Source organism: Acinonyx jubatus, chromosome A2 (genome assembly GCF_027475565.1).
Source record: "Acinonyx jubatus isolate Ajub_Pintada_27869175 chromosome A2, VMU_Ajub_asm_v1.0, whole genome shotgun sequence".
Classification (NCBI taxonomy): Eukaryota; Metazoa; Chordata; class Mammalia; order Carnivora; family Felidae; genus Acinonyx; species Acinonyx jubatus.
The window spans coordinates 153,247,094-153,521,782 of NC_069383.1; the positions used below are offsets into that span (position 1 = coordinate 153,247,094).

The window sequence follows — 274,689 nt, forward strand, 5'->3', positions numbered from 1 at the left end:
AGCCGACCTTCCACCCTCAGTTCTGGTCCCCACTGGTGCCCTGTGAGGTGAGTTCTGCTGTCAGAGGTTCTGGAACTCACCTGTTTAGAACTGATTTCCCTAAACGTTGTGGACCCTCAAGGGCTGGGCCAGTCTGGTTCCATCTTTAAATACCTGGTTCACTGGCCTAGTGGGTGGTGACCTTGGATGCTTGGTGAGAGAAGAAGGAGAAGACGTGCTCGCCTCACCCGAGGGCTGACTGCACCTGCCCACCTGACCCAGGGGGTCTTGTCCCTGCCTACCTCAACTGGCCCAGACATGCCATTGGCCCGGTGGCTGTCTTGGGCTCTGTCCCCTGCAGACCCAATGTCCTGCAGGGCTGGGTGAGTCCCCACAGGGAGCAGAGGATGCTTACAGCCAGTTGCCTCCTGGCCCAGGGTGTGTCCGGAACATTCCTGGCACTGAGCTGGCATCTTCCCCAGGACAGAAGTGGCCGGCGGAGTCGGGACGGGCCAGGGCGTTTACTGTGGCGCTTTTATTTCCAGCCTGTTTGCCCAGAAGGCAGAACCAGCCAGGGCGCCCATTTTGGGGTGAATTGTCTGGCCGTCAGTTTTCTCACCCGCCAGACCTCAGAGCTGGCCAGAGTACCGTCTGAGGCTGGTCCCTGCTCTCATCTCACTGGGGCCTCCAAGAATGAGTGGTTGGGCCATGGTGGCAGCCCAAGGGACATAAAAGCCTGGGGGTGTCTGACTCCCTGCCCTGCCCAGGGCTCTGGCAGTGTAAGAAGGGCTGTAGATGGTGCCTCTACCCTCCTCCCAGCACAGGCACATGCATCCCAGGATCACTCTTTCCATCAGTGCACGGCCCCCGGGGAGGTGGGCCAGGTGCAGCACAGGTTATAGGGATTCATTTGGAGTCACAGCCACTCAGCTGAGGGACCCCCCGGGCGGGGCTTCACAATGTCGACGCACCTGGACAGGACCTATGAGACCAGAAAGAGCTGTGTGGAAAAAAAAAATGGGGCGCCTGGGTGGCTCAGTTGGCTAAGCATCTGACTTCAACTCAGGTCATGATCTCACGGTTCGTGGGTTCGAGCCCCGCGTCAGGCTCTGTGCTGACAGCTCGGAGCCTGGAGCCTGCTTCGGATTCTGGGTCTCCCTCTCTCTCTGTTCCTTCCCCACTTGCGCGCGCTCTCTCTCTCTCTCTATATATATATATCTCACAAAAATAAAGATTAAAAAAAATTAAAAAATAAAAAGAAAGAAAGAGCTGTGTGGGTGCAGAGGCCACATCAGTGAGTGATCTCCTGAGGGTGGCCTGCGGGGGTTGGGGGGGATGTCTGGGGTCTGTCCCAGGGACAACGGGACAGCTGACGGGCAAGCTGGGGCCTGAAGATCATACCTTTTGCCCTGAGGTGAAAACCTAGAAGTTGGGGTCTCAGGGAAGTGGTTCTGGGGACATCCGACTGGAAGTTTCTGCTATCAAGTCTGGAGTAGTGAGGCTGGTGCGTGTTCCCAGAGTGTGGGCCGGGGTCAGCTGCAGGCCGCCAAGACCACCCTGACACTGCCCTGGGGGCCCACGGGTGACCTGAGAGCTGAAACGTTGGCTATGCCCGACCCCGGGGATTGTCTGCCCATCGTTGCCTCGCCAGGGCCTGCAGCCCACGGGTGGGGACCCAGGATGGCTTGAGATCTGGGTTCCTGCACCCCAAGAGGGCCCACCGCAGCTAGACTCACCCCTCCCTGGTTCCCCATGCTCCTTGCAGTGGGCACGAGCTCCTTCCTGTCGGCAGGATGCTCTGTGACATTGCTGTGGCCAGGGCAGCATCCGGGGACTGCTGGCTTCTCCCCAGCCCAGAGCAGGCAGAGTCCAACAGCGCACTTCAGGCCCGTGATCCTAAGCGAAAGGGTTCGGAGACGCCTCTCCCTCCTCCGAAAGTCCTCGCCCTGTGGCCCAGTCTTGTGCCGTAGCTCTTGAATCCAGAAAAAAATGTATGTTTCTGTTTTTATAAACAGATTTATTGAGGCACAGCCAGCACACAATAAACTGCACACATCTATGTAAAGTATCGGATTGGCTAAGTTTTGACATATGTACTTGCCCATGAAACCGTCACCGCGGTCGAGATCCTGAACACAACCAGTGCCTTCCCCCCCTCCCCCCAAAAGGTCCTTGGGACCTAAAAGCAAACTTCTGTTTCCTGTACTCTACTCACAGTACTTCTGACACCGAATGTGGGTTTTTCACACCGAGCAAATTATTATAATTATTATTTTTTAAAGCAGACTTCATGCCCAGTGCGAGGCCCAACACGGGGCTTGAACTCGCAACCCTGAGATCGAGACCTGAGCTGACATCAAGAGTTGGGCGCTTACCGCACTGAGCCACCCAGGCGCCCCCACCCTGGGCAATTCTGACACCACCCGGAGATCGCACAGACCCCACAGGTGAGAGCCTTCCTTGGTCCCACAAGACGGCCCCCACTTCTGACCCCAGCTACAAATCTGGGTCTCCAGGACTTCTGACAGACTGGCTACAAATCAGGGGGGTCCAATGACCCCCTTTTGGGATTCCATCATCTGCTAGATCTGCTCATAGAACTCAGAAAAGTGCTTTGCTTACTGTCACCAGTTTACTATGAAGGATGCCACTCGGGAACAGCCAGAGGAAGCGATGTGTAGGGCAGGGGATGTGGGAAGGGGTATGGGGTTTCCATGCCCTCCCTGGGTGCGCCCCCCACCAGTACCTCCATGTGTTCACCAAACCAGAAGCTCTTCGAGCCCCGTACTTTTGGGTTTTCACAGAGGCTTCAAGACATAGTCATGATTCACGCCATCATTGGCCATCGGTGATAATTTCCAGCCCCTCCTGCCTCTTTGGAATCTAATCACATAGTTCCCTGACAGCCAGCCCCCATCCTTAGCTGTGTTCCAAAAGTCATCCCGTTCACAGAAAGTTGGGTGTCGTTGAAAGGGTTTGTCGTGAATAACAAAAGACCCTCCTACTTCAGAAACGGGGGAGGGAAAGTAAATAGTACAAAAGATGCTTCTATCGCTCATCGCTTAGGACAAGGGTTTTAGGAGCTCTGTGCTGGGAACCGGAACAAAAACCAAATATGGTTTCTTGTTGCATCACGATAACAAGAACAATAGTTCTAATCTGTCCTGCCTGCCCCTCCCTCTCTTTCTCAAGCAGCCACTGGTCAGCTTTGGGCCACTCTAGATTAGTGTGCATTTTCTAGAATTTTCTATAAGCGGAACTGTGCAATGTGTGCTCTTTTTTGTTTGTCTTCTTTCACTTAGCATCACATTATCGAGATCCATCAACGTTGTTGCCCCATCAGTATTTCTTCCTTTTTCAAATTGCTTCATGGTATTGTTCCATTGGATGAACGCGATTCCTTTCTACCAAGCGCTTTCTGTAGGTCAGGTACTGTCCCAGTGAGTCAAATCTCCAACTTCAGGTTTTGTTTTTTTTTTAATTTTTAATCTTTACTTATTTTTGAGAGAGAGAGTGAGACAGTGCAATCTTTATTTTTGAGAGAGACAGAGAGTGAGAGCACAAGCAGGGGAGGGGCAAGAAAGAGAGGGAGACACAGAATCTGAAGGAGTTTCCAGACTCTAGAGCTGTCAGCACAGAGCCCAACACGGGACTTGAACTCACAAACTGTGAGATCATGACCTAAGCTGAAGTGGGACACTTAACGGACTGAGCCACCCAGGAACCCCTGAAATTAACCATTTTAAAGGGAAAAATTTAGCACTTGGGTGGCTCAGTCAGTTGAGCCTCCGATTTTGGCTCAGGTCATGATCTCGTGGCTTGTGGGTTTGAGCCCTGCGTCGGGCTCTGGGCTGACAGCTCAGGGCCTGGAGCCTGCTTCGGATTCTGTGTCTCCCTCTCTCTCTGCTCCTCTCCTGCTCATGTTCTCTCTCTCTCTCTCTCTCTCTCTCTCAAAAATAAATAAACATTAAAAAAATTCAAAGGGAACAATTCATTTATATATTCAAGATGTTGGGCAATTATTACTTCTGTCTAGTTATATAGAACATTTTTATCACCCCTGAAAGAAACCCGTACCCATTAGCAATCACTCCTTATTCCTCCTTGTGTCCTGAAAGTAGCCAGCAATCAGATTTCCAGTGTGACCCCCCCCCCCCCCGCCGCCCAGATCTGTCCCTGTTGCAAAAGCCAAGGGGAAGGAAATGCATCTGCCTGCCCCTCCCTGGCAGGGTACCCTGTGTGGAGGGTACCCTGTGCTGGCAGGCAGTGGAAGAATGTGCCCAGGCTCTCCGTGTCCTGCCCTGAGATTTCCACTTCTGAGTGGTGCCCTGTATCTGCCGGGCCACCGTGGCCTGGAGCCAGCTCTGCTGCTTGGCACAGACCAGCACCGTCCCCCACGGCCTGTCCAGGTTCGAGGGAACATCTCAGCGTATTGCCCCAGCGAGCCAAGCAGGGCCTGTCACTCCTGGAACAACACCATGGAGAAAAGCTTTGGCCTCGTGGGGGCGGTGGGGGCGGGGCGAGGCGCTGGGGGTGCGCGGGGTTGCTGTTCCAAGCCTAGGGATCTGGAGCAGTATGGACTTGCTAGATCCAAATTTCCAAAGCAAATTCAACAGGTTGAATGTCCAAGAGGTACATTGGGCCTGGGTGGGGCCACATTAGGCCCAACACTCCCTGCCAGCCACCGAAGAGCCAGGCTTCTGTTTCTCGAGCAACAGCTTTATTGAGATACGTCATACAATTCACCCTTCTATTTAATTTAATTTTTTATTTTAGAGAGAGAGAGGGAGAGAGAGAGAGATCTCAAGCAGGCTCCATGCCCGGCAAGGAGCCCAACACGGGGCTCGATCCCACAGCCCTGGGATCCTGACCTGAGCCCAAATCAAGAGTCGGATGCTCCTCTGACTGAGCCCCCCAGGCACCCTCCAATTCGCGCTTTTGAAGTGTTCAATACACTGGTTTCTAGTATGTTCACAGAGTCGTGCAACCGCTCCCACTTTAGAACCTTTTAGAACATTTCCATCACCCCCAAAGGAGACCTCGTCCCCACCCCCCTGCCCCAGCCCCTGGCCACCGCTCATCTTTCTGTCGCTGTGGATTGGCCTGTCCTTGATAGTTCATATAATGGAATCACACCCTATTTGTCTGTTTGTGCCTGGCTTCTTTCTCTCCGCGCGATGTTTTCGAGGTCCGTGCAACCTTGTAATGCGAGTCAGGGCTTCCCTCGGCTTATGGCTGAGTAATATTCCGTTGGTTGCATGCTGGTCGGACCACATTGTATCCATTCATGTGTTGATGGACATTTCCGCCGCTTCTGCCTTTTGGCGATTGCACCTAGTGCTGTTGTGAACATGTGTGTTCAATCCGTTTGAACACTTGCTTTCAAATCTTTGGGCACAAGCCTAGGGGTGGAGTTGCGGGGTCCTTTGCAAACTCTGTGTTTAACTTTTGAAAGAATCATTTCCTTCTTTGGCTGAGGTTATTAAAAAGATGATAATGAACACCTTACTCTCTGTTGCTCCCCGTTAGTGTTGTCAAATAAAGCACAGGACAGACACCCTGTCAAATGTGAATCTTACAGGGGTGCCTGGATGGCTCAGTGGTTGAGCATCTGACCCTTGATTTTGGTTCAGGTCATGATCCTAGGGTCTTGGGATCAAACCCCATGTCAGGCTCCATGCTGAGCGTAGAGCCTGCTTAAGGTTCTCTCTCTCTCTCTCTCTCTCTCTCTCTCTCTCTCTCTCTCTCTCGGCGCCTGGGTGGCTCAGTTGGTTGAGCGTCTGGCTTTAGCTCAGGTCATGATCTCACAGTTTGTGAGTTCGAGCCCTGCATTGGGCTCTGTGCTGACAGCTCAGAGACTGGAGCCTGTTTCGGATTCTGTGTCTCTCTCTCTCTCTCTCTGCTCCTCCCCCGCTTGTGCTCTGTCTCTCTCTCTCTCTCTCTCTCTCTCTCTCTCTGTCAAAAATAAATAAACATTAAAAAAATTAAAAAAAAAGATTCTCTCTCTCCCTTTGCCTCTCTCCCCTACTCGTACTCGCTCTCTCTCTCTCAAATAAAAAAATAAATTAAAAAAATGTAAATCCTATATAAGGGACAAATATGTTAATTTTTAGTGTAAGTACATCCCAAATATTGCATTGGATATACTTATACACACATCCAATTTTTTTTTTGTCATTTATCTGAGATTCAAATTTAAATATATTTTTATTTGCTAACTCTGGCAACCCTGCACCTAATTCATGCCTTTTCTCTGCTGAGAACATTGTTATTTAGACCCATGCTTACTTAAAATCTGTCTTTTGTGTATATACCCCAACACGGAGTTGCTGGGTCATATGGTAATTCTACGTTTAGCTTTCAAGGGACCACCAAACTGTTTTCCATAGTGGCTGCACCATTTCACATTCCCACCAGCCCTGCACCAACTTTTCCACCTCCTCCCCAAAACTCGTTGTGGTCTATTTAAAAAATTTGCAACAACGTTGTAAGAGGTGTGAAATGGCATCTCATTGTGGTTTTAATCTGCAGTTCCCCTGAGGCTTAGTAATGTTGAACCCCTTTTCATGAGCCTGTCGGCCATCTGTACGCCTTCTTCGGAGAAACATCTATTCAGATCCGTTGCTCATTTTTTGATTGGGTCGTTTGCCTTTTGTTGTCATTGAGCTGTTGGTGCTCTTTATATATCCTGGATGTAAATCCTTTGCCAGATATATGATTTGCAAATATTTTCTCCCATTCTGTGGGTTGTCTAAGATACTGTTGTTTACGTCACCCGTTTATGGCGATTTGTTACAGGAGCCACTCGTGCAGAAACTCATACAGTGTTCTTCCTCCCATGCCCCTGCCTGGCCCGGGACGCACGTGTGATGTGTGCATGTGCACACACGCACCCCGCCCCCCCACCTCGCCCAGACATTTTGGTTGTTGCCGGGGCGGGTGAATGCTCACTTCTCTCCATGGGCAGCAGGGAGAGAACCGGGTAGATCTCAGCCTGGATGTTTCCTGATCTGTAAAAGTGCTGCTCCAAGGAGGGCCCCAGCAGCCTTTGCACCTTGCTTCTGAGCAGCGTCTCCCACGCGCTCTTCTTGGGCGTCTTTTCTAAACACCTGGGAGTCCTTGAGAAGATGCTGAGGTTGGGGCACACAGCAGGCAGTGAGGACATGCACACCCTTGCTCCTTGTTCTCTACTCCATCTTTGCGGTCGTGGCTGCGGTGGCCGTGGTTCAGTCGCTGACATGCAGGTTTTTGTCCGCATCCAGGAGCTACACACCCTCGAGGTGGCCATCCGGGAGCCGGTTGCCCACATCAAGGCTCACGGAGCCTCACTGGAGGGCATCGCCCCAGAAGATCAAGTCGGATTCCTGGCAGGTACGCCCCCTAGAGGATGAGGCCACCCGGGGTCAGTGTGGAGCCGGGGCTCTGACCCCTGGAAGGAGGTTGGGAAAGTCCGTGGTTCCCTGGTCCGTGCTGGGAAAGTAAGAGGGCGGACTCCCAAGGTGGCCAAACAGGAGAAAACGAAGACGGGCCCAGTCAAGCAGGGGACACAGTACATACAACCTGCATTTTTTTCTATGTTGTGCCCACCTTTGGCAAGAAGAAGGGCCCCCCCACCCTGCCCATGCCAACTCTTAAGTCCATTGTAATGTTGGCTTTCTGCAATAAAGCCACTTACCTAGTTCAGTCACACACACACACACACACACACACACACACACACAAAGATATTGAGGTTGGCTCCCTGGACCCTCGGGGTTTGGGAAAAACCAAGAAGCCCTCCTGCCCATTTTCTTTGCTGAGATCAGGTGAGGCTGGCTGAGGAGTCTTCCTCACTGCCTACTCTGGACCTCAGACCCAGGCAGTGGGCTCACACTGGTGGTGGGGAGAGACCTCTGACCCCCTGTGGAGCCAGCACCCCTGTCCTCACATCTCCGGGCCAGGAATCCCTTCCCCACCTAGCCTGCTTCTATCTCCCGGGCAGCAGGAAGTGCAAGTGCTTGGGTCTTGTCCAAATTGCCTTCCTGCACCCTCTCCCTGGCTGCTGTTTTCCCCTGCGTCCTCCCTTCCTTGCTTTGGGCGGGGGAACGACTGTGGCACCTCCTTCCTCCATCGGGTTGTCCCTCTTCCTGTGGACGAGCATGAAGGCTGCTTCTGGTTATTCACTGCCCCCAACAAAGCTGCTGTGAAAGCTCCTGGCAGGATCACCTTGGCATCTGTCCAGCGGGGTCAGAGGTCACATGCAGTTTCAGCTTTTTTTAGTATGGCCAGCGGTTCCCCAAGGGATGTCACTGCTGTGCCCCACAGCTGTTCCTGCACACAGGCGTGCACGGTTCCCCGCTCTGGCTTTGGGGTCCTTGCCATGCTGTGCGGGAGCCCCATACCCTGAGGGGGATAAGTCTGCACGTCTGTCTTCCCATGCCAAGTTCAGACTGTTGACTGCTCGGAGGGTCTAGGAGCTGGCTGGCCCCATGGAAGAATAAAATGCTTCTCTCTCTCTCTCTTTTAATTAAAAAAAAATTTTTTTTAACATTTATTTATTTTTGAGACACAAAGCATGAGCAGGAGAGGGGCAGAGAGAGGGGGAGACACAGAATTCGAAGCAGGCTCCAGGCTCCGAGCTGTCAGCACAGAGCCCGACGCGGGACTCGAACTCATGAACCGTGAGATCGTGACCTGAGCTGAAGCTGGATGCTTAACTGACTGAGCTACCCAGGCACCAACTCTCTCTTTTTTAAGTTTATTTATTTATTTATTTGTTTATTTATTTACTTATTTATTTAGAGAGCAGAGGAAGGGCAGAGAGAGAAGGAGAGAGAGAATCCCAAGCAGGCGCCACACGGTCAGTGCAAAAACCGACGTGGGGCTCGGTCCCACGAACCGTGAGATTGTGACCTGAGCTGACACCAAGAGTTGGCCGCTTAACTGACTGGGCCACCCAGGTGCCCCCAAAATACTTCTCAACAAGAGGACCATCTACCTCGTCTGCCCAAACCCCACCCACTATGCCTCTCATCACTGACATGCTAAGAGATGTTTAACAGTCTCCAGGTAGGACAAACCTAGCCGGTTCCACCTTGACGTGACATTCCTAAAAATGACCACGCTCTGCAAATTCGCACCAACCACAGCGCTTATGGGGAAACGGGGACAGGTCACAGCTTTTCAACTGTGTCGGTGACACATTAAAAATAGATAGGTACCTACTAAAAACAGTAGGGCAATTGTACACATGTCGAACGGCTTAGAATGATAGGAACGTTACAGCAAATACAGCACTTGGTCTTTGGAAAGGACCTGAGGTTCACAGGTGGACATGGGTGTGGGAAGGTTGTAGCTCCTAACAGCTGAGGGAGAGTGTAGATGTTGAGGGGTGTGTGTGTGGGGGGGTGTTGTGTATTCCCATGCAACCTGGGTCAGCCGTTTTCTGCATTCATCCAGCATTGCCCCCGGGACAAGATCCCGCATAAGCATCACCACCTTGGATCACAGCATGCTCAAGTCCACCCCTCACGTATTCACCACGTGGGAACAAATCCGTGTTTTCAAAGCAAACTTCAGAGCGGAATTGACTGGACCCCCCCGCCCACCCCCGCCGGTGGGTGGTCACTCAATGTGCTGTGTGAGACGAGAGGTGTAGTTATTATAGAATCTTTTCACCGCGAGATACAAGAGCCAGAAATGTCCTCAAGAGCACAGAGCATAGGAAGATGCAGTGAAATGAAGACGTGAGAACCTTCGAGTACTCACCACTCTTAATTGTAATATCGTGAATTTAGTTGCAAGTCTGTACAACTGAATTTTTAGCAATGGCTCTGTGAAACAAGGGCTCACACCGTTTCCTGGAAACGTATCAGCTGGTTCTTCTCCAGCGTTCTACTGCAGCTCGGCGGGGCGGGGGGGGGCGGGAGGGGGCAGTGAGGATGTCAGCACGTTTATACTGAGCGCCCACTTTGAGCCAAGGGCCAGGTGCCCGGCAGCAAAAGGGGCTTCTACTACCCCAGGGGACACAGACGGGAAGAAAATGCTCCTGGGATAATAAGATCACAGCCCCCCACCCCACCCCGTGTTGGGCCCCAGGGAGAGAGTTAAACTGGGTGATGAGGGGCATGGTGGTGTCTGTTCATCTCCTATTCACCCCATTAGCGAAAGAGGGATCCTCTGCACTGAACGCTTAACACCCAATGCCGGTCAGGTGAGACAGACGGTAGTTTCTTAGTCACATCTACTCACAGCCCCGGGTTGTGGGAGGACCCAGCTCACAGGAGACCACGTGGGAGGGTGCCCTTGGGAGGGGAGTGAACCGCCAGAAGATGTTGGAGGCAGACTTCGTAGTAACAGGAGGGTGGGGTGCCCCCGGTTCCCACGGGAGGATGTGCCTGGCTTGTTAGAAAGACAAGGAGATGAGATCCCTTAGGTTGGGGACTGGTGGGGTGTAACCGGTCTGGCTAACAGGGGAATAGGTGGGGAGCAGCCTCTTTTGTTGGGCGGGGGGGCATATCTGGTGAGAGCAGGGAGCTCACAGTTAGGCCCTTGGGGACCTGTAAGGGCAGCACGTCCAAGCTGAGTCCTTACAACACAGAGAAGGGAGTGGACAGTAGACCTTGAAGGTGGAGGGGGGCCAGCCTGTGACTCCAGAAGACCATCCCAGGCAGAGGGGACAGCAGGTTTCTCAGTCACAGGTTGTGGTGGTGGGTGGTGGGTGGCCAGAGTCCAGTGGAGGAGGGAGCAAAGGGCTGGGCAGGAGGCTGGCTTCCTGACGGTAGAGGGGGACCTGGTTTATGGCCCAGCAAGAGGAGGTGTGGCAGGCTGGGCAAGCTGGGCAGGACAGATGGTACATTAGGAGGGTTATACTAGAAGGCCCTGCCTGGTTCCCGGGGTGGACTGAGATCAGAGGCCTGCACCTCTTCTTCCTGGTCTTGGCCCCCTCTGTGCCTGCTGATGTCCCCTTTCAGCCAGGCTCCTGCACGACCCCCCTCCAACGTCTGCTAATGCAAGCCCTGTCTGCCCTCGTGTCCCCACTGTCCGCCCAGGGCTTGGCCTAAAGCCAAGAGAGGGCTGATGGGGAGGCCACCCTAGAGGGCCCACTGTGCCTGGGAGCAGGAGGGGTGCAAAGGAAGTTTCCAGAAGGAGCAGGAGCTGGGCAGCCAAAGGAAAAGGTCAGAAGATGAGTTTGAGCACGTGGCACAAGGCATCTGAGGAACCAGGGTGAGGCTGAGCCATCAGGGCAGCCTGGAGTTTGGACTTGGTCTCAATGAACAGGGAGCCCCGAAGGGTTGCGGCAGGAGGGAAGTGGGGTCAGCATTAGACTTTTAGAGGGCCCTGGGAGCTGGAGTAATCCTCCCAGAGGGGTCAGTGGTGCTGGCTGAAGGTGCTGGAAGGAGGGAGCAGGACTTGGACACGACACAGAGAGGAGGTGCCCCCCCCACCTATGACAATGAGGCCATTGCTCAGGTGGGGACACTCTGAGGGGCAGGACGGGCACCTTGCCCCCAGCCAGTAAGGGGTGCCGGCCCAACTTCGCTGTAGGCCAGAGGGGAAAGGCAGGCCCAGAGAGGGAGGGCCTTGGCCGTAGGGATTTGTGGAGAGCGGCAGGGGTGGGGAGAGGGTAAAAATGAGGACGGGGGGGGGGGGGGGGGGGGGGGGTGGAGCTGCACATCTGGTAAGTTCGTCCTTTGCCAGCCTGTGTCCCCAAAGAGCTCCACTCCTGAGGCCGCGTGCACTGCACAAGGTCGCCGGCCCAAGCTCGGGTGGGCGCCCTGCGGGGCTGGGGAGTGAAGACGCCTCGTGGGCGCCCTGCGGGGCTGGGGAGTGAAGACGCCTCGGAGAAGCAGCAGCCGCCTCGGGGGTGGTAGGGGCGGGGCGAGTCCGCGGTGGGGGCCATGCGGGGGCGGCTGGGGATGAGGCCGAGGAGGCGGAGGAGGCCGGGTGGGGGGCAGTCCCGGGAGGAGGCGGGTTCCAGGAGGATAACGACCCGCGCAAAGGGAAGTTGGGGGCAAAGGACAGCTCGGGTCCGAGGAAGGGGGTGGGCTTGGGTTGGGCCTGGCCGGGGGTGAGTCCGGGGTGGGGTCAAGCCTGGGCAAGGGGCGGGGCGAGACCGGAGAGAGTCCTTGGAGAGGGTGAGTCCCCGGAAGGGAGCGGGGGCGGGTCAGGGTCCGGAAAGGGGGCGGGTCGGGAGGCCGGGCAGGGAGGGGGCGGGGTGTAGGGGGAATAGGGGGTCAGTCGGGTCCGAGGAGCGGGGAGGGCGTGGGCAGAGTATGGGGGGGATCCGCACAGGGGTCCGGGCAGAGGGCGGGGCTGGTCCAGGAGTGGGTGGGGGCGAGTGGGTGGAAGGGCCGAGTCCGGGGAAAGGCGCGGGGCGGTGCCGGGAGGGGGCGCGAGGGGCGGGGCGGACCCTGGCGGGGGCGGGGCGGGCCCGTGGACGAGGCGGGTCCCGGGAGGGGGCTGGTCCGGGGCTGCCCCAGCTTGGCCCGGCGCGGAGCGGGGCGCATGGCGCCGTGCGCACGGCGCGGGGGCTGCGAACAAAGGGCCCCCGGCGGCGCAGGGGGCACCGCGGCGCTCGGACCCCGGCCCTGGCCCAGCCCCGGCCCGGCCCCCTCCCTGGGCGCGGCGCCCCTGCGGAGCCGAAAAATGTGGGGCGCCCTGCTCGGCCCGCTGCTGTGGCTCCGGCTTCTGCTGCTGTCGCCGCGGGACGGAGTGTGCGCCGCGCCTCAGGCCCCGTGAGTTGCCCCGCGCGACTGAGGAGGCTGGCTGTCTTCTCGGGGAGGGGGGTCCCGGGGACTGGCTCAGAGAAGTGTAGCGCCCTGTCCAAGGCTACACAGCCTCCGCACTGGGCGGGACCTTGTCCCTTGACTTCCAGGGGTCGGGCTGGGAAGGGGTCCCCCTGAGCCTTCTTGAGGGGGCCACATCCAAGTACAGGGAGTCCCCAGAGCTAGGGCTGCGAGGCCAGCGCCTCCTCCCCAGCTCGCCCCCTTGGCGTGACGGGGGCTGTCGTCTTGGGTGGCGATTTCAAGTTGCCCGTGGCATGAAGGTAAGAGGTGCGTGTCTTGGCTGGGAAATAGGAGAGAGACCTACCGTTCCGTTTTCCTTGGGAGGGCGTGGTGGTGGGGAGGAAGTGTTTGTTTTGCTTCCACATTTTTCTTGAAGTTTGCCTACAGAGCTTCTGGTGAGTTGACACAGTGAGGAGGTGAATTAACTAGCTGCTAAGGAGAATCCCCCATGAGCTGGCGTCCTCGGGAGTATTTCCAGACCTGCAAGGCCGTGGGTTCCGGGGGGCTGCCTGGAGCTGCCCAAGTTCAGCCGTTTAGGCGGGCCTCGGTCTTCATGAGGTGGCTTGTTCAAGCAGTGCTCGTTTAGTCCAGAAAATAGGCCAATAGTGGGGCTGGGGGGTGGTGTCTCTTCCAGCCACAGCTCCTTTGGGATCACAGTTTGAGAAGTAAGACACCATACTGTGTCGGTGCCCCTGGACCCTGTGAAATTGGAATCCAGCAAATTTTTGTCCTGATCTTTCAAAGCGGGCATCCCTTAAACACAGAGGTTTTCAGCCAGGTTGGGTGGGGTGGGGTGGGGGGGGGGGGAGGGGGTTGTTTCCCTGGTGGTCGTTTGGCAATCCCAGGGGCATTTTTGCTTGGCGTCTAGGGGAGGCAATGCTTCTGGAATCTACTGAGTGCAGGCCAGGGATGCTGCTCAACATTTTGCCACACCCAGGTCCTCCACCACCACAAAGCTTGACCTGGCCCGAAATTAGAGACCCTGCCTTCTAAGGGCCAAGTTCAGAGTCTCCGAGTTGCAGAGTTTCAAGCAGTTGTCAGGAGTGTGGGCCTCTGACTAAAGTCATCCTGGGATATTACCTTCTGTCGAGGGAAATGTAGTCCCCGTGCTGGGGACACGGGCTAGGAAATGAACTTGCAGAATTACTGACCCAGGGTTCTAGATTCGTCGGCCTCTAGGCCAGAGCTGTGGGATCCTGTTTTGGGAACAGCCCTGGATACCCGCTTCTGAGATCTATGTGATTTTTGCATGAGGGATCCCTGACCCCAGAAAGCAACGTGGGTTTGCACCCTGTAGTAAGACCAGTGCTGTCTGCTGTTTACCATACACTGCCTTTCCCAGGCTGGGACCTTCTGAGACCAAAGGATGAGAAGCCAGTTGTCGGTCCACATGCCCAGGGCATGCATCAGGTCAGCAGTGCTTGGGTAGCAAGCATCCCAACAGCTGCAACTCCTGAACCTCAGGGAGAGTTCATGTGGTTTCTTCGGGCTCTCTGGGGTCTCCGGGTGAAAAATCTACCTCAGCTCTGGACAAAGGCTTTACGAGGTGACCGAGGAAAATGAACACGGGGGTTGTATATTCCCCAGATGCTCGTCCATACTCTGCATGGCTATGTGGGAGGCCCTAGAGGTCAGCTGGGAGCTGGGAGATGGAAAGAGTATTCCTTTTATTTTATTTTTTTAAGTTTATTTATTTATTTTGAGAGAGAGAGGGGGGGGGGGAGCGCAAGTGGGGGGAGGACAGAGAGAGAAGGAGAGAGAGAGAATCCCAAGCAGGCTCCGCACTATCAGCCAGGAGCCCGACGCAGGGGGCTTGAACTCACGAACTGCCAGATCGTGATCCGAGCCGAAGTTGGATGCTTGACCGGCTGAGCCACCCCAGGCGCCCCAAGAGTATTCCTAAAAGAGATGGGGTTCCCATGCTGCCGCACCACAGGACACATGGGAAGCCAGAGTCATTGCATGCCTGGGTCCGTGGTGGAATTAGATAATACACAGCGCGTACCTAGCGCGACGATGCACTCCAGGAAGCATAGTTATGTACCCAGGGTCACCGCCCACTATGTGAACTGCTGAGAGGAGACGCCGCACAGGGGAGCTCGGGGTCTTTACCGGTTCCAGTCATCGCTGGATCTGGGCTGTGTACCTACCAAACTGGGGTCTCTGCAGATTCCCATCAGTGCTGGAGTTACACGGTACGTGGTTTGTACGTGGTATGTCCCGAGGTCCTTGTGGGCCCCGAACAGTCCTGAAGTAGGATAGTGCATGTAGGAACCCAGGATTCGTGAACTCTGGCCACCGTTCAAGCTGGACGGAGCGCGGTGGGCTCCCAGGATCGGTGCTGTGGCCAGACGGTACTCAACAGGAGCCCACCGCGTCTTTTGAAATGCTCGATTTGTCATGAAGTTTTAACGAAGTCCGCTTCGTCCACAATTTTTTCCACGGATTGAGCTTTTAGTGTCGTAGTCACAAAACGTCTGCCTAACCCGAGCGCACCAAAGCCTTTCTCCTATGTTTCCTTCTGGTGCTTTTAGAGTTTTACCTTTAGATCTCTGACCCGGTTTGAGTTCACCTGAGTGTATGATGTTCGGTAAGGGTCTAAATTCGTGTCTTTGTCGTGTGAACGTGGGGTTGTCCCAGAGAGGATTTTGAGAAACGAAAATCTCTCCTAATCTCATTGCCTGGCCTTGTGTTTTGCCTTTTGCCTGTTTCCTTCTGGTGCCTGTAGTTCTGCACCGTTGGGTTTCTGCCTTTGCTGTCTAGGCTCTTGGTGTTTACTGTTGCATCGTGAGCAGTTTTCATGGTTAGGTGAGTAAGACTTCTTGATTATCCATGGAAGGTTCTAGAATAACAGAGGCAGGAACTCAGGTGAGGAGGATCTGTACCTCAGGTCGGGTGCCCTAAGGGCGTCCCAAGGCTCTCCGCTGTCTGAATGCGATCTGCTGCATGTTCCTTCTCCTTTTGGAGCGACTGCTTTCCCATCTGGAAAGTGAGATGATGCTACTTATTCTCCAGGAGTATCTTCACGGTTAGTTAAGCTGAGGATTTTCAGAAAGAGAGGGCCGTTTTGGTTCCACTGTTCACAGAGCATTTCCTGTTTCAGGCCATTTAGTTGATTTTCAGGGTTTTGTTCTTGAAATGCTGCAGGAAGCTCCTTGCTTCTTGCCACTGGGCGCTGGAGTCTGGCTGCCTCGGTTGGGCACATGACTTGGCTTTCTCCAGGGCTTAATTTCTGACTCTGTAAATGGATGGTTTGAGCACATCTCCCAGGGCGGCTGTGAGGATGAAGTGGGATCCTGTCAGTTCCTCGGGGAGTATTTCGCCGTGTTGGTGCGGCAGGAGCAAAGGTCCTGGGGCAGAATGAGCTGACTAAAAAGGCCCGAGGCCAGAATGCAGACACTGAAGGAGGGGCGTGGCGCTGGGTAGATACAGAGAGGCCAGATTCTTACCTAATCCGGGGGCTTCAGAGATGAATAAGCCAGCCCCTGGTCTCCAGGAGCTCACAGGTTGGTGGGGGACACCGATAACATAAAATGACAGTGTCATCGTGGTGTGGGCAGGCATAGGTAGAAGACCACCCAGGGAGCACCCTGACGCAGCCAGAGTGGCAAGGAGGCCGGAAGTGGGTCAGTTTCACTCAGGTTCTCCTCTCCTACAGGGGCTATTTGATTGCTGCACCCTCTGTCTTCCGCTCGGGAGTGGAGGAAGTCATCAGTGTGACCATCTTTAACTCCCCAAGGGATGTCATGGTCCAGGCTCAGCTGGTGGCCCAGGGCGAGGCGGTGGCATGGAGCCAGGGAGCCATCCTGGGTAGGTCCCTGGGGTGCTTCCTTTGTCTCTCTTTGCAAAGTGGCCTTTACTGCCTGGCCAGGGCTCAGGCCATGCGGGCACTGCTTTGCTTCTCTCCCACCCCACCTCCCAGCAGGGGAGGGAGAGCGGGTTGCCTTTTCCCCATTTTCCATCAGAGTCCGTTGTTCCTCGGCAGCCCAGGTTCTGTGGGTGCCGATCCGGATGGAGTCGGGAACCCTTCTGTGTCAGCTTTGGCTAGAGGTGGGGCCTGGACCCAGAGGGAATCGCAGGACCATTTCAGACCTTTTGTTGAGCTTCTAGCACCACTGTGGTGTTAGGCCCAGACCTGGGCTTACAGCCAGACTATAACTGAGTTGAGCTCAGGCCCCCAGCCAGCCTCTCCCCTGCTGCCCTTGGTGAACCTCAGATAACATCAATGCTGGCCTCCTGGACAGAGCTGGTGAGAGCAGGGACCTGTCCAGCAGGACAGACAATTCGTTCTTCACGCAGAGTGTGATTTGGCCACAGGAGATGCAGAGGCGATGTCCGGGCTCTCAGGCCCGCAAGGCAGTACCTGTCCCCCAGGGAGACGAGGGAGAGGCTGACCTGGAGTGGAAACCGGGAGAGGGCTCGGGCAGGTGGGAGCACAGCAGTCCTGTTGGCCAGTCCCCAAACCCAGATCAGGTTGGCTTCAACAACAGTGTTTATGGGCTGTCACAACTAGAAAAGGCCACTGGCATCACTGGCTGTCTCCCAGGCCCACTTCTGGATGGGCCTGTGTCTCCCCAAAGTTGAGAGAGTAAGCGGTTCTCAAGACCTCTGAGAAATGTCCCATCATTCCCCCTGATTGTTCTATCTTGGGTCATGTGCTCAATCCTGACCCAACCCCTTGGACTGGGGAGGCAATGCTGATTGGCCCATTTTGGGTCATGTGTTCAACTCTGAACCAATCACTGTGGCTGAGGGAAGACCTATGTAGATTTGCACCTAGCCCCGAGAGAGATGGGCAGAGCCCCACCAAGCCTCATGAATTGGGAGCTGGGGAGGTGGCGCCCCCAAGGAAATCAGGGTTCTGCTAGTGGAAAATGGGGAATGAGTTTTGGGAGGCAAAAACAGTAGATGCTAAATCAAGTCTTAGAGGCTAGAAAGCCCAGAGAGTCAGAATGGTAAATGATTCTGTTTGGGTAAAGAGAGAAGTGATGGGAAAATAGATCTACTGGAGTGAGGTCCACTGGGGACCTCAGTCTCCTCTTCTTTCTCTCCACCCTTCTCCTTGTTCCACTCCCCTGGAGTTTTCCCTTTGCTCTCTTCAAGCTTACCTTGGGTAGGGGCCAAGGGTGAAGTGAATTGAATACAGGCTGGCCAACTTTCCCCTGAATAACTCAGCCTTGTCCATCCCCTCTAGCCTTCAGCTTTCACCACCTAGGAGGAAACATCTCATTTTTCCCAATCCCAGCCCAGGCCAGACCAGCATGACCCAGTGTGTGTGTTTGTCTACAGAAAATCCCTCTGGGTAGAGAAGGCTCCTAGTTGTAAGGCTGCAGCTCAGGGAGGCAGGAAAACACAGCTCCCAATTTAACTGTTGTCATTTAATTTTTATTTTTGTAGATAAAGGAACAATCAAACTCAAGGTAAGCTATGAATTTTTAAAATCATAAATCCTACCTTGGAAATAGTTGATTTGAAATGGAGCGAGAGAAGTTGCATGTGTGGTGAGAAAAATGAAGAAAAAATTGAGAAAAGGAGAAAACTCACCTGTAATCCCATCCCCTTTTGTGTTTCCCATAAATCTTCATCCACATAAAGACATTTCTAGGGATGCCTGGGTGGCTCAGTTGGTTGAGTCTCTTTTTTTTTTTTTTAATGTTTATTCTTGAGAGAGAGAGTACACGTGAATGCGTGCATGCTAGGTGGGGAGGGGCAGAGAGAGGGGGACAGAGGATCTGAAGCGGGCTCTGCACTGACAGCAGTCAGCTCGATGTGGGGCTCAAACTCATGAACAGAAAGATCATGACCTGAGCTGAAGTCGGATGCTCAACCAACTGAGCCACCAGGCGCGCCAAGCGTCGGACTCTTCATTTTCTCTGTCTCCCTCTCTCTCTCTGCCCCTCCCCTGCTCACGCTCGCTCTCTTTCTCAAAGCAAATAAATAAACTTAAAACAAAAAGGTATTTCTTTCATCGTTGCAATTAAAGGGTAGATAGACACCCTGTCGTTTCCTGCTCTTTTCTCTTAACACACTGCATAAACATACGTCCATGTGTTCAAGTCTCTATAATTGTAATTTGCCCTTTATTGTAAACAGCATCCTACTGGATCTTTTTTTATGTACTAATATACTAACCCTCTCCACCTTGTACATGGTTAGATATTTTTAAAAGGTTGTTTTCAGGGTTTTGGTAATGTAATCTGAAAGTTGCGAGCATCTTTGTGCACAAAGATCTATTAGCATTCAAAATTTTTTTTAATGTTTATTTATTTTTGAGAGACAGAGAGAGAGGGACAGAGCACAAGCGGGTAGGGGCAGAGAGAGAGGGAGAGACAGAATCCGAAGCAGGCTTCAGGCTCCGAGCTGCCAGCACAGAGCCCGACGCGGGGCTCGAACCCACAAACCATGAGATCATGACCTGAGCCCAAGTCGGATGCTTAACCGACTGAGCCACCCAGGCGCCCCCCCCCCTTTTTTTTAAATTTTGTTTTTAATGTTTATTTATATTTGAGACAGAGAATGGAGACCTTTTTGCTTGTCACAATTGGGGAGGGCACCTAGTGGGACCTCCGAACCCCCCAAGTGCCCAGGACCGCCTTCACGACCAAGAAAGAGTCAGCCCCAGATGTCGATAGTTGGGAAACCCTTGATAAGTCCTCTTGAACTACAGGTCGGCTTTCTTGTGAATCAGAAAGCAGGGCTGCCCTGGACAGGGGTTAAGAGTACACACTGTCCCTGGCCACTGCACGTCAGAAGGCACTCTTCACAGGATTGGTGCTGTGGATTTGTAGAAGAGACCACGAAAGGCTGTATCATTCTAGGACAGGGGACCAGGGGATCTGCAGACTAGAGACGCCCAAAAAAGGTCTTGGGCTCCTCAGCTCTTAGACTGGCTCCTGCTGAGTGATTCTCAACTTGTGTGGGGGGAGATTCTGGCTCCACTGGCAGTGGCCGGAGACATTTCTGGCTGTCATGACTCGGGGGGTGAGGGTCCTGCTGGCATTCAGTGGGCGGAGGCCAGGGATGCTCCTCAACACCCTGCAGTGACAGGATGGCCCCCGCTGCAACGAACGATCCAGTCCTTCAGGGTCAGCAGCGCCGAGGTTGAGAAATGCCGTGTCGTTCGCCAAGTTCTGTGCTCTGCCTGCAGGTGCCCACGGGCCTCCAGGGCCAGGCCCTCCTGCAGGTGTGGGGCCGCGGCCGGAGGGCAGAGGAGGGCCCCCTCTTCCACAACCAGACCTCCGTGACTGTGGACGGCCGGGGCGTCTCTGTGTTCATCCAGACGGACAAGCCAGTGTACAAGCCCCAGCACCGAGGTGGGCGGCTCGTGCAGGCTTGGGGGGAGGGCCGGCCATGGCCTGAGCTGCCGCATGACTGTCTCCTTTTCTTCCAGTGCTTATAAGCATCTTCACTGTCACCCCAAACCTGAGGCCTGTCAGCAGGAAGGTGAGAGCAGCATCTAAAACCATGTGCCTGGATAAACTTAACAAAAAACCCCCCAAAACCAAAAAACACCAATAAAACCATGTGCCTGGAACACCCCCCTGCCCCCCCTCCAACCGGGACCACCTGGCCAGGGGCACCACCAGCAACGGGTCTTTCTTCCCAATTCCTTCCGGTTTCTACCTCCGTTCTCATTTTTCCCTGTGGCTCCGAGTCCCCTGGGGAGCCAGGGGGAGGTCCGTGGGACACGGGGAGGCCAGAGCACTGGTGGGCATGTGGCAGCGTGCTCAGAGGGTGGGGGCTTTATAGGGGGGTTTGCTCACTGCCTGTCTGTCTGTCTGTGTTGCAGCTGGAAGCCTACATTCTGGTGAGTGTAGCTCTGACTTGGGGCCGATTAACCTGCTCTCTGCAGACCTGGTCTGTCTTCCCCGACTGTCTGCTGTCGAGGTAGATCCTGCCTGTCCCAGCACCTCCCAAGCCGGGGGCCGGGTCTATCCCGGGCCCCGGATCTGCCCTGGGACAAGCCAAGTGTGTGTCTGTCTGTAGATTTGCACACAGCTCCTTAAACGAGGAGCAGATCTGGCCCCTTTGTCCCCGTGTTCGCACACAAGTCCCTTCAGTGCCTTGAGGGTTCATTTGCTCCCGTGTAAATGGCTAATCTGGGGGCCTGTCCTCCGTGCTTGTCCCACCCGAGAGAGAGAGAGGGCTCGGGGGTGCTCACGTGCATCGGACACAAGCCGGGCGCCCTGAGTTCACTGTGCACGCTTGTCCCCCTCAGGACCCCAGGGGCTCGAGGATGATGGAGTGGAGACACTTGGAGCCACTCTGCTGCGGTAAACCTCTTCCCGTCCCCTCCCCTTCTTCCTTCTGCGGCTTGGGGGCTGCACCTTTGGGCGGCAGGTGCAACAGATCTTCCAGGAAGATAGAATGTGCTCTGCCTGGGACCCCACCAGCCCTTCCCTGCAGCGTGGCACCCCCACCCATGCTTCTCTGGTCCCGGCATCCGGCTGGGGCTCCTGCACATAACTTGAGGCCTTTCGGGACTATCACGGTCTTGTTTGTGGGCGCCAACCCCCCCTCCACATCTTCCTCCCAGCGCAGGTGTTTTGTGTCATCATCCCCTCGGGGGCTCCTGGACCCCCGACTGCCTCTGCGAGCCGGATGTAAGAGTGCAGCATCTCTAGAAGGCTTGGGGAAGGCTGACGAGCAGGGACAGGGCTTCCTTGAGTTCGGAGTCTGGGGCTGCACGGGCTGCGGCGGAGCCAAGGGCAGGACGACTCTCTTTTCCTGTCAGTGGGGCACTGACGTTGCCGCTGACAAAGGGTGAACTTCCAGGCCAGCGGGGGAAGCAGACATCGACTAAGCGATAATAGGCGATGACATCCGCCATGATGAGTGCTAGGAAGGAGAAATACAAACCGAGAGAGAGCAGAATGGGGTTGTCGCCCAGCCTGGGGCAGCAGAGACAATCCTGGAAGGCTGCCGGGAGGAAGAGCCTTTCCAGCAATGAAGTGAAGAAGGAGCAGAAGTTAGCCAGGAAAAGTGGGGGGACAGGGAACATGTTCCAGACAGAGGCCAGTGGATGTCAGGGAGAGTGAGGCTGGGAACAGGAGGGAGGCCCCGGGAGTCAGGAGTGCTGACAGCAGAAAGCAACAGTGAGATCGGGGGCGTCTTGGATTGCGGGGAGGTGTGTGGAGTTGATCTGAAGAACACAGAGGAAGGGAACCACTAGCCTCCCGTTTAAAACACCCCTTGCAGGGCGCCTGGGTGGCTCAGTCGGACAAGCATCAGACTTCAGCTCAGCTTGTGATCTCACGGCTTGTGAGTTCGAGCCCTGCGTCGGGCTCTGTGCCGACGGCTCGGATCCTGGAGCCTGCTTCTGCTTCTGTGTCTCCCTCTCTCTCTGTGTCCCTCCCCCACCTAGGCTCCCTGTCTCTCTCTCTCTCTCAAGAATAAATAAACATTAAAAAGGATTTTTTAACCCCCTTGTGATATATGTAGACCAGAGGTGCTCAACCGGTGTGATTTTGCTCCTGGCTGAGGCCCCATAGAAAAAATGCGCGCTGGTGACATGTACCCTAAGTGTCCTCTGACCATCAAAGGCTCAGAATACGTGAGGAAAGGGACCTTTTGCCGTCGTGTTTTCCAGTTCCAGAGTGGCGGAGAGAAGCAGAGGGTGCTGTTGGAATCTGGGTTTTCGCGGGAGTCCCAGTGAGAACTGCCAGCACGGTGTCACTGTTGGGGACAGGCAGAGCGCGTCACACTCAGGAGGGAAAGATCCCCCAGCGGTTTGGAGTCTACGCACCCCTTCAGACTCCCCCGCGGCGGGGCGCGTGCAAAATGCCGCCCTGACTCTCCTCCCAGTATCCGCGCCAGCCGGGGTTCCAAGGAGCAGACCCAGGGCAAAGGCTGCCCCCGTCCCGGAGGCCGCTGGCATTTCCGGCTGCCTATTTGCAGGGAGAGCAGTGCCCGGTCTTGAAGCCTGTTGAGAATCTGTATTCAGTTGGGGTAGCAGACTGGTGGGCAGGGGGTGGGTTCTGCCCCCAGGGGATGTAGCATTCCGTGGGGGCTACTTGGGGGTCGCCGTGACGTGGGGGGAGGAGCTACTGGCATCGCGTGGGTGGAGGCCAGAGACGCCACTCAGTGTCCTGCGATGTCCCCAACCGTGGACTGTGACCCAGCCCCAAATGTCAGCAGTGCCGAGGCTGGGAGTTGGCTCAGGCGGGAAGCAGAGTGGCTGAGCGTGGTGGCCTGTCTCCATGGCCTGTCACCTCCCTGTCCGCATGGCGTCTTGGCCACAGGGCTCCCCCAGGAAGCGGAAGGGTGACCTGCGGGGGAGCTTGTTGGGCACAGACCCCCGCCAGCCCAGGCCTTGGCCTCGTCTCTGGTTTCCCCGAGGTTTGGCTCTGGGCAGGGTGGGGGGTGCAGGTCCCCGGGGTGCCTCTGTTCCGTCCTCGCTGCGCCCAGCTGGCACCCTGCACGTGCACTCGCCCCAGGATGACGGGTGGTCTCTCTTCACACAGGCGTCGCCAACATGACCTTCCCCCTGTCCGACCAGCCGGTGCTGGGAGAATGGTTCATTTTTGTCGAAATGCAAGGCCACGTGTACAACAAGTCCTTCGAAGTTCAGAAGTATGGTAAGCCAGAGAATGTTGGGATCTTGGGATTTCACATCTGGGAGAAACCACAGACTCAGTGGTGACATCGGTGATGGGGGTGAGTGGCAGGAGCCCTGTTCACTGGGGGATCAGTGCAGACAGCTGGGCACTTTGTCATTTCCTTCTTTAAAGGATTGTCATGAACCATACGTGACAAAATTGGCCGTCTTAACTACTCGTAAGTGTATACTTCTGTTGTGTTAAGGATATTCATGTTGTTGGACAGCCATCACCAGCATCCATTTCCAGATCTTTCTCATCCTTCCAGACTGAAACTTGGTCCCCATTAAACGCTGACCCCATGTCCCCTCCCCCAGCCCCTGGCACCCTCCATCCTACTGGTTGTTTCTCTGGGTCTGACTCGTCTAGGTACTTCATGTGAGCGGGATCATACGGTATTATCCTTTTGTGTCTGGCTTATTTCACTCAGCATAATGGCCTCCAGATTCATCCATACTGTAGCAGAATTCCCTTCCTTTTCTTAAATTTAAATTTAAAATTTTCATTTTGAGAGAGAGAGAGAGAGAACACGTATACAAGTGGGGGAGAAGGGCAGAGGCCGACAGAGAATCTTACGCAGGCTCCACCTCGGTGCAGCCCCTGACGCAAGGCTCGATCCCACAACCCTGGGATCATGACCTGAGCCGAAGTCAAGAGTCGGATGGATGCTCAACCAACTGAACCACCCAGGCGCCTCAAATTTCCTTCCCTTTTAAGTCCATTTCTTTTGGTTCTTTTATTGTTTTCCCGAGGAAAGGCATTTCTCGCCTTGTGTAACAAGCTCGAAGGACCAGGGTCTTTATGTTTCCTCTGTGCTGCTCCCTTGCTCCCCAAGCTGCATAGGGTGACCAGATGGCTGGATGCTCCCAAGGCTGAGTCGTGAAGCAGAGAACCCCTCCAGCTGCAAGCACTCTCCAGCCACCCCTAGTTGGTCTAGGACCTGGCCACTTGGGCGCTTCTGGGCTGGGCTGCATTCAGAGCATGTGGCCTAAAAGTGATGAGATGTGGACCTCCTGAGAACAAAGGGGTGTGGGTCTGTCCGAAAATAGGAAATAGAGGTGGGTCAGCAAAATCCCCAGAATGCTGCCCTTATTCAGCGAAGGGTGGTGTGGATTTCTGTGGAGTTGGCTGCTCCGTGGCTGGGGCTGCGGCTTCGCTGTTACGCCTCCCAACACCTCCAGTACTTTCTGAGGCCACCCCAGCGGTGGAAGCCGCCCTTCCCTCCTCTCTGCTCTCTCCTTCCAGTGTTGCCGAAATTTGAGCTCCTTATTGACCCGCCCCAGTATATCCGGGACCTGGACACATGCGAGAAGGGCACCGTGAGGGCCAGGTGAGGAAGAGGTGGTCAGCATGGGTAAGCCCCTCCCCCTGGGGGGCGGGGAAACACGCCCAGGACACGCCTCATGGCCATGGCCCCGGGACACGCCCCCACCACAGGCCCCTCCCTGGGACACGCCCCCATGACATGCCCCTCCCCGGGACATCCCCTACAGGCATGCCCCTCCTCCCTCAGGTATCCTCCCCCTCCTCCTGGGGGTCTCCCCCCAGGGACCCCTTCCAGGGACTCCCTCTTCCTTGCAGACAGCACCCACAGCGAGTGGGCTGACCCACAAGGGATTTCTTGAAGGGGTTGCCTGTCTAATGACCAGGTTGATGACCAGATCCAAAGTGGGCGTCAACCAGAGGGTGTCCAGGGACACTGTCCCTTTTGGGGGCTCTGAGGGAGAGCCCACCCAGCCTTGTGTTCCCGCTGAGCTCTGCCACCTGCCAGAGGTTGTGGCCAAGGCAGTCCTCCTGCCCTCCTCTCCTCCAGCTGTGTGTGTGTGTGTGTGTGTGTGTGTGTGTGTGCGCGCGCGTGTGTGTGTAAAGTAATCTCTACCCCAAACGTGGGGCTCGAACTCACCACCCTGAGATCAAGAGTCACACGCTTTACTGACGGAGCCCGCCAGGTTCCCCAGCTGGGTGTGTTTAAAACCCAAGGATGTTGTCAACTCTCCTTAAATACAATTTAAAAAAAAATACAGTCCAGGGATGTGTTGGAGACACACACATTTTTTTAATAGTCTAGAAAATACTATCAAAATGCCTGGCATTATTTTTGTTATTCGCTGTGATCGTCCCTCTTGCTCCTGTGCCCCTGTAAGCAGGTGTCCCCTCTGCATAGGGCATGACAAAGATATGTGTAAGTTTTACCAGCATCTCTGAGAGGATAGGTTTATTCCCGTTCTCTGGGTGAGGAAACCAAGACTCAGAGAAGTCAGAGCCCTGGTTCAGAACTGCACTCACCAGGGCTCTGAGACCCAGGCTTCCCTGGTGCCCATGGCTGTTTGCTCCTCTGTACTGTCCTGCCCCAACAAGTTGGCCAGGCCCTGTGGTCGTCTCACATACCCTCCTGCTCTGGGTTCAGAGTTCCTCTCTGACCCTTGGTCTCTTTTTCCATCAAACATAAGTCTTAGGGCAGAGGACTGTAGGCCCCTGACATTATCTCTCCTGGCTCTGGGTTGTGGAAAGGGCTGTAAGCAGAGAATGTAGGAGGGCGAAGGAGCCCTGTATCAGCTGCCATACCAGTGGCCACGACACGGAGGGCTTGGTCTTCCTGAGACCGACCCTCTCCTGCTGCTCTGTGTGAAATTAACTCCCTTTATCCTTTTGTTCCAGGTATACCTTTGGGAAACCTGTCTCGGGGACCTTGACGATCAATATGACTGTAAATGGCGTGGGGTACTACAGCCAGGAGGTGGGGCGCCCCGTCCTCAGAACCACGAAGGTAAGGAGCAGGGGCCCCAGGGCTGCTTAGCCAATGGATCCCTTCCTGCAGGGAAGGCTTCAGCTGTGTGATGGTTCATTTTATTTTACTTTCTTTTTTTTTTAAGTTTATTTATTTATTGAGAGAGAGAAGGCACCAGTGGGGAAGGGGCGGAGAGAGAGAGAGGACTAGAGAGTCCCAAGCAGGTTCTGCACCACCAGTACAGAGCCCGACGCGGGGCTCGAACCCACGAACTGAGATCATGACCTGAGCTGAAGTCGGACGCTTAACCGACTGAGCCACCCAGGCATCCCTTATTTTTTTTTTTTTAAGTTTACTTATTCATTTTTGAGAGAGAGAGAGAGAGAGTGGGAGGAGGGCAGAGAGAGAGAGGGAGAGAGAGAATCCCAAGCAGGCTCCGTGTTGTCAGCACGGAGCCTGATGTGGGGCTCGAAGCCACAAACCGTGAGATCATGACCTGAGCCGAAACCAAGAGTCAGACGTTTAACTGAGCCACCCAGGCGCCCCCCCCCCCCCGCAAAATAGTTTCATTGAGATACAATTCACATACCATACGATTCAAATATTCATGTAGAATGTAGGATTTGGGGGTTGGGGGCATATTCAGAGTGTGCAACAGTTGCCTCAGCCCAGTTTTAGGATAATCACCATCCTCCCCAAATTCCTCATGCCCTTTTGTGATTAATCTCTTTCCACCCCCAGCCCTGGGCAACCACAGATCTGCTTTCTGTCTGTATGGATTTGCTCATTTTGGACGTTCCGTACACATGGAATCACACACTATATGGTCTCGGCGTCTGGCTTCTTACCCCCCAGCACGATGTTTTCAAGGTGCATCTACAGTGTAGCGCGTATCAGGGCTTCATTCCTTTCTGTGGCTGAGTAATATTCCATCATGCAGAGGGACCACATTTTGTTTATCCGTTTGCCCGGCGATGGCCATCTGAATTGTTTTCCACTTTTTGGCTATTACTGCTGCTGCTGCTCTGAACGCTCGCGTCCAGGTTTTTGTGGGGCTGGCCGTGTTCATTTCTCTTGGATGTGGCGTCCCTAGGTCGTGTGGTACGGAATTAAATAAAGAAGCCACCTGAGTAAGAACGTGCAGAGTCTGTTGATTCGGAACTTGCTGTAGCAAGGGAGTCAGCCGCCATCACCTGCGTTTGGCAGACTTGAAGCTTGGTCGTGAGAAACAGGGAGGGTTTCGCGTGTGCCCCCGTTGGAGGCTGTGGGTGTTTGGGGGAAGCTGTCACCACCTAACTAGAAGGGGAGCATCCGGTGAGATTGGTTAGGGGTGCATGTGTGGCTTTCTCAATTCGTTCAAAGAAGTAGGGGCAGCCGGCTGGGTGGCTCAGCCGGTTAAGCGTCCCACTTTAGCTCAGGTCATGATCTCACGGTTCGTGGGTTCGAGCCCCGCGTGGGGCTCTGTGCTGACAGCTCAGAGCCTGGAGCTGCTTCCGATTCCGTGTCTCCCTCTCTCTCTGCCTCTCCCCTGCTCATGCTCTGTGTCTCTCAGAAAGAAATAAACATTTTTTAAAAAATTAAAAAAAAAACAGGAAGTAGGGGCAAAAAAAATCAGAAAAGCTGCCCGTGATTAATCAAGTCCTGGCCGTGTGGGGCTGGTTGTTATGGGGGTTTGGCTTCTTCCTAGGGGTCAGACTTTCTACAAGGCTGGTGTATAGGCAATGGATTGGCCATTTTTCTATGTGGTCTGGCCAACCTGTTACCCATTTGTAGGTTCAGTGGTAGCTATGTTTAGCCATTTGAAACTCCCAGACTGTTTTCCACGGCGGCTGCATGATTTCACACTCCCGTGCGTGTAAAGTTTTATAACCTGGCTCAGTTGTGAGCGTGCCGCCCCGTACGTGCACACACATCCTGGGGATCCTCTGTCTCTGCAGGGGCCTCCGGCACTGAACCCTGTCCTCCCTGCAGGCTGTGGTGCCCTAGCCTTAATTGTCTGGTTTGCTGAGTAATGTACTCCAAAGCTGTTCCTGGATGAAAGACTTATTCGCCCGGCTCCTGGCTGGGTCCTGGGGTAGGGGGTGAATGGGAGCGTTCTGTGCCCCAGGAGCGGGAGCGAGTGCTCCAAAGTGGGGGGGACTTGGTTCAAATCCCTGTCCTGCTGTCTGTGGGAGGGTGAGCAACTTACTACAGAAGCCTTCTCCTCTTCTGCCTGGTGGGACCGATGCCCCTCCTTCCTGGGTCATATGGCATATCCAACAAGGGATCCAGTGACCCCCCCCTGGCCCTCCAAGCAGCTGGAGAGTCTTGGACTTCACGTGTGTTTTTGAGAGTCATTCACTGAAACCACTCTGACCCCGAGTGAGCACGTTCCGGGCGTTTCCTGCCTCCAGATCCACGGCTCCCAGGACTTCGACATCTGCGTGAAGGACATGATCCCAGCTGATGTCCCCGAGCACTTCCGGGGCACTGTCAGCATCTGGGCCACGGTGGTCAGTGTGGACGGGAGCCAGCAGGTGGCCTTTGATGATTCCACTCCTGTCCAAAGGCAGCTGGTGGACGTCCGCTACTCCAGAGACACCAGGAAGCAGTTCAAGCCTGGCCTGTCCTACGTGGGAAAGGTAAGCGCTGGGGATGGGGCCCAGCAGGGGCCGTCTGAGGGCGCAGGCTCCGCACCACCTCCCGCCCCAGCCCCCTCGCCCCCCGAGGACCACCGAGAATCCACGGCAGTGGGTCCCATCAGTGTCCCAGCAGTGACTCTGAGTCACTCAGTGTCCCAGCAGTGACTCTGCGGAGGACGGTGTCCTTTAATTACATTGCATAACCTTTGCTGTCTGGGGACCAGGGCCTCCTCTGCTGACTGTGGCAAGAGCTGGTACTGGGCCCAGGGTGAGGGGACTGGGCATTTTGCTCCACCTAAAAGGATGGTCTGCTTTAGTTGACGTAGATAGACATTCGTGTATCTACAGCGTTAAACCAAGGCGTTGTAAAGCCATTCATTCGGTTTCTCTCAGGCAATGCCTTTCCTATTTGGGTCGGCTTATTTCTGGATGAACTAATATCCAAGGGAATGCCCCAAAAGGCAGATCTCCTGTCCCTGAGACAGACTGATTCGATCTCCTGGGGGAAAGTGGCGTTTTGTGTGTATGTGTGTGTTTTCTTTAATGTTTACTTATTTTTAAGGGGGGTGAGGGGCAGAGAGAGAGGGAGACACAGAATCCGAAGCGGGCTCCAGGCTCTGAGCTGTCAGCACAGAATCCGATGTGGGGCTCAAGCTTATGAACCGGAAGATCATGACCTGAGCTGAAGTCGGATGCATAACCAACTGAGCCACCCAGGTGCCCCAAATGTGGCATTTTGAATAGGCCCCCACCTCCTGCCCACCCATCATGCCATTCTTATACACAGTCAAGTTTTAGGTGACCAGAAACCCGAGATCCTTATCCTAGTTGCTGAACTGGGCATTTGTGTCCCGGGGGGCCAAGGCCAGTGGAGCCCAGTGTCACCCCAGAGGAAGCTGGCTGCACCCCTGACCACAGCTCTGCCCACCGCCCACATCGCTGGCCCCTCTAACCTTCTGTGGGTCACTCACAGGATCCTGGTGTCCTCATGCTGTGGCCTGCTACTCCTGCTCTGCTCTGAGACCTCCCTTCTGTCTGTGCCGGATCCCAGCCCCTCAGGCGCAATCACAGAGACACGGCCTGTGCGCCCCTGGCTTTGAGGGTCCCAGCTTGAGGAGAAGCTAAAGCCCAACGTGCAGGGTCAGAATGTGCATGGAGAAGAGGCTCGGGCTGTCAGATCAACGAAAGGGAGCATTTCAGGGACCACTGAGAAATTATCCACCATCTGCATTAAAGAGCAGAGCTGTAAATGGGGATCATGCCAGCCGAAGCCCCTGTCACTCTGTCACCAAATACCTGCACGGTCGAGGGGCTACTCTAGGGTCCTTCAGGGCCCACTGGCCATATTTCTTTCACACCATCCCTGTCTTCTGAACCCCTCTTTCCGACTGCCTCTTCTACGTCTGAATGAGGTCGGAGCATCACACGGAACTGTTGATAGCATTACCCGTTCTGTTCCTCCCCCAGCGTGGCACCAGGCCAGTGGCCAGCGGCCAGCATGTGGTGATTCGTACACGGTAATTTGTACCTGGAGACCAATGGGACAGAATTGAGAATGCCGGGGCACTTGGGTGGCTCAGTCGGCTAAGTGTCCGACTCTTGATTTCAGCTCAGGTCATGGTCCCAGGGTCGTGGGATCGAGCCCCTCTTTGGATTCTACGCTGAGCATGGAGATTGCTTAAGATCCTCTGTCTCTTTCCCTCTGCGCCTCTCCCCTACTTGTGCATCTGTGCACTCTCTGTCTCTAAAATGCAATGGAATGGAATAGAATAGAACAGAATAGAATAGAATAGATCAGATCCGCACATTGGAGAGATACGGAGTCCCTATACGTTCCCCTAACCGATTGTCTAGGATACCCCACTTCCGGTTAGCCCCCACAGCTTCCCCACAGCTATAGCCTCCAACGGAGGCACACCTGAAGCCCTCCCTGCTTCTCTACAACGCTTTCCCACTTCACCTGCACCTGAGTCTCTGCCAAACACAAGTGATGGTGGCTGTGACTCCCTGGCTGCAGCAAGCTGTGAATAAATAGCCTCTGCTCGTTCTTTTTCCACACCACGTGGCACCAGGCTAACGGCCAGCCCGTGGTAACTTGTACCTTGTGACTTCTTGGTCAAGTCCAAGGTCGTGAAGGTCCTCCTCTCCTGGCCTCCCCCGCCCAGCTCTCCATCTTCTAAGTGTTTCAAAGTTCCAGCTCTTAACTTCAGGTCTATGATCTTTTTTTTTTTTTTAGTCTAAGTTTATTTATGTTGAGGGGGACATTTAGTGTGAGTGGGGGAGGGGCAGAGAGCGAGAGAGAGGGAGAGAGAGAATCCCCAAGCCAACTCCATGCTGTCAGCGCAGAGCCTGACTCGGGGCTCAAATCCACAAAACCTCAAAATCATGACCTGAGCTGAAACCAAGAGTCGGATGCTTAACCGACTGAACCACCCATGTGCCCCTATGATCCATTTTTAACTTTTGCAGATGGTGTGAGGTAGGGGTTCGATTTCATTCTTTGGCATGTGGGTGTCCAGTCCTCCCAGCACTGTTTGTTGAGGAAACTGTTCTCTTCCAAGTGAATGGTCTCGGCACGCTTGTTGAAAACCAATTTGCCACGGATGTGTGGGTTTATTCCTGGACTCTCAATTCCGTACCATTGATCGCCATGTCTCTCCTAGGCCAGTCTTGATTACTGTAGCTTCACAGTTTTGAAACTAGGAGATATGAGTTCTTCTCGGTTCCTCTTTTTCCTGGTTGTTTTGGTTATTTGGTTATTTCCCTGTGAATTTTAGCAACAGCTTGTCGATTTCTGCAAAGAAGTTGGCTGGGATTCTGGTGGGGGATTGGGTCGAGTCTGTAGATCCGTCTGGAGAGTGGTACTGCCTTGACTGTGTTGAATCTTTGGTGATCCCCTTCCAGGTGGAGCTGTCCTACCCAGACGGCAGCCCGGCCGAGGGGGTGACGGTCCAGATCAGGGCAGAGCTGACCTCGAAGGACAACATCTACACCACTGAATCTGTGTCCCGGGGAGGGCTGGTGGGGTTTGAAATCCCCTTCATCCCCATGTCGGCTCAACACGTGTGGCTGGAGGTGGGTGAGTTGCCTGGACCTTTGTCATTCAGCCACAAGGCACAGCCTTGGTGCCTTCCCTGATTTATGCTTGGGCAAGAGCTCAGTGGAACTGTGGCCTGCTGCTTCCCTGAGGGAGTTTATGGTCTTTGACGGGGAGTTTGACCGGGGGAGAGCCCAAGGCAAGACAGGAGGTCAAGGAGAGGCGAAGCTTCCTTGCTATCATGCTGAAGGAGGCTTTCCCAAAGGGATCCCACCATGTGGACTCCTGACCTTGGGGAGGGTCATCCAGACTGCTTCTGGGAGGGTGGAACAGCATGTGCAGAGGCCCAGAGGCCCTCGATCATAGTGTAACTGGGTCCTGCAGGGCCCAGCCAGGCTGAGCCATTCAGGAAGATGTGGAGGAGGGAGCTGGTGGGGTGCCCCCCACCTCACAGGGGTTCTTGGGGTTTACCCAGAAGGCAGCATCAGGGGGACAGAGTGGCCTGATTTTTGAAACTCAGCAGTTGTTCCAGTGACATTACAGGGTACCTGGTCGGGGGGTGGGGTGCGGGCACAGGTGGGCAGACAGAAGGTGATGACAGAGAGGCCACCAAGCCTGGAGCTATGAAGGTAGGACACGGGGTCCCATTGTCAGGGAAGAGAGGAGCAGGAGTGACAGAAGAGGGCGTCCGGCTCTGTGACAGCCCCACGGACGCTGGATGGCGGGGAGGGGGTGGGGGCAGCTTAGAGTAAATGTGTAGGTGGGAGCCGAGGACGCTTGTGGTGACTGTCCTCTGTGGGGCAACGTGTCCTTAGAGATTTTTAACCATGGGAAGTTGCAAGCTTGGGGCTCTCCGGGCCATCCAGCGGGCTGCAAACTCCTGGTTACAATGACAGCTTTTTCTTAATGATTGCAAGATGTCCCTTTTATTTGCATTTAGTCCTCTAGCAGTTAAGTAGCAGCAAAGCCCTGAGATGACTACAAATACCAGAATTAGCTGAAAAATTTTCTCTGTCATAGATACATGTCTAAAAATGAGCTTTTCCTGGGGCACCTGGGTGGCTCAGTCGGTTGAGCGCCTGACTTGAGCTCAGGTCTTGATCTCCTGGTTCAGGAGTTCAAGTGTGGAGCCTGCTTGGGCTTCTCTCTCTCTCTGCCCCTATCCTGCTTGCTTTCTCTGTCTGTCTGTCTCTCTCAAAATAAGTAAACTTAAATTTTTTTTTAAAAATTAGCTTTTCCCCAAAATGTCACTTTAATAGATATTTTATTTCTGTTACCAAATACTGTTTAGGAAAAGGTCTTTAATTATTCTTTTAAAAACAAAACTTGGGGCGCCTGGGTGGCTCAGTCGGTTAAGGGACTGACTTCAGCTCAGGTCATGATCTCTCAGTGTGTGAGTTCGAGCCCCGTGTTGGGCTCTCTGCTGACAGCTCAGAGCCTGGAGCCTCCTTTGGATTCTGTGCCTCCCTCTCTCTCTGCCCTTTCTCTGCCTGTCTGTCCGTCTCTCTTTCTCAGAAATAAACATTAAAAAAATAATAAAAATTAAAAAAGGGAAGCTAATTGTAAGTATCAATTATTTTTAACTTTTAAAAATGTTTATTCATTTTTGAGAGAGAGAGTACCTTTGTGCGTGCGAGTCGGGGAGGGGCAGAGAGAGAGGAGACAGAATCCCAAGCCCGATGCAGGGCTCGAACTCACGAACTAAGAGATCGTGACCTGAGCCGAAACCAGAGTCAGGCACTTAACTAAGCCACCTAGGTGCCCCAAGTCAATTATTTTTTAAATGAGGGACAGTTGACTTGTAACTGTGTTAGTTTCAGGTGTATACCATAAGTCCATATTTGCACATGTGAAACAGACACCACCATACGTGTAATTAATAGCCAGCATCATCCATAGTTCTACGTTTTTTTTTATGACGAGAAATTTTGAGATCTACTCTTAGCAACTTTCAAGTATACACTGTGGTGTTGTTAACTACGGTCACACCGCCGGGTATTCCATCCCCAGGACTTAGTTTATAACTGGAAGTGCGTGTCTCTTGCAATCACAGTTTTTTTTATAGCAGCGTGGAAAATCAGCACCAGCCGAAAAGAGAGAGGCGTGGGGCCAGAGCTGGGAGGGTCCCACACTTGAAGCTTTCTGAGCTGTCCCTCTGGGGTCCCTGGGACACACCATCCTCCCGGCTCATGATGTGTGACCGTGCCCCCAGAGAACGGCCAGCCGGGGGCGCTCTCTCAAGCTTCGGTGTCCACGGTGTCCACCGGGGTTCGTAAAGTAGCTGTGAATCACGGGCCCTGTGACAGACTCCAGTTCCAGTCGCCTCCCTCCCTGGAGGTTAGGCTGGTATCACAAGTCTCAAAACCCCAACCCTTTGCCCCTGTCCTGATTCGGCTCGGTGGCATATACCCTCAGGATGCACCGTAAATAACAAAGACACTCTCATCACTTGGAAAATTCCAGGCTTTGGAGGCTACCTCCCAGAAACTGGGGACAAAAATGGGCTAACTTTTTTTTTTTTTTTTTTTTAACATTTACTCATTTTTGAGAGAGAGAGAGAGCTGGGGAGGAGCAGAAAAAGGGAGAGAGAGACACACACACACAGAATCCGAAGCAGGCTCCGGGCTCTGAGCTGTCAGCACAAAGCCTGATGTGCGGCTCAAACCCACAAACCGTGAGATCATGACCTGAGCCAAAGTCGACGCTTAACCAGTTGAGCCACCCAGGCGCACCCCCTCCTTTTTTTTTAAAGTTTATTTCTTTTGAGAGAGACAGAGACAGTGCAAGTGGGGGAGGGACAGAGAGAGAGTGAGACAGAGAATCCCAAGCGCACTCCACACGGTCAGCACGGAGCCCGACGCAGGGTTCAAACTCACCAAACTGCGATCATGACCTGAGCCGAAACCAAGAGTCGGACGTTTAACTGAGCCACCCAGGCGCCCCATGGCCAATTTCTTTATTCTTGATCTCACAGAGGTCTTAGACCTGCTCCTCTGGCCTCTCCCTTGTGTTGGGGTTAAGTGAAGGGAAAAAGCTCAAAGCCCAAAGGAGCAAAGCCGTATAACCACCCAGGGCTTGGTGCACGCAGGGCGGCAGGGCTCGAGCTTAGGGAGGAGCAGGCTCCAGAGCCATGGGGGTGCTGTTCCACACAGCCTCTCCATCTCCTGACCGTCCTCTCAGGCCTGTGATCCCCTCCAAGAAGCCACCAGGGTCACTAGCAAGCCAGAGAAAGAGGAAGAGAGAGAGAGAGAGACAGGGGCATGGGGAGGGTTTCCTAGTATGTCCATGATAGAGCTCTCTTGGCAGCCACATGAGTCACCTGCCCCTGTCTTGAGCCACCCCCTAACACCCTGTGACCAGCCTCGGACACTTGCTTCCTGGAGCTGAGGAACGGGGAGAGGGGGGCAAAAGCACATTGGACCCCATTCTCTTAAGAACCGGGGAGAGGATTCCCCAAAGGGGAATTGGGACATGAGAGGGTCTTGCCACAGGCCAGGGCAGGCAGAAGCATCCCCAAGGACCCCCTTCCTAGGCCAAGCACCCAGGCCTTGACCAAGTACCCTCTTTTCCTCAGACCAAGGTGACGGCACTCAATGGAAAGCCCGTGGGGGCCCAGTACCTGCCCAGCTACCTCTCTCTCAGCAGCTGGTACTCCCCCAGCCAGTGCCACCTGCAGCTGCAGCCCCCCGCCCGCCCCCTGCAGGTAAGGTGCTCAGGCGTGCCCTCCACACACCTCCAGGGGATGTATGCATGCCCCAGCAGGGCCGACACTGATGCCCTGGCCCCCGGCCCTCCAGCAAGGCCCTATTCCTCGGAATGAATGCCCATAGTTTAATTATGGTGAATATTCAGGCTGTGGCCCCGGGGTTTACCACGATAAACGTGGCCATCAGGGCTCCTGTCTGCAGGCTTGTACTTCTTGTGCATGGGCTCTGAGGTTTCCCCACGGACCTAGAGCTGGGTCTCGTGTTCCTTCTTCCCTGTTACTCAGCAATCCCGATTAAGTAAGATTCGCGGAGATGTGTGTGGAGACACGGATCTGTAAAAATTGGGCAGAAGGAGGAGAGTTCCTCCGTGCCCCCTCGCCCCTGCAGGCAGTGTCCCCAATTATTAGCAGCCTGCATTCAGGTAGCACATCTCGTACAGTTGATGAGCCAGGTTGGATGTGTTGTTATTAACTAAGGTCTGCAGTGTGTGTTAGGTCCTCTCTTCGTGTTGCAGATTCTGTGGGTTTGGACAAATGTATGGTGATGTGTGCCCAGGGTTGTAGTATCTTTTTTATTCTTATTTTATTTATTTTAATGTTTACTCGTTTTTGAGAGACAGTGAGGGACCGAGCGTGAGTGGGGGAGGGGCAGAAAGGGAGACCCAGGATGTAAGGCAGGTTCCAGACTCTGAGCTGAATGCTCAGAACCTGATGCAGGGCTCGAACCCATGAGCCGCGAGATCATGACCTGAGCCAAAGTCGGACACTTAACCGACTGAGCCACCTGGGCACCCCAATTTTTTTAAGTGTATTTATCTTTGGGGGGGCATGATCGGGGGAGAGGCAGAGAGAGATGGGGCAGAGGATCCCAAGCTGAGAGCAGAGAGCCCGATGCGGGGCTTGAACTCGAACCATGAGATCATGGCCTGAGCCAAAGTCAGATGCTTAACGGACTAAGCCACCCAGGCGCCTCTGATGTTATAGTATCATACAGAATGGTTTCGCTGCCCTAAAAATCCTCTGGGCTCCATCCACCTATTCGTTCATCCCTCCTTCCCTGCTACCCCCTGGCAACCACTGATCTTTTCACCGTCTTTGTACTTTTGCCTTTTCTAGAATGTCATGTTGTGTTGGGAGAAGTGAAAACCTCCGGGGTTGTTTTGATTGGAGGCACAGTTTCTATAAATTTTTTTTTTCAACGTTTTTTATTTTTGGGACAGAGAGAGACAGAGCATGAACGGGGGAGGGGCAGAGAGAGAGGGAGACCCAGACTCGGAAACAGGCTCCAGGCTCTGAGCCATCAGCCCAGAGCCCAACGCGGGGCTCGAACCCACGGACCGCGAGATCGTGACCTGGCTGAAGTCGGACGCTTAACCGACTGCGCCACCCAGGCGCCCCTGGAGGCACAGTTTCAACACACACACACACACACACACACACACACACACACACAAGAAGTCAAGCCGTGAGATTTATTTACAGATCCCAGAGTGGGGTGCGCGGGTGCAAAATGAAGGGTGGGGGGAAGGGCAGTCCTCCGTCCCAGGTCACAAGCGAGCAGGAGGCAGGCAGCCGGGCAGCAAGCACCCTTTACTTGTAAGGTGGTTGGAGACGAGGTCATAGCTTTGGGGCGGGGGGGGGGTCAGTGCTATATGGTTATTTCAAAAGGCCCCCTGGGGAAAAGTGAAGCAGAAACTTGCGGCCAGAATCCTAAGCTCGGGTCCTTATCTAAATGTCCAGACTCCGGGTGTGAGGGGCTTTGTCAGGCCGTCAGATGCCCCAGCAGCAGCTCAGAATAGCTGTTTTCCCATCACATGTATATGGTAGTCCCCCCTCCCTTATCCAGAGATACATCCCTACATCCCCAGTGGATGTCTAACACTCCGGATAGTACCAGACCCTACGTGTGTTGTTTTTTCCTATACTACATGCCTATGACAAAGATTGACTTCTAAATTAGGCGCAGTAAAATTAACAACAGTAATGATAAAATAGAACCACGGTAACAATATTCTGTAGCGAGAGTCACGGGGATGTGGTTCCTTCTCTCTCGAAATATACTGTACTGTACCCAGCCTGCTTTCTCGTGACCACGAGAGAGTAAAATGTCTACGTGAGGAGATGAAGTAAGGTTGATGTGGTTCGGAGCATTGGGGATCGGAGCCGACGGCCAAGAAAGAATTCTTTGAGACGTCTTTGGTGCAAAAAGGTGGTTTTCCTAAAGCACGGGGACAGGACCCGTGGGCAGAAAGAGCTGCACTGGAGTTGTGCGGAGTGATTGATGGTGTAAGATTTTCTCTTCTCTTGGCGGGGGGGTAGGGTGGTGTCAGGGTCCCAGGAAATGGAATCTCCGGGTTCCTGGAAGTTTGGCGATTGATAGAATTGCTTCTTCCCCTTGTAAATTATTGAGACAGTTGTAACCTGATGGAGACTCAGGGCCCGCATGACTGTGATCTCTATCAGTTAACCACGGGTTTTTCCCTTTCCTTTGTTCTTGGGCAGCCGGGAGTGCCTGAGGAATGTCACCTATGTGTGTGTGTGGGGGGGGGGGGGGAGGTTATTAGTTTGTGACTTGCCCTCAGTCTGCCTTTGTTTCCCACATCAAGGTGAGTGATGCAGGCGTTGTGACAAAGCATTAGGCTGCGCCTGACCTTCTGATGATACATCAGGAGGATCACCTGGGGCGCCTGGGTGGCTCAGTCGGTGAAGCGTCCGACTTCGGCTCAGGTCATGATCTCACGGTTCGTGAGTTCGAGCCCCGCGTGGGGCTCTGTGCTGACGGCTCAGAGCCTGAAGCCTGCTTCGGATTCTGTGTCTCCCTTTCTCTCTGCCCCTCTCCTGCTTACACTCTGTCTCTCTCTATCTCTCTCAAAAATAAACAATAAACATTAAAAAAAAAAAAAAAAGGAGGATCACCCATTTCCAGAACACTGTTGACGGCGGTCAACAGGGGAGTCTCACAGGGGAGACTGTGGTAGCTGGAATCGTACAACGTGTGGCCTTCTTTTTTTAGTGTTTATTTCTGTCTGAAGGAGAGAGAGAGACAGAGCGTGAGCAGGGGTGGGGGAGGGGGCAGAGAGAGAGAGGGAGACACAGCATCGGAAGCAGGCTCCAGGCTCTGAGCTGTCAGCACAGAGCCAGATGTAGGGCTCGAAGCCACGAGCCCGTGAAATCAGGACCTGAGCCAAAGTCGGATGCCCCATCCACCGAGCCATCCAGGCACCCCATACAGCGTGTAGTCTTTTTACATCGGCTTCTTTCACTTGACGGTGTCTTGCACGGAATGGATGAGCTGTAGTTTGTTTATCCCTCATCTATTAAATAAGATACACTTTTGTATACACAGTGTAAAGCACCCTGTTAACTCCGTTAACCAAGAGGCCCCAGGCAGAGCCTGGCTGCTGCAGAGTGAGCTGCTCCCCGGCATTGCTCCCAGGCCTTACTGGCCCGTAAACCAGCCGCTGCTCAGGCCCAAGGCCACCAGGGGAGGGCGGGGGGCGGGGGGGGGGGGGTTGGTGCCTGGGATGCAGCTTAGAGGAATCCTGGTGCCGGAGCGGCCCCTTTTGGGGGCTTCGTGGCCCACTGCGGGAGTTTTGAGAATAAGAGACTCAGATGAGATCGTCTGTTCCCATTAGGCAAGGACCTGGCTGGGCCACTCAGACTTTCCTCTTGGAGGGACATCTCCATCCTGCCAGAGTCGGGTCAGCTGGCTCCTGCCCCCCCCCCCCCCCCCCCCCCCCCCCGCGACTGTCATCGCTGGGGCCCTGGGCGCAACCTCAGGGCGTTGAGGCAAGAGTGGCCGTGCTTGGTCCAGTCTGGGCTCTTGTCAGGGCCCTTTCCCCTTCCTCCAGCTTGAAGGCCCAGGCAGGGCGGGGGAGGGGGGATTGCTGCTCTGTAAATGGGTTTGACAACCCTATCTTTTAGGGTTGCCGTGGGGTTAGTGCATGAGAAGAGGAAGGCTATGCGTTTTTCTGCCCCCTAACATCTGAAACAGAAGGGGACTTTTGTTTCAATGCCTTTTTATAAGGTGACTATTTACAAACTTAGAAATCGTAAAAAAAAAAAGTATAATCCTATGCCTTTCACCTGGATTTATGAATTCACATTTTGCTTCTGCCCATCTGTCCTCCTACTTACCTGCCCACTTGTCCACCTATGCAGCCCCTGCCCATCCATCCACCCATTCACCCATCCACGCACCTGTCCAAGGCACCTGTCCACCCATCTATCCATCTATTTTTTTTTAATTAAAACAATTTTTTTAATGTTTATTTTAGAAAGAGAGAGACAGAGCACACAGGGGAGGGGCAGAGAGAAAGGGAGACACAGAATATGAAGCGGGCTCCAGGTTCTGAGCTGTCCACACAGAGCCTGGCGTGAGGCCTGAACTCACAAACTGTGAGATCATGACCTGAGCCGAAGTCGGATGCTTAACTGACTGAGCCACCCAGGCACCCCATCAACTCATCTATTTCTTTAGCCCTTTTGTTTTGGCTACAACATTTGAAAATGAGTTACAGACATCCTGATGCTTCACTCTTAAAATACTTGAGCATAATACGTCCTAAAAATCAGGACATTCTTCAACATGACCTCAAAGCTATTGTCACGTCTAAGAAAATTACATTAACTCAACATATTTTTTTTGGTTCACGGGCAGTGTTCAGATTTTCAAAGATGTCCCCAGGATGTGACTTCTATCTTGCGCGTGAACGCCCACAGTCTTGTGCACACGTGTGCAAGTAATGTGCGGCTATGTGCATGCACGTGTATATGTGAGCGCGCGTGCACGCGTGGGCACGTGCGCATTTCATTCGGGATCCATGGCCACCCATGTTGCGTTTGGCTCTTCTGTGTCCGTATCTGCTCTTGATCTGGAACAGCCCCTACCTCTGCCTTTTCATCCCCGTGACTTTTGTGAAGAATTCGGGCCTGTGTGGTCTTGGAGATGCTCCCACATCCTGAATTAGAATCGGGCAGAATTACTGTGTGTGTGCTGTCCTCGTAGCAGCCTGTCAAGAGGTGCAGATTTAGGAGACCCCACTGTTGCTGGAGCTGACCTTATCCTTGGTTGGTGTGTGATTTCTACCAGCTCTCTCCCCGGTGGGTGAGGCTACTGAGTAATCTGTGGTGCCAACCTGAGGCCCCTCCCTGCCACAGCGTCCTGACCCCCACCAACCTTTCACCCGGTGCTTTTAGCCTCCCTGACAATTCTTGCTGTCGTCAATTATCACAGTAGGGGCTATGTGATGGCAGGTCTGAGTCCTGTCATTCCTTCTACGTTTATGAGTTGGTGTTCCTCTGTAAAAGGAAAGAACTTTCAAAAAAAAAAAAAAAGAAAAAGAAAAAGAAGAAAGAACTTTCTGTCTCTTTTCCCTACCATTATTTTTGTTGCTGTATTGTTTTGAGTATGTTATGGACTTGAGGACTTTAAAAGAATCTTTCAATATGTTGTAATCTGTTATCATACTACTTATTTTATTTTAAGTTTATTTCTTTACTTACTTTGAGAGAGAGAGAGAGAGCGTGAAGGAGCAGGGGAAGGGCAGAGAGAGAGGGTGACACAGAATCCAGAGGAGGCTCCAGGTTCTGGGCTGTCAGTACAGAGCCTGGTGCGGGGTTCCAACTCACAAACTTCGAGATCACGACCTGAGCTAAAGTTGGACCATTAACCGACTGAGCCACCCAAGTGCCCCTCATACTTTTTATTTTATTTTATTTTATTTTATTTTATTTTATTTTATTTTAAAGTTTCTTTATTTTGAGAGGGAGAGAGAGAGGGAGTGCACGTGGGAAGGGGCAGAGAGAGAGGGAGAGAGAGAGGATCCCAAGCAGGCTCCGTGCTGTCAGCGCAGGGCCCAACACAGGGCTTGAATGCACGAACCCTGAGATCATAACCCGCACTGAAGATGCGTCGAGTGCTTAACTGACTGAGCCACCCCGGTGCTCCTAATTTCAAATTTTGGAATAATTTTAGATTTACAGAAGAGTTGCTCAGACGGTGCAGAGAGATCCTGTATATCCTTCATCTGGCCTCCCCTGCTGTTTTTAAGTTTTAGAAAGTCGTCTGTACATTGCTGAGTTGTGAGAGTTCTTTATATGTCCCGGACACTAGACCCTTACCAGACGTATGACCAGGAATGCTGAGTGTCTGGGGTTTTTACCGGGGGTCAGTCACCCAGACCTGGCCGACCACCTGCATAGCTGACCTCAGTCCCAGCCCCTCCAGAGGTCAAAGTGACAGAGTGTGACCTGTACCCCTCCCCCGGCCCCCCATGAATCCTATTGTCAGTATCTGGTGTGGCCTGAGACCTCAGGTAAACAGAGACAGGCAGGCAGGACAGTTCAAAGGCTTGGAGATCGCCTCTCAGGAGCTGGGGGGCAAAGGCCACACCTCTCATGGGCCATGTTCCTGCACCGTCAGCTCGTCGAGAGTCTCCACGCCGTTAGCACAGTTGCTCCGCCGCCCAGGGCGCACGGCCGGCGCCAGGATGCCCGGCTCTCTGCTGGGAGGCCAGCACTCCTGCCGCAGCCATCCCAGCCTCCTTGTGGCCCCAGAGCAGCCATCTGCCTGGCGTGGGTGCCGGGCCGTGGGTGCCAGGCAGGGCCCCCCGTGCTGCGTGTCTCCCACAGGTCGGAGAGGAAGCGCTTTTCCCGGTGAAGTCCACGTGCCCATGCAGCTTCACCCTGTACTACGAGGTGGCCGCGCGGGGCAACATCGTGCTCTCAGGCCGGCAGCCCGCCCACCTCACCCAGCGGAGAAGCCGGCGGGCGGCCCCGGAGAAACCGATTCGCTTAATGCACCTTCTTGAGACGGGTGAGCCAGGCCATTAGGCTGGGGTTCCCTGTTGCCACTGACACTGGGGTGGGACAGACAGGAAGGGGGAGCAGGACGCAGCCTGGAGAGGTGCCTGCTTCAGGGCGGAGGGCGTGTGTCCCAGGCGCGATGGGCAGGGGTCAGCCACAGGGGGGTGGAGAAGTCCCCTCGAGGGTGTCCTCACCGCCTGTCTGCAGGGGACTGGGGGAGGCGAGCCACAGGCTAGACCCCTGCGGCAGCCCGCACTGGACTGTGTTGCCATCTGCCGGTGGCCGCTCCGACTCTGTCCAGGTCACCCCCCCCCCCTGCCCCCCACCGCACCTGGGAGCCCTCCTCCTCTCCTTGACTCTACGTGCTCACTAAAATATCCGTCACCTCCCCTGGGTCTTCCCCAGCCCCATCCCCTTCACAGCCCTTCTGCCTGAAGCAGGATCCCCAGACCGGGCCTTGGGGGCACTTGAAGACAGACGATTTGTGGTGGGGCCGTCCTGTGTGCAGTGGGGTATGGAGCCATATCCCCGGCCTCCACCCATTCGGTGCCAGTAGCAACCTATCCACAGGCAGTACGATGCCTAAGAAGTCTCCAGGCATTGGCAGTGTCCCTGAGGGGAAGTCATCTGTAGGTGAGAATCAGATAGATAGATAGGAAGATAGATAGATAGATAGATAGATAGATAGATAGATAGATAGATGGATTTATGGATACATAGATCCACAGATAGATCCCTAAATACTTAGATTTACACTCAGATTCATAGATTAATTCATAGTTCATAGACAGAGATACAGGTGCATAGATAGATACACAGGAAGACAAGGTCTCTCTCATGAGAAGGCAGAGTTTCTCACCCTCGGCACTACTGATGTTTGGGGCCAGATCATTCTCCCATTGGTGGCGCTGTCCTGTGCACTGCAGGGGGCTGAGCGGCATCCCCGGTGCCCCACCCCGCTAAGGCCCCACCCCGCTAGATGCCCGCAGCACCCCCAAGTCGGGACAGCCAAAACTGCCCCCTGGAGGGCAGCACGGTCCTAGTTGAGAACTGCTGGCCTGAATGGTGCTCTGGGAATCACACACCCACATCCTTTTGGGCCTTCCCTTCCCTTCTAGGTGGTGCAAGTGTCCACGGAGCGCTTGCCCTGGGCCAGCACCTCCACGCTGCACCCCAGGTCATCCCCAGGGCAACCTGGGGCATTGGTGGCCCCGTCGTGGGGTGCTGGGTCCTCACGCCTCTCCCCACCTTTGCCTTGTCTTAGAGCCCCCTCCAGCCCCAGCAGCTGAGGTCAACGTGTGTGTGACTTCTCTCCGGCTGGCCGTGACCCCCAGCATGGCCCCCCTTGGCCGCCTGCTGGTCTTCTACGTCAGGGAGAACGGAGAAGGCGTCGCCGACAGCCTCCAGTTTGCTGTGGAGAGCTTCTTTGAGAACCAGGTAGAACGTGGGGGGCCAATCAGGGGAGTGGGGACAGGCAAGCGCCACTGAGGGCTGGGGGCTCCAGGGTGTCCGCGCTGGGCCGTGCACAGCTGCCGCTCAGGCTCCCAAATGGTATCCCGGGCAGGACCCTTCAGGAATAATTGCAGCCAAGGTTGCTTCTTTACTGGAGCGCCTCCAGAAGTCACCACCGATCGCATGCAGGGAAAGCAGTCAGCTGTCCCCACTGCGTTCCAGATCTAAGGGACACCACTCATGTCCCCCGCAGTGGGCTCAGCCTTCTGCCCCCTCTCCCTGCATCCTTTGAAGCTGGCTGCCGCGTGCCCTTGGCCCGTGCCTGTCTCCCCATCTCTCCCCTCCCCTCCTCTGCGCAGAATGTTCCAGTTGTACCAGCCTTGTTCCTTTCATTCTGCCTCCCGCCCTTGTCCTCACCTGGGCAGCAAGGCCAGGGTCCCAAGTGAGCTGGCCAAGACCGGTTCTCCTTGGCAGGCGGAGAGGGTGGCTGGGTGAGTCAGGAGAGTCTGGCCGAGCTCCTGGTCTCTCTGCTGTGTTCGGATCCAGGTTTCAGTGACGTACTCAGCAAATGAGACCCAGCCTGGGGAGGTTGTTGACCTGCGGGTCAGGGCTGCAAGGGGCAGCTGTGTGTGTGTCACTGCGGTGGATAAGAGCGTCTACCTGCTCAGGTCTGGGTTTCAGCTGACTCCGGCCCAGGTGAGTGGGGCCCTCTGGTGCCAGGCTCCAGCACCCCCACGAGGGTCTCTCCCTTTCCAGTGAAGAGCCCCCGTGTGAACCAGATTCTCTCTCTCACCATCGAACCCAATCTTTATTGCCGTATTGAAAGATCGTAGAGTCGAATTCATCAGACTCTTGCAATAGAACGTTGTCCACAGGTCTTACCTTTCCAGCCCCAGTCTGCCCATCTTTAGAATGGGCTAATGCCACCAACGCCCATCTCCTGAGATTGTCTCGAAGTGGTATTCACGGAAGGAGCAGCCAGACCCCCGAGAGCCAGTTTGGGTGGAAAGGAAACCTCCGGCTGACTGCTCTCTGTTCTCTGCCTGTAGGTTTTCCGGGAATTGGAAGAGTATGATGTTTCTGATGCCTTCGGGGTGTCCCGGGAGGATGGGTCCTTCTGGTGGGCTGGACTGGCAGCCCGACGCAGGCGTTCGTCCATCTTCCCGTGGCCCTGGGGCGTCACCAAGGACTCCGGATCTGCCTTTGCCGTAAGCACAGATGGTCTTAGACCCACCGCCCCTTCCAGGCTCCTCTCGCTTTGAAACAAATGAACTCCGAGATACGGAGATGGTCAGGGTGGAGGTTTCCAAACTTTTATTGGGGCAGAACTAGTTTGATTCTCCCCAACGGAGGCTCATAAGCGGACCCTCCTGATTTGCAAGGCCAACCAGAGCGGAATGCTATGGGTGTCAGCCAATAACTGGGACTTGCTATGGAGCAGAGATGGTAAGGGTGCTTTGCTGGTAGGAAAACCATCACGCTGGGAGCAGGCGGCCGTGCTCTCAAGGGGCTCACGTCGTCCCCCTCCTTCCGGGCTGTGGACGCCGGGGGCTACCGGGGATGCAGGAGACACAAGTAGCATTCTAGATCATACCGCCAGCCCCCATGAGCATGCTGGTGGTCTCCACTCAAGTGCACGGCCCATCTGTGGCTGCTCTTCCCCCCTCCTCCCATTATAAAAATCATTAAAAACGCATCCTTTTCCTCTTGTTTTTTTTTTTTTTTTATGGGAAATTTTCAGACCTACAGAAAAGTAGAACAAAAGAACAAATGCCTATATACTCACCGCCTGTAGATCCCACAATTAACACGTTGCTCTATTAGCTAAACAATAGTACACGCCTACATCTGTCTATATATTTGCATGCACATCTATGTCTGTACTGGAACAAACGATGTTTCAATTACACATTTGTTGAACGCCTGGCAGTTTGAACTGCTGGGCCCTGGCCGCTCTTGGAATTAAGGGGCCGGGGCGGGGGGTGCTTCTGAGTCTGAGTCACTGACTTTATACTCCTTATTCCCAAAGCAGAGCTGGTCAGTCTGGGGTGGGGCTTTCCTGCAGTCTAGTTGCTCCCGGTATTTAGCTCAGTGGTCGAGATCATAACAGTAACAATTGCAGATCTCCGTCTGTCTCTGATGTAGATCAGGCACGGTGCCAACTGATTTTTTTTTTTAATTGTGAAATTCACGATGAACAGAACGAACAGAAAATGCTCCTGAGGTGCATTCTAAAATGCACAATTCAGCGGCATTTAGGGCACGCACGGTGTTGTGCCACCAGCACCTGTGTCTTAATTCTAGAATGCTTTCATCCCTTCAAAAGGAAACCGCATCCCCATGAGTAGTGGCTCCCTGTGCCCCCTCCCCCAACCCCTAGCAACTGCTAATCTACTTTCTGTCCCTATGGATTTACCTGTTCTGGATGTTTCATATCCGTGGAGTCATACATGTGGCTTTTTGTGCCTGAGCCACAGATATTCTGGCCTCCCCTCTGCTCTATTTTACATGGTCACTGGGCCCCATGATCTCCTCAGCCTGTGTCACCCAGAGCAGAGCACCCAAGCTCTGCACCGAAGCCCAGAGCAGAGGATGTTGGGCTGGTAACCCCACAGTGATGGAACTGCTGGGGCCATCCCATCCACGGCACTGTCTGTTGCCTAGGAAACGGGACTGGTGGTGATGACCGACCTGGTGAGCCTGAACCACCGACAAGATGGCGGCCTATACACCGATGAGGCTGTCCCTGCCTTCCAGCCCCACACAGGGAGCCTGGTGGCAGCAGGGTCCTCCAGACAACCCCCCAGGTAATTGCCACGTCGAGTAGGGTTGTCTCACCTCCTACTGTGGTCTTTAGGGGCTGGATCATTCTCTGTGGTGGGGCTGTCCATGCACGGCTGGGTGTTGTGCAACATCTCTGGCCTCCACCCACCTGTTGCCAATAGCACCCCTTTCTCCCAGTTGTTACAACCAAAAATGTCCCAGTGTCCCCTGGTGGACAAAGTCACTACTGACCTAGTAGTGACCCCGGGAACCAAGCATGCCAGCCCCCCTCCCCAGTTCCTGACCACACCTGAGTGCACGGGATTGGGGGTGCAGAGAAAGGAAGGCACCTCAGGAGCAGAACTGCCTGGAACAGAAGGGTTGGGGTGGGGAGGAAAGCTGGGGCTTGATCCTCCCTCTCCCAGGGACTTTGCTTAGAAACTTCTTTCTAGTATCTCTCTCTTCTTCGTTCTTTTCCTCTCTCCTCCCTTTTCACCTTCAATTCTCTGCCTTTTCAAGTTGGACACCAAGTAATACTTCTCAGTCTCTTATTTGAACTCTGCACATTTAAGCCTTTTGAAAGGCATGAATTTCCCTAAGAGTGCTGCTTTGGCAGCACCTGAGTTGTGTTGTGAAGTGTTTCCATTATTGCTTCTTTCCAAATAGGTTCTAACTTTTTGAGCTGTGACTTGTGCAGAAGTGGACACTTTTTAAAATTTCAAGTGATATTTTTTAATTAGTATTTTTTTAGTGTTTTTCATAAATTTGTAGCAAACATGCATTGTGGCCAGTGAACATGGTCTTTGTGTTATCTGTTGTCCTGTTCTTACTTTGAAGACTTTTTATGTGGCCAATTTTTGTAAATGTGCATGTCTTTTTGAAAAGAAGATCTAAGCCCCCATCAATTCTGTACAGGGCTCTCTATGGATACTTTAGGTCAAGCCTATCGATGGTGATGCCTACATTCTCCATACTCTTGCTCACTTCTTGTTTGTCTGTTTGCTAACTTATCAATGACTGAGACAGAGAAGAGTTCCCATTTCTCCCCTGGATTTGTGGTTTTGTCCCTGGAGTCATGGAAACTTTAGTTTCACAGGAGGTGTTGTTTTCTCCGAGTCTCTCCTATCCTTTCCTGTCTCCCCTCTCTTCTTCCCCAACCCCTTCGTCTGATGCCTCTCTTACTACCTCCTCAAGCCCAGGTTTCAACCAGCCAGCTGGGGAAGGGGAAGTGTTCTGGAGACCTTGGCTCCCATTCTGTCTGGATTTAGGGGCTGGGACTAGGGAGGCAGGCCTTAGCTCTACTCTCTCCCACCCACTCCAAGAAGGGCACAGAACCAAAAGGCTGGGGCTGGCATCAGTGTGGTCGGTAGTGGCTCAGCATCTTGTCTCTCTGGAGACCCTGAGGGTGGGCCCCACACGCCTCAGCCCTTGTTCTAAGCCAGAAGTGGCCGAGAAGACCTCCAGCCCTGGCAAGCCTGTCCCCAAAAGCCCTCTCCATCTTTCACACATTCTCTACCTAGACTGAGGTCCTGGATACCTTGTTCTCCTGGGTTCTTTCTGCCTGGGCCGCACACTTAGCAGGAGTGTGGCAGGCCCAGGAGGTGTTTCCAAACTCCAAATCACAGCATGGGCAAACCAGGCTCCCCATATGGTACACGGCAGTATTCTAGGATGTGGTTGGTGAGGGAGGTGTAACACTGGCCTCTGGGCCTCCACCCACCAGATAGTGCTTTGGGGGTCCTGACACTCTCATGTAGCAGGACCCCCAAGAGCTTGGCCTGGAGTGGATATGAAAGTAATTTTCTGAAACCCCAGACCACGAAGGCAGTTGTAAACCCGCTGCACAAAGGCATAACAAATGCCTTCAAAAGCAAGTGTTCATATCTTTTTGTAATTGGATAACCCATCTGTACATCTGTATTCTGAAGACAAGATATTTTTCTTAACCATATGCAGTGATTTAAATTTTTTTCAAGCAGTGTGAAAGTTTATATAATTTAATGTAAGTTTCTCTCCTACCTCTAGACCCTCCATTCCCCTTTTTGGTCAATAATTTCTTAGAGATCCTTCTAGAAATTTTCCATGCATATACAAGGATTTTTTTTTTAAACAATGAGTGAATATTATAGTACTGTGCTGTGCCTTCTTTTTTTTTTTTTAATGTTTATTCATTTTTGAGAGAGAGGGAGAGATAGAACGTGAGTGGGGAGGGGCAGAGAGAGGGGGAGACAGAATCCCAAGCAGGCTCCAGGCTCCGAGCCATCAGCACAGAGCCCGATGTGGGGTTCGAACCCACAAACCATGAGATCATGACCTGAGCCGAAGTTGGGCACTTAAGCGACTGAGCCACCCAGGTGGCCCTGTGCCTTCTTTTTTGAAGTCAACAATAAGCCTTAGAGAACAATCTGTATCAGTATATCTGCGCTGACCTCACTCTTTTAGACTGACGTGTAACATCCCACTGCACGATTGTACTACCATTTGATTAACCCAGTCACCCTCTTGATGGAGATTTTGGCTGTTTGCTCCGACAAACCAGTCCATTCGTCTGTCTTGGCACACGTCTCCGTGGGTATTTCCCTGTGACGCGTGGTCCCTGTGACCCTTCTTCCCTTTTAAACTCAGGATGTGAAGTGCCTGTTGATTTAAGGTGATTCTGTCAAGCCTTTGATGCTTCACTTCTACTAGTCCTAATCGAGTAGAATGTTAACCCTGCCAGGTAAAAGAGTTAGCACGTTCCGTCCTAATCAAGTAGAATGTTAATGGACAGCCAAGAGAATTAACACACTGCACCCTAACTGGGTAGAAGGTTAACCTTTCCAGGTACGAAGTAATGTGTTAACATTCTATTTGTGTAGATGTTAACCTGCCAGGTAGCAGAATTACATTACGCCCATGGAAACTGAATCATTTCCTTTTCGAATTTCATAGAGCAGAGAAGAGGAAAAGGACCTTCTTCCCCGAAACATGGATTTGGCATTGTCTCAACATCAGGTACAATAAGATTCCTTTTCTTCGTTGTGTTTGCAGGCTGACTCAAGGGCACTCGTGCAAGTCCAGATTGCCCCCAGTAGGGTTGCTTTCAGATCTGACATCAACATCTGAGTAAGACTTTGGGCATCCTTTCCTAACACATAAAAACTCAAAAGCCATGAAGTCAACCCCAAATCCCGCTGCAGCTTCGGACATCTGCTCAGGAAATATGAAATGCAGGGGCTTTGTGCCTCTCACAACTCCCACTTGGGGTAACTCTATCCGCTCTGTTTGCGTAACGAGCTCATTAAAACGATTACAGTTCCCTGGAACGTGAACTCCACTCCACCCCCCTCCATCCCCTCTTCACTCCTCAGGGGACTCAAGCTCCTGCCCACAAAACAGGCTGCTTTTCTCAGCACATTTCCTTTCCACATTTGTTCCCCCTTGTGGTTCTTTTTGAAGAAGCCCTGCTGTGCCAAATTCCTGCCAGATGCTATTGGCTGTTTTTTCTCTTTCAATGCTTGGGGTCAGAACACCAGTGGTACTAGTAGTAGAAGGATGGGGGCCTGCCCTGGGAAACTAGTTAGGCATGAAAGGTCAGACGCCCCTGGGCCATGGGTGGGCTTGCTGCTGAGCAGGTGGGGTGGGGGGAGCTTCTAGACACGAGATGCCATGGCACGTGGTCATCACAGAACCGAGCTCACAGCTGGGGGTTCCTCAAACTGCTTTCACAGATGCTTGTGTCCCCATGATGGAAAGACTTAACTCCTGGTCAGAACAGATCCAAATGATTGCATTAAGTTCCAGGGGTCTAAATCTAACATGAGCTGTCTGTCTGTAATCATTCACATGTGTCAAATGTATCTATTTTCTGGGTGCTGGATGTTTTGGGGGGCAGGTAACATTGCTCTTGCTTCCACCTCTTGGCTGTTAGAAATAATCCTGCTATGAACACAGGTGTGCAAATAGCTCTTCCAGACCCTGCCTGTGGTTCTTTTGGGTGTATACCCAGAAATGGAATTGTTGGATCGTATGGTGATTCTGTGTTTAATCGGTTTTTGTTTCTTTGTTTGTTTGAGACAGAGACAGCGTGAACGGGGGAGGCGTACAGAGAGAGGGAGAAAGAGAGAATCCCAAGCAGGCTGCACCCTGTCAGTGCAGAGCCCGATGCGGGTCTCGAACTCATGAAACCGGGAGATCATGACCTGAGCTGAAACTGAGAATTGAGAGTCGGATGGTTAACTGACTGAGCCATGCAGGCGCCCCATATGTTTAATCGTTTTGAGGAACCTGTAGAGTGTTTCCCACGGTAGCTGCACCATTTTACATTCCCACCAACAGTGCACAAGGGTTCTTCTCTAAGTGTTCAGTAGAATTCACCAGTGAAGCCATCAGGTCTGGGGCTTTTTCTTTGTAAACAGATTTTGGGTTATTGAGTCAATCTCTTTAGAGGTCTGTTCAGTTCTGGGTCTCTTCAGATTTTGTATTTCTTTGTAATTTAGTCTTGGTTGGTTTTGCATTTGTATAATTTGCCCATTTCGTCTGGATCATCCAAGTTCTTGGCATATAGGTGTTTATGTACTTTTTTATGTACTTTTTAAAAATAATCTTTTGATTTCTCAGAATGGGTAGTAGTGTCCCCACTTCCATTTCATATTTTAGTAACTTGAGTCTTCTCTCTTTCTTTCCCTTAGTCTGTCTAGTTAAAGGTTGGTCAGTCTCATTGATCTTTTCAAAGAATCAACTTATGGTTTTGTTGATACTCTGTTATTTTTCTGTTCTCTATTTCCTTTATCTCTGCTCTAATTTTTTATTATTTCCTTCCTTCTGTTAGCTTTGGGGTTAGCTTGTTTTTCTTTTTCTAGTTCTTTAAGTTGTGAAATTAGGTTGTGTATTTGAGATCTTTCTTTTTATTATTATTTAAAGTTTATCTATTTTGAGAGAGAGTGTGCACATGCTTGTGCAAGTGGGGAGAGGCAGACAGAGAGGGAGGGAGAAAGAGAAAGAGAGAGAGAGAGAGAGAGAGACAGACAGACAGACAGACAATGCCAAGCAGGCTCTGCACTATCAGCAACTCAGGGCTTGAACTCAGGAACCTGAGCCAAAATCAAGAGTTGGATGCTTAACCAACTGAACTACCCAGGTGCCCCAAGATCTTTCTTCTTTTTTAATACATATATAGCTATAAATTTCCCTATCAGCACTGCTTTTACTGCATCCCATAAGTTTTAGTGTGTTATGTTTTGTTTTCATTCATTTCTGAGTATTTTAAAATTTCCTTTGTGATCTCTTCTTTGATCCATTGGTCAATTAAGAATGTGTTGATTACATCAGCTCAGGTCGTGATCTCATGGTTTGTGAGATAGAGCCCTGTGTTGGGTTGTGTGCTGACAGCACAGAGCCTGCTAGGGATTCTCTCTGCCCCTCCCCCACTTGCATGCATGCTCTCATGCTCTCTCTGTCTCTTGAAATAAATAAACATCAAAAGATATGTTCTTGAATTTCCACAGATTTGTAAATTTTCTGGTTTTCCTTTTGTTACTGATTTCTAACTTTGTCTCACTGTGGTCAGAGAAGATACTTTGTTTAATATCTGCCTTTCAAAATCTACTGAGACTTCATTTGTGGCCTTATTCATGATCTTGCTTGAAGACTGTCGTGTGTGCATGCCTCTGGATCTAGTTGCTTTATTGTGTTAAGTCTTCTACTTGCTTACTCATCTTCTGTCTGGTTGTTCAGTCTGTTACTCAGAACAGGCTATTGAAGTCCCCAACTATTATTGTAAGCTTTTTATTTCTTGCTTCAGTTCTTTTCCTTTTTGTATGTTTCATATATGTCAGTGGTCTGTTATTAGATGTGTAGGGGTTCGTAATTGTTGTATCTTTTTGCTGTATGGAACCTTTTATTACTATCTAATGTCCTTCTTAGTCTCTTATATACTCTTTTTTTACTTAAAGCCCATTTAGTCTCGTATCAGGATAGCCACGGCTACTTTCTCTTGGTTACAGTTGGCCTGGGCTATCTTTTCCATTCTTTCATTTCCAACCTATTTTTGTCTTTGCAGCTAAAGTGAGTTTTCTTGTAGACAGCAGAGTCAGGTCATGTTTTTTCATTCACTCTGTCGATCTCTGCTTTTTTGACTGCAGAGTTTAATCCATTTACATTTAATGTAATTGCTCATAAGGAGGGCCTTATTTCCATCACTGTGCTTTTTGTTTTCTGTGTGCCTTATAGCAGGCAGCACAAGGCAGGGACCTTGTCTGGGCACATGGTAGAGATTGGGGACAGTATCCTGGTTCCAGTGCCCAGTATGTTCTGTCCTCGGCTGTAATGCCTACCTCCCCTCTGTGAGTTTTTTGGGGGTAGTCACAGTGCACTGTGCATCTCCAGGCCCCTCACAACAGCCCAGCCAGGCTGGTGGGCAGCTCCCATTCTTATGGCTGTTCCATGGTTATTTCAGGCAGAGGGAGTGCCCCCAGGTCGGTGGGCAGAGCCAGGTGTGGTATGCCTGTGAAAGCAGGTAACTCTGAGCAGTTTGATGAGGCTCAAGGATTGAGGTGCACAAAGGTGGGATGGGTGGGAGCTGTCAAGGCTGAGCTGGAGAGAGGGAGAACTGAGCTGTCAGGTGTTGGAGTGGCCAAGTCAAGCAATGACGAGAAGCCATAGTGAAAGTAATGGTGAAGCCCTTTCATCATTACTGTGGCAGTGTAGCCTGATGCCCTCTGTTCCGGTTTCCCCACAGAATGGAACACCTTGCAGGTGGATCAGACATGGGGGTCGTCTCGCTATGGACAGAGCCCTGGACAAACGGCTCTGGCAGTTTTATGGGCCCTGACACCTACAGAATAGAGGGAGGAGAGCTCAGAGTGGGAAAGTACTGGGTGCTGAGCCAAAGTGGGAGAAATGCCTTCGAGGTTTCCTCCCATGAGAAGGAGACCTTGGCACAGGTCTTCAGACACCTAATGACCTTGGGGCCCAGGCAGATCCCTAAAAACACACAGAGCTAGGAATGGAGGCACTGGGGCTGGGAAGGCAAATATGGGAAAAGCATGGCTGGCCAGGGCCCAGAGTCCCTGACTGCAGTTCCCCTCAGAGACCACAGCACACTGGCTAGGCCACAAGCCTGGTGTGGGGAGGGCGGCTTTCCCCGAGGCCTGCGAGGGAAAGCCTTTGTAACAGCCTGTAGTCAGGCCTAAAAAAATCACACAAAGATTTATAATCGAGGGTCGGGCTCTGCAGGAGTCTGTGGGACAAGGATGCCAGGCCAGGAAGGGTAGATACCCCTGAAGGGCAGGCTGGTGGCACCCAGTGTCCACAGAAAAGTTGGCTGTGCCCATATGACGCTGGTAAAAGTTCTGCCACTTCTAATGGGAAGAGGCTGACTTGAGTTGTCACAGGGTGACAGCGTGTGGCCCTCGTAGAAGTGAGGATAGATGTCCTAGGTCCTGTGGGGCCTGATGGGCAGCGGGGTCGCCATGTGCCGCAGCCTGGGGTCAGGCTCCCGGGAAGCAGACAGGGGTCAGGCAGGTGAGTAAGGAGCAGAGGATTCTTGCAGCAAATGTTTACGATAAATCTGGAAAGGACATCCTGGATATGCAAAGTTGACCACAGAGCCATCCTAACGTGATCAGTGGTGCCGTTGGTGGGGGTTGGGTGGGGGTGGGGTGAAGGCAGGGAGAATCGTGAGCAGCACCGTCTGCTCGAAATATAACATCTGTAATTCCCCACGTACGTAACATCAGATTTCCTAGTGCCGTGTTATAAAGGGCAAAAAGAAACAGGTGGAGTTCATTTGAATCTTATATTGTATTCAACCCGATACATATCCGCAAACATGGTTGTTTCAAAATGCGATCAATATAAAAAATGATCGATGATACGTTGTACTTTTTTTTTTTTTTGGTACTGTATGAGTTTCCTGTGGCTGCTGTCATGAAGAACCACAGACTGGATGGTTTAAAACAACAGAAATTTGTTGTCTCACAGTTCTGGAGGCCAGGCATCCGAGATCAGGGTGTGAGCAGGGCCACGCCGCTCCTGGGGGCTCTAGGGGAGGAGCCTTCTGGGCCTCCTCCAGCCCCTGGGGGCTCTAGGGGAGGAGCCTTCTGGGCCTCCTCCAGCCCCTGGGGGCTCTAGGGGAGGAGCCTTCTGCGCCTCCTCCAGCCCCTGGGGGCTCTGGTGCTCCTCAGCTTTTAGCTGCATCCTTCCCATCTGTTGCCTCTGTCTTCACATGGTCTCCTCCTCTGTGTCCAGATTTCCTTCTTATAAGGACCCCCATCCTTAGATTGGGGCCCACCTTCGTCCAGTATGAACTCGTCTTGGCTAATTTCATCTGCAAACACCCTGTTTCCCCAAATAAGGCCACATTCACAGGTACAGGGGGTTAGGGCTTGGGCGTAACTTCTGGGAGACACAAGCCCCAAATGACTCGACCCCTCAATTCAGTGTCCTCCCCCCGCTACACTGGGCGGAGCGTGCGCTGTTGTGGGTCCACCGTTGTCCTGAGAGCCACTGGTGCGCCTCATTACCTGAGTTAGGGCCGAGGGGTGGCATTCTCCTGTCACACGCCTACGTGTGTGCCAACGTGTTATGCCTACGTGCTTGTTGCCGAGCTGCAGGGGCGCCTGCCTGGGCCCCCAGGCCTTCCAGCTGCAGCCCTGCATTCCCACCTGGCTGCCTCAGCTCGGCCCTGGAAAAGGGTCCCATGGTTGTCCACCCTTCCACAGCGACCCGTCCGGCGAGGAGATGCTCAGCGTGCGGGTCCCTGACTCCATCACCAGCTGGGTGGGTGAGGCCGTGGGTCTGTCTGAGGCCTGGGGCCTGGGTGTCGCCGTGCCTGCCCTGCTGAAGACCTTCAAGCCTTTCTTTGTGGACTTCACCCTGCCCGCCTACGTGGTCCGCGGGGAGCAAGCCAAGATCCCGCTCAGCGTCTACAACTACATGGGCACCTGTGCCGAGGTACTACGCCCGCCCCCGCACACAGCCTTCCCTGTGCCCGGGGGTGGGGGGATGGCACCCGTGATGTCAAGAGGCAGGGGTGAGGGGAGGGGGTCAGCCTGAGGGGCTTGGAAGGGGACAGAGCATCTTCATTATCAGGGAGGGAGTCACCGAAGGGGCGGTCCCTGTGTTGTTGGGGAGGCAGGGGCAGGAAGTCCTGGAGGTCAGAAAAGCAAGTGCTCGGTATCCCAGTTTGTTTCTTTCTTTCTTTATTTTAAATGTTTATTTTTGAGAGAGAGACAGAATGTGAGTGGGGGAGGGACAGACAGAGAGGGAGACACAGAATCCGAAGCAGGCTCCAGGCTCCGAGCGGTCAGCACAGAGTCCTGTGCGGGTCTCGAACCCGTGAACCTTGTGATCACGACCTGAGCCAATGTCGGACGCTCTACCGACTGAGGCGCCCCAGTCTCCCAGTTTATACTTGCACACCGGCCGGCCCTGGCCGTGTTACTCTGCCTGTTGGTGTTTCAGGTTCCACAAATGTCAGGGAGATAGGAGTCACCAGTGGTTACACGCTAAATGGGTTCGCAGATGCTAAGAAGGGTGTCCGCAGAGGGACCCAGACCCTGGTCATGCTGTCGAGGCTCCAGCCCCTGCAGGGGCTGTGCGGTGGGGTCTGGTGAAAAAGGCTACTCGACCCCTTTCTTGTAGCTGCTGTGACAAAGTAGTGGGAACCGGGTGGCTTGAGACAATAGAAATGTGTTGTCTCACAGTTCTGGAGGTCAGAGTCCAAGGTCAAGGTGCGGGCAGGGTGGGTTCCTTCTGGGGGCTCTGAGGGAGGGTCCGTCTGGTGCCTCAGGCCTGGCTTTGGCGGCTGCGGGCAGCCCTTGACGGTCTTCGGCTTGTGGCTGCGTGGCTCCAATCTGCAACCTGTCTTCACATGGCCTTCCTTCTTCCCTCGCTTTCTCTTCCCTCTGTGAATTTCTCTCTGTGTTTCCTCTTCTAAAGATCCCAATTCTGTTGGGGTAGGGCCTACCCTAATAACCTCATGGTAACTTAATGACCTCTGCACAGACCCTGTTTCCAAAGAAAATCACGTTGACAGGTACCAGAGGGTTTAGGACTTCAACATAACTTTCCGGGGGCCACAGTCGGACGGTTACAGCTACCCCAAGGTGGGGGGGGGGGCTTGGGGCTGAGCTTGGAGGCTGGGGAGGAAGGCTGGCCGGCGAGGGGGGTGGCCTGTGAGATAAGGTGGGTGCATGGAGGGGAAGGGAGAGTTTTGGGGGGCAGGGGTCTGTGTATCTGTGCGGCTTGGGGAGGCCAGGAGCACTCACCCTCCACCACTTTGTAATCCTTGGGCGCTGGCTAGGCCTGGATGTCAGTGGTGGGTGGGAGGAAGGGAAGTGGGGAGGGCTCTCCGGGGTTAGAGGCAGCCCTCAGGGGCTGGAAGCCGAGGCTGTGGGTAGAGGGGTGAGTGGGGCACAGGATCAGTGGTCCAGCTGGGAGCAGGCCTGCTCTCTGCAGGTCTCAGCCTCACCCTAACAAGCCACACGCTGGGGACATGGCTGACCTCCCCCTGGCCCTGCCCAAGTGGGTGGGGACCCCGAGGGCCGCGGGCTTACGACACACTGAGGGTAGATGTGAGCTGCAGCCGCAAAGCAGGCACCATGGAAACCAAGAGACTTCACCCCAGATTTTTGGCTTTTCCTGAAACAATGAGGACGCGTGGCTAGAGAGTGACTGGAATTTGCTACCAGCGGGGTACCCAAGGCTGCCTGGGTGGGAGGCACAGCCACTACCCCGCAGCTGTGGTCCCAGTGAGTTCAGACCCTGCTGCCCCCAGAAGACCGGGCTCTGGCTCAGCACTTCCACTTACAGCCCCACTTTGCCTCAGTTACCCCATCTGTAAACTGGGCAGGAGAGCTCACCCTGGCCCCACTTACCCTCACTGGCTTTCTCTGGAGCAGGAGGGAAAGAGCAGGCACGAGGGACCCTTGTGAGTCTCAAAGGGGATGGCTGTGGTCTCTGATCATTTCTGAGCCTGGCCCGGAGGCGACAGCGAGCCCTGAGTCCCGGCTCAGAAGGTGACCTTGAGCTTGCACAAAATATTTTACTCCTTTTTTTCCTTGAACTTGCAAGTTCTAAACGTCCACTGAATGATTATGTCTGCATCAGAACATGTGGCATGTGATGGCGGGTGACAGCCTGAAGGCCAGTAAAGAAGGACTCTCGCACAGCCGTCTGGCTGGCACAGCACAAGTTCGATGCTGGTGTTTATATTTTACTTTCCCGCTGGTGTTTCTTTGATTCTACAGAAGAGCCACACGTTAATGTGTTGTCACATAGGAGCTTCTTGTCCCTTGAAACTTTTTAATTAAAGGAAAATTTCAACTGGAGGGGGGAAAAAAAAGAATAGTCGTTGCAGGTTCTGAAATGGAAATGAAATATCCAGAGGCCCCCTGGGTGTGAAATGCCAGTGATTCGAATTCACTGTCACTCAGAACCAATTGTGCACGTGCTCTGTGTGTGCTGGGCCTTGTGCAGATGTCAGAGGACCCCAGGGCCCAGGACCCCCATCTGTGCTCAACCTCAGAGCGCTGTTACCACTAACCTCTGTGCCCTGTGCTGGCCTCAGGATTTTGCCTACATCGATATCAAATGCCCACGTGGGCCGGGGAAGAAGGGCCGTCAGAAGGGCCGTCGATGCAATTGTTTCCAGACAGGAAGCTCAGAGACTCATCGTTACATGCCCAAGCTCTCCCAGGGAGTTTGGGGCAGAGCTGTGTTAGAATTGAGTGTTTGCAGGGAGCCAGCGGAGCCCCGAGAAGAGGCAGGTCTCCTGAGCTCTGGAGTCGTCAGGCACTGTTTGAGCCAGGCACCAGGACCTGGAAGGGCATTCCTGGAAGAGGGAACAGCATACACATGCAACAGAGGCAGGAGGCGGCTTAGCCTGTCCCGGGAATTACCCATGACACAGTCTAGCTGGGCTTTAGGGTCTGGTAGGGAAAGCAGGAGAGGGGTGATCAGCGCCCTGTGATTTGGCTGGGTGGGAGCTGCTGTGTTGGAAAGCAAGGCAGTGGCCAGGGGGTGGCCTGAGGGGACTAAGGGGGACACATGAAATAAGCTCAGAACAGACAGCCGGGGAGCAGTGCCCCAAAGCCCAGTGTCTGGGTGGTCCATCCTCTGTCATTCTTTTTTTTTTTTTTTTTTAGTTGTATTTATTTATTTTGAGAGAGAGCAAGAGAGAGCAAAGCACGGAGGGGGGAGGGGCAGAGAAGGGGAGAGAGAATCTCAAGCAGGCTCCAAGCTGTCGACGCAGAGCCCGACGCAGGGCTGGCACCCACAAACCGTGAGATCATGCCCTGAACTGAAACCAAAAGTCGGATGCTTACTCAACAGAGCCACCCAGGTGCCCCTGTCATTCTTTTTGCATAGTGTGTAGCCAGGAGGAGTAGGACCCCCATCTTAAAAAGCTGGAATAAGTGCAGACTGATCCCTGATCAACCAGGTGGCCCCTGCAAGGGAGGGTCCTCACCGAATGGGCAGGCGGGACCCTCAGGTGCCCCTTTTAGCTGCAAGAACACGCTGGAGGCTGGTTTGTTGCACATCCCCAAGGCACCAGGAAAACGGACCCATCCAGCTCCCTCAACACGGGCAGGCGGTCATTCCGCCCAGGAGCTGGAAAATACGGCCCACTGACACTTGGCTCTCAAGTTTCTTCTTTCCTCCCTGGAAGAATGTTCTGGAAGAACACTGAGTCAAGAGGGATGTGGGAGCTCCTGACGCAGCCTGCACCAGCTGCTCACACTCAGGTCCCGCCGGGCTTGTCCTCAGGCAGGATTCAGATGCTCTGTCACACTTGCCACTCGATTTTCCTCGGAACCTTCCCTCCACATCACACGTGCATGCGTGTGTGATACAGGTGTGTTGACCCTCAGGCATCCAGGGATCACTCGTGTCTTCTTTGGCTACATTACTTTAGCTCCTAGTAGGGCCTCTGCACCCACTAGGTGCTTCACACATGCTCGTTGGACAAATGGACATGGACCAAGGAGCCTGTTGCAGACTGGGAGGTCTAACCGCATGTGCACATAGAGACACTCGTGTGCACACGCATGCACACATGCCTTGTGCACGTGTGTATGCATAGACCACACCTACATGCACATAGGTGTGCACAGAGATACATGCATGCACGCATGTGCACGCACACACAGAACTCTGTTATGACCCTGTGGACCTCAGAGGTTGGATGGAGGGTCAGGGGGAGTGCCTTGTGGGGCCTGCAGGGGGAGCGGTCCCTCCCATCTGGTGCCCATCTGGTGCCCCCCATCAGCCTTGGCCCTAAGGGGAGGCTGACCCCGTGGGGTGTTGGGGGGGCCGAAGTAAAGAGAGGGCTCCCAGCAAGACCACGGTGAGTGGTGGGGAGACCTTCCGAGAAGAGTGTGGCTTTTGGAGAGGGCTGTCGCGGTTGGCGGCGGCCAGTGGGATGTGCCCGGAGGGCGCACGCATCCCGGGAGCCTTGAGAGCGGCATACCTCCCTCCCCAGGTCTACGTGAAGATCTCAGTTCCCAAGGGCATCCGCTTTGTGGGGCATCCAGGCAGACGCCATCTGACCAAGAAGATGTGCGTGGCCTCTGGGGAGACGGAACCCACCTGGGTGGTTCTGTCCTTCGGTGACCTGGGACTCAGCAACGTTACAGGTGAGGCCCCGTGCTGCTTCAGGCATCCACCCCCCCCCCCCGCCCCCCGTCTGGACCCCAGGCACAGGTGAGTGGCTGGTGGGGCAGTACGTGAGGTCAAGGCCACGTTGAGAGACAGGACGGCGGCTGGGGAATGGTCAGGAGGTGGGGCGAGGCGGTCCACGAGGAGGTGGGGCGTGAGGCTTCCCCGGGAGGGCGGGCGTTCTGTTCGGACTGTAAGCGTTGAGCACACAAATCCCCACAGCCAAAGCCCTGGCTTACGGAGACACAAGCTGCTGCCGGGACGGGAAGTCCATCCGACACCTGGAGGACCACTTCGCTGACAGGAGGAGCCCCACTGGGAGGGATCACATCAGGCGCAGTGTCATGGTTGAGGTAAGCCCGTGTCCTCAGCCAGGGCACTCGGCCAGGGCCTGATTCCATCACCCACGAGGCGGGGGCCTGGCTGGGGCGGGGGCAGCCCCCACGGGTCCTGCTCTGGGGCTCGGGGCAGGCATGGGGTGTCTGCATTTCCTCGCTAGAGGCCCTCAGCATCCAGCCCCTCCGCCGTGCACCGTGGACTTGGGGAAAGCGGCCTGGGACTCGCAGGGGCCGCAGGGAAGTGTCCTCTGACCCCCATGTTGACCGTGTTGGAGGGCGATGTGCCTGTCTCCGACTTCCTGTTTGCCATAGGCAGCCGTAGGGATTATGACCTGGCATTTGGAGGGCTGTCACTAGAATGCCTGGGGCAGAAAGGACGCAGAGCCTATGCAGCAGAGGGGCCTGGGTGTTGGGGTCTCATTGACGCCCCACCTCCCCTGCTGGCTGGGAATCTAGGATCTACCGCTCCGTGTGGGCTGGGCGTATGTCTCGATAGTCCAATCCTGCTCCGTAAATCAGGGGAGTTCACGCTAACCCCACAGTGTGGAGAGGGCACCTCGCAGTGCACGTTGGGCATGTGGTAGCAGTGATGTCCCATCTTTTGGGGGCTGCTTGGACACCTCAGAGCCCAGAGCCCTGCCAAGACTCTTCATGCTACGTGGAGAGTGCACGACAGCCCCGAGGAAGCTCCTCACGGCGTCCCCAGTGTCTGCCCCTCCCCAGGGGCTCAGCTGCAAATAGCCGCCCTCCCTCCTGGCCGTGGTCCTGGCAGCGCAGAGCACAAATGATTTCCATCAGCCTCCGGAGTCACACACACACGCTGGGCAGAACTCCCCGAGGTGGACGAGTCGTTGGCCACAGCGTGCTTGACGTGACCTGATGGATTCCTCCGGGACAAGTGGGTCCTCTGATGAGGAATGCCATCTCCGTGAGCCAGTGGGGTGAGGGGATGGCCTCAACGGGAAACACGGAGACCCCTGGCAACCCTTTGCTCGGCCTGAACGTGCTCCCTGGCCCACAACCCGCCCTCCTGGGGCCAGAGGAGATGTCAGGCCATCCAGAGTTCTTGCCTCGTCCGTCTGCAGAAGGAATTTCTCAATGCACAGAGAGGGATTCTCAAGGGGCTCTGCCCCTGGGCCTTTCCTCCCACTCACACGGCTCAAGGGCTGCCTAATCTGCAGTATCGCTTTGTGCAGGCGGCCCTGGGGGCGGGAGGTGACAGGTGGGCATCAGAAGACCTGAGATGTCGAAGCAGAAACACTGAAGCGTGGTGGATGAGGAAACCAGGTTTATGAAACAGGACGTGGCCGACGTGCGGCTTGATAAAGCAGCAAAGCCCTGCTGCCTCTCCACCCCGCTGGAGAGCTCCGGGTGCGCGGTCTGTTTGCCGGATCGGATATTTGGTGGACCCTCACGCGACGCTGCGTGCCTTCTGCCGGGGACGAAACTGCACGTGGCACCAGTACCTTCCCGCGAGGTGGGGAAGCAGGTGACGGTTGGGAACCACCGCGGGCGCTAAACCGGAGGGAGGAGGAGCTGGTGCCCTCCTGCCTGGCTCCCCGATTAGCCCAGGAGACCCCGAGGACAAGGTGGTGAGTATGGGAAGCACGGCCAGTCTAGAAGCAGCTGGTGAGTGGGTTTGACCAGAGCCCGGAGAAGAGGAATGAGCCTCAGTTTCCCCACTCGGGCCTAGGAGGTAGGCAGCCTGGTCCTTCTCTGGGTACCCGTGACATTGGCACCACCCTGCAGGGTCCAGACTCGGAGCCGCTGCCATGGGAGGGCGGCCGCTCCCCCCCCCGCCCCCCGCCGACTGCCCCTCCCCCGCTCAGTTCTCCCCATCTCTCTGTTTCAGCCGGAAGGAGCCCCCCGCAGCTACACCTACAGCGCTTTCTTCTGTCCCAACGGTGAGTCCCTGCACCCACCCCCCTGAGGACTTTGGCCCTCCCCCCACCACACTGTTGCAGCACTCCTGCTGCTAAGTGGATGCCTGCCCTTCCTGGGGCCAGAGGACACGGCAGGGGAGAACTGAGATGTCCTGGCTGGTGACAACCGTAAGCCAGAGCGAGGGCCGGGCATCTGCCACACAGGAAGGACGTGCACACGCATGGAGGCTGGAGGTGCCAATGGGAAAAGAGACCACGGGCGGGAACAGGGCTGTCCTCGGGGCCCTCGGGTGAGGAGCCTAGGATCCAGGGAAGGGAGGTCTTAGAGAGACGTCAGGGGAAAGCCGTGGGAAACGACCGACCCGGAACCCTGGGCCCAAAGGGAAAATAGGAAATTCAAGTGGGTTCCAGAAGGGGTGGGATTTGGGGTCTGCCTCGGTCCCCTGAAATCGATATTAGGTTTGTACGTGATCTGTGAAAAGGAAAGGGGCACGGAGTGTGCGCTGGACAGAATGGCCAGAGCAGGGCCCTTCCATGCCTCTGCCTCGGTGGGGTCAGGGAAATGCTAGGCAGGATGTGAGCCCGGCTGCCAGTGGGAGGGTCTGCCCACTCCCTGTCCGGCCCCTCCCAGAGGAGCTCAGGCCTGGCCTGGCACTGGGCAGCACCCAGCAGGCTTTGCCAGGTGGCCGAGCTGAGGATCTGAGCTGAGTCCCTGGGGATCGTCGGCTCCTCAGGTACCGCACCTCCCCGTTGCCAAGGCATCCAGCGTGACCGGCCCCACAGGGACCACTCTAGACACAGGCTTCCTCTTGACATTCACCCCCCCCCGCCCCGCCCTTTGTGTATTAAACAGCAATGCATCACTTACAAGCTGAAACGAATTTTGACAGAGGTGCAAAAGCAAGTCAACGAAGGGAGGAGAGCCTTTTCAACAAATGGTGATAGAGTAATTGGACATGATTGGTGAAAGCATGAACTTTGACCTAAAGATCCCACTTTATATGAGAATTAACTCACATGGATCATGGACTTAATGTAAAATGATAAAACTTTTAGGAAAAATTTGTGAGAAAATTTCTGAGAAACCTTTAGGATCCGGGGCTGGGTAGGTAAAGAGTTTTTAGACATGATACCAAAAAGCATCACCCATAAAAGGAGACTCATAAATGGACCTTATCAAAATGAAAAGCTGCTTTGCAAAAGATGCTATTAAGAGGAGGAAGTACAAGTTACAGACTGGGAGAAAATACTTCCAGACACAGGTCTGACAAAAGACTAGTACCTGGAAGATCAAACGATCCAATTAGAAAGTGGGAAAAAGGAACAAACAGTTCACCAAAGAAGGCATACAGGTGACAGATAGGCACAAGGACGTTCAACATCGTTAACCATTAGCAAAATGCAAAATAAAGCACGGTAAGTTGTCAAGGCACGCTTATCAGAATGACTAAAGTAAAAAAAAAAAAAATAGTGACAGCAGTAAAAGATGGCGACGATGGGGAGAGAGAGGATCATTCATACGTTGCTGGTGGGAATTGTAAAATGATGTGGCTGCTGCTGGGAGTTTCTTAAAAAGCTACACATGCTCCATGCATACCACCCAGAAATTGCACTATGAGGCATTTTCCCCAGAGAAACAAAGATATATGTTCACACAAAAACCCGTACATAAATGTTCATATCAGCTTTATTTGTAATAGCCCCAAACTGGAAACAGCCTAGGTGTCCTTCAGTGGATGAGTGGATAAGCAAATCACGGTACATTCCTACCTTGGAATGCTATTTAGTGATAAAAAGGAATGAGCTATTGACATACGCAGCTATCTGGGTGAAGGGGATTGAGTGGGGGAAAAAAAAACCCTCAATCCCAATAGGGTCCATAAATTATTCTGTTTGCAGTATTTTTTGAAATGACAAAATTTTCGAAATGGAGGTTATATTAGCCATGGCTGGGATGGGGAGGAAGAGTGTGGGTATGGTGATAAAGGCCAATAGGAGGGATCTTGTACAAATAAAATTGGGGAAATCTGAACAAGACTAATGGGTTGTATCGATGTCAATATCCTGGTTGTGATGTTGTACTAGAATCTTGCCAGATACCCCTGGGGAGAACTGGGTCCAGAGGACACAGATCTCTCTGTGTTACTTCTTACAGTCATATGTGAATGTAAAGTTATCTCAGCAAAAGTAAAATAAAAACATTTTTAAAAGTGACACATAGGTACAAATACCATATGATTCCACTAATATGAGGTACTTAGAGAAGTCAAAATCATAGAGACAGAAAGTAGATGGTGGGAGCCAGGGGTTGTGGGGAGGGGATGACAGCTCAGTGTTTAATGGGGACAGAGTTACAGTTTTGCAAGGAGAAACAGTGATGATGTTTGCACAATAGGACTGTATTTGATACTCCTGAACTGGGCACATAGAAATGATTAAGAGGACACACTTTACATTATTTGTATTTTACCACAATTTTAAAAATTGGGAAAAGCAAAAGCAATACTTGTGTATTACAGGAAACTTAGGAAGATAGAAAGAAGGAAAAATATCTCCTCTGGTTCTCATCCAAAGATGACCTTTTCTAACATTTTGTTAGATTTGGTTGCATACGGTTGATTATTGTTTGTTTTAACATATTTGTGACTCGTGAGCTAAATAATTCTGTGGTCTGCCTTGCTCATTTAACACATCTCGAGCACTTTTCTTTGTTATTGTAAAGACTTTATAAACAGCATTTCAAAACAGGTTCAGTATGTTCTATCAAATGACTGTTCCAGAATTTGACCACTATAGAATTTTCTTCTTATTTTGTACATGTTTATTTATTTTTGAGAGAGAAAGAGGGAGAGAGAGAAAGTGCTGGGGGAGGGGCAGAGAGGAGAGGGAGACGCAGAATCTGAAGCAGGCTCCAGGCTCCAGCTATCAGCACAGAGCCTGACACAGGGCTCGAACCCACGAACTGTGAGATCATGACCTGAGCTAAAGTTGGATGCTTAACCGACTGAGCCACCCAGGTGCCCCTGTTTCTACTTTTTTAAAATCATAATTTACACTAGGCTGAATGTACATTTGTATTCAAAGTAAAGTCAGCAATGTTTTTAACATGTTGATTGAGGTATAGTTGACATACAATAAATCACACGTATTTTAGGCGTACAATTTGGGAAGTGTTGACATCTGTGTACATCTGTGAAACTATCACATCTAAGATAATGAAGATTTCCATTAACCCCAAAAGTCATGCCCCCTTGTAATCACTCACCCCTGTTTTTAGTCTTGTCACCAGGGAACTACTGACCTGTTTCCTGTCTCTGTAGATTACTTCGCACTTTCTAGACTTTTATATAAATGGAATCATAAAAATGTACTCTTTTTCTCTGGTTTCTTTCACTCAGCATAAAAATGCTGAGATTCATTCACGTTGTGTGTATCACTAATTCAATCATTTTAAGGCCGAGTGGGCCTCCATTGAATAGATGTATTGCATTTTGTTCATTGACCTGCTGATGGATATTTGAGTTATTTCTAGTTTGGGGCTATTTCCAATAAAGCTTCTATGAATATTCATGTGCAAGTCTTTGTATGGATAATATGTTTTCCTTTCTCTTGAGTCTGTACCTATGAGTGAAATAGCTAAATCATACAGTAGGTATGTGTTCAACCTTTTAAGAAATGATCACCCTGTTTTCCAAAGTGGTGGTCCCATTTTGCATTCTCACCAGCAGGGGGCGAGAATCACTTCTTCCCTCTCCTCGCCCACACCTGGTGTTGTCCCTCTGATTACTTTTCGCCCTTCCGATAGGTGCCTGATGGTATCTTATTGTGGTTTTGATATGCATTTCCCTCATTCAAGCATCTTTTCATGTGCCTGTTTACTGTTAAATGTATCTTTTCTGGTGAAGTGTCCGGTCAGATCTTTTAACGTTTATTTTACGTTGACTTTTGGAAGTTTTTATAAATTTATTCTTGTTACAAGTCATTTATCAGATGAATGCTTCTCAGAGACATTTCTCCCGATATGTGGCTTGTCTTTTAACAGTGTGTTTATAAGACCAGAGCTTTTTCTTTTCGTTTCTTTTTAGAAGTTTTTCATGTTGATGTGGCCCAGTTTACCAGTTTTTCATTTTATGGATTATGCTTTTGCTGTATCTAAAAGAAATCTTTTCCAGGGGCATCTGGGTGGCTCAGTTGGTTGGGTGTCCAACTCTTGATTATGGCTCAGGTCATGATCTCGCAGTTAATGAGTTTGAGCCCCACACCAGGCTCCATGCTTGGGATTCTCTCTTTCCCTCTTTGCCTCTCCCCCACGTGTGCGCTCTCTCTCTCTTTCAAAATGAATAAATGAACTTTAAAAAAGAGAAATCTTGGGGCGCCTGGGTAGCTCAGTTGGTTAAGCGTCTGACTTTGGTTCAGGTCATGATCTCACGGTTCGTGGGTTCGAGCCCCGCGTCGGGCTCTGTGCTGACCGCTCAGAGCCTGGAGCCTGCTTCCGATTCTGTGTCTCCCTCTCTCTCTGCCCCTCCCCCATTTGCACTCTGTCCTTCTCTCATAAACTTAAAAAAGATTTTAAAAGAAAGAAATCTTTTCCAATTCCTACGCATTCTCCTCCACGTTTGTAAGCATTAGGCTGTACGCTTACAAAATAGCTCTGATCCGTTTTGAGTTGGTCCTTGGAAAACCACGTGCGGTGTAGACCTGAGTTCCCTTTTCTGCTTCTGGGTAACTAGTGGTTCCGACAGCCTCTGTTGAAAGGATTTTCACTGTTGAATTGCCTTCTCACCTTTGTTGCAAATCAGTTGTTTGCACACGAGCGGGTCCGCGTCTGGACTCCCTACGCTGTTCTGGTGAGCCTGGGTTGATGTCCGTACCACACTGTCGTGATTACTGCCGCTTCTGAGTGCATCTCAATGTCACAGGTGTGAGTCCTTCACCCTGGTTCCGTTTCAAAGTTGTGTTGACCCTCTGGGTCCTTTACATTTCTATATAAATTGTGGACTCGGCTTTGTCATTTCCGCAAAAGACCCCCCCGTGATTCTGACTGGGATTGCCGCGAATCCGTGTGTCAGTTTGGGAAATAATTACCATATCTGCCGTGTTGTCCTCTGACCCACAAACACGGTCTGGCTCTCCCTTGATTGGGATCTGAATTAGCTGCAACAGCATTTTGCAGTCTCTGGCTGTACAGGGCTTTTGTAGGAGTTAGCCCCGTGAGCATCTTCTCTTTCGTGTGCCCTCGGCAAAACTGTGGGTAAGCCGTCTCCGTTCGCCGTTGCTCAGGAAGCTGCCTGCAGAGCCACAGTGAGACGGGCCCCCCAGGGGCCCTGATCCTCAGCTCTGGGCACAGGCAGGGAGAGGCAGGATGCCTCCAGGTGCCCCCTCAACACCCTCTCTCCTTCCCTCCGTCCAGAGAGAGTCCACATCTCCACGCCCAACAAGTACGAGTTCCAGTACGTGCAGCGGCCGCTGTGGCTCACCCGTTTTGATGTGGCCGTGCGAGCCCACAATGATGCCCGCGTGGCCTTGTCCGCCGGACCCCAGGACACAGCGGGCATGATAGAGATTGTCCTGGGAGGGCACCAGAACACCAGGTCCTGGATCTCCACCAGCAAGATGGGCGACCCCGTGGCCAGCACGTACACGGCCAAGATCCTGTCCTGGGATGAATTCAGAACGTTCTGGATCAGCTGGCATGGCGGGTTCATCCAGGCATGGCTGGGCTGGCTGGGGTGGGCGTGGGAACCCCGGGCTCCTTGGCATTTGCTGCTTCCTACTCTGTGTCCAGCTCTTAACAGGGGGCAAGGAGGGGGTGGGGGGTGACAAACACAGGGCGCAACCTCAGGTTGCTCGCAGTCTGCCTAGAGTCACTTATAAAAAAAATAAAATAAAAAGGTGAGAGCTGTGGTGGTGGAAGCACCCAGGGGACCTGGGAGCTGAAGTATAGTGGGTCGTCGTGGGGAAGGAAAGTGGATATAAGCAGGTGAAATCGAGGCTGGGGCATTTTACGGGCCAGGCAAAGAGGACATAGGAAAGGAGCAGCTAACAGCTTCTTAGAAGAGGAACATAGCCAAACTGGGTTTTGAAGCCTGCATAGGAGTTCACCAGGCAAACTAGGGAGTGGAGGATGTTCCAGGCAGAGGGCATAGCATGTGCAAAGGCCCAGGGGTTCCAGGGAACTGATGACTTGGCAAACTGTACGTGCTATGCTTGTGTCTCTTGTTGGCCATTTAATGGATGAGGTGACCCTTGGTTTCTCTGTGAGCCTTGTAGCCAGTGTCACTGCTGCCTGAGCGCTTCCTTTCAGCATTCAGCAGCCAGCAGCCTTGGCCTCTTTTTCCAGGTTGGCCATGGCCCAGAGCCTTCCAATGAGTCTGTCATCATGGCTTGGACCCTCCCCAGGCCACCGGAGGTCCGATTCATCGGCTTCTCCACTGGCTGGGGCTCCATGGGTGAGTTCCGCATCTGGAAGAAGGTGGAGGTGGACGAGAGCTACAGTGAGGCCTTTACCCTGGGAGTCCCGCACAGCGCCATCCCTGGGTCAGAGCGGGCAGCAGCCTCTGTCATAGGTGCGTCTGCCCTGTTGCTGGCTTGGGGAGTATAGAAGCGAGAACTGAGGCCGAGGGGCAGGGTATCCGCCCCGGGCTTGGTCTCGCATCAGCCTGTGCTGGGAATCTGTGCCCCTGGGGCCTCACCTGACCAGCCACTTTGGTGCTCCCTCCATGCCGGGGCAGACCCTGAGATGACCCCAGCCCTGTCCTTGAGGAGTTCCCAGTCTGCCCACCCAAGGCCTGTGTGAAGCAACCCCGAGGGGCAGGTGGCGAATTCCATGAGGGCAGGGAGCATGGGGTGATGTGCAAGAGGACAGAAAGTGTGGGTGAAGTCAGCCGGGTGCGGGGCAGAAGGTGGGGGTCCTGGTGAGGGGGGCAAGTTTCCAGAACGTTTCCTGAGCAGAAGCGAGTGGCTGTGACGGGGGGTCTGGGGGGTGTGGGTGGTCTCCTGTAGCCCGGCTACAGGAGTGGAAAGTGGGGCCTCTGTGATGGATGTGGTGTTGGGTATTGGAAGGGTGGGAAGAGGGGAAGAGGCCAGGAAGGGCAGACAGTCCTCAATGTAGGGGTCTCAGGTCTCTCTCACACTGGAGAACAGAAGTCCTGGGGCCCAGACAGGTTGGTGATTGTGGCCCAATCAGAAGAAATGGGAGTTTATCATTTCTGAGTCAGAGATGGCCGTGGGGGTCAGTGGCCTGGGTAGGGGTGAAGGGAAGCCAGCAGATGGGCAGGGATGGAGAGGGGGTGAAGGCCAGGACCTGTGTGCCAGTGCCTTCAGCATAGTGGAATAGAAGGTGGAGAAGAAGCTGGAAAGCCCGGAGAAGGGTGATGAGAAAGTAGCCAGGCAGGCCCTGCCATGGATGGAGGCTGCAGGAGCAGTGGCAGCCTCAGTGGGGCAGGACGAAAGGCCAAGGAAGGAAGGGAGGTGTGATCAGGAACAGCAGGAGTTCAGCCGTGTGTGGTGCAGAGAGGCCAAGAAGAGGAAGACAGAGTGCTGAAGGGAGGAAAGCACAGGAGAAATCAAAAAGAAAAAAAAAAAAACTTAAAAGTATACCAACAATATCATGTGTGTACAGAAACTTTTTTTAAAGATCTAAATACTTGTGGTTGAAGAGAAAATCACATTTCCTATTGGAAGTTAGAAAAAAAATATTTAAAATGGAACCACAGTGACTGGATTGACCTGTCAACGTGTGGGATGCAACCAAAGTCGTACTTAGAGGAAAATGTATAGCTTTAAATGTACCCGTTTTAAAAGCCAAAAAGAAACGAGCATTCAGCATAATGAAAAGGGAGAGAGAGAGAACACCGAGTTGAGACTGGAGAGCAGAGAGGGAGGCGTGTGGGAGAGTTCCAGCAGGTGGCGGCCAAAGCCAGGGCACCCGGTGGGCCACGTGAGCACAGGGCATGGTCCAGTCCCAAAGGCAGCGCCGGCCGTCAGAGGGTGGGGAGCTGGTGTGAGGCCACAGGCCGCCCCGGGGAAAGCCGTCCTGAGTACAACCAGGGCGCCAGTTGAGGCCAGCCTGCAGCCCAGCCCTGTTTTCCTTCCCACCAGGAGACGTCATGGGGCCGACCCTGAACCACCTCAGCAGCCTCCTGCGGCTGCCCTTCGGCTGTGGAGAGCAAAACATGATCCACTTTGCGCCCAACATCTTTGTCCTCAAGTATCTTCAGAAAACCCGGCAGCTCAGCCCGGAGGTGGAGCGGGACACCACTGACTACCTGGTACAAGGTACTGGGGCCGGGTGACTGTGCGGAGGACACGGGGAGGGAGGCAGCCCACGTGCCCGGTGCAGCGGATGTGGAGGGACGGAAGGGAGCGGAAGAGGCCACTTGGGGTAGCCCCCGCCCGGTCGCTGTCAGCAGGAGCCCCGTGTCTGCACCCATTAGGACAAGGCTCTGCATGCTGGGAATCAGCTATGGGGACAGGAGATGCACCTTTTAAAAAATGTAGATTTGGGGGGAGCGCTTGGGTGGCCGAGTCAGGTAAGCATCCTACTTTGGCTTAGGTCATGATCTCACAGTTCTCAAGTTCAAGCCCCGCATCGGGCTCTGTGCTGACAGCTCAAAGCCTGGAGTCTGCTTTGGATTCTGTGTCTCCCTCTCTCTGCCCCTCCCCTGTTCACTCGCGCTCGCTTGCTTTCTCTCTGTCTCTCTCTCAAAAATAAGTAAACATTAAAAAAAATTATAAAAATAGGGGCACTTGGGTGGCTCAGTTGGTTAAGCGTCCGACTTCGGCTCAGGTCATGATCTCAAGGTTCGTGGGTTCGGGTCCTGCATCGGGCTCTGTGCTAACAGCTCAGAACCTGGAGCCCACTTTGGATTCTGTGTCTCTGTCTCTCTCTGCCCCTCTCCCACTCACGCTTTGTCTCTCTCAATAATAAATAAACATTAAAAATAAAAAATAATAATATTAATAAAAATAAATAAGAATTTTGGTTTTTTTTTTTAACAGAGCAATATAATAGCAATATAACAAACATTAGAAAAGAGATATAGGGGCGCCTGGGTGGCTCAGTTGGTTAAGCATCTGACTTCGGCTCAGGTCATGATCTCATGGTTCACGGGTTCAAGCCCCACGTCGGGCTCTGTGCTGACAGCTCAGAGCCTGGAGCCTGCTTATGATTCTGTGTTTCCCTCTCTCTCTGCTTCTCCCCTGCTCACATTCTGTCTGTCTCTCTTTCAAAAATAAATAAACTTAAAAAATTTTTTTTTAATAAATAAGGTATAGTAGAAGAAAAATGAAAGGCACCTCAGTGGCTCAGTCGGTTAAGCCCCCGACTTCGGCTCAGGTCACGATCTTGCAGTTCGTAGGTTCGAGCCTGCATCGGCCTTTCTGCTGTCGGCACGGAGCCTGCTTGGGATTCTCTGTCCCCCTCTGTCTCTGCCCTTCTCCTGCTCGTGCGCGCGCTCTCTCAAAAATAAGTAAACATTTAGAAGAAAAGAAACGAAACGTTCCCTGTAATCCCCATGTCCATCATAATACATTTATAAACTACGGCATGCTAAACTCCTTTCTTAGACACGTTGGGATTATTTCTCGAGTTTCCCCCCTAAACAATACAGCGTTGAATATCTTCACAAAAAAACAACACAGCACCGAATATCAGAAATGACGCAGCGCTGAATGTCTTCCGTCGCCAGGAATCAGATCCTCAGAGTAGGGAGCAGCCCTGTGTGTGGAGGGTAGGACCTCTGCGTGCCCTGACCTCAGCTTCCTCTTCACGTCTTGGCCCTGCAGGGAGGGGGGACAAGGGAGACTGTAGCCTCGCCTCTGTCACGGGCACCTGCTGTGTGTTCTCAGGTAGGGCCTGTTCTCAGTGCCTTGGTTTCTTACCTATGTGTGTAGCAAGGGAGTTAAGATCAGTTGATGCCAAGGTCCTGGGGCCTCCTGGGGTGTGCTTCTGGCCCTGGGCTGGAGGTGGAGTGAAGGAGAAGGTTTGACCCGTCTGTGAAGCTGGCATCCACAGCGGGCAGGTCCGTGCACTTCTATCCGTGCTGCCCCAAGTCACCTTCCCGGCCACCCCCAGACCAATGGTCCTCATTTCCCAGATGAGCAAAGCGAGAGTCCTGGAAGCAGCCAGCCTGAGACCATTCAGAGGCGAGTGGTGGGGGCTTCTGAGATCCCAGGCTCTCCTGGATCAGCCAGCCAGGGCACTAGGTCCCCGCCAGGGTGAGATGAGAGCCCACGGCCACAATGTTGGAGGGTTCCGCTTTCAAGAAAGACTGGCATGTGCCCAGCCCAGATGATGCCAGGCCCCTCTCCGATGGGGAAACTGAGGCATGAGAGCGCCTTGATCCCTGAGGCGAGCCTGGGGTTCCTGCCTCCTGGCCTGTTAAGGTTCCCAGTGACTGTGCTTCTGGATGAGATCTCCAAAAGCAGTCCTGATGATCTAGAACCATCCGTCCTCAACGGGAAAAGGAAACAGCGAGACGTCATGATGAAAATGTACAGCCCTTCGATGGAAAAGTAAGGTGGGTTGCCATGGGCTGAAAATCTGGCCTGATGAGGGCTGACCAAAGACTGCTCGGAAGCCCAAGCCCCCTCAGTCTGTGGCTGGGGACGCTCAGGTTGATGAATCCATCCCGGCAAAGGGCCTTGAAGGCCACCCCTAGTCGTAACCAGCAGCGCGGACCTCTCTTGGACAGCCAGACCCTGTGCCCTTCAGCCAATTGACATTGCAGACTCTACCAGTTTTCTGCACACTCGCTGGTGTTCGTTTCCTGGGCCCACCTTCACAAGTGCAGACGCTTCGCAGGGAGGGCGTTTTTTCCAAGTCGAAGGTTTCTGAGAGCCCTGCATCAAAGCAAGCCCACCAGCTCCGCTTTCCCGACAGCATTTGCTCACTCTGCCACATTTTGGTGATTCCTGCGATACTTCGAACTTCCAGATTGTTGTTATATTGGCATTGCCGCGATCTCGTGCTAAAGCTTGAGCGGAAGAGGAGTTGCTTCTAATGGACGAGGAAAGAAGGCTTCTTGAGCTGCAATCTGCTCCTGGTGAAGATGCCGTGAAGACGGTTGGAACGACGACACAGGGTTCAGAACGTCACAGAGGCAGAGTGGAGGGGGCGGCGGCAGCGGGATTTGAGGGGACGGACTCCGATTCCGAGAGAAGTCCCACCGTGGGTGAAATGCCATTAAACAGCATCGCATGCTGCAGAGAAGTCACTCGTGAAAGGAGGGCTCCTTCGATGCAGCGAACTTTACTACTGTCTTATTTAAGACATTGCCACAGCCACCCCAGCCATGAGCGACCACCACCCCGATCAGTCAGCAGCCGTCACGTGGAGGCAGGACCCTCCACCAGCAAAAAGATTACGACTCACAGAAGGCTCCGATGACAGTTAGCATCTTTTTGGCCATGACATTTTAAAGTTTTTCTTTTTTTTTAAATTTTTAAAAAATATATTTATTTTGAGAGAGCGCGCACGCACACGTGCACAGCAGGGGAGGCCCAGAGGGGAGAGAGAATCCCAAGCAGGCCCTGCACGGTTGGCACGGAGGCCCATGTGGGGCCCGAACCCACGAACCGTGAGGTCAGGACCTGAGCCGAAACCAAGAGCTGGACGCTCAACTGACTCAGCCACCCAGGCGCCCCGGTATGTTTAAATTAAATAAACCAAGGCACGTACATTGTTATCTTAGACATAATGCTGTCGCAGGCTTCGCGGACTGTAGTGTAGTGTAACCATAACTCTAAATATACAGGAAAACCAAAAAACTTCATTTGACACGGTTTATTGCAAACGGGTCTGGAACCGAACCCGCGGTATTTCTGAGGGATGCCTGTACCACCCGCTGGGTGACTCAGAACAGGACTGGGTTCACTCTCAGCTCCGGGGGCCAGAAGTCCAAAGTCAAGGTTCAACAGGGTTGATTCCTTCTGGAGGCTCTGGGGGAGCCCGTCCTGTAGACACATCACCGTGCTCCCTGCTTCCGTCTTCACAGGGCTTTTTCCTGTGTCTCTATTTCTGCCTCTCCTGTCTTCTAAGCACATCAGTCCTTGGATCTCGGTCCTCCCTTATTCCGCGATGATCTCATCTGGACATCTTCCGCATAATTGAATCTGCAAAGACCCTTGTTCCCCCTAAGGTCCCATTTTGGGGTTCCAGGTGGCCATGAATTGTGGGGGGGGTCACTGTCCATCCGGTATAGCGCTCCCTTCTGCTCTTTCCACCTCCGAGGGCGCAGCACCGTCCTTCCAGCGGGGAAGTTGCAAACCTTGCTGCTCTCCAGATCTTTCTTTCCTCCGGGCCTCAGCGGCTCTGCCCACACTGTCTCCACCACCTGATCCGGGGCGGCCCGTCGTCCTTGCCCGCCTGGACGGTGCCCACCTCCCGGTCTGCCTGCTTCCTCCCTGGACCCTACAGACCACCCACTGCCCATGTCCCCTTGCGTCCCAGCCCCGCTCACACCGCCCATGCCCCCCCTTGCTGCCCTGGCAGCAAGGCCAGACCCCCAGGGTGGCCCGAGTGGCCACCTCCCCTCCCTCCCCTGCCCCCTTGCTCTTCTGTTCTCTGAGCACACCAAGCTCTTGTGGCATAGTGCCCACCCCCGGGGACAGAGGGTGCTGCCTCGAGATGGTGCACGTCACCGACCACCCAGGCGTGATGGGTATGTGAGCAGGGGTGACAAAGAGGTGATGTCAGGAAGCGAGAGGAATAGAGTGGAGGTTTCGGTCGCACCCGTGGAGTGGGGTTGCGCATCTCCGGTTGTGGGTGGTGGGGCAGTTTCCAGAGCCTCGGCTGTGAGCGTGGGACAGTTTTGGCCCCCCCGGATGGGAGTATTACATCACGTGGAGGTCCCACGGTAGGACGAGGCCCAGTCCCAGCGGCTCGCCAGGATGCCGACCCCTCCCTTTGCCCCGCAGGCTACCAGCGGCAGCTGACCTACAGGCACCGGGACGGCTCCTACAGCGCCTTCGGGGATCGGGACGCATCGGGGAGCATGTGGTGAGTCCCCATTCCGGAGGGCATGGCCGCGGGGTCTCTCCACCTCCCCCCCCCCACCCCGGAACCACAGCCTCACGCGCAGCACAGAAGGGCCAGGACGCTCGGGGCCAGATCCCTGGGGTGGCCGGGGGGCCTGGCTGGGAATTGGAGACAGCCGTGGCCCCTGCTCCCCTGGGATTCAGAGGGCAGGTGTGCTGGGCCCCGGGTGCGGCGAGGGGGGGGGTTCTGCTGCTGTTGCCGCAGTGCCCCAGGCGGAGCCCCTGCCCTCCAGCCCCTCGGGAGCAGGTCCTGGGCGTTCTGGTCTCTTCAGAGACCACTGGACCCTGAAATGGGGGTGACCCGGAGTAGGAAGGGGGTGGGCTGGGAGAGGCCATACCACCACCTGGAGGCTGAAGTCGGGGGAGTGTGTGGGCACAGCAGCCTGGGGCCTGGTTTCCCTTTGGCTTTGGGGGCGTCCAGGGCAGGGATGGGGCTTCAGGGTCCCGGAGGGAGAGTGGCCGGGACCAGCGGACTCCTGGGGCAGGCACGCACAGGTTTTAGGGTATGGGGCTATTTCGCATTTTGGCGATTCACGTCAACAGAGCCCGGAGCCACCACTTGAGTTTCTTTCTTTTCCTTTCCTTTTCCTTTTCCTTTTTTTTTAGTTTTGGTAAAGTACACAAACAAAAGTTATCATCTTCACCATCTTAAGCATCCAGTGCGGTGACATCGAGTACATTCACCCTCTCGTACGGTCGTTACTGTCCGTCTCTGTCCGTCTCCCCAGAACTCTTTTTGAAAAACTTTTTGTTTTTTTTTTTTTTAATGTTTCTTTAATTTTGAGAGAGATAGAGAGACAGAGCGCAAGCAGGGGAGGGGAAGAGAGACAGAGAGGCACAGAATCGGAAGCAGGCTGCAGGCTCTGAGCTGTCAGCACAGAGCCCGACGCGGGGCTCGAACCCAGGAGCCGTGAGATCATGACCTGAGCCGGAGTCGGATGCTCAACCGACTGAGCCACCCAGGCGCCCCTGAAAAAACTTTTTGTTAATGCTTATTTTTTGAGAGAGAAAGAGTGTGAGTGGGGGAGGGGCAGAGAGAGAGAGAGAGAGAAAGACACAGAATCGGAAGAGGCTGCAGGCTCCGAGCTGTCCGCACAGAGCCCGACGCGGGGCTCGAACCCAGGAGCCGCGAGATCATGACCTGAGCTGGAGTCGGACGCTCAACCGACTGAGCCACCCAGGCGCCCCTGAAAAAACTTTTTGTTAATGCTTATTTTTTGAGAGAGAAAGAGTGTGAGTGGGGGAGGGGCAGAGAGAGAGAGAGAGAGAAAGACACAGAATCCGAAGCAGGCTCCAGGCTCTGAGCTGTCTGCACAGAGCCCGACGCGGGGCTCGAGCCCACGAGCCGCGAGATCATGACCTGAGCTGCAGTCAGATGCTTAACTGACTGAGCCCCCCAGGCACCCCGCGTTGTGCTTTTATGAGACTGCGAGCGTGTGCTCGAGATTCACGCGCGCTGAGCAGGTGTCAAAGTTTCTTTCCCTCTTAAGGCCGAGCAATGAATGTCTGGCTGTATGGATACGCCCGGTTTTGTTACTCTGTCCGTCAGTCTGGGCAGCTGGGGGGGCTCCCATGGTGTCTAGGGCCACAGAGCTGCTGGGAGCACGGGGGCACAAATATCTCCTTGAGACCCCGCTTCCGTGTTTGGGGATATCCCCGGAAGTGGGACGGCCGGGTCGCATGGGAACGCCCCCTGCAGCCTGTCGGGGCACCGCTGACCATTTTCTTCTAGCTGCCCCGCTACTTCCTGTTTCTTTAGCAGCACACAGGGCTCCGGTCCCTCCACATTCTTGCCAACACTTGTTGGTTTGTGCCGTTTGGACGACAGCCACCTGATGGGCGTGGCGAGGGGGAGCCACTGGGTTTGAGGAGCGGGGACCGCGCCCCCGTCCTGAGTGGGGCGTTCTCCCGCCGACAGTTCTCTCGCTCGTCCCTCTCGGCTCCTTGGTTTCCATCCAGCGTTTCTCCCGCGATTATTCTTCACCCCCTCATTCATCCCTTGGTCCCATCAACTAAGTCACTCGGGTGCACCGTGACAGAGCGGGGAGGGGTGCGGGGTGGGCAAGGCACAGGCCGCAAAGCCAGGGATGGGCAACTGTGACCCAGAGGTGGGCTGTGGGGAGGCCAGGCGGGGGTCTTGAGGGTCCAGGGAGCCCATCCCAGAGCGGGGGTGCCTGAGAGGCTTCCTCCGGGCAGAGGCGCGTGGGCTGAGTGTTGAGGGACAAGTGGGACCTCGTCCTGTGTAAACGGGAAGGGAAATGTGCCTGGACACGTAGCTGAGGCTAGTGGGTTGGCGGAACGTTACCAACTTCAAGCCACAGAAATCTGGCAAATAGGCAATTCTGAATGCCAGTTCACGCCACAGTGCTGGGGAGGCCACACGGTTGGCCAGTCTGGCAGCCCCACAATGCATCGGGGCCCCGGGTCTTTCCTTGGGCCCCTGTGGGCTCTCTCAGCACAGTGGCTGCTCCCCTCATGGTGGCAAAATTGCAGCAGCTGCTCCCAGCATCACCGCATGTGCCCATTCTAAAGTCACTCTCTGGGCCAGGGACTGAAATGCCCCCAACTGTGGCTAGGTGGGGCCATCAGGCGTCTAAGCATCTAAGGCACCTGGCTGCAGGCTTCCAAGAAAGACTGGAGATCTCTCTGGAAGACTGGGGATCTCTCAGGGAGTGGCTGTGGAGGGGCAACAAGGAAGGTTTCCTGCATGTGGCAGGGGGAGGCAGGGCTGGACCAGTTCCCGGGAAGGCCTTGAGTGCCAGACCCTGGTGCTGCAGGGAGGCGGGCCTCTGTCATTGGGCCCTGCTGGGTGCCCACACACTTCCCTGGAGTGCTCACAACAGCCCCGAGAGGGCAAGCTGGACCCTCCTGTGTTATAGGGGAGGAAGCAGAGACTCGGGCAGTGCAGGGAGTGTGCACGGTTCCTCGGGGTGCCCACGGGAGGTGACCTTTTCTGCACCACCGTCCCCGACCCATGGCCCTCCCAGCCCCTGCCTCATCCTGTTTTAGGCTCACGGCCTTTGTCCTGAAGTCCTTTGCCCAGGCACGAAGCTTCATCTTCATCGACCCGCAGGAGCTGGCGGCTGCCAAGGGCTGGATCATCCAGCAGCAGCGGGGGGATGGCTCCTTCCCGGCCGTGGGCAGGATCCTGAACAAGGACATCCAGGTGAGTGGACTCTCCGCCTCCTTCTGGTGCCTTAGCCCTGCCCCCTCCCCCACTCCCCGGGGCTGTCTCGGGCCAGTAGGAGGTCAGGGGCTGTCCCCTCTGGCTCAGGGTGAGGCTCCAAAGTCCTCTTGCAGGGTGGGATCCACGGCACAGTCCCGTTGACGGCGTACGTGGTGGCTGCACTCCTGGAGACAGGCACTGCCTCGGAGGTGAGCACAGGGCGGCTGGGGGAGTGGCTGGGCAACGTCCCCACCGCAGGCCAGGCTGGCCGTCCGCGGACAGGCTTTATTTCTTCCTTGATGCCTTCCTTCCACTCTTTTTCATGCTTTCCTGTGGTCCCAGGATGCTCACCTTCTTGTAGCCCGGGCAGAGGATTGAGAGGGTCCTGTGACAATCGTGGGGGGGGGGGGGGGTGGAGGTGCTGTATCCTGAGTACGAGACGTCCCAGGACTATCTGACACCCCGGGAGCCTGTTTGGGGCTACGTCACGTTCCTGGCTAGTGACCCATGGGCTCACTTCCGGGAGTCCTATACCAAAATTTGTGAAATTTTTTGGGGGGGAAGGGTCTAGAACCTCCATTTACAGTGGGTACTGGAGCCAGTCAAGGTGTAGTTGTCCCCAGGGACTGGAGAGCCATTGTTGCTTCTGTGAAGCGAGGTGCGTATGACACGTTCCCTGCGGTGAGGGCGTCCCTGGTGGACCCCAATGCTGGGAGTAGGGACCCCACCATTCCTAACATCTGTATCGGTTCTACATCCCCTGGTGACGAACTGCGAATTGTGGCTTTTCTCAGAATTCGTGGCCTCCCAATCCAGATTTAACCTCTGGGTCTAGGGTTTGCCGTGACCTAAGATCTTCTAGGTCCTGTGCACTTTGCCTGGAGGGCCCCTTGCCCTGTGTTAAAGGGCTGAATCGTGTCTCCCCGAAATGTATATCCTGAAATCCTAACCCCCTGTCTTAGCCAGCTCGGGCCGCCGTAACAAAATACCACAGTCCAGGAGGCTTAAACCATAGACGTTTACTTCTCATAGTTCTGGAAACTGGGAAACCCAAGTCAAGGTTCTGTTTGAGTCAGTCCTTGGTGACGGCTCTCTTCCTGCCTTGTAGACAGCCACCTTCCCTCTGTGTTCACACGTGGCCTTTCCTTGGTACGCACGTGTGGAGAGAGAGGGAGTTCTGGTGTCTCTTCCTTTTTGTGTAAGGACCCTAAGCCCATTGTGGGGGCCCCACCCTCAGAAGCTCAGCTAAACGTAATCACATCCCAAAGGCCCCGCCTCCTAACACCGTCACATTGGGGTAGCGCTTCAACGTGTGGTGGGGGGCCCAGACAGCACCCCCATACCTCGGAATGTGATTAGGGCCTTTGAAGAGGTAAATCAAGTTCAAATGAGGCCATCAGGATGGGTCCTAATCCAATATGACTGGCGTCCTCATACAAAGGGGGTTGGACACAGACACACACACACAGGCAAGACGACGTGGAGACACAGGGAGAAGACAGCCGGCTGCAAGCCCGGGAGAGGCCTGGGACAGCCTCTTCCCTCAGTGGCCCACACCGTGACCTCAGACTTCCGGTCTCCAGATCTGTGACACCATGTCTTTTTTTTTACTGTTTAAGCCACCCACTTTGTGGCACTTTGTTACACAGCCATTGCAAACTCATACACCCTGCCTCTAGGATGGCCAGCGGTCCTGAGGGAGTCCCAGGACCGGGGGGGGGGGGGGGGCTGGTGAGTGCCTGCACCTCTGAGGCCGAGGGACCCCAGCCCCTCCGCATCCCCTGAGGCGGGCCCCTCCTGTCTCCTCTGGCTCTGCTCCTTCTTCCAGTTAAATGGACTTCCAGGTCATTCGGACCCTGTCACACGTTTAGAGCTGTGTCACGTGTGTCTTCATTCACTCCGGACTCTGAAGGCCCCTGTGCCCTAGGCTGGATCGTGGCCCCTGGATCAGGGTCCGGGCTGCTGTAGCAAGTACCACAAACTGGCTTCAGACAGCACGAGTTTATTCTCTCACAGTCCTGGAGGCCATACGTCTGAGGTCCAGGTGTCAGCAAGGCTGTGCTCCTTCCGAAGGCTCTAAGGAAGGTCCTTCTAGGCCTCTCCAGCTTCTGGAGGCCCCAGGCATTTCTAGTCTTGTGGCCACGTCACTCCAGTGTCTGCCTCTGTCTCTGCATGGCCCTGTGCCTGCGTCTCTGTGTCCTCTCCTATGGGGACATGGTCCTAACTGCGGTGTGTCGAGGCCCCAGGAGGTACATGGTATATATATCTCAACGCCCCACATTAGGGGCAGTTTCCATACTTTGTCCTGATCTAAAGATGGAGAGCTTTGGGAGAGCATGCTTTCTGAGATCTTAACAATCTGAAGCAGAGATATCTTTTTTTGAGAGAGAAAGCTGGAGTGGGAGAGGGGCAGAGACAGAGAATCCCAAGTGAGCCCCACACAGCACAGAGCCCAGTGCGGGGCTCGAACTCACAGAACCGTGAGATCGTGACCTGAGCCAAAATCAAGAGCCAGACGCTGAGCCAGCTGCACCAACCAGGCGGCCTAAAAGCAGAGTTCTCTTTTTTTCAACGTTTATTTATTTATTTTTGGGACAGAGAGACAGAGCATGAACGGGGGAGGGGCAGAGAGAGAGGGAGACACAGAATCGGAAACAGGCTCCAGGCTCTGAGCCATCAGCCCAGAGCCTGACGCGGGGCTCGAACTCACAGACCGCGAGATCGTGACCTGGCTGAAGTCGGACGCTTAACCGACTGCGCCACCCAGGCGCCCCAAAGCAGAGTTATCTTAACGCCATGGCTCCATCGGTGCCCACAGGAACACCGTTGCTCATTTATCAAATTCACGAATGCTTCTAATCACTCATTTTTTTTCCATTTAACCAATATGCTTGGGCAGCTTCTCTGCATCAAGCCCCCGCTGGACAGCGGACTCAGTTTCTGTCCTCCAGTGGCTCACATTAGGGCTGCGGGAGAAGCATGATCAGGGTTGGTGGGCTTCCTGGAGGAGGCAACACTTGAAGTGAGGCCTGGAGGATGAAGTGGGCCTGGGCAGGGGTTCTTAAAAGGCAGCCTGGTGAAGGGGTGGGTGGGACAGGGTGGTCAGGGCTCTGCCTGATTCCCCCAGTACTTCTCTGGGTTGATACACTGTGCTCAGACCTCATTTGGAAGAAAGCTGGCACCAACAGAAAGGGGATGGGGTTTTGAAAGCCAGGTCCGCACGCTGCGGGAGCCCTAGAAGGAGGCAGAATGAGAGTCTGGGAGCTCTCCCTAGGTGCGCCCTGGGAACCTGCGGGTGGGCAGGTGGGTGGGGGAACAGAGCAGCCTCGCAGGGCTCCACTCCCCACCCCATCCCGCAGGAGGAGAGGGGCGCCATTGCCAGAGCGAGGCACTTCCTGGAGTCCAGTGTGCCCTTGGCCGCCGACCCCTACAGCAGTGCCCTGACCACCTACGCGCTGACCCTGCTCCGCAGCCCAGCAGCCCCCGCAGCGCTGCGAAAACTCCGCAGCCTGGCCATCACGCAGAGTAGGTGGCTCCTGATCGCCACCCCAGAGGCCACCGTGGGACCCGCCCACCGTGCATCTCCCTAAACGGTTCATGAACACACGCATGGAGCTAAGGAGGCACCCTTTGCTCAGTCTGTTTTGTTTGTTATTCGTTGTTGCATCCAGCGGCTCCATTTAATGAAGTGGCTTGAGCCCGTGTGTCATTTTTCTCCCTCGTGGAATAGGGGATAGCCCAGAGGGCAGTAGAGAACGCCCCAGGCTTCCTGGAGACCAACCCCCGGACAGGGTGCTGGGAGGCAGGGAGGGCCCCCCTGCCTTCCATCGCCGGGTGAACCTTGGGAAGGAAGCCGTTTCTGTCTGCAGGATGTTGGTCTCTCCACCCACAAAATGACTACTCACTGTGCTTGGGGAGCCCCAGTCGTGGAGACCTCTCAAAGCAAGCCCCCTCCCGGCCCTCATCCCACTACCCGCCCCCCACCCTCCCCAGCAGCTTTTCTGCTCATGATGTCACCTGAGAAATGCTTTCATTGCTAAGAAGAAAAACAAACAAACATTAAGCAGAATTCTGAAACTACCCGATTGGATGACAGTGTCTATTTAGGACTAACTGCTTGAGATCCGGGGCAGGGAGCACGGATTTCTCTGTGGTCCGAGGGCCTTTTACATCACACATGAACTCAGAATCCTTGGAGCCTTACCAGGTAGCAAGCGGCTTCCTCGGTCCTGAGTAGGGATGGCTGGAGCCGCATCAGGGACCCGTCAGGAGGGAGGCCACCGATGTCTTCCAGGGGTACAGGAGGGACTGGGTCCGTCATGTAGTTGCAGATCTGAGACAGCCCCAAGGCCCTTCCTGTCCCAGCCATCTGCCCCTGGCACCCTACTCCCCTGGGGTCCATCCCCCGCCCCCGCCACGTCTCTCCTCGAGACCCATATGCACTGACACCGCGGGATGCCAGGCTGAACACTTAATTGGGTTGTGGCCCCTGACCTGTCCTGGCCCTGCAGATGGGGTCACCCACTGGAGCCTGACGGGTTCCCGGGACGTGGACAAGGATGCATTCCTGAGCTTCAGCGATGGGGTCTCTCAGTCAGGTACTGGCCCCCTGCTTTGGGTGCTGGGTGCTGGGTCCCGCCATCGGAAGGGCCCCAGCCAGCCTTGTCCATCGCAGTGGTCTCAGCCGAGGTGGAAATGACAGCCTATGCCCTGCTGACCTACACCCTCCTGGGTGATGTGGCCACGGCCCTGCCCGTGGTGAAGTGGCTGTCCCAGCAGCGGAACGCGCTCGGGGGCTTCTCCTCTACTCAGGTGAGTTGAGCAGGGCCAAGAGGAAGGGGCTCAGGTCCCAGCGGGGTCGCTGAGGCCCAGGCTCAGGGCTCAGAGTTCGCCAGGAAGCCACCACGTGTTTCAAGTCCCAAGGCGGCTCCTGGAGATGAGGAGTCCAAGAGAAAGCAGGGGGTGGGCCTGAGGGACAGATGCACCCGGCTTTGGGACAGGGACCCAGCCTCTGCTTCTGTGGGAATGCCCGCCTGTTATCAGGGCCCCCAGGCCATGGATGTCGGTCTGCCGCAGATTCACTCTCCATTCCACCCACTTGGGTCTCCGGCCTTCAGAGAGGGTCCATGGTGCCCCCAATTTGGGCCAGACCTCTGGGGATGGGGGGGGTGGGGCGGGGAGCAGGGAGGGACACTGCTGGCTGGCCCATTCCCGGGGCTGACAGCACCTCCTGCTGTGTCCCCAGGACACTTGTGTGGCTCTTCAGGCCTTGGCAGACTATGCCGTCTTGTCATATGCCGGCAACGTCAACCTCACCGTCTCCCTGGCTTCCACCAACCTGGACTACCAGGAAACTTTTGAACTGCACGCGGCCAACCAGAAGCTTCTGCAGACCGCGGCGGTGTGTATTCCTGGACCAGGGCTTGGGGGGCAGTGCTGGCGGCCCCTCCCCCCTGCCTGCCACACCCCCTCGTGTGTCTGCAGAGGGTGTCACGGCGTCTTCTCTCTTCAGATCCCCAGCCTCCCCACGGGACTGTTCGTGAGCGCCAAGGGCGAAGGCTGCTGCCTGATGCAGGTGGGGCTTCAGGGAGGGAGATCGGGCACTCGCTGGGGCTTCTGGAACCTGGGGATGCCCCGAGGGGCAGGCTGGGAGCTCCAAGCTCAGTGGCGGGCCAGGGTGAGTGGGATGGAGGTGTGTGGCTGAGAGAGACCCCGGGACAGACTGTCTGACCCCCGTCATGCAGCCCAGCCTGACCAAGGCAGGTGGCCATGCATTCTCTCGAATGTGGGTCGTCCCCCTCCCCCCACAAGAAAATCCATTTGCTCCTCAATCCAGTGGTCTCTGACCATAAGCAGACGCCCTCCCCCGCCCCCAGGGTTTGCCCAGTGCTTCAAGTCTGTTCTCCCTGCTGCTGTCTGAACCAGGATGTGCCCCCCTCCCCCGGACCCAGCCTGCCCCCCCCCCCCCCACAGCTCCTCGGTCACCAGGCCCTGGGATTTAGCTGCACTCTGGGCTGGGGCAGGCCAGCCTGCGGGCTCCGGCTGGTGGTCAGAGGGCAAGTCTGCCTGGAGACCCTGAAAACCTCAGCTTCCCCATCTCTACAATGGGAGCCCAGACGACACAGCGGAGAGGTGGGAGAGGCCTGGAGGCTGTTGGACCTGGGCTTGACATGCGTGAAAATGGGGTGACGGTCATATCTGCACCCACTTGGGCACTTGCAGGGCTAAACGAAGTAACAGTTGTCCCCACATCTGCCATTCATGCCACTTTTGTCATCGTTCTGGCCATGGCCCTGCCTCTCCCCTCCCCCAACCCCAGGTTCCCTAAGATTCGGTCCTCCCACACCGCCCCCCCCCCCCAGATTGATGTCACCTACAATGTGCCAGACCCGGTGGCCAAACCGGCCTTCCAGCTGCTCGTGAGCCTCCGGGAGCCCGAGGCTGAGCAGCGGCGGACCCCCGCTCCCGCCTCCTCGGCCGATGATGACGACCCAGCAGCCGACCAGCATCACCAGGAGTATCAGGTGACCCTGGAGGTGTGCACCAGGTAAGGCCACCTCCCCGCGGCCAACACTCCTGCCTGGGCCTCAGAGGAAGACAGCTCCTCCCAGGCCCAGGGTGCTGAGCAGGTGCTCAGGGTTGGTGTTTTGGGTCAGTCTGAGCCTGTGGATTGTGATGCTATCAGCTGGCATGCCTGGGGCACGCACCTGCTCCCTACTACATTTCCCACTGCTGTGGCCAGACCAGCCCTTGTGGCTTTTGTTACAGTTGCAAGATACCCTTGGCAACAACTCTCAGGGAACTTTGAGGGACAAGGTTCATGACTTATTGGTCCTGGAAGTTACACAGCATTCCTGGGGCCAGACAGCAAGGTCACAGGTACAGAGAGAAAAAGTATGCACCTGGGGCTCTGCCTTGATTGGGGTAGAGGGGGGGATCTAAGGTTTTGCCAGTCCATTCTCATATTTTTAATGTTTATTGATTTATTTTGAGAGAGCACGCCTGTGAACAAGTAGGGGAAGGGCAGAGAGAAAGAGAGGGGCGGAGGGAGAGGGAGAGAGAGAATCCCAAGCTGGCTCCGTGCTGTCAGAGCAGAGCCCGACGCGGGGCTCGAACTCACAACCGTGAGATCATCGTAACCTGAGCCGAAATCGAGAGTCGGACACGTCAGCCCCGTCAGTCCACTCTTTTTTGTCGAATTTAAAATTAAGGGCAGGAGTTAGGGAGCAGGAAGGGAAAAGCAGGTTAGTTATCTTGGCTGCCCAGGGTTTTCTAAAAGGGGAACTTCATGTGTGTGGGGCGCCTGACTCCTTGTCTAGTTGTTGAATCCAGTAGCCGTGTCAAACAGCTGGTGGTACGTGTATCTAAGATGGGTATCTTTGACGTGGATGCTTTTGCAAGCAAGTGCTTAATGTCAGGCACTTAACACTGCAGATGGTTTTTGAATGAGAGAAGGAAACAGAAGCTTCCAGATGGATGCAGCAGACCCCAGTGACAGGTGAGGCAGGTGGCCCAGGTGGGGACAGCTGTTTGTGGCCCCTGCCCGACTCACCAGAGCCTCAGGCCTCTCAGTTTCCCGAGGGTGACCCCAGGACCAGGTCACAGGGGTCCTCAGGGGGGGCACGGGCAGCTGCCCTCAGAGGATGCTCGTTGCCATGGTGACAATACGGGAGCCCAAAGGTGGATGGTTGCCATGGCATCCAAAGTCCACTGGGGCTGCCAAGGCCACTCTCCCATGACCCTCAATCTGCCATCAGCTGGGGTAGGGGGAGCAGGAAGCAGGCAGACTGGCCCAAGTCTGGCCCCATTAGGCCTGCTGGGGACATGCCTGGGCTCCCATGGCCCTATGTAGCTGGGGACATCTCTGTTCCTCTCTCGGATGTATGTGTGCCATCCAGATATGGGCTTACTCAGGCCTCACCCCAACAGGAAGCCTCCCCATCCTCCCCAGGGGCTGCGGCCACCATGGCCCCTTGGGCCCAGAGTCTACCGGTTCCCCTCTGAATATCAGTCACCTTCCTTGTCACCAGCACGCGGCACTGGGAGGGCCTGGCACGTAGCAGGCCCCAGAGGTCAATTGGGCATACCCCGTGTCACAGAAGGGGAAACTGAGGACAAGCACTGGGGAGTGACTGGGTATCCCCAGTCACCTGGGCTCCCATGGCCCCACGGAAACTGCTTCCTGTGCTGGGGACACAGCACGGGGTTCGGGGCAAGCACAACCCAGAGTCAGTAGACCTGGGTCAGGCCCAGAACCCTCGGCAGGGCCCTCTCCTTATGATCTTAGGGTCTCAACTGTGAAACGGGCTGACCAGCGACCTGTGTTTGTACAAATGGGCCACCCAGCCAGGCCTAGGGCGGGTTCGCCCAGGACTTCAGGCGCGGGGATTGTGGCGGGGGGCACAGAGGGGGCCACGAATTCCACCGTGGGGCTTGAGCTCGAGGGCCTGCGTCTCTCCTCTCGTTGGAAGGTGGCTGCATGCGGGGTCCTCCAATATGGCTGTCCTGGACGTGCCCTTGCTCTCAGGCTTCCGGGTGGACATCGAGAGCCTAGAGCAGGTGAGGTGGTGCCGGAAGGCGGAAGCCGGGCGCGGTCTCTAGCTGACCACCCTGACCAGGTTGCAAATTCCCAGCTCTTTTTTTTTTTTTTTTTGGCCTCTCCGGGCAAAGTTGGTGCATTTGGGCTGGTCGCCTGCTGAGGGGCAGGTGGGGAGGGGGGGATCCAGGTGGTGGAGGAGGGATTCAGCAAATATGGGTGTGCTTTAGGGACAACATGGGGTGCCATAGGATGCCCTCCGCCCTCGTTCTCCGGAGACCTACCGCTACCCTCAAACTCAAGAGAGACGAGCCCCATGCCCCCTTTTGTGCGAGGGAGGCACAAAAAGGGGGGCGCTGTCTTGCCTGAGGCCGGAGGAGGCCTGCAGTGTAGGGAGGATGGAGAAGGAAAGGCAGGGGGTGGGGGCGATCAGGGAGGCTGGGGAGAGGCAGGGTAAGGAGAAGGGCCAGCACAGAAGCCTTGGTTTTATGGATCAAACACGGAATTCGCAGGCTGGAGCATGTTACATGTTGTAGATGAGGTAAAAGCAGGTGGCAGGGCCCAGCTGGGCACCTCGGGTTGCCTTGAGTTGGGGCTGGATCAAGGGAGGCTGCAGGAAGGGGAGGGAAGGCGGGAGCTCGGGGTACCTTCTCCTGGGTTCACGGGTCACACTGACCTCCATCCCCTGGGCCCGGTCCATGGCGACTTGCTGGACAACCATAGGCAAGCCTCCAGCCTCTGGGGCTTCGGCTTCCTTCCGGAACTGGCCCACCTCCCACTGACCAGCATAGGCCCCATGAAGACCGGGGAGGAAGCAAGCACTGGGGACAGGGGCTGGGTGGACCCTGACCTCTGGCTTCCTCGCCAGCTGCTCTCTGACAAGCATTTCACGCTGAAGAGGTACGAGGTGGCTGGACGCAGAGTCCTCTTCTACTTCGATGAGGTACCGGCAGTGGGGTGGGGGCGGGGCAGGGGTGGAGGCACCGACCGCACCCCAATTAATGAGGGCAGAGCTGTCCTGGCCCAGTGTGGTTCCTGCAGCCATCTCCTATCATGAGAAAGAAACGAGGGCAATAATAAATCCAGGCAGAGCTGGCACAGCTGGTGGCCTTGTGCCCCAGCCAGCTCAGCTCACGTTGGTGGGAAAAGTTGGGAGGGATGTGGAACGGTATTCAGGCAAAAAAAGGAATGAAGCACGGGTGCATGTGGATGAACCTGGAAAACATACTGGATGAAAGAAGCCAGACACGAAAAGGCTTCGTAGTGTATGATCTCATGCACATGAAATGTCCAGAACAGGTGAATCCATAGAAACAAAAAGCGGATTAGCGGATGCCAGGGGCTAGGGGAGGGGAGAGTGAAAGACCGGCAGAGATGTTTTTCCAGGTAGGATGGAAGGACCCAGAGAATTGAGTGGAATCAGGTTCCTGTGTTTCACACACCCCGCTTGGTATCCCCCCCCCCCCCCCAATCGGCCAGTTCTGGGCGCATGCTTTGAGGCAGAGCAGAGCCTAGGGGCCCTAGCTCATCCCTGAGCCTAGTGGCCCCAGCCCGGCCTGAGCCCGTCCGCTAACCCTGCAGATCCCCAGCCGGTGCCTGACCTGCGTGCGGTTCCGGGCGCTCCGTGAACATGTAGTGGGCAGGACGTCCGCGCTGCCTGTCTCTGTGTACGACTACTACGAGCCTGGTAGGCCCGCGCCCGCCCGCGTCCCCAGCTCAGTTCCTCGCCTTGTCACCCGTCATTTCGTCACTCTTGCCTCCCGCGTCCCGCAGCCTTTGAAGCCACGCGCTTCTACAATGTCAGCGTGCGCAGTCCACTTGCCCAGGAGCTGTGCGCAGGGCCCGCGTGCAATGAGGTGGAGCGCGCCCCGGCTCAGGGCCCCGGTGAGTGCGCGGGGCCACTGCCACCCCGACCGTCCTTTTGGAGCTCAGATCAGAGCGGGGAAGGGGGTCTCCAGGCAGAGGGGGACCGCTTGGTAAAGGCAGGAGAAGAGGGCAAGGTCAAGGGTGAACATTGTGGGGGCGGGGCCAAGCAGAAGGTCGGTGGGCAGCGAGGAGGGGCGGGGCCGAGCGGGGTGCTGGTGAAGGCGGGAAGGGGCGGGGCCGAACGGGGTGTGGGCGGGCAGCGGAAAGGGGCGGGGCCGAGCGGGGAGGGAGGGCGCCCAAAGCAGAACCCGTACCTCTCTTCCTCCACAAAATAGAGGCGTAGCGACTGCAGGGCCTTGGCCATGAACTCAGAGTGGCCGCAGCAAAGTGTTGGGCGGGGCTGGGAGGGGTCCTTCAGGGCCTTTTTCTTTATTTTTCAAGCATCTTGAAATGGGTTTAGATTGCTTTCGTTGATAAAATTTTGTTTTCGTAAGTAGTAAGCAAACACTTGAATGAAATTCTACCAAGTCAGGGCTCAGGGACTCCCAGTAACTGTCGGGCCCCAGGCCCCACCCGGTGGAAGGTAGTCCCTGCCCCCAGGGACTTTTCCCTCACTCCAGGCCCGGTGGGAAGCGCAGACCAGATGGGGATTGGGGTCCCCCAGTCCCTGCCGACTTCACCTCGCCCCCAGGCTGGTCCCCAGGCGAGCGGGGTCCTGCGGCCGCCCCAGAGGAGGGGGCGAAGATTACGCGCTGTGGCTGCCCCCGCGACTGTACCGCCCGCGGGGACCCTGTCTGCGGCTCTGATGGCATCGTCTACACCAGCGCCTGCCACCTGCAGGAGGCCGCCTGCCTAGGCCGCGCGAGATTGGAGCCCGCGCCCCCTGGCCACTGTGTCCTCGGTGAGGACCCACTCTGGATCCAGCCTGTGGGACCCCACCTCTCCCTGCATATAAATAGTGCATCACCCTATCTTTTTCATTACCTCTCCCTCCTCTCCATCACCTCCTCCTCCCCATCACCACCTCCCCACTCCCCCAACCCCCTTCTAGCATCACTCTCTCCTCTTCCTTTCTTTTTCCCTTCCTCCCACTGCTCCTTCCTGAATCTCACAGTCCTGGATTCTCTGTCCCTGATGCCCACAGCTTTCCCCACAACGGTGGCCCCTGCATCTCTCCAGTCTCTGTCTCTCTGTCTTTGGACTCGAGACCATCACCCTCTGTTCCTCAGGTGTTGTGTCCTCCCCGCCCCCCGCCTCTGGTTCCGTGTATCTGGGTTTCTGGGTCTCCTCAATCTTGCTGAGTCTCTCCTCACTCCCACCCGAAGCTTGCGCCTTTCTGCATCTACCCATCTGTGATCTCTGTGTCCTCTTCCCCCACCGTTGTGACCTCCCACCTCCTTCTGGCCCATATCTCTCTTCTGCAAGGTCCCTCTGGGCTGTCATCCAGACCCCCCCCCCCCAGTGCCTTCCTACTGACTGAGTGCCCCTTCCTTTCAGAGCAGCTGACACCAGCCTCTGCGTCATACAGTTACGACTATGACCCAGCCCCCCTGGACGCTGGGCGTGTGGCAGCTGCTCATGGCCATGAAGTGATAGACTTGGAGGGGGAGGCGGAGGACAGGTGAGAGCTGGACCCCCCCAACTCCCTCCCCTCACTTGCCCTGGACCTAGCGGGAAGGAGAGTGATTCATCGAGGGGTCCGCCTGCAGGTTTCCAGGAACGAAATGGGGGATCCGTTCTCTCCTGACCCCTCTCCCCACAGTCTACCCAACACACATCAGGGAACAGCCTGTATGAGCCTGGTGAGGCTGAGTCCTCCCAAGGACTGGACCCCAGGACAGGCCTGTCCATGAGGCCCACTGGGACTCTCTGTTAAAGAAAGAAATTATTCACGATGCTTGTTAAAGATGGGAAGGAAGACTTTATTCAAGGGAGAGAACTTGAATACGAGATAGGTAGCGGGACCATGCAGTGGGGTCTTGCAGTGGAGAGGAAGACCGGACCCAGCTCTACAAGAAAAAGTGGGGGTTTGTAGCCAAGGACCAGGATGGGGGGCAGTGGACGGAGAATTACGAACAGGAAACATCGGGATGAAGGGGGGATTCTGGCAGGACCCACCTAACAGTATTTCTGCTGAAGGCAGGCCAGGGTATCAGACTGCGCCCCAGGGGTGATGGGGAGGAAGGGGCCCATTAGATACCGAGAGTGATCAGATATGGGGGGGGCGGGGGAGGATTCCAGCTTAAGCTAAGTAGCAGGGTTCTTGCCACAATTGGACAGTGCTGAGATGAACACAGAAGCCCAGAAGTTGAGGCCCAGCTGAAAAAGAGTTGGGTCAGAGAATCTTCATCACTCCAGGGAAGGGAGGAGGAAGTGGGTGAGGCTGGGAAGGGGCGCTGGGCAGACTTCCTGGAGGAGCGAATCTTTGGTTCTAAGTTAACAGCAGGCTCCAGAGGTGTAAGCCACAGGTTGATTTTATCGGCTGAGCTATGTGGCAGCTCCCAGGGGTTGCTGAGCACCGTCAGGCCTGAGGCTGTGTCTGCCTGAGCCCCGGGTCTCTCCACTATACATCAGTGGCACAGGCTGGTTTCCACTCCCACACAGCAAACCCAGTGGGAATGCTTGTCCTTGGGCACCCACCAAAGTCTGGTAGGCTCGGGGTGGGGGTGGGGAGCATCATCCCACACCAGGCCCTGGGGCTTAGTCCGAGTGCATTTAATACAATCGTTGATAGGGCTGCTGGGGTTTCATGGCTGCTGTTTCAATACGTGTTCTGTTTTGTTCTCTACGTGCCTCCCTTTGGGTTTACTGAATAGTTTTGGAGGCTTCCATTTGGATTCCGCTCTTCCTATTTTAGCATTCTTTTTTTTTTTTTAATCTTTTTTATTTTTGAGAGGGAGAGAGAGAGAGAGAACGTGGGGTAGGGGCAGAGAGAGGGGGAGAAAGGCTCCATGGTGACACAGTGCAGAGCCCGATGCAGAGCTCGAACTCAGAAACGGTGAGATCATGACCTGAGCCGAAATCCAGGTTCAGACGCTTAACCGACTGAGGTGCTTAACTAGGCACCCCAGCATCACTTTTTACTCGTAGCTTCGGGAATTATAATACATCCTTACGTTTGTTTTTTTAATGTTTATTTTTGAGAGACAGAGAGAGGACAGAGCCGTGAGCGGGGAGGGGCAGAGAGGGAGACAGACACAGAATCCCAAGCAGGCTCCAGGCCGTGAGCCATCAGCACAGAGCCCGACGCGGGGCTCGAACTCACAAACCGCGAGATCGTGACCTGAGCCGAAGTCGGACGCTTAACCGATTGAGCCTCCCAGGCGCCCCTAGCATTACTTGTTACTCATAGCTCCGGGGATTACAATATGCATCCTTAAACTTTTCGGTTTACTTGGTGAGAGTACCGGACTGCTTCACCAAAAACGTGGCAACTTTGAAGGCATTTCTGTCCGTGTGTGATCCTCACCCGCCCCTCATGTTGTAGTTGTCCTGTGCCCGGCTTTAAACTCTCCCAAGCATTGCCCACCCCTCCCTCCTGTATCTGCTAGCTGTCTCCAGTGCCCGCCCAGAGGTTGGCTCTTGTTTTTCTTTGGTTCGGGCGGGGGTGGGGGGTGGGGGAGGGAGGTAGTTATTAAACTTCTAAATTTGAGGTAATCCTAGTTTCCCACGCGGTTGTCAGAGATAACACAGAGACCTCTCAGGTGCCCTTCACCCAGTCCCGCCTGCGGTGACATCCGGCAGATGAGTCTGAAGACAGTGTCATACCAGGAGACTGACGTCCATACCTCCTGTGTTCATAAGTCACCGCTTTGGCAATTGAGCCTGTGCTCTTTCCCCGCACATAGGTTTGTGTCATCACCCCCATGGTCGACACAGAGCAGCTTCCCTTTCATAGTGGCGCCCACCTGGCCCCTGTCTGTAGTCTGTCGTTTCGGGGATGCTGTGTAAATGGAATCCTGTTGAGGTTGGCTTTTCTCACTCAGCAGAGTTCCCTTGCCGTCCGCCCACGTTGCTGCGTGTAGTGGGAGTGAACAACCTGTCCCATCACCGTGACCCGGTGGGGGTGGACAGGGTCCTGAGGGGCTGGGCCAGACCAGGGGCCCCCCAACCCCTCTCTAGGGACGATGCACCTGCCCCAGTGGGCAGAAGCGGCCGGGCTGAGCCGTGACGTGGAGGCAGGTTCCGCCAAGGGGACCTGGCAGCCCACGATGTCTTTCTCTTTTTCTCTCTTCAGCCAGAGTGGCTTCTCTTCCTGACGCTCTGAGCAGGAGCACTTGATCTGGCTGCGTGCTATCACTGTCCGGTCGCTGGAAGGGGGCCACTGATGGGAGAGCTCCCGTGACTCTCTGGTGGGCTGGCGGACCCCACCCCAGGTGACCCCAGCCTCCGAATGAACCTGATAAACAGAACACAGAGACCTGCCTCCATGGATGACGGGCCTCCCCCCAGCCCTCCCTCAACCGGAGGGTCGGCCTCGATCCCCCCCACCTCCTCAGCTGCACCTGGGGCTGGGCACCCCCCCTCCTCAGGCCAGAGCAGCTCACGCTCCCCCAGAGGAGACGCTCCTCGGAAGGACCTGTGGCCAAAGGCCTGTGTCGGAGGAGACACGATGACATTTAGCCCAAATCAGGGACACAAAAAACACCCATCTCCTCATCACCAACTTCGAAGTGAAACAGTCCGCCTTTCTCCGAAATCGCAAAGCTGTGGCCCCCTTTGGGGCACCTGGGCCGCTGAGCCCCTGGACCTAGACCCCAAATGGTCCCATAACTGTTACAGTCCACACACACACCCCCTGTCTCACCCCAGGGGTCCCTGAATGTTCCGTCTTGACGACCTGCCAGCCCCTGAGGGCAAGCCAATGGCTCTGACCCAGGCACCTTCAGCTTCCTGCCTCCAGGGCTAGGTCGACTTCTCATCTCGGGGCCTCACCACCGCCTACTCCCCCCACCCCCGGACTCCTGATCGTGGGGACTGCCCTCTCCCAGCTCCACGACCAGACCTGCCTTCCCTGGGGGACCCTCCCAACTATCATCAGATTCCTCTTTGTAACCCGCAGGGGATGCCTTGTCTCTGTTTCCTCCTGCGCACTGTCTCCCCACCCCCTTGCAGTGGTATTTATTTCAACCCACGCTGCTCATCTCTGACCCCCACCAGGGACAGCACAGAGACCCTGAGGGTGCTGCCTGGCCAGTGGGTCCCCGTCTTGCAGCACCGGCCACTTCCCTTGCCCGTTCCTCCCACTCCCAGCCTACAAGGGACGGTTCCTGGGCCCTGGGCCCCTTTCCTGGTGGAGGCAGCTGGTGTAATAAAAGCTCATTTCCAGAGTCACAGGCTTTGGCCTCCGGGGGGCAGCACTGAGGACTAGAGCCCCAGCTCCCTAGTTCCCTAGTCGACGGGCCCAGCCTTTCAGAGCAGGATGGGCGAGGAACGTTTCAGACGCCTGCCCCCCAACCTAATGGTAGATTCCTGTGCATTTCTAAGACATTCTACCAGTGTAGAGAGGTCCCAGGTACCCTTCCCCAGCGGCAACATAATTGGAAAACTACTACGTCATCAACCAGGCTATTGACGTGGATGTGCTTCACTAATCTTACACTTCCCCAGGTCCTGTGCACGTGAATGTGTCCTGGGGCTGCCTGCCCTCTGGCTCATTCTTCCCCAGACCAGAGACAATATGGGCCCCGGTGGGGAGCCCCGGTTTGGCCCCTACTTCCCTCTGCCTTGGGGAGCTTGCTTACCCCCAGACGCAGTGCCCCATGGTGCTCTCTGGGAGGCAATGGCCGTCCTTCCCCATGTGGTGCCCTCCTCTAAGTCTGTTCAGAACGGCTCAGGCCCGGGGCAAACAGCTGGGGGTGGGGGGGGTCACAGGGCTACAGCCCTCACCCCCCAGGCCCACACTATCCACCTTCCAGTCACCTGCGCATCTGATCCTGGAGTCATGGGGGACATTAGCATCAAGAAGGGGTGCCTTGGGGTAAAGGGAAGGGGCGCCATCTGGCAGCGACAGTAGGAGACTTGAGCCCTGTGGATCCTGAGGAGTGGAATGGGGGCCTCCACGGTGATTATTCAGGAGACCGCAGCCCCAAACCCTGGAGCCCATGCCAGAGCTCGACCTGGGGCTTTTAGGAAGGAGGATGGCCCACCAGCCTCCTGGCGGGGGGGGGGGGGGGGGTGTCCCGCAGCAGGTGCAGGACAGCATTGGCCTTGCCTCCTCGGCCCCACCTTGGACAAGGTGGGGGGGGCTGGCTGGGCCTGGGAATATTCATTAAACCCCTATATTCGTTTCCTGGGGTTGCTGTAGCTAAATACCACAAAACAGGTGACTTAAAACGGTAGAACTTTATTCTCTGACGGTTCCGGAGGCCAGAAGTTTGAGATGCGGGCGTGGCCAGGGTTGGCTTCTTTTGGGGGCTCCACGGGAGAGTGACTCAGGCTGCTGTCCCGGCCTCTGTGGCCTCTGTCGGTCGTGGGGCTCCTTGGCTGTGGCTACGTCCCCCCAGTGTCTGTCCTCGTGGTTGTATGGCCTTCTTCCCTGTGTGTATCTTTTCCCTCTTCTATTTATTTTCATTTTTTATTTTGATTTATTTGAGAGAGAGCAAGTGCGAGTGGGGGAGAAGGGCAGAGGGAGAGAGAGAGAAAGAGAATCTTGAGCAGGCTGCACACTCAGTGTAGAGCCTGACGCAGGGCTCCATCCCGTGACCCGGGGATCATGACCTGAGCCAAAATCGAGTCGGCCGCTCAGCCGACCGAGCCACCCAGGCACCCCCCCACCCCGTCCCCTTCTTGCAAGGACACCAGGCCCACCAGATGACTATTTCCAAACAAGCTCACCTTCAGAGGTTCCCGGTGCATGTGAACCAGGAGTGGCCCCGGTTCGACCCCGTGCCGCCCCCCCTCCATCTGACCCACCTTCCAAGGGGCCATCACACGAGCGAGGTGGACCGGGTGCCAGTGCCCGGGGTGCCCCCCTCCCTGGAGGCCGTCGAGGCGCCTGGAGCCCAGCAGAGCAGCCCCTCCCGCACCTTGTCCCTGAACTCGGCAGACACGTAGTAGTAGACGAAGGGGTCCACGCAGCTGTTGAGGGTGCTGAGCGCCAGGCTGGGCACGTAGGCGGCATACAGGTTCCCCCAGGCGTCCGGGCCGGGGTCCGAGTAGTGCAACAGCAGCAGCGCGTTGCTGGGCACGAAGAAGGCCACGGCCGAGGCCAGCACCAGCGCCGTCAGCCTCCGCGCGGGCCTGTAGCGCCGGCCGCCGGCCGCCAGCGTGCACAGCGTGGCCCCGTAGCTCAGCAGCATGGCCAGCACGGGCAGGAAGCAGCCGAGCACGGCCAGGCAGATGAAGACGGGCCGCCAGTAGGAGGCCTGAGCGCCCACGGGCAGCACGTCGTGGCACAGCACGCGGTCCGAGTGCGGCAGGCGGAAGGTCTGCCGCTGCAGCGCCAGGGGCAGCGCCACGGCGAAGGCCGCCAGCCAGGCCACGGCGCAGAGCCCGGTGGCCAGGCGCCAGCCCCGCAGGGTGAGGGCCCGGAGCGGGTGCACCACGCCAAGGTAGCGGTCCAGGCTGATGGCGGCCAGCAGGAGCACGGAGCCGTACATGTGGCCGTACAGCCCGGCCGTGCTCAGGCGGCAGGCGGCCTCGCCGAAGGGCCAGTGCTGGTCCCGCAGGTGGTAGGCGACGCGCAGGGGCAGCGTGAAGGCCAGCAGGAGGTCGGCGACCGCCAGGTTCATCAGCAGCACGGTGGAGGGCAGCCGCGGCACCCGTGTGGCCAGCACCCACAGCGCCAGGCCGTTGGCGGGGAGCCCGACCAGCAGAGTCAGCCCGTAGAGCGCGGGCACCAGCCTCGTGGGCACCCAGCCCAGCAGCAGCGCCCGAGAGCCGTCCGAGACCTCCACCTCGTCGCTGCTGTTGGCCCAGGGCCGGCCGGGGAAGCTGCGCAGTTTGGGCGGGAGAGGGGTCCCCGCCCGGGGCCCGGTCGGGGGCCCCGGTGTGTCGGCTGCGGGGGGAAGGGGATGAGAGGCGTTGAGAGTCTAACCGCCACCCCCACTCCCCACCGCCCGGCCGGTGGTGCGGCTCCCGAGGGGGCCGGAGTCCAGGCCCCGGCTCTCAGGAGACCCCAGCTCGGTGGGTCAGAGCTGGACACAGACGCCCCCGGCCCCGTGTGGGCCCAGGGCTGGGCTGGAGGCCCCTCTCCACCGCCCCCCCCGCCACCTATTTCCCCCTCATTGACTCTAGGCCTGCCCCCGGTCCCAAGACGGGGCCCACGGTCACTCACCATCACCTCCCCCCGTGCTCCCCAACTCGTCGTAAGTGAGGTGGGTCTGAGTGCCATCTTCCAGGCTGAACCCCAGCACCAGGGGCCACAGCAGCAGAAGTAGGCACATGCTCCGAGACGACACCGGCTGCTCTGGGCTGCGGCCGGCTGAGCTCGGGCTTCCTGCCCGGCTGGACCCCCACCCCCAGCTTCCTGAGTGCCAGTGGAGGAGTGGACAGGGCCTGGTGAGATAAACCAGCCTCTGCCCCCACAAGCCCATGGCAGGCTCCCGGTGTGGCCCGAGGAGTCCCGGTGGCTGGGGTCACTCAGTGACGCACAGGTGCCTCATGGGGTCCAGGTGCCGGGCTGGCGGGACGGGGGAGGAAGCTCCAGGCTGCAGTCCCCGCCCCCTCAGCACCCGTTGGGCCCAGAAAGCCTCTGTGGGCCAAGTGGCCGCTTCCCGCCGTCTAGTCACATCTGCAGCCACCATTCCCACGACAGCCCTCTGGGTCGCATCCCCAGTGGAGGGCTCTTGGCCCTTCCCGAAGCCCCCCCCACCCCTCACCTCCTGTCTGTGGCTGGCTGGCCCAGAGCCCTGCCTCCCCAGGTCAGAGGTCGGAGCAGGTGAGTGACTCCCCTCTCCTCCAAGCACCCAGGTCCTCGGTGGGGGCTGCCCTGCTTGTTGCTGCCTCACTCACACCCCTGCACTGTCCCCTGGGCGGGCGGGCACCAAGTGAGGTGCGGAGAGGGGAAGGCACTCTTGTGAGTCTGGGGTCTGCTGAGGGTGTCTGAGGGGGTCTTGGTCCTCAGCCTGGACCCACGATGCTGACCACGTGCTACCCTGGGGTGCCTGCTTCTGGGAGGTGCCCATCCCTGGCTCTCGAAGCCCCTTCTGCTCCCGTCCTGGCTCCACCTCCAGCCCGGGGCCCCTGAGGATGGTCGTGGCCATATCTGAGCCTGAGAGTGGTGGCCGGGCCAGCCCAGGAGACAGGGCCCCCCCAGCCACCCCCACCCCGCTCTGGCCCCTCCACGTCCCTGCACTGAGATGGGGCCCACTGTGCAGATGAAGACACTCAGAGGGGCTCAGAGGGGAGGGTAGTCCTCTCTTCTACACACAACCCCCCCCCCCCAGATGTCCCTCTAGGGAGAGGCCTCGACCATCGTGCCCTGGGGAGCTCCGCACTGGGGGTTCTTGACCTGTGTGGTCAGGGTCGGGCCACGGTGGCGGCAGGGGGGTGCGGTCTGAGAGCAGGGGGACCCTGAGGGGCGGTGGGGGTCAAGGGAGACGAAACAAACTAGGACTGGGAGAAGGAGTGCGACGTGGCCGTGTTCTGGTGTGGCGAGCCTTAATCTAGCCACACACTTGAGGTCGCAGGGACCAACCAGGAAGTGACTGAGCAGTCCTGGACAGAGTCAGTGCAGCTGAGGGTGAGATGCTGAGGTCCCTGCCCTCAGCCCGGGGTGGGGGGCGGGGGACCGAGGCCTGGAGAGTTCCCCCTGGGACAGGGTCTCAGCCAGGAGTCTCTTCCATTTCCAAGCTTTTCCCACCGGTACCAGTGACAAATTCAGCCCCATGCCTACGTCTCTTGGCAACTCATGACCCGTGTCACTCTCAGGGCGCGGGGAAACCCGGATGAGGACCCCCAGTGGCCCTGCAGGAGCAGAGCAGTGAGCCCATATGGGGGGAGGCTGGGGGCTGGCAGCTGGGCAACTCTGGGGCAGGGCCGAGCCCCCAAGGGGGGAGGTTTGACTGTGTCTGGACATTGAAGGCAGGCACACACGTGCAGGAAGTGAGTGGCCTTACGGGGGAGGCCCATCACGGGAAAAACCCGGTGCCAGCAGAAGGGGCAGACCCCCCCACCCTCCGACACAGAAGGTGCAGGGCCACCTACCACAGCGAGGCACTTTCTGGGTGGGGTTGGGGGGCGGGGCTGGGGGCAGCTGCCTTTGGGGAGAAGGATTTGGGTGCCGACTTTCCCCCTTGTGCTTTTTTGTACTGTTGGAATCTTCTCTATCCTCTGTCCCTTTCCATAAAAACATTTTTGAACAATGTTCATTTTTGAGAGTGTGCACGAGTGGGGGAGGGGCAGAGAAAGTGGGGGGACAGAGGATCTGAAGTTGGCTCAGCGCTGACAGCGGAAAAACATTTTTAAAAAGGCGGAATAGCAGCTTGAAAAAGGAAGGAAAATCTGACCCAAGCTACGCTATCATGCGGGTGGACCTCGAGGACACTGTCACTCATGCCGAGTGAGATAAGCCAGGCACGAAAGCATAAATACTGCGTGATCCCACTGATAGGAGGTCCCTCGAGTGGTCAGATTCATAGAGACAGGAAGTAGGAGGGTGAGTGCCAGGGGCTGGGGGAGGAGGACGGGGAGCCAGTGGTTAATGGGGACAGAGTTCCATTTTGGAAGACGAAGGGTCCTGGAGATGGGTGGTGGGGCTGGTGGCCCAAAGCCCCTCAGCTGGACACGTACCATGGCTAACTTTTGTGCGTATTTTAATACAATGAAAAACTGATTTAAAATGGTGGGGGGAGGGGCGCCTGGGTGGCACAGTCGGTTAAGCGTCCGACTTCAGCCAGGTCACGATCTCGTGGTCCGTGAGTTCGAGCCCCGCGTCGGGCTGTGGGCTGATGGCTCAGAGCCTGGAGCCTGTTTCCGATTCTGTGTCTCCCTCTCTCTCTGCCCCTCGCCCGTTCATGCTCTGTCTCTCTCTGTCCCCAAAATAAATAAACGTTGAAAAAAAAAATTATAAAATGGTGGGGGGAGAAAAGCAGTCAGATCCGAGTCGGCAGCTGGTCCTGGATTTCTTCAGCTTCCAGCCCCGCCTGGACCCCCAGGAGCCCCCAGAGCCTGTCCTGGCCGGGCTCACGGTGTCTAGTGGAAGCTGGAGGTCAGTGCATCTCCTGACCAGTTAAGAGATGCCTCGGGTCCTCCCAATACAATGCTTCTCGGGGTACCATCTTCGTGCAGATTGTGATTTATGCTGTGCTTTGGAGGCAGGTGGGTGCCCACCTGAAAAGCAACTTGCTTTTCAGAACAATCGGCCTCCTTCTTGGCCAGGACATCAGGGGTAGAGTGATGCTTAGACCTTGCAAAATAGCCAGTGAGACAAACACCTCATTAATGACAGAAGAGAAGAAATGTTCACGAGGCCCCACTGGGCCCCCGCCCCCCCCCCCCCCCAAGCATCACGAACGCCTGCTTCCCTCCACCACTGCTCCTTCCATGATGCTGGGGAAGGGAGGGCAGCCTACGAGCACTCCCCAGACGTGAAGGATTTAGGGAGGGGGGTGCAGGGTGGTTAGGACACAGGGCTGGCTGTTCCTTACTGTGGCATAACCAGCTGCTGTAGACACAGTGGCTTGGAATAATGGGTCCTTCCGTGGGTGAGGAGTCCGGGCACGGTGGGCTGGTTCCGTGCCCAGGGCCCCACCAGGCTGCAGGCTAGGTAGGTGTCCACAGGGTCAGGCCTGTCCACATCAGCACGGGTCGTGCCCCCTTCCCAAGGGGGCCAGCAGAAGACCCTCTCCTGTTTCTCCTTCGGGAGCCTGATCACAGCCAGAGGCCCCTCCCACTCTTGGGGCCGGGTGTCCGGCCCGGAAGCTGCCACGGCTTGCACCCCAGGACCTCCCCCCCGCCCCCCGTCAGGACGCCCCTCCCAGAGCTTCTGACCGGATGGCCGGTCTGTGGGCACAGAGGGCCCTGGATCCCCGGATTGAGGCAGGAGGAATCTGGGACAGTAACAAGCCTCGCTCACCCAACTCCCCGGGAGCCCTGGCTCTCTGGAGGGGGAGTCGTGCAGCACCAGGGGCGTTGATGTGTGTGGGGGGCACCCATGGGCAGAGGGGGCCCCTGGAAGGTACCGACGGCCACTCGGGGAGGCTGGGGACACCACCTGGGAGAGGACTGGTCAGGTGGGCAGCGCGGACTTAGCTCGGAACTGAGAGGTGAGGCCTGGCGGTGGGCACTGAGGGGGAGGGGAGGGGAAACACCCCTCGCTGGCTCGCTGGGCGGGTGGAGGAAGCTCAGCGCGAACACCACTGTCTTTAAATTAGGTTTCCCCCGCACCACGCTGAAGGCAACACCTCTCCCTTCTACTGACTACGAAAACTGAGTTGGGAACGACCGTTCCAGAAAACTCAGGGTGGGGAGACACCCCCGGGGGGGGGGGGTGCGGTGGGGATCAGGACCCTCCTGCGGAGGCGGTGTCGGGGAGGGTTCCGCACTTGGTGTTTGGGAACCACTGGAGCGCAGGTGCAGACGCCCCCTGTGGGTGTGCTGACAAGAAATGACTGAGGGCGTCTCACAGATTTAGGTCAATATTTAATATTTAACTTTAATGTGCAAATAAATAGAAAAGGAAAACTACATTCAAAACAGCTGCAAAGGAAGTACAAGCCCCAGAAGAGAAATTCTTCAAAAACAGAAGAGACGCTCCCTAGAAGCATGCAGGGTGGGGCTCGGTGGGGTCTGGCCCGCACCCCAGGCCCACGCGGAGGCACGGAAGGGGCCGCGGGCTCCCGGGGAGGGTGGCTGCCGAGAGGGTCTGGTTCAGGAATTCCGAAAGTTCCCTTCTTACAAAAAACAAGGATGTGGACAAAGTGCCTGGCACACTCGAGCAAACACGGGCTGGGAGACCCTGGGCAGACACACCGGCCTTGGACTCGCCCAGGCCCCGAGTCAGAGGCTTTGCAAACCTTGAGTTCCACAGGTAACTTCTAGAAATTTCTAGAAACACATCTCCACTTCCCAGAACGGCGGATTTGGCACAGCGCAGTTTTAGGGGGTGAGGGCTGCCGCCGGGCAGAAACGAGGCCGCGAGGAGACGGTTCCGGGCCCCCGTTGGTTGATCCCGCTCTGACGGTGCCGGGAGCCCGGCCAGGGCTCCTCACGGTGCAAGGATTTTAAAGAGCTGGTCCCCAGCCCGAACCGCTCGGCATTCGCGGCACAGAAGGCCTTGGACGCCCCTGCAGGACGGCTGCCTCAGCCCCTCGCGCCCACACCCTCTCCCGGAGGTGGCCGCAAGTAGGGCGGCAGCGTTAAGGGCACAACTGCAGAACTCCACGGGGGGGGGGCTCTACTGCCCAAGAAACGGTGGGACGCGGCTGACTGCAGAAGTTACGACCACTAAGAGAGCTTATGAATAAATACGTGTGTGCATATATATATTTCTAGAAGGGCCATCCTAGGTACGGGACCGCACCCCAGGTGTGGGGCCACGTGAGCCCGGTGGGAGTTGCAGGCTGAGCCCCTCCCCTCAAGAGCCCGCAGTGTGGCCACCAGGGCAACACAGGGTCTGGAGTCTCATTTTTTCCAGAGTGGGTTCTTCCAGACAGTTCTGGTGCCGCCTGCCCACTCCGCATCTTGACGTCAAAGCAGGATCTCAACGGTTTGGCTGAAAGGGTTCTTCCTGGTCTCAGAGTGACCAAGGACCCCAAGCCTCAGCCGGGCCGAGCCCGTGCCCAAACTATCAGATGCAGGCATGGCCCAGCTTAGGAAGTTTCCAGAAGTTCTCAGAACCATTCAGGAAGGACATGCTTTTCAAGCAGGTCCGCCCAGGCCCAACTCCTTCGATGCTGGGGTCTCCTGAACGCCGACTCCCTCCCCCCACCCCACACGCCCGGCACGGTTCATCGCTGACTCTCCCAGACGCCGTAGGGACAAAGGACCGGAGGTGCCCCCCCCCGCCTGGGGATTTGGCACGTGTGATGGAAGGCGGTCCAGCAGGTGCATCAGCGCAATCACTTGCTCCCTGGCCGGCGTGTCGATCTTCCCCCTTCCAGCCGGGACTGAGCCCCCAGAGTTCGGGTGCAGGAAGGGTTCGGGTTTGGCACAGAACGGGCCCAAAGGAAGCAGGGGAGCCAGAGGGACGGCAGCTCGGGGCCACGAGCTGGCACAACCCCGCCCTTCTCCGGAGCTCGTGGCCTGTAGCAGCAAGGCTGAGGGACGCTCGGCCCCCTCAGGTCGTTCATCAGAGTGCCCCCGAGGGACACCCGGGCCGAGGGAGCGGCCGCGCCAAGCCGCGGGTCACGGCGCCCACGCAGCGAGTCAGGGGGAGGCGGGGCGGCGGCTGTACTGCACTCGGTAGCGGGTCACGGGCAGGCCGTGCACGTGCGCCGTCTCACACAGCGTCTTGCAGGGCACCATGTCCTCGTCCTCCTCGCCCATCAGCCAGTCCTGCACCAGGCCGGCCGCCTCCACCGTCACGTTGTCCTCCAGCCAGCGGCCGTGCCACTCCTCGAAGTGCTGGTGGTGCCGCAGCAGAACCAGGGGCTGCACCTGCGCAAGGGGGCGGGGAGGGCGGTCAGCCGCGGGCCGGGTCTTAGGGGCCCCGGCACCCCCCGGACGGCCGCGGGCCGCGCCCCAGGTTCCCCGGCCGTGGGCGGGGGCGGAGCGGGCACCTGCTTGGCCCGGCAGAGGGTCCCGCGGCGGTACATGTAGTCCTCGGAGTTGACGATGAACGTCATCTTGTGGGTGCTGAGCTTGAAGCGGCAGTCCACGTTGCAGGCGCTCTCCACCCCGACCAGCCGCCTCCAGGAGGTCTTGGCCTCGCCGCGCAGGGCGCGCGCCTGCTCGCACTGCCACCTGCGGAACTTCTTGAGGTTCCTGGAGGAGAGAGGAGGACGCGCAGGCTGGGAGCCCCTCACGACCCGCAGGCATCGGGAGACGCCGACCTCCCCGGAGTCGGAGAGAGGCAAACTGAAGCGACGAAAGCCACCCCCCGAACCCTTCCGTGCGGTGAAAAGTAAAAGCCGGTCGGGCCCTGGTGCCGACGGCGGCGGGAGGGGCGGCCCAGGGCCCACGGGAGGGAACCGCGTCCGGAGGGCCTCTCACCTCTGCAGGAACACGGGCTTCAGGAGGAAGCCCTCGGTGGGTGAGCTGGACGCCCCCTCGGTCCCCACGTACTGCTCCACGTACCGAGCCAGGTGCTGCGGGGAGAGGGAGGCAAGCCCGTGTCACTGGAGGCACAGACCTCTGTCACCGGACACCCGGAGCTCCGGGACGCTCAGGGACTTCGTTCCCACCCCACAAAGCTTTAGGAGGATGGCAGCTCCCGGGGAGCCTGACGCGTGACGGAAAGCGCCAGACGGCAGCTGTGGATAAGGCACTCGTGTAGAGCCAGGAGTTAGACGCTCGTGGCGTCTCGTGCTTACGTGGGTAAATCCCTGCCGGGTAATATCCCTGCTGTATCCGTCATGTGGCAAGCTTACATGGGTAACGGGGCCCTCACGCAGAGGACAGAGGGTCTGGGGAGCAGGAACGACATCAAGACACGAGCAGCAGGGCAAGGGGGTGAGCAGGGGCCACAGGTCGGGGGTGGGCACGGCCCGCAGTGTCCAAGTGACCCTTTATCTGCTCCCACCCTGTGAGAGCCAGAGGCTCCTCCGGACTCAGGCCTTCTGGAGGCAACTTCTGGAAGGGGCCGGGTGTGCAGCCCCCCACCCTGCAGGGAGGCCTGAAGCGTGCAGGGCGGGGTGCTGTGAGGATGCTTCCCGCCCCCGCCGGCCGTGGTGCTGGTGGAGGCGGCACCACGTGCAGCTCAGAGTGTGGGCCCGGGGATCTCTCCTGGGGTCGGGGACCGGGATCCAGCTCTCTGGATCCCTCGTGCTTGGGAGTGAAGGGTCACACGCCACGGTGTCTGAGTGAGCATGTGGGCCGCGGGCCCAAGGTGGACCTGCCACGGTATTTGCAGCAGGCGGAAGAGCCAGGAGCAGGGTTTCGGAGGACTGGCTCCCGACGGCACGTGTGCTGACCAGCCCCTCTGAGGCTTCCAAGGACAGCGTTCAGGCCGCATGGTGGGGCTTCTCTGGGTGGGCCTTCCGCAGCCTGTGCTCGGCCAGCGTGTGCACAGGGCTCCCAGGGCGGGGGCAGGGGCCCGCGGCGTGTACAAGGCGCAGAGCACGGGGCCACGGCTCTTACCTGGACCTCCACGGGGTCCTCCGTCTGGGCCTCCTCGGTGTCCAGAAGCTCGATGGTCATGACCACCTGCCCTGTGCGCTGCAGGAACATGACCTGGGGAAGAAGGAGGGTGAACAGCCCGACGCCACGCAAGAGCCCAGAACGAGGCCCGCGAGGTCATCGGTGACGGCCTTCCCCAGCCTCCAGGGGCCGAACAGGAGAAGCGTGTGGGATCAGGCAGGCGGGCGGCCGAGTGAGGGCCCAGGCCCAGCCCGGCTCTCGGGCCGCAGCGACGCGGCCCATCCTCCCCCGCTGCGGGTGCCCCCCTCGCGGCCCCGGCCTCGCGTGAGCCCCTCACCTTGAAGCAGTTCTCGTCAGCCATGCACCGTTCGGCCTTCCACTGGTAGCTGGTCTCCCTGGAGGCACGGACACAGCGGGAGGACAGGTTCCCCCCCGCGGCGCCCCGCTTCTTCTCGTTCAGGTAGAGCTCCACCACCTTCAGACAGACGTCGTCACTCACGAGGTGGTGCAGCTGGCAGGGAGGGAGAGCCAGTGGGTGCCCGGCGCGCGTGCCCCCAGGAGCGGGGAGGGGTGCGGCTGGAACCCCAGCCCCCGCCTCACCCGGAGAGGACGCCGGCAAAGCGCATGAGGTTGGGTGTGAAGGCCAGGGGCAGCCCGGCCCAGACCCACGAGCCCTGCCGGGGCACGAGAAACACACAGAAAAAAAACACAGAAGAAAAGGTGCCACAGTGGCAAGTCACGTCTCCCTGAGCGTTCTGCTATAAACACAATTAGTTCTTTCAACCGCTATAAACACACTTGCAACCTTGAGGTTTAGGAGAAGGTGGGTAAGGGACGCGGCCGGGCGGCAGGTCGGACCGCGCAGGTGAGCCGGGGCCTCAGGGCACCAGCTGCGGTCCGGACAGGCTGCTACAGGCTCAGGGTTCGGGAGTCTTCCCCACGTGCTGCTTTGTTGAATAAAGACACCGTGTGGACGCACGGAAGTCTCACACGATGCCTGTCACGTGACAAGTTCCCAGTGAACGTTGGCTGCTGGTAAAGAAAATGGAGAGGAGTTCCACAGGAGACGTTTGTGGAAAGGATAATTAAACAAACAAACATTAATCAGAGTATCTGGTTTGGTCCAACCTCTAGGTGCTAAAGTCAAGGCTACTGTCCCCAGAGCTGTGGCCGGCCGGGGGCAGGCGGGACGCTCAGCCTGGGGATGCGCACCCAGCCCTGTAACATCCCTGGCATCCCTGTCGCCCGGAGCCATGCACAGGCCCTGGGTGCTTGCTTCCTCTACACGCGTCTACAGAGGTCGCGACCAGAGAGAGAGAGAGACAGGAAAGGACAAAGACCCAGCCCGGCACACAGAGGGAATCGGGGAGGTGGCCAAAACCAAAAGGGTTAGTTAGGGTCTCAGAGCACAGGTGTCTGCGGTGATGCGTCCCAGCAACCACCTAGAAGACACAAAGCCCCCCGCTCATCAGTGGGGGAAAAGGTGGGCTCCACAGAGAACGGCCAAACGGCACAGACAGAGCCCTCAAGCCAGGACGTCTGCACGGCCACAGAGGGACGCAAAGGTCCCACCCCACAAACCTTCAGGGAAATGCAACATAAGCCACAACAGTCACCACCGTCTGGCCCGTGAGGGTGGAGAGGCCACCGATCCTGAGCCCCAGGAAGGACTCAGTGCACCCCGGGAAGCCTGCCTGCGCCCCACCCCGGGCCGGGGGGAGTGGTGGAAATGAACAGACGGCAACTTCGAGGGTCTAAACAGGGGCTCATTCCCACCGTCCTTCCCAGGCAGAGGCGGAAGGGAGCTCAGGCATCTCGGCCGAGGAATCTCACAGAATCACACTGGCGAGGTGTGGCCAGATGCACACAGACACAAAGCTCAAAACCAGGGGCATGGGTGCCTGTAGGTGGGGTGGGGGGGGGGGGCGCTGAAAGGAGGCAGCGCTGGGGCTGTTGGTGACCACCCACTGAGCCGCATGCGTGGGATCTGGGCACGCTTCTGTGTGTGTTCTACTTTGGCGGGAAAGGAAATGCCGTTTCTAGCAACTGTATCTGGGCAGGAGACTTGGGACGCTACTTTCCTCGGCTTCTCTGCGGCTTTACAGCAAACAGCCTTACTCGATAAATGGCAAACAAAGTCAGGATGAACGACAACTGTTCTGGTGTAACTGAGCAGGACTAGCGTCCCAAGACCACATCTGACTCACCTGGGGTATTGCTGTGTATATTATTAGCATGACTGTTCTCTCTTGGTGACACTCAACTCTGGGTGACTTTTGCTCTTATAAGCGATGCTAATACATGTCCCCGATATTCTCCCTCCAGAAGTGGGCTACAATTCTTTTTTTAAATTAACTGATTTTTTTAGAGTTTATTTATTTTGAGAGAGAGGATGAGTGAGCAGGAGAGGGGCAGAGAGAGGGGGAGAGAGAGAATCCCAGGCAGGTTCAAACCCACAAACCATGAGATCATGACCTGACCTGATACCAAGGGTGGGACACTTAACTGGCTGCCCCCGCCCCTGCCGGTGTCCCTGGCCTGTGGTTCTTTATGTGTTGCCAAATTACCTTTAAGAAAGGTCTGCCGGGCGCCCGGGGGGCTCAGTCGGTTGAGTGTCCAACTTCAGCTCAGGTCATGATCTCACGGTCCGTGAGTTTGAGCCCCGCGTCGGGCTCTGCGCTGACAGCTCGGAGCCCGGAGCCTGCTTCGGATTCTGTCTCCCTCTCTCTCTGTCCCTCCCCCCTCACGCTCTGTCTCTCTCTCTCAAAAATAAACAAACAAAAGAAAAAGATCTGTCACCGAGGAGTCAAACGAATCCTTGTACACCCGTGTTCACAGCACTGTTCACAATCGCCAAAAGGTGGCAACGAGCAAAGTGGCCACCCCCAGATGCGTGGACGGACGAGTATGGTCCATCCACACGACGGGAGGCAGCCACACGAGGGAGCGAAGCAATGACACACATCGCAACGTGGCTGAACCTGGAAAACACCATACGGAGTTTGAGAGAAGCCAGACACAAAAGGCCACAGCGTGGGATTCCATTTACGCGAAACGCCCAGAGCAGGCAGATCCGCAGGGACAGAAGGCAGACTGGCGGTGGCCAGGGACCGGGGGAGGGGCACGCGGTGGCCGCACGACACGGTGAGCGCGCTGAATGCCACTGAACTGCCTTTTGCGTTCTGTGAATTCCACTCCGCTGAAGCCACAAAGGAGAGGTGGTGCTGCCCTGGGCCGACCGCGCAGACTCTCCGGGAGGGGCTGCACCGTCCCCGTCGCCGCCTGCCCGCGCCCGCTCACCTGCCTGGCGATGCTCTGCACCAGCTTGTCCATGGTGAAGCCCACGTAGGCGTGGATGGTGAACATCTCGCGCAGGGTGTCCTCGTACTGCGTGGGGTCGATGCTGCCCTCCAGCAGGCTCCGCACCATGTCCAGGAAGGCGGGGTAGTACTCCTCCAGCTCCACCTCGCCTGGGGGCGCGGGGGCCGCGGTCACCGGGGGCCAGACACGCGTGGGGCCCTCGCCTCCCCAACGCCGGCCCGAGGTGCCGGGACGCGTCCGACTGGCCGCCTGGCGCCCCCCGCCCTGTTGGCGACCGCCGGCACCCGCGGGCCGCCCCGGGGACCCCGGAGCTTACTTGGCTGCTTCAGCCGCAGCTCCATGGCGGGGTCGTTGCCCTTCTCCCGGCGGCCCTCACACAGCGCCTTCTCCCTCTCCTTCTCCGTCCGATACTCCAGCAGCTGCTTCTGCGCCTGGCGGTAGATCTTGAGCAGCCGGGAGCACAGGGTCTGGTGCAGGCGCAGGAAGAAGTACCAGTTGTTGTTGGCGAAGAAGAGGCTGTACACGTCGTCCAGGGGCTTGTGCCGCTGCGGCGCCTGCTCGGGGGCGGGCGCCTCGCCCGCGGCCCCCTTCTCCTCCGGGGGACTGCTCTGCGGCCCGGGCGCCGGCTTCTTCCGGTCCCCAGGCTCCGCGCTCTGGCCCTGGGGGCTGGCCCGGCCCTCGTCGGCGGAGTCCTCGGACGCCCCCAGGTCCAGCTGCTGGGAGAAGAAGAGGCTGGGCACGAACTGGTGCACCAGCTGGTGGATGGTGCCCTGGTCCTCCTTCTGGATGGCCGGCTGCCGCTTCACGTAGTAGCTGATGAGGGCGGCGGCGTCCTCGAGGATCTGCCTGTCCTCGTACACGAAGATGAGGTGCGGCTCGCTGGAGGGGGCGCTACGGCCCTCCGAGTGCTGCTCCTGGTGCTGGGGCACAAGGGGGCCATCAGGCAGGAAGTGACCAGCTGGGCTGTCTGAGATGGGGCACCCGGGGCCACGGGGCTCTAATGGCATCACGCTCTGGTCTGGGTGCAGCCCACACCTCCTGCCTGCCCCGTCCCGTTCAGCAGCCCTCTCCAACCACTGTCCTCTCTGGGTCCAGAGTGACTTGACCTGTAAGAGTGCGGTCAGTCCTATCACATCACTCTGGGCCTTGCTGCACTGCTCATGACAGGACCCCCATCCCTGGCACGTGGTCCTATGGCACCCCCCCCCCCCAGCCTCTTTCGTTGCCTCAGGGGTGCTGAGCTCCTGCTGTGCGCAGGACCTTTGAACGTGCCCCTCTGCTCTTTTGCCCTGGAAAACCAAAGCCCTGGGCTCACTCCTTCCCTCAGTCTTTATCCAGCTAACGACTTTTCTTCCTGCAAACCTGAAGACGGTCACACTTTGTCCAGACTGCCTCGAGCTGCCTGCTGATGTCAGCCCCCAACAACGCGCTCTCCTGGGCAGCACCCAGCCCCAGCCCCAAGGCTGATGAACCCAGGCTCTCAGAAAAAGTGAGCCTGGGCGTGGCTTGAGTGGCTCAGTCAGTTAAGCATCCGACTCCAGCTCAGGTCATGATTGCGTGATTCATGGGTTCGAGCCCCACACTGGGATCTGTGCCGAGAGCTCAGAGCCTGGAACCTGCTTCGGATTCTGTGTCTCCCTCTCTCTCTCTGCCCCTCCCCCACAGGCGCACACGCCCACTCTCTCTCTCAAAAATAAATAAAGATGTTAAAAAATAAAAAAAATTAAAAAAAAAAGAAAAAGTGAGCACGGATCGTCACCTCTGGGTGAGCAGTCCAGCGTGTAGCACTGAAGGGGCTCCCTGAACCACCACAGAGCAAGTGACCAACAGAAAACGGGTAGGGCCAGGACCGTGGCTTTCTGGGGTGGGCGCCCCATGTGTCCACCAGAGGTCAGGCTCCCTTAGTGACACTAAGGAGAGCTTAGTGTCTCTCCGTGCTGGCGGGAGTCCTGGGAGCTGGCACACGGGTGGTGCGGACACTCAGCCCGTCTCCCGGCTCTGATGTGACCTCCTTCCTCCTGCTGCTTTTGGAGTCCCTCTCGCATCTGTGCCCCAGATGCCCTGGAAAATCTTTTTAACTCCTTTTCTCAGCACAAGCTCCACGTGTGGAATACAGAACTGGTCTCTACTAAGCCACAATGCAGCGAGGGGCCGACCTCCCTACACACGAAGGGCCTGCGGCATGCGGAGCCTGCCAGGCTGGTGGGCCAACCTCGGGTCCCACACAGAGCGCTGGGCTCCTTTTCCCTCAGCCCCCAGGGAAAGAGCGAAGGAACTCTGTGGTGACTGAGGTTCGTCTCACATGTCACCTCGTCAATTCTCATTCTGATGATGAACCGTGGACCCTGCTGGGGCGGGGGGCGGGGGGGGGGGGCGGTGTTCTCAGGCCTTAAGGACCCACTCAAGGATCAGAGCAAAGAGACCAGATGACCTGCAGGTGGGCCCTACAGGGCCAAGGGTGGCCCAGGGGAGGCAGGCAGGACAGAAGGGGCTTCGATCACAGGCTCTCGCCAAGTCACTCACTCCCTGCACGGGGTTTTTTGATGCCTAAATCCTCAAAGCCTGGAGCTCAGCCCTGCCTCAGTTCTGTGGTGCAGGCCCCATGAGCCTGAATGTACCAAAGCTGGCAAAAAGGCACAGGGCAGCGGCTAGAGGCGGAGGCCTAGGGCCTGGACTCCTGTGGCTGGCTTTGGCAAGTGGCCACCTCTCGTGCCTCAGTTTCCTCACTGCTAAGACCAGGAAGATAATGGTACTGCATCATAAAGTCTGTACGAGTTCGATAGAACGTTCCTTCTTAGGGTCTACCTGTGCCTGGCACACAGCTGGCAGCAAAGGAAAGCCACTGTTATCATTTGCCTGAAGGAAGGTCGAGCAAGGCCCAGTGGGTAAGGAAGGAGGGGAGGGGAGGGGGGGAGGGGAGGGAAGGGAAGGAGGGGAGGGGAGGGAAGGAGGGGAGGGGAGGGGAGGGGGGGAGGGGAGGGAAGGAGGGGAGGGGAGGGGAGGGGGGAGGGGGAGGGGAGGGGGGAGGGGAGCGGAGGGAAGGAGGGGAGCGGAGGGAAGGAGGGGAGCGGAGGGAAGGAGGGGAGGGGAGGGAGGGGAGGGGGGAGCGGAGGGAAGGAGGGGAGGGGAGGGAGGGGAGGGGGGAGGGGAGGGGAGGAGGGGAGGGAAGGGAAGGAGGGGAGGGAAGGGAAGGAGGGGAGCGGAGGGAAGGAGGGGAGCGGAGGGAAGGAGGGGAGGGGAGGGAGGGAGGGGAGGGGGGAGGGGAGGGGAGGGGGGAGGGGAGGGGAGGGGGGGAGGGGAGGGAAGGCGGGGAGGGGAGGGAAGGAGGGGAGGGGAGAGCCCTTTGCCAGCAACGGCAGAACCGCTACAATCCTCCCCCTGGACTAGCTCTAGGCTGAGTGCCACGGAAGCATCCATTCCAGCCCTACAAAGCCAGGGTGACGCTGGGGAAACAGAGGCACCGAGACCCAGCCACCTGCCTGAGACCGGGAGGGCCGGGAGCGGAGGGCCAGGACCACTTGCTGGCTCAGACCTGGGCAGAGGGCCTCACCTCATCGTAGACACTCTCGATCTCATTGAGCAAGCTCTTGGAGCGGAGGGCCTTGGTGTCGTTCTGTTTGAAGTTCACGGCCTGATGGTCCAGGGACTTGAGATATGCCTTCTCGTACTGCTCCCGCCAGATCTTGTTGAAGCCCTGCTGGGCCTCCCGCCACTCCTCCTCCTTGGCCTTCAGCCTGCAGGGTCAGAGGAGCTCAGCATGGGGACAACCAGGGGCACCCACAGATCCAGCCGGGTGCGTTCCTAACTCGGGACAGCCAGCCCCTGGCCTGGGCAGTGGGTTCTGTGCTGAAGAAAAGAGGAAGGTGGGGAGCATGGGCTCTGTGGAAGCAACGTGGCTGCTTTTATGGTTTTCGAAATATCGCTGCCCTAGCACCTCCTCCCTGTCCTGGCCCATGGCCCTGACCACACTCTGGGTAGTTGCTAGGTTAACTGCTGGGCTCTCTTGGTTGACTTCAAGCCCCAAGAGAAGGGGCTCTGTCAGCCTCGCTCAGCTCTGCAACCCCAGGGCTGAGCACAGCATCTGGCCAAGGGCAGCCATTTAATTAATACCTCTTCACCAGGTCAGAAAGTTTTCCAAAATGTACTACTATGTAAAAGACAAGCCCTGCCATAGGACAATCCTATTTGTGCTTTAAAATAGCTCCTTTTCTCGTTTTGATGATTATGTGCATGGTGGAAAGTTCTAGAAGGACACAATTATTCCCAGTTGTGCTTTTCTCTCAAGAGTAGAACGGGGAAATGAAGAAAAGGCTGGAAACCACAGTAAGCCAGCCTGGGGGGGGGGCCAGCCCGCCCCCCCTTCCCCCCCCAATCACACCGGGGACAAAGAGCACTAATGGGCTCCAGGGAACCTGCTTGTAGCAGGCAGGACAGCCAGAATCGGGAGGGCACCTTTTCAGGACGACAGGGACAGCAGTGACAGGGTTCTTCTTGAGGCTCTCGATGATCTCTGGAGCCTTGTCGCCATAAATACGGTGGATGGCACGGCGCTGGATCACCTCCGACGTGCCCCCCAGACAGTCATCCAGCCGGAACTTCTCCTGGTCCTCAGGCGCCATCCGGGAAAGCTTCTTCTGCACACTTTCCAACACACGGATCGTGGCCAGGTTGGTCTCCAGGACGACATCTAACTATGGAAAGGAAGGCAGGGGTGGGCTGTTGAGGGTGTGGGGGGCAGCGCAGCAGGGCCCCAGGGACAGGCGTGGGTCAGCAGAAGCGATGCTTGGACAGAACTAATAAACCTCCACGTCTCTGAGGGAGGATGACGAAAACCAGGAAGCGGCAGCGCTGATGCAGCTCCAGGGGCCCGGAGCACGCACAGCGGGTCACGTGGCTGGGGCGCGACCCCGGCAATGGGGAGAGCCAGGTGCTCACGGAACAGGACTCGTGGGCCTCTCACCACCGCGTGAACATCCCGCGGCTAGAACATGGGTGGACCCATGAGAAGAGGGAAGCAGTTCCCAGGCTGACCCCCTTCAGGGCCATCACAGGCAATAAAAAGGAAGGACTCACTGCGTACGCAGCCCCCCGCATGACTCTCCAGGGCACGTGCTGACGGGGAGCCAGTCCCCAAAGGTCACACCCTGGGTGATTCCCCTTAGGAAAAAGTGCCAGAGCTGGAAGACAGGTCAGTGGTTGCCAGAGGTCAAGCACAGGGTGGGGGAAGGAGGCGGGTAGGGCCATAAAGAGCAGCGCGACAGATCGCAGTGGTGGGGGGGCAGCGGAGTATCTCAGCGGTGGCAGGAAATACGGGAAGCTCCACGGGGGAGACCCCCACCCGGAGCTAAACACACGTGCCCACATACGCGTGTGCACACACACAAATACAGGTTCAACGGTGGGGACGGGAATGAGGCCTCCGGGTGTGCCAGTGTCAACCTCCTGGCTGTGACACTGTGCCAGAGATTTTATAAGCGGCGACCACTGGGAGGAGGGTACCCGGATCGCTTGCTGCACGTAAATACACAACGATCTCAACAAGCATTTCAATGAAAAAAATTAGAGTTAATTAATTAAATTCAAATAAGCATGTATTTAAAATGAAAAGGAACGGTACCATTTCCTCCTAACTGGCGGGAAGGCCGACGGGGCAGAAAAAGGACACTTTCAGGTGCTGCCCCCTGCTGGAAAGCGCTGGAATCCCTGCTACTCAGAAGGAGGGTGGGGAGGATCACGCCTCCCACGGTGGAGAGGGAAGACAGACTAAAGCGGAGCTGGGGAGGAAGGCGCCACCCCGCGCCTCCCTGACCCCGGCCAGGACCCAGGGCCCCTGGGTGCCAGCACACACACCTCGAAACGCTCGTCCTCACAGCGGTGCAGCTGCTCCTCGTAGGGGGTCTTCTTGGAACTGACGAAAGTGGAGTCCTCTGACCAGGAGGGGAAGGAGACCCAGGTGTCATTCAGCACCTGCACCGAGAGGAAACGCTGTGTGCCCAGTGCGGCAGGCCTCGGCGGCCAGGACGGTTTACTACGTCGTCCAGGGTAAAAGATAATGGAGACGAGAAATGGAATCCTGATTTCACAGGAAACCACTTTATCATACAAATGGCAACACTAATTTGAAAGTGATTTTAAGAGAAAACGTGACTTTGGTCAAGTAAACAAATCGTACTATTGCAGGGGTTGGCAAATGTTCTCTGTAAAGGGCCAGATACGAAACATTTTAGGTTCGGCAGGCCACCCCGTCTGTCAGGACTACTCAACTCTGCCTCTGTCCTGCTAATGGCAGTCACAGGCGCTATGTAAATGAACGGGCAGGCCTATGTGCCAACAAAACTTTATTTACAAACACAGGCATGGGCCTGTGGATTTTAGTTTACTGACTCCTGGGCTACATATCCTGAAATCCAGCAAGCACTCTTGAATTATGGAAACAGAGGAACACTCTTGTCTACTAACCCTGAAAAAGTACTCAATGGTCAAGCTAAATGGAACATACCAAGCACAGCGAACCTGGGACAGAGCAGGCTGACGGCAGGAAAGAAACGTTAAGTCTAAACGACAGAAGAACACGCCAAAGCCTACGCCAGCATCGTCTGTTCCACGGTGTGCCAAAACCACCAGCAGGAGAAGAAACCATCCTCTCAGTGCAGGCATTATGTCTGGCCACACCCCAGCACCATCCATCATTCGGTATTTAGGGGGTCAACACTCAGTTCTTTTCTGTAAAGCATGGGGGCGATGGCTGTTACTGTGGCACTACCTCCTTGCAGATGGCCGTCCTCCCACTGCACTTGGGCTGCTGGTAGGTTTTGGGGAGCGCTCGGTAGCTGGATCCAATGCGTTTGCAAGACGCGTAGTCAATTTCCCGGCTGATTCCATCCCCGGATCTGTCGCTCATGGGCGGGGCGAATGACAGCTCCTTTACCCCCAGGAAGGACTTGAACTGTGCAAAGAGTTCTGGAAATTTCCTTCAGAAAGAAAGACAAAGAGTAAGTTGGATTCTGGGGCGGGGGGGGGGGGAGGCAGTGCTTTCTGAGAGGGACCTGGAGATTTCAGAATGGCTTCATGTAGACACCTGCTAAAGGTGGTCAGAGAGGAGTGGCGAAAGGCGGAACCAAGCACCAGATGTGTGCAATGCCCTCAAGTGGTGAGTAAATCTCCCTCCCACCCCTTTGTCACCAGCCAGGTCCCGCCACTAACAGGAGAGCCTTGAAACATGCCAGAATAGACAACTTAGACTGGCAGAAGCTGGGGTTAGTGATGTTCTTTAAATTGTATTTATTTGAAAGAGAGCGAGAGAGAGAGAGCACGCCCGCACGTGCACGGGGGAGGGGGCAGAGAGGGAGAGAATCTCCACACTGAGTGCGGAGCCCCTCATGGGGCTCAATCTCACAAACCATGAGATCGTGACCTGAGCCAAAATCCAGAGTCGGATGCTTATCCCACTGAGCCACCCAGGCGCCTCAGTGATGGTCTTTAACCGGAAGAGGTTGGGCATCAGGTCCGGGGTCGGTGAACTATTGTCAAGCTGTCCGTGCCCGTCCTTGCAAATAAAGTTTTATGGGTACATCGTTGTGTCCATTGCTTAGTATGGTCTGTGGCTGCTTTTGCACAATGCCAGAGTTCCGTAGTGCCACCCCTGGCCGCAGACAGATAAAAGTCTGCCAACCCCTGCTCCAGAGCCTTCCTCCCTGAGGGAGAAGCCTCCCCTAGGGCGATCCCTCCCAGGAAAGGATCCCTCCGCAGACCAGTTTACAGGAGTTGTAACGTAATGGCTGTGCAATGGGAAGATCTGAACACAACTGGCCCCCAACGTCACCTGGATCTGTGATTAAATGAGTATGAAATCCTACCAAAAGGATAGTTACTTTCACAGGTGGCATGGTGACCTGCCTTCCGGCAGCTTCCTTCCTTCGTGACCCATGCCCTCCTCTCCCGAGACGGCCATCCACTGTGCCTCAGCTGTAAGGACCCCATGCCAACTCAGCTCACAAGGAAAACACACAAGCGAATGGAAGCACAGGGATGGAAAACATCCGCAAAACCAGTGCAGAGGTCACCAGAGGCCGCAGTCGGCATAAGCAGAAACTACGAACGCTCGGAAGGGGAAACGGTCACTCCGGCACACCCCACTCCGGTCCCGACTAAGGCTGTGCCATCACCGGGTGGCAGATCTCTGGGCCCCCGAGCATGGCTGCCTGTGGGTGTGCAAACCCACACCGAGGCTCACAACGCAAGAGAGGCCTTGTCGAGGTGAACGCTCGCCCAGCCGGGCCTCACATCAAGGCGAGCAATCAGAGAGGCCTGCTGCCCCCACACCGCTCTCAGCACGCGGACGTGGGAACAGCGGACCCCGACCCAACGCTGCCCACCTGCTCAGTACCTCAAATTCTGAGTTCCTTCACTCTTCTCCCTTAATCCTGACGACAACTGCAGGAAGTAGGTTTGGCCATTTGGCGAACAAAGAAACTCTCGCTCCGCTGGTAGGAAGCAGAGTCCCACTTCGGACTGGGGGCTGGTGACGTGCCCAGCTGGGCAGGCCAAGGCCACGTGCGGCATTCCCCGCCCCACACAGGCCTCCAGGGGCCCCTCGCTCGTCACGGCACTTCGTCTTTCCAACAACAGCGCCCACTGCCCGGCCAGGAACCAGGCTCAGAGCACTGGATTCTGAGCTCACAGACACATTTCCGTGGGAGTGAGCAGGCAGTCCAAGTCCATATAAAAAGCCAGGCACAGTATGGCCGAAGTGGTGTAAGTAACCACACCACCCTGCTCTGGGCCGTTTTTCAAAGTGTTACCACAGCTTTACCAGCCTGGGAAAGTTAACCCAAGCGAACGGGTCACCCTGACGTGGGTACCCTCTCTCAGAATCACCAAGGAAGCACCTCCTGACGACCCTAACTTGACCTTTGGGTATCCCAACCTACGGAGCCATGATGTCAGCACCGATTACAGAAAGAAACTGGAGACCAATGTCTGTTACAGACCCTGCTGAGAAAACCACACTACATACAAATAAGGGAACATTATGCAGTCGCTAAAAATGATCACGTACGCTCACGTCTGACACTGACCGCTGACACTGCCCAAGAAATACTGAATTTAAAAAAAAAAAAAAGGGTGCTGCAGCCCAGCCTGACAGTATGATGCTACTTATGGGAAACAACGGCCACGCTCATAACCAGAGGGCAGAGGATGAATGAAGGGCCAGCTGCCAGGCTGGTCCACCCCAGACCCATCAGTCACCATGGCAAAGCTCTCTCTGAGGAGCTGGTCTCTGGGGAAAGTGAGAGGTAGTCATTCTGGGCCTCAGCTTCTCCATCTTTAAAATATACAGAAACACATCTAATGTGTCCGTGAGTCCATATGATGCTTAAAAAGAAAAAAAAGAATTGGTCCCTAACTGGTCCCGATGAGACAAGAATGTGACTCATCACCCTGACACCACAATAAAGGGAGAAACCAAGCATCTACCCTGGGTCGCCAAAAGGTGGGAAATACTGTTGAGATTTTCTCTTTTGCAACCCCCAGTGAACACATAAGTAAATGAATGAACCATAAAAAGAACTCGGACACCGCCTCCGGATAGACAGAGGGACGTGGGGGATGGGACTGTGAAGGTGCAGGTGGCAAAACCCACCCAAGGTGTGGGGGCACCAACACCGCAACAGTAAGGACAAACGGGGGAGGGACTCGCAGGACGAATCAGGAGACCAAACCCAGACAAAGGGGCAAGACTGAGCCGTGTGCTTGGTGGTTCCTGTGCCATCCATAGCGTAGGGAGGTGCTCACTCCCCAGTGATGCTTTTGAAGGGGCAGAGAGCATGATGGGATGGCACACGGAGGGGCTCCTGGGGGCCGGCCCAGGCCCACTTGTATCCTGGGTGGTGGGCACAAGGGGCTTTGGCTAAAAATGATTCATGACTCATGGAGTCATCCGTCACGTGCTTTCCTGGATCTGTGCTTTAAGTTTATACACTTTTTTAAAAATTAAAAACATTTTTTCGGGGCGCCTGGGTGGCTCAGTTGGTTAAGCGTCCGACTTCAGCTCAGGTCATGATCTCTTGGTCGTGAGTTCCAGCCCTGCATCGGGCTCTGTGCTGACAGCTCAGAGCCTGGAGCCTGCTTGGGATCCTGTGTCTCTCTCTCTCTCTCTGCCCCTCCCTTTTTTTAAATTTTTTTTTTTTTCAACGTTTATTTATTTTTGGGACAGAGAGAGACAGAGCATGAACGGGGGAGGGGCAGAGAGAGAGGGAGACACAGAATCGGAAACAGGCTCCAGGCTCTGAGCCATCAGCCCAGAGCCTGACGCGGGGCTCGAACTCACGGACCGCGAGATCGTGACCTGGCTGAAGTTGGACGCTTAACCGACTGCGCCACCCAGGCGCCCCTGCCCCTCCCTTGCTCATGCTCTGTCTCTGTCTCAAAAAAAATTAAAAAAAAATTAGAAACACTTTTTAAATTCACAGTAAAGGGCTCAGGAGGCACCTGTCCCTGGGGACATCTTTAGCGCTAAGTAAGATACCGTGGGTCATGTATAATGTGTGCTCGCCATGCTCCAGACACGACTTCGAAGGTCTTACGCGTCCAGCCCACTTGGAGCGCTCCAAGACTGTGCGGGACCTCTATAAATGGAGAGCAGGTTCAGACTGGCTGGGACACTCGCCCGATGGGACAGAGCTGGTGAGGAGGCAAGAAAGCACACTGTGCACAAACTGGGCACATGCACTCACCTCCTAGAACATCTCTGCCCTCCAGTGGCTGCCCCAGCCCCAAGGGTCGGCCCACACCTGCAGCAGCGGGGGATGCTGGAAGCAGGCCGCTGACCCGCTAACAGGGCTTCTCTCTGGACAGCCGGGATGCTGGGTGGCCCTTTCATCCTTCTTCGAAATTTCCGACTGGTAGTTTTTAAAAGCACGTAGCAAGTGAGTCTCTAGGGGATTTATGCTGGGTGATGAAAACCCAATCACCCGAAGGTTACCTACGGTATAATTCCATTTACACACTTCTGTTGTGGAAGGTCCACAGGTGGAGTGTAGGTTAGGGGTTGCCAGGGGGTTGGGGCCGAGACTGGGGTGGCATGTAGGAGGGACACGGGTGAGGGTATCAGAGGTTAACACAAGCACCCCTGTGGGTCTGAAGCCACTCCGCATCTTGACCGCGGCAGACACACGAGGCTTCCCAGGTGACGGAGCTGTATCAACACGCACGCGCACATACACCAGAAACAGGAAACCCTGAAGGGATGGGTGGACTGGGCGAGAGTCAACATCCTGGTTGTCACGTGACCACAGATGTCGCCACGGGCGAACAGCGCCCAGGACCTGTGTTCTTTCCTCCGACTGCAGCTCCACCTACGACCACTATGACCCTTGCGATTGAAAACCAAATTAAAAAAAAAAAAAAAAAAGGCTTCATTCTTTCTCAAAAGCGATGACCAATGGCAGGGTGGATGGAGTTTCCGGAAACACACCGCGTGGGAAGCCCCGGGAAGGGTCACTCACCCGAGAAACGGGCTGACGAGCTGGAGGAGCTCAGAGCCGGACACGAGCTCCTGGTTGAAGAGTGCGATGCAGCGAAGGAAGTTCTCGTAGACCTCCTGGCTCTTCAGCACCCTGCGAACCTGCGGGGAGAGGGGGTCAGGGGGCCCCGGAGGGCCAGGCCCCACCCTCACCCCTCCCCTCGCTCGGCTGAGACACCGCTCGGTGAGCGCAGAGTCACCAACGCAGGCATGCTCTCGAGTGACGGCCGCGGGCCGCAGGGCAATGCTCTGTGTGCAACTGATAACGTGGCGTGAACAGTGTGTGCACGGGGCCATGTCGCTGGCTCCTGCCACCGACCCCGATGGGGGAACCACGGGACCATCCTTGCTTTAGGAAAGCCATACAGCTCAGGAGGGGCGGACGTGCATCCTCAAGCCTGCTGGGGCTCCGAGCCCTGCTGCCTCCTGCCCACGCCCCCTCTGCTGTGGAAGCTGGGTGCCGGCGCCTTCTCCCGGGCCGGCCCCAGCAGCTCCCCACCCTCCCAGCTCCCTTCCCCGGGGCTCCCATCCTGCACGTCCGAGCTGGGGGAGGCCGGCCTCGACGGCTCACCTTGTCAAAGAAGGAGAACTCCTGCAGCGTGCCATACTTGCCCACGGCAGCGATGGACAGGTCTTTGGTACCTCGGAGTTTCATTTTCTTCTGTGGAGAGAAATCCCATGCCATGAAGGCTCCGTGCATCTTTGTCAAAGTTGCCACATCGGCAACATTGAGCTCTCCCGACAGCAACCGTCATGAGGTGCCGGGGGAGGTCTGCCCCGGACCCCTGTGGAGGAATTCTCAGGACCACCCACCTCAGCCTCCGTGGCCTGGCGAAGGGTGACGGTCACAACCGCCCTGCCCACAATCTGGGATCTAAATCTAGGCAGTTTAGGGCTTTTGATACCAGGCGGGAGCATCACAAAATTGGAACAGCAAGGGAGACGTGCCCCTGGACACAGTATCAGAACCCTCTCCCCTGCCTGTTTTGTCCTGTGGGCTGTGATGGTGGGGGCAAGGGGACGGGAAGAGGACAGGATGATCCAATCTCTTGGATCAGCCCGGGTTTAAAAAAAAAAAAAATTGTTTTTAATTTATTTTGAGAGAGAGCACGCATGTGGGGAAGGAACAGAGAATCCCAAGCAGGCTCTGCACAGTCAACGCGGAGCCCCACACGGGGCTCAAACCCACGAACCGCGAGATCATGACCTGAGCCGAAATCAAGAGTTGGGCGCTTAACCGACTGAGCCACCCAGATGCCCCAAGAAGCTTGGGTTTTAAATCTCTGTGAAGACTTCTGTCTCTAAACTGGACTTAGACCAGAACTTGGCTGCACTCTTGAGGCGTTGTGGACCCTACAAAATCATCTCCCAATGCTGGGGATATGTCCAGAGGACACAGAAGCCAGCTTGAAGGGGCCCCACTGGCCATATCTGAGACAGCTTAGATGCCAAGATAAACAATGAAAATCATGGGTTATAACTCAGGGTCCATGCTGGTATAGGTAACCCGATAAATGGGGGATGAAGAAAAAGCTCTTCCTTACAGTAGAAAGCCAACTAGTAAATGCACAAAATGGGATGGAAATAGAAAATCGCCATCACAGGTAATGAGTGCGACAGGAGCTGGATCTCAGCCTCTCTCACCTCTCAGCGGGCTTCTTGTGCAGTGACCGACCTGCACAACCGCACATGGTGGCCCTGCCTATGAAAGAGCCATTATGGCGAAAAGGAGCAGATTGAGCAGTACATCCTATTTCCACTGGAAAAGGTAACACTCCTCATACCAATCCTGTGAGCCAGGGGTAACAGGTAAACAGCCACCTTAGGAGTGAGCTGACATCCTAAGGTCCCACAGCTGATGAATTCCAGTCAGACCAGGGTCCATTCCCAGGGTCTGCTGCTCGGAGCCTCTGCATATTGCTCCCGAGGCCATCTACTCCCGAGGACCAGGCTGTCGGGTGCCCACATGTGTGGACACCTGTGTGCACAGCTGACGGTTACCTTGGCTGGTGCAGACACCGGACGGAGGAGTGAGGGCCGAGAGCGCTTTTTGCTGTGTTCCAGATTCTTCTCATGCTCACTCTTCTGGACGCTGTTCATTTCGCATGGTCCATTTCCCGTGAACTAAAAACACAAACACAGGAGGCGATTAGTGCTGGGTCCTTCGGGACTGGCTCTTGGCGGGTCTGAGTGCGTGGAACCACTTTTGGCTCGGCCCACGGCCCCAGTGAATGCCGCCTGCCACAGGCCAGGGGCCCCGTCTGCAGGCAAGACGACTCCAGCCTCGAGATGCTCACGTTTACTAGGGGAGAGACCGTGCACCCAAATCATCGTAATCTTAACATGGTGAAGGTGCAGGAAAGGCCAGGATGGATGAAGGTCCTGACAGGTGCAGGAGGACACAGCAGGGAGACACCAGAGTTGGGCGCACCCAACAGACCACTGACAACGGGATGTCCTGCATGTCTTGTCTGAGTGCCCCATAGAAAGGAAGAGCATTTCAGGCGGGGACACTGGCACGCACCAGCCTTGGCAGTAAGAGGAAGCAGCTAGCGGCTACCAGGGCACCTGCGGGGGAGGGGGGCGGGGGAGGGGGGCGGGGGACTTCCAGCCGAGTCTGTATTCTTCTCTACGAGTGAGAAAACACGTCTTGAGGAGAGTCAGCACGCAGCGAGGGGCTTGTCACTGGTCCTCCCAGGTTCTACGCTTCATAGGCAGGGATGCTCCTCACAGGTGGGGTGTCTACAGGGTGTCGGCCATATTTACAAAAAACAGTTCCGGAAGAACGGTTCAGGATCTGCATCTATGTGCACGTGGCGGAGAGCGGAGCAGACGCTGGGGAGGCAGACAGGCCGCAAGGTTTTCTGCAAGATGCGCGCTGGGCCAGAGAGGCACCCCGCAGTCACCCCACCACGTCCCAGGTCCCGCCCCGCCATCGAACCTGGGACGTGGAGACACGACCTGAAGGGAGGAGTACTCTTGGCCTGAAGTGTGGGCTGGGTGAGCAAGGTGTGATGTAGCCAAACAAAATAGCCAGGAACTATCAGATACCAGTGAACTCTGTGTCCGTGTCCTCTGTGTCCCTGCTGGGGACAGGTATACCTGATACATTCTTACATGAACAAGAAAAAAAAAATGTAGGGGCAGAATAAACAAGCGGATGTTTACTTTTTATCGAAGAATAAACATTCGTTTGCACGTGTAGGAAACTTCTAGAAAGATAACGTAAGACATTTGTGAGTACGTAACTTTGAAGAGAATGACTTAGAAACTGAGACAGGGAAGGGGAAGTTTACTGATGTTCCCATGAACGCTTGGTTTTCTCATGAACACGTGTGATTTTTACCATAATAATTATACCGATCGTATTAAAGACCCATCATTTAATTATAGGCAAAACTTGGCCGTTAGGGGATTGATTACACTTCTCTGGAGAACAGTTTTCTAGATTCAAAGCTACTCGAAAGAACCATCTTCAACCGCTATTTCTTGCTGTAGATGTCAGAACGGGTGCAGGCACCGATTCCTAAAGGAGGCGGCCGGGTGACGCCGTGATGTGCCGAGCGGGACCAGGGGCCTGGTAGGGAAACCCACCGCTCGCCCAGCCAGGCTTCCCCAGCCCGAAGACAAGCCCGGTATTACCGAGTTTCTCTAATACTTCAGACAGTTCTTACTTTTTAGTTATGTGTGCCCAATCACGAACGTGTGAGCCCGACGGACCCCCAAAGACACTTTGGCCAGGGGCTGACATATTACCCATGCTGGGCCTGTTTTTGCAAACAAAGTTTTACTGGCACGTAGCCACGCTCACTGGTTTACAGAGCATCCAAAGCTGCTTTCCGGCCATAATGACAGAGCCGAGTCTTTGCGACAGAGACCCACTGGCCGGCAAAGCCTAAGACGCTTACTATCTGGCTTTTCATAAAACGTTTGTTGGGGCACCTGGGTAGCTCAGTGGGTTAAGCACCGGACTCTCAGGTCACGATCTCAGGGTTTGTGGGATCGAGCCCCACGTTGGGCTCTGTGCTGACAGCACGGAGCCTGCTTGGGAGTTTTTCTCTCTCCCTCTCTCTCTCTCTGCCCCTCCTCTGCTCCTGCTTTCTCTCTCTCAAAATAAACAAACATTAAAAAAAAGAAGTTTGTTGACCCCTCTTAGGCCAAGTGGTCACGTTTAATTAGCACAGTATCGGATTTCATCTTTGGTTTCTTTTTGCTGCAGTCTTAATGGAAATTCAAAAACTAACATAAAGGATGGTGAATAAAACATCAAATTATACAACAGATTGTATGTGGGTGCTTTTAATAGTTTAAAAAAAATTCATTCAATCTGTTAAAATGTACAAGACGCTCTGATCAATAAACACAAAAAAAACCCTCTGCTGAATTGATAACAGCTGCTATTTAAAGAAACTGTGTGGGCAGGTGCTTTTGGGGAGGGAGAGCTGACTCTTCCAGGGTGGGCTTTGTCAGCGTCCCGCTTCACAAATGCTCAGCGGTGCCCAGCAGGGGGCGCGCGGCCATGGCAATCGGAGAACAAGGCTAGGCCGGCCCCACGCAGCACTGAGGACACAGGACCAAGACTGAAACCTCAAGGGGAAAGTAAGGCTGTGCCTGCTGCAGGCCTGCAGAGTTCGGACCGCCTGTTTGTGAGTCACCACGTGTCTGCTGTGCACCCCACCCCCACAACTCTAGCAGAGGGGGGCTCCGCGCCCGCTTTCCCAACTTCCTGCAGAGGCAGGGCTCGCAGCCCCAAGGACCTGCTAGGGTCCCTCCCCCAGTGCTGCACCTCCAGCTCCTGTCCAGGCAGGGCGCTCTTGAGAAAGGGGACATCCCTGGCCCCCTGATCTCTGCCAGGACCGTGAAAGCGGGCCTGGGACTCGGCCAGGAGCCTCTGCCCCGAGGATGGGCTGCCCCTGTCCTCCGCGCTGCCCCCAGAGAGGGCAGGGCCCGGGATGAGAGCTGCCACCACACAGGCCGGAGCCCAGGTACGAGATCCCGATCCGAAAGCACGACAGTCCGACAGCCCACCGAGTGTGCCACAGGAGGGGGTGGGTCGGGGCCAGCCGGCGGGCGGCAGCACTCAGCCCCAGCTACCGGGGCCCAAGTGCGCACAGCTGCACCCCAGGCGCACCAACACAAGGGCGCGCGCAGCACCGCAGGGGGCCTTGTGTGGGAAAAGGGGGCCCGCCCGAGGAGGGCCATGGGCTGTGGCACTTCAGAGAGACACGCAGGGCCGAGAGCGCACACGAGGGTGGGGACACGAGCAGGTGGGCTCAGCTGAGAGCCTCTGGGAGAGGGGAGCTCCCTGTCCCCAGGGGGCTCTGCTCAGCCCTCCCCGGGTACTCCCCAGGGGCCTCCCACAGGCCGGTGCAGGCCGGTCCTGGCGGGGCAGAGGGAGGCCCTGCGCCTGGGCGGACACTCTGGGGGGACGCTGGCGCTGGGAGAGGGTGGGGGATAATCCGTCTGGGTCCTACGCCCGCCTTCCCTGAACAACGAGAGCTGCTCTTTCTGGGGTACCGCGTGTGTCCCAGGCTGAGCGCAAAGCACTCGATAGCTTGCCAATCTGCATCTGAGCAGGAAGGCCATCATCCCCACGTGAGACACAAGGAAACGAGGCGCAGGAGGTGACGCGGCTGGCTCAAGCCCCCCTGTGGAGGCCGAGCCAGTGTCTCGGCCCAGACTGTGTGCTCCCAGGGCCCGGCCCGGCCCTCCAGCCCCTGAGCACGCCCAAGGCTCCAGGAAGGTTGGAAGGACAGGCTACAGCTCCCGACTTGACAGGAACAGAGCTTCTGGAACTTTGAGTCAGGAAGTGTTTCTGGGTGGTATCCCAACTTAGAGACGGCACTCATGGACACTGGGAGGCCACGCGATTCTACCTAGAATGTTGATGGCATCCAAACCCAGACTCCTGTGCCCATCCCACCAAGCCCCCGACTCGAGACTGCTGCCCCCAGCCCTGCCTCCCCCCCGACCACATCTTCATTTAGAAGCGGGACCCTGGAGAGGTGGTGATGCCCTAAGATGGGGCAGGGGGGAGGGGGAGCAGTGGGCACGCTTGTGTGCTCGCGCCCCAACTCAACGTCCAAAGCGGGGAACAAAAAGAGGAAACGGAACAGTCAACAAACTAGGAATAGAAAAGCATTTCTTCAATCTGATAAAAGGCATTGACGACAAGCCCAAAGCTCCCAGCACACTCCGTTGAAAGCCGGAAAGCCTCCCCTCTAAGGTCAGCACCAAGGCAGGGATGCCTGCTCCCACCACTTCTATTCAACACAACAATTAGGCCAAGAAAAAGAAGTAAGAGGCACCCAAATTGGAAAAGAAGGAAAACTGTATTAGCAGATGGCATTATGGTATCACGTATATAAAAATTCCTAGTGAAGACACAAGACTATTAAAGCTAACAAACAGCGTGGCTCAGTCGGTTAAACATCCCACTCTTGATTTCACCTCAGGTTACGATCTCACGATTCACGGGTTCCAGCCCTGCGTCAGGCTCTGTGCTGACAGTGTGGAGCCTGCTGGGGATCCTCTCTCTCCCTCTCTCTCTCTGCCTCTCCCCCACCTGCATGTTCTCTCTCAAAAACTAAATCAGCTTTTAAAAATAGATAAAAAATAAAGCTAATAAACAGATTCAGCTCTGCTGAATCGAGCTCTGCGTCGGGCTCTGGCCTGACATCCCAGAGCCTGGAGCCTGCTTTGGGTTCTGTGTCTCCCTCTCTCTGCCCCTCCCCAGCCCGTGCTCTGTTTCGCTCTGTCTCTCAAAAATAAATAAATGTTAGAAAAAAAAAATTTTTAAACAAAACGAAACAAAAACCACCAAATGCTGGGGACGAGGTGAAGTGCTCAGCCGGTAAGAATGTAAAACGGTGCAGCTGCTGTGGAACAGTTTGGCAGCTCCTCAAAAAGTTAAACATAGAGTCTCCGTATGACTCAGCAATTCCACTCCTTGGTATGGACCCCAAAGAACTGAAATCGGGGACTCAAATCAATTCCTGCACGTGCCCGTTCACAGCAGCGTCACTCACAATCCCCTAAAAGAAAACAACCCAGATGTCCACTAACGGGGGAAGGGATACAGCAAATGCAGTCCGTCCACACAAAGGAGTATGACTCAGCCATAACGAGGAACGAGGGCTGGGCGCATGTCATGACGTGGATGAACCTCGGGGACATCACGCTGAGTGGAAGCCAGACACTAAAGACCACGTGACATGTGATCTCCTTTACCCGAAACGTCCAGAATAGGTCAATCTACAGGGACAGAAAGCAGCCTGGCGGGTGCCGGGGGCTGGGCGAGGAGAAGCGGGGAGTGCCTGCGCCCAGGGGCCAGGGTCTCCTTCGGGGTGATGAAAATGCTCTGGAACTGGACAGAAGTGCTGGTTGATTAATACTGTGAACCAAATGCCACTGAACCGAATGCTTCAAAATGGTGTATTTTACGTTACGTGAATTTCACTTCAAGTTTTAAAAAGCCTTACATTCACAGAAAATAAAATGAAAAGGACACATCCTTCAAGGGCAGCCCGGCGGGCCTCAGGCCACGGCAGGGGGGAAAGGCCGAGGATGCGGTCTGCGTGCCTGCCCTCCGTTCCCAAGCCCCTCCTCGCCCCCTGTGCCCCCCGTTCCCCACGCTGCCTTGGACCGCCCCCACCTGCACCTGCCCATAGGGCACCGGTTGCAGGCAGGTCTCCACAGCAGGACCTGCCCCAGCAGGATGTGGACGTGAGACTGAACGGGGGGCCCATGGGTGTCTGCACGCTGTGTGGCTTCTGGGGGAAGCCAGTGTGTCCCGGGCGGGGGTGGGGGTGGGGGGGCGGGTAAGGCTGGCCTGGTCTTCAGGGCTGCCCTGAGAAACAGGGTCCCGGCTGAGAAGAAGGTGGCCCTCGGGTCACAGTGGACACTCTGTACTCACCAGGGAGCGCTTGGCTTCAGGCAGGAACTGTCCAAACTCGGACAGCAGGTCCTCCTGGCCCCGGAAGAGATTGGCCACCTCGGTGAACACCTCCTCCTCGGACATGCCTCGGAATGGCCGGCCCTTCGTGCTCAGCTGCTCCTTCTGCCGATTTTCGGGAAAGGGAAAAGGAGTCGTTAGCCAAGGAACGAGGCACCCCAGGCTGTGACATTCAGGCATCCCGCTGTGGAGGAGACAGAGGGATGACTCACGAAACAGAGAACTAACCGGCCGATTGAGCCCGTGACCGCCACCACCAGGAGACAGGAGTGCGGCCTGCCATCCGCTGACACCCCGGGGTGCCCCGCGCTGGGCCCCCTCGCTCTGGAGAATAGCTCTGCACGCTTTTGTCCTGGTCCCACCGCACGACACAGCCTGAGCCCTGGCCAGGGATGGGGCTTGTGTAGGAGTGTGGACGGAATGAGAGCGGGGCACAGTCGTGCCATCAACGATTTGGCCTCCACCCTTGCGTGTCCTCAACCAGAGGCTGGGGAAGGACAAGGTGAGTGATGAGCCCGCTCCCCGCCCAAGGGCGAAGGGGCGTGTTCTGCCGCGCAGGGGGGAGGGGAGCGCGGGAGCTAAGGCCGGACCTTGAAGGGAAGGGACTACCAGGATGAGGGGCCTGTCCACCCGGAGTCACAAAGACCCCAATGGTTGAAGGAAGACAGCCCGACCTGGAGCTTAAAGCGACAAGATGAAGACTGGAGGGGACCCGGGTCGGGAGGGGCGGAAACAGCAAGCAGAACTCAGGACGGCCATTAGAAATAAGTCCCTGTCAACTTTATCCCCAAGGATGTGACAGAACAAAGGTGGCGGTGCTGGGGCTCCCCTAGAGTGCACAGCATGACATTCCTGCTCCGTGGCTCTAAGGGGAGTGAGCCCTCCCATCAAGTGGCCTTGACATTTCTCTCCCAGCCCTCAGGTCCCCTGAAGCCCTCTATGTGATCTGACCCCTGTGACTGCGCTCCACAGACCTTCCTGGCTTCGAGACAGTCCACCCTTTGTCTACACTCAGCTGCCTGATGGTTCTGACTGGTGTGTCAAATTCAACCTGAATCTCCCCCTCCTGACCCCTACTACGCCCCCACCCCCGTCCAGGGTTGGCAACCATGAACCCCAGGCCTCCTCCCACACACTTCTTTTTTTTCTCCACCCCGCAGAGCTCTAAGTTTCTCCTTCCAGACCGAACCAAGCAGCAACCACTTATCTCTGTCGCCCCAGGCCGTGCACAGAACTTGCTGGCAATTAGCATAAATAAAGGGTAGCTGTGTTGTCAAAACAATCGCGAAGCTTTCTTATAAAAAGAAGACCAGCTTTTTAGGTCCTTTTTAAATCCCTGTTATTAGGTGCTTCCTAGTACTTCTTGGATGCAGAGGTGCCTCAAAGAGCACGTTAAAATCCTAACGAGGGGCGCCTGGCTGGCTCAGTCAGTAGAGCACATGACTCTTGACCTCGGGGTTCTGAATTCAAGTTCTATGTTGGGTGCAGAGATTACCTAAAATCTTGAGAAAAATTAAAAATCAAATCAAATCGTAACTAAACAGGACTCCGACAGGTACTGGTATGCCCGTGTTCACAGCAGTATCATATTCACAACAGCCAAAACACGGGAGCAGGCCAAGTGGCCATCAATGGACGGACGGATAAACACAACTGGGGTGTCAAGGCCACGAAACAGTCTTCGGCCTGAAAAAGGAAGGAGATTCTGACATAGGCTACAACGTGGACGGACCTTTAGGACATCATGGTGAATGAAAGAAGCTGGACACCAAAGGACAAATACTGTTATGATCCCACTTATGACAGGAGGTCCCTGGAGTCGTCAAATTCAGAGAGACAGACAGCAGGATGGTGGGAGCCAGGGGCTGGGGGAGTTCGTGTTTAATGGGGACAGAGTCTCAGTTTTGCAAGATGAAAAGGGTTCTGGGAACGGAGGGGGGTAATGGCTGCACAGTTAATGCCACTGAACTGGACACTTAGAAAAGATTAAAGTGGGGGGTTTTAGGTTACGTATACTGTATCGCAGTTTAAAAAAAAAAAAAAAAGCCGATCAGAATTTTACAGGGTTTGACGAATTCAGACCAGACAACGTGAACACCTCGGATGCGGCGCCATGAACGCCGGTGCAGTGTGACTGGAGGCCGCTCACCTGGTAAGTGTGCAAGATCTCCAAGAACGATCTATAGATCTCCGGGTGGTCCAGAAAACGGGTCTTAATCTTGTTCACGTAGCTGATGGCGTTGTTGAACTCCACGGAATCTGACTCCAAGGGCACCTGGGCTTTGTCCTCCTTGTACAGCACCTGCTGCTTGAAGTTCTCCGTGCAGTCGCTGTGGTTGTGCGAATTCTCCTGCGAACAGCACGACCCGAGTTACCGGCGGTCCGGACGCCGGGAACAGGGGTGAGGAACGCCGGGCAGAGCCCCTGCCTGCGCCAAGAGCAAGCACAAAACCCAGCGCGGAGCCGAGGTTTTTAACGAGATGCAGGGAAACGTTCCTTTGCGGGGAGCAAAGGAGGGGGGGCCCCGCTGCACGGAACGTGCAGGTAACTCCTCCCTCACCGCTCTGGGCGTCTGCCTGGCGCCCGGTGAGTCTCCTGAACTCGCCTCCGTCTCACCAAAGAACACAGAAGTTTGATGGACAACCGGACACCTTGAAAAGCGAGCGTTCGGGAGAAAGGCACGAGAAGCGCACGGTGTAATCCCCTTCGGAGTGGAGTCTGGGGCTGTTTGTAGAATCTCCCCGCGCTTTCAAGCCAGCCCACTGCAGCGAGAGTGTCCCGAGGTGTGAAAGCACCTGCTGCCAGCGGTGCCGGCAAAGTTGGGGCCCCGCCGCCCACGCCATCCAGGACTGTGGGACTTCGGGTGCTAAGCCCGGGGCGCGTCACCCGGGAGAGGAGACGGGCCCTGGCCAGTCGTCATGCCTGCCCTCCGTCTGTGTGCTTTCCTGTCCGTACAAAGATGAAAAAGAAAACAGACACACACGTCTCTCTCCCGGGCGCCCAGAATCCTAACTTGCGGCAGGGCAGGACCACCCCCATGAAGAAGGGGATGCTGAGGTTTCTAAACTGAAATTTCATGCGCGGTTCTGAGGACGCCCCACAAACCCTGACTGGGCTTTCAGGGGCGACCCCCTGGCATCCTGCAGGTCCCCCGCGCACACAGCTGGTTCTCCAGCAGGTTGGGATCCCTCCAGCTCCGCTTCAGGTATCTGTGAGGACACGTTCTCGGCGAGTCTTCCGGAACCGCCCCACGCCAAACTCGAATGGCCTTGTCTCCCAGCATTCCAAGCCCCTTTCTTGCTCGGTTTTCCTCCACAGCACATGTCACCTTCCTACACATAACATATTGTACTCATTTCGTTGTCTGTTCACCCCCGACCAGACGGCAAACGCCCGAGGGCAGAGATGCCACTTTGTTCGCTGCCGTATCCCAAGTGCCTGGAACAGTGCCTGGAACAGAGCCGGCCTCATCCACTGCTGGGAATCATCAGATGACCAGAAAGAGCAGACTGAGCCGCTGTTCCCATCCCCCTCGGCGGGCGGTGATATCAGCACGTGGCACCAAGCACGGACCCGGAGACTCTGCAGGATGGGGAGTGCCGGGCACACAGCTGTCATCATGATGGGCACACCTGTCGGGCACACTCGCTGTCCTCTTGGACGGGTGTGCTATGCCACTCAGGCCGCCGTAACAAAACACCACAAGACTGGGCCGCTGACACAACAGAAATTTATTTCCTCACGGTTCTGGAGGCTGGAGTCCAAGATCAAGGTGTCGGCAGGGTCGGTATCTCTGGAGGCATGTTGGGCTTGCAGGCGGTCGTCTTCTCACTGTATTCTCACATCGCTGACCGTCTCTGTGGGTCCCTCCGTGTGTCCAAATTTCCTCTTCTTATAAGGACACCCTAAGGGCCTCATTTTACCTTAATTACCTCTGTAAAGGTCTCCAAGTACCGTCACATTCTGACATACTGAGGGTTGGGCCCTCAATGTATGAATTGCGGGGCATGGGGACGGGGTTGGGGAGAGGACACAACTCAGCCCAAAACATGGGTGCAGAAGCAACTCTAGAAAAGTCTGAGCCGAGGGGCGCCTGGGTGGCTCAGTCGGTTGAGCATCCAGCTTCGGCTCAGGTTGCGATCTCGCGGTCCGTGAGTTCGAGCCCCGCGTCGGGCTCTGTGCTGACATCTCAGAGCCTGGAGCCTGCTTCAGATTCTGTGTCTCCCTCTGTCTCTGCCCCTCTCCCACTCATGCTCTGTCTCTCTCTGTCTCAGAAATAAATAAACATTAAAAAAAATTTTTTGGAAAAAAAAAAGAAAAGTCTGAGCCGAGACAAGCACACACGCCAAAGACCCGCAGCAGCCACAATTCTAAATACCGGCTCTCCCTAGCGGTGGGGACGCTCTTGCTGATTACCTCTACCGCCTTCCTTCCAGGTGTGCTGGCCTGGCAGCAGAAGGAGCCAGGAGTCAGCAGGAGTCAGCAGGAGCCAGGGAGGGTTAGGGGGATGGAGCAGCCTTGGGGCAGAGGTTTGCTGCAGAGGCGGCTGTGCTCATCGGAGCTGCCCACCTAGGGGGCGTACCCCTTCCAATGCCCTGGAGTGAGGCACTGTGTCAAGGTGAACTCTCCTCACGGCCACGGCTTGGCAAAGAGGGCCAGACAGTCCTGGTGCAGCTGCCGTGGCCAACGGTCTGGCGGTTCTTCGGGAAGTTAAACATAGTTACCATGTGACCCTGCAATCCCACTCCTAGGTATCTACCAAAGAGTCGGAAACAGGAGTGCAGACGGCCTGAGTGTCTATTAACAGAGGGATGGATAAACAATGTGGTCCAACCATACGATGGAGTATTATTCAACTATAAAAAGGAAAGAAGAGGGGTGCCTGGGTGGCTCAGTCGGTTGAGCGTCCGACTCCTGGTTTCAGCTCAGATCACAATCCCAGGGTCATGGGATCGAGCCCCATGTCGGGCTACACACTGAGCATTGGAGCCTGCTTAAGAGTCTCTCTCTCTCTCTTTCTCTCTCTCTCTGCCCCTCTCCCTGCTCATGTGCTCTAAAATAAAATTAAAAACAAAATATTAGGAAAAAAAAAACAAAGGGAAGGAAGCTCTGACACATGGTACAAAGAGGATAAACCTCGAAACCATAATGCTACGTGAAGGAAGCCAGACACAAAAAGTTATACATGATATCATTGAAATGAAATGTCCAGAAGAAGCAAACCTACAGAGACAAAGTGGATTAGTGGTTGCCAGAAGCTGGTGGGAGAGGAGAATTGGGAGGTACGGTTTCTTTCTGGGGTGATAAAAATGTTCTGGAATTAGTGTCGGTGGTTGTGTCAACATATGCAAACCCACGGAGTTGTATACTTGACTTACAAAACGGGAATTCAGGTTATGTGAATATTATCACAATTTCAAAACTTTGGTGGTTTTTTTGTTGTTGTTTATTTGTTTTTCAGAGAGAGAGAGAGAGAGAGCGCACAAGTGGGGAAGAGGTAGACCGAGGGAGTCACAAAATCTAAAGCGGGCTCCAGGCTCCAAGCTGTCAGCACAGAGCCTGACATGGGGCTCAAAACCATGAACCATGAGATCATGACCTGAGCTGAAATCAAGAGTCAGATGCTTAACAACGGAGCCATCCAGGTGTTCTTAAAATCTGTTTTTAAGATTGATTGATTGATTGATTGATTGATTTGAGAGTGGGTGAGCATGCAAGGGGAGGGCAGAGAGGGAGAATCTCAAGCAGGCTCAAAGCCCAGTGCAGAGCTCGATGTGGGGCTCAATCTCACTGTGAGATCATAACCTTAGCCAAAATTAAGAGCTGGATGCTTAACTGAGCCACCCAGGCACCCCTAAAAAATTTTTTTTTATATTTATTTATTTTTGAGAGAGAGAGAGAGAGAGCGAGAGCGCGCACAAGCAGGGGAGGGGCAGAGAGAGAGGGAGACACAGAATCTGAAGCAGACTCCAGGCTCTGAGCTATCAGTGCAGAGCCCGACGCAGGGCTCAAACTCATGAACAGTGAGATCGTGACCTGAGCCAAAGTTGGACACTTAACTGACTGAGCCACCCAAGTGCCCCTGCTAAAACATTTTTAATGTCATCTCTGGGAAATGTAAAAACCACTATCCATACAAATACAAGCTGGCTTTGGCCCACGGGCCAACCCCTGCTCTAAACCTTCCAGAACAATCCAAGTTTTTCTCTTGTCTGCTTACCCTGAGTGACCTAACAGGCACGGTTAGGTATACTCCTAGGCACAGATGGCCAGCCCCACATAGCCAGCCCTTGGAGTGGTGGCCGCACACAGCCCCACCCGGATAGGTAGGAGACAGCTCACCAGACAGCATACCGCAAACACAGGGTGGCACCCTGCCACCCGGACCGCTCCCAGGCTTCGCTCACCTCAGCAAGTGCCTGCCACCTTCACCCAGAGGCTGAGGCCGCCTGGAGCCTCCGTGGACTTCCCACTTTCACAGACTCCCCACCCACTCTGCCTGGATCACACGGACCCCTCCATGGCCTCCCAGATCCTCTCTTGCCCCCTCAGTCCATTTCTGGCACCGCAGCCAGAGCGGCCTTTATGGAACTCTCCACTGGTTCCCCATGCTCCTGGCTCTCTCCTCCGCCCTCTCCCCTTTACTTCCCAACCCCACAGTTTCCCTGGCTGTTTCTCAAGCACGCCCACTCATTCCCACCTCAGGCTCTTAAACCCCACCCAGGACACCTCCACCCCAAGACACAGGCGGGGTTCTTGATCGCTCATGGAGGATCTGCCCACGGCTCCTCAAACCCTGCCCCTGCCTTCACTCGCAGCCCTAAACCCCCTCGGGTATTAATCTGCCCACCCGTATCCTCTGAGTCCCCTACGTGGACCTGCAAAGTGCCCCTGACAGCAGGGACTCTGAATAAACCCCAGCGCTGGGCGCAGAGGAGGTGGTCTACACCTGCCCCCTGAGTGACTAAGACACCAACGTGAGAGATGACCCGCCAGGAACTCGCTGAACTTCCAAATGACCCTCCCCCCGGGAAAACACGGCAGGCCTGCCTCTGAATGGAAAGGGACCACTTAGAGTACGAGCGACCCCTAAAGGTTCACTAACGCTACCTGTGCTCCCGCCAACCATAAAAGGGCTGGCTCCCGGGAGGGAGGCGGGGTTGGTCTGAAGCGAACCTGGGAGCTGGGAGATTCATCACTTTCCCACCCACAGGCTGCGTCTTGCTCCTCCCACACACGCCTGGCACCGTCCCGGAACAGGGGACATCGTTGTGAACCAGACAGACGAGGGGCCTGCCTGACCTGCGCTCAGGTCTGCCGGGCCAGGCAAACCAAGGCACGGCGCATTTTTAACTTCACATCCTAGCGTTGCTATTTTAAAACACCCGAGATGGGGTGATGTGAGAATGATGGGGGGGTGGGGGGTGGCGAGTCGAGGGCTGAGGAGTGACGTTACAACTGAGGCCTGGATGACTGGCTCAGGAGGCGGCAGACCCCCGTGCTGCCCTGGCCCTCCTCTGGCCGCACCCCTCCCACCCCCCATCATGGCACGTGTCTGTCTGTCCTCCTCTCACACTAGTGTTCTCAAGGACGACGATTCTGTCCCACAGGGGCACGTAGCAACATGGGGAGACGCTTCTAGGTTGTCACACAGTGGGGGGTGGCGGCCGGGGACGCCGCTCAGCACCCTACAGTGCCCAGGACAGCCTGTTCCAGAAAGAACGATCTGGTCCCAAGGGCAACAGGGCCAAGGCTGAGAAACCTGCACAAAGGGCAAAGGGCCCCCTGCAGTGTGGGCCTCCCTTAATTCTCTTTGTCAGCATCTGAGAGCTACTCCTTCCTTGCCTGTAGCTGACGGGACTTGTAAGATGAAAAATGAAAAAAAAAAAAAAGCTGTACTTCAAAACGAGCTTTGGAAGCCAAGAGGCCACCTCGTTTATGCCTGGCCCGAAGGAGCACCGGAAAGCAGGGCTGGAAAAACAGGCAGGTCAATCAATGTGGACTGAAATGGCGTGGGCGGCCGTCGAAGGGGGCTCCAGATATGCTGGTTTCGGGGCTCTGGGCTTCAGCGAGATTATAAAGCCGGGTTAAGTAGCTGTTAAGTCACGGGGAAGAAAGGGCTGGGCTGGCCTCGCTCTCTCCGTAACAGCTCTCCATGGAGTGAGCACAACAGCAAGGGCCTTGTGGCTGTTTTCCGGGAAGGACGGCCTCCAAATGTAACCACCGTGCAGGTTCACACGGAGATTCAGCCCCGCGAGCAGGGTTCCTCCCAACGGCTGGGGATGGAGAGAGGGGATTTCCACACCTGGAGCGCAATTTAGGTCTTCGACCTCGGCTCTTTCTTCGTGAGTGATGGCAATGACACCCTGTGTTTATATGGCGCTTCGGACTCGTCAAAGTGCTCCCGTGCACACCGCTGCAGATGAGCTTGGTCTCCTCGCCAGCTGTGACAGTTCCGAAGATTAATCCCACCCAGGCTTGCGCTGTCTGGACCCACGAGCCTTACATCTGGATCGTGGGGCCCCACTCGTAAATGCAAAAGGGAAGGGCTCTGGAGTTCAGCGGCCACACGCTCCCAAGTTCCTCTTTAAAACCTCGCTCTCAGAGAGGGCTGTCACTGTCACACTGCGTCTGGCTGTTCTCTTTCCAAATCTGACTCTTTCATCACAGGCGAAACCAAGAAATCAACCAAATGCTTCCTGCGGTCGATGCTTTACGCTCCCCGCTAAAAACCCAAACCCCTGGGGCAGAGAGAGAAGAGGCTGGAAGAGCGGGTTCACACACACCAGTGGTTCCTGATGGGGGCGATTTTGCTCCCAGGAGGCATCTGGCGACGTCTGGTGACACTTTTGGCTGTTGCCACTGGGTGAGGGCCTAGTGGGTGGAGTCCCGGGATGCTTCCAAACATTCCCAATGCACCAGGTGCCCCCCCCCCCCCCAAGAGCACAGCATTATAGCAACAGGGCCAAGGTGGAGAAAAAGACAATGGTTACTTTATGAAAGTAAAGCTCACGTAGGCTTTCATTTTCTCAGGGGGTCTGGTGAGCTCAGGCAAGAACGGACTGCAGGGATAGAGGAGGAACAAAAGCCACAAGCCTTGTCTGAGCCAGCGGCCCTGTTGGTAATTAAATGCGGCACGGCGACACTGACATGGCTATTCACACCCGCATCGCAACTGCTTTATTTTGTGGGCGGCACCCAGGATGCCCAGAGACCACGTGCCTAAGTCCAAGTGTGGCCTGCCTAGCCCGCTCACAGGGAAAGCCTCAGGACAAGAGCTTGGTGACTGTGGATGGTTATTCTGACAGGACATAAAACTGTTAAGAGAATGCGCCGCCCCCCCCCCCCCCCCACAACCTCCAACACAAGCACATACATCCACTCTTAATTTAAATCCTCCAAATGGATCCATCGATTTGGGGGTAAAGAGGCAGGCGGTGGAGGTATTTTGATCTATTCTGCCCTGTGCTAGAAGCGAGCAGCAGGTCTGGAAAAAGACTGGCTCTTCTCTGACTCTCCCACAACGTAAGACACAAGACGCACCACCGGGCCTGGGGACTGAGTACCAGAATGGGCCACGTTAAGGCCACATCCCTCAAACCCCTGCAGCGGCATACCTGGCTCGACAGAGGCGACTGTATGTTTAACTTGCCATTCTTGGGAATGTCTATTCGGTACCCGAGGGGAAGGAAGGCGTTGAATCCAACAATGAGGTCAGGGTGTTCGTGGAATAGCTGCGACACGCGTCGGATGACTCCGGGAGTATCGATGCTGGAACAGAAAAGAATGAGAAGTGGGCACAAGTGTCTCGGGGAGCACGCCGAAAGCGAAATCCACTCCCAACTCCCTTCACGGCGCCACCTAACGAGCTTCTCGAAGGACAACAAGGCACCCTGCAGTGTGACCAGGTGTGATTCAGCCAACGTGTAATGTGTAATCTGCTTCCACGGCAGCCAGGCTCCGGCTTGCTGTGCCCTCCTAGTGAGAACCACAGGGCATTTGCATGGCACAGCTCCCCAGAACACTCCAAGCACATGCATCCGGTTCTGAAGATGTCAGGAGAGCCGAGTGGAAGTCCGGGACTCCAGGAAGAGGGAGGAGACCAAAGCCCTCTAAGCAATGCGATAAACTATGACACCGGTGTTGATCCCAGCAAGTGACGGCAAGGCATAAATACCAAAGGCAATGCAAGTGTCAGTTGCACAACGATGCCAGGGGTCTCCGTCATGGCTGCACTGGGGCTCCCTCGAGACCCTAGCATGGCTCTCTTGGAAGGAAACCAGGCCAGCACTATCACATTTCCTCAAGAGGGGGAAGCAGCATGGTGGGGATGTGACCAGCGGGGACCTAAGAGTCAGAGTGAGGAAATTCTAGTCCTGACTACCCCTAAATTTAGTCTGGGCAAGCCCCTGGCCCCTTGTAAGTCCAAGTGAGCCCCCTGTCAAATGAGGGCGTGGTCTCGAGGTCCCCCATCTATCTCCAACCCCCCTGTGTGCCCACAAAGTCAGTTAATGTGTTTTAAACCCTTTCTATGTGCCAGGCCCTTTACAAAGCATTTTATGCACACTACTTTCCAACAGGCTAGGGACTAGGGTACCTTGATGACAAGATTTAATGGGGGGTGGGGAGAAGGCTCCAAAACGCTCAATGATCAAGATAAACAGCCTTTTAATGCAGTGCTTAAAAAAATTAAAATTAATTTTAAAAAATTCTTGACGAACAAAATTCACTGAAAAATCATTTTCAGTAAAAACAGGACCGCACTGTGCACTTGTGGACTTCTCTCCCGCTGTCTCCTAACCCCATCCCTGCTCTCCTTCCAGGAATCCCCATAACAGCTCCACAGGGGAGGTACTCTCCACTCCCGTTTTTTGTTTTTTTGTTTTTTGTTTTTTTTTTTAAGAAGGAAGGAGGCTCTGAGAGGTTCCACGACCTGCGCAAGGTCACCCGACTGGGGCGGAGAGGCAAACCGGGATGGGGGTTCCCACCCCGCTCAGCCGGATCCGCGGCCCAGGGCCGCCCCCCCTGGGGTGGGGAGGGGTCCCGCGGGTACCTCTGGCTTTTGAACTCCTTCATGATCTCCAGGAAGCCGTTGTAGGTTGCGGGGTCGCTGCCGAAGCGAATCTTCACCTGGTCCAGGTAGGTGAGGGCGTCCTCCACCTGCGAGGAGGGAGAGGGTCCCAGTGGGCGGGGGTCGGCGGAGGAGGGGACGGAGGACAAGGGTCTCTGGCGGGGAGGGGGGCGGGCCGAGCCTCAGAGCAGCCGAGGTAAGGGGTCAGGGGACTGGGGTCGGGGACTGTGCGGAGTGGAGGCCGAGGCGGGGCCGGGCGGGGCCCGGGCGAGGGGCATCGGCCCGCGGGGGCCGGACGACAGGGTTCGCGAGGGAAGGCAGGGACAGCACTCACGTGCACGGGCAGCTTCTCGTGGCCCGCGGAGCCCGAGCGACCCCAGCGGGCGCCGCTCAGTCCCCGGCCCGCGGGGCCGCCGCCGCCGCTGCCGCCGCCGCCAGCGTGCGCCATGTTGGAAGTCGGAGCCGCGGCCCGCCCCGCCCCCGCCCGAGGGCCGGCCGCGCATGCGCAGGCTCCTCCCGGAGGGGCGGGGCTTGATGAGGTCGCGAGGGGCGTGGCTCCTTGAGGGACTTGCTCCGGGATCTTGCTAAAATTGAAACGCTAACCAATTCCTTATATAGCAGGAGAGAGCAAACCGAGACGTGCCGCTTGTTTTTGTCCGGCTCCGCAAGCAAACCTCAGAATGGCTTTTACATTTTTTAAAGTTGGAAACATATCAAAAGAGAAGACTATTTCGTGACACGTGAAGTTTCTTCAGTTCAAATTTCAGTGTTTGTAAATTAAAATTTTACTGGAACGGGAGCACACCCGCTCGTGTACCTATCATCTGTGGCTACTTTTGCACTACGACAGCTGGGTGAGCAGCTGTGACAGATCCTAAGATGTGCAGGCCCTGATATATTTACTGAAAACTATTAGTGGACCCCTGCTTTATAGGGTTGATGCGACAATGGGGCAGGGGCACACAGCACCACAGGGGGCCTTGGGAAGTGCATTTTTGCTAATTGGCTATTGATTTAGTTCCACTTCTCTCTTCACTTCTCTAGTCCTGATTCCATCATTTACCCAGTGACCAGTTCAGGAGTCTCTTTTTTTTTTTTAATGTTTATTTATTTTTTAAGAGAGAGAGAGAGAGAGTGTGTGTGTGAGCGGGGGAAGGGTAGAGACGGGGGAGACACAGAATCCAAAGCAGGCTGGAGGCTCTGAGCTGTCAGCACAGAGCCTGACTCAGGGCTAGAGCTCACGAACCCCGTGAGATCATGACCTGAGAGGAAGTCAGATGCTTGACGGACTGAGCCACCCAGGTGCCCCCAGTTCAGGAGCCTCTTAACCAGTTTCCCTAGCCCTGGTGCTCTCAGAACTGGGATCATTCCACAGCTGCTTTCAAACCTCCAACGTCATCCTATTTCTTGTGAGATGGAATCTAAGCACCTATGTGCAGTATTGAAGGCCATAAGAACCTGGCCCTTACAAACCTTTTCTTGCAGAATTTTCTACTCACCCTCTCCCTGTGCAGAACCTCTTGTCAAGGTCAGCCCAACCTGACTGCTTCCTGGCCCCATGCATTAGCACACGCCATTTCCCTGGTCAGAAGCCCAGTTCTGTCTCTTCAGAAAACACCTATGCACCCTTCAAAACACGACCTGACCCCTCCTCTGTCTTCCCCCTGTCCCCCGTACATCACCTTTTTGTGCTTCACCTCTGACACAAATCCCTGACATGGAGCCCCATCTATGAACGTTTATCAAATGAATGAACATTCAATCAATGACCACATGGCATCTCTTTTTTATGTGCGAGGAGGTGCAGGAAAGCCAAGAGTACCTTGGCAGGGAGCCCATCATTTGCCAGGCTCTGTGTCAGGATTAGAATGGTAAACAAAACAGGCGAGGCTTTTGCCTTCACAGAAGGTTCCATCTTTCAGGAAAGATGGGAATCGAATAATCACACATACACACACAAAAGTAGTTTGAACTGTCTCAGGTACTTCAAAAGAGAAGGTACAAGTGTAACAGTTACTATGTTCTAGTTACCGTGGCTGTGTAACAAACCACCCCAAGATTTAGAGGATTGAAATGACCACGTTTATTTGCTCTGCAACCTGCAATTTGGGCAGCTTGGCAGGGAAGGCTCTTCGCTGGCCCCTCCGTGTCAGCCGGGCAGTTGGAAAGCTGAGGCTGGAATCTTCGGAGGGTTTACTCACCCACATGTCTGTCAGTTGCCGTTGGCTGTAGGTGGAGACAGCTGTTGCCAGAAGCACCTACCTGCAGCCCCTACACACACCCTGAGCATCATGGCAGCTGAGTTCTGAGAACCCTTGTCCCAAGAGGAGCGAGCAAGCCGGGTGGAAGCCGTATCACCTTTTCTGACCCGGCCTCAGAAGTCACACAGAATCATATCCATTGTAGCCATTACAAAGTCCCTCCCAAATTCCAAAGGAAGGCAAACGGACTCCAGAACCTGGGCAGTGGCCAGATTCTGGAATAGGATAGGGGACGGGAAATACTGCCGTGACCATTTTTGGAAAACACTACCTGCCCCCCTGGGGGATTTAACCCAGTCTAGCCAGGGATGAGGAAGACTTCCCGGAGGAGGTGACACTCCAGCTGAGTTCTAACGGGTGTGTGGGCATTCGCCATGAAAGTCAGGAGAAACAGCTGTGTAAGGGCCCCTCGATGGGAAGGAACGTGGTGCACTTGAACTTAGAGAGAGACAGAGACACCGGTGTTGTGGCAGTGCAGAGGAGTCAGGGGGTGGCAGTGGGGGCAGGGAGGGGCAGGATAAGCAGGGCAAGGCCAGCAGAGGCAGAGCACTCGTCCTCATGGGATGAGTTACAAATTTTGGTCTTGGCATCCAGCGCCCGGTATAAAGCGCGGTGTAAATGGGTTTTATGCAAGCTGCTGCTTGAACAGCTTTGAATTTGGAAGCGAGTGCCCGGGGCCGCTCTGCAGGGAAGTGATGGGAGGGAAGCCAGGCAGGGTGCAGGGAGGGTGTTTCATCATTTAGGCAAAGGAGGTTGGTGGCTTAGACCAGGGAGGGGAGCTGTGGAGGTGGAGAGGAGGGGGTGGAAGGAAGCAATATTCAGAAGGTGAGGCAGAGAGACTGTGTGTGGTGCCTGGTAGATGTGGGGGGGAGGGGAGGAGGAGGAAGCAAGCCTCCAGGATTCGTGGCTCCCAGCCCAGAAAGGGAGTCAGCTCAGTTTCAGCGCATTCCTGCATGAACATCGGCTAAGAGGGCCTGAACCCTTTGAGGCCGCCAGATGTCTGGACAGTCATTTTCACACCAACGCCTCCTGGCAACCTATTAGTCACTGTCCTAGAGTACCAACTGCACGTGTGGGCTTTTGACACCCCACGGGGTCCTCACTCTATGCCTCCTCGCCTCCGAGGAGGGTGGGTCTATTCACATTTCAAGGATCACTTTTAGTTTTCCATTCTTTTTACAGATCTCCCTGAGGAAGCCCTCACTCATTTGGAGAACAGGAGACGGCAAGCCAGGTTTTCACCTCGGGTGTTTGTGTGGGCCTGCACGTTTGTATGCAGACAGCCAGCTGACGTCTTCCGTCCACAGACATCTTTCGTTCTTATTTTTATAAAGCGTAAAAAATGCTAAGTTCTGGGGTGCCTGAGTGGCAGTCTGTTAAGCCTCCAACTTTGGCTCAGGTCATGATCTCACAGTCCGTGGGTTCAAGCCCGGCATCAGGCTTTATGCTGACAGTTCAGACCCTGGAGCCTGCTTCCGATTCTGTGTCTCCCTCTCTCTCTGCTCCTCCCCCAGTCTGTCTCTCTCTCTCAAAAGAAATAAACGTGAAAAAAAAAATGCTAACTTCTTTTCTCTGTTGTTCTCATCTGCACAGATTGAATGAAAGCTCTTAACGTTGACAATTGCACTAGACCAACACTAATTTCCTTACCATTTCACAAACTTAATAGCATTATGGTAAGATTCATAGGTAGGTCTTTCTTTGGACAGTCTTTTGGCAAGGTTAAAAAGACATGATCAAAAGGTAACTATTTTGAACTAATCTAAGCCTTTCCAGATGGCAAACTTCACAACCAAAATCTCCAAAGTCCAGAATCACATGTTGTGGCAGAATTCTAAAACGGGCCTGGAGAGTCTCACCTCTGGTATGTGTACCCCCTCGAATCCCCCATCCTGGAGTGTGGGCAGGTCCTGTGAGTATGATGGATGTCACTTCTGCAAGTAGGTCACGCCACATGGCAAAGGTGAAGGGATTTTGCAGGTGTGTTTAAGGTCCCCTTGAGTTGATTTTGAGTTCATCAGAAGGGAGAAGATTCTGGGTGGGCCTGACCTAATCAGGGGCAACCTTTAAAGGACAATCTGGAGGTCAGCGCCTTGAGACAGTGGAAAGATGCTATCCTGCCAGCCTTCAAAGAGGAACCGGGTATGTCGTGAATGCCTATGGACAGAGGCAGCCTCTAGGAGCTGAGGTCCACAGTCCTACAGCGAGGAGCTTAATTCTGCCAACAACCTGAGAGCTGTGAGCCGCTCCATGAGATACCAGCCTGGCTAACACTCGTGAGTGAGCAAAGAAAGAACCCAACCACAATGAGCCTGGCCTCATAACCCACAGAAACGATGAGGTCATACGTGGCTGTTATTCGCAGCTGCTAAGTTTGTGGTACTTTGTTAGGCAGCCACATGTAACTTTTACAACGTGGTCTTGCCCAAAATGCTTACCTTGTGATTCCGATGTGTTACGAAAACAAAATTCAGCTGATTAAACTTAAAGATCAAATTGACTTTATTCAACAATTTAAGAATTGGGCGGTATCCTGTCTAGCAAGCAGAAAGGAGCTCCAAGGAGCTGTAAAAAAGTGGAAGGATTTTATAGACATTGGGGGCAAAAAAACCCACAACAACCAGATAATCTTATCTTTCTTTGGGGGATGGAGGGACTCTATCAAGTGGATTACCTCACTAGTGCTGACCAGGAAATTCCAGACCTACTGGTTAAGATTACAGTCCTGGGAGGGGCTTACAGTGCTATTAAATTAGGTATTAAGTCTTGGTTTGCTGATGTGAGGTTTAGCACAAGTGACTCTATTATAGGTCTCTTGTTTCTTTTTTATTTTTTTAAGTTTATTTATGTTTTAATTTATTTTTTATTTTTATTTTTTTACATTTATTTATTTTTGAGAGACAGAGAGAGAGAGAGACAGAGCACAGTGAGGGAGGGGCAGAGAGAGGAGACAGAGAATCCGAAGCAGGCTCCAGGCTCTGAGCTGTCGGCACAGAGCCCATGGCGGGGCTCGAATTCACAAACCACGAGACCATGACCTGAGCCGAAGTCAGACGCTTAACTGACTGAGCCACCCAGGCGCCCAAGTATTTATTTATTTTTAGAGAGAGAGTGCAGGGGAGGGGCAGAGAGAGAATCCTAAGCAGGGTCTTCACTGTCAGCATGGAGCACGATGTGGGGCTTGAACCCACGAACCATGAGATCATGACCTGAGCTGAAATCAAGAGTCAGATGATGGGGGCACCTGGACAGCTCAGTCCGCTAAGCACCTGACTCCAGCTCAGGTCACGATCTTGCATTCTGTGGGTTCGAGTTCCCCATCGGGCTCTGTGTTCACAGCTCAGAGTCTGGAGCCTGCTTCGGATTCTATGTCTCCCTCTCTCTCTGCTCCTCTCTTACTCATGCTCTGTCTCTGTCTGTCTGTCTCTCTCTCAAAAATAAACAAGCATTAAAAAAAAAAAGAGAGAGTCAGACACTTAATCAGCTGAGCCACCCAGGCACCCTTGTTTCTTATTTAACATGTATGTCAACGTAGGTTTATCAAGTGTAACTAAGTTACTTGATAGTAGGGGAGGCTGTGCATGTGTTGGGGCAGGGGGTTCATGGGAAATCTCTGTACCTTCCACTCAATTTTCCTGTGAACCTAAAACTGCTTTTTTTTTAAACTTTTTAAAATTTAAGTAGGGGCGCGTAGGTGGCTCAGTCGGTTGAGTGTATGACTCTTGATTTCAGCTCAGGTCATGATCTCATAGTTCATAGGATCAAGCCCTGTGTTTGGCTCTGTGCTAACAGTGTGGAGCCTGCTTGGAATTCTCTCTCTCTCCCTGTCTCTCTGCTCCTCCCCTACTGGCATGCATATGCACACACGCTCTCTCTCAAAAATAAATAAAAATGAAAAAGAAGTAAAAAAAAATTATGTAATCTCTATACCTGACATGGGGCTTGAACTCACAACCCTGAGATCGAGAGTTGCCTCTTCTTCCGACTGAGCCAGCCAGGTGCCCCCTAAAACTGCTTTAAAAAGTCTGTTTTAAAAAAAAAAAAAGGTTACCCTGAATCGAATCAAGCCCTTAAGACCAGGATCAGCACACTTCTGTAAAGGGCCAGATGGCAAACATTTTTGGCTTTTGGAACCATATATTCTGCGTCACTAATGAAAGCTGCCGCTGGCGATATGTAAATAAACGGGTATGGCCATGTTCCAATAAAACTTTATTTACAAAAATACGTGGCAGGCCTGCAGGCTGGTTTACTGACTCCTGCTCTAGAATGTAAGATATTGGAGAGACAAAGCAACCACATGCAACACGTGAACAAATCTTGATTGGGTCCTAGTTTGAAAGAAACCGCCATATAAGATGTTTTAAGGTTAATTAGGAAAATCAGGATGCCTACGGAAAGACATTTAAGTAACAATTTTTGGGGCACCTGGGTGGCTCATTGGGTTAAGCATCTGACTCCTGCTTTCGGCTCAGGTCATAATCTCACAGTTTTGTGAGTTTGAGCCCTGCATTGGGCTCTGCTTGGGATTCTCTCTCTCTCTCTCTCTCTCTCTCTCTCTCTCTGCCCCTGCCCCTAATCTGCTTGCACTGTCTCTGTCTCTCTCAAAAAAAAAAAAAAAAAAAGCAAACAAAACACAATTGTCAGTTTTCATAAGTGTGTGGTTATGTACAAGAATGACTTGATTCCTGAAAGATGTCTCCTGATGTATTTAGGGGGTGAGGTATCTTGACATCACCAGAGCCGAAATGAGGGTGAGACAAGTTCACTCAAGTGCAGGGTCAGATCCCATCTTTTTTTTTTTTTTTTTTTTAAGATTTTAAAAAAATTTTTAAAGTAATCTCTACACCCAATGAGAGGCTCGAACTCACAACCCCAAGATCAAGAGTCCCATGCTCCACCAACTGAGCCAGCCAGGTGCCCCAATCCCATCTTTAATTTAAAATGTTGATATTTTGTTCATCATGCATTTTTTATCCATGTTGATTTTAAAAATACAGTAATAAAACATTCTTCGATGGCTGAGGTTTTTGGTGCGCCCTGAAACCTTGTGCCTCAGTGTCCTCACCCCATTCCTGGCCCTTGCTTTGAAGTGGTTTAGCAGAAGATTGACAGCACTAGGAGAGTTGTTCAATCGTGATGGTGAACCAATGTGTGTTCATTGTCCTCGTATCACAACTTGGCTATAGGCTGGAACATTTTCACGCTAAGTGAATGAATAAAAAGTCCGTAGACTTTTAAAATAAAGTAAACGTTAAAAATGGGGGCGCCTGGGTGGCTCTGTGGGTTAAGCAGTTGGCTCTTGGTAGCCGCTCGGGTCACGTTCTTGTGGTTGTGAGATTGAGCCCTGGGTCACGCTCCACGTGTGGAGCCTGCTTGGGATTCTCTCTCCCCAACCCCTACTCTGTCCCTACCCAGCTCATGCTCTCTCTCTGTCTCAAAAATAAATTTTAAAAGACCCTGAACGTATAGATACAGAAAACAGATTTGCGGTTACCAGAGGCAGGGGACAGGGATGGTGGGGAAAATGGGCAAAGGTAGTCAAAGCTTATAAACTTCCAGGTGGAAGATAAATCAGTTCTGGAGATGTAATGTCCAGCGTGGTGACTATAATTAATATTGTACGGTATGTTTGAAAGTTGCTAAGAGAATAGATCTCAAAAGTCCTCAGCACATGGGGCACCTGGCTGGCTCAGTTGGTAGACATTGCGACTCTTGATATCAGGGTTGTGAGTTCGAGTCCCACGTTGGGTATAGAGAGAACTTAAATCTTTAAAAAAATTTTTTTAATGTTTATTTATTTTTGAAAAAGAGAGACAGAACGTGAGTGGGGGAGGGGCAGAGAGCGAGGGAGACAGAATCTGAAGCAGGCACCAGGCTCTGAGCTGTTAGCACAGAGCTCGACATGGGGCTCAAACTCATGAACCATGAGATCCTGACCTGAGCCAAAGTCGGACGCTCAACCAACTGAGCCACCCAGGCACCCCTAAATCTTTTAAAAATAATAAAATAAAATCTTTTTTAAAAGGTTCTCATCACAAGAAAAAAAAAGTGTAACTATGTGTAGGGCTGGATGTTAACTAAATTTATTTTGCAACACGCAAATATCGAATCATTATGTCATACACCGGAAACTGATAGAGCGTTATGTTAATTACATCTCAATTAAAAAAATTTTTTTAACGTTTATTTATTTTTGAGACAGAGAGAGACAGAGCATGAACGGGGGAGGGTCAGAGAGAGAGGGAGACACAGAATCTGAAACAGGCTCCAGGCTCTGAGCAGTCAGCACAGAGCCTGACGCGGGGCTCGAACTCACAGACAGTGAGATCGTGACCTGAGCCGAAGTCGGACGCTTAACCGACTGAGCCACACAGGTGCCCCTACATCTCAATTTTAAAAAGTCCTTGGAATTTAATATAAATTAATTCCTGTTGCAAGTACGTTCCAATCATCTTGGGACAGTCCAATTTTTTTTTCAACTGTCCAGGAGTAATTGTGTATTAAAAAAAATATTTTTTAAGTTTATTTATTTATTTTGAGAGAGAGAAAGGCAGGGAGGGGCAGAGAGACAGGGAGAGAGAGAGAGAATCCCAAGCAGACTCCACACTGTCAGCACAGAGCCTGACTCGGGCTCGAGTCCATGAGCTGTGAGATCATGACCTGAGCCGAAACCAAGAGTCAGACGCTTAACCGACTGAGCCACCCAGGCACCTCAAGGAGTAATTGTTCAAGGCGCAACCCTTCTCTCTCAAAAGTATCCCAGTTTGGATGCAATGTTACATGGTACTGCTTAGCGTAAGACAGCAAAGTGGGGCTTTCAGCCTGGCTCTGCCCTGGCAGGGGCATCTCTCACAAATCACACCTCCTTAAAGCACAGGGCTTGCCAAACATTCATAGCAACCAGACTCTCTCAAGTGAAAGTTCACTGCAAAAACTCCCAATAGTACAACAATTCAGAGTAGCATTTTATTGGTAAAATTTCTCTTCTATCTTCAAATTAGTATTTACGTAAAAACAATGGATTCTCACTGAGGCCGTCGAGATGGGCGCACACATTTAAAACCGTACGTTGTAGCTGAAATCTTCACTCTGTCACAACATCCACTTTATTTCTGCGTTGGGTGAAACCCCTGATCCACAGAGGAGTGGCAACGAGTCGCTGTCTTTTCAAGGCCTCCCCTCAAAATCTTGGTTAAAGGAAGACGGCAGGAGAATCCTAAGTTAGTTATCTCCGCTACCTTAAAAGCTGCTTCCTAACCCAGCTGAACAGGCATCTTTAAATTACGGTTTAAAATATGTTTTAAAAATGGGATTTGATACTCATATCCACGCAAGTGCCAAAGCCCTTTTGGGAACCCTAGTTTGGGAAACTACTGAATAAGACAGTCAGTAGGGTCACATGTAGCTTAAAAGCCTCTGTTTCTAAGGTTGCTTGTTCTGAAACTGTCTGGAATCCGACAGAGGGGAGAGGCTATGACAGGTTTGTTATTTTCATGCCGGCTTGACTCACGAAGCCGGCTCCTGAACTAGAGACACACGGGCTAAATGTGCCTGTAGCTGTAAATGTGAGTCAATCGTTACCTTTTTTTTTTTTTTAGTTTACATCCTAATTAGTTAGCATATGGTGCAACAATGATTTCAGGAGTAGATTCCTTAGTGCCCCTGACCCATTTAGCCCATCTCCCCCCAACCCCTCCAGTAACCCTCAGTTTGTTTTCCATATTTATGAGTCTGTTATGCTTCGTCCCCCTCCCTGTTTTTATATATTTTTGCTTCCCTTATGTTCATCTGTTTTATATCTTAAAGTCCTCATATGAGTGAAGTCATACGATTTTTGTCTTTCTCTGACTAATTTCACTTAGCATAATACCCTCCAGTTCCATCCACGTCATTGCAAATGGCAAGATTTCATTCTTTTTGACTGCCGAGTAATACTCCATTGTATATACATACCACATCTTCTTTATCCATTCATCCATCGATGGACATTTGGGCTCCTTCCATACTTTGGCGATTGTTGATGGTGCTGCTCTAAACATGGGGGTGCATGTGTCCCTTCGAAACAGCACACCTGTATCCCGTGGATAAATGCCTAGTAGTGCAATTGCTGGGTCGTAGGGTAGTTCTATTTTTAGTTTTTTGAGGAACCTCCATACTGTTTTCCAGAGTGGCCGCACCAGCTTGCATTCCCATCAGTCGCTAACTTTTAAGAATGGGGAAAATGTGACATGAAAGTCTGGGTTTCTGGCTTTGTTTACAACAACAGGAAGCTGGCACCAGGGAGCGGCTTTCCCCGCAGCCATTCTAGGGTAGAGTCAGGGTGCCCATGCCCGCCCCAGGCAGAGCACATGTCCTCCACACGTCCCCACGGTCTCCATCACTCTCTGCTGCTCACCCGGGTGCCTGGTCATCATCTAGATTATCCACTGGCCCCCGTGGGCATTTGAGTGTGTCACCTGTGGTACAGATGGTCATGCTTCTGAGACTAAAATTGGAGCGAGGTGGCTCAACAGGACTGGGACGGGAAAGCTCCTGGCTCTCTTCTCTCAGAGCCCCTGCACCCCAGGCTTGAGAGTTTGAGCAAATCACAGCTACCTGCCAAGGCTCGGTTTCCTTGTCTGTGAAATGGATGCAGAAACTCCTACCCTCCCTGAAGTGTGGGCTGTGATAAGGATCAGACAATAGCACCTGATGCTTTATAAATTAACGATAAAGCTCTGTGGTCCACCTCTGTGGTTTGGTGAATCTTACATCCAGCCATCCTTCCTTTGCCCTGTACCACCCCCCAGTTTCCCTCCCGGGCACAGTCCCTCCCGTTCTCAGGCAACATGCTTGGGCCATATTGACTCCATCCCCAGCCCCAGTGGACACTGGGTCAGGCTGGCCAATCACAGCACTGCATTCACCCAGAGATAGGTGCACGAGCCCACTGGGGCCAATCGAATCGGGGCCAGCACTTCGGTTCAGACTGCTGGCAAAGGGAAGGTCTCTTTTCTACTGAACTTGGCCGTCATGTTGCTAACCTGGGGGTGGCGGGTTCCTGGGGGAACCCAGCCAACAAGCAGGAGAGCAGAGTGGAAAGATGGTGAGAAACAGGGTCTGAGTCATATAATCTGGGGCTTTGGGTCCGGATAGACATCAACACGTACATTCTCTTTGCTTCAACCGGACTGAAGGGGGGCTAAGTCACTGGCGTCTCATGCCCCCATGGGGGAGGGGGTTCTACACGAGCAGGCAGACTTGTGAGCGTTTGTTCGATTTGCACGCATTTCCCTGGGCACTTGCTGATCTCGAGTCCTGGGGGACTCCTGCGACAGCCGCCGCTTCGTCTCTCTGCCTGGATTTGACCTTCCACACTGCCTTCTTGAAGTTCTTGAGAGGGTCCTGCTGTGAGGCTCTTGACGAAGGGTCCTGGAAACGCTCCCGGATGAGATAGCCGTGTCTCGTGGGGGCGATGAAGCCATTGGAAGTTGGGATGATTCTGTTCACCACGGCGTGGACAAACTGGACAGCCAGCAAGGTGCCTTTTCGGGTGGGGGTTGGAGGGACAGCAGGGCACACATGAGACCGTGGGGGCCACAGAGATCCAATCTCACACACGTGAGAGTTGGCTGCGCGGGTCACATCCTTGCTATGCCTCTTACTAGCTTAGGCACGACAACGTCTAAACTCTCGGGAGTCCCCCCCGCCTCGTGGGCGACGTGGGAATGAGAGCCGAACCTGCCTGCTGAGGAGAATTCTAAGGTTCCAAGATGTTAAGTGTGTCAGGTGTATCGGTCTCAGCCCAGAGCGAGCTCGGTAAAGGTTATTATTGGAGGAGGAGGAGAAAGAGAGGTTGTGCACCTGCCCGGGCTGGGCTTTGAAGGCCGCAATCCGCAGACCGCAGCGCCCAAGCCATCCGTAACTTTTTTAACCTGCAGATCTTTGCCACAAGCATTAAGCTACGCTACATCGGATGGCAGTGTATTTGATTACAATGTATTCCAGTCGACCTGATACCCATTCACCCACCCACGCGCTTTGTGACCTTGGGCAAATCTCTTAACCCCCCTGAACTACAGCTTCGTCACTTGTTACGTGGGGGGGGGGGGGGGGGGGGGGCGGGAGCTAACGGCACGGATGCCCTGCCCAGGGTCAGAAGGGTTCCTTTCTCTATAGATCACGTAGGAGGGCGACAAAGGTAGACGAGCGTCACTGTGTGACCTTGGGCGGTCACCTCACCTCTCAGAGCCTCAATTTTTGCTCTGTAGAATGAGGTGGCTGCCAAGGGAATTCAGTGGCCCGGGAACAGGACCCCGTACACAAGAAGTGTTAACTCTCATTAATATGCCTTTAGGGTAATACTGACCACACTGAGAGCTGGGAGGTTTGCAAGGTGGCTGGTCTTAAGCAAGCTGGCCCCTCTCATTTAGGGGGCCTGGGGCAAGAGAATGAATCAGGGCCCGCATCCTATAAGGTCCAATGCATAAATGTTGGAAATCTAGACAATAAGCTATTCAGTGAACTATGCTCTGTCCTCCTACATTGATGGATGTGTCTTCGGAACCACGTGGAAGGTCATGTTGTGTTGAGAATTCTCAGGGTCCTCAGTTCCATACTGGAAGGTCATGGTGTGAGAGAGTCCCCCGCTCTTTGTGGCTTGGCCCCTCCTCTTCCTTCCCTCACTCAGCTTTATCCTACAGTCCTCGGGGCCTCACACATATGCACGTGAACCGCCTACCCAGCTCATGCACCCAGACTCCAGGCTCATCACCCATGGCCACCCCCCAAGTCCCGGGGTGTTCACACTAGGGGCACAGTCCACCCTCAGAAGGAGAAGAGGGAGAAGAGGGCTGCCCAGGCCCTAAAGAGGGCACCTCCCAGGTGGGGAGAATGTTCCAGGTATCCAGAGCATGGGTCTAAAAAGAGGAGGTGTAGCTCTGGCGGGGCCTGTCCCCGTGTCCCACAGACACCTCTGTAAGCAGAGGGACCCAGCGAGGGGAGACCAGAGCAGAGCCCTGTAGTGCCCAGAGCCCAGAACAAGGCACTCCTCGCCAGATCTAAGCTCGGTCTTGCCCTCAAAGCAAAATGACTCACCATCCAGCACGCTCCAGACGATGATGGAGCGGTCCTTCAAGCCCGCATACACGTACTTGTCATCCTTGGAGAAGCAGACACACTGGACTCCTCTACAGTAAGAATTCTGTTGAAAAAGACAAGGTGATCTTGGAGCGCCTGGGTGACTCAGTCAGTCAAGCATCTGACTTCAGCTCAGGTCACGATGACAGTTTGTGAATTCAAGCCCCGCGTCGGGCTCTGTGCTGACAGCTCGGAGCCCGGAGGCTGCTTCGGATTCTGTGTCTCCCTCTGTCTCTGTCCCTCCCTGGCTCATGCTCTGTCTCTGTCAAAAATAAAACATTAAAAAAAAAAAAAAAAAGACAAGGTGATCTGGATTTCAAACTGAGAGTCCCCTAGGACTCTGCATGAGTCTCTGCCTGAGAGTCACCAAGGCATCTGCATAGGAAGCCAGCCTTGGAAGCCCCTCATGCGGGACGGATCCAATGAAACCCTGGAGAGATCGTAGGACCGATATTCCCAGGACCAAAACACATCTTCATAGGGACGGGATTGAGAGCTTTACAGACATTTTGCATTGGAGAGCAGGAATTATCCGTTTTAATTTCTTTTTTTTTTAATGTTTTATTTATTTTTGAGAGAGAGACAGACAGAATACGAGTGGGGGAGGGGCAGAGAGAGAGGGAGACGGAATCCATGAAGCAGGCTCCAGGCTCTGAGCTGCCAGCATAGAGCCCGACGTGGGGCTCGAACCTGTGAACCACGAGATCATGACCTGAGCCCAAGTTGGACACTTAACCGACTGAGCCACCCAGGGCGTCCCTATTAGTTTTAACTTAAGTGACCCCAACTATACAAGCATTAACTATAGTGGTATTTTTTTTATGTGTATTTTTGAAAGAGAGAGAGAGAGAGAGAGAGAGAGAGAGAGCGCGCGCGCAAGTGGGGGAGGGGCAGAGAGAGATGGGCACAGAGGATATGAAGCAGGCTCTGTGCTGACAGCAGAGAGACTGATGCGGGGCTTGAACCCATGAACCATGAGATCATGACCTGAGCTGGAGTTGGATGCTCAGCTGACTGAGCCACCCAGGCGCCCCAGCTACAATGGTCTTTAATTAAATGCTATATGCTAAATGCAGCATGGCATCCTAGAGCCTAGAACAGAAAAGGGAAATCCGTTGGAAAATATGTGATCCCAGTCAAGTTGGTAGCTTAGTTAACAGCACCATCCCCATGGTAACTCATTAGTTGTGACTAACGTACTCTAGTCACATAAGAGGTCGACATCGGGGAAGCCAGGTGAGGAGTGCGTACAGGAGGACCTTTGTACGATCTTTACAACTCTATAGACCTAAAACCATTCCAAGATGAAGTTTATTTACAAACAAAAACAGGGAATGAATAAATAAATAAATACATAAATAAATACATGACAGGGTGCGTGGGTGGGCTCAGTCAGTTGAGTATCTGACTCTTGATTTGGGCTCAGGTCACAATCCCAGGGTCGTGGGACCGAGCCCTGTGATGGCTCCACGTGGAGCCTGCTTAAGAGTCTCTCTCTGTCTCTGCCTCTCCCCTCTCCCTCTCTCTCTCAAATTAAACAACAAAAAAACAAAATTAGAAAAAGAAAAAAAGAAAGAGCTAGGTGTATTTAACTGCTGGGGTGATATTTTCCACTCAACAAGATGAAAGGTTACTTACAGCCCAGCCTTATAGTGGCTTCCTAAAAATAAATGTCAGATGGGATGGGAGCTTTTTTTTTTTTTTAATGTTTATTTATTTTTCTGAGAAAGAGACAAAGCGCGTGGAGGGGAGGGTCAGAGAGAGAGGGACAGAATCTGAAGCAGGCTGCAGGCTCTGAGCTGTCAGCACAGAACCCAAAGCAGGGCTCAAACCCACGAGATCATGACCTGAGTTGAACTAACTGAGCCAGGACAAAAGCCTTTTAAGATGAAACTATACATACTGTCTCTCTTAGTTACAAGATCATCTTCCTATGTTTATGAATAGTTTTTATATCTTACAACCAAAGGTCTGGCCTTCATTCCCCATTTGAAAGACTGGAATAGTAACACCAACCTTATGAGATCGTTGTAGGGATTACATTATAGAAGGATATTCTAATATGCATTTTCATATAGTATATAATATGAATATATGAATATATTTATGGCAGCTCTTAATTCTATTGATACAAAAAACTAGAATAGCTCCTTATGAGGTGGGCAGTACGGATTCTAAGACACTTCATACGTTAGGGAGTCAGTTGCCAGTTTCCCTCTTCAGACCTTCACAGCTGCTGTTCCTTCTGCCAAGAATGCTGTTCCGCCAGGCTCATTTGACTTTCCTAAATAGCAGCCTCTACCCCCTTTACCTTGTCCTATTTTTCCTCAAAGCTCTTCTTACACACTAGCCCTTTCCCACAAACATTTGTCGAGCCTTGAGGACATGTCAGGAGCTCTCCTAGGGATGGGGGCCACCTCCATAAGCAAAACACAAAAGCCCTCACCTCTGTGAGCCCTCACAGAACTCGCACTGTCTCCCCTCTTGAGAACGTGGCTCCGAGAGGCGGGACAGCGTGGCCTCTGGCCACACCTAGAAATCAAAACTCTTGGGCACAAGAATGGCTATCAGGATTAGGGTAAGGAGGGTGAGGCCGGGGTGTGCTGTGCAGGATCTGATCTTTATTTAAAACGATATCTTGGGGCATCTGGGTGGCTCAGTCGGTTGAGCGTCCAACTTCGGCTCAGGTCATGATCTTGCAGTTTGTGAGTTCAAGCCCTGCATTGGGCTCTCCGCTGTCAGCGCAGAGCCCACTTCGGATCCTCTGTCTACCTCTTTCTCTGCCCCTCCCCTATTCACGCTATCTCTCTCTCTCCCTCAAAAATAAAAAAAAAATGTTTTAAAAGATTTCGCTCTCTTGCGTATCTTTTGTATTTGTTTCAATTTTTGTAAACACTGCCTTAAAATAGCGTCTCTCTTGATTGCCAAGTTTCAGGGCAGCCCCTTAAGCTCTGCTCCCAAGGTGAGTGTCTCTCACGGGCCCCACCCTGCTCCCGACCCTGGGTGATGGCACACGGTATGCACTTAATACAGGACACCTGTCATCAGCTTTCTAACGCCGGGACCTAGCCTGCACGAGGTGTGTGGGCCACGCACCGTGTAGCTCGTCTCGAATCTCCACTTGCAGACCTGCAGGTCCCAGAGGCACAGCAGGGCTTCCTCGGATCCGCTGACCGCCAGCTGCTCCTTGTGGCTGACCTGCACACAGGTGACCCGGCTCCTGTGGGCCTCCAGAGGGAACACTTTGGAATTCGCACACTCGTAAAGGAAGAGCTCACCGTCGGTCATGCCGTAGATCACACGGTAGTCAGCCAGGACGGCCACGCTGGAGATGGTCTCGGGCAGCTGGGTGTAGAAGGTGTATGTTGGCCCATCAACAACCGGACAGGGATCCCCGGGGCTGATGTCCAGCACCAGGATGATGCTGTCATAGGCGATGGCCAGGCGCTCCTCTCCTTGACTAAGGGCCATGCAGTTGATGGCTTTCCGGGCCTCGGGAGGGGGGATGCACATCACATCCTGTCTGGAATTCAGGGGGAACACCAGGACGACCCCCGAAACGAGGCCAGTGAAAAGAAGATTGGCCTGCTGGGCCACCTCCAGACATCTGACCTCACTGGAGGCATCCAGGACGTCCTGCTCCTCACCTGCCACGGAGAGAAGGTCGCATCAGGAACAGCTCAGAGGAACGGGCTCGCTCCGCAAATTGTTAAGGATTTTGAAAACCGCTTTCATTATCCGTATTCCCCCCCACCCTGGTTAACACTTTCTGATGACTTCCTGCTCCCCATCGGGGCAAACGGACACGTGGACACACATGAGCGAGCTCTCATCCCAGATGTTTCCTTTACAAACGTCTGTAAAGGGCTGGAGAGTGAAATTTTTTTGCCTTGCAGGCTGTATGCTCTTAACCCTTAACCTCTTAACCCTGAGGTTGAAGCCCCCAACATGCCGCACGCAGGCAGTGTGTGTCCGATCTGGCCCGCGGGCCCCAGTTTGCAGGCTTGTATCTCATTTCCCATCGTGCCCCCTAGCTTCGTGTCGGGCTCCGCCCTACAACTAGTGAGCAAGTGCCTCAAGCACAGTCACCTCGTCTGTCCTGCTCACTGCCAACCACAGAGCCCGGCCCTGTGGCCAGCACTAACCAAACATCTGCCAAATCCATGAATGCAGGAGGCCGAGAGTGAATCTCTTTTCTCATATTATCGTTAAAGAGGGATTTCTGTACCTCCATCCGCCCCCATGGAGATCACAGCAGACACAGTTGGTGACGTGTCCAGACTCCCTTTACGGGCCAGGGCACCCAGACCCTAGGCTGCTCACTGCCCTCAGGTGAAGGAAGCCCCTCATCTCAAAATGCTTAGGGGGTTCCCCCACCACCCAGAACGGCCTGTAGCCAGTGACTGCCTGATGTGGGGATATAAAAGACTAGCCCTTGGGGCGCCTAGGTGGCTCAGTCGGTGAAGCTACCGACTTCGGCTCAGGTCACGATCTCGCAGTTCCTGGGTTCGAGCCCTGCATCAGGCTCTGTGCTGAATGCTTGGAGCCTGGAGCCTGCTTCAGATTCTGAGTCTCTCTCTCTGCCCCTCCCCCACTTGTGCTCTGTTTCTCAAAAATAAATAAACATTAAAAAAAAAAAAAAACACATGACTAGGGGCGCCTGGGTGGCTCAGTCGGTTGAGCGGCTGACATCGGCTCAGGTCATGATCTCGAGGTTTGTGAGTTCGAGCCCTGCGTCGGGCTCTGTGCTGACAGCTCAGAGCCTGGAACCTGTTTCGGATTCTGTGTCTCCCTCTCTCTAACCCTCCCCTGTTCATGCTCTGTCTCTCTGTCTCAAAAATAAACATTAAAAAAAAAAAACCACGACTAGGGGTGCCTGGGTGGCTCAGTTGGTTGAACGTCTGACTTCGGCTCAGGTCATGATCTCGCGGTTCTTGAGTTCGAGCCCCGCGTTGGGCTCTGTGCTGAAAGCTTGGAGCCTAGAGCCTGCTTCGGATTCTGAGTCTCTCTCTCTGCCCCTCCCCCACTTGTGCTCTGTTTCTCAAAAATAAATAAACATTAAAGTAAATAAATAAATAAAAAGACGAGACCTCTTGCTTCTGAGGTGCAGTTTACAGTCTAGGTCCTCCCCCACCTGCTCGCTCAGCCCTCCCCCTGCCCCTGCCTGCTCTGATCACCCCTGCTTAGGTTTCTCCCGGGAGCTCCCCTCAACATACCCCTTGTGCAAACTTCCCCATCACGTGCCCTGCTTCCAGGAAACCCAAACGAAACCAGGGATTGACAACCAGATGGTCAATTACCCACATGCTGGAAATTTATCACATCAAGTCCTGATTTTTATTAGCCACTGTCAACCTGACTGCAGTTATGGGGGTGCTATGGACTGAATGTGTCCCTTCAACGTTTATTTATTTTTGAGACTGAGAGAGACAGAGCATGAACGGTGGAGGGGCAGAGAGAGAGGGAGACACAGAATGTGAAACAGGCTGCAGGCTCTGAGCAGTCAGCACAGAGCCCGACGCGGGGCTCAAAGTCATGGACCGCGAGATCGTGACCTGGTCGAAGTCGGACGTTCAACCGACTGAGCCACCCAGGCGCCCCTGAGTGTGTCCCTTCAAATTTGCGTGTCGAAACCCCAGCCCATAATGTGATGGCGTTGGCCAGAAGGCTTTGTGAGGTGATTTGGCCATGTGAGGGCGGAGCCCCCATGATGGGATAAGTGCCCTTATACAGGGGACAAGAGGGCTTGCACTCCTGTGAGACCTAATGAGAAAGTGGCCATCTGCAACCAGGAAGCCGGCTGTCACCAGACACGGATCCGCCAGTGCCTTGGCCTTGGCCTTCCCAGCCTCCAGAACCGTGAGAAGTAAACGTCTGTCGTTTAAAACGCCCAGCCTCTGGTGTCTGGTTAAAAGAACCCAAGCAGTCCTGGACAGGAGCTTTGGTTCTTACCCACACAAATGGCCGTGCTTATATCTTACAAACCTTCTGCTAAGTCCCAAATGGTGACTTTGTTCTTGTCCCCAATCTTGGGGAAGTAAACGTAGCTTCCATCGTGTGATACCGCAGTGAGGCCAGTGCGATCCAGAAACGGGGTAGAGGCCCTCGGCTGCTGCACAGACGTGAGATCCCAGACTTTGAAAGACGAGGACTGCTGGGAAGCAGATGCCACCAAGGCCCCACCCCAGACCAACAGGCTCACGGGGGCCCCGACGCCTTCCAAAACATCCAGCAGGGTCCCCTGCTCCGACAGACTCCACACCTGAGGATGGACAGCAGAGGGCCAAAGCTGACTTCTTCCTTACGCTGTCATAGCTAAGAAATATGCATGAACCCATTTGTCCACCTCTGGTGAATTCTCAGGCTGCAGTTCAAGGGCCTTCTCCACCCCCTCAAACCTCCCCACCCCTCACCGGGCCACTACCACAGCAGTTCTCAAAGTGTGGTCCAGGGAACCCCTGGAGGGTACTGCCAGGCATTTTCAGGAGGGCTTGCAAACACAAAACTGTTTTCATCATAATTCAAGATGCCATTTGCCTTTCCTACTCTCTTCCTCTCACAAAGGAGCGGTGGAGGTTTCCAGAAGCTATGGGACATGAGATGTCACACCAGATCAGAGAATGCAGAATCAAGTACGAGAAGCCAACGGTCTCCTATTGAGCCAGACACGAAAGAGATTCGTCGAAATGCGCAACCACGCCACTCTTCTCGTGAGTTTTGTCTGTTTGTTTGTTTCAGAAACTACAGGATTTTCGTAAAAGTGTGTTATTACATTGACACGTACTGTTCATGAATCAACGGAGAAGTATTTTTGGATGTCCTCGCTGCTAATTTTTAATATGGTAATTACCATCAGGGACCAAATGCAACGCAGGATCCTAGACTGGATCCCAGAATAAAGAAAAAGAGGACATTTGTGGGAAAGCTGGTGAACCTACAGAAGAATTTGCAGATCGGTTAGTAACAGTATTGTCCCAATATAAATGTTTCAGTTTTGATAAAGGGCCCGGGGGGGGGGGGGGGGGGGACATGAGATGGTAACATCAAGGCAAGCAGGGTGTAGACGAGATAAATATGTATATATGGGGACTCCCTGTACTTTCGTGGCAACTCTTCTGTACCTCCTAAAACTATTCCCCAAATAAATCATTTGTTAATAATATGTAAATCCAATATATAAATCTATAAATCAAACTGATATAACCCACTTATTGAGAATCTTTGGGATCCTTGAGAACCTTTAAGAATGCAAGGAGGTCCTAAGGCCAGAACGTCAGAGAACTGTTACTTTAGTATGTGCTTTTCCCACCAGAGTGAGAACTTTGAGCTCGGTGGGAATTTTCTGCCATTTCCTCCCAACCCTTCTCCACTCTGAAGGCCAAAATCCTCCCCGTTTTTTCAGGTTCCGTGGGAATGCTATCCCCTTCCTGGGAGACCTCAAGAATTATACTTTTCTATTCCAGAGGCGGAGTGAGGATGACCTCTGACCTGAATGAGTGCGTCCCGGGACCCAGTGACAATCAGATTGTTCTCAGGACCAAAACTGGCTGTCTCCACGGTGTCCTCGTGTTCAAGGTCGGTGGCCATGAATCGATGAAACCCCTGTGAGTCTGCCAAGAATATCCGGACGGATCTTCCAAACCCTGAAAGGGCAGGGATGGGATTATCCCTTTCATTCCTGGAGGAGCTTGACAGGAGTTCAGTTTAGTCAACAAAGATTTTTTTGAGCACCGACTACTTGGCTGTGGAAGCAACACGGTGGCGAACAAGAGAGACAGGGCCCAGGCCATCACACAGCCTAGAGTTGTCAGGTGCAGGGGTGGGAGGTGGGGGGTGGGGGCAGCAGCTGAAAACAGCGATCAATAACCTTGCAGAAAACAGCCAAGTTATTTATTATCACAAGACTGTGAGTTTCCAGAGGGCTGGGACCGCCTGTTGGGGCTGCTCCTGGTATCCCAGAACCCAGCAAAAGGTGGACATAAGGTAGATATGTTTTGAAGACAGAGGGAAGGAAGGGAGGGAGGAAGGGGGTAGGGAGGAGGATAGGAAGGACAGGATAATAGTTGGAATCTGCGATAAGGGCAATGAAGTCAAGGGGACTGGCTGCCATGAGAAAAAAATGACACAGAGACACGTGGCAGACAAGGCATGAAGGGGGAGACCAGAGAAATGTGGCCACAAGTCAAAGAATCACAAGGCAGAAACTAGAAGGGGCAAAAAAGGGTTCTTCTCTGGAGGCTTTGGAGGGACCATGACCCTACCCACATTTTTTTTTTTTGAGTAATTTTTTAAAGTTTATTTACTTATTTATTTAGAGAGAGGGGGGAAGAGAGACAGAGCATGAGCAGGGGAGGGGTAGAGACAGGGAGAGAGAGAGAATCCCAAGCAGGCTTCCCGCTATCAGCACAGAGCCCAATGCGGGACTCAAACCCACAAACCGTGAGATCATGACCTGCGCCGAAACTAAGAGTCAGACGCTTAACTGACTGAGCCAGCCAAGCGCCCCTGCCCACATCTTGATTTTGGACTTCTGGCCTCTAGAATTGTGAGGAAAGAGATTTCTATTGTTTTGAGCCACCACATTTATGTGGTAGTTTGTTACAGCAACCACAGGACCTTTGAGCGGACATCTGAGAAGGTGGCAGGCCCTGGAAGGGTGGGAACAGCCTGGGATGACCAGGAGGTAGGAAAGGCCTGCGTGTGTGTCTCAGGGGCAGCACAGAGGCCAGTGTGGGTAGAGCAGAGTGAAGGAGGGGGAGGGGAGGGAGGGAGAGCCTTGCTAGATTTAACACAAAACAAAACAAAACGCCCAACAGGACAGTGCCGTTGGACTAGAATTTCAGATAAACAGTGAAATTGCTATTATTAGCAGAAGTAGATCCCAAATATTACGTGGGGTATATTTATACTGAAAAGTTGATTTGTTGTTTATCTGAAGTTTCACTGGGCGTTCTATATTTTACTCGGCACCCCACCCAAGGGGGATTGCTCATTGTGATCCAAATATGGGCTGGGTGAAGTGTTTTGTTAAGAGGGCCCCTGGCAGTGCAGGAAAGAGGGCCCCAAGGCCAGATCATGCAGGCCGGGGCGTGGTGGGGGCAGGGGGGATGGTGTGGGACTCTTGTGCTATGCACGTGGCCTGCACCAGCCCAGTTTAGACTCCTGGAAACCCCTGAGTCAAGTCAGCTGGGGGCTGGCCGCCATCTGATTGCCTCTCCAGGCCCTCCATGCAATTGTTTTATTGAACTACACTTGAACCTGAGGCTCACACAGAAGGATGTTATGGGAAACGGATCGAGTGCATCAGGATATCTGCTGTCCAAGGATATTTGCATCCCATTCGTGTGCAGGAAAGGGTTAACTCAGCAGGCCTGAGTGTCCCTGTTCTGCACGTGAATGGTTTGGCCCTTGCCAGGCTCCTGAGAGGTGCCCTCTAAGCCCTTAGAATGTCCTCCTTGATAAAAGTGTCCTTGTGGGGGCCCCGGGGTGGCTGATTCAGTTAAGTGTCTAGTTTCGGCTCAGGTCATGATCTCACCGTTTGTGAGTTCGAGCCCCACATCGGGCTCTCTGCTGTCAGCACGGAGCCCGCTTTGGATCTTCTGTCCCCCTCCGTCTCTGCCCTTCCCCCTCTCTCTCTGCCCTTCCCCCACTCGCACTCTCTCTCCCTATCTCTCAAAAATAAATAAGCATTAAAAAAAAGTATCCTTGTTTTACTTGAGGCCTTGGGCCACACGGGATGGCCAACGCTCACGTGTGTTTGGCAGTGGGAGCTTTGGGACACGCGGTATCAGCTTGACCTCGGGGGGGGGGGGGGGTGTTGGGAGACCGAGGTCAGCCGGGCAGGTGATCAGCTGTGTCTCCATAATCAAACCCTGGTAAAAATCCTGGACGCCAAGGCTGGTTGAGCTCCCCCGGTCGGTGCTGTTGTCACACACGGTCGCTGACAGAAGTAAGCGCTGTCCACATGACTCCACGGGGAGGGGACACCTGGAAGCTTGGGCCTGGTGTCTTCTGAACTCAGCCCCACACACCTCTACCCTTTGCTGATCTTAATCCAAGGGACCCCCTGAACCACAATTCCATTTCTGACACTGGAAAGAAATCCGTGCCTGATCTTAGCTAAGTTGGGATTGGGCTACCTCTTCTAGAGCAACAGGTGGGTTCCCGAAGCTGCGGATGGGGAAACTGCTCGGGCTTCTCCTCATTGGCCGCTGGAAAGAGCCACACGTGAAACCCGCTGTAACAGGTTTCTAGGTCACTGGGGTCTTCAGTGCCCTTGACCTCAGTCCTGATTCCAGTCTGTGCCTGTACCCTTTGTTCATCTTTCTTCTCACGTCCCTGTTTCCCATGCTGCCTTTCGCGCATACTTGTGCCACCTAAGATTCTTTTGGAAACTGGACGGAAGATGTGCAGGAGCCATCACCACGAGCCACATGTGGCTCTTCATGTGGCTGGTCCAAGTCGAGATGAGCTGTTGGTGTAGAACACGTGCCAGGTTGCATAATCTTCGCGCGAGAATTTTGTCATTTATTTTTTTTTTAGTTTGGTTATTTTTGAGAGAGAAAGACAGAGCACGAACGAGCGGGGGAGGGGCAGACAGAGAGGGAGACACAGAATCTGAAGCAGGCTCCAGGCTCCGAGCTGTCAGCACGGAGCCCGGCATGGGGCTCGAACTCACGAACCTGGGGATGGTGACCTGAGCCGAAGTTGGACTCTTAAACGACTGTGAAAAATACCGTTAAGAATTTTTATGTCAATTTCATGTTAAATTTTTAGAGTGTATTGGGTTAAATAAGATATATTATTCACATGAATGACACCTGTGTCTTTTTGCCTTTTTAAATAGGGTCATGCCAGGGCACCTGGGCGGCTCAGTTGGTTAAGCGTATGACTTCGGCTCAGGTCATGATCTTACGGTTTGTGAGTTCGAGCCCCGCGTCGGGCTCCGGGCTGACGGCTCAGAGCCTGGAGCCTGCTTCGGATTCTGTGTCTCCCTCTCTCTCTGCCCCTCCCATGCTCATGCTCTGTCTCTGTCTCTCAATAATAAATAAACGTTCACAAAATTTAAATAGGGTCATGAGAACATTCAGTTATAAATGTGGCTCACATTTGTGGCTTGCATTACTGGACAGCACTGGTCTACAGTTCCTCTGACCCCTTATAAAAATCAGGGCTGATTTTAGGGCAATGAAATTACCCTATCTGAGGTTATAATGGTGGATATACGCCATTACACATTTGTCCAAATCCATAGAAGGCGCAACAGCCAGAATGACCATAATGTAAACTACAGACTTTGGGGATGATGATGTGTCAATGCAGGTTCATTGACTGTAGCAAATGCACCCCTCCAGTGGGGGGTGTTGATATTGGAGGAGGCTGCATGAGAGTACGGAGTGGGGGGAATATAGGGGGTTTGCGGGAAATCTCTGTACTTTCTGCTCAACTTGGCTGTGAACCCAAATCCGATCTTTATTTTTTTTTAAGTTCTTTTTTTTTTTTTTTTTTGAGAAGAGAAAGAGAGGCAGAGAGAGAGAGAGAGAGAGAGAGGGAGAGAGAGAATCATAGGCAGGCTCCGTGCTGTCAGTGCATAGCCCAATGTGGGGCTAGATCCCATGAATCATGAGATCAAGACCTGAGCTGAAATCAAGAGTTGGATGCTCAACTAACTGAGCTACCCCATGCACCCTATGATATATATATATTTTTAATATTTATTTATTTAAGCAATCTCTACATCCAACATGGGGTTCGAACTCACCACCGCTGAGATCAAGAGTCACACACTCCTCCGACTGGGCCAGCCAGGCATCGCCCAAACTGACCTTTAAACAAAATAGTCTTTTTGGGGGCACCTGGGAGGCTCAGTCAGTTGAGCGTATGACTTTGGCTCCGGTCATGATCTCACAGTTCGTGAGTTAAAGCCCCACATCGCCGCTTCAGATCCTCTGTCCCCCCTCTCTCTGTCCCTCCCCCACTTGCGCCCTCTCGAAAATAAATAACCGTTAAAAGAAAAAGAGAGAAAGAAAAAATAGTCTTTTTTTTTTTTTCTTTAATCGGGCTGCAGATTGTCTGCTGGTCACCCCCTAGGAAGCCTTCCCTGTTTCAGACAGAAGAAGAAAACTCTATCACCCACTCCCATGACCCCCGATTCTTGTCTGGTTATAGCACCAACCACACTTTTTTGTGGCTACCTTATTGTAGGGGTTGCATTGCCTGGCTCCTCCCTGGGAGCACCCCATCCTCTCATGCAGCACTCCTTAATCCCTGTGACTGGCAGGGATAAGCACCCTCATCTCAAATGAACCAGAAGCACAGAAAGGCTAGGTTTACCCCGAACAGGGAAAGCTGCAGCCCGGGGGCCAAAACTGGCCTGGCATCTATTTCTGTGTGACCCGTGAGGTCAGGATAGTTTTTACGATTTTAAATCGTTGAAAAAATAAATAACTATAAGACTACTATTTTGTGACATGTGAAAAGGATACAAAATCCAAATTTGGGCATCCATCAACAAAGTCTTAGTGGCACACAGCCAGCCCCACTTGAAATATCATCTGTGGAGGCTTTCACGTTACAGGTGTGACAGGGACCACTGGGTCTGCGGCCTTTCAGAAAAGGTTTTGCCAGCCACGGGTCTTGAATGGCCCCCCTCGCTCCAAACCCCTGTCCACTTCCAACCAAATCCAGAGTTGCCCCCCCCCCCCCCGCCACCATGGCTCCGAATAAGAGTTAGACACTACCTGCAGCGAGAAGGGACTCGTCTTCAGAGACTACCAGGAACCTCACAGATTCTGGAAGCTTCTCCAGCAGGCTGTCTCCTTCGGGGGAAATCTGTGCAAAGTCAAGGATGCCCATCAAGCATTTCCACAGGGTTAAGAGTCCAGGGTCAAGAGTTTGAATGCAAGGCTCTGTCACTCACCAGCTTCCAGGAAAATTCCTTAGCCCTTGGGTACCTCAGTTTCCTCATCTATTAAATGGGCGATGATACAGGACGACCACATAGGACCATCATGGGCTAAGAATCGTGCAGAATGGTTCCCCCCCCAACCTGCACATAGTCAGCCCTCCCAGCGTGGTAGCTCTTATTATTACCATTGATACTGTTTTTGTAACTAGCTCAGGCACCCGGAGAACATTCCGGCACTTGTTTCCTGCCTCCAGAGGAGCTCTGGAGATCTCAAATAAGATGGAAACTCCCATTCCCGAGTTGCAGGACTGATTCTGTTCAGATCGAAGAGGATGGTTCTTTCCTCAATCCTGCAGCCCCAATTCAGCTACGGATTATTTTTTTAATTTAAATTTTAGTTAGTTAATATACGGTGCAATATTGGCTTCTCAGCTACTGATTTTTGAGCGTCTGACAGCCACCAGGCCGAGAGCCAAAAACTTTACATTCATTACCTCCGGGAGGGGCACAGACGGGACGCCTCGGGGGCCAAGAAAAGTGAGTTGTTGGCACTAATCCAAGCCAATGTTTAAAAAAATATATTTGTCCACCTTCATGTAGTGGGGGCGGGAGAAATGAATTTCCTCATGGCTCTCACGGTTGATTTTTTTAACTGCTGATTGAAAAAAAAATGTTTCTTTTAAAACTTAGAGAGTTAAACAATACTGTATAAGATGGGGGGGGGGGGGGAGAAGTATCCAGAGCACATCAGGAACACCTCTCCACCCTTCCTGCCTTTGTCCCTTCACCCCAGAAGGGGCTGTTGTCTACTTTGTGAGCACCTGCTTGCACAGGTGAGCATTTACACAACCATCCTTTTTTGCACCATCCGTCATAGATACTGTTCTGCAAGTTTGCTTTTACGTAATGCGTCGGGGGCAGTGGTTCTCAAAGGCTGGGAGGGCGATTTTGTGCCACCCTCGCCGGCCAAGAGCTGGCAATGCCTCGAGACATTTTTGTCAGGACCGAGTGCCAACAATTACCCATATTGGCCGGCCCCCAGGAGACACCAAGAGAGGTTTCCTGAAACGCACAGAGTTGCAAATCCCTAGAATTAAGAAGCCAAATGTCATTTATTAAAAGATCAAAGGTAGGGGCGCCCGGGTGGCTCAAGTCGGTGAAGTGTCTGACTTCGGCTCAGGTCAGGGTCTCGCGGTGCGTGGGTTCGAGCCCCGTGTCGGGCTCTGTGCTTGCAGCTCGGAGCCTGGAGCCTGCTTTGGATTCTGTGTTGCCCTCCTTCTCTACCCCTCCCCTGCTCAGGCTCTGTCTCTCTCTCTCTCTCAAAAATAAAATAAATATAAATAAATAAAATAAAATAAATAAAAAATAAAAAATGACCGAAGGTGAAGACATTGGGCACTTTGGGGCCAAGCAATGTGGGCGTCACACTCAGTAAAGCAGCTTACCAAGGAGACGGAGCCCTTGCTGAACCCGGTGACCATCTTCCCCTGCTTCTGGAGCGAGACCCCACAGGTAGGCGTTTCTTCCTTGATGCTGGATAAATGTTGCCTCCCCTGCGGCTTTCCTGTGGCTGAGCTCCACAGGCCGGCCACGCCACCCTGGGACACGGTCAGCAGCGTGGCCCGGGAAGCCAGCACTCCTGCATACACCCAGCAGTCAGAGGGATCTCCCAGGATCTGGAAAACCAGTTCTGCAGTTTCTAGATGCCACGCACTGACCTAATGGAGTCGTGAAAAGGAAGAGAAATCTCTGTGAGAGACCTGGGTGGCGGGTTTTCCAGGGGCAAACGCAAAACCCGTGCTTTTCGTAGTGCATGCATTTCCTTTTCAGCGTTGGCAGTTCCAAACAAGGCAGGCGGGAGACACATCCTGGATTAGAGCCTAGAACAGCAAAAGGACATTGGTGGAAAACTTGATGCAATCCAAGTGAAGTCTGCGTTGGGCTGATAGAAATGACCAATATTAATGTCTTAGCTGTGGCGAATGTACCCTGGTTATGTAAGATGTTGACATTACAGGAGACTGAACAGAAGGGCATATGGGAACTCTTTCTAATAGCTCTACCGCTTTTCCACGAACCTAAAATTTCTCCAAAGTGACAGCCTCAAGAATGAGAGCAAAGTTAGCCACGCCGTGTACATTCACATATATGTTCACCTCAAGTAATTACTGATCAGAGCAGATTTCATATTTAACCTCACCAGAAAAAGTACCTTTTTTAATTGACAGTAACCATTTAAATAGTAAACATTTGCCCATTAATTCTCCTTTTGGGGTTTACTCTAAAAAAATTTTTTTTAAATGTTTATTTATTCTCGAGAGAGTGCGAGCAGGGGAGGGGCAGAGAGGGAGACACAGAATTGGAAGCACACAAAATTGGAGACACAAAATTGGGCAGCTCCAGGCTCTGAGCTGTCAGCACAGAGCCCAACGCGGGGCTGGAATTCACGAACCGTGAGATCATGACCTGAGCCGAAGTCAGATGCTTAACCGACTGAGCCACCCAGGCACCCCTGGGGTTTACTCTAAAGAAATATGGAGAGATACAAAGATCTATGTAGAAGGAAAGTTGCCTCAATTATTTGAAGGTGCAAGGAACTGGAAACAACTTAGCTGTCCAGCAGTAAGGGATCAGGTACATAACTACCATGGAGTCATGCAAGGCAATCTTAGGAAGTCACTAAGCATGCTGTTTTTGAAGAATGCTTAAGGTCATGGACAAATAAAATAGATTTCTAAAACTGCATCTATAGCTTCATATATGTTTTTGTCCCCATTTTGTGTTATACATACATGCACATGTGTATGTGTATGAAACCCACATAAAATAAAACCCTGTAAAATGTTAACAGCATTTGTCTTAGGGATTGTTTATTATCATTTCTTACTTCTTTACTGTATTTTCCTGACTTCTGCTGATAACCAAATGATTTCTTTAACCAGTTTTGCAATCAGTCAGCACCTCTCTAATATTGAAGCCTGCACCGTCAGTAAAAATACAAGGCAAGCTGCATGTGACTTTAAATTTTTTATCAATCACTTTAGAAAAAGTAAGAAGGGTGCCTGTGTGGCTCAGTCTCGGGTCATGATCTCACAGTTCGTGAGTTTGAGCCCCACATCCGGCTCTCCGCTGACAGCGGGGAGCCTGCTTCAGATCCTCTGTCTTCCTCTCTCTGTCCCTCCCCGACTTGTGCGCCCAGGCGACTGCTTGCTCTCTCTCTCTCTCTCTCTCTCTCTCTCAAAAATAAAATAAACATTAAAAAAAAGTAAGAAAAACAAGGGAGAGCAATTTAAATAATACATTTTACTTAACCCATATGTCCAAATGTTATCATTTCAACATTTAATCAATATAAAATTATCATTGAAATATGTTACCTCATTTTTATGATACTAGGGCTTTGAAATCCAGTGTGTTTTAAACTTAGGGCACATCTCAATCCAGAATAAGCACATTTCAAGTGTTCAGTAACCATGTCTGGATGGTGATGTCCCACACTGGACAGCATAGTTTATAAGCTACTGATATTACTTACATGAACAACTTCCATTTACTAATAAAATATAATAATTAACAGCTACTAATTATTTGGTGCTTACTATGTACCAAGCACTATGCCACATGTTTTAGTCATTATCTCATCTAGTAGATGAAGCAGAGCGGTAAGGTAATGTATCAAGATCACTCAGCTTGCAAAGAAGTCACCTGGGAATTAGCTAGAGATTTTTTCCCAAGCCTTTAGTTACTAAGCTTTCACTCACTATTCTTCTGTGTCTCTATTCATAACACAATCAGATCATAGGGTTACAGGTGATATAAAAGAATAACACAGCAGAATACACATTGTTTTCAGTTGCAGGTGGGACATTTACCAGAAAAAGATCATAAAATGAATCTCAAATGAAAGGATTCATCATACAAATGAAATTAAATTAGGGAGAAAAAAAAGGTAAGCTATCTGGGAATCTTTCAAATATCTGGAAATGAATAGCATACTTTTTTTTTTTTTATAATTGTTTTAACGTTGGGGTGCCTGGGTGGCTCAGTCAGTTGGGTGTCCGACTTTGGCTCAGGTCATGATCTCCTGATTCATGGGTTTGAGCCCTGCATCGGGCTCTGTGCTGACGGCCCAGAGTCTGGAGCCTGCTGCGGATTCTGTGTCTCCCTCTCTGCCCTCCCTGATTGTGCTTTTTCTCTCTCTCTCTCGAAAATAATTAAACATTAAAAACAAATTTAAAAACAAATTTTTTTAACGTTTATTCATTCTTGAGAGATAGAGAGCATGAGCTGGGGAGGAGCAGAGAGAGGGAGACACAGAATCCGAAGCAGGCTCCAGGTTCTGAACTGTCAGCATAGACCCTGGTGCAGGGCTCAGACCCACAAACTGTGAGATCATGACCTGAGCCTAAGCCAGACGCTTAACCGAATGAGCCACCCGGGAGCCCCAAATACCACACTTCTAAATAGCCCATGGAATAAAGAACAAATCAAAAGGGAAGTCCAAATGTATTTTAAACTGAATGCAAATGGTAATATGATGTATCAAGGTTTGTGGGATTCAAGTAAAGCTGTACTCAGAGGGAAATTCATAGTACTAAAAATGACCAAGTTAAAAAAGATGAAAGGTCTCAATTCTTCAGGGTCAGATAGAACTATTGAAATCATCTAATCCAACTGTGAAGTTTGAAACCCCTGATAGCATCCTATCAAGTGGTTGTGTACCCCTGTTTACACCCACCCCCTATCAGGGAGCCCCTCCTTATAGAAACAGCATATACTGTCTTGGAAAGCTCTGGTCTCTTTCCTTTGCAAACAGGGGCAGGTGTTTGTTACCTTTGAGCCAGATGCCAAATACACAACCTTCTTTGTTTCATCCAAGTGAAGACTCCAGGTCTCAGGGTGCATAGGATCCTTTGAGCCTCCATCCCAAATGGTGAATTTCTCCTGGCCAGTCAGTAGATTCCACAAGCGCAGTGTATGGTCCTTTGAGGCAGAGAGGGCAAGTGTCCCTTTGGCAAACACCTTCACATACCTCACCTCTCCTGCAGTAGACCAGGGTCGGGGAGAATACATTAGCTGAAAACATTTTGACCTTCCAACTACCAAAATGCCTGTTGGTTTGGAAATTCCCTGGCTTACCAAAGAAAAGATGATGGCTTCAAACATAGCCAAATTACAACTGATGGAATGTGGCAAAACTAAACTAAGAGTTGCAACAATTGATATTACAAGCAATCATACGCCAATAAAATGGGCAATCTGGGAGAAATGGACAAATTCCTAGAAACATATCAACTACTAAAACTGAAACAGGCAGAAACAGAAAATTTGAACAGACCCATAACCAGTAAATAAATTGAATTAGTAATCAAAAATCTCCCAAAAACCAGAGTCCAGGGCCAGATGGCTTTCCAGGGGAATTCTACCACAAATTTAAAGAAGAGTTAACACCTAATCTTTTGAAGTTGTTCCAAAAAATAGAAATGGAAGGAAAACGTCCACTCTTCCTATGAAGCCAGCGCTACCTTGATTCTAAAACCAGACAGAGACCCCACTAAAAAGGAAAACTATAGACCAATTTCCCTGATGAACATGGATGTAAAAATCCTCAACAAGATACTAGCCAACCGGATCCAACAATACATTAAAAGAAGTATTCACCACGACCAAGTGGGATTTATACCTGGGATGCAAGGCTGGTTCAATATCCGCAAAACAATTAACGTGACTCATCACATCAATAAAAGAAAGGACAAGAACCATATGATCCTCTCAATAGATGCAGAGAAAGCATTTGAGAAAGCAGTACAGCATCCTTTCTTGGTAAAACCCTCAAGAAAGTAGGAATAGAAGGATCATATCTCAAGATCATAAAAGCCGTATATGAAAGACCCACTGCTAATATCATCCTCAATGGGGAAAAACTGAGAGCTTTCCCCCTAAGGTCAGGAACATGACGGGGATGTCCACTCTCACCACTGCTATCCAACATAGTACTGGAAGTCTTAGCCTCAGCAATCAGACAACACAAAGAAATAAAAGGCATCCAAATCGGCCAGAAGGAGGTCAAACTTTCACTCTTCGCAGATGACATGCTACTCTATATGGAAAACCCAAAAGATTCCACCAAAAAACTACTAGAACTGATCCAGGAATACAGCAAAGTCTCTCATCAACCTTCTGTTGAATATTTCCAATGAGTAAGAGTCTTGAACTGGAGGATGTGAGCATTTCTATGGTGGATAAACGGTATGTGGGACTTTTCTGCACTATTTTAGCAACGTCTTATGAGTCTAGAATTATTTCAAAATAAAATGCTCAGAAAAAAGGGAAAAAGGAAAAATGTGCATAGAATTTGACTCAGAAATCCCACTTTTAAGAATGTGTCTTACAGAGGGGCGCCTGGGAGGCTCAGTCGGTTGAGCATCTGATTTCGGCTCGGGTCATGATCTCTCGGCTCGTGAGTTTGAGACCCCGTCGGGTTCTGTGCTGACAGCTTGGAGACTGGAGCCCGCTTCAGATTCTGTGTCTCCCTCTCTCTCTGCCCCTCCCCTGCTCGTGCTCTTTCTCTCTCTCTCTCTCAAAAATAAATAAACATTAAAAAATTAAAAAAAAAATGTGTCCTATAGAAATAATAGCATAAGTGTGTGAAGATGTCAGACGTTAATTGCAGCATTGTCTTATAAAAAGAAAATTGCAAACAACCTGTTTATGAAAAGGGAGTTGTTAAAGAATATGGTGTATCTGTATAAAGAATATTTACAAAGCCATTAAAAATAATAAGATAGATGTATATATACACCTAACTATAATAAATTATTACAACAGCCAATACTTAGAGGGCTTTCTATGTGCCAAGCATAGTGGTTAGTAGTTTCCATGCATTAAACTCCTTTAATCTCATAAAAACTGTGCGAGGTACTATTATTATCCCATTGCATAGATATGGAAACTGAGGCACAGCTGAGTACAGTAACTTATCCCAAACCACATGATTAATAAGTCGTGGAGCCAGGACTCCAGCCCAGAACTCAAGCTCTCAACCTCTACGTAATATATTCTACAATATATTGTGACAAAAGCAAGTTACAGCCCAGTGTATAAAATAGTACCATCTGCTTTTGACAAAAACTTAAAGTACATGAACTTATACAGAGCTACATCTGCATAAGCCTAGAAAAAAATTAGTTCTGGCATTTAATAAACTCTGACTACCAATCAGTTCCACGGAGACTGAAGGGTGGGAGAGACTAAAGGGAGTTTTATCTCTTATATAAAACTGTATATATTTGTGTATATCCGAACACCTGCTGGGGGAAGGGACTAGAACAACAATATGCTGATAAATGATGAACAACAGACTCTCCAGAGGGGTTGGGGGAAGCCCTGATTTGTGGCATTTTGTCAATTTCCTTGGTGTAACTATTCCCGCCCATGGTTGATTTCAAGCCATTAACATGACTCATCATTGAATATTACGTTGTGAAGAGAGTTCGGTAGCAGCCCATTTCCGCCTTGCGGGTATGGTAGCCAAGCACACGGGTAGTAAAGTGCCGTATAATACTTTGAAAGTAATAAGTTTTGGGGCGTCTGGGTGGCTCAGTCGGTTAAAGTTAAGCGTCTGATTCACGGTTTCTGCTCAGGTCATGATCTCGCCGCTCTTGAATTCAAGCCCCAGGTTGGGCTCTGCACTCTCAGCTCGGGATTCTCTCTTCTTGGGATTCTCTCTCTCCACCTCTCTCTCTGCCCCTCCCCTGCTGGAGCTTGTTCACATTCGCTCTCTCTCTCAAAATAAATAAACACACAAAAAAGAAAGTGATGAGCTGTGGATATGTATTACCTTGTTTTAATGGAATTGACTTAACTGCAAGCTTCTAAAATTTCATATTTGATAATGCCTGTGATCACTGCCTCACCACATTCCTGAGAACTTCACAATCAGATCTCTTGCAAACACCAGGGCAAACCACGTCCAGCTTGCTGGCATGTGATGGGAACTTTTCACTCTCCTTATTACACATGCCTGTAACGCTTTTCGTTTTGTCAGTAAACTGATTGCCGAGTTTTCCTAATTACAAATAATAAGACTTTGATGACTTAAGAAAATTTTTTGTGTGTGTGTTTACTTATTTTGAGAGAGAAAGAGAGTCAGAGTATGAGTGGGGGAGGGGCAGAGAGAGAGGGAGACACAGAATCGGAAACAGGCTCCAGGCTCTGAACTGTTGGCACAGAGCCCGACGTGCGGCTCGAACTCACGAACCGTGAGATCATGACCTGAGCTGAAGTCGGACACTTAACCGACTGAGCTACCCAGGTGCCCCGCTGATGACTTTTTAAAAAATGAATCAAGGTCCATGGGTAAATGGGTTCAGGTCCTGGACAGATGGCCCACGCACACAAAAATACAAATATCGGATAGACCTATGTGAAACTAGCCATCCTGATGATAATAAAATGAATGGAATCTGACAGATACTCTATCAGTACCCACGTCATTCCCACCTCTTGGGAAGAAAAAAAGGATATGTTGAGGACATCTGATGCTGGCAGCTTTGGGGTCGGGGGGGGGGGCAGTTTATTCTGCTGCATATACACTTCTCAAAACCCATAGAAATGCTCACATCCTCCAGTTCAAGACTCCTACTCACTGGAAATATTCAACAGAAGGAAAAAAATGTTGATGAGAGTAAAAAGAGATTCATCACAGTAGAATCCATAATAGCAGAACACCAGAAATAGCCTGAATAACAAAAATTTAAAAAAATAAATGAAATAAAAATACATTTAAAAAACTTTTTAATGTTTTGATTTTTATGTTGAGAGAGAAAGAGAGACAGTGATCAGGGGAGGGGCAGAGAGAGAGAGAGAGACAGAATCCTCAGCAGGCTCCAGGCTGAGCTGTCAGCACAGAGCCTGACGCAGGGGTCTTGAACATACAAACTGTGAGATCATGACCTAAGCCAAAGTCGGACGCTTAACTGACTGAGCCACCCAGGTGCCCCGAAATAAAATAAATTTAAAAAAAAATCATTTAATGGGAATGTAAGCTGGTGCAGCCACTCTGGAAAACAGTATGGAGGTTTCTCAAAAAATTAAAAATAGAACTACTTTACGACCCAGCAATTGCACTACTAGGCATTTATCCACGGGATACAGGTGTGCTGTTTCGAAGGGACATATGCACCCCCATGTTTAGAGCAGCACCATCAACAGTAGCCAAAGTATGGAAAGAGCCCAAATGTCCATCGGTGGATGAACGGATAAAGAAGATGTGGTATATATATACAATGGAATATTACTCGACAAGGAAAAAGAATGGAATCTTGCCATTTGCAACTACGTGGACGGAACTGGAGGGTATTATGCTAAGTGAAATTAGTCAGAGAAAGACAAAAATCATATGATTTCACTCATGTGAGTTCTTTAAGAGACAAAACGGATGAACATAAGGGAAGGGAAACAAAAATAATATAAAAACAGGGAGGGGGACAAAACAGAAGAGACTCATAAATATGGAGAACAAACTGAGGGTTACGGGAGGGGTTGTGGGAGGGGGGATGGGCTAAATGGGTAAGGGGCACTAAGGAATCTACTCCTGAAATCATTGTTGCAGTATACGCTAAGCAATTTGGATGTCAATTTATAAAAAAAAAGGGGCGCCTGGGTGGCTCAGTCGGTTGAGCATCTGACTTCGGCTCAGGTCATGATCTCGGGGTCCGTGAGTTCAAGCCCCGCGTCAGGCTCTGTGCTGACATCTCAGAGCCTGAAGCCTGTTTCAGATTCTGTGTCTTCCTCTCTCTCTTCCCCTCCCCCGCTCATGCCCTCTCTCTCTGTCAAAAATAAATGAACACTAAAAAAATAATAAAATAATAATAAAAAATAAAACAAGTTAAAATAAAAAAATTTTTAAAAATCATTTAATACATTCTGGAACACGATCTGTTGAAAAGAATGAAATATTTTGCTGCATTTAAACATGATAAATGTGACACTGGATGGATCACAACAGCAAGATTCCTAACAGCCTCAAGTTGGAAACAATGTAAATGCCCTCCGACTGATACGGATACTGTTCCTTCCACATCGAATGTCCAGCACCAGAAAGTTGATAGATGCAGGAAGCACATGGGTGGTTGCCATGGGGCTGGGCATGAGAGTGGAGATGTACTCCACAGAAGGCGGGCCGTGCAGAGAGGACTCCTTGGGGTGATGGAAAGTTCTAGCATTAGGGTGATGGTTGTACAACTCAGTAAATCTAAAAATTGTTGCATTACACTTAAAACAGGTGAAATGGTATGTCAGTTACACCTCAATAAAGTTGTTTAAAAAGAAAAGATTCAATGGAAATAAAAGATTGGTTATGGCAAAATGTTGAGAAAAAATTATAAAACTGTACATACTTAAATTGCAGTGACATATATTTTTGAGAGAGAGAGAGAGAGAGAGAGAGAGTGCAAGTGAAGGAGGGGTAGAGGGAGAAAGAGAATCTTAAGCAGGCTCCATGCTCAATGCAGAGCCTGACTCGGGGCTCGATCCCACAACCCTGGGATCAGGACCTGAGTCAAAATCGAGAGTCGGTTGCTCAACAGACTGAGCCACCCAGAAGCTCCATAACGATAAAATAATTTTTAACATCTTTATTGAGACATAATTCACGAGCATGAAATTCCCCCATCCCATGTATGACGGTACAATTCGTTGGTCTTTGTGTGGTCACAGAGCTGTGACACCATCACCACAGTCTACATTCAGAGTGTTTTCAAATCCTCAAAAAGCTGGCATTCCCTCCCCCTCTCTCTCCTTGTCGTTTAAACCATTTGGAGGCGTGTAATTCATTGGCATCTAACACATTCGCAATGCTGTGCAACCGTCACCCCTATCTGATTCTGGAACATTTCCATCACCCCCAAAAGGAACCCCCGTCCTCATGAGCAATCACTTCCCATTCCTCCCTCCCCAACCAGCAACAACTAATCTGTTTTGTGTCTCTCTAGATCTGCCTGTTCTGGACATTTTGTATAAACAAATCATACTGACTGTGGGCTTTTGTGACTGGCTTCTTTGATTTGCTATAATGTCTCAAGCTCCAGCCTCGTGCCGACCTTGCTGTTCTGTAAACACACCAGCCTCCCTCCCCTGTCCCTGCCCTTTGCACGCTTCTTTCTTCACGCCCTTTTTGTCTTGGCCGAAGCATCCCCAGCTGGGAGAAATGCTTTACCTAACTGTCCTAAGTCGGTCACTTGGACTGCTGCTCAGACATCTTGTTGCCCTGATTACCATGCATAACTATATTTCGCCTTCCCAAATGCCTGAGTCTGACTCGGGCCAGTGTTAAGGTAAGGTGAGCGAGGCACTCATTTTGGGTGCCAAATTTAAGGAGGTGCCAAATTACCGAGCTTCTGTTTTGCCCTTGGCTCCCATATGGCTTGGCACAGTGCTCTTGCCAATCCTGTCTTTAAGACAGCTTGATATTTATTCATGGTGGATTTTTTTTTGCATTAATCTTGATTTTTAAAAATATTCCATTGAAATCTTATTTATCTTAAAAAAATTTTGTTTTATCCTTATTTATTTTTGAGAGAGAGAGAGACAGAGCGTGAGCAGGGGAGGGGCTGAGAGAGAGGGAGACACAGAATCCGAAGCAGGCTCCAGGCTCTGAGCCATCAGCACAGAGCCCGAGGCGGGGCTCGAACCCACAAACCGCGAGATCGTGACCTGAGCCGAAGTTGGATGTTCAAACCAACCGAGCCACACAGGCGCCCCGAAACCTTATCTATCTTGATGACGAAGTTGACAAAGCCCACTTTCCAGGCCTCACCTGTGTGTCCCATGTGCATATGGATCACCTGATGTTCTTCCGTGTCCCACACAGCCACGGTGCCATCCTGGGTGCCGACAACCAGCAGCCTCTCTTCCACGCTCCACGCCATGGCGGTGATGCCTGCAGCCACACAGAGACAACAGCGAACGACCACGTCAGCTCCCGTGTCTGTGCCCTCAGCCATGGGGCCCTCTAATGGGCCCGTGCTTCACAGATAGGGAAACTGAGGCACAGATTCAGCCCCTTGTCCACAGCCACACACCTAGAAAGTTCCAGCATTGTCAGACGCCAGATTCAGATCTCGACTGCAATGTTCATGTTGCTCTTAGGGACGACGCTAGGTCCTAAGTGTCTCCCAAGCTCAGCGGTTCTCACGCAGGGGCGATTCCTTTCCCCGCTCAGTGCCTCAGTTTCCCATATATAAAATAGGAGAAAGTTGAAATCAGAGCCAGTCCAAGTCTGAGAGGACTGGATTTTGTTCCCACCTCACTGGGACAGGGAGTACGGACATGGGATTTGTTTTTCTTTCCTTTTCTCTTTTCTTTCCTTTCCTTTTCTTTCTTTCTCTGGTCATTCACTGTGTGACCCTGGAAATGTGAGCTCAAACTTCTCATTTAGCAAATGAAAAAACTGAAGCCCAGAGTGGGTAGAAACTTTCCGAGCTTTGACATAACTAGGGCTCCTACAGAGGCACAGTGGGTCTGGAACACAAAACGTCTCCCTATCCGGGAGCAAAAACAAAAACTTCTCTGTGACTGCCACTTCCTAATCAGTCACTGCACTGTGATTTGTCCCCCATAGCCATCCGGTCAGACTTCTTTTTGTAACAAAGCCCACAGCCCACAGGTGTTAGCTGAGTGCACATTCACCCAGACAAAGGCCATATTTCCCAAGCTCCCTTGCAGCAGAAGATGGCCAAGATCTTACCGAGGAGGCACTTCTCACAGACGCGATAAATTCTGCTTCTAGACCACTCCCTCAAAGGGAAGGGGTCTGCCATCCACCTCCCCTTCCCACTTCCTACTGGCCGAAAGGCCATCCTATTGGTCGGGGCTGGAACGGCCACTGTTAAGCCGTCAAATGTTAGTCTGACATTGAAAATGGCAGAGCAACAAGACTGAGTCTAGGTCCCTGATGCGAGAAGTAAGGGAGATGATTCATTTTCAGAAATACCAAATAAAAGCTGTGCTGTCTAATTGACAGTAGTTTTACAACCTATTGGAAATATGTCCGAACCCCCTCCCCCACAATGGAGTCCCAAACCCTTAGACACTTCACTTCCAGGTTCCTCGTCCCCTCTGAGTTTCGCGGGCTTATTTTTCGCGGGCTTTGCAATGAGCACGCGCCAAAGGACTGAAGTCTCTGTGTCACCTCTGGGAATGTACATGCGTTCCAATCAGACTTTTTGCTTTACGTGGACATAGGCGACTACCAGTAAGGCTGCAACCTCTGCAGTGCTCAGCCAATGAGGAACCAGGGGAGGGACTTTCCTCTGTAGTGCTCAGCCAATGAGGAACCAGGGGAGGGACTTGCCTCTGTAGTGCTCAGCCAGTGAGGAACCAGGGGAGGGACTTGCCTCTGTAGTGCTCAGCCAGTGAGGAACCCGGGGAGGGACTTGCCTCTGTAGTGCTCAGCCAGTGAGGAACCAGGGGAGGGACTTGCCTCTGTAGTGCTCAGCCAGTGAGGAACCAGGGAGGGACTTGCCTCTGTAGTGCTCAGCCAGTGAGGAACCAGGGGAGGGACTTGCACGCTAGGAGATAAATTGCCTGCTGTAACTGCCCCAGCTGTGCCTGTCCATCAGACACCTGCTCTTGGTTGCTTAAACCCTAGCTTCCCTGTGCTCTGAGTCCGTGTCCCTCCTTTGATTGGGGCAGTGGGCTTATTTCTAACATCTGACACCTTGGAGACCCAGTGTTACCTCTACTTATGCCTGGACTGTTGTGTGGGAGTGGGAGGAAATGAACTGCTTTTTTATTTAAGCCACTGCTATTTTGTCCCTTGTTACAGCCATTTGAACTTGTAACCTAATAAAGATAGTCTTCTCCATTAAATCAGATTCCCTTCTGAACACAGCATTCTAGCAGCTGTCCCTAAATCAGTTCCTCCATGTATGGTACTTCGTCTCTTAGAACTTCTGTTTTGGAAGCACTATGCCTTGGGAGTGTAGCTCTCCCTACAGGGCCATGTGGCACAGAAATGGCCCGACGTGCAATAATTGACATTCGAGCCACAACTTAATTGTATTTGCTGGCCTTTCAATAATGCAAGAAGTTATGGGTGGGCAGATAAAGGGGTGGAGGAATGGAGGTAGACTGGGGCATGAGCGGATAGCCAGATGGCTGGCTGGATACGTGGGTGAGTGGATGGGTGGATGTTAGATGAGTAGATAGATGAATCAACCGATAGATGGGTGGGCGGGTTGATGAATGGCTGGGTGCACAGATGGGTGATGGGGTAAGTGAGTGAATGGAAGATGTTCAGAGCGACATGGAAAGATGAGTGGTGTGGACAGAGGGCTGAAAGATAGCTAATGGACTGACAGGTGGAGGGAAGGAAGAAAGGAAGGAAGGAGGGGAAGGAAGGGAGGGAGGGAGGGAGGAAGTGTGGATGGATGGATGGATGGATGGATGGACAGACAGAAAGAAGGAGGGAAGCAAGGGATAACACATGAATAGAGAGAATTAAGTCCTCTAGTGTCTCTGACATTTTGGTGTCCCAGGAGAATCCATGAGTTCCACCAGCCTCTCAGGGACCAGTCGGACACAATCCCTAGCTTTTGGATTTACCAGCAAATCCCAGAAGCTATCTGTAAGATGGGCACTCGATTCTTAGAGGCAGCCAGCACCTCCTTGCTCTGGGCTCATTAGTGGTATTTACACTAGTAATCTACAGTTCCTGGGAGGCAGAGAGAGTGGAGTCAGCATGAGACAGCAAGGACTTGCCCTGATGGCACCCCGGGGGCCTCCCTATACTGACAGAGGAGAGCCCCAGGGAGCAGCCAGAAACACCTGCCGTCCGCTGCCCTCAGGCATGAGGGGGCCTGGCAGGATATTTGCAGAGTCGCAGAGACTGACCCTTGTGACAGCCGGTGAGGGTTGCCCGGAGGGGTCCTCCCGGGGGCTGGAGGAATCCTGTGAGGGGTACCAGCACAGGATGTGGGCACATCCAGAACCAGTTCTGGGCCTGTTGGCACAGCTGTCCCACCAGCGCCGGATGTGAGGTCGTGAAGAAATGGAGTCTGGCCAGGAGTTCTGTATATAGGATGCTCCTCTCTGCAACAAAGGGGACTCACGTTAAGGGGAAGGGCCATCTTCTCCTGCCTCTGTCTCTCTCCCCAAACACTCACCCCTACTTCCAGGGCCCCAGGTGGTTCTTAGCCTCCGGGGGGCCTTTGGCCTGGACTGGCCTTCCCCCTTTCTCATACTAATCACCTCCTAATTTTAGCTAAAGGGCCACTTCTTTAAAAAGCCGTTTCCAGCCCAACCCACGAATCCACCTGCCCCACCCCCCAGCTCATCACAGCTACAATTAACCTTTCTTCGTGGCCCCGCCTCTCCTCACTACCCTAGAGCTTGAGTTTCCTGAAACAGGAATGAGGTCTGTCTCGTTCATTGCTCCGTTCTTAGCACCTAGAACATCACAGACACCCGATAAGTTGTAGAGGCCGCTTTTAGGCAGCAAGCTCGAGCAGTGAAATGTAGAGCAAGGCTAAAGGGCCCACAGCCACCACGAAGCTGAATCCAGACAGGCCCATCAAGGCTGCTTCCGTTTGATAAGGACATTTGGGATTGCCTTTCGAGCCCATCTGGATAATCCAGGATAAACTCTCCATCTCAAATTCCTTAATTTAGTCACATCGTTTGCCGCATAAGACAAGAGTCACAGGTTCCAAGGATTAGGAAGCGAATATATCTGTGGAGAGGGCAGTGCTTTCTGCCTATCCCAACAGACATACCATCATTATTATCCCAAGTTCATAAAGGGGGAAATTGAGGCTCAGAGAGGTTAAGCAACTTGTACAAGGTCACACAGCCAGTAGGAGGTGGGAATCTGACCCAAAAAGTTTTATTCCAACCTTGAGTGAAGACCAGGGACGCTGAAGGCAAGCAGTTCATTGTCTCTGCTGTTGGCTTGTCCCAACTGTGGGGTTTGGGGCAATGGTGACAAAGCTTTGTGCCTTGGTTTGCTGGCAGGTGGAATGAGGCAAGGTCAGGACCAGGGTCAAGTGCCCCACTCACCATGGGTGCAAGATGTAAGGTGGCACCAAGAAACACAACCATCAAGATAAATACTATTTCCATGCAATATTTTTAAAAAATCAAAATTAATGCCCTCCCCAAACCCATGATGAACAAAATGTCAGCTTTTAAAATAAAAATAGAGTCAGAAACGCCATCACACCCAATCATCCTGGAGCCTAAGGCAATAGGAGAAATTGGGAATGCTGGCAGGCTTTGGAGGAGGCTCCAAGTCCTGGAATGTGCTGGAGCTCAAGGTTGGCCGGCTGCGCCCTCTGGTGGTGACATTCATTCCTACACCCGCTGGTGCCGGGCCGGCCACAGGTTGTTAATCAAGGATTCCTGCAAAGAACATGCTGTGATTTGGGCTTTTAAATCTTCCCTCAAACTGGGCAGTTGTTCCCAAGGCTGTTTTTCCTGGCAACTCACTCCCTGTGAGGTTTACAACTGGTGAGCAAAAATGCACAAGAAAGGCATAAGCTGATGGTGGGCACCGGCCTCTTCCACTTGGGTGGCATCTTAGACATGCTTTAGTCCAATCCCACATTTTGCAGATGATGGAAACTGAGGCTCTGTGCAGAAATGGCTCATCCAAGGCCATTCACATCAACAAGGTTGGTGCTGTCATGACAGTAACGGGACCCTTGGATGGCCCCATGGGGACAGCCGTAGGTAGGAGGGTGGACCAGCATCCCCATTTTGCAGATGGAAAGACTGAGGACAGCAAGGCGGGGTGGGGTGGGGAGCGTCAGGGACTTGCAAGGTCACACTACCAGTAAGTGGCAAGGCCCAGATTTGAATTAACACAGTGGGGCTCAAAATCCGTGTTCTTGGCCAGGACTGGTCTATGTGGTAGGGCTGGCAATTTGGCACACGGGTGATGCAAAAGAAAACCAACAGAAATAATAATTACGAGCCAAGGCAGGGGCGCCTGGGTGGCTCAGTGGGTTGAGCATACGGCTTGATTTCGGCTCAGATCATGACCCCAGAGTCATGTATTGAACCCCACGTCGGGCTCCGTGCTGGGCGTAGAGCCTGCTAGGGGTTCTCTCTCTCCTTCTGCCCCTCCCCACCTTGTGCATGCGTGTCTCTCTCTCTCTCTCTCTCTCTCTCTCTCTCTCCCTAATAAAAATTAAAAAAAAAAAGCGCTGAGACAGATGGAAAAAGGGTGTAGTGGTGAAGAATGCAGGGGCTAGAGGGTGTCCAGGCTCAGTGGGGGCTGGACAGGCTTCTCCCAGGAGGGGCATTTGGTTAAGCTCCAAGGGAGCCACAGAAGGGATATAGGGACTTAAGCACCTTCATAAAACTCCTTATAAAACCCTCACATCAAAACCAGGTGGGGATTGTACGATAACAACCACCCAGGCCGCCTCACGCTCATCAGGATGACTATCAGTGTTTTAAAAACCAGAAAATGACGAGGGCTGGTGAGGACAGAGAGAAATCGGAGCCCCCGTGCGCTGCTTGCTGGCGGGAACGTAAAACGGTGCAGCTGCCCTATGGTGGTTTCTCGAAAAAATAAACATTGAATTACAATCTGATCCGACAATTGTACTTCTGGGTGTCTACTCCAGAGAGTTTTTGTAAGCAGGGTCTTGAAAAGATAGTTGTATACCTGTGTTCCCAGCAGCACTCGTCACAACGGGCAATAAGGAGAAACGACCCAAGTGTCCATCAGTGGAGGAATGGAGAAACGAAATGAGGTCCATCGGCCCAACGCAATGCTTTCCTGCCTTTTAAAGATGGAGATTCTGATGCCTGCTACAACATGGACGAACGCTGAGGAAATCACACCGAGTGAAAGAAGCCAGACACGGAAGGGCCAAGACTGTCTGAGGCCACTTGGATGAGGTCCCTACGGTAGTCAGATTCACAGAGAGTAGATGGTGGGTGCCCGGGGCTGGGGGAAGGGAATGAGGAGTTTGTGTTTGATGGGGACACAGGTTCAGTTTTGCAAGATGAACTCGTTCTGGAGATGTATAGTGGTGGCGGCTGCCCACCTGTGGGAAAGTGCCTGATGTCACTGAGCCGTGCGCTTAAAACACCGACTTTGAACCCCGGTTAGGCAAAATGTCATCCCCTAGGACAAAAATTGCCCCCTTCTTTCTCTTTTTTTTTTTTTTAATTTTTAATGTTTATTTTTGAGAGAGAGAGAGAGAGAGTGAGTGAGCAGGGGAGGGGCAGAGAGAGAGGGAGACACAGAATCCGAGGCTGTCTCCAGCTTCTGACTGACTGTCAGCAGCAAGCCCGATGTGGGGCTCGAACCCATGAACCGTGAGATCATGACCTGAGCCGAAGTCGGACGCTTCACCGACTGAGCCACCCAGGCGCCCCACTCCTTTCTCTTGAGTAGACTTGAGTTACAAAAAGTCACGTTTAACTACTATCATTCTGTTTCAAATGTTATCAATAAAAAAAATTGGGGGAACGTGTTTTCTCTCTTATTATATTAATATTGACATAATTTCCTCGATTTTTGCCTGACATTTTTCCTATCTGGCCCTTTTCCTAGAAAACGCTTCACTCCAAAGCTCTTCCAGCTTCCATTCTAAATTCTAGAAACCCCACAGGCGTAGACAGGAAAGGTGTGCCGGCTAATGAAAATCCAGCTGGGGTCTTGGTGAGGAGAATGATCTTCTAGAAGTCAGTGCAGAGTGAAGCCCCCCCCCCGCCAGGCCGACTCACCCATGCCTCGGAGCTCCAGGGCCGGGCGGCACAGCTGGAGGGCTTCCCGGACCAGGCCGACCTCCGGACAGTCCAGGTAAGGGGCATACAGGTCAAAGTCGTCCAACAGGCTCTCGATGCCTCCAGAGATGCTGCGGCAGGAAATCCAGTTCATGCTGCCTGTGGGCAGGGAGGGGGGAGGGGGTATTGTAGGGGCACATGTTTCCTTCTAGTTCATACTTGGAGGCTGGTTCTCACCTCTCCATTTCTCTGGGGGTTCACGGCCTCGACACTGCTGAGGTTTGGGGCCGTGTCATTCTCTGCGGTGGGGCCGTGCACTGTGCGGGGCCGACCAGCACCCCTGGCCTCCACCCACCGGATGCCATAGCACCTCCCCGGGGGTGATCATCAAAAACACGAACGTTGCCAAAAGTCTCCTGGGTGCAGAATCACCCCTGGTTGAGACTCACGGGGATGAACAGAAGGATAGATAGAGAGACAAATAGGAAGGTGGGTGGGCAGAGGGGTGATAGGCGGCTAAATACAAAGATTATCGTATCATATCTGTCATATGATATGATAGACAGACGGACAGACAGGGTCTCATTCTAAGACCACATTTCTCACATCTGCCCTATCAGCTGGGACTCGATACCAGTAGCACTCCCTTCCCTGAGCTGTGACAACCAAAACGTCCCCAGACATTGCCACGTGTCCCCTGCTGGTGGTGGGGGGGCACAGAATGACCCCTGGTGAGAACCTCTGTCTTAAGCGGAGTCGGGGATTCTGACGTATGTGGGAGCACAGCGGAAGGTTGGGACCCACTGAGTCCCCTCCGAAACGGGTGCGACCCTCACCCAGAACCTCCTGCTTCAGCGTTTCAAGGCGGCCTGAGTGGACCAGGTGATGAGGCATCTCCTTCAGCTTCCGCACATTTGCGACCGTGTCTGAGAACCACAGGGGCTGAGGGGCCACCTGCAGAGGAGGAGGGGGCTGACAACCAGGCCGCTACGACCCAAGCTCATTCGTTCGCTCCACAGACGTGGGCCAAGCCACGCACAGGTGACACTGGAGGGGACGGGGACACAATTCCAGACAGAGATGTCCCACACCCACCACAGGCAGGGCCAGGGCAGAGGGAGGAACGCGGGGCTCAGGGAATCCAAGGGACATCGGAGCTGGGCCTCAGAAGTTAAGTAGGAGTCTGTGTGGTGAACCATATCAGAAAACGACAGTGTTCCAGGGCAAGGGAATGGCATATGCAAAGGCCCAGAGGTGGGAGATGCCAGGAGTTCAGGGCCTTTCTCATATGCTCCTGAATATTGTGATTCTTCCCCCCCCCTCAGCTCTGGAATGTTGGGGCATGGAATGGGGGGCATATTCCTCATCTGCTGTCCCCCCCGGTCATGCTCAGAGGCTGAGGGGACATCCCACCTTCTGTGGGGGAGGGAAAGGAAGAAGGTCAGAATGGCATTCTGGGTGGAAAAGAAGGAAGGAAGGAGCGGGTGGTCCTCGCCAGGCAGCCTTGACCTTGCCTGCACAGCAGGGCGGAGACTGCAGGTAGAGAGCAGGGACCCCAGGCAGACACCTCACCATGCGGTCCAGGTTCAGGGGCTTCCCCACAAGTGGCAGGGTGACGAGCTTCTTGGTGCCCTGGCTCCAGGCCCCTGAGAAGAAGTCAGCCAAGACCCCGTGCCTCTTGGCTCTCTCGACCCCGGACAGGTAGCGTTCTTGGACCACCTCGGCCAGCTGCCTGCAGAGAGGGGGCACGGGCTCTTGGGCCTGGGCGATTGGTGAGCTCAGAGGGGGGCCACCTGCCTTCCAGGAGGCTGTTCCCAATTGCGGGTCCCTCCTGAGCCCCTGCTGGATGCTCACTGCCTCCGCTGACCACCCGTCCTATTGGTTACCTAACATCTATCTATAAATTGGCCCATCTTTCTTCTTTCCCCTTTAATAAAGTTACTTGGAAAAGGAACATTTGGGTTTCTCAATAAGTTAAACATAAAACAAGGTGCTGCCTGACCCAGGAACTCCACTCCCAGGTATAGACCAAGAGAATTAAAAAATAGGTGTTCAGGGCCGCCCGCGTGGCTCAGTCGGTTAGGTGTCGGGCTTTGGATCTCAGCTCAGCTCTTGATCTCAGGGTCACGAGTTCAAGCCCTGAGCTGGGCCCCACGCCTGGTGTGGAGCCTACTTAAAAACAAAACGAAGCAAAAGCAGCTATTCAAACAAACACTTGTGCACACATGTTCACGGCAGCACTGATCACAGTCCCAAGAAACAACCCAAGTGTCCATCAATGGACACACAGATAAAAAAAACGTGGTCCGTCCATGCAACGGGTTATTTCTCAGCCGTGAAAAGGAATGAAGCCCCGATTCACACTACAACACGGATGAGCCTGCGAACCTTTATGCTGAGGAAAGAAGCCAGACACAAAAGGCTGGGCCTCAGAGGTTAAGTAGGAGTCTGTGTGGTGAACCGTATCAGAAAACGACGGTATTCCAGGGCAAGGGAATGGCATGTGCAAAGGCCCGGTGGCGGGAGAGGCTAGGAGTTCAGGGCCGTTCTCATATGCTCCTGAATATTGTGTTCTTTTTGTTGGGGTTGGGGGGGCATATTCCTCATCTGCTATCCCCCCCATCCCCAGTCATGCTCAGAGGCTAAGGGGACATCCCGCCTTCTGTATACATGCTGTCTGATCCCACAGCATGTATATGAAATGTCCAGATCAGGCAAATCCATGGAGACAGAAAGCAGATTAGCAGGTTCTAGGAGCTGGGGGAGTAGGGAGTGACTGCTGATGGGAACGAGGTGTCCTTTGGGGGGGCGGATGGAATTGTTCTGGAACTGTTTAGAGAGGCTGGTTACCCAACATTGTGGATGCACTAAATGTTACTGAATTTGTACCCTTGAAAATGGTGAATTTTGTGTTATGTGACCCGATCCTCAGTTTCAAAAACAACTTAGTTGTGTCCGAGTCAGTGATGTGGAAACCCTTGAATGCTGCGCTGGTTCGCTGGGACCGGGGTTAGAAGAAGGATCTGGAACAAGGAGGAGCCCGAGGCACGAGTCCTCGCTCTCGGGCACCCAGAGAGCGCTACTGCCACGCTGGACCCACCTGTGGGCAATGGCCAGGAGCGTGAAGCCGTCCACGGGCCGCCGGGCCAAGCAGTGGCCCAGATCCCGGCGAAGCCTCACCCAGAGCAGCGGTGGAAAACGCAGCAGCTCCTTGCTGGGCGGGGTCCAGTCCCGGTAGACCACCTGCAGGACCTCGTCATCCAAGGACAGGACGTCCTTCAGCTCTGCCTCTGAGAGCCCATGCCTGCGGGGAGGAGGGACGGGCACTGGAACACGCTGTCTCCTGTGGCTGGGGGACACAGCAGCCCAGAGAGGGAGAGAGACGTGGCCAGCTGTCTGCACAACATCCTGCCCGTCCCCAAAAGGTTCGCTCTGAGGGACGGCATTTGGATGGTGCCTAGCAGGTACCGGTGCCCGGGTACAGCCGTGCCCATCACAGAAGACCTTCCTGACCTTTCCTTCTGCACACACACCTAACAGAGCCACGGACCAGGCTCTCCCCAGCCTCAGACGAGTCAGGCAGCATAGGGAGGGAGACAGCAGGTGATTTAGAAAAGCAACGCAGGCACCACATGTGCCCACGCCAGCCTTGCCCGTGTTTCCTGGCCCGAGAAAGGAAGAGTGAGAGGAAGGAAGCGGCCCTAACGGGGGTGGGTGATGAAGTTTTGGTGCTGGACCCGAAGGACTTCCCGATGCCTGAGAGCATCAGGCCGGAAGAGCTGGAGACTGGCCTGCACGCTTCTTCTGGGAGGGCAACAGGGTTCCCCTTAGAGCAGGGGAAAGAGGCAGGCTGGCTTCTGGGTGCACCTTGTGGGGTACACACACCTCGTGTGTGAGTGCGGGTTTAGTTCTCTGATGTGGATCGGAAGTCTTCCTGGCTCTCTCTTTTTTTTTTAATTTTTGTAATGTTTATTTTTATTTTTGAGAGAGAGAGACAGAGCACGAGTGGGAGAGGGACAGAGAGAGAGAGAGAGACAGAGACAGAATCGGAAGCAGGCTCCAGGCTGTGAGCCGTCAGCACAGAGCCCGACGCAGGGCTCGAACTCATGAACCGTGAGATCATCACCTGAGCCGAAGTCGCATGCTCAACCGACTGAGCCCCCCAGGCGCCCCGAAGCCTTCCTTTCGATCAGAACACCTGCCACATTCTTCATATGTATTGACACCTGCTCACGTAGCGTTCTCTAGTATACGACAAGGTGAGGCGTCCCCTGGGCTCTCTTCTGCGAGCACAATCATCTTTGACGATCACAGCTGTAATGTCCCTGGGGCTCGACTCCACACTCCCCCTGCAGGTGAAGCCATGCCACCCCCTCCCCCCCAACCTGCTTTCTTCTTGACAGTTTTCCCCAAACCAGAATTCCTGGGAGCCACACCCGGGGTGAGGGGGGGGAGGGGCCGTCCGCTTGATAGTACCCCTCCTGTGGCTCCTCCTGAAAACCCCCTCCTTCAGGGTAGAAGCTTCTTTCCCATTCTTTGACACACCCTCAGTACAAATCAAGCTTGGGTCCCCTCCTTTCAGGCTCGAGTTGGATGGCTCGTCTTCTCATTCCCAGAGCCAGGTGGGAAATAACAGGAAAAGAGCACAGAGAGGTTGGGTAACACCGATTTCCAGGAAGAGAATAGCCCAACCCATGTCACATGAAATAGAGCAGTAAGTGGGGTCTGGGAGCAGGCGGGTCACTCTGAGAAGGCATCACTGGAGCTGGGGTTGGGTGGCAGGGAAGGGGCCAGCGTGAGATCTGGGGCAGGGGTGGGTGGAAGGCAGCCAGATCCAGCAGGCCTTGGCAAGGAGTTTGGATACTTTCCTCAAAGCCAGGGGAAGTCCTTGGAAGAGTTAATCGGGGCAGAAACGGAATCAGATTTATGGTTTTCAAATCTCACTCCAGACAGGTGTTCAAACCACAACTTGCACACGCTTGTTCAGATCAGCCTGGTTCACGACAGCCAGAAGGCGGAAACGGTCCAGATATCCTTGAACGGACGAGCGGATGAACAAAATGTGGTTGCTGTGGACGGGGGATGTGTCTCTAGGGCAAATCCATACGTTGAGGTCCTAATCCCCCAAGGTGACGGTATTAGGGAGCAGGGCATTTGGGAGGTGATTGGGTCATGAACGTGGAACCCCATGAACGGGGTTAATGCTCCCGAGAGCTCCCTTATCCCTTGCCATGTGAGGACACAGCCAGAAGATGAACCAGGGAGAGAACTCTCAGCAGACACCGTATCTGCCAGCACCTTAACCTTGGACTCTCCAGCCTCCAGAACTGTAAGGAATAAATTTAGAAGCCCCTCCCAACTCTAGGGGTGCCTGGGTGGCTCAGTCAGTTGAGCGTTCGACTCTTGATTTCTTTGGTTTTTAGAGGATCTTGAGGTTTGTGGGCTCGAGCCCCGCATCGGGCTCTGTGCAGATAGCGTGGAGCCTGCTTGGGATTCTCTCTCCTCCCCCTCCTCAAAAATAAATAAATAAACATTAAAAAAGCAGCCTCCCATTCTATGGTATTTTTTGTTACAGCAACCCTGAGACAGGGTTGTATCCACACAATAGAATATTCTTCGGCCACGTGAGGAAACAGAGCCCTGCACGTGCTACAGCACAGATGAACTTTGGAAACAGAACCCTAAGGGAAAGAAATCGGTCACAAAAAACCACCTATCTTATGATTGCATTTCCTTGAAACGTCTAGAACAGGACCCAGAAAGCCACGGGTAGAGTAATGGATGCCAGGCGCTGTACAGAGGAGGCGTGGGGAAGGCACCGTGTGTCTCGGCCTCACACTGCTGACATTTGGGGTCGGATCACTCTCTGTCGTGAGTACTGCTCTGTGTGCCGTGGGACATTTAGCAGCATACCTGGTCTCCACCCATTAGAAGCCAGTAGCATGACAGAGACAGAGGAAGATGGGTAGATGGAGGAGATTGGTTTTTAAGTTTGTTTATTTTGAGAGAGAGAGAGAGGGAGAGAGAGAACAAGTGGGGGAGGGGCAGAGAGAGGGAGAGCGAGAATCCCAAGCAGGCTCCGCAGAGCTTGATGAGGGGCTCCAACTCACAAACCTCGAGATCATGACCTGAGCCCAAACCAACGAAATCAAGAGTCGGATGCTTAGCTGACTGAGCCACTCAGGTGCTCTGAGAGGAGTTTATATATATGTACATACATATATATAGAAAAAGAGAACGAGAGATGATAGATAGATAGATAGATAGATAGGAAGATAGATAGGTGGCTGGAGGGGAGCCTGGGTGGCTCAGTCAGTTGAGCATCTGACTATTGATTTCAGCTTAGGTCGTGATCTTATGGTCGTGGGATCGAGTCCCACATTGGGCTCTGGGTTGACAGCGTGGAGCCTGCATGGGATTCTCTCTCTCACTCTCCCTCTACCCCTCTCCTGCTCTCTCTCTCTTTCTCCCTCTAAAAAAAAAAAAAAAACATTAAAAAAAAGAGAGACAGATGGAAACAGATAGCAGACAGGGTCTCTCTCATGCTAAGGCAGGGTTTCTCGCCCTGTCACTGCCGACACTGGGGGCTCCATCATCGTCTGCGGTGGGGACCGTCCTGTGCACTGCAGGGTGCTGAGTGGCATCCCTGGTCTCCACTCACTCGATGCCAGTAGCTCCCCCCACCAAGTTATGACAACCAGAAATGTCCCTGCACATGGGCCAGTGTCCCCTGGGGGCAGAATCTCCCCAGAATCTCCACTGGTCTAGAAGGACTCAGCTCTGCTCCAAGGGCCAGGCTCTCAACCATCACAGCACACTGGCCTGTTTTCATGCAGTGAGAGGTCCCAAAATCACAGCCCCGGCAGGCACCCTCCCTCCATAAACCTCCTGCCCCTGGGACGGCAGGTCCTACACCCCACGGGGCTTTGCTAATTAGGCCAGACGTGGGGCCAAGCAGGCCGATTATTTCTGTCTCCCCAGATTTGGAATCAGGACTCCAGAAGGAGCCAGTATGATGCTGCCAGTTCTCTAAGATGGGAGCTAATGATGCCAATGGAAGCTTGAGGCAAGCGAAAGTTCTGGGGTGGGGACGGGGTAGGGGGGAGAAGGACAAAGGAAGAGTCCAGAACAGAAGCCAATGGGCAGAGAAGACCCAGAGGTCCGTTCTGTCTCTCATGGCTTTCTGGTTCCCATGACAACCCACCTCCTCCGTGTAGACTGCTGTGTCAGGTTGGCTTGGTGGCCCACCACTTATTTCTGGAACATTCCCCAGTCTGTCTTTGTATTCTTATAGAAGCAGGCCCAGCCTCCACTCTGCTGGGGCGGGGGGGGGGGGGGAGGGTGGCAAGCACCAGTCACAAAATCTAGGGTGTGACATGAAAGCTGGGATTTGCCCCACTGGAGTTGGAAATTGGGTGGCCCTGGATTCCCTGAGCTCTTCCCGTGGCCTTATAAAGCCCTATTTCTTACACACTAGCAAGAGTGGGATTCTGTGCCTGGAAAAGAAACAAACAGACCCTCACTGGTCTGATCACTGCCATCTTGACTGGTTTGGGGCAAAGGGCAAACAAAGGTCTAGAAGAAAAAATCGCCCAGGAAACTGAAGAGGGGAGACCTCTCTGTCCGGCACCTCTGACGGTGGGCTTGAGTGTTTCCGACGGCCGTTTGCACCAAGGCAAAGCTTTCTGCTTGTGTGTCTGCCAGCTGGCCTCTGTTCTACTCTCCTGGGGGCTGGAGTCTGGCTGCTGGGTGCGTGTGACAGACATACTCCTCTGTCCTGCTCTTGACCATCATGACATCACAGCGTGCAGCCCTGAGACTTTCCGCCTTTAAGCATTCCGTCCTTCAAACTCTATAAACACACTGAATTGGATTTTCCTCTTTGCTTCCTTGTGGATTCCCATGCCACAAGCTTGGAATTAAGGGTAGATGCATGCTGGTAGTCAATCCCTCAGAGCATTGGGCTGTCAAAAGGTCTTTCGGAGATCTCCCCATGTATTGCTTATTAAATACAGAGAGGAGCTTGCAAATTTACAATGGGAAAGATAATCCGTGCCCAAGAAGGGCTGAGTATCTCTCAGGTTGAACCTGAATGTAATCACGAGGAAACATCAGACCAAGCCAGGTGGAGGAACACGCTACAAACTGCCCCAGCTCAGGTGTGGTCCCGGGACCAGCAGCTTCAGCGTTGCCAGGGAGAAACACAGGATTCCAGGCTCCACCCCAGACCTGCTGAATCAAATTCTTTCTGCGAAAACAAGGACCGAGGTGCCTATCCCCCGTTGAGGGTGGAGGAGCGCTGATCTACAAAACAACTGGCCTGGACTCTTCAAAAGGACAAAGACTGATGGTGGAATGTTCCAAATTAAAGGAGACCAAAGAATCTTGACGACTAAGTGCGACACAGGATCCTGGTTAGGATCCTGGATTGGGGACAAGGTGGTGGGGAGGAGCTATAGAGGACATTTTTTAGACAGTTGGCAAATTTTCATTATAAACTGTGTATTAAATAATATAATTGCATCTATGATACACTTCCTGAATCTTGTAATTGTCCTGTGGTGACGTGGGGTTCTGGCTGTCCTTGTTCTTAAGAAATACGTGAAATATTTAAGGGTAAAGGGATATTATGCCTGTAATGAATACTCAAATGGCTCAGGGAAAAAAACTCTGTGTGTGTGTGGGTGTATATGTGTGTAGATAGATAGATACAGAGATAGATAGATACGGAGATAGATACTGAGTTAGATACTGAGATAGATAGATAGGTAGATATAATAGGTAGATAGATAGATAGATAGATAGATAGATAGATAGATAGATAGGGAGATAGACACATGGATAGATAGATAGATAGATAGGGAGATAGACACATGGATAGATAGATAGACACACGAGGGATGGATAGATAGATAGATGCATGGAGGGATAGATAGATAGATAGATAGATAGGTAGATGATAGACGTACGGATAGATAGATAGATAGATGCATAGATAGATAGATAGATGCATGGATAGATAGATAGATAGATAGATAGATGCATTGCATGGATAGATAGATACATGGATGGATAGATAGATAGATAGATAGATAGATAGATAGATAGACACATGGACGGATGGATAGATAGATAGACGCATGGATAGATAGATAGATGATAGATGCCTGGATGGATGGATAGATAGATAGATAGATAGACACACAGATGGATAGATAGATAGATAGATAGATGCATGGATAGATAGGTAGGTAGATAGATGACACATGGACGGATAGATAGATAGATACATGGACGGATGGATAGATAGATAGATAGACACATGGGCAGATAGATAGACACATGGACGGATAGATAGACAGACACATGGACGGATAGATAGATGATAGATAGATACATGGACGGATAGAAAGACGCATGGACGGATAGATAGATGATAGACGCATGGACGGATGGATAGATAGATAGATAGATAGACACATGGACGGATAGATAGACACATGGACGGATGGATAGATAGATAGACGCATGGATAGATAGATAGATAGATAGATAGATAGATGATAGATGCCTGGATGGATGGATAGATAGATAGATAGATAGATAGACACACAGATGGATAGATAGATAGATAGATAGATGCATGGATAGATAGGTAGGTAGATAGATAGATAGATGACACATGGATGGATAGATAGATAGATAGATAGATAGATACAAGGACGGATGGATAGATAGATAGATAGATAGACACATGGACAGATAGATAGATAGACACATGGACGGATAGATAGACAGACACATGGACGGATAGATAGACACGTGGACGGATGGATAGATAGACGCATGGATAGATAGATAGATAGATGATAGATGCCTGGATGGATGGATAGATAGATAGATAGATAGATAGACACACAGATGGATAGATAGATAGATAGATGCATGGATAGATAGGTAGGTAGATAGATGACACATGGATGGATAGATAGATAGATAGATAGATACAAGGACGGATGGATAGATAGATAGATAGATAGATAGATGCATTGCATGGATAGATAGATACATGGATGGATGGATGGATAGATAGATAGATAGATAGATAGATAGATAGACACATGGACGGATGGATAGATAGACGCATGGATAGATAGATAGATGATAGATGCCTGGATGGATGGATAGATAGATAGATAGACACACAGATGGATAGATAGATAGATGCATGGATAGATAGGTAGGTAGATAGATAGATAGATAGATAGATAGACACATGGACGGATAGATAGATAGATAGATAGATAGATAGATAGATAGATAGACAGACAGACACACGGACAGATAGACACATGGACAGATAGATAGATGATAGATAGATAGATAGATAGACACATGGATGGATAGATAGATAGACACATGGACAGATAGACACATGGACAGATAGACAGATAGATGATAGATAATAAGCTAGAGGAAGAGAGGAAGGGAGACAGGGAGAGAGAAAGCTGATGTGGCAAATCTGTGATTCTGGGGGAAGGGCATACAGCAGTAGTTCTCAACTAGGGCCTATTCTGCCTGCAGGGGACTCTTGGCAATACTCTGAGACATTTTTGGTTGTCACAGCTGGGGGGCACTACTAGTATCCAAGGTCAAGGCCAGGAATGCTGCGCAGCTTCCTATGGTGTATAGGATGGCCCCCACATACCGATGATGCAGCCCCAAATATCAGCAGTGCCAAGACTGAGAAACCCTGATGTGTGGGCATTTTTTGCATTGTTTTGTACTATGGGAATTCCTCTACTAGTCTATAATTTCAACGTATTTCAAAGTAAAAACTGTACAAAAGAAATACCATAGGCAGATCCATGGAGACAGGAAGCAGGCAGGTGGCTGCCAGGGGCTGGGGCTGGGGAGTGACTGCTAATGGGGGTGGGGTTTCCCTTTGGGGTGGTGGGAATGTTCTGGAGATGGATAGTGGTTGCACCACACTGTGAATGTCCTAAATGCCACTGAACTCTTGTACACGTTACAAGAGTGAACTTCAGGGGCCCCTCAGTGGCTCCATCGGTTGAGTGTCCGACTCTTGGTTTCGGCTCAAGTCATGATCTCACAGTTGGTTGAGTTCGAGCCCCACATTGGGGTCTATGCTGGGAGCACAGAGCCTGCTTGGGATTCTCTCTTTCCCTCTTTCTCTCTGCCCCTCCCTCCCTCACTCGTGTGTATGCATATGCTCTTTCTCTCTCTCTCTCTCTCTCTCTCTCTCTCTCTCTCTCTCTCTCTCTCTCAAAATAAATAAACTTAAAAAAACCCCCAAAACCTGTGAACATTTTAATACATGAATTGCGCTGGGTTGAATAGTATCCCCAAGTTCATGCCCACCTAGAGCCCGTGAACGGGACCTTATTTGAAAACAGTCTGTAGAGAAGGAATGAACATACAGTGCGGTCATACGAGATCAGAGTGGGCCCTGAGCCCGTGAGTGGTGTCCTTACAGGAAGAGGAAAAGTCACACAGAAAGACACCCAGGGAGGAGGCCCCGAGAAGGCGGAGGCAGAGGTTGGCACGATGTGTCTACAGGCCACGGGTTGCTGGCAACACCAGGAACTAAGAGGAGAGCCCAGAACGGATTCTCCCCTGGCGCCCTCAGAGGGAGCGCGGCCCTGCTGACGCCTGGACTTCACACTCTGGCCTCCGGAACTGTGAGGGAGCAAATCTCTGCTCTAAGCCATCAGAAGCCATGCCTTCTGTGTCAATAACTAAACAAAGGCGTAAACAACAGAGACTTACCGGGAAGACGCGATGTAGCCCAGCACGTGGGCCACCAGGACCTGCCCGTGTGTCTGCTCCAGGCGGGCACACAGTTGGTGCATGGCTTCCTTGGCAGTGGAGGCCAGGGGGGCAGGTATGGTGAAGGAGGCCCATTTCCGGGACTCCTCGAAGGCCAGCCTCAGCCGCCCTGGGTGCCCGCACTCTGGGAGGCTGGCCCAGAGCAGTTCCCTCTGCCCTGGGCTCAGCGTCCTCCTCGAGGCGGCCAGCAGGAGCTGGATCATCTCTTGCCCTTGGTTTCCGGAGAGGGGTGTCACCTCCCAGTAGGCTTCCGGGTCCGTCAGCGTCTGTCGCACGGTGTCTAGAATCCCCTGGCGCCCTGAGCAGGCTGAGAGGATAAGGTGGATCCTCGGGGGGCATTTGGGAGGCAGCCAGGGGACCCTCCGGGCGCGGCAGATGGAATCCACATCGTCCATGGAATCCAACAGGATCACAAGGGACTCGAAGTTGCGGCAGGAGACGGTGTGGAGGAGGGTGTGGAAAAACTGTACCACCCTGGCGTGGGCCTCCAGGACCTGGGCAGGGGGCAGGGGCAACCCGTAGGCCAGGCACACCTGGGCGCAGATGCTCTGGAGCAGGCCTCGGGCGTCGGAGCTCATCTGTGACGCTCCCAGAAGCCGCAGGACGGTCACCGTCTTGCGGCCAAGCAGGCCTGGCATTTGTTCCGCCAGTTTGCACATCAGAGCTGTCTTTCCGATGCCTGGGGGCCCAAAGAGCACGAGGGGAGAGTGGGGGTGGCTGTCGCTCTGCTGGAGCTGCTGCCCCAGCTGGGCCAGGAGCTCCTGGCGCCCACAGAAAGTCTGATTGGCCTCGGCACTCAGCCCCAGGTGGTGGCGGATCTCCTGATAGAGCCACGCCAACTCCTGCCTGCCCGCCTCCAGCTCCCGGAGGTGCTCCAGGACCTGGTGGCTAGCCCTGGCCACAAACTGCTCCCCCAGCTCCTTCAGGTACCGAGCATGAGCCTTGTTTTTAGGGTTCACCAGGTCTCGGCTCCACGGCAGGTGGTGAGCCCTGAGAACTCCCGGCTGCACGTCGGCAATGCGTCCTTTGAGGCCACGGAGAAGGTTCTGGGCGTCTGTGTCCAGGCAGCCATCTGGGAGCCGGTCCACCATCTTGAGGGCGCAGTCTTCCAGGATGTGTTTGTTGAGGTCTTGGATCTCTCTCAAGAAGATGGTTGCCCCCCGGTCTCCATCCGTCAAGCTCAACAGGCCCCGGTCTATCTCCCACTCGATGACTGAAAAAGTGGGGGAGATGGGAAGAGAGCATGGTCATCATTGTGTGATCAGCTGGCCTGAGTGGGGACACTTGAGAGACATATTCAGGGGGTACGGATATTGATTCTCACACTTAACGTGTGCCGGAGTCACCTGGCGTAACCATAGATAATATGGTTACGAATGCCCTCAAATGTGTTCCAATAAAACTTTATTTACAAAAACAAGCAGTGGGCCAAATTTGGCCAGAGGACTATAGTTTACCAAAGTCTCCCGGGGGCTCAAAAAACCCATACGGCTGGGGTCTGCCTCCAGAAGTTCTGATTCAGCAGGTTCAGGTGGGGCCCACGAGCTCACATTTCCAAAAAGCTCCCAGGTGATGCTAAGACTGCTGGTCCGGGGCTCGCACCAAGAATAGTGCTGATTTAGTCATTATTTTTTTGTTGTTGTTGTTTATTTATTTTTGAGAGAGAGAGAGAGGGCATGAGCAGGGGAGGGGCAGAGAGAGGGAGACACAGAATCGGAAGCAGACTCCAGGCTCCGAGCTGTCAGCACAGAGCCCGATGTGGGGCTCAAACTCACAAACCGTGAGATCGTGACCTGAGCTGAAGTCAGACACTTAACCGACTGAGCCACTCAGGTGCCCCTGAGTTAGTCATTATTAATCAAAGAAACCTTGGTGTAGGCAGCACAGAGATCGTATATGACAAGTGGCCCGACTATAAAACAATACCATCAAACTCAAAAAGTTAAATATGGGGTTTCTGTAGGAATCCCACTCTTACAAAGAGACCCAAAAGAGCTGAAAACACAGACAAACAGGCACATGTACACCCGTGCTCACAGCAATATTATTCACAGTGGCCAAAAGGTGGAAACCACCCAAGGGCCCGTCAAATTGATGAATGGATAAACAGAGCGTGATCCATCTATACAATTGACTCTTACTCAGCCATGGAAAGGAATGAACCACTGATTCGGATGAACCTTGAAAACATCGTGTTGAGCGACAGAAGCCAGACGCAAAAGGCCACCTGTTGTGTAATCCCATTTATATGACACGTCCAGAACAGACAAATCCTGGAGACAGAAGGCAGACTGGTGGTTGCCGGGGGGCTGGGGGAAGGGGATAGCGAGTGATCGTTAATGAATACGGAGTTTCTTTGGGGGTGATGGAAATGTTCTGGAACTAGACAGAGGTAGTGCTTGCACAATATTATGAAGGCACTGAATTGTTCACTTTAAAATGGTTAATTTCGTGCTACGTGACTTTCACGTCAATCAAAAGAATCCAATGTTGTCAGTTGTGGGTGCCTCCATCACACATTCATTCAACAAACATTTAGGGAGCTCCCACTTGTGTCAGCCTCTACTCTCCATGCTGGGGTGTCTCGCAGTGAGGAAAATGCATAAAGGTCTCCGTTGCCTTTGTGGAGTGGTATTCCAATCTTAGTGAAAAAATGGACACGTAACGGATAGACTGACAAATGAGAATATCTGTCTATCCTGGGCCGAGAGGGGCAGGCAGGGCATTTGAGGCTTCAGAAAGCTGCTGCAAAGCCACGGAGGCCAGGGAGAAAGTTTTTCATGAGCCGGGAGGCTGAGAGCAAAGGTCAGCATACTTTCCTGTAAAGGGTCAGAGAGTAAATATTTTAGGCTTCACAGGTCGGATGGCCTCTACTGCGACGATTCAGCTCTGCTGTTGTAATGTGAAAACAGCCACGACGACATGCAGAAACTAAGTTGAGTGTGTTCCAATAAAACTTTATTTACAAAAACAAGTGGGCGGGCCAAATTTTGCCTTTGGGCCATGGTTTGCCGACCCCGGTCCCAGAGCTCGCAGCAGCAGCTGCCCCATGACCCGTATTTTCCAGAGCCAAGAGCAGACACTGATTTCTCCTTGGAGGCCGTTGTTTTGAAACTGCACCCAGACCCGAGGAGTTATTTTTTAAGCCGCCTTGGGCTCAGCAGAGGCTCCCAGGTCTCTGCAGCTGAGTGAGTCAGGCCCTTGGAGACAGGACGCAGTCTCAGAGCCAGAGAGACAAGAGCCACTCAAAAGTCCTCCTTGGAGGGACACCACACCCCTCTCCCCTCAGCCCTGTGAATGGAGGTCAGGGGCAAAGGCAACTACCAGTCCGGAAATGGGATCCTTCTGGGACACATTTCAGCAGGAGTCAATCCCAGACCGTCTGCTCTGCCACCTGTGGGCTGTGTGACCTTGGTCAACTCACGGCATCTCTCCTGTAACATGGATGCACTAGCTTACTCTTGATGAGGCTGTTGTCAGGAATTTCTATGAAATAATTGGAAAGCGGAGCACCTTATGCTAAAGCAACAAAGCCAATCTCAACAGGCTGTGGACTGTGTGATCCCATTCTCTAACACCGATGAAGTGACCAATTATAGAGAGAGAGATGGATTAGCGGTTGCCAGGGGCTGGGGGTTGAGGGGAGGGGCGAGTGTGATTCTAGAAGGGGTAGTGGCGGAGACGGGTGGCTCAGTCGGGTGAGAGTCCGACTCTTGATTTCGGCGTGGGTCACGATCTCACGGCTCATGAGTTCGAGCCCCACATCATCTCTGTGCTGACAGCTCAGAGCCTGGAGCCTGCTTCGGATTCTGCGTCTCCCTCTCTCTCTGTCCCTGTCTCTGTCTCTCTCTCAAAAATAAATAAACACTTGGGGCGCCTGGGTGGCGCAGTCGGTTAAGCGTCCGACTTCAGCCAGGTCACGATCTCGCGGTCCGTGAGTTCGAGCCCCGCGTCGGGCTCTGGGCTGATGGCTCAGAGCCTGGAACCTGTTTCCCATTCTGTGTCTCCCTCTCTCTCTGCCCCTCCCCCGTTCATGCTCTGTCTCTCTCTGTCCCAAAAATAAATAAACGTTGAAAAAATAAATAAATAAATAAATAAATAAACACTTAAAAACTAATAAATCAGCTTAAACAAGTAACAATAAATCAAAGGGTAGTGGGAGGGACCTTTGCACTAGAGGGAGGAAACAGTCCTGCGTATTGACTGGGGCAGGTACTCAAAGCTACACAGGTGATACAATTTCTTAGGACAAAAGACATGTGCACACGTGCACACGCATAAATGCACATCTGTAAAAGTGATGCTTTTTCTGGTTGTCAAAATGTCCACTTCTTGGTCGTCATATTGTACCTTAGTTTTGCAAGGTGTTAACTTTGGGGGAAACTGGGTAAAGGATCCAGGGAGCTACTTCCTGCTTTTTTTTTTTTTTGCAACTTCCTGTGGCTCTCTACTTCAAAATAAAAAAGATGGAAAGAGGAAAGCTGCGCAAGGTGCCTGGAAATATGCTGGGAAGATGCTGGCGCGAACATGCATTTGTGCTTTCTGCTACTTTCAAGGAGTTTCTATTTATTCTTTCAAGCGGAGATTCCTTAGAAAATTTTTTTAATGTTTATTTATTTTGAAGGGAGGGAGAGCACAAGTGGGGGGAAAGGAAGAGAGAGAGGGAGAGAGAGAATCCCAAGCAGGCTCTGAGCTGTGAGCACAGAGCCAGATGCAGGGCTCCATCTCATGAGCTACGAGATCATGACCTGAGCTGAAAACCGAGAGTTGGATGCTTAACCGACTGAGCCGCCCAGGCACCCACCCCTCAAGTGGAAATTCTTAATGGGCTAGGTTTGACTGAATGAGATCATGGCTGGGGCGAGACCAGGGGACAAGATCCCCACCACAGCTCTGTAATGTACTACCTCTGACTAGTTCCATTTTACAGATGAGGAAACTGAGGCTGCGAACCTGCTAGAAGTCAATACAGCTGGGAAAGGACAAGGCTGAACTGCAAGTCCGGGCCCACCCCGAAGCAGAGACCCCAGACGCTGATTACAGTCCCAATGGCAGATATCTCTATGAAAGCAATTAGCGTATTTGTCTTTGAGTCATAAAGCAAGCGATAGCCACACAGTAAGTGCTCAATAAACAGTAGCCATTAACATTATTATTCACATAAATGGCGTATTCAAAATTGATACGTCATTACTAGTCTTAACTAAAGTATCAGGTTAGCATCACCTGTGATGTCAGGTGGGCGTCAGGTACCCCTGATATGATGGGATAGGGGGATAGGTTTCCTTCCAGAAACCTATAGCCCCCATCTAACCACGAGAAAACACCAGACAAGCCCAGATTGAGGGGCATTCTGCAAAAGATGCGGCCAGCGCTCCTCACAATGGTCAAAGTCATCAAAAACAAGGAAAGGCTGAGAAACTGTCACAGTCCAGAGGAAACTGACATGTGACACGTGTCCCTGGACGGGATCCTGGGACAGAAAAACATTGATGGGAAAACTGAGGAAATCTACATAAAGTCTGGAGACTAGCTAATCGTCATGTACCGATGTTAACTTCTTAGTTCCTGCAAATGTACTGTGGTCACATAAGATGTTAACTTATCTGTGTGAAGAACATGCAGAGACTCTGTACTATTTTTGTAGCTTTATAACACTGTAATTTTCCTGAAAATCTAAAATTACACCCATATTAAAAGTTTATTTTCAAGGGGCGCCTGCATGGCTCAGTTGGTTAAGTGTCCAACCCTTGATCTCAGCTCAGGTCACGATCTCGGCTCGTGGGTTTGAGCCCTGCATGGGGGTATCTGCACTGACAGCATGGAGGCTGCCTGGGGTTCTCTTTCCTCCTCTCTCTCTGCCCCTACCTGACTCTCTCTCTCTCTTTCGAAATAAATAAATAAACTTAAAAAAAAGTTTATTTTTAAAAATGGACATGTCATTGCTAGAATTAATATAATATATTGTCATCAATATATTTTAGTAAAATTAAAATACTGTTAACATAAGTTACTATATTCAATATATTTAAACAAATCAATATATTTAATACGTTCATAATATAATTTCACATATTTAAATTTTTTAATGTTTTATTTATTTTTGAGAGAGAGAGAGACAGAGCATGAGCAGGGGAGGGGCAGAGAGAGAGGGAGACACAGAATCGGAATCAGGCTCCAGGCTCCGAGCCATCAGCACAGAGCCCGACGTGGGGCTCGAACCCACGGACCGTGAGATCGTGACCTGAGCCGAAGTCGGACGCTTAACCGACTGAGCCACCCGGGCGCCCCTAAATCCATATATTTAATATGTGGATAAAATGGGTTCATGTTTTTAATATTTTTAGTACGAGAAATTGACATGCTTAATAGTCGTGGTGCTGTAAATGGACACATCTGACCCATGAATGATAATAAAACCTGTTTCTTGCTGACAGCAAACAGCTGGGAAATGGCTTGTAAAAACGTTACATTTTTACAAAAACCTTCCTGGTAGCCAGTGCAGAGTATAGAAGAACCAGAGGGGGAGGCTAGAGGTGGGAAGTAAGGGGCCAACTGGGAGCGGGGCGATAGACTCGGGTCAAATCCCTATCCCCCACCTCAGGCAAAGGAGACCCCTTCCTGTGCCTCGGTTTCCAGCTCTGAGGCAGGTGTAGGGGGGCTGGAGGACCCAGTCTCCCCAGCAGGGGCTGGCTCTTGGGCTAAAATTAGGTGACCCACAGTTTCACATCTTCCAGGACTATCTGGGTTCAGCCCTGAAAGTCCCGGACAGACCAGGATAGCAAGTCATTTCAGAAGCCTCCCCCCAGAGCCAGGAGCTTCCCTGGGAGAAGGAGCTGGAGGAGGAGAAGAAAGGAGGGTCCTAAGAGGCAGAGAATTAACCAGAACATGGCTGCACTCTTGGATCAGTCAAATAACCCCTTCCAGAACCAGGGATCCAGGAGTTAGGCTGGTTTGACATTTACAGAGGTACGGGCTGTGGTGTTGGGACAGTATGCAATGAGCGCATTTGAACATGGGGCATCTCCTGTGGACCCTGAGGGGGCGTCCCAGTGGCCTCACCTGACCAGTGATAACGATGCCACTGCTCCTGGGTGATGAGGCCCAGCCTCTGGGCCTCCTGGGCTCCAGAGCGTAGCACTGAGGTCAGCGTGGCCTCTTCGGGCCCACAGGCCTCCGAGGTGCCCAGGGCCTGCAGCAGGTAGGTGGGGGGCACGGCGTTCTCGTCCCTCTGGAAGTGTTGAGTTACCAACTCCAGGTCCCGTGGCTTGGAGGTCAGCTGGGCCCTCAGAGCCTCCCACTCCTTCTCCTCGATCAGCGTGGGGACTGGACAGGGGCCGTACTGGTCACCGAGAAGGGCCTGGCAGAGAGAGGGGCACACGTTCAACCCTCGGCATGGGCACTTAGCTCGGTGGCCCTGAGTGAGACACACTGAGCCCCCCAAGGTGGGCCTGGCTGTGGTGCCACGGCGATAAGTCCAGTAAGAGGTGCAGGCAGAGCCTTAGAGCACCTGCACGTGAAGGTACCTGAGACGTGGGACATCCAGCAGGTAAATTTTGAATCTGATCCCGTGTCAGCCATCATGGAATCTTTTGCCTGGAAAACCCTCTGTGGGGGGTGCCCGGGTGGCTCAGTCGGTTAAGCACCGACTCTTGATTTCGGCTCAGGTCGTGATCTCACGGTTTGTGGGACCGAGCCCCGTGTCAGGCTCTGCACTGACAGCATGGAGGCTGCTTGCAATTCTCTCTCTCGCTCCCTCTCTCTCTGCCTCTCTCCTGCTCACACACTCTTTCTCTCTCTCTCAAAATGAATGAACATAAAAAAAGAAAGAAAACCCTCTGTGGAAGCTAAACAATGGCCCCCAAAGATATCCAACCCTAATCCCTGGACCCCGTGAATGCACCTTGTATGGAAAAGGGCTGTGATGGTTAATTTCAGGTGTCAGTTTGACTGGGCTAAGGGATACCCAGATAGCTGGTCAAATATGATTTCTGAGTGTGTCCGGGGTGGTGTCTCTGGAGGAGACTGAATTGGTGAAACGGGTGAAACAGATGGCCGTCCCCAACACCTCATCCCGTCCACCAAGGGCCCAAATATGACCAAAAAAAAAAAAAAGAAAAAAAAAAGGAGGAAAGGTTTCCTTCTCTCTGCCTGAGCTGAGACATCCTTCTTCCCCTGCCCGTAGACATTGGTTCCCATGCTTTTGGACTCAGATCAGGACTTGGAATCTTCAGCCCCCTGATTCTCAGGCCGCGGGCCGACAACTGAATTACGCCGCCTGCTTTTCTGGTTCGCCAGCTTGCATATGGCAGATGGCAGGACTTCTTGGCCTCCACGACAGTGTGAGCCACTTCTAATAAATCTCCTCTTATGTGTATCTCTCTATATCCTATCGGTTCCGTTTGTCTGGAGGACGATGGTGAACACAAAGGGCTTTGTAGATGTGAGTAAGTTAAGGATTTTGAGCTGGAGAGATTTTCCTGGATTACCGGGGCCCCAAGTGTGATTCCAGGAGTCCTTATAAGAGACAGGCAGAGGGAGAGAAAACTATAGCTTCTTATAGGTTGGCCCTGGCTTGCCCCAGAAATAGAGCCGTGACAAAAGCTAAGATCTCCGTTGGCCCTGCCCAAAATCTCATGCTATGATGTGGTCCTGGGGGCAGATGGGTCTCAAGCGTGTAGGGTGGATCCTGTCTTTATTTAGAATTCAGGATTGAGCTGCAGAGCAAGACACAAGGAAGAGTGCACTGGGCAGAGCCCCTTGCAACCAGAGGGAACAGCATGTGCAAAGGCCCTGTGGCAGGAAGTGTGGTAAAGAGCCCAGAGAAGGAAAGCTGGGGTTGGGGAGGTACTTGAAATACCAACAAAGAGGGGCAGTGGTAAAACATAAGGCCATCACCGTGAGCAAGATTTTGTGGGGAGTGATGTGGCCCTAAGACTTTGGTCCGAATGCTGAGAACCCCAGGAGCCCCTCTTTCTGCCTCAACAGAAGGTGCAAACTGCAATGCTAGAGAATTAGGCTAGAGGAGGTCTAGGTCCTCGAGCCTCAAGTCTTGAGTTTCCTCATCATAAAATGGAAGCAATCACCCCTCCCCTCTTCACTGAGTTGTACCAGAATATTCCAGGCATGTGCACCCAGGAAACCTGGATAAATGGAGTCTGTGATGCAGGGAGGTTGAACAGGAGCCCACTCTCCAGGGGACTTTCCCGCAGTGCCAGCCTTGGAGCAGTGAGAGAAGTTGGAGACGCCGGCCAGCCACAAACCACCGATCCTAGGAAGGAGGCAGAGGGTGGAAAATTCTCCTGCCTGACGGACCAGAGTCAGAACAGGAAGAGCTGAAGGAAAAAGGCCAGGACCTACCAGGAGCAGCCCTCCGGAGCTGCTGTGCTGGAGCTGCTGGTGGCCCAGGAGAACTAAGCCTCTAAAGCAAGTACCACGGGGAGTTGACTCCTGCTATTCGTGCTGCCTAATGACTTATTTGCTAGAGAGACACCTCTCCAAGGGCCCCTGGTGCAGCCCTGATCTCCACGGGAAGACCCCCATGCGAAGCCACTGAAGGAGAATGATGCCGTGACCCTTGGGTGACAGAGGGGAGATGCTCGGTTTGGGAGGAAAGCCGGAAGTGGGTAGAGGTCACCCCGGTGGCCCAAGGATCCCTTCTGGAAGGACGAGCAAGGTCCCTAGGCTGGTTGGGCCTGGGGAAAGCTCAGGGATCATCATCCCGTCCCCCATGCCACCTGGAAGCTGCGTTGTGCTTTTACTGCCTGCACCTGGGGTTGCAAAATCGAATTCCTCCTGGAGTTCTTTTTGCCCCCATCGCCCATTTTTCTTTAGAAAAAAAAAAAAAAAGTTTTTCTTTTCTTTTTTTTTTGAAATGCCACAAAATGATCAAACATCAGGCTCATTTGGAAAATGAAATTGGAAGATTGGTGGAGGGTGGGGAATGTATGAAGAGGGAAGGTAGAGGCCTCCAAACACTAGGGTGCATTTTAAGCAACGATAATTAAAGCATCGGGACTCGAAGGGCACAGACTTCTGCTTATAAGGTAAGCAAGTAGCAGGGATGCAATGAATAGCCTGAGGACCATACTTAACACTGCGGCATGTGTGTTTGGAAATTGCTAAGAGGGGCGCCCGGCTGGCTCAGTCGGTTAAGCGTCCGACTTTGGCTCAGGTCATGATCTCGCGGTTCGTGAGTTTGAGCCCCGCGTCGGGCTCTGTGCCGACAGCTCAGAGCCTGGAGCCTGCTTCATATTCTGTCTCCCCCTCTCTCTGCCCCTTCCCCACACTCATTCTCTCTCTCTCTCTCAAAAATAAACATTAAAAAAATTTTTATTTAAAAAATTGAAAAAAAAGAAAGTTGCTAAGAGAGTAGATCCTACAAGTTCTCATCACAAGGATAAATAAACCATTTTTTTCTTTTTTTTTTTGTATCTATATAAGATGATGGATATTAATTAAACTTATTATGGTCATCATTTTACAATTTGTGTAAGTCAAGTCATTAACGCTGTACGTCTGAAACTTACACAATGCTGGATGGCAGAAAATATCTCAATAAAACAGGAGAAGAAAAAAAAAAAGCAGAACCAACATACAAGGAAAGGTATAGAGCAGAAGATTGAAAATGCAAGCCGGACCATCCACATGAAACTTAACACATAATAAAGAAAGCTTCTCATATGTGTCGGCCAGGTCTTACTTAGTTTCTTTTAGGGAGATCGAATCCCTAAGGCAACGCTAGAAACTCCAGCAATGTTGGAAGTATGCTCCTCTGTGTTGTCCAATATGGTGGCCAGCCACCCCATCTGGCTACTAAGCCACTGCAACGTGGCCAGTGGGACTGAGGGACTGAAATTTTAATTCAACTCAATTTTAATTTTTTTTTTGAATATTTATTTTTGAGAGAGAGAGAGAGAGAGAGAGAGAGAGAGAGAGAGCGCGAGTGGGGGAGGGGCAGAGAGAGTAGGAGACACAGAATCCGAAGCAGACTCCAGGCTCTGAGCTAGCAGCACAGAACCTGACGCGGGACTCGAACTCATGAACTGTGAGATCATGCTTGGGGCGGAAGTCGGACGCCTAACCCACTGAGGCACCCAGGTGCCCCAATTTTAATTTCTTCACCTTAAAGTTTGCGGCACGTGGATCATGGTTACCGCCCTAGACAGTGCCATTCTAAAGCCAAGCAGCTCTCATACATTTCTCTTTATTTCCCTAGAAAACAGTTTTTATTTCATTGTATTTAATTATTTTTCTTAAGTAGGCTCACATGGAGCCCAACGTAAGGTTTGAGCTCACAACCCTGAGATCAAGACCTGAGCTGAGATCAAGAGTCAGCTGCTTAACTGACTGAGCCACCCAGGCGCCCCCAGAAAACAGCTTTAATAATGGGGACCACCCTCTCCTACATTCTACTTTATCTCCAGGAGAGGTTCCAGAGGATTTTTCTTTTTATTTGGAATTGTTCAAAGCTTCTTTGTGACTAAGATGTCTCGGGCAAGACTTTTTCCCTCTTTACCTTTTAGGACAGAGGTCAACAAACTTTTTCTGTAAGGGGTCAGATAGTCAATCTTTTCAGCTTTGCAGACCAGGTGGCCTCTGTCACAAGTATTCAGCTCTCTGTTCGTAGCTGGAAAACGGCCCTGGATGCTACGCAAATGAAGGAGTGTGGCTGAGCGCCAATAAAGTTTTATTTACAAAAGCAGGCAATGGGCCGGATTTGCCCCCTAGGCTGTAGTTGGCCGACCCCTGCTCTAGGATTTGAGAGCTCAAATGTCGTATTTAATGTATCTGGAACGTGCTGGTGTGATAAATCAGGACCATGGAATAACATTTGCCGATTGTAGCCTAAACCACTAATCGTGAGCTGGGGTTTATTTCAGTGACAGAGAGGGTGCTGTTGGGATGGGTAGAGAGAAAATTCCCTGGAACATGGAAAAATTGACCCCACCTGGCATGGGAAGAAGTTTTCCCAGAGGCAGGCTCTAGATGGCGCCCCAGAGGCCATTCCCAACACCATAAGGCACAGAGGAGAAAAAAATTCCCGACATCCTGTGGGTTTCCATTCTCTGTATGGTTTTCCAGGATCCCCAGATTCTACACACAAAAGTGCATGAGTTGGGAAAGCTGGGGGGAAGGTCCAGAGCAAATCCCAAGGTTCTTCTGGGCTCCAACCCTCTGCTCTCCAACTCACCTGCTGCTTCCACTTGGCTGCTAATGTCTGCATCCCAGCTCACTCTGTGGAAGATGAGCACTGTGATCGATTAGCAATGTCTGCCATGGGCAGGCTATGGAAATTGGGTACTAGAGCAGAAGTACCATCTCTCCTCCACTGATGGGTTTGGCTAGTGAGCAGGGGCCACATACGGCTGCTGGAATGAGAAGTAAGCACCAACCCATCCCTCCCAAGAGACTCACAACAAAAGCTGGCCCTGTGGATGTTTTCCGACACCGGTCGAGTTCCTCCAAGCAGAGTTCTGTGGTCATGTGCTCAGTGGCCTCAGTGTTCCGAATACCCCACCTGAGATCGACAACCTGGAGATCACAAGGGTGGGTTTGTCAGGGAGGTGGCAGAGTGGGTGAGTTTTTTTTTCAATTCCCTTTGACAAAGGCATAAAGTTTCTTTCAATAATTTTTGACAGTCTCACCCCAAAGGGGGATGTACGAATTGAAAGAACTTGAATGAAGCCCGTAACCCCAGTGTAACCAGGAGAAAGACATCAGACAGACCCAGATGGGGGGCATCCGGCAGGATGGCCGGCCAGTCATGAGGACATGTCCACACTTGTTCTCAGAACTTTCTTTGCAACGTAGGGTATTTAGTTTGGCCGACGTCGGACTTGGCAGGATCTCCCTAGCAACCGCACGCTTGAGATCCACTTTTGCCTGCTTGCCTGAGGGGGGCCCGGGGGAATGGTTCAATTCGGGTAGCAAAGCCGAGCCGGCAGAAGGCTGTGATAGGGAGGCAGGGGGGGGCGGGGAATTGGACTCAGAATGTCCCTCCCTCCCTAACTTCTTTTGGCCAGAGGGAAAGACGCAGAAATCCCTAACGAACTGGAACACGAGGATAAAAGGACGCTAGTGTCGAATGTGGCTGAATGCAGAGGGGGGCTTGGGCAAGAGCCTTCGGTGCTGCGGGCCGCTGTCTCCCACCCCGGCATCGACGCTGTTTACAGCGTTTGTCACACAGCACCTGCCTGGACATGAAAGGCCCTTCATCAGTTCTCAGCGTGTGTGTTTTCCTTTTTAGAGCCTCTGCCATTGAGCTGTGTCTCATGATCCATGCCAGGCAGAGTCCCAGCACCGTTTCTCTCTTAGTGACATATAAACCACGGTGTGTCTTATAATCGAGAGGGCCTTTGATGTGACGGATCGCTGTCACAAATGGCAAGGAGTCAGTGTCAACTCCAAAGACGCTCTGTTGGTAACATGTGAGTAGCAACGTTCCCACCCCCGGATTGGTGCTAAGAGTCATAGGGGACTCTGTTTGGGGTCTGCGGTGACCGTGCCTGGCAGGCACACCATTGTTGCTTCCGAAAAAGGCCCAGCCCACTCCCGTGTGCCCCCCAAACACCCCACGGTCCTCTTAGACTCCCCCTGAAGCTGTGCCAGCGCAGGGAGGGCCAGGAGGGCAGGGCAGACCGACAACAAAAGGCAGTAAAGGGACATGCCCAGGGAGCAGGGTCCCAGGGCACTGCCACTCCTCCTGCTCTAACCACGGTGCCTGTGGCTACAATCCCTCCCCCTGCCTGTTTAGAGGACTTCCGTTGCCACGGGGTGCATCACCAGCGTGGAGCTCCCTGGAGCAAAAGGTCCTATGTGGCAGCCTGGGTGGCACAGCTCTGTTCCCTAATTTCAGGGCAGGGGAAACCGAGGCAGGGAGGGGGCAATTACCTCGAACATCAGACCGTGCTTTTGGCAGAAGTTCTGCACTTTGGGGTAGGCGGTGCTCTGTAGGGCTTCTCTCTCGGCGTCCATATCTGCAAGGAAGAGCGCAGAGGATATCAGTTGGAGGAACCCAGGACCCTTTCTTGCCCCACAGCTGTGCTTTCAGCCTCGTTTGCCCCCACTAAGGCTGGGGCCCCACGGGGCAAATTAAAAGATACAAAAATGCGCGAGGCAGGGGCGCCTGGGTGGCTCAGTCAGTTACGCGGCCGACTCTTGGTTCTGGCTCAGGTCATGATCTCGTAGTTCGTGAGTTCAAGCCCTGCGTCAGGCCCTGGGTGCTGACAGTGCGGAGCCTGTCTCCCTCTCTGGGAGGGATTCTCTGTCTCCCAATCTCTCTCCGCCCCTCCTCGGTTCACGCTCTCTCTCCCTCTCTGTCTCTCTCTGAAAATAAATAAAGAAACATTAAAAAATAATAATAATAATAATAATAGACATGAGGCAAACCAAAGAGGGACTTTCCTGGTCTTAGTGCTAAAAATCCCACATCCCAGGAAACCCCTCCGTCTCCGCTAAGCAGAATGATTGGTCCCCCTAGCCTGGGGTTGCCAGATAAAATACAGGATGCCCAGCTGAATTTGTGCTTCAGTAAACCATGAAAAACTTAATAGCTCAAGTATATCTTGTTCCTTGCACTGTTTGGGTACAGGTACACATGGGATAAACCCAGTCGAATCTGCATTTCAGATACACAACGAATAATCTGTTAGCCCAAGTCTGTCCCATGTCACGCACTATTTGGGAAATACCTACACTGGAGGATTATTCACGGTGTATCTGAAATGCACATTTCACTGGTGTCCTGGTTTTTCACTTTTGCTAGACTCCGGCAGCCCTACCGAGGGTAAAACCTGGACCCTGAGACCTTTCGGTGCCCCTGACTTCACTGTGCGGTCTGATGCCAAGGGGCAGGCCATCCTCAGTTTCCCGCTCTGTAAAACGGGGGTGATGCTTCTACCTTGCAAGGCTGCGAGCTGCCCAAAGTCAAGCGCCTCTGCTCATCTTGCTCATGGCTGGTTGCTTAGCACTCGACCCAAGTGCTTAGTAGGCGTTGGTCGAGCTATTGAATCTTACAAGTAAAAGCACCTTGTGCGAGACAGATGTTGAAGAAACATTGGTCCTCTCCACCTGGTCAGGGGGAGGTCATTGGAGTGTTCAGGGAAGGGCTCCCAAAGCCACTGGCATGAAGAGGTTGCCCAATCCCTGGGTGTCAGCCTTGGATCTGCGTCCTACCCCATGCCCTTCCCGTGCCTGTCTAATCCTTTCCACGGGTCATTTACATCTGCCCACGGAGGATTTATTAGGAAGTTGCTTTCTGCTTAGAACCTTGCTAAGCATCCGGGGCACAGTGACAAGCAAGACATACCTCGATGATGCAGTCCTACTGGCTGGGGGGGGTGCGGGGGGCGACTGCTAAAATCTCCAGGAATCTTTGTAAACCAGTCGTTAACGCAGCCATCATGAAAAATCCAATGATCTAAACTTACGATGGAAAGAGCAGAGACGGCAAATCCTCAAAACTCATCCCTTCCTAATTTTTAAGTTTATTTTTATTTATTTTGAGGGAGAGATAGAGAGCAAGCGGGGGAGGAGGCAGAGAGAGAGAGAGAATCCCAAGCAGGCTCCGCACCCGCTCAGCGCAGAGCCCGACGCGGGGCTGGAATGCACCAGCCGTGAGGTCATGACCTGAGCTGAAATCAGGGGTCAGGCGCTTAACGAACTTCCTAATTATTTTTTGGCATTTGCCTGTGAGCTCTGTTCTTGCATTTGGTCCTGGCTATTGATTTTGTATTGGGGAAATCTTAGAGAACAGCGAATGACTGCCACATCTCTGCCTGACTCCGAGTTCAGAGAAGTCACCGCGGCGGCTGGAAATTGACCCGGCGGGAGGAGTCACACAATGGAAATTGGCGGACAGCACAAATCGGTGGTGCTTTTCGTTTCATGTCGTCTTGTTTAGATTTGGTGGGGCACGGGCTATTAAATATTTGCCAACACACTACTTTACGTAGTCTTTGCCCCCACAGAGCTCGCGGCTCTGCTTAGGGAAGCCACCCGTTAAATAAGCACGGAAATGACTCCGGTTTATGGGGCCTGGGGCTTCAAGGGTTCCAAGACCCGTTGGAGCCCAGCGTGACTACAGCATGCGGATGTGGGGAAGGGCCATATAAGATCAAGACGGGAGGTGAGGAGAGTCGGGTCATGCAAGTCTTGGGGGCGGTGGCAAGGCTCTTATACTTTCAAATTTTTTTCTAATATTTTTAATGCTTGTTTATTTTCGAGAGAGAGAGAGACACAGAGCGCACACGGGGGAGGGGCAGAGAGCGAGGGAGACCCAGACTCCAAAGCAGGCTCCAGGCTCGGAGCTGTCCGCGCAGAGCCCGACGCGGGGCTCGAACCCTCGAACCGCGAGATCGTGACTGGAGCCGAAGTCGGACGCTTAGCTGACTGAGCCACCCAGGCGCCCCTCTTACGCTTTTGAAGCCTGGCGCGTCGTACCTTCATCATAAATGTTAGCTGCAATAAGATTTGGCACTCGGAGCAAGCCTGTCAAGTCAGGGTCTCAGCCTGGATTATCGAGGAGGAAACAGAGGGTCTAGGAGGCTCCTTCTCATTGGTTCCCACGTGGGCCGCTGGCCAGGCTGCATTCTTATCCAGGTCTCCTAGAGGAGCCCTCGAGCCAGGCCCTGGCCACCTTGCCCCTCCCGAAGAGTACCTGCTTGCCTCTAGCCCCCCCAGCCTTTCCCGGCCCCTTACCTGAGATCGCGGCGCTGATGAAGACGGCCACACTGCTGGACCGAGGCGCCGGGAGGGGGCCTGCCAGACCCTGGAGAAGCCGCCGGCGGGTGCCCGGGCTGAGGGGACCCACGCTCATGCTGCCTGTCTGCCTGGATGACCCTTCCCCAGGGAAGGGCCTGGGATTCAGAGACCTCAAGCCGGAGGCCAGGTGGCCTTCTTGGGAGGACAGCTGGGCAGGGCCATCTGGAGTGGGGTATCGGTCTCACCCCCTCAGCGCCCCGCAGCCCCCCGTCCCCTCCAGCCCCCCTGGGGAGCTGAAGCCGCCTCTGCTCAGTCTGCAAGCACTAATGGGGAGACGGCGGCCCCTGGATGTGGTTGGCTGCTCCAGGCACTGGAATCTTTTGCCCCTCAACCAGCTAGTTCCTCACCCCAAGAGCTCAGCAGTCACCACAGCAACTATGGTTTCCTGGAGCCCAGCATGGGGACCTGGGGACCAGCCAGCCTCTGGAACACCTAGGTCCCCTGGGGCTCCGTGAAAGTTGAGCCTGGGCCCAGGTGTGCAGAGGGAAACTGTCAGGGGCTGGGAGCCCTGCCGGTCCTGGCTGGTCAGGCCAGAAGGACAAACACTGAGTGGAACCCCCACCTCATCCTGCGCTCACTGTCGCCTCCAAAGAGGTCCGGGCGCTGGGTGTACCGCTTAAACAAGCAGTTCTCAACTGGGGAATATTCTGCTTCTCAGGAGACACTTGCAATGCCTGGAGACATTTTGGTTGTCAGGGCCGGGGGGAGGTGGGGGCTGCTGGTGCCCGGTGGGTAGAGACGAGGGACGTCGCTCAGCACCCTAGATAGAATGCACACGACAGCCCCCGCCAGGGAAAATGATCTGTTCCCCCAATGTCAGCAGTGCCAAGAACCTGAGAAATCAGCTTTAAAACCACTCTAGCCAGATCTCCTCGCCTGCGGGAGGCGTGGAGACAGCTCTCGCAGATAAGAAGGGAGACTAGCACGTCTCCCGGGGCGGCTCAGGACCGGCCCATATCAAACTGAGATGTGCTCTTTGAAATAATCAAAAAAAACCCCACCGCTTGTGACAACATGTGAATAGACCTTGAGGGCGGTGTGCTAAGTGAAATAAGCCAGACAGAGAAAGACAAGTGCCGTAAGATCTCACTTCTATGTGGAATCTAAAAAAAGCCAAACTCCCAGAAACAGAGAGACGGTTAGGAGGGAAAGGGGGTGGGGGGAATGGGGTGCTGTCAGTCAAAAGATTACAAACTTCCAGTTAGAAGACGAGTAAGACCGACCTAGGGAATCTAATGCACAGCACGGTGATTACAGTGAATAATACTGTATTATATACTTGAAAGTTGCCAACAGCATAGGTCTTGAAGGCGCTCACCACTAAAAAGAAACAGTAATTATGTGCATGCTGGAGGTGTTACCTAACGTTACTGCGGTAACCATCGTGCAAGATACAAGTGCATCAAAATCAACACGTCGGGCACCTTAAACTTACACGGTGTTATACACGCTGATGATCTGTCACTAAAGCTGGGGGGAAAGATTAACCAAAAACATGGCCTCTAGGACCAGGGAAAGACCTTCTCATTATTGGAAACGCCCTGGTGATCTGAGTCCTGCCCACCCACCTCTCGATATTAACAAACGGCAGGCAGAAGGAACGTATACCTGGGAGTCCATGGGTCTGGTTGGAATGCTCGTCCTTCCATCGCTGTCCTGGACAAGTTAAGCAAGTGGCCTCTTTGCTGGGACACTGGCCGCACCATCCGTGAAGTGGGAGTGACAGCTACTCGAAGGCGAGCTGGGGTGAGGAGAGAGAGGCAGTCCACTCAGGATAGCACACAAGGAAGCGTGATGTGCCTGAAAAGCAAAAGGAATGCCCAACGTACCCGTGATGCACCCGACGCGAGCAAGGCATTTGGGTGCTTGAACGTCCAGTCCCCGCTCTACATACGGGCGTTTCAGAAATTCTGGTATCGTTTCAATCAAACAGCCGGAGCTTTTGCAGTATCTTTTCCTCTCTGCCTCAACTTCCCTTCTCTGCCTTGTCCACTTAGGAGAAGAGTCTGCCTTTCAGGGGTCCCCGAGACCACCCTCAGATGTGAGGGTTTGCTAGAAGCACTCACAGAATTCGGAAAAGCTGTTCTCATGGTTATGGGGCAGCACAATGAAAGGACACGGATCAAGGTCAGCCAAGGAAAGAGGCGTGCAGGGCAGCATCCAAGGGACACCAGGCTCGGGCCTCCAGTGTCCGCCCCCAGCAGAGCTGTGAGAGTGGCGCTTAACTCTCACGGCGACGACGTGTGACAGCAGGCTCGGAGGGTTGCCAGCCTGGGAAGTGCAGCTGAGCCTAGGTGCCCAGGTTTTTACTGGGCATCGGTCACACAGACATGGCTGACCTCCAGAGCCCCTCCAGAGCTGGCACCACGTGACCCAAGGCCCCCCACCAGAAATCGCATCATTAGCACAGACTCTCTGGTATATTCCAAGGCCCTCAGATGAACAAACACACCCCCATCAGGCAAGACGTTCCAAGGGCCTAGAGGCCACTTCTTGGGAGCCGGTCAAGGGCCAAACCTTTCATGTCCAGAATGTGGACAACCCAGGCCTGTTGAATTAACTTTTCCTGCACAGACCTGAAAAATGTTATAACATAATTGACTGTCACCATCTCACAAATGAGGAAAACTGAGGATCAGAGCAAGAACTTTTTCACTAGCCTGGAAGGGTCCGGTCGGGGAGTGAGTGTTGGTCTGGTCCCTTCTCCTCCAGGGACCCTCAGAGCCAGCCTGGCCATCCAGCCACCTTCCCATGACCCACCCAGGCCCTCTGATTTAGTTGCACTCTGCTGACCTCACCCAGGCCCCAGCTCTGGACCCCAGGGTCCATCTAGGTTTGTCCCTATCACCTCCTCACCAATCCCCTGACCTTGAATTTGCCTCCCCCAAATCTCTGTTCCTTCCTCCATTCATCTCAGTCTCCAATAGGCCCCTTGGACTCAACCCCACCCCAGCATATGGCCTTGTGCCCTTACTTACCACCTCCTCACATCTACAGGAGTATTGGAAGGTTTTGACCTTGACCCTCACACTAGGCTTTCTTTCTATTCCTGGAGCCCAGACTTTTGCAACATCAGCACTACTGGCATCTGGCGCCAGATCATTCTTTGCAGTGGGGGCCATCCTGTGCATTGTAGGATGTTGAGAACATCCTGGCCTCTACTCAGTGGATACCAGCAGCGACACCCACCCCCCCCCCCCCGCCAAAGCTGTGACAATCAAAAATATCTCCAGACATTGCCAATGTCTACTTGGGGGCAGAATCATGCTTAGTTGAGAACCCCTGGTCTAAGACAACCAGCTTTACTGCAGCCTCAGGGCCTTTGCACATGCTGCACCTGAACTCCCCAATCTGAATCCTTTCTTGCCACACACCTCAGCTTACATGCCACATCCTGAGAGGCTCTCCCTGACTATCACATTGCTCAGTGACCTCCCTCCCTAAGTCACTCCCAATGCCATCACCCTATTTTTTAAAAATGTTTATTTACTTATTTTGAGAGGGAGACAAAGAGAGAGAGTGCATGAGCAGGGGAGAGGCAGAGACAGAGGGAGAGAGAATCCCAAGCAGGCTCTGTGATGACAGCGCAGAGCCCGATGTGGGGCTCGAACTCACCAACCGTGAGATCATGACCCAAGCTGAGAGCAGGAGTCGGATGCTTAACCGACTGAGCCACCCAGGCGCCCCTGCCACTGCCCTATTTTAATTCTCTGCATGGTACTCACCACCAGCTGATAGGTTTCTTCTTGCTTCTTTACTGCTTGTCTCTCCATAAGAACATGCGTTCCATAAGTGCAAAGACTTGTCTGCCAAGGTCAGAATGCTTGGCACACGGCAGGTGCTCACTAAATAACTGTCACATCAACGGGCTCATCCACAACTGTCCATCTTCCTTGACTTCTATTGGTCACTGCAGGCAATCGAGCGAGCCTGGATTCCCCCAGGAGGGACACCTTGCGGCGCCTACCTTCTGGTTTTCCTCGGGAGCTCTGGCCTCCCTCTCACTCTTGCTGGTGGTGGCAGGGCTGATTTAAAATCCTCTGAGGAAGCAGGCTGGAGAAGGGAGTTTTCTGGGCGCAGCACTGCCCGGAAGACAAGCCCCCGGCAATCCTAGTAACTTTTGTCTTAGGTACTTCCCAGGTCTCTCCCTGCCAATTCACCCAGCAACTGGGATAATGAGAGAAATTGTGTGGCTCTCGGGCCCTGGCTTAGCTAGGCACTCAGCCAGACTTGATGGTTAACCGTTGTGTGCCGGGTTAATACACTCATCATAGCAGAGGCCATTTGTTAAGGGTCCATGAGGTGCCAGCTGGTTGGCATCTTGCGTGGGCAGTGTGCTCGAGAAGCAGATATTATCATCCTGTCCCACTGATGAAAAAAAAAAACGAGGCCCAGATAGGTGAAGCCCTGTGCACGGGCCACTTGGCCTCTCTGGGCTTAAGTTTTCTTAACAATCTCCAGGGTTGGTAAAACAATGAAATTCACTTACACAGTGAGATTAGCACCATGCCTGGGGCATGCACAGGGCCCATGAAATGTTAGCCGGGATTAATTACTATTATTTCCAGTCTCACCCAACAAGTGGTGGAGTCAGAAACCAAAGTGCCCAATGTCAATGTCCCAGCAAGTGTTCATGCAATCCAAGTCTCTGGAGCAGCGTTTCTCAATCTCAGCCCTGCTAATATTGGGGGCCAGAGCACCTGTTGTGGTGGGGGTGTGCATGTCGGAGGAGGCCATCAGGAACACGTGACTGCAGGTTTGACCCACCAGCTGGACCTGGGCAAGTGGAGGCTCCCCCTCCCCTGTCCTTGGAGTGTTCACTCCGCTGGCCTTCCCCGCACGAGATGCTCCCCAAGGACACAGCCTTGAGATAGTGATGTGGTGTTAGGACCATCTGGACTGCGCACAAGACTGCACCCAGTTAAGGCCGCTCTATAAATGTTAAGATTCTGGCTGGCAGGTGTGACGATCAACTCATCTGTGGCCACTGAAGACAAGCCTTGCAAGCTCCCTTGCTTATCAAACCTGCCGCCCACCTGTCTGAAGTGGCCAGCTTTTCTTTGGTCTCTCCCTCCCCTCCAAGTATCGGGGCTGATTTCAGATTTCACACGGGAAGCTCACAGGGGTGCTGAGCCGCATCCCTGGCCTCCACCAACTAGACGCAAAGGGCACCAACCTCTCCCGATCATGACAACCGAAAATGTCTCCTGACATTGCCCAGTGTCCCCTGGGGACCAGAATCCCCGCCTCCACCCTCTGGTTGAGAACCACTGCTCTGTCATGTTACTATATTCATGGTACCATCATCATGTTATTATACTTTGAGGACCTCTTAGCTTCAGGTGCTAATATAACATACTGTCTCCAGTTCTCTCCGGGGAACCGGGAGCTTCATTTCGCTACCCTGGTTTACCAAGGATGAAAACAGGCTTCAGAGAAGCTCAACAATTTGCCCAAGGTCCCTTGGCAAGGGAGTGACAGGTCTGAGCCTCAAACCTCGACGTTTGTCAGCTACATTGGAATCTGTAGGTTTTAAAGAATTCTTGGCAACATATTTTTACGTTATTTTTTAATGTGTATTTATTTTTGAGAGAGAGAAGAAGGGGAAGGGACAGAGAGAGAGAGGGAGTCACAGAATCCAAAGCAGGGTGTCAGCACAGAGCCCAATGCGGGGCTCGAACTCACGATCCAGACCATGAGATCATGACCTGAATGAGATCATGACCTGAGCCAAAGTCCAAAGCTTAACCGACTGAGCCACCCAGGTGCCCCAGTTTTATTTTTTTTTCAATATTTATTTTTGACAGAGAGAGAGAGAGAGAAAGACAGAGCACGAATGGGGGAGGAGCAGAGAAAAGGGGACACAGAATCCAAAACAGGGTCCAGGCTCCGAGCTGACAGCACAGAGCCCGACACGGGGCTTGAACTCACGAACTCGGAGATCATGACCTGAGCCGGAACCAAGAGTCAGCTGCTTAACCAACTGAGCCACCCAGACACCCCTTGGCAACATTTTTAAACTGAACTAATGGTATCATGGTATAAGGTGTTTTTAAAAAAAGAATGTCTTTATCTTTTGGAGATGCGCAATAAAATATTTTATAGAACAGTAAGATTTCTAGAATGACTGGGATTAACTTTGAAATAATAATCCCAGATGAAAAGGTGGATGGGGTGGGGTTGGCCAGGGGGTGATAGGAGTTGGATCTAGGGCTCTCGGTTCATGATACCATTCTGTCTACTTTGGGGTTTGAAATTCTGTGCAGTAAAAGTGTAACATATTCTTCCATACCTGTTCTTAGGGAAAAGTTATAATTACCATTATGTGGGGTGCCCGGGTGGCTAAGTTGATTGAGCAGCCGACTCTTGATTTCGGCTGGAGTGGGGGTCTCACAGTTGGTGAGTCCCAGCCCTGCATCGGGCTCTGCACTGAGTGCGGACGCTGCTTGGGATTCTTTCTCTCCCCTCTCTCTCTGCTCCTCCCCTGCTCACACTTAGTCTCTCTCAGAATAAATGAAAATAAACAAAAACAAAAAAATGATTACAATTGTGTTGGATATTATGTGTTGGGTAGGGGCTGAGCCATAAGCGAGGGCATTTTCATACCTTCTTTGCCTAACGATATCATTCCCACCTTAAGAAAGAGGTACGGAGCCAGGAGATGTTAATAAATCAGCTCAAACTCTCGGCCTGGAAGGAGATGCCTTGGCTGAGGACGCGCGGGGAAGCTGCGCCCCCTGGAGGTCAGCGCGGGAGTTGCCGCGGAACGGGCAGAAGCCGCTGGAATGCAGGGCAGAACGGAATGAGGAGGAAGCAGGAGACGTGTTGGCTGGTCTGGGGTGCAGCGTTTTGGGGGGAGGGCACAAAAAAAAGCAATACAAATAAATAATATTTTGTCATTTTTTATGGTGACAAAAGTGTAAGTAAAATTTTAAAGCAATATCGAAAAAATAAAATCGAGGCAACAAAATCCACAATGAATGAAATCTCACAATTTTGTTTTTTAGACAACTTTTTATTTGTTTTTGAGAGACAGCAACAAAGAGAGGGGGTGGTGCAGAGAGAGGAGGAGACAGAAGGTGCAAAGCAGGCTGTGGACTGACAACAGAGAGCCGGATGTGGGGCTTGAACTCACCAACTGGGAGATCATGACCTGAGCTAAAAAGTCAGTTGCTTAACTGACTGAGCCACCCAGGCACCCTGAAATATCACAATTTAAAACAGAGTGAGGCAAGTGAGGTGAGTATGTAAATGCAGGGTTGGATCCTATTTTCCTTAAGATTTTGATGATTCGTGGGACGCCTGGATGGCTCAGTCAGTTAAGCGTCAGACTCTTGATTTCGGCTCGGGTCACCATCTCACAGTTTCTGAGTTGGAGCCCCTCGTCAGGTTCTGCACAGGCAGCAAGGAGCCTGTGCTAAAATAAAAAATAAAAAATAAAATAAAATAAAAAAATAATAAAAAATAAAATAAAAAATAAAAAGATTTTGATGATTTGTTCAAGCACAGATCTTTTGCATGGATTTTGTTTTTATAAAATACTACTTGAAAATATTATGTACAGCAAGATACAACCTCGCACCGACTAGGTCATCGATAATCAACAAAGAAAATAACAAGTATTGGCAAGGCTGCGGAAGAGTTGGAACCCTCATGCACTACTGGTGGGAATGTAAAATGATGCAGCAGCTGTGGGAAACAGCTTGGCATTTCCTTGGAAAGTTAAACGCGGAATGACCATGTGATCTGGCATTCCCATTCCTAGGTAGAGACCCAAGGGAAGTGAACTCAGGCGTTCAGACAAATCCTGTACAAGGAGGTTCAGAGCAGCGCTCATCAAAATAGCCAAATATGCAGACACCCCAAATGTCCCTCAAAAGGCAAACGGATAGACAAAATGTGATAAATCCACACAATGAAATGTTACCCTGCCGGAGAAAGGAAGGAAACACTGACACGTGCTACCGCGTGGAAGAAGCTAGCAGACATTACGCTGAGTGAAAGACACCAGTGGCAAAGGGCCGCGTAGCGTTTGGGGTGATGGACACGTTCTGGAACTAGATAGAAATGATAGCTGTCCAACATGGTGAACGTATGAAATGCTGCTGAATCGTGCACTTTACAATTATTTATTTAATTTTAAGATTTTCTTTGTAAGCAATCTCCATACCCAACGTGGAGCTTGAACTCACAACCCAGAGATCAAGAATCGCACACTCAAAATTTAAAAAAAAACAACAAAAAAAAGACGGGCACCTGGGTGGCTCAAGTCGGTTAAGCGTCCGACCTCAGCTCAGGTCACGATCAAGCCCCGCGTCGGGCTCTGTGCTGACAGCTCAGAGCCTGGAGGCTGCTTCGGATTCTGTGTCTCCTTCTCTCTCTGTCCCTCCCCCGCTTGTGATCTGTTTCTCCCTGTCTCTTAAAAATAAATAAACGTGGGGCGCCTGGGTGGCTCAGTCGGTTGAGCGTCCAACCTTGGCTCAGGTCATAATCTCACGTGGGTTCGAGCCCCGCGTCGGGCTCTGTGCTGACAGCTCAGAGCCTGGAGCCTGCTTCGGATTCTGTGTCTCCCTCTCTCTCTGACCCTCCCCCATTCCTGCTGTATCTCTCTCTCTGTCTCAAAAATAAATAAACATTAAAAAAAATAATAAATAAATAAATGTTAAAAAGTTTTTTTAAAGAATCGCACACTCCACCAACTGAGCCAGCCAGGTGCCCCTAAAGTTATTTCTTTTCTGTTATGTGAATTTTACCTCAATTTAAAAAAAAATGGATTTAAATAGGAAAAAAAAATTATTACAGTGGAAGCTGAGGCCCCTGGTCACACAGCTAGTAACTGTGTGCAGTAACCGGGGGTGGGGGGGTGGGGGGGTGGGTGGTGTTTGAACCCAGGTCCCCTTATCATCTGTATTTCGAATTACAGGAGGGTTCAGAATAACTGCCCAATGGAAATCGACAATTGGCCTCATTTTCGCCCACTGGTTCGGTAAGTTTCTCAAGGGTTGCAGACCACACTTTTAACCTCCTCGATGACAGTTCTGGACCCCCTCCTAGAAAATGATGTGTACACATAATTTTGCCTGCAGTCCCAGGCAGTTCTGTAGAACTCCTAATTCCTCCTGCCCTCGATTGGAGCAGGGCCAGTGAGGTCCTGGCTAAGAAGCTCAAAGTCAAGGGGCACCTGGGTGGCTCAGTTGGTTGAGTTTCCAACTTTGGCTCAGGTCATGATCTCACAGTTCGTGAGTTCGAGCCCCACATGGAGCTTTGTACTGACGGTGTAGAACCTGCTTTGGATTCTCTGTCTCTCTTTCTCTCTCTGCCCTTCCCCCACTAGTGCTCTCTCTGTCTCTCAAAAAAATAAATAAACATTATAAAATTTTTTTAAAGCAGCTCAAAGTTAGACAATACTCTGAGATTCAACCATCTAAGGAAAAACCAAAGGTATAATTATGTTACTAAAGAGACACTCACCTGCATACAGAAGAGAATATGGCAAGCACACCTGTCACTTTCTGAGTGTTTACATGTACAGATTAAAAGGACTGTTCAGAGTGACTACCTTTGGGAGGTGGGTTGTAGGTGAGAAGAGTTAAGTCTCTTTTTCTCCCTCTCTCTTTTTTTTTCTTTATGCACGTCTCTGTAGTTTCCATTTTTAACAACCAGACTGTATTATTTTTATAATTAAAAAAATCTGAAAGATGCACGAACAAAAGTCTTTGCCTTTAATTTTTTTTTAATATTTATTTCTGAGAGAGAGAGACAGAGTGTGAGCAGGGGAGGGGCAGAGAGAGGGAGAGACAGAATCGGAAGCAGGCTCCAGGCTCCGAGCTGTCAGCACCGAGCCCGACGTGGGGCTCGAACCCACAAACCGTGAGATCATGACCTGAGCCGAAGTCAGATGCTTCACCGACTGAGCCACCCAGGCACCCCTGAATTTGATCATCTCTTTAAAGGCTCTCTCTCCAAATAAGGGCACGTTCTGCAGTACTGGGGTTAGGACTTCATCCTATGAACTTTGGGGAGATGTAATTCAAGCCACAACAGTGGGTTTTACTCACACCTGGTTGTTAAAGAATGAAGTTGGCCATATGGCTCCCTGTTGGGATTTTTTCACGGCCACCATATCATTAAACAAAACCGTGACAACTGCCCCCCACACCCCACCTGGATCTAGGATTCCCAGCAAAGGAGACCCACCATCTCCATGGAAACCCAGAGATCCTTCAACAGATCACCACTATGAACAGTCCTTTTATTATGCACACATAAACAAATGTGGGGAAAACGTTTTTTTTTTTTCTGTTTTAACACTGTCTTTGGCTCCTTGCTTTTGTCACATAGTAATACAACACAGACACCTTTCCATGGCAGTCTCCTGGAGATCTAGTTCATTCATTTTAATGGCTACCTAGAATTCTACTGAGTGGATGGGCTGTAATTTATTTATCCGATCTCCTATTCCGTGTGAGTCCTGAGACCTGAGAATCAGGGGGCTGAAGGTGTAAGTTCCAATCTGAGTCCGGAAGCCCAAGGACCAGGAGCGCCAATGTCCAAGGGCAGAAGATGTATATACATTGTGACTCCAACAAAGAGAGGGGATTTGTCCTTCCTTTTGGTTCTATTAGGGCCCTTGACAGATTGGATGATGTCTGCCCACCCCTCCCCCCACCGGGCACTGGGGAGGATCATCTGCCTGACTCAGTTCATCGACGCAAATGCTAATCTCTTCCAGAGATACCATCCCAGACACCCCCAGAAATCATATTTGACCAGCTATCTGGGAATCCCTTAGCCCAGTCAAGCTGATACCTAAAAGTAACCATCACGGTGACGATATTTGGAAATAGGGCCTTTGGGAGGTGATTTAGATTATTGGGTCAAGAGGGTGGGGCCATCTCCTTAAGATTAGAGTCCTTATAAGAAGAGGAAAACAGAGAGGAGTAGCCATGTGAGAAGGTGACTATAAGCAAGGAATTGAGCCTTGACAAGACCCCAAATCTACCGGCACCTTGACCTTGGACTTCCAGCCTCCACACTGTGAGAAATAAATGTCTTTTGTTTAAGCCGCCCAGCCTTTGGTATTTTGTTATAGCATCCCAAGCAGACTGAGACACAGAGCTGGCTGAATACCAGGTCACATCATGGCTGGTGGGTTGGCTTCCTGGGGCTGTCATAACAAAGTCCCACGAAAGAGTGGCTTAAATCAGTCGAGATGGATTCTCTCACAGTTCTGGAGGCCAGAAATTGAAATGAAATTGCCAGCATGGCCACGCTCCCTCTGAAGGCTCTAGGCGAGGATCCCAGATATCAGTTATATTGGATTAGGGCGCAGCCTGGTGGTCTCATCTTAACTTGATGTCACGTGCCAAGACCCAGTCTCTAAATAAAGTCACACTCCTAAGTACTGAAGATTGTTGGGACTTGAACATACCTTTTAGGGGGACACAATTTCTACCATAAGGGGCGAGTGTATATAAAGCCCTTCTGAGAGTTAAGTTCAATGGCCACCTCCAGGGAAGAGCAATGGAACGAATGAATGTTGGGGTCTTTTTTCAGGGAACATCATTTTCATTTGAAATATCTGACCAACCATGATTCAGACTTGGCTGTTTGGCAGACGTTTTCTTAAAAATGAACAAAATGAGGCTGTCACTCCAAGGAAAACAACTCAGTTCTGTTGCCAGTGATAGAATTCAAGCTTTCCAAGGAAAATAAGAATTTTGGAAAACCTGCATCTGTCGCCGTGATCTTAACTGCTTTCTGATACTTAAAGAAAGGCTTTTCTGATAATATTGGCAGTGATATTAACGAATGGGACTTTCTGACATTGAATAATGAAATCCGAAAGCCTCTTCATAACCAGTGAACTAATATTTTCCCGACGACCAATGCATGATGTTACAATCGATGTAGAAGGTCCACTCAGAGTGCCAGACAGACTGATAGCTATTAGGGTAGCCAACTGTTGGGGGCTGAATGGTGGCTGCCAAAAAGATACAGTCAGGTCCTAACCCCTAGAGACTGCTAGTGCGATCTTATTTGGAAAAGAGTCTTTGCAAGTGTGATTAAGTTAAGGATCTCAAGATGAGATCGTTTTGGATTACCTGGATGGGCTCTAAACCCAACGACAAGCATCCAGTATAAGAGGAGGCATGGACAGAGAGGAGGAAAAGGCTACGTGACAATGAAGGCAGAGATTGGAGTGATGGAGCCACCAGAAGCTGGAAGAAGGATCCTCCCTTGAAGATGATCACACATGCAAATGCCCAGGGACGAGAGAACGTGCTGCATTCTAGGAATTGCAAATCATTCGATGAGGTTCAATATTACATATAACAAATTCAGATATAGACTATAGGAAATAACAAAATAGATACCCACGGACCCACCATCTAGCAAACTTTTTCTTTTAAACAAAAAAAAATTTTTAACGTTTCTTTATTTTTGAGAGACAGAGTACCAGCAGGGGAGGGGCAGAGAGAGAGGGAGACACAGAATCCGAAGCAGGCTCCAGGCTCTGAGCCAGCAGCACAGAGCCGGATGTGGGGCTTGAACTCACAAACCAAGAGATCGTGACCTGAGCCAAAGTGGGACGCTCAACCAACTGAGCCACCTAGGTGCCCCACAGACTTTTTCTACAAAGGGCCAGATAGTAAATATCTTCAGCTTTGCAATTCAGATCGTCTCTGGCTCCACTATTCAGCTTTGTCACTGTAGGTCGCAAGCAGCCACAGACGATACCTAAACAAATGGGCACAAATGTGTGCCAGTAAGACTATTTCTGGACACTGAAATTTGAATTGCAAAGAATTTTCACATATCATGAAACAGTCTTCCTCCCCCCACCCCAACTGTTTAAAAAAAATGTGAATCCATTCTTAGCTCGAGGGTCATACCAAAGCAGGCGACCTTGAGCTAGCTTAAGAAATAGAATATTTCCAATATTTGAAAGCTCCCTGCACCCCTCCTGGCTCTCTCTCTCCCTCTCCTGACAAAGGGCGGTCTTGATCTTGTGTCTCGTGTTCACAATCTCTTAGTTTATGTGACGGTTTGACCACTTCATTGGGTACCCTGAACCAACATGTCCTTCGGTTTGTATATTTTTGGCTTTCAGATAAAGGGGAACAAGCTAAGAACACTGCAAGGAGGAATGTCTGCATGGATCTTTTAAGCTTAGTGGCGCACAAAGCCTTTTTCCACGGTGGGCAAGAGAAACTGAGGCTAAGGGTGGTTCGGGGATACCCAGAGCTACATGGTTTTCATGGGGCCTCTAAGATGGCCCCTGATGATCCCCGCCTCCCTGAGGCACACTTTTACGTGAGCCTTCTCCCACACTGCCCCAAGGTTGGTCTGTGTGACCAGTAGAACAGGGCAGAAGTGGTAGGAGATTATACGAGACAGTGGTTTCCATCTCAGGCACTCCCTCGACGATGGAAGCCTGTCATCATCAGCCAACGAAGAGCCTGGAAGAGGTACAGGGATGTTCTTGGAGGTCCATTCTCCATCTGAAGTTAGGCTTCCCAGGGGCTGCTTCTCTGAGAGAGACTGAGCCCGAACCGCCCAGCTAAGCCACTCTGGGATTCCTGATGTTTGGAAACCATGTGAGATAGGAAGTATTTGTAGTTTGAAGCCGCTACAACTTGGGATGTTGTATTATGCGGCGACAGCTAACTGATTAATGGGGGCAGTGCCAGAGCCTTTCAGCTCCTTGTCTAGGCCCTTATAGGATGCCCTGCTTCTCCCAGTCTGAGTCTGTCTGCCTTACTCCCACAAAGACTTTTTAGTAACCATTTCCTAACATTTTCGGCAGCAGAGGCACATCCTAGAGGACTCTTGTGTAACCCACGGAAGGGACAATCGCAGTGAGATGCTAGACCACAAACACAATGGGGGATGGGTCAGCCAGGAGAGAATCTACAACACCTGGCGGGGCAGGGGAGCATGCGTATGTCTTCTCAACCAGTCCAGCCAGAGATTCCTGGGGTACGTGTTTTCCAAACGCTCCCACACCCCAGCCTACGTCTGTGCTGTGGTCTCCATCTGGAACACTTTTCCTGACATCTTTTAACCCTCCCTGGGTATTTTAAGGCCCCAGACAAATCTCTCTCCTCCAGGAAGCCCTCCTTCAGCCTCTGTGATCCCTCTGAATCCCCCCATGGCCCTTCCTTCTGATTTATAGATTCAATATTTGTGTCCCCCCGCCCCACCAAAAATACATATGTTGACATCCTAATTCCCAATGTAATGGTATCTGGAGGGGGGGCCTTCGGGAGGTGATTAGGGTTAGATTAGATCCTGAGAGTAGAGCCCTCATGATGAGATTAATGCCCTTAGACAAAGAGGAGAAGACACAGGATCTCTCTGCTCCCCACCGTGTGAGGATACAAGGAGAAAGTGGGTGTCCACAAACCAGGTAGAGAGCCCTCACCAGACGCCACGTCTGTCGGCGCCTTGATCTTGAACTTCCCAGCCTCCAAAACTATGAGTGATGTCTGTTAAGACCCCTAGTCCATGGTAATTTGTTATCGCAGCCTAACTTAAAACACCTGATTATGGTTTGCTCTTACTGAGAAAATGTGACCACAGGGGATGATGAGATGTTTATTTGTAGTGTGGTACAGACTTCGATACAGCTCTCTCGGCTTTACCTAATTGTATTGTTCATTTCTTCCATGGATTGTCACATTTTTAGAGTTAGAAAGAGTATTAAAAATCATCCAGGGGCTGGGGCACCCGGGTGGCTCAGTTGGTTAAGCTCCCGACTTCGGCTCAGGTCATGATCTCGAGGTTTGTGAGTTTGAGCCCCGCGTCGGGCTCTGTGCTGACAGCTCAGAGCCTGGAGCCTGCTTCCAAGTCTGTGTCTCCCTCGCTTTCTGCCCATCCCCCACTCACGCTCTGTCTCTCAAAAATTAAAGAAAAAAAAAATTATCCAGGGCACCTGGGGGGCTCAGTCAGTTGAGCATCTGACTTAATGTCAGTTCAGGTCTTGGTCTCGGGATCACGCGTTCAAGCCCCACACTGGGCTCCGTGCTGGACGTGGGGCTTACTTAAAAAAAAAAAAAAATCATCCAGTCCAGGGGGGTTGGCTAACTTTTCCTGTGAAAAATCAGAGAGTCAATATTTTCAGCCGTGCGGGCCAGATGGTCTCTGTCGTAAGGACTCAATTCTGCTGTTGCAGCTGGAAAGGCCATAAAGGATATGTCAACAAAGGAGTATGGCCACATGCCAATAAAACTGTATTTACAAGCCCTAGCAGTGGGCCAGATTTGGCCTGGGGGCCACGGTTTACCTGCCTATGACCTAGTCCAACGTTTTCACATAACAAGGAAGGGGTTCACCGAGGGTCACGTGGGAAGTTAGGAACAAAACCCGAACTCACTCTCAGGCCTGCCAACATCCTATCTTTGTGCCTTCGCTTTGACCTCTTGGCTGGCTTCTGTGGGCCCAATTAAACCTTCTTTTCCTCCACTAATTGAGCTGGGACTTTTCCCAGATGCCTCTGGGCAGGTACCCACCAGAAAGTGCAAGGTACATGCACTCGTTACCGCCCGTGTCTCAGGTTAGCTACTGGTAGTTTGCCCTTCCTTCTTAACATCAGAGACTCTCCTACATTCTTCCCATGCATACATCCTATGCTTCCCTAAACAGACTCAGAGACGTGAAGTGTCAAGAGAAAGAGCCGAGGGGTTGGAATGAGATAGACCCGGGTCCTGAGTCTGCCCCACCAGGAGCTCTGCATGACCGCGGGCAAGTCACTTTGCCACTGAGCCCGAAAGTGTTCCTATGAAACGGGAGGAACAACCCACCTCAGAAACAAGCTGCTTGTCAAATTCCTGCTTGGCATGTTGTGAGCGCTTCATGGAAATTCCCAGATGCGGTCTGGGCTTGGATTTGCTCATGACAGAGTGGTCGGTTCCTAGGGTGGTCCCTGGTATTTGCACTTTTACATAATCCCTACCCTTGGGTGTAGAGGACTTGGGATTCGCTTTTCACAAACGGAATAGGAGACAAAGGAAGTGATAGAATGTGGTTCCTCAGACGATTACGTCTGTGATCACCGTATGATCCCGAAATTCTACTTCTCGATATTTATCTCGGTATATAGCTGAAAGAATACACAAGGAAACTTTTTAGATGATGGAAAAAATGTTCCCTATCTTGATTATGGGGGTGATCACGTGGGTGTATACATGTGTCAAAACTGGTTAAATGGGCCACTTAAAAGGGAGGGCGGGGTGATGGAATGTCCTTTCCAAGGTCAGGTTGTAAAAATCTATGACCCAGAAATTGCACTCCCAGGTGTATGACCCAAAGAACGGAGAACAGGTGTTCAAACACATGTTTATAGCAGCACTATCTGCAATGGCCAAAAAGCAGAAACAACCCGGGGGCACCTGGGAGGGGGGGGGGGGCTCATCGGTTAAGCATCCGACTCTTGATCTCAGCTCAGGTCATCCATGATCTCGCGGTTTGTGGGATCGAGCCCCGAGTCGGGCTGTGCGCTGACAGCGTGGAGCCTGCTTGGGATTCGCTCTCTCTCTCTTTCCCTGTCTCCCTCTCCCCCACTCGTGCTCTCTGTCTCAAAATAAACAAATGAACTTAAAAAAAGCGTGGGGGGAGGGGGAGGGGGAGGGGGAGGTAGGGTTCAATGGGGACAGGTTCGGTTTGGGAAGATGAAAAGGTTCTGGGGCCGGCCGGCCGTGGTTGTACAGGACGGTACAGCAGTGCAACTGTATTTCATGCCACAGGACCATGCATTTAAAAATGGTTAAGATGGAGAACTTGATGTTGTGTATTTTACCATAGTGACAGTAATAATGATAATGATGATGATGGTGGTGGTGATGGTGATGATAATCACAGGACGTTTCTTTGAAGCCAAGACCCAGGAAGCCACAGAGCATGACTCCTGCAGCTAAAATTAGGCTGGGCTTGAGCGCCTGGGCTTGAGAGTTCTTACACCTACAAGGGGCGGCAGCCTCAGCCTCCCCCGCCAATCATCCCGCAGCCAGAGAGTGGCCTACCCACCCCCTTCCCAAAATAGGCTGGGAGGCTATTTTGGTACAATTTGTTCTCTCATAAAATGAGATCCTAGCACATGGGTGCTCCCTGGCGGGCAGCCGGCTTATCACCAACACCCAGCAGGTGCTAGATGAGCCCAAGGAGAGGTGCTCTGGGGGAATTGCAAAGCTGGCCTTGGGAATCCGGCTCCAGGCCCTCCTGCTAGTCACCCTGAGACGAAACTGAGGCTCAGAGAAGGGGAGTTCCTCGCCCAAGGCCACACGCCCTGCGGATGAAAAGCCAGTGTGTGGACGGGTCTGAGAAGCCACACGGCCGGTTCCGTTTTCTCTTTCAGCTTTGGCAAAGACAGGCGGTTGTGGATTCCCCACCACGGTCAAGATACGGAACCGTCCTATCCCCCCCGCCCCGTTCTCCTGGCCCCTTCAAAGACGGTCTCTTCTACGCCCCAGCCCTGGCACCCACTGATCTGTTTTCGGCCCCTATGAGTCCATTCTTCCTAACACATCCTGTAATGAGAGCACACAGGATGTAGTCCGAGGCTGACTGCATTCGCTCGCCAAACGCCTCTGAGACTCAGCCTCATGGCTGTACGAGCAGTCGGTTCCTTTTCATCACTGAGTAGTATTCCATCGTGTGATGTTCACCCACTCGCCGGCTGCAGGACACGTGGGATGTTTCCGGTTTTTGAAAACAGCCACTTTAAACATTTCCTGGGTGAACACGAGTTTACGTTTCACTTGCGGCATTCTATGGCCAACGGTGTTTCATTTCCCAAGAGACCACCCAGCTTTTTTCTGGCCAGCACTCGGCTAGCGTTCCAGGTGCTCCAAATCCTTACCAGCACCTGGCATTGTTAGCTATTATCTTATCCATTCTAAGCCCTTTCGTATTAACCTGCTCCGGCTGCCATAACGACAGAGCGGCTTAAATAAGAGAAATGCATTTTCTTACAGTTCTGACAGCTCCGGGTCCAAGACAAAGGCATCGGCAGCAACGTGTGTTTTCTTCTGAGGCCTCTTCATTGCTTGTAGATGGCCATCTTCTCCCTGGGCCCTCATATGGTCTTTTCTCTGCCCGTGTCTGTGTCCTAATCCCCTCTTCTTATAAGGACCCCAGTCGTATTGGAGTAGGGCCCACCCAAAGAGCTCATTTTCACTTAATCACCTCTTTAAAGACCTTATCTCCAAATACGGTTACGTTCTGAGGTACTGGGGATTGGGGTTTCAACTTATGAATTCTGGGGGGACACGATTCAGCCTCTAACAGATATGCAGTGGTATTTTGTTGTTTTAAGGTGTATTTCATGTGATTACTTGCCGTCCATATATTCTCTTTGGTGAACTGTCTGTTCAGATTTTTTGCCCAATTTTTTATGGAGTTTTTGCTTCCTTCCTTCCTTTTTTTTTTTTTTTTAAATAGAGAGAGAGGCGGGGAGGGACAGAGAGAGAGACAGAGACAGAGAATCCCGATGTGGGGCTCGATCCCACGACCCTGGGATCAAGACCTGAACTGAAATCAAGAGTTGGACGCTCAACCAACTGACCCACCCAAGGCGCCCAGGAGTTTTTCCTTTTTTATTGGAAAAGTTTTTACACCTTTACTGAGATAGAATTGACATACAATAAACTGCGCATATTTAAAGCGTAGAGTTTGATAAGTTGTAATACGCATATAGACCTGCGAAGCCATCACTACAGTCAGGATTGTTAAGATTCCCATCGCCTAGTTTCTGCCTGCTTCTTCCCCCTTCCTCCCACCTTCCCCTTCTAGTCCTCGTCTCCCCAAGCACCCGTTGATCAGCCTGTTACTCTAAGTTAATTTGCCTTTTCTAAAATTTTATTTAAATGGACTCATAGTCGGGGCGCCTGGGTGGCTCAGTCGGTTGAGCGTCCGACTTCAGCTCAGGTCACAATCTCGCGGTCCGTGAGTTCGAGCCCCGCATCGGGCTCTGGGCTGATGGCTCGGAGCCTGGAGCCTGCTTCCGATTCTGTGTCTCCCTCTCTCTCTGCCCCTCCCCCATTCATGCTCTGTCTCTCTCTGTCTCAACAATAAATAAACGTAAAAAAAAAAATTAAAAAAAAATAAATGGACTCATAGAGTGTGTGTTCTTTTTTAAAAAAAAAAAAGTTTATTTATTTTGAGAGAGAAATAGAACTCAAGAGTGTGAACAGGGGAGGGGCAGAGAGAGAGAGAGAGAGAGAGAGAGGGAGAGAGAGAGAATCCCAAGCAGGCTCCGCTCCGCACTGTCAGCACAGAGCCTGATGTGGGGCTCGACCCCACAAACTGTGAGATTGTGACCTGAGCCGAAATCAAGAGTTGGGTGCTTAACTGACTGAGCCACCCAGGCGCCCCTCGTCCACTCAGCTTTTGATGGATGTTTGTTTGTTGTTTCCAGCTTGGGGCTATTACAAAGCCGCTATGAATGTTGGTGTACATGTCTTTGTAGGGACATGTACATATTTTCATTGCTCCTGGGCAAGTACCTGAGTAGAACAGCTGGGTTATATGACAAGTGAACACCCTATTTTTGAAGAAACTGCCACTGTCTTCCAAAGTGGCCATGCCATTTTACACTCCTGCCATTTTACATTCCCACCTATGGAATATGAGCGTTCCTCTTGTTCCACACATCCTCGCCAGTACTTAGTGTATATATATATATATATATATATATATATATATATATAATTAAATGTTTATTTATATTTGATAGAAAGGGACAGTGTGCGAGTTAGGGGGGGCAGAGAGAGACAGAATCCGAAGCAGCCTCCAGGCTTCGAGCTGTCAGCACAGAGCCTGACGTAGGGCTCGAACTCACAAGCCACGAGATCAAGACCTGAGCCGAAGTCGGACGCTTAACCAACTGAGCCACCCAGGCGCCCCGGGCAGTGTTTTTAATTTAACCATCCTAGAGAATGCGAACTGGGTATCTTCCCACCCATTTCCTGGATGGCTAAGGATGCTGAGCATCTTTTCATGTGATTTCTGTGTGTGTGTGTGTGTTGTGTGTGTGTGTGTGTGTGCTATCTGTATATCCTCAACGTCAAAGTGTCCATTCAAATCCTTTGCTCATTTTTAATCAGGCTATTTATTGACTTTTGAGAATTCTTTATATATTCTGGATATAATCCCGTTATCAGATGTGTGATTCCCAAGTTGTGCTCTTAACAAGGTCCTGCACATGGGGTGCCTGGGTGGCTCAGTCGGTTAAGCATCTGACTTCGGCTTAGGTCATGATCTCGTGGTTTGTGAGTTTGAGCTCTGCGTTGGGCTCTGTGCTGACAGCTTGGAGCCTGGAGCCTGCTTCAGATTCTGTGTCTCTCCATCTCTCAGCCCCTCCCCTGCTCATGCTCTGTGTCTCTCTGTCTCTCAATAATAAATAAACGTTAAAAAAAAAATAAAACAAAAAACAAAAAACAAGGTCCTGTACAGACTGAGCTGCAAACCCCAATCACCCAATAATCCTCCCATCTGCCTACAAAGAGCAGTGATAATCATCACCCTCTTTGCCCCCAAAAGGCAAACTGGCTTGGAGAGGGGGAGGCCCCGTGACCTGTTGGTGACACAGTAAATATTTGAACTCCGAACCCCAGACTTCACCCACAGGCTCCATCCCGATTTGGGACTGCCGTGAGCCTCATCTTCCTGGAAACGCTGAATGTCTCTAAGGGCGCAGAACCCCCCTGTGTCCTGAGGCCTAAAGAGCAGGAATGAATCAGACAAGGCAAGAGACAAGGGTTCTTTCACAACCGATTTATTTGCTGAACCTTCATGCCGAGCCTTGACAAACATGCAAGAGGATGAATTCGGAGCTTCAGGACCCACCCAGCTCCCTCCCAGGTGTCACAGGATCAAGGCACTTTCCCAACAGCCGGGCAACATCCGGGGCCCTGCTGACCCCGCCCTGATCTTGACGCAGCTGTAGGCTGAGTACCCACGTGCAGAGGACAGCTCTAAGCGGGCCCAGTCTGGGCCAAAACCCCACCTGAGACTGGCCACACCTCATCTACCCACCCCTGCTTGGATGTCCTGGCAACAGGTTGAGATGAAGGAGGCCGGGGGCAGGGGGTGGGGGCTCAGCTATCGTTCCCCTCACTCACCCTGACGCATGTCCCGGGCCCAGCGGCAGCAAGATGCCCAGCACAGAGCAAGCCGACTCTTCTGATTGGCTGAATGAGCAGTGGAGGACGCAGGCATGAGGGAGGCCTGACGCTTCTAGGGCCCAACAGCAGGTGCTCGGAGCCCCTTCAAAGAGCTGGATCTTGGGACCCCTGCCCGGCCAACTGCATTTCTTTGGTTTAGCACCAGCCTGAAGCCAAAGATCAGAACGAGCCTCCCCCACCCTCCAAGCTCTCCAGACTGGCCTAGGTGTGTCTACCGAAGGCCCCCTTTGTGCCAGGTAACTTGTGGGGTTCTCCGATCCACAAACACAAATCATCTAAAATGCAAAGCCGCTCCCAAGCATGGTGAACATCCGTCAAGGCCTCCCCTCCCGACTGCGTGGTGCTTAAGAGTTTATAAGGCTGGTTCACATCCAGGCGCACACCAACACTTCCATAAGGAGGAGGGCTGGGGGTCCCCACCGTACAGATGGGGAACGGAAGGCTTGGAGGAGGCAACTTGCCCGGTGCCTTCCAGGAGGGGTGGGCAAGAAGAGACGTGTAAGGTCATAGCAGCCGCCTCCCAGCAGGTACTTAGGAAATGGCCATCAAATTCGTGACTCTCAACCTGACCTGAAATGCTTTCGGAGTCAAGATGTAATTTTAGAGAGGAAATGATGGAGCAAGAATATACTGCTAGAGTTTCTGGCTGGAGCCACTGCCAGGATTCTGTGGGCCTCCCCCCCGAATAAAGCTGGGTCGCTATGGTGGCCTGGCACAAAGACAGGGACCCCTCCATTCCCACAAATGCCCCTCAGCCCCATATCTCATTTAACGCCCCCGCCCCCATCAGCCCTGGAGGGTGGGCTGATGGCCCCAGTTTGTAGACTGGGACATCAAGGCCCGGAGAGGGGAAAGCTGAGCCCAGGAGGCGCCCACACCAACTCTGAGGGTCCTGGGTTTGGGTCTTCTCCCCAGCACCCCACAAGGCCTCTGGGCCACCCACTAATCTGCCTTCTTGGTTTTCTTCTTCCTGGAGCCCTCGCTCAGCTCCTCCTTGGACTTAGCAGGCAGGGCTGAGTGCGGGGAGCCGGGCCCGCCGCCGCCGTGGGACCCGCCGTGGGACCCACCATGGTTGTCGTGGTAATGGTCATCCCCCCAGGCAGCCCCAAACAGCACAGGGCAGATGTAGCCCTCCAGAACATCAAAAGGGGAGCCATGAGAGTGAGTGGCCGTCAGGAACACCTGAGGTGGGATGGAAGGGGGGCAGGGAGACAGCGAGAGAGACAGAGGGAAACCGAGGCAGAAAGCAAAGTGGGGGGATGGGAGAGGGAAGAGGGGAGAGAAGGTCAGCCAGGTTAAGGTCAGAGGTAGCCCAGACCCCCCCCCCCCGGCTTTATGCACCCCCAGGAGGGTGACCAACTGTCCCAGGTTTCCCGGGATACGGAACTTCCGGTGTTGAAACCCAGATAGCATCGGGCACACGGAGACAGGCGATCTCCCCCCTTGCCTCCCACCTCGGCTCAGAGAGGAACAGTGCTTGGCCTGAGGTTGCTCACTGCCTTCCCCTTTTCAATGGCCTATGGGTCCCCTCCCCGCCAGCCAGCCAGCAGCCACGCTCCCCAGATGCATGGGGAAGGCAGTGTGGTCCCTGAAGATCCCCCGTGGGTGAGTCAACTCCAACTCAAGGCCTCAGGATCAGACCAGCACCATTCCTGGCCTAGCCTGGGTCCCCTGCGTCCTGAGTGTGCCTTCCCTGGGTCTCATCCCTCAGCTCTCCACTGCCAAGGCACAAGCTCCCCCCCACCCCCCGATTCTCCAAATGGACTTCGTACACTCTTGCCCCACTCTTAAGCTGGGCCCTCTGCCCAGAAGGCCTTATTCTTCTCACCCAGTCCCCTACCTGCTGGAACTCCTCTTATCAGACCTTCTTCCCATGCACGGACCTCCTGGCACCCCCTTCCCCAGCCCCCTGCCTTAGGGCTGTCCTTTCTGGGACACAAGACTACAAGCCCGAGCTCCCAGCCTGGAAGGTGCGGGTTGGGGTGGGTCAGGGCAGCAAGACTTACCTTACAGGACACCATGAACACGGTGAAGATGAAGGTAAGGCTGGCTTTGGACACGGGGAGCCAGCGGGTCTGCTGCAGGGTGAAGAGTATGGCTCCATACAGGCTGGCCTTTGTGGGGCTGGAGGGGGCAGCCTCAGTTACCGCGAGGCGCCAGCCACGCAGCCCAGGCCTTTTTACCTCTGGCCCCGACCCCGCCTGCCCACTGCCGGCCCCAGCTCACATCCCAGCTTCTCCTGAGCATGAGGTGGGAAGGGGCCTGCATGGCACGGATACGGTGGTGTCTCCCTGCACAGTAAAGGGTTAACAGGGCCCAGAGAGGTTCTTCTTTCTTCACTTCCTTACGGGATAGGTTTTCAATATTTTAACTTGTTGCAGAAGACAGACCCGTGACTTCCGTTCCTGATATCTGTTGTGCACCGCCGTCCTTAATGATGATAATTCTGCCTGGTATTTCCAAAGCACTCGCCTGCCAGGGACCGGTGCTGCGGAATCTATCCGTGTGGTTCCTGGGGGCCCCTCACCCTCAGCTGATGAGGCGGAAAAGGAATCCAAGGGGGGAAACCACCTGCCCACTTGGTTGCAGACAACACAGCTAGCTGTCTGGGTCCCCATTTCCTTGTCGGTGGCCCGAGGGTGGGAATACACTTTCGTGGGGGGGTGAAATGAGCGAATTCTCTCTTCCGAGGTGTGAAATGGGAAGTAATTGTCATGGGCGTATGGGCAAGCCTTTTAATTTTGTCATATTTAAATTTTTTTTTAATGTTCATTAATTTTTGAGAGAGAGAGAGACAGAATGCGAGTGGGTTAGGGGCAGAGAGAGGGGGAGACGCAGAATCCGAAGCAGGCTCCGGGCTCCGAGCTGTCAGCACAGAGCCCGACTCAAGGCTCAAACTCACGAGCTGTGAGATCATGACCTGAGCCGAAGTCAGAGGTCAACCGACTGAGCCACCCAGGCGCCCCTAATTTTGTCATATTTTAAATGGCCATGGTTTTTATTTGTTGTCGATTGGGAGAAAATTGAACTAGCCCAAACCAGTTAGGTCTTTTAAAAATGTATAGGCTACAGGGGCCCCTGGCTGGCTCAGTTGGTGGGATGTGTGACTCTTGATCTTGGGGATGTGAGTTCGAGCTCTGCGTTGGGTGTAGAGATGCCTTAAAAACAAAATCTTAAAAAAACAGCAATGTATGGGCTACATGCAGCATGAGGCCCTACGCGGAGTCCTGGATGCAGCTGGCTCTGCCCACCTCGTCCCAGCCACATTCCCCATCCGCGCTCTGTGCCATACACTCTCCACCAATGCTCTGTACTCCTCACCCCCCATCCATACTCTGTACCCTGACCCCCCAGAGCTGGGCAGAATCATTGCTCTTTTCTCACTTGACAGGTGGCAGAGGTGCTGGCCTCTGTCCAGAGGTTCCTCCTTTGCCAGAAAACTCCTACTCACTCTTCATAACCCGAGTCAAGTATCTCATCTCCCTGCAGCTCTGCCTGCCCCGCCCCCCTGGGCAGAGCCCTGGTTCCCCGTCTCTGGGTCCCCCAGCCTTGACCTCTGGAAGCTTCTGGAAGACAGAATCAGTGGCTGAGTCTTCCAAGTCACCAGGAGTATCCAACCCAGGGTCAGGCCCAAGAGGTACCTGTACATACAGGAAGGATGAGGGGTGGAAATGGGATACTCACAAGGACATGTGCAGGATCTCATTGGTCTCCGGCTTCCAGACCCCTCGGAGCAGCTGCTCAAATTTGGACATGAGGGCGACACCAGAGCCTACGAAGACAGGGTGCCCCTGAATGAGCCTGTCACCTCCAGCTCCCCCATTCTTCTCAGTTGAATTCCCAAGGAAGCAGCTTCTCCAGAGGGACACTGAGCCTGGGGGTCTGTTCATCAGTTGCAGCAGGGAAACTGAGGCTCAGAGAGGGTCACATGGCATATTCAGAGCAAAACTAGCATGAAGGAATTGAGGTCATATCCCATCTGCAAGGTATGTCTCAGACAAATCTGGGTTGTCTGCCCTGATGCCCTTAGGGAGTCCCGGATCCTGAGCTGTGCTGTGCATAAGGCTTCCAGAAGCCTCCCCATCCCAGTCTCTCTCCTCCTCAGGGCTCTGAACTCTCAATCTTTCTTAAGCCACTTGCCCTCCAAGAGGCATGCTGTAACTCTAGGGAATTTGTTCTGTAGTATAGGCTTCCTGGAGAGTAAATAAGGAGACCCATATGCAGACATAAATGATTATCATTCTAGAAGAATCTTTCCATTTACCCCAAATGTATTGGTTAAAGAGGTTGGACTCCTAGAGCTACTCCAGGAGTAGCTATGCTAATTGAGGTGCCTAGTATGTACCACTGGACCAGGGGTTCATATGTGGAGTGATTTTGCCCCTAAGGAGGCATTTGGAAATGTCTGGAAACACTTTTGGTTGTTGCAACTGGGGAGGGGGCTGCTACTGGTCAGCAAAGGCCAGGAATGCTGCTCAACATCCTATAAAGCACAAGACAGCCTCCACCTCAGAGCATGATCCAGCCCCATGTGTCAATGGTGTGCAGTACGCTGGAGCTCAGTAGAGGGTGAGTCTAGGCCCCGATATTTTCGCAGTACACACTTTGGTATTAGGGAGCAGGGATGAGGTGTCCAGTGGTGTTAGCACCTGCTTGAGCCTTCTTTCCCTGTCTTCCTTTTACCCCTTGGTCCACCTCTCCAACTATTATTGTCAAATTGTCTACTTCTCCTTTAACTTCCCTCAGTTCGTGCTTTATATATTTTGGTGTTTTTAGGTGCATACATGTTTGTAATTGTTACATCTTCCTCGTGGTGGATCGACCCGTCATTATAAAGTACCCCTCTTTATTTTTAGTAGCATTTTTGTTTGTTTGTTTTAAAGTCTGTCTTGGTCTACCTCCTAGCATAGCTAGAGGAGAGGGGAAAGGAGGCCTTCAGAGTAGTTAAGAATGTGTACGGTGAATTCAGAGGACCTAGAGACAGACCTCGTGGCACTCCCTTAGCTGTGTGACCGCGGGCAAGTGATTTCATTTCCTTCCTCAGTGAAAGGGGATGACATTAGACTTCTAAAGCAGGGTCTTAAGGATCAAATGGGGTAAGATGCACAAAGGGCTCAACTCAATCATGTCCTGGGTCATAAAGTCTTCACTGGGCATCCATGAACATGGACAGGAAACCGAACTACATCTTTTTCACGCCCCTCACTGAAACACAACCTTTCCTTCCATCGTGAAGGGAGGTAGTGAGCTGAGCAGGATTTGCAAGTCTGTGACTCCATCACCAACAGAATCCACAGATTTATTTCCTTTTCACGTTCCCGTGGTTGCAGATGGTTTCATAATATCGTTTGTGCTGGACAGCACTTCAAAAGGTTGAGAATTCCCTATTTGCTAACGAATGGTCTGTTATTGAGTGCCTCGGTAGAGATGTATAAAATGACTATGCCATACTAAAACTTTGTTTGATGCCTATTTTGAAATAACGGGCCTCTTTTATCATCATATATATTTCATTTTATGCACTTAAAAACATAAAAGTCTTTCCCGGACTCAAAAAGGGCCATGGTCCACAAAGGTTAAGAACCCCTATAGTTACAGGGGTGTGATTTCTTCTCCAGGAAGCATTTGGCAACATCTGGAGACACTTCTGGTTGTTACGCTGGCGGGTGCTACTGACTTCTGGTGGGGGGAGGCCAGGGATGCTGCTCTACATGTTACAACGCACGGGACAGCACCCCCCCCCTCCCCAGAGGGTGATCTGGCACCAAATATCAGAAGTGTTGCAGCTGAGAAAACATGCTTGAGAGACAGCCATCACTGTCTCGTTGTCCTGTTAATCTTTGACAGCTAAATTCCGGAAGAATTTTCCCATTTACTCTAAAGGTGTTGGCTAAAGACACTGGACTCCCGCAACAGTCCTGACACCCCTTAGCCTGGACCAATATCTATGCCGACCTGGGTGCCCGACATGTAGCACACTGAGCAGGGGTTCTTAACCGAGGTGATTTTTCCATCGTTATCATGGTCCTGTTTACCTTTGACCCAGCCGGTGGCAATCATGACGAACCACCCATGGTGGTAGTGGTGGTGGGCGTGATGGATGCCCACGGCGATCTTTCGGACTCTGACTACCTCCTTCATGGCCACAAATATAAGTTTCACAGGTAAGAAGCAGACACACTTGTAAAAGAGGTCCAGGGGGCAGAAGAAAATCAAGTACCTTTGGGGAGAGAATGAGGAGCGTCAGGGGGAGACAGACCGTGGGGGGTCCCTGGGAGGTTGGGTCCAGACCTCCCCTCTCCCCCAACTTGTTGGGCTCCGGACAGAGCTGGGCAGCGGAGAGCAGTGCGTTCAGGTCCACGGTGGAGGTTGTGCTGATGGGTCCTATTTCCTCCAACCTCCTGCCTCCCACCTCCCAGGTGGCTGGGTCACCCCTGCCCCTGGCTCTGCTCTCCCACACCCCACCAGCTTGACAGTGCTTACCAGACGGCCGAGGCCAGCAGGACGCTGGAATTGTTGCTGAAGTAGTCGATCAGGGGCTCCCCGAGGAGCAGATCCGCCAAGATGTAACTCCCGAAGCAGTGCAGCATGGCGCACAGCCAGGACGCCAAGGGATGGCGCCGGGACAGCTCGACTGCTCCTGGGGGGGGGGGGGGGAAGGGGCCATCATTGGGGTGCCAAGAGCATGCTTTGTCCCCATGCCCTCTGGTCAGCTTATCCTAATTCAGCTGCCTTTGCAGAGTGCCCGCCCCATGCCTTGCAGCTCGCCCATTTCAGAGGAAGAACCCAGGCTCAGAGAGGCGGGACACATGCCTGAGGTCACACAGAGGAAAGGCAGAGCTGGGTCGGGCCTCTCTCCTCTGTGCTCAGAGAGGTGGCAATGATTGGTAATGCCAGCTCCCAGTTAGCAGGCAGCTCCAGGTCGCAGACACCGGGTTCACATCTACATGAAGGACTCCTTCAATCGTCGTTGATACCCACCGCCAAGTGATCACTCTCATTATCCCCACAAAGAGAGGGAGGCGTGGAGATAGAGCCAAGCGCAGATGGGAACACTTCAATAGGGCTGCTGCTGCCTCGGGCTGATGCCAAGATCCCTACAGGCTCACGCCCAGCCTCTCGGTCTCTCCCTCTTTTTAAATTTTTATTATTGCGGTAAAATATACACGAAATGTACCACTTTCACCATTTTTTAAGTGCACAGCTCAGGGGCATTAGGCACATTCCCACTGTTGGTGCAACCATCATCGCCATCCATCTCCAGGACTTTTTCATCGTCCCCAACTGAAACTCTGTCCCCGTTAAACACTTAACTTCCCCGTTCTCTCCCTTCAGCCCCTGGTGTCCACCATTCTACTTTCGGTCTCTGTGAATCTGACCCCTCTAGGGACCCCATGTAGGTGGGATCACACAGTATCTGTCCTTTCGTAGTCTGGCTTATTTTCCTTAGCGTGATGTCCTCAAGGCACGCTCGTGTTGGAGCACAGCTAGTGTTAGAATTCCTTCTTTTTTAAGGTTGAAAAATATCCCATTAAATGGTTAGACCACATTTTGTTTCTTCAACTCATCCACCGATAGACGTCTGAGCTGTTCCCACCTTTTGGCTATTGTGAAGAACACGGCATGTACAAATATCTATCTGAGTTCCTGGTTTCAACTCTTGTGGTGACATATCCAGAAGTGGAATTGATGGGTCATATGATAATTCTATATTAACATTTTTTTTTAAGGTTTAAATATTTACTTATTTATTTATTTTGAGAGAGAGAGAGAGTAGGGGAGGGCCAGAGAGAGAGAGGGAGAGAGAAAATCCCAGGCAGGCTCCGCACTGCCAGCACTGAGCCCAACATGGGACTCGAACTTACGAACCACGAGTCCATGACCTGAGACAGAATCAAGAGTCAGACGCCCAACGGACTGAGCCACCCAGGCGCCCTATGCTTAATTGTTTGAGGAACTGCCATATTGTTTCCCATAACCGCTGCACGATTTCACATTCCCACCAACAGGGCATGAGGGTTCCACCTTCTCCACATCCTTGCCAACACTTGTTATTTTCTGTTACGAGCTAGTGGCCCGGAAGAAATAAAGACACACAAGCAGAAGGGGCCAAGCACAAATGCCACCTCCTCTAGGAAGGCTTCCTGGGTCTGCTGAGTCGGTCACTCCTGCCTCTGGGCTCCCACAACCCTGTGGACTTCATTCTACCATGGGCCTTGGTATTTTACTTAATTGTTCTTTTTTTGATTTTTCTTTTAATGTTTATTTTTGAAGGAGAGAGAGACAGCATGTGAGCGGGGGAGGAGCAGAGAGAGAGAGAGAAAGAGAGAGAGAGAGAGAGAGAGACAGAATTGGATGCAGGCTCCGGGCTGTCAGCACAGAGCCCAACGCGGGGCTCGAACTCACAGACCGCGAGATCACGACCTGAGCCGAAGTCGGACGCTCAACCAACTGAGCCACCCAGGGGCCCCAACTTAATTGTTAACACCAACGGGAAGTAGATGAGAGGTTGCCTCGGGCTAGAGGGAATGGGGGAGAATGGAGAGTGACAGTTAAAGGATAGAGGTTTCTTTTGGAGGGGATGGTCGCACAATTCTGTGAATATACTAAAAACCAATGAACAGGATGCTTTAAATGGGTGAATTGGGTAGTATATGAATTAGAGCCCAATAAAGCTGTTATAAAATAAACAACAACGGAAAAAATGTAACTTATTTCGGTTTCTGTAACGGAGGATACACACTCATAAATGATACTAAATTGAGTCTTCCTATGAACCCAAGGCAACAACAACAACAAAGGATGGTTCTGCTTAGCGGAGAGGAACAGGAATCCTCTCCCTCAAGAAGATGGCTCAGTGCATCGGCCTGCAACTTTACAAATCAGACAGCAGCGCCCCACCCCAGAGCATCTCAGTTGGGCAGTCTGGGGTGTGGCTGGGCTTACGGATTTTTTGATGCTTCTGGGTGATTCTTATGGGCAGCAATGTTGAACATCACACGGCGACAGAGGAATGAGCTGGCTGATGTCCCGATGTCCTGCAGCCCTGATAAGCCAAGATCTTCTATCCGTGGCTAGGAGGATAGGCTCCCAAGAACAATGGTTTCCAAACTGTGTTCCTAGGAACCCTGAGGATTTGCAGGAGAGACCAAATGGGAACGTTCTGGGTCCTTCACCCCATGTCCACCAGAGCATACCTGCATTTACTGCTTCATCTCAGTGTTCAAGACAAGCCTTTGTTTTGTTTTGTTTTGTTTTGTTTTGTTTTGTTTTGTTTTAAAGCTATCTCTGTGCTGGGGGCACCTGGCTGGCTCAGTTGGAAAAGCATGAGACTCTTGATCTCGGGGTTGTGAGTTAGAGCCCCGCATCGGGTATAGAGATTGCGTAAAAATAAAACCTTTGGGGTGCCTGGGGGGCCCAGTTAAGTGTCCGACTCTTGATTTCAGCTCAGGACATGATCTCACAGTTCATCAGTTCCAGCCCTGCATAAGGCTCTGTGCTGACAGCATGGAACCTGTTTGGCATTCTCTCTGTCTCTCCCTCTCTACCCCTTCCCCATTTGCATGCTTTCTCTCTGTCTCAGAATAAATAAATAAACTAAAAAAAAAAAAAAGAACTTTAGAAAAAAAAAAGCGAATGTCAATACTGCCGAATAAAGTCAGTAGCTGGTGTTACTGGGATTGTAGCAGTGTCAATTTCCTGGTTGGAGTAATGAGCTACCAGTATGTAAGACGATCTCGTTGGGGGAAGCTGGGGGAAGGGGACTTGGGAACTCTTCGCACGACTTTTGCCACTTCTTACGAGTTTTTAACTTTTTAAAAAATGTGTTTAATTCCCACATTGAAATAGAGGGCAAAGGTCTAGTTCTTAAAAAGTAAGTTTATAGGGGCGCCTGGGTGGCTCAGTCGGTTGGGCATCCGACTTTGGCTCAGGTCACGATCTCACAGTCCGTGAGTTCGAGCCCCGCATCAGGCTCTGGGCTGATGGCTCGGAGCCTGGAGCCTGCTTCCGATTCTGTGTCTCCCTCTCTCTCTGCCCCTCCCCCGTTCATGCTCTGTCTCTCTCTGTCCCAAAGATAAATAAACGTTAAAAAAAATTTTTTTTAAAGTAAGTTTATAAAAACTATCTAGGGGAATAGGATTAATGCCTCTGAATCAAATCCTTACACTTTGTATTATGTAAAGTCTTTAGAATCTTTATAAATAGGTTCTATCATTATGTCAAATTATTTTGTTTGTTTCAAGTAATCTCTATGCCCAATGTGGGGCTCGAACTCACAGCCCCGAGATCAAGAGTTGTATGTTCTACCGACTGAGCCAGCCAGGTGTCCCCTAGCTTCATGTTAACATCGCCATAATCTTCTGTAGCCACACCCCAGAGTTGCAACCTGGTGTTTCCTGCTGGGATGACTATTGATTTCTTGATTTCTTCCCTCCCCCACTAGTTTCATTTTCCAGAGAATGCTTTTAGGATTAAGCCGTAAGGCACAGACACTTAGCTCTCATGGCCAGAGCAGGTACCAAAGACTCCCCTTAAATGATTTACTTGAATCCAGTGACAACGCCACTCAATGTGGATGTGAAATGACAAGGTTACAGGTGATCTGTTAATCAAAAGACTAATCAAAATAAATGATCCCAGGTTTGGCTTGTTGTTGTTGTTTTTTTTTAAGGTTACTTTGTTTCTAGAAATTGGATGCCTCTTGTCTCTAAGTTGTCAAATCTGAATGCGTGGCCTCTCCATGACATGCACTACGTCTGAAGCTATTGACATCAATACCTATGCATATGGTCGATACACTCAAAACATTGATTTGGTCTTAGTCCTTCGTTGAATATGGGGACCTCATCAGTCTTACCTGCTGCTGCCCCCCCGCCCCCACCACCGTGCGTGGCACTGTGCCTGACACACAGTAGTGAGAGAATGAACTCCTGCCCTCACAGAGCTTACATTCTTGCAAATGTGGGCAGAACAGCTCGCAGGCATTGAGGTTGTGTTTGCGCACTTTGGGATGCACCGTATGAAAACCTCCCCTGCTCTATCTCTTTGTGGAGTTACTATTTTGTCCCAGGCAACTGTCAGCCTTGACTCTATCCTGGAGAGCTTTTAATCACGCATAACAGAGGGATCAACATCCCCACTTGCAGCGAGTTATATGGGGGACCAGTGTCCCCCTGCCCAGAATGCATGTCCGCTGGAACCTCAGAATGTGACCTTATTTGGAACAGGGTCAGTGTAGGGTTTTCATTCCAAGGAACATGAAGTCCAATCCCTTCTGTAGAAGGAGCTGCCTTCTTAGCTTGGTCAACTTTATAGAGAAGTGGCGGGGGGGGGGGGGGCTAGGAGTATGTGCCCCCGCTCCAGAGGGAAAAAAAAAAAGCCCCAGTTTCCCTCCATACACACAGTTGGGAGAATCCATAGGCAACACCATCTTGGAGGCAGTTTGGCAACACTGAGGAAATCTGAGGCTGTGCGTTGCCCATGTCTCAGCAATTCTGCTCCTCAGGGCTGACTCAAAAGAAACTAGCAAAGGAGACCGGGGTGGGGGTCAGGGGGAGGATTCCACCGCCACACTGTTATATACTATCTCTTAGTGAGGGGTGGAGACTCACACAAAATGGGTTACCACAGAGCCGCTATTTAAAAGTGAACTAGATTGGGGCGCCTGGGGGGGCTCAGTCGGTTAAGCGTCTGACTTCGGCTCAGGTCACCATCTCAAGGGTCCCTGAGTTCAGGCCCCGCATCGGGCTCTGTGCTGACAGCTCAGAGCCCGGAGCCTGCTTCCGATTCTGTGTCTTCCTCTCTCTCTGCCTGTCCCCTGCTCGTGCTCAGTGTCTCTCTCAAAATTAAAGATTAAAAAAATTTTTTAGTAAAAAATAAATAAGTAAAAGTGAATTAGATCTATGGCCCTGGAACAAAATCCCTTCTGGTTGAGAACCACCCCTCTAGATAAATCCACGTGGATAAATCCCGTACGGTTATTACTGAGTAAAAACGTTAGGTTGCAACAGGATACATTTATGTATATCTTAAGAATATATTTGAAACAACATACTCCATGTAGTTTAGAGACACATACACAGCAGAGAAGGTGTAAATACAGGCGTGGGAACAATACGAGCCAATTTTAGGGTGGCGGTCACATCTAGAGAAGGAGGGACGGGGAAGGGACAGGGTTGGCTGGGTCTCTATTTATTTATTAAAAAAAATCATCTGAGGGGCACCTGGGTGGCTCTTTCAGTGGAGCGTCCGACTTCTGCTCAGTTCATGATCTCATGATTCCTGGGTTCAAGCCCCGCATCGGGCTCACGGCTGTCAGCGTGGAGCCGGCTTCGGATACTCTGTCCCCCTAGCTCTCTGCCCCTCCCCCACAGCGCTCTCTATCTCAAAAATAAATGAGCATAGAAAAAAAAAATAAATGAGCATAAGAAATATCTGAAGCAAGTCTATGTTCACATCTGTTAAATCTGTGTAGAGGGAAGAGCGGTATCTGTGATATCTATTCTATGTGTATGAAATATTTAATCACCAAAATGGGTGAAAACAAGAGTCTCCTGGAAAGCTGATAAGCAGGAGGGCTATGGGCTACTCATCTGCCTTATCACACTGGGCTCCACACTCTGTACTGAGCCCCCTCGCTACCTGTCCCCTCTCTGATGGCCATGACCAGAGGGCCAGGAGCCAGGGAAGTCTTGGGTGGGCAGGGGGATCCTGTTCCTCCAGGAACGGGAGGTCTTCGGTGGGCAGTGGGGCGCCAGGCTACATCCTATCTGCAAGAACCCAACAAAAATATCCGGAAGACTCTTAAAAAATCATGTTCACAGCAGCACTGTTCACAACTGCCAAAGGGTAGACACAACCCAAGTGTCCACCAATAGATGAACGGATAAACAGAATGTGATCGAGCCACACAATGAAATATGATTCAGCCTTAAAGAGAAGTGAAATCCTACAACGTGAACAAATCTTGAAGACGTGCTAAGTGAGAGAAGCCAGACACAAAAGGTCACATGGTGTATGATGTCATCTATAGGAAATGTCCAGAAAAGGCAAATCCATAGAAACAGACAGCAGGTTAGTGGTTGCCAGGGGCTGGGGGTTGGGGGGAAGGGGGAAACAGGGAGTGACTCTTCATGGGTATGGGGCTTCCTTTGGGGTGAGGAAAGTGTTCCAAACTTAAATATTCCATATAGGTGGAATCATATCACATGCCTTTTACCTCTGGCTTTCACTGAGTGCAATATTTTCAAGGGTAATATTCATCTTTCTCTGCTGTGAGGTATTCCATGATAGGAACAGATCACAAGGTATTTATCCATGCTCTTTTTTTATTAAAAAATTGTTTTTTAATGTTTGTTTACTTATGAAAAAGAGAGAGAGCACAAGTGGGGGAGGGACAGAGAGAGAGGGAGACACAGAATGTGAAGCAGGCTCCAGGCTCTGAGCTGTCAGCACAGAGCCCGACGCGGGGCTCGAACCCACAAGCCATGTGATCATGACCTGAGCCAAAGTCAGATGCTTAACCGACTGAGCCACCCAGGCACCCCGTCTATTCTCTTGCACAAACCACATTTTATAATCAGGAAACCTGCCTCATAAAAGTTGTTTGAGAGGAAGTCCTAAACATACTCCCCTTTTTCTTTGTCCCCCCCCGCCAAACTAACCAGGTGACCTTGGACAGACCATTTTTGCTCTGTGTCTGGCTCCTTCTATCAGGTGTGAACCCCAATCCCCTCTTTGCCCAGCTCCTAACAAGGGCTGGTATTGAACTTTCCCTCCTCACCCTGGGGTTACAAGCCCAGAGTGCATCTTCTCCCCGCCCTCAGGGTCGTCCTAAGTCTTAGCATTTACAAAGGTCCTACAGTATGAAGCAGAATGTTCTTTCCTCTTCTTTGGGGCGTCTATTTAAAATGTGGCCAGCTGAGAGTTAATCCTTCAGAGCAACTGGTGGGTCCCGCAGGAGCCGGGTCAGGTGAGGCACCCATGTTTTGCAGAAATGGATACCTCGGCATCTAAAAATAACCCTGAGGGGTTGAATTCTTTCCAGGGTCATTCTTGTGCCCTCTGGGACCATCCCAGGGACTGAGGCCAGGGAGTGGGGGAAGGGGCTTTTGTGGGAGTAAAGCAGGCTCCCGTGGGTGGGTCCTGGTAGAAAAGTCACAGGCCCACGGTGGCCTCGGGCAAATGACTGCCTCCCACTAGCCTCCGCTTCCTCTGCTTTCAAAAGAAGAGAATGAGAGCACCCCCTCCTCAAGTTGTGATGATTCAATGCGATGTGCACGATTATCAACACGCTTCTCAGCGCTATCAACCTTAGTGATCTCAGGATGAGTCTCCCCATTGCCACAGATGAGAAGACTGAGGCTGATGGGGGATGGGCCTGCCCTGAAGATCCACAGCAAGGTGGTGGCTGAGAACCTTCCCCCGGGGGCTCTTTCCCTTTGCCAGACTCCTTCCTGGCTTCTCTTGCTGGGTTTTGGGGTGGCATCAGGATCCAGGAGAATGTGGGTTGCAATCCCAGGTTTGCCACCAAAGCGTTCCCCTCTCACTGGGTGAGCCCAGGCTAGTCACTCCTCTCCTCGGGCCTCAGCTGGTGTATTTGTGTATAACGGGTGGTGCTGGCTAGAGTGACCAACCACTCCGGGGTGGCCCGGGACCGAGGACCTCCTGGGACATGGGACTTCTGATGCTTGTCTTAATTGAACCTGGGCGAGGTGGTCACCCCAGTGCTCTTACTCATTTCAAAGGGCGCCAGTGAGGACAAAAAGAAATTATTGCTTAGTGCTTAGCAATTATGCAAGAGTTATTCCTGGAACTGGATCTAAAATGGAAAGTACCTGTGGGTGGAAATTTTAGCTGATGGATTTATAAAAATCGGCTCTGCCTGAGGAGGGAGGAGGAAGCTCCCCTCAGGTTCCTCATTCTGGCCTGGGGTGGGCAGCACAACATTCCCTCTCCGGGGGTCAGTGTCCTGTCTGTGGATGACAGGGAAGCACTAGAAGGTTCCACGGGGCGCTCTCAGCTCTGCCTTGGCTAATGTGCTATATAGTCTGAGGTCTAAACGTAAGAGATGTATTTACAGAGACTCTCAGTGACTTTAGGGCAAGTCTTCCCCTGAGCCTTCGAGTTCAGCCACCTGCCTTGGTTTCTTTCCCTGTGAGAGACAGCGGCCCTCTGCCCTGGAAGAACTTACAGTTTGTGCCAGAGGTCCCAAAACAGGGGTCGAGGAGCCGTCTCTTTAGCCCCACAGCATTTTAGAAAATGTTCAAACTGCAACAAAGACATCTTTCAGTAGGTGAATAATGACACTACGGTGCATACACACCATGGGATCTTACTCGGCAATAAACAGGAATGAGCTCTCAGGCCCGAAAACACATGGACGAGGCTTAAATGCATGTTGCTATAGGGGAAAGAAGCCAGTCTGAAATGGCCATACACTGTACGATCCGAATTCCATGACAGTCTGCAGAAGGCAAAACCATGGAGACAGTAAAAAGATCAGTGGTTGCCAGGGGCTTGGGGGAGGGGGCAGGATGATTACGTGGGGCTTGGCAGATTTTTAGGTTAGTGAAACTATCTGTATACTATAATGGTGGATATGCGTTAGGCATGTGTCAAAATCCACAACATGTACAACACAAAGTAACCCTAATGTAAACTATAGACCGTGCTTGATAAGATGTACAGTGATGATAATAACGATGTGGATAAATGAGGTTGGTTTGTTGATTGTGACAAATGTACCCCTCTGTGCAGAATGTTGATGGTGGCGGAGGTCAGAGAGTAGATGGAAACTGTAACTCAGCTTCATTTTGCTGTGGATCTAAAACTGTTCTAGAGGGGCGCCTGGGTGGCTCAGTTGGTTAAGCGTCCGACTTCGGCTCAGGTCATGATCTCACGGTCTGTGAGTTCGAGCCCTGCGTCGGGCTCTGTGCTGACTGCTCAGAGCCTGGAGCCTGTTTCAGATTCTGCGTCTCCCTCTCTCTCTGACCCTCCCCCGTTCATGCTCTGTCTCTCTCTGTCTCAAAAATAAATAAACGTTAAAAAAAATTTTTTTTTAAATTAAAAAAATAAAACTGTTCTAGAAAAAAGTCTATTGGTCTGGAAGGTTCTTTGGATAGGTCAAGGCTTAAAGTATCCGGGACTGTCATTCATTCATCATTCAATCGTTCGGTCATGCAGCCAACATCCACTGCTTCCTCTCCTCTTCCCGTAGAGAGCTGGGGGTCCTGGAGGTGAGAGACCTGGTCCCCCCTGCCCCTACTGAGAAGCTCCAGGTCTAATAAGGAGATCCTGCCTCTTTTAGCCCATCACTTTTTAAATATTATGCAGATTTTGATTCAGCAGGTCTGGGGTGAGGGGGAGTGGTGCCTGGCATTCTGCATTTCTTAACCAGCTCCCAGGGGACATAGATGCTGTTCACCTGAGGACCACACTCTGAGCTTTGTCCTCATTCAGGCTTCTCATGAAAGCCTGACCTGGAAAATGCCTGCATCCCAGGAAACACATCCTCCCACGGCCTTACAAATGATGGTAACTACCTCTCACAAGTGCCTTAGACCCTACTACTGACAAAGGTCTCAATAGAGTTTCACAACAGCCAGGCAGAAGAGTCCAGGATTACGTTCCAATGAGCCTATTTCATAGATGAGTGAGCTGAAGAAGCTCTCGGAGGCGCAGTAACCAGCCCGGTGTTTCCTCAGTGGTAGAGGCAGAACTGACTCCTAATTCAGAGATTTTTTTTTCCTAAAAGCCAGCTTGGCTGTCGGCTTCACAGGTGTGCTACCTGTGCAACTGCCCAGGACCCTGTGCTCAGAGGGGCCTCCCATTCAGTTTAGTGTTCTGCTGTCACTGTCTTGAGATTCTTAAGTTCTAAATGAGGGGGCCCAACAATTCTACAGCTGGTTCTGCAATCAGCACACAGATACTGAGAAGAAAGCTTTATAGAGGCTTGGCAGGAACACCAAACCGGAGGGCTAACAGCTAAGTCCAAGTCACCTCCCTTTTCTAAGGGGAAGCAATCATAGTGATTTCCGGGGTCAGGCAGACCTGGGTTTGAATCCCAAGGTTGTCATCTACCAGCCCTGGGACCACAGGCTCATTGCATTATGTAAATTACCTTAGTCACTATTTCCTATTTCCCCAGTTACAAATGGGGATATTCTGATTCGGTTTATCTGGGGGCGGAGATGAGATGGGGGCTTAAGAGGCCCCAGGAGCCTCTGATAAGCGGCTAGGGTTCAGAACCACTGAACCTTCCCAACCTTCAGGAACCTTCAGGCTCCAGTGCGTCTAGTTCAGATGATTCACTCTGTGACTGGCAGAAACATCTCGACCCCTCTTGCAAGCTCCTGGCCAGCCTGAAGACCTCTTTCTTCCAGACGCTTGTGTCTTACGTTGCTAACGGGGCTCCTGCCCTCCACGGTTTTAGATAGCCCAAGGTGTGCTAGGTTCTGTACTTGCCCAGGGGCCTGGCCTGAGCCACCACAAATTCGTCCTGGACAGGAAATACAGCCCTGTGTTCATGCTAAGACAATACAAAGGTTATTTTGCTTTGCAAAGTAACTGGTCTCCAGAACAGCTTTTAAAGAATAGGCTTTAGCTTGTGGGTGGACAAAAATAAAATGGAATAAAAACACTTGGCAAGCTGACTATGATCCCATTTGCATAAAATCATGTTTCTACATCTCTACAGGGTTATAAATGCATAGAAGAGAGGTCTGGAAGGGTCGACAACACATTAACTGTAATTATCTCTTTCTCCTTTGCATTTCTCAGCTTGATTTTTAAATATACAGAAGCACCTATTTTTATCATCTGAAAAAAAAAAAAAAAAGCTATTTCTATTCTGCCAGAAAAATATAGGAGTGATTTCATCTAAGTGGGAGAAAGTTTCGGGATGATTGATCCCTTTTCTAAGGCTAAATTCTCAACTCCCTTTCCTTTGCTGGCGTGCTATAATAGTTATAACACCAGGAGATGAACAAGAAACATTGGGTGAGCCTTGTATAAAAATAGAACACATTCTAAGGAGGCTATTTACCATCACTTAAAAAATGTTTTCAAAAGACCCAAGAACCAGAGTCTTTCTTCTCTCCTGCGATTCTCCACGGGGGTCTGGAGCTGGCGGGGGTAGCTAACCCCGAATCACCCTGCCCTAGGGCCGGGTCTGCTCAGTCAGTGGAAGGATTCGAGCCAGGGCTGAAAGAATTCCTGCCGGGAGAGGAGACCCAGCTTCGCCCGGCCGGAGGAGGAGGGGAGATTGCCCGAGGGCCGCAGCGGAGAGGGGGCGCCGGTGTCACTTTCTCAGAACCGGATTACTGCCCCCAGCACGGCCGGCCCTTATATAGACACTCAGCAGCCGCTCGGGCTCCGCGCGCCAAGGGCAAGAGGGGAGGTCAAGGCTGCGGCCGGCCGGCCAGGACATCTGGACTGGCCCGCAGCGCCGACCCCCGCCTGCGCCCTCACCAAGACCTACGCCGCTTGCGCAAGTTCTCAGGACCATGCCAGGATCCCTGACCTGCTCTCCCAGCCCCCTCCCAAGCACCTGTTCCCCCTCCTCTGAACAATCCCGTTCCTCTGCTGCCCTTCAGCGCGTATCTGCTCCCCCTCCCCCAGCCTCACAATCCCGGGGGCTTCTCTCCTTGCTCTCCCTCTTGTCTCCCACCCCCCCCTCCGCCCACCCCATGTGGAAGAACCGCATGATCCCGGCACCTGCTGCTCCCCGGAACCAGTCCCTCGGACTGTCCCCCCAGCATCTAGGGCATCCCCTGCCTCGGACCCGCAGGTTTACCCCCGCCCCCCGCCCCCTCCCCGCGATGCCAGCCCCCGCGGGCTCCTGGCCCTGGCTCACCTGGCTCATACTTGAGGTAGAGAATGGAGACGATGAAGTAGCTGAGGTCGAAGACCGGGAAGAGCGGCACCCGCGAGAAGCTGAGCGCCAGCTCGCCTAGGCTCAGCGCCGAGAGCAGCTCCATGGCGCCCGCCGGGTCCCACCCCAGCCCCCGGCCCAGTAAGTCCCGCAGCCCGCGGCCCGGCAACTGCGCCCCCGCCGCTGGACCCGCCCCCGCCCGCCAGGCGCCGCCCCCAACCCGGCCCCCGCGGGAGAGGAGGGACGGCCCCAGGCCCCGGGGCGGGTGGTGGGGCCGTTCTGTCCCTTGAAGCCTAGTCGGGTGTCCCCTACTCCGTCCCTCGGGCCATCGCGACCACATTCAGCCCAGCGAGGCGGGGTGCAGGGGTCCCTGTGGTGTGCGTTGGACAGGGTAGCCGTCCCTGGCGGGGGGGGGGGGGGGGCGGTCCTTCCCGTGCGGAGCCCACCCAGGCGGGATGGATCAGTTAGGACCCTGTCCCGGTGGGACTCGATTAGGATCCATGTCCTCTTTGGAGCCCTTGGATCGGGACCAGCACCCTCTGTGGGGCCCGACCAGTTGTGAACCCCATCTTCCCGTATCCCAGAGGGACAAGACCCCAATTGTCTGTGGAGCTGTCATGACCCTAATCCTCTATGGGGCTCTGTAAGTTACGATCTCCATTCCTCGCGGGGATCCCTGTTCTCCGAAGGGACAGCTCTGTTGGGACCTCCTCCCTCCCCCCCCCCCCACTCCCCCGTAGCGCCAGCCTAGTGGGGATCCCCGCCTTCCACTGGGGCCCAGGAGGAAGCCCCCGCCCGCCCCGCCCCGGGCATCGGTGCCTAGAGCCCACTGCATCAGGACCCATTCGCCTGTGCATCTCAGTGGTCAGAAGGCCCGGTTTCTCCAGAAGCCGCATCGGAGACCCCAGCCCAGAAAATAAAGCTACTGCACTAATTTTCCTGCGCGCTGGGGGCCTCACTCCAGCGCGGCACGCCTTCAGTGCGTAACCTAATACTGCCGCGGGTGACTCCGCCCCGGGTGACGTCACACCATCGCCCCGCCCTCTCCTCAATACCCTCCGGGCCTCCCAGAGAAAAGGGGCGCTTGTTCTTTCCTAAAGGGGCCTGGCCTTCAGAGGGCGGGACCCTGCATGTCTTGGCCTTCGATTGGACCAGCCCTCGCCATCGCGGCCTCGAGATTGGTCGGTTTGTGCTCCTCTCCCCTCCCTCTTCGAGGCTTCCGCTTCCGGTTCTGACGGACGCTTCGGCCGTAACGATGATCGGGGACATCCTGCTGTTCGGGTAATTAGGGGGGCTAGAGGCTGGGGTAGGAAGGATAAGAGGGACAAGGGGAGGCCCAGGTAACCTCATTCTCCCTTCGCAGGACGCTGCTGATGAACGCCGGGGCGGTGCTCAACTTTAAGCTGTGAGTAGGCCGCTTTGGATCGCGGCTCCACCCAGGGGACCCGTAGACCCGCCCCCACGAGCGTGAGCCCGCCCCAAGTCGTAGGCCACGCCCCCAAGTCCCAGCCAGCCCTCTGGCCACGCCTCCTTCCTGGTCTGTCCTTCTGTGACCCTGCGCTCCATGGTGACTTGAAATCAAGACTTTTCGTTAACGGCGATCTCCCTTCTTGCATCCCGGAGAGCCTCCGGCCCGTCCCCCCAGAGTTCTTAGCCTTCCTTCGTACCCACAGACTAACCTCTCCACCTTGGTGGCTGCAGGCCTTGCTGTGATTGGCTGGTAGATGATGGTCCAAAGGGGCATTAAACCCCCCCCCGAGGTCACCAAGTCCGCTGCAGGGCTAGAGCTGAAACGGTGTCCGAGGCCCTCTGAGCTGAGGGTCAGGGCCAGAGGACTGAGTGGTCTTTATGTCCCACCGAAAGTGGATACTGTCTGTTCCTCTTTGTAGGAAAAAGAAGGACACGCAGGGCTTTGGGGAGGAGTCGAGGGAGCCCAGCACAGGTAAGACCACCTTTCTGGACTCAGAAATTGGTCCATTCAGAGAGGACAATTTGTTCTTACCAAGCCTTAACTCAGTTTTCTTTTTAATAATCTGTGTGTGTGTGTGTGTGTGTGTGCGTGTGTGATTGTGTGTGAGAGAGAGAGAGTTGGGCCTGAGGATGTGCTGTTCCTTTTGTTCACCTCTGTCGACCTTCTTTCTCCTGCTAACCCTTCCCGCATAAGTCAGAACTCATATAACTTCGTACAATTAGAATTTTCCTTTATGTATGATACCATGTGGCTAATATTTGCCCCTCACACTTGCTCCAACTTGTTTTGGCCCATTTCTGTGCCCTTGTGGTGCCAGTCTTCCAGCATGAATGAATGAATGAATGAATGAATGAATGAATGAACGAACGAACGAGCAACTGAACAGCCTCACAAGTAGCTATTGCTTTCAGAGTACTGCAGACCTGTTTTTTCTTTTTTAATTAGATGCCAACATTAGCTTTCAAATAAATCAGATGTCATGTAAAAATTCAGTTGTCTGAATTTTCAAGAAAATTTTTCAAGGAAAATCTGAACATCCTACAGCTCAGGGTTCAAGCAACCTCTTGGCACCTGTTGGGTGAAGTTGAGAAAAACAGGACCCCGTTGAAGCAGGGCCTGTGGCCTCTACTCGTCCCAGCCCCTCATCGTGATATCATTTCACCTTCCTGGCCTCTGGAGGCCCTAGGTTTGACACTTCTTGCTGAATTTATTCATGTGACTGTTGGAGACATGAGACGTGTACATGACTACTGTGTCCATACATTTATTCATTCACCAAGCATTATTGAGCACCTGTCACATGCCAGCCACTGTGCTGGATGCTGGGGACACAGCAGGGAGCAGCCAAGGCGGTGGGTGCTATGATGGAGCATTGCGTAGGGACAATAGGAACCCTGAGGGGCAGTGAATTTGATGACAGTCTGACAGCTCCCTTTTATTGGGGGCCTACCTGGTGGCGGCTGCCCCCTTAGGTGCTTCCTATGGGTATTTCCCCTCCGTCTCCACCCCTAAAAGGTAAAGGGAATTTTCCCATTTTATAGGTGTGGAAACTGAGGTTCAGGCTTGTGGCTTGACTTGCTTGTGGTCACATAGTAAACCAGTGACAGCCTCTTGATTGGAACCTGGCTTTTTCGGACCCCGCAGGTTGTACCCTCAGTCACTAGACCATCCATCCATTCATTCTTTCGTTCATACATCCATTCATTCAGCAGCTATATGTATATTGCTTACCCACTCTGTGGAAGGTACTAGACCAACTCCTGGGGCTGTGGTCTGTAGATCTAAATCGGAGCTGGGGTGGGTAGGATGTGGGAGGGCTTGGTGGTGGTGAGAGTGTCCACGATAAGGACAGTCACAACAGTGGCTTCCTTGTGATCAGGGGCTCTGTGCACGTCTCCTTCCAGCTAGTAATCTTGTGCTTGTTGCTGCTGCTGCAGAAAATGCCCCTCTCCCTGTGCCTGGCTGACCCCCTGACACAGTAGTGGCTGCAGCTGTCTGTGTGCCAGGCACTGTGCTGAGGTCTTCCTAGTTGCCCATCACCCCCATTTACACAGGAGGAAGCTAGGGCATTTATAGGCCAGGGGCTGACCAAGGTCACCTGTGTGGAAGGGCAGTAAACTCCTGCCCAAGTTTAAGGTCGGGGCTTATACACTTCCTCGAAGCGCTTAACCCCTGCTCCCCAGCACGGGCTAGGTTGGATGCCCCCTTTGTATGCTCCCATGGCACTTGTCATGGTGAATAATCAGGTGTGTGATTACTTGTTTAGTATTTGTCCTCCGTGTGAGCTCCTTAGGGCAGGGATGCCTGTCTCGTTCCTCCCTGTATCCCCTGCACTTGGCTGCTGCCTGGAACAAGTGGCCTTTAGTTAGCATCCGTTGATGGCAGGAGAGCCTGTTTTTTTTTTTTTTTTTGATGCTGGGCTCAAGGAAGGGCCTTGCCGAGCAGTGCCTCTCAGACATGTTGGGGATGGACCCGCGTTTGACATCTGCAGTCTGGGCTGAGCTGCACGTGGCTGTCCCAGTGGGTTGAACAATACCAGACTCATCTAAGCTGCGTTCAGCAAGTCTGTGTGCTCATCTGGTGCTTGGATGACGCAGTGATGCCAGATGGCTGTCATATCGGGTGGCCGTGTAAATTTCTGAGCTCCTGCGTGGTATTTTCTGTACTTACTGGACAGCCGTGGTCTAGAGATGACATTTTGGGTAGCATGCTTGTAGGTTACCCTATCTGGACCCGTTCATTTCATTCTGGAGGATTAGTGAGGGAGGACGATTGACTTAAAACCCTGAAGGAGGGTTCTGGAACCCACATCTCTGGAGTCTCATCGTACCAAGCTGTTTCCTCTCGAAATGGGTTCTGCTCTGTGGCATTGGGGAACTAGAGCGAATCATCATCAAAGCAGAGCTCCCCTTTCACTTGCCTGAATTAGTGTCCTTTTTCAGCTGCAAACACTGAAAACCCAGCCAAAGGGTAAGGCAAGTTGAAACGTCCCAAGGGTAGGACGGTTCTCAGGCACACCTGGATTCAGGGCTCATACCAGCCGCCCTGCATGCAATCCTCTCCTTGTCCTTCTGGGTTGGTTTTACTCTCAGGCTGCTTGTTTTTACAAAGGTGACCCGAGAGCAGGGCTTGGCACATTTTTCTGTAAAGGGACAGATCATAAACATTTTAGGCTTTGTGGGTCATACCTTCTTTCTCTCTCTCTCTCTCTCTGTCTCTTTTATTTTTTTTTTTTTTAGTGCTTATTTACTTATTTTGAGAGGGAGAGAGAGCACGTGTGTGCACAAGCTGGGGAGGGGCGGAGAGAGAGGGAGACAGAATCCCAAGCAGGCTCTGCATTGCCGTCAGCGCGAGCCTGACGCAGGGCTGGAACTCACAAACTGGGAGATCGTGACCTGAGCCCAAATCAAGAGTCGGACGCTTAACCGACTGAGCCACCCAGGTGCCCTGTGGGTCGTACCTTCTCTGGTGCCGCATCTCAGCTCCGTTCCTTGAAAGCAGCCACGGCAAATCCAGGCATACCTTGTTTTATTGTGCTTTGCAGAGAATTTTGTTTTTTACAAACCGAAGGTGTGTGGCCACCCTGAGCGAGCAGGTCTGTTGGCACAATTTTCCCAACAGCATTTGCCCACTTTGTGTGTGTCGTATTTTGGTAATTCTAGCAGGTTTTCACATTTTTTCATTGTTCTATTTGTTTCGGTGATCAGTGATTATGACTTGCTGAGAGCTCAGATGATGGCTAGCATTTGTTAGCAGTATTTTTTTTTTTTTTTTTTTTTTGAGAGAGAGAGTGTGTGTGCACTCGGGGAGAGGGAGAGAGAGAATTTTTTTTTTTTTAATTTTAATGTGTTTATTTTTGAGGGAGAGGAGAGACGGAGTGCAAGTAGGGGAGGGGCAGAGAGAGGGGGAAACACAGAAACCCAAGCAGGCTCCAGACTGAGCTGTCAGCACACAGCCTGACACAGGGCTCAAACTCACAAACTATGAGATCATGACCTGAGCTGAAGTCGGCCACTTTACCGACTGAGCCACCCAGGTGCCCCGGGAGACAGAGAATCTTTAGCAGGTTCCATGCCCAACTTGGAGCCCTATGGGGGGCTTGACTCTAGACCCTGAGATCATGACCTGAGCCAGAATGAAGAGTTGGATGCTTAACTGATTGAGTCACCCAGGCACCCCAGCAATATATATATTTTTAAAGTTTATTTATTTTGTGAGAGAGAGAGAGCAAGTGAAGGGGAAGGGCAAAAAGAGAGGATCCCCAGCAGATGTGGGGCTCGAACTCCCGAACTGGGAGATCATGACACAAGCCGAAACCAAGAGCCAGATGGATGTTCAACTGAGCATCAAGCCATCTATACACCCACCAATAATTTTTAAATTAATGTATTTACATTATTTTTTAGATGTAATGCTGCTGCATATTTAATAGACTATAGTATAGTGTAAACGTAACTTTTATATGCACTGGGAAGCCAAAAAAATCATTTGACTTGCTTTATTGCAGTGGTCTGGAGCCAGAACCAAATCGACAATAGCTCTGAGGTTTATCTCCTATATATAAATGAGGGGGCATGGGTGTATTTTGATAAAACTTATTTATAGACACTGAAATACGAATTTTATGTAACGTTTGTGTCTCACAAAATACTCCTTTGATTTTTTTTAACCATTAAAAAGTATCAAAGATATTCTTAGTTAACAGGCCATATAGAAACAGGCGGGAGGGGCTGGCTTTGGCCCATGGGCCACAGTTTGCCAATCTCTGACCCAAAGGACTGGGCTTACAACTTCCTAGCCCAGAAAGATGGACAGGAAGCAAATGCCACCTTCCCAGTGGTTGAGACAAAAAATCTCAGGACTGACTCTCATTGGGTAGACTTGGGTCACATGTTCCCTCCCTGAGCCAATCAGAGACTGGGGACTGGGTGCTCTCAGGGGTTGGTCAGTGGCAGCTACTGCCAGAATGCCAAGGGTCAGGGAGCAGAGGCGACCCACAGGGAAAGCCATGCTGCCCCCGGAACGTGGGGTAGTGGGATGGGGGCGGGCGGAAACTGCAGAAGCACACTGCAGCCGTGACAGCAGACATGTGAGCCGTGCTTGTAAAAATGCTTTCTGCCTTTGCAGGTGACAACATCCGGGAGTTCCTACTGAGCCTCAGATACTTCCGCATCTTCATTGCGCTGTGGAATGTCTTCATGATGTTCTGCATGATCGTGTAAGTCCAGCCTGCCTGTCCGCTTCCGTGTCATCCTCAGTGTTGTTCTCCAGATCGACCCACCTGATGGTCATTCCCTGTCTCCTCTGTCGGCACTTTTGTGTCACGCTTTCTGCTTTCAAAATAAGAACTCTCCCAGGGTCTACACGGGTTAGACTGTGTCACTGTGGTCTAGGCCGGAGCTTTGACCGGAACACGGTGTTCTCCAAGTCCTGGCTGTTTCTGGTACCTCAGCAGAGGCTGCCAAGAGATACCTTCCCTCGAGCCTTGGCCCTGTTACCTCTTGCCAGTGTTTAGTGTATGCTCGGTGTCTTGCCAGGGTGGAAAATGTGGCTTGAATGACCAGTGTGCTGCTGGGTCCCTGCTTCCTACCCTGCTGGAAGCCAGCAGAAGGGTTTCAGACTTTTTTCTGTTTTCGTGCCCATTTTTCATTTCTTCATTAGGCTTAACAAATCTAATCGGATTGGTTTTCCTCCCAGCAGCGGGGCCTTAATTTTGATTCTGCTATTGATGAATTGTGAGACTCCTAGTAAACAGACTCGGGAAAAACAGTAGGAGAATCTGGCATTTTGTCCATGCTGGGCTGGTCCCTTGCTTCACCCTAAAGAGGGAGAGAAAGAAAATCGACTGTCCGGAATAATTGAGATGCTGAATTTAGGGTTGCTGGGGGGACCTGGTGCCAGTCCAGTGGCTGTTAGAGATGGACTTAGGACTTAGGAGATGGGGGGGAGGGGGGGTTCACTGTGTCACTGGAAAGTGTTTTAGAGCCCCGAATGAGGACCGCAATGTATGCCCAGAGAGGCCCTCTTTGGGAGCTCGGTTGAGGCCTGTCCAGGTACAAAGAGGGCTCGTGAAGAGCCCAGGGGATTTGCAGAAGAGCATGGGAAGCATAACTACGATTCACAGGAGGTAGAACAGTGTTGGGGGTGCTCCTCCAGCCTCGGTCTTTCCACGTTCCCACCTATTCATTCATTCATTCATTCCTTCATTCATTCACAACTATCCAGCACGGGCTGTGCCTTGGGCTTATAGCTGAGACCAAGACAGCCATAGTCCTTGCCATCGGTGAATGCACACAGTATAGCAGATGGGACAGGGACAGAAAACAAATAAATAGGAAAACCTCACTCATGAGGCAAATGGGAGGCTCTCAGTTTGGGAAATGGTCGGGAAGAGCCTCTCTGAGAAGTGCTGTTTAAATCAAAACCTAAAGAACAAGAGGCAGCCTTGCCATCTGCAGAACCGAAGAGAAGCACAGTAGCACTGGACGTAGCACGCGCGAAGGTCCTGGGGCAGGGGTGAGCTCGGTGTGTTTTTATCATTTTGTTCTTTTCTGTCCAGCGGCTTCATCATCCTTCTCTCCCAGCTAGCTTCCTTTACTGCTCCTCTGCTGGCCGGTGACCAGGATGGTAGTAGCCTCAGGCTCTGTGACGTTCCAGCTTAGCCCAAGGCTGGCTTAGTCTGTAGCCTAGTGTGCTGATTCTGCTTCCTGAGAGCAGAGCCTGATTGACCTAGCTTGGTGTCACCCAGGTCCTACTAGATTGGGGTTGTCCTGGTGCCGGCAGAATCACTTAGGTTGAGTCAGGGAACCACAGCCCTTGGGCCATATCTATTTCCTGGTTTTCCTGATGTTTTATTGTCATGCGGCCACACCCATTTCTGTGACTGCTTTTGGTTACCGTGGAGCGCTTGAAACCTTGTGATGGAAACTGCCTGGCCTGCAAAGCCCAAACTACTTACAGTGCCACTTGCTACACAGGGAGTGTGCTGACCCCTGACCTAGGCCGGCTCTTCCAGTAGGGGCCACAGGGAGGGAAGATCTTTTTCAGAAAGGGCCCTGTCAGGGAGGCAGTGACCGGCTTTCCCAGGATATTAAAAAACTGGAAATCACCTCGGCTCCGGTCGTCATCCCGGGGTCGTGGGTTCAAGCCCCGCATCAGGCTCTGTGCCGAGCCTGGAGCCTGCTTCAGATTCTCTCTCTCTCCCTCTGCCCTCCCCCCCCCCCCCCTCATGTGCTTGCTCTGTCTGTCTCTCAAAAATAAATAAAATAAGGCCTTAGATGTGTTCAAAGTAACAAAGCCTTTTTAAATAATAAAAGCTGTTCTACTTTTGCTACAAAAAAAAGAAAACGAAACAAAACTGGAAATCACCTAACTGTCCAAGAACAGGGGAATAGTCAGGTAATTCAAAGGACGCCCGTACGACCGTTGCTACCGTCACTGATGGTGTGCTAAAACTTCTGTCTACACAGGGGAGTGTTTTGAAAGCAAAGACGTCTGGATGTCACTTAAATGCACACTCTGGCCTCAGTTGTGATTTGCACGCGGTAAACATTAAATAAATGCCTGAAGTGTGTGGGGAGACTTCCAGGCAGGGAGTTGGACGGATCTACTCCAGGCTGTCCGCAGACGTGACCATGCTCAGAGGTGACCATGCTGTGACCGCTGACGAGGTTAACAGGGCCTGAGGGGATGGTTCACAGTTCCCTGCACCCACTTCTGTATTGCTTGAGCTGAGCTACTTTGGAAATTTTAAAAAGGCACGAAAAACTTGAAATACAGAGAGAAACGTGCCTGAAGGTTTAGGGACCGAGAGTATTACCGTCTGCAGCTTAACTTGGGAACTCATCAAAGATAAGGGAGACAGATTGACAGGTACCCTGTACAACAGAGCGTTAATTGCAGAATGGAGGTGGTGTATATGTGGGTGTTCACTGAACCGTTCTGTTAAGTCTTCTCTACGTTGCAGTCTTCATACTAAAGTGTTGGGGAGAGGAAGACCGGGAGAACACGAGCATGTAAAACCACGGAAAAGGATGAATAAGTACAAAAAAACTGCAAGTTGGTGTTCACAACTCAGTGTTTTGTCGTATATTCACAGGGTTGTGAAACCACCACGGCCATCTAATTCTAGAACGTTTTCATCACCCCCGAAAGGGAAACCTCGGACCCATTAAGCAGTTCCTGCCTGTTCTCCCCTCCCTCCAGCTTTCTTTATGGATCTGCCTGTTCTGGGTGTTTCGCATAAATGGAATCGCAACAGTGTGTGGCCCCTTCTGTGTCTGGCTTCTTTCACTCAGCGTGATGTCTCGTAGGTTCCGACATGCCGTGGCATGTCAACACTGCATTCCTTTCTGTGGCCAAAGAATAGTCCATTGTATGGCTGCGCCTCGGCTTGTTTTTGTATCCATCCGTTGATGGCTATCTGGGATGTTTCCATTTTTTCGGCTGTCTCCAACATTGTTGATACAAACATTCGCGCACACGTTTTCGAGGCTGTCTGGTAAATACCGAGGAGTGAGATTGCTGGGTCTTAGGGTCACTCTATATTTATCCTTTTGAGCTTCTGCCAGACTATTTTTTAAAGTCGCTGCAGTAGTGTGCCTTCCCACCAGGAGCGTCTGATGGTTCCAGTTTCCCCACACCCTTGCCAACGCTTGCGATTGTCGGTCTTTCTGATGAGAGCCGAGCCGTCTTAGCGGATGTAAGGGTTGATTTGCATTTCCCTGATGGTGAATGACGTCGAGCGTCTTGTCATGTGCCTATTGGTCATTTGTATATCTTCTTTGGAAAAATGTGTAGATCCTTTGTCCATTTCTTAGTTGGGTTATTACTGAGTTGTAAGAGTTCTTTTTATAGTGTGGATCCCAGTCCCTTATCAGATATGTGATTTGCAAGTATTTTCTCCCATTCTGGGAGTTGTCTTTTCAATTTCTCGATGGTGTCCTTTGAAGCACAAAAAAAATCTTAGTTTTGGTAGACTCCAATCTATTTCTCCTTCTGTCACTTGTGCTTTTTGTGTAATAGCTAAGAAATTGTTGCCTAGCCCGAGGTCATGGAGATTTAAGCCTAAGATTTCTTTTCTTTCTTCTTTTTTTTTTTTTTAAAAGTGTATTTGTTTATTTTGAGAGAGAGAGCATGCAAGCAGGGGAGGGGTAGAGAGAGAGAGTGAGAGAGAGAGAACCTCAAGCAGGCTCCACGCTGTCAGCGCAAAGCCCGAAGCAGGGCTCAAACTCACAAACTTTAAGATCATGACCTGAGCCAAAATCAAGAGTCAGATGCTCAACCGACTGAGCCACCCAGGCACCTGTAGGCCTAAGTTTTCTTTTAAGAGTTTTCTAATTTTAATTTTAATAGTGAGGTCTGTGATCCACTTTGAGTTAATTCTTGTAGATGGTGTGAGGTAGGGATCCAGCTTCATTCTTTTGCATATGTCGTAATCCAGTTGGTCCTGCACTTTCTGTTTTTTTTTTTTTTTTTTAAAAAGGCTTTTTATTTTGGAAAGAGTTTGGATTTATAGAAATGTCGTAAAGGTAACAGAGTTCCGTGTGTGTGTGTGTGTGTGTGTGTGTATTTTAAGTTTATTTTCAGAGAGAGAGAGTGCATGCGTGCACACACATGAGAGTAGGGAAGGGGCGGAGAGAGAGGGTGAGGGAGAATCCCAAGCACGCTCCACACTGTCAGCACAGAGCCCGATGCAGGGCTCGAACTCAGGAACTGTGAGGTCATGACCTGAGCCGAAATCAAAAGTCAGATGCTTAACCAACTGAGCCACCCAGGCAACCCCCCACCATATATATCTTTTTAACAGCCCTGTGGTTTTCCCCAGTAAACCTCTATCATAACTTACATGCCCATTCTCAACTTCATGGACATTTGTACAGTTTCCAAGCCTTCCCTGTTCAGGATTTCCTTCACTGGAATAACGTTGATATCTTTTTTTTTTTTTAATTTATGAAAGTCATCACTGACTGGCAGTAAGAGAATGGGCTAAAATGTTACAGATTCTGATGAAGTAGATACTTTGTTAAATAGCTTTCTTCTTTTTAAAATGTACTGTTTGGGGGCGCCTGAATGGCTCAGGCGGTTAAGCTCCGACTTCAGCTCAGGTCGTGATCTCACACTCTGTGAGTTCAAGCCCCGCATCAGGCTCTGTGCTGACAGCTCAGAGCCTGGAGCCTGCTTCGGATTCTGTGTCTCCCCCTCTCTCTTCCCCTCCCCTGCTCATGCTCTGTCTCTGTCTCAAAATAAATAAAAACATTAAAAAAAAATAAAATGTACTGTTTGGTAGTGTTAAGTATGTTCACGTTGCATAACAGAAAAATCACTTACAAAATTATAAAGGATACAAAATAATCTTAATAGTAACATAAAAAATCTTCTGAAAGTGTTTTCAGAGCAATAGCTTTGCTTCGTTCGCATCTTCACGTACATTTCTGCCCTCCGACTTTTCCAGGCTGTTTGGCTCCTGAGCCCCAGATATATGCCTTCCCGGGAACCAGGAACCAGGAACCACCTTCCCAGATGCCGGGTCTCCCTTCCTCCGTTCCTGATGACTTCAAGAATGGTTTTGACTGGAAAACCAGCGATCTTCCCAGAAAGCCCAAGTTCGTGGTGGGTGGAAAAAAATGTTCGCCAAGCTGCACACGGTTTCCCAGCCACGTCATTGTTTTCTTTTCAAAGATCTTTTCACTTTGGTCTCTCCTCTGAAATGCTGACTACTTAAGGAGTTTGAGGAGGGCTTATGGAAGGGGAATGTGATAACATTGCATTCCCTACGGATAAAAGAACATGTCTAGATTGTTTTTTTAGATTGGAATTCCTCTTCCAAGCTTCCGCTAGAAACCCACTTCTGGATATTTCTCTGTTTATTTTTAACAACCATCCTTTTTGGTTCCAATTACCCAAGTTTTGAAAAAATCATTTTTATCCAGGGATCTGAAACAGAAAGGTTGGCTTTTGAGTTTGATGGAACCTCTTTACTGGACTGTATTTACGAATAACAAGCAAGTTCATTGTTGCTGGGCCTGTGTCCAAATTCCTTTCCTGTCTCGATGGGCTCTGCTTGGCCACTCAGTGCAGCTGAGGTCATCCCCAGGACTTTAAGGGTGAAGTATTACCGATTCCCATGGAAGAGAGGTACAGAGCAGGCAGATGTGGGTGTTAGGAGAAACTTCGCCTTGCCTTGAAGCCCTCTGTTAAAGTCACTTTTGGGGCCATTAATTGTATCATTTTTGGAACGAGGGTGCCGTCCATGGAGGGTATCAGGACCCAGTTCTCAAAGTTTGGAATTCTGGGTCTGATTTTCAAGTGAGTGATTTCAAGGTTGAAAAACAAGGAGCCTCACTCGAGGAAATCTAGCATTTTGCACAGAATCTTCATTGAAAGGGAGGCCTTTTATTGCCAAGACGAAATGCCGGTGGTCAGCACCCAGATCCTGCCGGTGTTTGATTTGTTCGTTGTGGTTTTTGAAATCCTGATTTGTAGGTAAACCTGACGGGAGGAAGAAGTAACCAAGTAAACCTGTAGACTTGCAGAACTGAGTCACATTGAAAATAAAGCTCATTTCTAAAAAGGATCTTTTGTTTATACATTTTTTAACCAAGAAGTTAGTTGACTTCCAGCCCGAGTTGTTATGAACTACACTGTGGGGAACACTGAGAATTCATTTCGGAGGCTGTCAAAAAGTCAGAAAAGAGGCAATATTTAGGTTTCCCTTTTGAGATTTTGCGTGAATAAATGTGCAGCTGGAATTGGGCCAATGTGATTTTTGACCCGGCCACTCTTGGCAGTATAGGAAGAGCCGGTGACAGCAGCGGGGTTTTGCTAGACTCGGGTCAAATCCGCTCTCACTCCTGATTTGCCAACGTCATTCTCCTTCACTGCTTGTATAATTTATTCCCTTGTCACACCCGGGCATGTGGTTTGTAAGTCGCTGGGGAACGTAGCGGCCAAATCGAGCTTCGCCCAGGCCTGTGTCCTTGTCAGCCAGAACAGATGTGCCGAGATCTTGCCTGGTCACTCATCAAGCCGTGTCAGTGGTGCGAGGAAACCTCGCCGCCTTATTCAGACTGGTGCTGAGGTTTCAGTGAGGAGAGGCATTCATATGTTATGGGGGTGAATCGTGCTCTGCGAAGAGAATGCTGTCATTGAGATTTTGTTTCAATAGTTGTATTTTTTTCCCCAGAGAACTGTTATCTCCTTGTTAAGTTCCCATCAGCATCGCTTCGGAGGCTGCTGTACCTTTTGAAAGTTGTGTCTCATGGATGTGTATCTTGAGGAAGCTTTTCAAGAACCCTCATTAACGTGAAAGATTATTGATGTTTGAGTTTTGGGTGCGTAGGGTTGCCCAGAATTTAAGTGCTCATGCTTCTGGGTCAGTTAGGTGTGGGTTCGAGTCCCGTCTCTGCTCCTGGCTAGTGAGACCTTGGCTGCTTGCTTCCCCACTCCTTGCCTCAGTTTCCAGTCTCCAAAAGGGGTCTGAGGGTCCCATCTGCCTGGGGCGATTGAAAAGTTCAGCAAGCTTAAATGTTCGGTGTGGGTGTCCTCACTGCCTGCATTTTCTCTCCTTTGCCTACATTTGTGCACACACACCTTTAAAGAGCAATTGTATTGGTTTTGTTTTTATTATTTTTTTTTTGTTTTTCATTTTTTTATGTTTATTTAGTTTTGAAAGAGGGAGCGCACAAGCAGGGAAAGGGCTGAGAGAGAAGGGGACAGAGGATCCCATGTGGGCTCCATGCTGACAGCAGAGATCCTGATGCGGGGCCTGAACTCCCAGACCACAATATCATGACCTGAGCCGAAGTTGGACGCATGACTGATTGAGCCACCCAGGCGCCCCTCGATTGTATGGTTTAAAAAAATTAGAGGGGTGCCTGGGTGGCTCAGTCGGTTAAGTGTCCGACTTCGGCTCAGGTCATGATCTCGTGGTTCACGAGTTCAAGCTCCACATCAAGCTCAGAGCCTGGAGCTTGCTTCCGATTCTGTGTCTCCCTCTCTCTCTGCCCCTCCCCCGCTAGTGTTCAGTCTCTCTCTCTCTCAAAAAATAAACATTAAAAAAAAGAATTAGAAACAGTTTTCCAGCATAGGAAACATTTTCCTATCTTCCTATTGCCTTTCTAGCATTTTCCTTATATACAACGGTATACAGGCAAACCTTGGAGATATTGTGGGTTCAGTTCCAGACCACTACAGTAAAGCGAATATTGCAATAAAGCAAATTAAGTCAAGTTTTTGGTTTCCCGATTCATATAACAGTTGTGTTTATAGACACTCTAGTCTAGTAACTGTACATTAAGCATCACATCAAAAAAAAAAAAAACCCGTGCATTCGTAATTAAAAAACACTTGATGGCTAAAAAGCGCTAACCGTCATCTAAGCTTTCAGTGAGCCATAATCTCTGATCACAGATCACCGGAACAAATACAGTAATAATGAAAAAGTTTGAAATACGGTGAGAATTAGCACAATGTGACACAGAGACGTGAAGTGGTTGGACGCTGTTGGGAAAATGGGGCCAAGAAGCTAGTTGCCACAAACCGTCAGTTTGTAGAAAACACGGCGTCAGTGAAGTGCGATAAAATGAGATACATGCCTGGATATGGTGTTGTTTGATGGTGGAGAAGCCAGCTTGGGTTCTGAGTTGCCAGACAGGCTCCATGGTGCTCTTTTGTGTGTGTGTGTGTGTAAACTTTTTTAAGTTTATTTATTTTGAGAGAGAGAGTATGCGCACGCTAACGGGAGAGGGGCAGAGAGAGAGAAAGGCAGGGAGAGAATCCCAAGCAGGCTCTGCACTGCCAGTGTGGAGCCCAACGCAGGGCTCGAACTCACAGACCGTGAAATCTTGACCTGAGCTGGAACGAAGAGTCACACACTTAATCGACAGGCGCCCAGGAGCGCCTGCACGGTGCTCAGTTTTAATTACTGCCTGGTGTCAGTAAATCTCTCTTTGACTTTGGCCCTCTCGTACGTGCTTTGAACTTGTACTTTGTCCACTCTGACAAATGCCACTGTTATAACCGTTGTGACCTTCGCTGGCTCCCTTCACCAGTGACTCTGGAGTATCTAGGAAGGCTGCATCATCCGGTCCACTATGGTAGCTGGAGTGGCTTTTGTTTGCTTTATTCTAAAGTTTCTTACTACCAACGCATGTTCATTGTAGATAAATTGTAATATACGGCTTTACTCGAAAGGATACAACTACCAATAATCACATTCCCACAGAGGGCGTCACTCAAGGTACACATCTTTCTGGCTCTTTCTCTGTGCATGTGCATTGGGTATGGGGCATACATTTTCATGACATAAATTGTATCTTTGTGTGTTCTAGCCTGCTTTTCTCATCTGATGATACATTTCTGTATTTTTTCCTACAGTTACGGTTCTTTTATTTTTTTAATGTTTATTTTTGAGAGAGAGAGCGCGCACGCGTGCATGCACATGTGCACATGTGCGGGGGAGGGGCAGAGAGAGGGAGAGAGAGAGTGAGAGAGAATCTGAAGTGGAGTTTGTGCTGACAGCAGACAGCCCTCCTGAATTGGGCCTCGAACTCACAAACCATGAGTTCATGACCTGAGCTGAAGCCAAGACGCTTAACCGACTGAGCCACCCGGGTGCCCCTGTGTTTTTTTTCTTTTTTCAGTTACCATTCTTAATAACTGCAAAGAAGTTATTGTAATGATGTGTTCGTGATTAATTTAATTCGTCCCCAGCTGATGGAAACTTGAGTTGTCTCCGGGTTTTGTCTTTCATAAATAATATTGTGATGAACAATTTGGTATATCATCCCTAATGAATTTCGGGGTCACTTTTTATTTAAAAAAAAAATTTTTTTTTTAAACATTTATTTATTTATTTTTGAGACAGAGAGAGACAGAGCATGAACGGGGGAGGGTCAGAGAGAGGGAGACACAGAATCTGAAACAGGCTCCAGGCTCTGAGCTGTCAGCACAGAGCCCGACGCGGGGCTCGAACCCACGGACCGTGAGATCATGACCTGAGCCGAAGTCGGCCGCTTAACCAACTGAGCCACCCAGGCGCCCCTCAGGGTCACTTTTTAAAAGAGATCCACCTTGGGGCGCCTGGGTGGCTCAGTTGGTGAAGCATCTGATTCAGCTCAGGTCATGACCTCACAGTTTGTGAGTTCGAGCCCCACATCGGGCTCACTGCTGTCAGCCCAGAGCCTGCTTTGGCTCCTCTGCTGACCTCTCTCTCTGCCCCTCCCCTGCCCACACACACACTCTCTCTCTCTCTCAAGAAAATAAATAAAACCATTAAAAAAAAGGTAAAAGAAAAAGAGATCATCTTGACAGCTTTGAGCTGAGAACTCCAAAGAAAAACGAATCTTGGATAATTTGTGTCTTTGTTTGTTCATTTGTTCATACTGAGCGTAGCGTATGTTCCTACCTACAAGAACTGGGTTCTAGATCCCCATCAGCTTTGGCCGGGAGTGATCTCCGGCTGCTTCAGTTTGCTTAACCTGTTAATAAGGACGAGGTTTTCAGGCGCCACCCAGATAACTGTTTCTTCGTGAAAGCTACTGTGGTTGACATCACACCGGTTGGCTGTCTACCCTGATCCTGAGGGTTAAGGACCTTAACCACCATCTAAGTAAACTACTGCTTGCCCTGGAGCATGTTGCATGGAGTCACGGCCAAGGTGACGAGCTGCACGTTGAGAATGAAAACAAGGCCACCGTTTGCAGCACCTGCCCTTTGAGATGCATGTTGGAAACCCCCTTCTGCCCCTTCTTCCATCCCCTCCATCTCGGAGAAGTGGAACGTGTCCCTCGTTTGGTGGGTTTCTCGTTGCACTTCAGGTCCCGCTGTTCTAGAGCAGAGGTCAGGAGCTGTGGTTCCCAGGCAGAGCCCGGCTCGCCACCTGTTTTTTTGTAAATAAAGTTTTATTTTCAACCAGCCCCCGCCCTCCGAATAGGTATCGTCTAAGGCTGCTTTAGCTGCTCTCTTGCTACAATGGCAGAGATGTGACGGAGACCATCTGCCCCACAGACCTGAAAATACTGTCTTTCTGGCCCATTCACGTGCCACATTTGCTGACCCTGGAGCTAGGGGATGATAGAGAACCTCAAGGTGCCCTTCCCCTTCCCCACCCCCGCCCCCCACGGCCCTCAGGTGGAGTCATCCGCACACCTCGGGGTCTCGGTTTTCATAAACACATTTGCAAATATGTTTTTCGAATTTGCTGAAAATCGAGCCAGCCATTTTCAAGAGCTGTGCTTAATAGACCAAAATGGAATGTTATTCCTCTTGATAGTTTGGGGAGAGATGGCTCCTGGGCTCCCTGTGAATTCTCCCGAGCGGGAGCTCTTTCTGTGCAGCCGTGCAATGTGATAATGAGATCGGCTCTCCTCTGAAGTGGTTAGATTTGAAAAGCCAGTGAGGCTGTCATTAGTGAGGCATTTTCGTTTCATTTCAACCATTTCATTATCTCCTTCTTAACCAAATTTGTGTTTATGAAATATTTGACAAACCTCCTGATGTTTTCCCGTGTTGATGAAAGACGTGTGCTGTTTGCGTATAGAGCAGAAGGCATGGTATTTAAAAATTTTTTTTAACGTTTGCTTACTTTTGGGACACAGAGCAGGAGAGAGTGCGCACGGGGGGAGGTGCAGAGAGACAGAGAGAGAGAGAGAGACAGACTCTGAAGCAGGCTTCAGGCTCTGAGCTGTCAGCAGAGAGCCTGGCTCAGTGCCCGAACTCAGGAACCGAACTGTGACATCATGACCTGACCGAAGTCGGGCGCTTAACCGACCGGGTCACCCACACGCCCCAGCATGTTATTTTGTTAAAGAAAGATGTAAATTCTACTCAGGGGCTTGTTTTCATTATTCCCTTGATTTGCATTATTCCACAGAGAAAAGTGCTTGACTCTCTTTGAGCCCCTCTCTAGTACTCGAGAGTTGCTAGAAATGAGAGTTTGGTAATAGTGAGCATTCCTCATGGGAAATTGGGCGAAAGGGGTCTAGAACTAGTGAGAAATTCAAAGTCCACATTTTTCGATTAGAAAATGCCGTGTCTGTCTCTGTAGTTTTCTGTGTGACCTGTGGGTTGTTTTGGATGAGACTGGGGGTCAACAGACTGCTGCCCACATCTGGTTCACCCCCTGACTGCATGGCCCGCCAGATGGAATGGTTTTTACATTTTTTAATGGTCAGTAAAGGATCGAGAAGAAAATGAAAGGAAATTGTGCGTTCTTTGTCCATAAATAAAGTTTTATTGAAACACTGCCACACCCATTCATTTATGTATCATCAGTGGCTGCTTTTGGGACAATGAGTCCTTGCGACAGAGACCATCTGGCCCGTAAAACTGAATATATTTACTGTCTGACTCTACAGAAAGGTTTGCTGACTCCCTGGACTAGACAGTGTATGTATTTTTAATGTTTGTTTATTTGGTTTGTGAGAGAGAAAAGAAGGGACAGGCAGAGAGAGAGGGAGAGAGAGAATCCTAAGCAGGTTCCTCACTGTCAGCAGAGAGACCAATAGGCTCGAACTCATGAACCGTGAGATCATGACCTGAGCCAAAATCAAGAGTCAGATGCTTAACTGGCTGAACCACACAGGTGCCCGTAGACAGTACTTTTTTTTTTTTTTTTTTTTGAGACATCTTATGGGTGGTTCCTGTTGGCCTGTGTTTGGTTCACATTAATCGTTGTGGCCGTTCGTGGTAAATGTGGGCCACAGAGTGTGGAGTATGCTGGGGGAGGTGTAGAAGTTATTTTAAGGGGAATAAAGCTTTAGTGCATTTAATTAGAGTTTACTGTGAATCAGGGGAAAGAGTGGAAAAGATGGTTATGTTAGAAAGCAAGATGGAGTTCTGGGCCAGACCCAGGCTCTGTCCCTTACAGAGTGTAATGGGGGGCAGTGCATTGGCATCTTTGTACCCCCATGTCCTCATCTGTGATATGGGGACAGTGAGGGAGAGAGCCATGACACCTAGAACGTGCCTCACGTGCAGCAGGCACTCAGTAAGTGGTGTTATTTTCGTTGCTGTCATTACTTTTTTTTAAACCTTTTTAAAATTTTTAATTTTAGAGATCGAGCATGAGCAGGTGAGAGGGGCGGCGGGGGGGGGGGGGGGGAGAGAATCCCAAGCAGGCTCCACGCTTATCAGTGCAGAGCCCGACGTGGGGCTCGATCCCACGACCCTGGGATCGTGACCTGAGCCAAAATCAAGAGTTGGACAGTCAACCAACTGAGCCACCCAGGCGCCTCTGTCATTAGTTCTATGAAAAGATCTCAGGCCGCCTGGGTGGCTCAGTTGGTTGAGTGTCCAACTTTGGCCCAGGTCGTGATCTTGCGGTCGGTGGGCTCGAGCCTTGCGTTGAGCTTTGGGCTGACAGCTCAGGGGCTGGAGCCCTGCTTCGGATTCTGTGTCTCCCTCTCCCTCTGCCCCTCCCACTCTGTCGCTCTCTGTCTCCCAAAATAAGAAATTTAAAAAACAAAATTTTTTAAAGACCTTGATGGGTTTTGTGAAGCCTAAATGAAGTAGTATTGTAGTCACAGACCGGGTGGCTTAAACAACCGACGGTTCCGGCGGCTGGGAGTCCCAGGTCAAGGTGCCAGCATGGTTGGCTCCTGGTGAGATCTTTCCCCTTGGCTTGCAAATGGTGGCCTTCTTGCGGTATGCTCACACGGCATGTCTTCTGCGCACATGCATGTGCATCTCTCTTCCGACACGGACACCAGCCATACTGGATCAGGGGCCCAGCCTTACGACCTCAGTTAACCTGAGTTACCCCTCTCAAGGCCTTATCCCCACAGGTAGGGTTAACCCTCACTTTGGGAGTTAAAGCTTTCACGTGAATTTTGAGAGGGTAGAGCTCAGTCCACAATAGATGGTCAAAGGTCTGCCCTGTAGTAGAGGTTCAGGAGCAGTGAAGTCCATGTGTTTGGCTAATAGTGTGCTTCGAGGCATTAAAAACTTCAGAGAACTCCCCGTGGTCCGGGAAAGCCGACCCTAACAACTGGTGCAGATGGACTTTGTTTCCTGATGTTCTGTAGTGAAGTATTTTCATGTGAGTGGAATGATAGCTTTGACCTCAGCATCTCAGACTTTGATGTCCCATGAATCCCCTAGGGGTCTTGGCAAAGTGTGCATTTGGCATAGCAGACGGGGGTAGGAGGGGTGGGGGTGGGCCGAGGTTCCTCATTTCACCCAACTCCCAGGTGATGCCCGTACCGCTGGTCCCCGGACCACGCTTTGTGGCAATGATGCTGTGCGGTAGCCACTAGCCACACGTGGCTATTTCAGTGTCCATCTCAAATGAACTAAAATTAAAAACCCGACTGCTGAGTCAAACGAGTAGCTACATTTCAAGTGTGTTTCATTGCAGAAACCTCGCATGGGGCAGCCGCGTCTAAAAGAGAGAGTGGTAAGCTTTCTTCATCCGGGGCCTTGTAGGAGTTGCCCTTGTGGCAACTATAAGATGTGTGGTCTTATAGCCCTGGAGGTCAGAAGCCCAAAATGGGTCTCGCTGGGCCAGAATCAAGGTGTTGGCAGAGCTGGGTTCTTCTGGCGGCTCTCGAGGAGAATCTGTTTCCTTGCCTTGCCTGTAGCGTCTAGAAGTTGTCCACCTTCTTGGTCCGTGGCCCCGTCCTCCCTCCACCTTCCAAGCCAGCAGTGGCTGCTCTGGTCTTTGTCAAGATGCCATCTTTCTCTGATTCTGCTTTTTTCTTCCCCATTTAAGGACGCTTGTGATTACGTTGCCCCCCCCCCCCCACTGGGATTATCCAGAATAATCTCCTTATCTTAAGGTCAGCCGATTAGCACCCTTACTTCCATCTGCAACCTTAATTCTCTCTTACCATGTATCACAATTTGTTTACAGGTTCCAAGTACTGTATTATGGCCAGGATCTCGTTGGGGGTGGGGTGATGTTATCAGGCCTAACACTGGGCCAGACAGTAAATACTTTTGGCTTTGCAGGACTACACAGTCTCTTTCTCAACTGTGCAACTCAGCCTTTGCAGTGTGAAAACAGCCAGAGACAGCACATATACAAACAGGCCTGGCTGTGTGACTTCTTTTTTCGTCTTTAACTTTCTTCTGGAAAATTATAAACACACAAAAAGGGAGACTAGTGCTTGATTTCACATGTACCCATCAGGCAGTGGTTTTTATTTTATTTTTTTAACACTTTTTTTTAAGTTGACTTATTTGTTTTGAGAGAGAGAGAGAGAGAGAGAGAGAGAGAACATGAGTGGGGGAGGGGCCGAGAGAGGGAGACAGAGGATTGGAAGGGGGGTTTTGCTGACAGTAGATAGCCCAATGCAGGGCTCAAACCCATGCCGTGAGATCATGACCTGAGCTGAAGTCGGACGCTTAACCCACTGAGCCACCCAGGTGCCCCCGGCCGTGGTTTTCATTTATTTATTTTTTCTAATTTAGTTTTTTTAATGTTTATTTTTGAGAGAGAGAGAGAGAGAGAGAGTACGAGTGGGGAAGGGGCAGAGAGATAGGGAATCCAAAGCAAGCTCCAGTCTCCAAGCTGTTAGCACAGAGCCTGACAT

The 274,689-nt window shown here is 52.6% G+C and overlaps 6 protein-coding genes, 1 non-coding gene and 1 pseudogene across 21 annotated transcripts; 4 read left to right on the forward strand and 4 right to left on the reverse strand.

The window, feature by feature from the left end:
- The first annotated feature begins 7,211 nt into the window (after nt 1-7,211).
- LOC113593604 (FAU ubiquitin-like and ribosomal protein S30) lies at nt 7,212-11,021 on the forward strand (annotated as a pseudogene).
- Nucleotides 11,022-12,432: 1,411 nt separating this feature from the next.
- Nucleotides 12,433-94,256, forward strand: CPAMD8 (C3 and PZP like alpha-2-macroglobulin domain containing 8). Of its 7 annotated transcripts, XR_003413687.2 has the most exons (43): nt 12,434-12,695; nt 16,405-16,556; nt 18,144-18,166; nt 19,894-20,059; nt 20,137-20,189; nt 20,536-20,553; nt 20,965-21,019; nt 23,210-23,323; nt 24,590-24,674; nt 26,003-26,111; nt 28,466-28,693; nt 31,598-31,768; nt 35,305-35,433; nt 42,070-42,253; nt 43,508-43,680; nt 44,242-44,391; nt 44,745-44,903; nt 46,360-46,502; nt 49,390-49,452; nt 55,161-55,392; nt 59,924-60,077; nt 60,322-60,452; nt 62,290-62,341; nt 67,731-68,029; nt 68,661-68,886; nt 70,421-70,597; nt 75,239-75,320; nt 78,368-78,524; nt 78,659-78,733; nt 81,884-82,049; nt 83,036-83,122; nt 83,200-83,336; nt 83,770-83,925; nt 84,037-84,099; nt 84,887-85,071; nt 86,996-87,083; nt 87,929-88,003; nt 88,642-88,747; nt 88,834-88,944; nt 89,618-89,827; nt 90,424-90,547; nt 92,609-92,774; nt 93,164-94,256. XR_003413687.2 is itself a non-coding variant. In XM_053219687.1 (42 exons), exons 1-42 carry the CDS (start codon nt 12,466-12,468, stop codon nt 92,475-92,477), a joined length of 5,445 nt encoding a protein of 1,814 aa, XP_053075662.1. In that variant the 5' UTR covers nt 12,433-12,465; the 3' UTR covers nt 92,478-92,492. The 7 variants fall into 7 exon arrangements, 4 of the variants coding, with proteins under 4 accessions (XP_053075662.1, XP_053075663.1, XP_026894064.1 ...); XM_053219687.1 differs by lacking the exons at nt 92,609-92,774; nt 93,164-94,256 and adding an exon at nt 92,414-92,492 and having other exon boundaries at nt 12,433-12,695; nt 68,661-68,769; XR_003413689.2 differs by lacking the exon at nt 92,609-92,774 and having other exon boundaries at nt 90,429-90,547.
- On the forward strand, nt 66,695-66,779 carry TRNAQ-UUG (transfer RNA glutamine (anticodon UUG)). Its single transcript has one exon. It is a non-coding gene; the product is annotated as a tRNA-Gln (tRNA).
- An 888-nt stretch (nt 94,257-95,144) lies between the features above and the next one.
- F2RL3 (F2R like thrombin or trypsin receptor 3) lies at nt 95,145-97,733 on the reverse strand. Of its 2 annotated transcripts, none has more exons than XM_027038202.2 (3): nt 97,205-97,733; nt 95,955-96,925; nt 95,145-95,486 (listed from the first exon to the last, which is right to left on the reverse strand). In XM_027038202.2, exons 1-3 carry the CDS (start codon nt 97,461-97,463, stop codon nt 95,361-95,363), a joined length of 1,356 nt encoding a protein of 451 aa, XP_026894003.2. In that variant the 5' UTR covers nt 97,464-97,733; the 3' UTR covers nt 95,145-95,360. The 2 variants fall into 2 exon arrangements, with proteins under 2 accessions (XP_026894003.2, XP_026894004.2); XM_027038203.2 differs by having other exon boundaries at nt 95,365-95,486; nt 95,842-96,925.
- A 3,762-nt stretch (nt 97,734-101,495) lies between these two features.
- SIN3B (SIN3 transcription regulator family member B) lies at nt 101,496-139,468 on the reverse strand. Of its 3 annotated transcripts, XM_027038259.2 has the most exons (19): nt 139,313-139,468; nt 138,961-139,067; nt 137,525-137,678; nt 130,057-130,257; nt 127,869-128,012; nt 121,955-122,077; nt 120,525-120,614; nt 119,937-120,055; nt 115,193-115,400; nt 114,280-114,396; nt 112,882-113,120; nt 111,980-112,163; nt 108,746-109,349; nt 108,409-108,578; nt 105,446-105,619; nt 105,109-105,201; nt 104,023-104,117; nt 103,590-103,794; nt 101,496-103,467 (listed from the first exon to the last, which is right to left on the reverse strand). In XM_027038259.2, the coding sequence occupies exons 1-19, from the start codon at nt 139,424-139,426 to the stop codon at nt 103,237-103,239; spliced, it is 3,372 nt and encodes a 1,123-aa protein (XP_026894060.1). In that variant the 5' UTR covers nt 139,427-139,468; the 3' UTR covers nt 101,496-103,236. The 3 variants fall into 3 exon arrangements, 1 of the variants encoding a protein (XP_026894060.1); XR_008297208.1 differs by lacking the exons at nt 101,496-103,467; nt 103,590-103,794; nt 104,023-104,117; nt 105,109-105,201 and adding an exon at nt 107,676-108,089 and having other exon boundaries at nt 105,483-105,619; XR_008297209.1 differs by lacking the exons at nt 101,496-103,467; nt 103,590-103,794; nt 104,023-104,117; nt 105,109-105,201; nt 105,446-105,619 and adding exons at nt 106,021-106,140; nt 107,676-108,089.
- A 3,960-nt stretch (nt 139,469-143,428) lies between these two features.
- NWD1 (NACHT and WD repeat domain containing 1) lies at nt 143,429-217,262 on the reverse strand. 6 transcript variants are annotated; one of them, XM_053219695.1, is made up of 21 exons: nt 216,351-217,262; nt 214,234-214,425; nt 214,061-214,095; nt 209,755-209,840; nt 208,279-208,395; nt 202,924-203,221; nt 195,802-197,074; nt 187,112-187,315; nt 185,584-185,743; nt 184,848-184,965; nt 184,012-184,170; nt 180,163-180,360; nt 177,086-177,208; nt 170,101-170,309; nt 166,713-166,985; nt 165,101-165,191; nt 159,849-160,003; nt 158,346-158,622; nt 155,457-156,007; nt 152,319-152,424; nt 143,429-143,804 (listed from the first exon to the last, which is right to left on the reverse strand). In XM_053219695.1, the coding sequence occupies exons 2-21, from the start codon at nt 214,329-214,331 to the stop codon at nt 143,746-143,748; spliced, it is 4,590 nt and encodes a 1,529-aa protein (XP_053075670.1). In that variant the 5' UTR covers nt 214,332-214,425; nt 216,351-217,262; the 3' UTR covers nt 143,429-143,745. The 6 variants fall into 6 exon arrangements, with proteins under 6 accessions (XP_053075670.1, XP_053075665.1, XP_053075667.1 ...); XM_053219690.1 differs by lacking the exon at nt 143,429-143,804 and adding an exon at nt 147,771-150,766; XM_053219692.1 differs by lacking the exons at nt 143,429-143,804; nt 216,351-217,262 and adding exons at nt 147,771-150,766; nt 214,692-214,832.
- Nucleotides 217,263-233,385: 16,123 nt separating this feature from the next.
- Nucleotides 233,386-252,876, reverse strand: TMEM38A (transmembrane protein 38A). Its single transcript, XM_027038253.2, has 6 exons — nt 252,667-252,876; nt 240,294-240,450; nt 239,846-240,030; nt 237,495-237,582; nt 235,817-235,934; nt 233,386-234,992 (listed from the first exon to the last, which is right to left on the reverse strand). The coding sequence occupies exons 1-6, from the start codon at nt 252,788-252,790 to the stop codon at nt 234,753-234,755; spliced, it is 912 nt and encodes a 303-aa protein (XP_026894054.1). The 5' UTR covers nt 252,791-252,876; the 3' UTR covers nt 233,386-234,752.
- Nucleotides 252,877-253,885: 1,009 nt separating this feature from the next.
- On the forward strand, nt 253,886-265,730 carry SMIM7 (small integral membrane protein 7). The gene is made up of 5 exons (XM_015087839.3): nt 253,886-253,965; nt 254,048-254,089; nt 254,574-254,626; nt 259,283-259,373; nt 264,609-265,730. Exons 1-5 carry the CDS (start codon nt 253,940-253,942, stop codon nt 264,622-264,624), a joined length of 228 nt encoding a protein of 75 aa, XP_014943325.1. The 5' UTR covers nt 253,886-253,939; the 3' UTR covers nt 264,625-265,730.
- The last annotated feature ends 8,959 nt before the right edge of the window (nt 265,731-274,689 follow it).

What these genes read in the sequence shown, in the direction of transcription:
- CPAMD8 (XM_053219686.1), top strand. Translation starts at nt 12,466, where the DNA reads ATGGCGCCGTGCGCACGGCGCGGGGGCTGCGAACAAAGGGCCCCCGGC. An exon ending in GAGCCAGGGAGCCATCCTGG is followed by an intron (nt 16,557 to 18,143) that starts GTAGGTCCCTGG and finishes TTATTTTTGTAG; the next exon opens with ATAAAGGAACAATCAAACTC. An exon ending in AATGCACCTTCTTGAGACGG is followed by an intron (nt 42,254 to 43,507) that starts GTGAGCCAGGCC and finishes GCCTTGTCTTAG; the next exon opens with AGCCCCCTCCAGCCCCAGCA.
- F2RL3 (XM_027038202.2), bottom strand. Translation starts at nt 97,463, where the DNA reads ATGGGCTTGTGGGGGCAGAGGCTGGTTTATCTCACCAGGCCCTGTCCA. An exon ending in GAGCACGGGGGGAGGTGATG is followed by an intron (nt 96,926 to 97,204) that starts GTGAGTGACCGT and finishes TTCCCCCCGCAG; the next exon opens with CCGACACACCGGGGCCCCCG. An exon ending in CTGCCGAGTTCAGGGACAAG is followed by an intron (nt 95,487 to 95,954) that starts GTGCGGGAGGGG and finishes GAAAATAAATAG; the next exon opens with AAGAGGGAAAAGATACACAC.
- SIN3B (XM_027038259.2), bottom strand. Translation starts at nt 139,426, where the DNA reads ATGGCGCACGCTGGCGGCGGCGGCAGCGGCGGCGGCGGCCCCGCGGGC. An exon ending in ACGAGAAGCTGCCCGTGCAC is followed by an intron (nt 139,068 to 139,312) that starts GTGAGTGCTGTC and finishes CCCTCCTCGCAG; the next exon opens with GTGGAGGACGCCCTCACCTA. An exon ending in AAGCCCGTGTTCCTGCAGAG is followed by an intron (nt 103,795 to 104,022) that starts GTGAGAGGCCCT and finishes TCTCTCCTCCAG; the next exon opens with GAACCTCAAGAAGTTCCGCA.
- NWD1 (XM_053219690.1), bottom strand. Translation starts at nt 214,331, where the DNA reads ATGGTGCGGCCAGTGTCCCAGCAAAGAGGCCACTTGCTTAACTTGTCC. An exon ending in CCACAGGGCCAGCTTTTGTT is followed by an intron (nt 203,222 to 208,278) that starts GTGAGTCTCTTG and finishes TCTCTCTGCCAG; the next exon opens with GCCCTTCTCGGTGACCAGTA. An exon ending in GCATCGTTATCACTGGTCAG is followed by an intron (nt 197,075 to 202,923) that starts GTGAGGCCACTG and finishes CCACTTTTTCAG; the next exon opens with TCATCGAGTGGGAGATAGAC.
- TMEM38A (XM_027038253.2), bottom strand. Translation starts at nt 252,790, where the DNA reads ATGGAGCTGCTCTCGGCGCTGAGCCTAGGCGAGCTGGCGCTCAGCTTC. An exon ending in TGCCACCGGCTGGGTCAAAG is followed by an intron (nt 237,583 to 239,845) that starts GTAAACAGGACC and finishes CTGTCTTCGTAG; the next exon opens with GCTCTGGTGTCGCCCTCATG. An exon ending in GAGATCCTGCACATGTCCTT is followed by an intron (nt 235,935 to 237,494) that starts GTGAGTATCCCA and finishes TGCCCCCTCCAG; the next exon opens with CCCCACAAAGGCCAGCCTGT.
- SMIM7 (XM_015087839.3), top strand. Translation starts at nt 253,940, where the DNA reads ATGATCGGGGACATCCTGCTGTTCGG. An exon ending in GGGGACATCCTGCTGTTCGG is followed by an intron (nt 253,966 to 254,047) that starts GTAATTAGGGGG and finishes CTCCCTTCGCAG; the next exon opens with GACGCTGCTGATGAACGCCG. An exon ending in GCGGTGCTCAACTTTAAGCT is followed by an intron (nt 254,090 to 254,573) that starts GTGAGTAGGCCG and finishes TCCTCTTTGTAG; the next exon opens with GAAAAAGAAGGACACGCAGG.